The sequence below is a fragment of the Quercus lobata genome, chromosome 8 (genome assembly GCF_001633185.2).
Source record: "Quercus lobata isolate SW786 chromosome 8, ValleyOak3.0 Primary Assembly, whole genome shotgun sequence".
Taxonomy (NCBI): domain Eukaryota; kingdom Viridiplantae; phylum Streptophyta; class Magnoliopsida; order Fagales; family Fagaceae; genus Quercus; species Quercus lobata.
The window spans coordinates 52,978,701-53,267,036 of record NC_044911.1 but is presented as its reverse complement, the minus strand read 5'-3'; the positions used below and the strand labels follow the sequence as shown (position 1 = coordinate 53,267,036).

Below are 288,336 nucleotides of genomic sequence, written 5' to 3'. Positions count from 1 at the left end.
TAGATTTAGAACAACAAATGTAAGAGTGATGCAGCAAATGACTACATATATAGACATATTAAAATTTAAATGAAATCAAGAAAATAAAAAATCAATCTTGGGTTAGAGTAGGCATAAGGTCGTTATCCATTGAAAGCAAGAATTTTGATTCCAGTTCCACAACATGGAATAAAAATAATCAAAAGAAATTCTTAGAAACATATACATACCTATAGCCACTACTATGAAGACCACTGGCCACTGACATCAAAACCACGCCCAGCGAACCAAACACACCACAACCTTGACAGAAAGAGCTAGAAAATGTTATTAAAACATTTCATATTCACCACTAATTTCAGATTGAAATTGAAATACACTACTCATTTAGGAACATGACTGCTGTCAATACTGAAGATGTTGGTGTTTTCTCACTTTTCGCACACTAAATTCATTTTAAACATTAATTTCATATTGAAGCACTCAATTTCAGAAAATGATCCTTAATGGTGTCGGTATAGAATATGTTAATTGAGAGGAAAACGTTTTCTAAGAAAATAGAAAAATTACAACAAAAAAAGAGAGAGGCCATTTTGCAAATTGCAACTATGAATTGTTTGTCCAATTGAATTTCAAGTGAAGATCCACCTTGCTGGTAATCTAACTTTTGTGTAATTTTCTCACACTTAATATTATCAAGTTTATTATTATTATTATTAATTAATAATTATTTTTGTTAACTTATATATATAGTTACAAACTTACAATATAATGCTAACATTGTAACTCGAACATTTCAAATGCATCCCACACTAGGTTATCAAAATCAAGATTCAACATGGGGTTGATGATAGAATTCAGCGATCGGATTGTAGAATTGGAACTAGTATCGTAAGATTCTACTTTCCTATTAAAAAAATATACTAAAAAAATACATATAATTATAATTCATAATATATGTAAGGGCGGATTTTGGGGCCCAGGCCCAGTGAGCAGGCGATTCTGGCCCAAAAGACCCTCAACAATGAATTTGTAGAGAGTGGGTCGAAGAACTAGGTCAAGACAGAGTGCCCGTAATTGTTAGCAAGCCATGCAACCATTTAAACGCGGGAACGTTTTATTAAGCCTCCTGGGATAACAGTTCATGGAACAACAACTTAGGCTTTTCTTACAGAACTTCTCTCCTTTTCTCTCTCTTTTCCTTACTTTTTGCTTTTCCAGCTTCCGATCCCCTGATCATGGGGGTTTTCTTCTCTTATATAGCATCCTTCGAATGATAATGGCCCTACACTTGTTGATCATCTAGGCCTCTACTTGAGTGCCTGTCCCATAGGATATCATCCTCATTTTCTGTGAGTTGCACTGGCCAAGATAATACTGTTCTCCTGTCCTCTCCACATTAATACGGCTGGAAAAGTAGCTTCCTTGCATTTAATGCGGCAGTTGTGGTTGCCCCCCTGTGCGTCCAGCATTTTCCTTCGATTTGGGACGATTTCCCAATATGTGAAGGGTGTGCGTTGGATTCCCATTTGATGCGTCTGAGGAGACATTCCTCCTCGGACGCCTCTTAGACAGGCCCGGCCCGGCCCAACAGGGTTAGGCTGGAAGTCCTCTGACCATGTCCTCACCTCTTGTCATGATTGGGCCCCGCATGGGTGCCAAGGCCCACTGTTGACTGATGAACTTTTACCCCCACAATAGCCCCTCAAAATTCTGACTCTTTCTTCTTGATCCGAAGAGGAAATGTGGGATTTTGATACCCACAGGATAGTTCGCTGGGGATCCCTGCCTCGCACGTGTGGAGGCGTGCCCTTACGTGCCTCATTAATGCTGTAGGCATTTATTGACCCTGAGGGAAGTAACTGCAGCTTTTGGAGTTTTACGCTCTCTCAATCTAACGGTTGGAGACCGGATCAACGGTGGACAACATTTCATTTGCTCTAGGCGGGAGTGTGTCTGTCCAACTCCCTCTGAGTATATGAGGTTTTGGAAGGCGTTCCTTCCTCGCTTTTGACGAACACTCCAGTATTCAGAACACCTTAGAGCCTTCTCCTTCAGCGCGTTCTTACCTTCGCCGCCGTTCTCTTGAAGATTCCGTCGAGCGTCTTACCCGTAAGTGCACGCTTCTCCTTCGTTACTCTTCATTAGACAGATTGCCTTCACGTTGTCTAGGATTAGAGGGGATGGGTAGGCTTGAAAAAATGGTAAACACTCCGGCCGGTATGACGGGCTTCAGGGCGAAGTATCGTATTCCACCGGAGGTAGGTTTAGAGTATTGCCACCAGGAGGAAATTTTTTCAAGAGGAGAACGGGGGAAGTCGCAATTCCAATGATAGCCTTCGTGGAAGGAGGAATGACGATTTCAATGGGGAGAATAACTAGGGACTACCTACGTTGTCATAGGTTGGCCCTACACCAGTGCACCGCGAACCTGTTCCGGATCCTGGGGTGCGTCGACGCCTTAAACGATCAGATGAACCTCGGCCTTTCATGGCACGACGTGGTTCATCTCTATGAATGTCATAAGCTCGACGACTCATATTACCTAAAGTCCAGGACTGACGAAGTGAGGTTGATATCCTGTCTTCCCAAGTCCAGCAAAGGCTTGAAGGAAGACCATCTGATCGTCTCCGGACCATGGCATGACGGCCTTTACTGTTCGACTAGGGCAGGAGAGCCAGGTGGGGTGTCATAGAATTAGATTCCGTGGGGAGGACCTTAGTTTCGAGCTCTCCCCCCTTTTCGTTTTTCCTTCTTTCCTTTCCTTTTTAAACTTGTTGGTTTGATTACATGCCTCCTCGGACTAACACAAACTTTAACGGCCTTTGCAGACAAGGAGCGAACATCCCCTCGGCTGAGCATGGTCAACGTCCCGGCTCTAAACTTCCTCCTGCGATCTGAGATTTTCGTGAGTGAGGATGGACAATTACGGTCGGCTCCTCTGATTTTGGACTACGTTCCGCTCACTCGATCTTTGGTGGACCCCGGCCAAGCTATAAGGGCTGGCAGTCCCTTATTGACACGTATTGACGTATCCATACCGGGGTTCCTTGCTTCAACAGACTTACCTCCTGTTCAGCTCCCCCCCCAACGTGCCTTTCCCCCAGTGGTTATCCCGGAAGAGGAGGCTAGTTCTTCGCATTCATCCTTGGAAGAACAAATAGACCAGTTCCATTTTCCCGAGGAAGGAGAGGTGTCGGCCAGGGTAGTAGAGCTCTCAGACTTCGACTCTGACCTAGACTGTGCTTTAGCGGCTCCTGATACTGGTCTAGTCATCGCACAAGTTGACACCAGCAAAGAAGTTGAAGAAGAAGGAATGAACTTGAAGTCGAGGACAGGCCTCAGGGGCCTTCTATCAAACAGGAGCAAAGGGCAGTCTTCTAAGGCTGCCTCGAAGGAACAAGCTGTCACTAAGGCTCCCGCTCCTCCTCTCCCTCCCACCTCGTCGGACGCGCCGCTGCAGCCAATGCCTAACTTAAGGCGAAAAAGGCAGGTAGAAGAAACGGAGGAGGGAGAGATTGGCCGTGAGAAGGCTAGGCCTCAGAAGAAGGGCAAGGAAACGAAAGAGCCTAGGGATAAGAGGACTAGGTCCACTGATACCCGAGACGAGGCAGCCACTCGTAGGGAGCAACGAATATGGTCGTCGCGAATCGAATTGGACGATGCCCCGATCCCCTGGGATGCTACCCTATGGGAGTCCCAACGAGAGCAGGCATCATACCTGGCCGATGCCCTGCAGCAACCTCTTCTCTTGCCTCGTGATATGGAGGGGCTCAGAAAGACTCGTCAGCCAGAACTCTTCATGTCATTAAAGAGGGACATGGCCATGGTAAGCAGAATCTTCTATCTCGTCCCATATTGTGCACCCTATTATTATCATGTTCTAATAGGGTTTTATTTACTTCTGGGCGCAGGTCACTCAACAAATTTTTGTTGCGGAGGAATGGGCCAAGAAGGCTTGCGAGGACTTGCATAAGGAGGCTCAGTCCCGCTATGCCGCCGAGAAGGCTGCTGCCGATCTTAAACTGGATTTTGAGCGTCAGGATAAAAAAATAAAGGAGGTGAAGAAGGCTCATGCGAGCGCGGAGGCCGGCGTTAAGACTGCCGAAAAGCAAGCTGAGGACCTGCGCGTAAAGCTCCGCCAATCTGAGGAGAAACTTACGGCGGAGCAGCAGGCGGTGTCCACGCTTAAAGCCGAACTTGCGAGGACCAAGGAGGAGGCCCGCTTGGCCAGGGAAGCTGCTGAGAAGGCTGTGGCGGCCTCATATGAGCGTGGAGCTCGTGATACTGAGACTAGGCTCGCCGAGGAGGTAGCCATTGTCTGCAGGGAATACATCACCATGTCCTAGGTAATAGCCCTGGATCGGGCAGATGTCCCAGCGGATTCTGACCTCCGGAAGGCTGAGAACATCTTCTTCCCAGAGGAGGTATGCGAAACTCCTGATGAGGATGCCTCCAAAGAGCCTCTCCCAACTGACTCCTCTATTCCCGAGGCTGGGGGTAATGAGCAGGTCGTGCAGGACAAGCCACCTGAGGACAGCCTTTCCATCAACGAGATCGTCGCCCAGGCCAAAGAGGTTGCCCCGGGGACCCAAGCAACTGATGGTCAGCCCACTCCTGCTCAGGGCTCTTAAGAGACTAGCTTAGGATTTTTGTCTCATTTTTGTATTTTGTTTTCTTTTGCCTGGCCAGTGTTTGTAAACAGAACTGCTTTTAGATTTTAATGACAAAGGTTATTTTCTTTCATATATTATTGTTTTACCTCTCTTTTTTTGTTTTCATTATGAATGAATGTCTATTCTATCGCTAACTGTTGACAACCGAGCGTGAGTGAATGAATACGTGAATGGAACGATAGTTAATAATTAGGTGTATTGGCTGCGAACCTTGTTTTCTCCAAGCCTCTGGTCCGAAGAGCCAGTCAGGATTTGGGCCCTATTTAACACTTAGGGAGAACAATGTCGCGGTTATTTCCCTCAACTCTGCAGCCGAGAAGCCGTGCAAGACCGGGGTTCTATCTAACACTGGGCAAAGAATAGCTTAGTTGTTAATTTCCCCCAAGTCTTTGGTCCAAGGATCCATGCAGGACTTGGGTTCTGTTTAGCTTTTGGTGAGAACCATTTTGCAGTTAATTTCCCCCAAGCCTGTGGTCCGAGGAGCCAGGCAGGACTTGGGTTCTGTTTAACTCTTGGTGAGAACCATTTTGCGGTTAATTTCCCCCAAGTCTGTGGTCCGAGAAGCCATGCAGGACTTGAGTTCTGTTTAACTCTTGGTGAGAATTACATCGCGGTTAATTTCCCCCAAGCCTGTGGTCCGAGGAGTCAGGCAGGACTTGGGTTCTGTTTAACTCTTGGTGAGAATTACATCGCGGTTAATTTCCCCCAAGCCTGTGGTCCGAGGAGCCATGCAGGACTTGGGTTCTGTTTAACTCTTGGTGAGAACCATTTTGCAGTTAATTTCCCCCAAGTCTGTGGCCGAGAAGTCATGCAGGACTTGGGTTCTGTTTAACTCTTGGTGAGAACCATTTTGCAGTTAATTTCCCCCAAGTCTGTAGCCGAGAAGCCATGCAGGACTTGGGTTCTGTTTAACTCTTGGTGAGAATTACATCGCGGTTAATTTCCCCCAAGCCTGTGGTCCGAGGAGCCATGCAGGACTTGGGTTCTGTTTAACTCTTGGTGAGAATTACATCGCGGTTAATTTCCCTCAAGCCTGTGGTCCGAGGAGCCATGCAGGACTTGGGTTCTGTTTAACTCTTGGTGAGAACCATTTTGCAGTTAATTTCCCCCAAGTCTGTGGCCGAGAAGCCATGCAGGACTTGGGTTCTGTTTAACTCTTGATGAGAACCATTTTGCAGTTAATTTCCCCCAAGTCTGTGGCCGAGAAGCCATGCAGGACTTGGGTTCTGTTTAACTCTTGGTGAGTACCATTTTGCAGTTAATTTCCCCCAAGCCTGTGGTCCGAGGAGCCATGCAGGACTTGGGTTCTGTTTAACTCTTGGTGAGAATTACATCGCTGTTAATTTCCCCCAAGCATGTGGTCCGAGGAGCCAGGCAGGACTTGGATTCTGTTTAACTCTTGGTGAGAACCATTTTGCAGTTAATTTCCCCCAAGTCTGTGGCCGAGAAGCCATGCAGGACTTGGGTTCTGTTTAACTCTTGGTGAGAACCATTTTGCAGTTAATTTCCCCTAAGTCTGTGGCCGAGAAGCCATGCAGGACTTGGGTTCTGTTTAACTCTTGGATCAAGTAACTGCACAGCAATACGGCATCAAATATTACATCTTTCATTAATAACAGTACCTTTTCAGGTTGTTTACATTCCAAGGGCGTGGGACTACACGTTCATCTAAGTCTTCTAAATAGTAGGCTCCTACGCCAGCTACGGAAGTGATGCGGTACGGTCCCTCCCAGTTTGGTCCGAGCTTCCCCCATGCGGGGTTCCTCGCATTGCCCAAGACTTTCCTCAGTACTAGATCTCCAGGCACCAATGGCCTGGGCTTCACCTTGGCGTCGTAGCCTTGCTTGAGCTTTTGCTGTTAGTTAGCTAGGTGGACCATCGCGCCTTCCCTTCTTTCGTCGATGAGGTCCAAGCTCTTTTCTAGAAGTTTGTCATTGGTAGCGGGACAAAAGGTGGTGGTCCTCTGGGTTGGGAAGTTCACCTCTAGTGGAATGACAGTCTCGGCTCCATAGGTCATTGAAAAAGGGGTTTCCCCAGTGGACCTACGAGGCGTGGTGCGGTATGTCCATAAGACATGGGCTAACTCTTCTACCCATCTTCCTTTTGAGTCATCTAGTCTCTTTTTCAGTTCGTTCAATATGGTCTTGTTGACAGCTTCTGCTTGGTCATTACTCTGGGGGTAAGCTGGCGTGGAATACCGGTTAACAATTCCCAGCTCGCTGCAGTACCTTCTGAAGGCTTTGCTATCAAACTGGAGCCCGTTGTCCGACACCAGGGTGTGCGGGGTGCCAAACCTGGTGACTATATTCTTCCAGAGAAACTTCTTGACATCGACGTCCCTAATGTTTGCCAGCGCCTCGGCCTCTACCCATTTGGTGAAGTAGTCTGTGCCGACGAGAAGAAATCTTCTATTCCCTGTTGCCTTGGGGAATGGACCGAGTATATCTAGGCCCCATTGTGCAAACGGCCAGGGACTGGACATCGGGTTTAGCTCTCCACCAGGCTGGTGTATGCTCGGAGCGAATCTCTGGCATTGGTCACACTTCTTCACGTAATCCATGGCTTCCTTTTTCATGCTCGACCACCAATAACCCTAGTTAAGGCTCTGTGAGACAAAGACCTACCCCCCGTGTGACTTCCGCAAATTCCTTCATGTAACTCCTCCAGGATGAGTTCTGCAGCCTCTGGGTGCACGCATAGCAAGTACGGCCCTGAAAACGAGCGACTGTAAAGCTTGGAGTCCTCCGATAACCAGAATCGGGTAGCCTTTCTCCTGATTTTGCCAGCCTCAACCTTATCGTCCGGCAAGGTGTCATGCTTTAAGTATAGAACGATAGGGTCCATCCAGCTCGGTCCTGCCCTGATGTTATGTATTCCACTCCCATTGGCCTTTTCTACTGATGGACGGAGGACCTCTTCTACCAAAATGACTCGAGGTAGGGGTTGAGCCGAGGAGGTAGCCAACGTCGCAAGAGAATCAGCATGAGTGTTCCCACTTCTAGGTACGTGCGTCAAGCGGAAGTGACGAAATTGGGTCTACAGGTGCTTGACCCGAACTAGATACTCTTGCATTCTTTCGTCCTTTGCCTCCATGTCTCCATTTACCTGCCCCACAATAAGTCTTGAGTCCGAGAACATGCCTACGGATTCCCCCCCATTTTCCGGACCATTCTCATCCCTTCCAATAGCGCCTCATATTTGGCTTCGTTATTTGTGGCTGAAAAACCGAGTCTCAATGACTTCTCTATGGTTATCCCTTCAGGTGAGAGCAGGACAAGCCCTAACCCTGAGCCCCTTTGGTTTGATGCGCCATCAATGTATGCTTTCCACCAAGCGAGCCCATGCGGGGAAACTGTGTTGCTCACCCGCTCACCAGCCCCCAGTAAGACCGACACTTCCTTTCCCCCTGATGCAGGCTCCGCAAACTCTGCCACCAGGTCGGCGAGGACCTGGCCCTTTATAGCGGTGCGAGGCATGTATCTAATGTCAAAGGCGCCCAAAATAGTTCCCCATTTTGCAATTCTACTTGTGTAATCTGCGCTGCGTAGGATGGATTTTAAGGGGAGTTGAGTTAACACCACAATCGTGTGTGCTTGAAAGTAGTGGGGCAGCTTTCTCGTGGCCTGTACGATGGCCAGGATAGCCTTTTCGAGGGGAAGGTAACGGGTTTCTGCCTCCTGCAACGATTTGCTAACGTAATAGACGGGGCGCTGCGTGCCGTTGTCTTCTCGGATCAGCACCAGGCTTACTGCATGTGGAGCCACTGCTATGTAGGCAAACAAAACCTCGTCGGCCTCGGGACTGGACATAATCGGTGGCTGGGCGAGGTATTCCTTTAGCTGTTGGAAAGCCGTAGTGCATTCCTCATTCCACTCAAATCCTTTCCACTTGTGCAGTAGGAGAAAAAATGGCCTGCATCTATCTGCTGAGCGCGAGATGAAACGGTTTAGCGCTGCTATCATACCAGTAAGCTTTTGTACTTCCTTAGGGTTCCGAGGAGGCTGCAAGTTATGGATGGCTCTTATTTGGTCAGGGTTGGCCTCAGTGCCTCTGTGAGTCACCATATAGCCCAAGAACTTTCCAGATCCCACTCCAAAAGAACATTTGGTCGCGTTTAGCCGTAGTTTATACTTTCTTAGTACTTGAAAAACGTCTCCGAGATCATCAATATGGTTGGGGGCCAGCTTACTTTTAACCACCATGTCGGCTATGTACACTTCAATGTTTTTACCCATATGATGTTCAAACATCTTGGTCATCATCCTCTGATAGGTTGACCCGGCATTTTTTAGGCCGAAGGACATCACTTTATAATGATAATTCCCAACGGGGGTGACAAAAGCAGTCTTCTCCTAGTCTTCGGCGGCCAAGAGTATCTGGTGGTAGCCCTAAAAAGCGTCTAGAAAACTCATTCTAGGATGTCTGACAGTCGAATCTACCAATCGGTCTATCCGGGGCATAGGGAAGGGATCCTTTGGGCATGCCTTGTTTAGGTCGGTGAAGTCTACGCAGACCCGTCATTTCCCGCTCTTCTTCCTTACCACCACCGTGTTGGCTAACCACTCGGGATAGAAGACCTCTTTGATAGCCCCTGCTTTCTTCAATCTCGTAACCTCTTCTATCACGGCGTCAGTATGTTCTTTCGATGGTCGTCGAGGAGCTTGCCTCTTAGTTGTTATGGCCGGGTTCACATTAAGGCGGTGGCAGATGAAATCTGGGTTGACCCCGGGGGCTTCATAGGAGTCCCAAGCAAACACGTCTAAATTCTGTCGGAGGAAGGCAGTCAGTGCTAACTTCTCTTGGGGCGGCAACTCCGAGCCAATTTGAAAAAATCTCTCCGGGTCAGATCCGACAAGTACTTTCTCCAACTCCTCACAGTTCGCATCCATGGTTGGTCCTCCACTGCCCACAATTGGGACCGTAGTCATTAATTGCTATAAGCCGCTCTCGGCCGACGTGGAAGTTACGTGATCCTGCCGCCGCAAGATTGCCGACACCATGCATTGCCTAGCAACTCCCTGGTTCCCTATTATCTCTTTGATTCGACCTCCCGATGGATACTTCACCTTTTGGTGCAAGGTTGATGACACAGCCCCTAGGGTATGAAGCCACGGCCGGGCCACGATGGCTTTGTAAGGGGAATATGCATCTACGACAATGAAGTTTACTTCTACCACCTCCGAGTCTGTTTGCACAGGCAACCTAATCATGCCTTTCGGGATGACTACCTTTCCTTCAAAGCTAAGCAGGGGGGAATCGTATGGTAACAGGTCTTCCTGCTTCAAGTTCATTCCCTTATACAAATTAGGGTACATTATCTCCACCGCGCTGCCCTGATCAACTAACACCCTTTTGACGTCGTAACCTCCTATCCTGAGCGTCACGACCAAGGCATCATCATGGGGTTGGATAGTCCCTTGTTTGTCTTCCTTCGTGAACCCAATCAATGGCGTGGCGCTCACTCTAATCCTCTTGGGTTCCCTGTCATCTGGCTTAGTCGGGAGGTTGCTCACTGACATTACCCTGAAGGGGACAGGGCCTGTCCTTCCAGGTGCGGCAAGAATGACATTAATTGTGCCAATGGGTGGCCTTAACGCACTTTGTCTGGTTTCATTGTTTGATGGCTCCTGCCATCCTTCCGAGCGATGCAACAGATGTCTCAGCTTCCCTTCTCGGACGAGCCTGTCTAAATAGTTCTTCAGGTTCCTGCAATCATCAGTAGTGTGACCGGGTTCCTGATGGTATGTGCAATATAGGTTCTGATTACGCTTCAAAGGATCGCCAGCCATCTTGTTCGGCCACTGAAAGAAAGGCTCATACTTCACCTTCTCTAGGATTTTGTGGAGAGGTTCTCGGAACACAGCATGGACTGTCTGAGCCCCAGTAGATCCAGATTACTCTATATAGTCCCTTCTCGGCCTGTTACTGTTGTTAAACCGTTCCGACCTGAAGTCCCTCATCTCCTGAGGGACGACCTTCGCTTTACCCTTCCCCATCTGCTGATCCTCCTCGACCCTTTTGTACTTGTCAATTCGGTCCATGAGCTAGCGCACGCTGGTGACTGGCTTTCCAGTGAGGGACTTTCTTAAGCCATGCTCTGTCGGCAAGCCCTTTTTGAACGCGCTGATGGCGACATCCTCATTTTTCCCTTCGATCTCGTTGTATATTTCCCAGTATCTATCCGAGTAGGCCTTCAGCGTCTCTCCTTCCCGCATGGACAGGGATAGGAGGGAATTGAGGGGCCGAGGGACTCTAGTGCTGGTGATAAAATGGGAACCAAAAGCCTGCGTCAGCTGCTTAAAGGAATCTATGGAATTCGGCTGGAGGGAATCGAACCATCTCATCGCCATGGGTCCCAAACTAGAGGGGAATATCCTACACATTAACGCCTCATCCCTGGTGTGGACGGCCATCCTTTGATTGAATTGGCTCATATGCTCCACTGGGTCGGACCGACCATTGTATATGGCAAATGTCGGTTGATGGAACCACCGAGGAAGCACTGCCCTCTCTATTCTACGTGTAAACGGCGACTGGGAGATGCGATCCAGGGCCTTACTCATGGCATCGTTGGCCAGGCCTTGGTAAGATGGGCTCTTGTGGCTGCGTTTACGAGGTCTCTCTTCCTCGTAGGAAAAGGTCTCGCTCGGAGGGGTTCTTGATCTTCGCCGGTATTCATTATCCTCGCCACTGCTAGAGCCCGAGGAGGGTAAAGGATGTTTCTGCTGTGCTCGGTGCAGCTTTTTCTTCAAGTCGTCAATCTCTTTTCGTAAAGCCCTTTGATCGTCTTTCTCACGGGATGCATGATCCTTCCCCTTTGAACGACCTTTACTCGTATGAGAGGTGTTCACGCTTCCCTCTCGTTGGTTATCTTGGTCGTTCCCTCGTTCGACATTTAAAAAATTGTCCTGCCATTGAGAATCTGCATGTCCGGTTTGGCGCGGGCCTGATCTTTCCATTTCTTACTGTTCACTTGTCGAGACGCAAATTCTTCCCACAGACGGCGCCAATTGTAAGGGCGGATTTTGGGGCCCAGGCCCAGTGAGTAGGCGATTCTGGCCCAAAAGACCCTCAACAATGAATTTGTAGAGAGTGGGTCGAAGAACTAGGTCAAGACAAAGTGCACGTAATTGTTAGCAAGCCATGCAACCATTTAAACGCGGGAACGTTTTATTAAGCCTCCTAGGATAACAGTTCATGGAACAACAACTTAGGCTTTTCTTACAGAACTTCTCTCCTTTTCTCTCTCTTTTCCTTACTTTTTGCTTTTCCAGCTTCCGATCCCCTGATCATGAGGGTTTTCTTCTCTTATATAGCATCCTTCGAATGATAATGGCCCTACACTTGTTGATCATCTAGGCCTCTACTTGAGTGTCTGTCCCATAGGACATCATCCTCCTTTTCTGTGAGTTGCACTGGCCAAGATAATACTATTCTCCTGTCCTCTCCACATTAATGCGGCTGGAAATATAGCTTCCTTGCATTTAATGCGGCAGTTGTGGTTGCCCCCCTGTGCGTCCAGCATTTTCCTTCGATTTGGGACGATTTCCCAATATGTGAAGGGTGTGCGTTGGATTCCCATTTGATGCGCCCGAGGAGACATTCCTCCTCGGACGCCTCTTAGACAGGCCCGGCCCGACCCAACAGGGTTGGGCTGGAAGTCCTCTGACCATGTCCTCACCTCTTGTCATGGTTGGGCCACGCATGGGTGCCAAGGCCCACTGTTGACTGATGAACTTTTACCCCCACAATATATATTAAATATACTCAGAAACATTGAGGAAAAGTAATTTTTAACACAGATTACTAATAAATGGGAAAGTATAAAATTACAAATACATAAATAAGTTTTCTCAAAAAAAAAAAAAAACATAAATAAGTTTGTAACCATCTCAAAAAAAAAAAAAAAAAAAAAAAAAAAAAAAAAAAAAAAAAAACCTCGCAAGTCAGCTCATTTTAAGTCGTTTTTAGCTGCCGATCGACTGTTATAGATTAGTTTTATTATTATTATTATTATTTTTTCTTCCTCCCCCGAGCTATTAAATTGATTGATTTTCAAATAATTATAATTCTTATTACTAAACGTGCATTCTTTATTGATTTCACTAGCAAGTCAGCTTACGTAAGATGTGACTCGACTGCACAATTATTTCAACGAAAATTTGCAAGCATTTATTCAATTGTTCAATCTTTTATACAATTGATAGTAGACAAATTGCTTAAAAAGGAAGACTTTTAGAGTATAGAGAGTATAGAGTATAGACTCCCATCTCCACTCCACTCCATTAGTGTGTCATCAAAGCCTGTGAGTCTTGACTCTTGGACAAAACATTTGTTTGTTCTATAACTAATTTGGCCTTAGATTTATATGGTTCAATTAATGCATGGAAAATGGTGCTCATATCTAAAAAAATAAAACATAGCCATTCGATCCCACTTTATATGAGACTGTCTTTTATTATTTATTTTTTTATTTCCTCAGAAGTAAAAAGAAATGAGTAAAGATCAAAGTAAAAGAACCAAGCAAAAAGATAAACCTCCCCCAAATTGGTAATCCTCCAAATCTTTAATTTTTTTTTCTTCTTTGGGTTTGGATGAATGACCCATTAAAGATTTACATTCACCTCATTCTGATTTGCCATTTTTTTTTTATTATTTCAATTTCCAAATACACAATCACCTTAAATTAAAAACCTTTGTAGTGAATGTTATAAAACGTTGACTACAAGAATGGAGCATATATAATTTGATTGATTCGTTTACTCACATTCTATTTTAAGGTTAATTAATTAATTTTTGGTTTTTGGGTTTGCTTAGTTGCAACAAACATGTCATTTGAGTGGCTCAGAAGCTACTAAATCTCTCTCTCTCTCTCTCTCTCTATCACTCATAGATGTCGTGTTAAGTAAAAATAGTATAATACTAGTATAAACTATAAAATAATTGAAAAGTCGGTTATATCCACTGGCATAGTTGCTACTAGAAATTTCTTTGAAGCTTGCTATATACACTTTTATATAAAAGCAAAATATATTTATATTTTAAGATATGCTTGTCTTGTGCTTAGGAGAGAGAGATATCCTAGACTAGAAGGTTAGATTAGAAAGAAATAGGGGAGAGGAACCCTATAACAAAGAGGATCCTTTGCTTCCTCTAATTCCTACTTTCCAATTTTTATGGGTTGGTTTTGCCTCTAACGTGCAGCACACAACCAAGCCGCCAATAATTATAGTAATTCTTCACGCCAAGAACTTGCTCTCCTCAACCCACTCATTATCGTTTGACTCATCACCATCAAATATATATTATATACAAGTAACTACCAATAATGCATGTATAATGCCATTGATTTTGTTATAGGGAGAGTCAATATTTGCATATTATGGTAATTATTATAATTAAGTAGGTGGAAATTAATTTCTACAAGAATTATTGTGGGAAGAATTAACACATGAGATGAACTATAATAGGAGGAAAACATTAGCTAGTTTAAGTAACGTAGTTTGAACTATTATTGGTAAAAATAAGTTTTGACAACCCAAATAAAAAGAAAAAATAGAAAGAGAAAGGAATCGTTAGATTTATACTCGGATTAGCTTTCTGAGTCAGAATTTCCTCCCCTAACTTAAAAAGAGGAAATTTCTACATGAATTAGTATGGAAAGAACACACGAGAGGAAAACATTAGCTTGTTTAAGTAACATAGTTTGAACTATTATTGGTAAATTTTTTTAGTGAAGTTTTGACAACCGAAAATAATGTTGGATTTATATTTGGATTAGCTTTCTGAGTCAAAATCCCCTTTCCTAACCTAAAAAGAGGAAATGTGATCAACTTGAGTAATCTAATCCTTGGGAAAGAAAAGAGATTGAGATTTTTTTTGAAGTTGGATTAAATCGATGACATACATATAATATATGTTAGTGGCAAAAAAAAGATTGTACGGATTAGTTGGTTAAGCATAATAATATGTTATTATCAACTTGTTGGTAAAGTAAAGTATAGTTGATAATGTGTAATAGTGCTTAAGCTAAGTTGACCGAATTAAGGATTCCTAAATTCAGCAAAATTAAGTTTGCTAACTCTTTTAGTCAAATAAGCTCCGCCACATCAAGCCCTATTAATAGAGGCGCCCAAGCTGGAACATAGAGCACAAATTTGACTCACACCCAGTCATAGCTAAGTTTGCTATGCCTACAAAACTGTGTTTGACGAGATGATCACTATATTAAAGACTTTACTATCAAGTTGCTGTTTGCATGATTAATTGATTATACAGTGTTGATGTGCAGTAGGATGAACATTGGTACACTCAAATCATTTACTCTAGACCTTCTCAAAAAAAATAAAATAAAATAAAATCATTTACTCTAGAAGTTTTATCACTTAAATCATTTATTCTATAAGTTTTATCCTAGAAAGTGTAGTTATGCCAAGTAAATATCCTACTCAATTGCCACATTTACTGTTTTTAATAATAATTTTACTATTAATGCCTCGGGATCATGTTTTGTGTTCATTACTTCATCATCTATGTCTTCTGTCTATATTATCTATATATATATATATATATATAAAGCTATAAAAAATGTTAATATAATGGATTTTTTTTTTCAATTCATGACTCTTAAAATATAAAATTATCAAGGGAAAATTTAACGAATGCTCTAAGGGTATTGATATTGTCTTGTGATATTATCATTTTTTTAGTGATGAAAATTGGGTCATAGAAATTGTGGTTGCACTAAGTGATGATATCTTATTCAACATTGTCACATGATATTATCATTGTTATTATTTTTCAATAAAATTAATATATTATATATTTCTATGACCAAAACTGTGCAAGTCACGGCCATTAACTAGCATGTACATCAACAATTTGTCATCTCCTTGGAAAGGAAGTGTAGGGGTAAAGTCTCCAGATCAAACAAAGGGCCTTGGGCCCCATATGGAATTCGACCACACCCGAGGAGAAGGTGTAGGCGGCAAAAAGGCTCCCGACCCAATTCTTATGAGCCCAAACTTGTTTAAAAGGCTGTCCGAGGAGAAATGTCTCCTCGGACGTACCAAGTATGGCTCAAACATGCACCCTACCAATAATAAAGAATCACTCCAACGAGTATTAGTGGCAGGGATGAGTCTCACAAGCCTGTGAGAGGGAAGAGAGTATAAGACGTCAAGGGAAAGACTACAGCTGCCACATTAAATGCATGACAGCTACCTTTCTGGCCGCATTAATGTGGAGAGGACTGGCGAACAGTGTTACTTTGGCCACTACAACTCACAGAAAGATGGGGGAGATGTCTGATGGGACGGGCACTTAAGTGAAGGTCCAGATAATCAACAAGTGTAAGGTTCTGATGACTTCAAGGGGGCTATATAAGAGAGTGGACTCCCTATGAAGAAGGGGACTCGAAAAAAGGAAGGACTTAGAACAGAAGAAGGAAAGAAAGACCATAGCCTTTGATCAGGAACAGAGGTGCACCCCATACGTCTCCTCGGACCGAATATCCAATGGACATGAAGGAGATTTTCTTATGTTCAATTGTTGCATGGCCCAAAGTTAACTAACACTCACTTTGTTTGGGCCTAGTTCTGCAACCCGCTCTCTACAAATTCATTGTCCAGGGCTCCTTGGGCCAGAACCCCATACCTATTGGGCTTGGGCCCCGAAACGTGACCCTACAGGAAGAAAAAAATATTTTCCTTAAAAGATAAATATCATAAATTATCTCGAACAAAAAGTAATTAAAGATAATCATAAATTCTCTCAAACAAAAACAAATTAATTTACAAGTGTGTTATATCCAAAATTATAACTTATTATGGCTTTTTACACATATCATCCTTAAACTTTAATGTGACTATCATTTTATTTTTACACTCTATTTATTTCAATGATAATGTTTTCTAAAAAATAAGTCATTAATATAATAAAGTTTTTTTTTCTTTTTTATTATTGACACTCAAAATAGAAAATTAATTCTTAACATTATCTTATGATATTATCATTTTTTTAATGATGAAAATTAGGTTATAAAAATCATGATTGCACTAAGTGATGATATCTTACTCAACATTGTCACATGATATTATCATTTTTAGTATTTCTCAATAAAAATAATATATTATATATCTTTATGACCAAAATTGTGCAAGGCACAGGCTATTAACTAGCATGTACATCAACAATTTGTCATCTCCTTGGAAAGGAAGAAAAAGAAATTTTCCTTGGAAGATAAATATCCTAAATTATCTCAAACAAAAATTAATTAATTTACAAGTGTGTTGTATCCAAAATTATAACTTATTATGGCTTTTTACACATATCACCCTTAAACTTTAATGTGACTATCATTTGATTTTTACACTATTTATTTTGGTGATAATATTTTCTAGAAAATGAGTCATTGTTCAAAAAAATATTTTCTATAAAACTATCTCATCTTCCTATGTTTAGTAATAATCTTAAATGAGTTGAAATTTTTTTTCCTAACTTTCATTAATTAGCTTGCTATGAGATAGGAGAAAGTATTTGATATCTAATGATACCATGTCAGCGGTATCAAAATCCAATAAGTATAAAACATGTCTGTAAAAAATAACTACCTCACTAACAAATGAAAGACATGTGTTAGTGGATAATTATTTTTGCACATATGTCTATTGTTTATTGAATTTTGATACGGATGACGTGGTATCATTTGATATAAAATATTTTTTTGTGAGATAGAGTTGTTTTCCAAAGATAAAAGCCATACTTAATCTCTAAATATAAACCATATTTAATTTGTTGACCAAAGATAATTTTCATTTTTACTCATTTTTTCTGATACTACAAAACACTTGAAAATACAGAAAATTATATTTATACAAAGGTTTTCATCGAAACAAACGGAGTGTTATTCCCTTGATTTGAACAATTTATTCTCTAAATTTTTCCCAAAAAAAAAAACCCTACACTCTAGTTTTGTAATTAACAAATTATACTTTTATTAGTATTTTTCTTTAAGAGCATGATGTATATATAGTTTTTCCATATCATCTATAATGTATCATTTTTATTATGAACATGTGATTAAATCTGTTAATGATCGGGTAACTCTACTGCTCATCACATTGTTAGACATGTCAGTAGTTTTTCGATGTGGATGGATGATAGTCATCTACATCTTAACGCTGTAATATTAGTTGATTTGGTTATTCCTTAGTAACAATATTATAGCTTTCTTCTTCCAAAAAAAATCTGTTAATTTTTAAGATAAATACTAACAGAGTGCGTAATTTGTTACAAACTTAATTTGCAATGGGTTAATTGTTCAAATCGAAAGTTTATTGACCAAATTGTCAATTATATCAAATTTTAAGGACAATTTTGGCATTTCCCTTTTTCAAATATTATTACTTGCTTAATGCTTATTATGGCTCAACTTTTAGGTATGCATTTTTTATCCCCGAATAGCTTTTAACTTTCGGTATGCTTTGCTTATTATAGTAAGATTTCAGAAGTCTTACGCTATGATGTTGATTTATAGCATGCTTTTAACCTTTCTTAAAATATCCCTCAGTTTTATTATATATATGTATCAAAATCGGACTTTTGTACGTGCCAACCATGGACTTTGTTATGGCTTCTAGCCAACTCTATATAATAAATATTGGTTTTATTATAGCACAAAGTGTTTATTTCAAATAAATGTGGAGAATAATAAACTTTGGTTACCATCTTTAAGCCTCAGTACTTGAAAGAGCCTAGACTTTTCGTGGCTTTTGCTTTTAATTTCTTTGAACTCACATTAAATATGTTATAGTTTTTTACTTTGCTAAGGAATTGTAGTATGGGCTAGTTATTTTCAAGTTTCAACATTGTGTTCATTTCACTAAAGCCAGATTCTCACAAATGTGGAATTTCAATCAATACACTTGGTGTCTATCCATATCATCCGATCCAATCAAATTAATGAACCTCTATGATTGGCTTTGAGCATAAACTATGCCCCAGATTATTTTATAAATCAAGTAGTCATTTGGTTATTCAAGAGGTGACACAATAATTAATGAAAACTAGATGGATGGGTGGGTCACTAACACATGAACTGATTGATTAGAAAGGAGTATGCATGACATAATAATGCATTATGTAACAATCACAAAGATACAATTTTTTTTTAAAGAAATTCTGTGTTCATATATTTTGTGAAGCTTATTGTTTACAGAAGAAGTAAAAGAAAGCTAGAGTACACACTTCGATATGAATATTACATGCAACAGAGTTTAGTTTGCACAGACTCAACAAGAAACCCTTCAAGCAACAAAAAAGTGAAAAAAAGCCACAATACTCCTCCTCACTTTTTACTTGTAAAGGACCCCTCCTCTTTTCGATCTTAAATTTTCTTGCAGTCACTTGGATTGTGATGAAACTAGCTAGAAAGACCCTTATCAAAAAGCAAGATTAATGAATATCCGAAAAGTAGAAAAAGTTTCAACTCTGAAGATTACATATCAATAATAAGGAAATGTAATTTGAGTCTAATAACCATTTCCAAATAAGTAAAATAAGAAATACAAATTTTTTTCACAACATGATATAATTTGTTGTAATTTAAATATCAATTTCACTTAGATCTATCACTAACACCATTTTTATCATGCACCAGTTACATATAAACAATTACGAGAAATGTTGTATTCTTAGACTTTTTTTTTTCTCACTATTGGATACAAATAGAAGTGTAAAACATCATTGGATGGTGGATTTGAGAGTGTTTTTCTTGTTATTATTAACTTGGCTTTTAGCTTATTTTGGGTGAGTGTTAACTTTTGACACAATAGAAGTGTAAAACAATAGTGGATTTGAGAGTGTTTCTCTTGTTATTATTAACTTGGCATAGCTTATTATGGGTGAGTGTTAGCTAGAAAAATAGAAAGAGGGCACACAAGAATTTGATGCAATGGTTGGTAATGCAAGCATGAGGGCAAACATAACATATTAAGAGAAGTGAGAAATTAAAAAGAAAGGGAAAGAAAGTGGAGGGAGCACCGCAGATTCCGTGGGTTCCAGGCTTGCACTCCAATCATCTCATGCACAATCGTTGAGGCAAAGTAATGGGTTTTGCTTTGCTTGTTACCCTACACACACACACCCACCCTTATCCCAAATCTCTCTCTCTTTATTTCCAAAATAGTACGTACACATCTAAATTTAGAAGCGGTATTCAATGCATCTGGTGCAAATATCTCTTCTCTCTCGCATAGAGGTGGATCGCACACGTAATTTGCTCCTAAATCTGCCTGTAATTTGCTTTCTAGTTTCTACTAGTATTTTTTTTCTTCTTCAACAAAACGTGTGTGAAGTAACTAAATTGAAAGTCTACATAGCACTGTTACTGATCCATAGGCGCCTTCAAAACCATCACTATAATGTAACATGCTTTCCCCTTTTTTCTCTCAGGTCCCAACCCAAATATAGAGATCTCTCATGTACTGTGTGTTTGTGTGGGCTTCAAGTCCCAAGCTCTGTGAAACATTAATTAAAGAATAAATATATTATATTTCATGAATTGGAAAATAGCTTTAATATAACCAGGAAAAAAAAGAAAAAAAAGAAAAAGGAGTATTCCTTCTTGTTACTAGGCTGGCACTAAAAAATTAGACCCTTTTACGCTTGAATTCAATCAACTTCAAAAGATATGGCCAAATCCTTGAATCTCAACTATAAATCATATTACAATTTGGAAATAAACTTGAGTCTTATGAGAAGTACTATTTTCACAATATTTTCATAACAAATCTTAAGTAGTAAATTATTACAGGTTTTTAATATAATTTTACTACTGAAATTACGTTTTTGCCTACCAATAACAACAAATAACAACTTACCACGTAAAATTTGTTATAAGAGTGTTATAAAAATACGATGAACTTAACATTTTCCGAGTCTCATATTAAAATCTAGATGGTGAAAAACAGTGAGTAATATACTGCCAGCCTCTGGAATGTGCTTGTGCTAAGACGTGGGACGGTATTTGCGCGTGAGGTTTGGATAAATATATATTTAAAATAGGCAAAAATTAGGGGGGGTAGCACGCTTATTTCGTGCAACTAAGCCTTGGTGGTGGGATTAGTTTTCAATTGGAGAAGAGTGCGTTGGCAAAGTGTGAGAAAGAGAGTGTGAAACGGACTTCAATACGCTTAACAACCTTTACCATTCTTTTCCATCCCTCTAATTTTGCCTATTTTCGGTTACAAATTTTGTTTTTTTTTAGTTTCCACCCTTTGTTTAATTTTGCCTAAATACAATCTCTTATTTTGCCAATTAACTCTCTCTCTCTCTCTCTCTCTCTCTCTCTGTGCTTCACTAAAAATCCCATAACTTCCCAATTCCATCCAAACTAGGCTAATATGTGTAACTTCGGGGGTTAAAAAAACCCAACCAAAGAATCATTGGCAGACTAATTCACACTCACTGTTCTATTGGGTATCCATAATATTTATATATCCCTTTCTCTCTATATATAAATTCACTACCCCACTCTCCTTCCCTTGCTTTTTTCATACCCTCCAACCTTTTCTCACAAAAGCTCTCTTTTTTTGTTTGGGGTATTGGAGGAGGAACAGATGGAAGCTCAAGAAGAAGTCATGATGGGGTCTAGAGATCAAACCCACATCGTCAAAGGCAAGCGCACCAAACGCCAAAGGCCTCAATCCCCCATCCCTTTTGCCATGATCACTACTACAAGTGGAGATGATATTACTGGTGGTGGTAGCGGTGGTGGCGGCAGCGGCGGCACTACTACTGGCGGCGATTGTTACAATGTTGATATCCTCAATACCAACAATATTATCAATTGGTCACCTCCTGCCACTACTTCAACTGAATTACAAGATAGCACTGAGGAAGAAGAGGACATGGCCAATTGCCTAATCCTTCTAGCTAAAGGACAATCCGTTCGCGGCCGCGGTGAGTCCCTCAAACAAGTTGAAGAAGATGTTGCTGCTGCTGCTGCTTCTGCTTCTGCTTATAAGCTTAATAGTCGAAGAGAGGCGGCAGGCACGGGAATAGGTCCAGGCACCGGCACAGGCATAGGCACGAGTACGGGTACGGGTACGGGTACGGGTACAGACACGAGTAATAAGGCTGGATGTTATATTTACGAGTGCAAGACATGTAACCGGACATTCCAATCATTCCAAGCGCTCGGTGGGCATAGGGCAAGTCACAAGAAGACTAAGGCCTTGGCAGCAGCAGCAGAAGAAAAGAAGCAATTTTTATTGTCTTCGGAGGATGATAGTATTGAGGAAGCACAACAACAACAACAAGTGATCATCAAGAAGAATAATAATGATCATTTCTCTTCATCTCTTTCTCTACAATTGAGTAATAGTTCTAGAGGTTTGTATAGCAATAATAACAATATTAACAGGTCAAATAATAATAATAAGGTTCATGAGTGTTCGGTTTGTGGTGCGGAATTCACGTCCGGACAGGCCTTAGGTGGTCACATGAGACGGCACCGTTCACCTATGGGGACAAGTAGTAGTACTAGTTTGTCTTTGACAGCTCCAATAGCTTTGGAATCTGATCAATATCATCAGGAACAACCACCAAACAAGAAGCCAACACACATGCTTTCATTGGATTTGGATCTCAACCTTCCTGCCCCAGAAGATGATCATGATCATGTTCATGGAGTTGAACAGAAATTCCCATTTGCACCGAAGCAACAACAGCAACAGCAACAACAGAAACAACAGCAACAACAATCAACTAGTCTTGTTTTCTCCGCCCCAACTTTGGTGGACTGTCATTACTAAACAAAAGGGTCAGAAATTTTTTTATTTGTTTATTTTCAATTTGTTTATCTTGCACGATTTCTCAAGCTCATTTGAGGAGAATTATATACGGTAATTTGTTTTTTTGTTTATATATATTTTACCATTCAAAAACTATAAGATTCTTTCAATTATTTTTATTTTTATTTCCTTCATATATATGGACTTAAAATTCTTTGTTAAAGCAAGTTGTGTTGTGTTCTTAAAGGCATGTTGTAATTCATGAAAAGTGCATGATATAGAGTCCTTTTCATCTTCTTTTTGATTGGTTTTTGTTCTTTTCAGTGGGAGGGAATGTGATAAACACTTTGAGAGAGAGAGAGAGAGAGAGAAAGAGAGAGAGAGAACTATGGGTGTTTGGCTTTGGTTGTCACCACTCACCACCACAACCAAAAGCGTGGTTTAGGTTTCATTATTTTGTTTACAAAGAAAGCCTCTCTCTCTCTCTCTCTCACACACACATATATTATAGCCAGTGACAAGAATAGAATAAAAGTATAGAAAGCCAGTAAGTAACTGCAATTCCCACATGAATCCACCTCTTGTCCTTTTTCTCCTTTTTCAATAACAAAGTGGCATTAAAATAATGTTCTTAATTAGCCATTTTTGTTCTTTTCTTTGCTTGGTCCACCTCTCTGTTAGTTAACAGCCTACACATTACACCTAAGCAACATTAGCTTTCGTCCAGTACTCCATGACCCACAAGCCTTTACAATGCTCCAATAGGTTCTGAATCTTCTGATACACTACTTTAATTCAACTTCTCAACTTGGGGCATGTGAAGTTTGGTCTCATCAAATCTTAATTTAGTAAATCCGATCACAAGTTTCTTCTTTAATTGATTAAATATGATTTGCGCCAATGCTACCTTTTTTTTTCTTTTTTTCTTAAGAAGGGAAAAAAAAAAATAATTTACTAGTTAAACAAATTAAACCCATGATTAGAAATTTTTTTTGGAATTTAGTTACTAGATCTCAATTAGTGAATTTATTATTATTGCTTAATTGTGGTTGACCACTAGATATATATGTATAACTAAAGTAGGATAATTAGTTTAAAAAAGACAGCCAACGGTTCACATGTAATAAGTTACAGATTTACTTAATTTGTACTAATAAAATTAGTTTGAGTGAGTACATGTTAGCACAAAATAAGGGATAATACCATTCAAGGTAGGATATTAAGTAGAGAGAGATAACCTTGTACCAAAACCTCGTCCTACTTTTGTGGCATTGTTAAACATCAATTAGCTGTTTTTAAACTAAGAGTAGGTGTATTTCTACCTCACAAAGAGAGAGAGAGAGAGAGAGAGAGAGAGAGAGAGAGAGAGAGAGAGAGAGAAGCAACTTGTGACTGAGATTGCTATTAACGGTGCCAAGTTGAGCAGTGTGCTAAATTGGGAGTTTGGTCAATTCTTTGAGCCAAATAAAAGATAAGCAACTTGTGAAGTTACAGATGAAAGTGCCAAATTAGGTAGTTATATTTTGGTGATTTTCTTGGGCTACATATGCTTTTTTTTTTTTTTTTTAATAATTCTTCTTCTTTTCGTTTAATATTTAATATATGTGGTAATCTGTGAGGGATTCACCAATTCAGATAGTTTCATTTCAATAAGCCTGATTGAGTTCAACAGTCAACAACTATGTGTGGCTTGAATTTATGAAGCTAAAAGATTATGAATAAATATTCAATTTGGTAAATTACGAAAGTATTAGATTTTTTTTAGATTTGGCTTGCCTCCAATACTTTTTTAAGTGGAATCTACTTTTGTATAAATGAGAAATTGCCACATCACCTACTAACTAAATAAAATGTGGAGATTAAAACTCATTACGTACCACTTGCCATTGTTATTTAAAACAAAATGAGAAGTCTAGTTAAAAAAAGTATTGAATGTAAGTCAAATCTTTTTTTTTTTAAAGATAGTTTCAACTTATAGGCTTCTGCTCCTAATAATTGCTCTTTATGATCATCAGACTAAGATACCAATTAGTTTTTGGTGTAGGCAGTGATTGTACCTCAGATCTCTTATTTAACTACAATAATTACGTAAGGCCTTCACATCCACTATGGAGCAAGAGCCTACTAATTTATGCCCTTGTTATAAAAGTTCTTCAAAAAAAAAAAAAATGATGGGGATATCAGTCATAAACCAACACACCTTTCATGTGTTCCTTTGAATTAAATTTTTCATGAGTCTATTAACTTAATTGTTTATGTACAATTAAAAAAAAATTACCAATTTTAACAAATAATTTGATCTAGCAAAATTGGACCCAAATTTATCAAAGGGAAAAAGATTAGTGGTAGACACAGACAAAAATAAAAATTAATTAATTAATTAATTAAATACGGAACATTATAGATTTATGGTGTGGCTTGAATTTCTAAAGCTAAAAGATTATGAACAAATATTCAATTTGGTAAATTACGAAAGTATTAGATTTTTTTTGGGTTTGGCTTACCTCCAATACTTTTTTAAGTGGAATCTACTTTTGTATAAATGAGAAATTATCACATCACCCACTAACTAAATAAAATGTGGAGATTAAGACTCACTACGTACCATTTGCCATTGTTATTTAAAACAAAATAATAAGTCTAGTTAAAAAAAGTATTGAATGTAAGCCAAACTCTTTTTTTTTTTTTTTTAAAGATAGTTTCAACCTATAGGCTTCTGCTCTTAATAATTGCTCTTTATGATCATTAGATTAAGATACCAATTAGTTTTTGATGCAGGCAGTGATTGTACCTCAGATCTCTTATTTAACAACAATAATTATATAAAGCCTTCGCATCCACCGTGGAGCAAGAGTCTACCAATTTATGCCCTCGTTATAAAAGCTCTTCCAAAAAAAAATAAATAAATGATGGGGATATTAGTCATAAACCAACACACCTTTCATGTGTTCCTTTGAATTAAATTTTTCATGAGTCTATTAACTTAATTGTTTATGTACAATTTATAATAAAAAAAATACCAATTTTAACAAATAATTTGATCTGGTAAACTTGGACCCAATCTGTTAACTTATTTGTTTATGTACATTTTTTTAAAATCCTTTATTTTTACCGACTTCTAACAAATATCTAGCAAAATTGGACCCAAATTTATCAAAGGGAAAAAGACTAGTGGTAGACACACTGTCACACACACACAAATAAAAATAAATAAAATACGGAACATTATAGATTTATGGTGTGGCTTATTGAGTTTCCAAAAAAATTTCTTAATGAATAAATTCAAAGAAACTATTTCCATAGTGTTCACTGTATAGTGATACTCAGGAAATTGGGCGTACAAAAATTGTCTTTGAGGCTTTCCGAGTTTGTAATGTGCACGTCTGAGGTTGTAATTGGTTGCGTAAGAAATTCAGGCACCGTGGAGTATCAAGTAACTCAGTTTTCGTGTAAATAAATTTTTTTTTTTCTTTGGAAACTAGCTTTAGAGGAATTGAGTGGAAAATGGATTCCGTAAACATCATGAACATTGAGCAAATCAAAGTGGAAATGACAAAGGGACAAAACGAAATTTTAGGAATTGTGAAAAGTTGAATGAAAAATAACAATTAAGATTTTTTTTTTTTTAATTTTAAGACACGCGTGCATGTTAATGTTGACGTCCAGAACATGTTTTCCTTTTGGAAGTTCCATCAATTTTAGTATTTCTGTCCTGTTTGGACAAAGAATAATACTATAAGTTCAAACTTTTGATTCTCTAAACCCCATATGGATCATAACACCACAATATTATCAATTTTTAAAAAAAAATTAAATACACCACAATATTGTGAAATTAAGGGTAATTCTATTACGTATTCAATCATAATAAGTTTAAAAGGTGAGACTCAAAAAATAGAATTGATTAATTTCTAGTCAAAAAGGTCGAGAAACTTGATCAAAGATTATTCTGTTATTATTCTCTAACAACCTGGAGTTAAGCTTTCTTTCTTTTCCTTTCATTTTCACCATACCAAAATTATTGGGAAGAATTGGAATAAATTCTTCGAACATTTATCTTTGCCATAGCCAAACGCCAATGGTCGATACCAAAATATATTAATAAAAGATTATAATATATTAAACATCAAAATGGGTAATTAAAGAAAGCCATTAAAAGGTTTCCAAAATTTTTTTTTAAAAAAAGCCATTAATTAAAAAGAAAAGAAAAGAAAAAACCCACCCTCCCGTAATTTTAGATTACTTTAGCCCCTGTTTAGTAACACCACAAAAAATCCACACCCATTTGTCAACCCTCACTAGTCACTTCTCTCCCACACAAAAGAGTCAAAACTCAAAACCCAAGTGAGAGTGAAACAATAACAAGAAATTGACTAGCTCACCCCCAAATTAATCTTTTCAAGGCATGCACTGCTAATAGACTAATCGTCTGCTTGGGAAAAAAAAAATTTGCTTTTTCTCTCAAACTTTATGTATAAAATTTGAGAGAAAAAGCAAAAAAAAAAAAAATTTCTGGTCATACAGTTAGCATAAAAACTATAAAGATTATATCTTTTTCCTCATATGTAGCAAATAAAGGTCGTGACTTACCTCTAGTATTTTTTTAATTAGATTTGTCATTTTGTTTTAAATATACAATGACAAATGGTAGTGAATTTTAATCTCCACATTTTATTTAGTTAGTGAGTAATATGACAGTCTCTCATTAAAACAAAATGAGATTTCTTTAAAATAAAATACTGAAGGTAAGCTAAACCCGCAAATAAACTACTAGAAACTATAAATGGAATACCAAACAAAACAAGTGGTCACCTCGTTCCATGATTCCGTGTATCTCATTCTTTTCTCCCATTTTCTTTAGAACAAACAAAATCCAGAATACCAACTCCCTGGCCAATAGGTCATTAAATTTCTAATACTTATCCAATAAATCTCGAGGATGACTCTCCTTTACTGCTACTAGTTTGTTTTTTTTTGGTTATTTTATACCATTCGGTCCATTCCTATCATTGGTGCCTAATGTTGAATATGGCTTCTCCCGTGGAGCATAAATCCAAGTCCATATGATCACGGCAACAAATTATTAATAATTGGTATTAAAATTTACAATTTAAAAAAAAAAAAACTAGCCAACCTAATAAATTGTACTTAATGTGCTGCAAACACAATAATGGTCACAACTTTTAGTGACATTTACATAATTATGATCATAATATAAATCTTGATGGCAACTAAATGGTACATCAGTACTCCTATTTTCATAAGAATGAAGTAGTGAGTAAAACTTGAAGGTTTATATTTGGTTAAGTGGGTGAGCTTTTAGTTTTTTTCTGCTTCTTTTGTGCCCCTTACACTATGTAAGAGAATTCAAATCTAAGTTTTATCTGGAGAGAACTTAAGATAATATCATTAAGTTACAAAACTCTCGTCATATATGGTATATAAGTTATTCAACAATTTAAAAAATGATAATTTACACATTGTTAATAATATATATAGATCACATATCTCGAAAGTTGAACTCCATGTTTAGCCATGCATATTAATGTAACTAGTCGCAGACCCATACAATGCGGTGGAATATATAATTATTTTGTAATATGCTATAATGTATAATTTATTCTCTAAAAATTATTGAAAATAATTTGTTCTCCTTAAAAATTGAATTATTTTTAAAAGTATTATTATTTACGTTTTATTATTTTGGGTTTTTTTTTTTTAATAACTAAATCACGAAATCAATGAAGAAACAAAAACAAAAAACAATGTCTATACATATCTGTAAGCAATTTGAGTCCTCAGCCTAAAAGATAAATGAACTAAGGCCCGAAAAGCCCAATACAATGAATTTGTAGAGAGTGGGTTGGAAAACTAGACTTTAATGAATCATACAACAAGTAGAGTAGATTCAGATGACAAGAAAATGAAGATAGACTGATTTATTCTAAATAAAATTGTCCTCGGCACAGTCCGAGAAGACCAGTTCCTATATATATTTCTCTCAAGTTAGATTACAAGTTCAATTCTTGATTACTACAGTGTTTTTTCCCTTAATTTCTCAATCCCTTTCTCTCATTGCCTCCTTCCTATTTTATATTATGCCTTCACCTTCATCTTTGCCTTACACGTGTAGGTTAGATTGCTAGTGTTGATCCGAGTCACATCAGCACCTTCTTGAAATCTCTAGAGAGTAGCTGTAAGGCTGAAAACTATTGTTCAAGTATCACTTCCTTATTAATGTGGCCAGAGAGTTAGCTACAGAGCATTCAATGCAGTGGTAGTAGTTTTCCCTTAGATATTTCTCACCTCCTAGTTGTCCTGTACCTTCATGACGTATAACGTTATCACCAGAATTTCCTAGATGGTCACCCTAGATGACGAGACACTCTTTCTAACCCATGTTTCGCTTAGCCGAGGAGATCCTCCTCCTCGGCTTACCTTCCTCAACTTTCTCACCCGTAGTTCGCTCATGGGATCCTAAGTCTTACATACTCATTACTATTTATCTATATTCAGACCACAAAGCGTCCTCAAACAAGGCCCAAGGCCCAACATATGTTCTTGGGCCCCTTATCCCTACAATATCTATACTATATATAATAATGGAAGTTTTGAAGAAAAAAAAACTGCCTTTCTTCTCTTAAAGTTCCTTAGAAATGTCTTTGGCCACTTAAAAAACCTTCATTGTCAAACTCTCATGTATCTAAGTCAATGATCCTAAACCCTGCAAGAACCAAACTCCACATTTAGCATTATCAAAATTAGATAAAAATTAAACCCCCAATCATGTTTTGAGATTTTCTATTTCCTCGTGACCAAACTTTTGAGATAAATTTTTTATTATCTATTGGATTGCAAGATCAAATTATTATGTGCTGCACATAATAAGAAAAAGTGTGTTAAACATAATATTTGTCAAAGTCAAACAAAAATTGAGGAAGGTTCCACAACAAAAAAGAACCATTGAGTCAAAAATATGAAAGCAGTAATTGGAGTATAATTACAGCGTATACTCTATTATTGTTTCAAAACAATTAGGGGTGTCCACAAGTCGGGCCGGGTCGGGTTTGTGCCTAACTCGGACTCGACCCGAAACTTTCGGGTGGGTGAAAACGGAAACCGAAAACGACCTGGAATCCTAGTCGGATCTGGCAGTTTGGGTCTCATAGCGTTTTGGGTTGAATGATCGGGTTTCGGGTTGTATCGCCGGTGATGTTATTTTGGCCAGATCCGTCAAGATCTGGCTAGATCACAACGAGATCGCATCAAATCTCGTCGGATTTGGACTAGATCTCACCGGATCTCGTCGGATCTGATGGGATTTCAAGTAACCTTTGCTGGAGAACTCCAATACCGCCGGTCTTTGTAAGTTTTTGTTAAAAATCCTTCGAATATCGCCGGAGGTTTCTAGGTTTATGATTGGGTCGGGTTGCTCAGGTTTTGGGAGAGGAAACCCGCCAACCGACCCGAAGGCGTCGGGTTTTGAGGGCGGCCACCCGCCACCGACTGTCGAAGTGTCGGTTCAGGCTATTTCCGATTCAGGCTCAGGCGAGTTTCTCGGGTTGGTCGGGAATACGGGTTGGGGGACAATCCTAAAAACAATCATAGGTAAATATATTAAACTTTGGTTTTCTTTTCTTCTTTTTTTTACATAGAGTTAAACAAATGTCAAATGTAAGAAAACTAAAATGTTAAAGATAAACAAACTGAACGGGTAAAACACAAATATAAAATAAAAATTGTACAACATGAACATGAAATAAGAAGTTGTTGTAGAGATTTCTAATTCTTAAAAACCCTTCTCATAACCTACAAATCAATCCTAGCCACCCATTGCCCCAAAGTGATCATATTATTGACAACCTACAAAAAAGCATATCATCCACAAACTTTAGAAATCCAATGGAAAAACCGAAATTGGAGGAAAAGAAAAAATAAGAAGGGAAAGAACAAATCTCAAAAAGACTTTCCAAATCTGATGCCACTTTGGCAACTTCTTTGAAAGTAGAGAGAGCAACAGTAGAGAGAAACTGGAAATTTATAGTGTTAAAAATAACATAGTTAATCACAGGAGTGGTGATTGAAGGGTTTGAACTTCAAAAGAGCGAAACAGTTTTGAAGGGGAAAATGAAGAGTTGAGAATTGGAAGAAGGCTAAATTAATAGTGAGTTGGTTTTAATGAGTTAAAGAATGTGTAAGGTTGTTCATAGTGAGTTGGATTTAATGAGTTAGAGAATGTGTAAAGTTGTATTATTTATTTATATATTAATATTGTTTAAAAAATGAAGGAAAAAAAAATCATATAGTTGATGATGTGGCTCAACTAAAGCGTGGCATTTACTTTTAGATATATATAAATATAGATTTATTTCATATTATACTGCCTTTGACATGTGGTTCACTATAAATACATCTAAATAATTAAGACAGTTTACTTCTATATGTAAAACTTTATTACCAAAGTCCCAAATTCTGGTACTCCTATTAAAATTCTATTACTAAATGTTTCAACTGTCAAGAAAATTAAAATAATTTTTTCATAATTTATTTTAATTATATTAATCACTTAGCTTCTTTTTTTCTTTTTCTTTTTTCTTTGTTTTTTTTTACAATCTATTAACCGATTAAAATTTTTTGTTTCCTTGTGAGTTTAACTTATACCCTTCGATCTAGAGGTGGGTGTTGGTAGTATGGTTGTCAAACTAGCTATTTGTATTAGCTTAACTTGATACATTACAATTTCTATTGCTTTTTCAAGAATACAATTTGAAAATTGGTTTATCATTCTGGATGAGATTATACATTCTTTACATTGACTAGTGTTGGGACCGGTATTTCTCTTTTTGGCTTTCATCCATAAACTGCCCATAAAATGAGAAATTCCTTTGTAACTATAGGACAGTTCCAAGAGAATTCTCACAAAAGGCAACTTCCAAAAATTATAGAGCTCCAAAGTTCATGAACGATTTCACTTTATAAACAAGTTCAGTGAACATTCCTGCATAAGGAAAACACCACCTCTTACTGTTGATGAATGTAGAGAACTGTCACAATGATAATCATGGCATTGTGAAACCTACCAAAAAGAGCAACAAGAGACGAAAAGATATATTAGTGAAATGATCAAAAGGGAAATTATTTAGAATCACAAGAAATTGCATATTCTTGCAGTGCTAAGACCACATAATAAACACATTGAAATTATTTCATAACAGATTCAAAATCTTGATTACCATGATATTTGTGAAGACAATCCACTAGCCGACGATGGAGGTGGAGGTGGAGGTTAGGGTTGGGGTGGGGGAGCTAAAGGTTGGCACTTTCCTGTAAACAGCATTAAGAAACAAAATAAGCTACCGAAACATAACTTCAACAAAAAGAAGATAAAAATAAGGTTAACTTATTATAAAGAGATTTTAAGATTTTTTACATTTCATAATAACTTTTTAACAAATGTACAATTTGTTACATCTGTTAATTTTGTTAAATTTAAATGAGAACAAATTCGATGAAGAAATTGATTTGAAAGTTGGATGATTTAACTTAACATGATTAATAGTTGAGAGGTCAAATATATTAGAGGGAGAATAAGGACAAAGTTTTTCTCATAATAAGTTTGAATGAATCTTCTCTAATCCACTATGTAGTGATTTATAAAATTATTCACCTATATAAATCACATGATTTATTGAAATATTTAAACAAGTCATATAACTTATTAAATAGGGCATGCACTAACCACATAGAAGGAGATTTCGTGGAGTGGACGCTCCTTGGCAGGGTTGGGATCAACATCATAAACTCTTAGATAGAGTTCTTGGCCCAAGTACCAATTTTTCAAGAGTTGTGATCTCAAGTTCCACATTCCAGGGTTGTCAAGATATGCATAAACTGCACTCCATCTTCCAGGGTATACCTAAACATGCATGTACACTACATTTATTACCTTGTGTTGTAAGGCCCCTAAGCCTTATGTCTTGTGGGGAAAAATGATTCTAGTTAAAATTACAACTATTATTTTGTAGAGAGAGAGAGAGAGAGAGAGAGAGAGAGAGACCTGAACGCTTGAACGAACAACAAGGTCGGAAAGGTTGTAAGTAGAGCGTGATTTAGGTGACCATTTTCCTTTACCAAAGCTAAAGATAGATTAACAAAACACATTAAGTAATGTTAGAATAATAATGGTTAAATAATTAATTCATCATATTTCCTAATAATTTAAAATCTTTAAACAAACCGTCATTTATCACGTAATTTAGCAATATTATTTTAGATTTGGCTTTTGTCCAATGCAATAAACCACCATACGTGATACGGACACAACACATATCTAAAATTGATCTCATATTAATTCTCGTAACCTGTTCAATACTCTAGTGCATTGGAATGAAGCCTTAACCTATTGTTTTAAGGTCCTAACTCCTACGAGATAAGAGCATGGCCTTGTGTTTTGACAAACCGTGTGGCCTTTAGCCTTTGCTAACTGATGGTAGGGAAAATCCAATTAAGCTTCATGAATCATGATGGAATTAGTAATGAAGAGGCTTACCTCACAACATAAAATCCGAAACCATCAAGATGCCAAGTATCCATAACGTCTAGATCATTTTTAAACACCAGTTCTATCCAGCCTCTGTGCTTTCCAGTTGCAACAAAAACTCCCATAGACTCAGGATTCGTAAAATTAGTTGAAAACTCATCGAGTACGTAAACACCAGACCCATTGGCAAATTGATCAGCCAGTTTTAGCGGGGTATCTGGGGTCAGATAGGACACATTGTTAACTGTGTAGCGAGGTGCACCATTGATCTCTGCTGTTGATGCACTGAGAATGAAGGTCTGAGATAGTGTCACATTTGTTACATTGAAAGTTCCTTGTGGGTTAGGCCTTGCAGCACCTGCTGTCATGTTCCATCTTCACAACAACAACAACAAAAATACAAGAAATTGTTAGAGATTTATGGAAAAAATATAATGTTACAAAAATAGCCAAGTAGAAAGCATTCTATGTCCGTTCATGTGTGTTTTAACCAGGCTATAAGAGCAAACTCTAATAGGTACACTAAATATATGGAAATGTCATCAGAAGAGAGCCTAAATCATATCTTGTAACCTATAATAACTCCTCAATTATACAGGCCTTAGTTATGCCAAAAAAGCAATCTTAAGAACACAATTTTTTTATAACAATTTTCACAACTTGTTAAGATGGCATGTTACAATTGTAATAATATGACTTTCACATAGACTTACAACTAATATCATTTTTTTTATATGCTAATCCTAGCTGATCATGCCAACCATTGTAAAAGAAGCTTATCCCTAGACTTGTTGTATGCAATATAAGAATGCATATATATTGTAAAAGAAAACCTCGAACTTTCATTAAAAATAAACTTAGCCATAATCGGGAAGAAGAAGATGTAGAGAAACATTCTTTGATCGCTACCTAATGGATTTAGCTTGATTGATGGAGAATTCGAGATCAAATGGGTGAGGCCCACTTGGAAGAGGCCCAGTAGAAGGGGTAGTAGAGTTATCATAGTGTAGCAGACCAATGCCCACAAGCCCACTTATTTCAGTGACATTAGACATTTTAGGACTTGCCACAATGAAATAATCTGCAGTGACCTGATCGGCTGTGACAAGAACAGAGTAGGACTGGCCAACATGCACATCAAGAGAGTCCAAAGTTATCTGATTTGCGTAAGATCCTTCTGTTTCAACCACCACCATTCGATGATTCTGAATTCTGAAATTGAAACTCCACGCAATACCCACATTTGATATCCTAAATCTGTATGTCTTCCCTATATAAAACCATAATATTGTCAAAAAAAAATTAGAACTATGTTGAATAGCCCAATGGGCCCAAAATGTTAGGCTCAATGACCCATTGGATAGTCAGAAATTTTGTCTCTGTACCTTGTGTGACAGTAAAGGACTCATAGGATTTTGATAAAGGGTTCAAAAATGGGCCATTCATAAGCATCATATTTGGGAGGCTCCTATTGGCTATCACCGTGGTGTTCATCGAGGACCTGACATCCTGTCACATTTTTTTACCGCTTTTATTTAACATTAGTAGTATGAGCTTGCAATGCACGTATTAATTAAAAATTATATATAAAAGAAATTTATCAAATATTTAGTGAGTCATTTGAAATTTTAACAGAGTTTCATCTAATTAACTTATCGAAATGCAAACATACATTGGGCTACTTGGCCTAAGGATCGTATGTAACGTGTAAATTCTATTATATTAAAATAAAAAATTATGATAGACAATCAAAAATAATTTAATTAAAATTTTGAAATTCTTTTTTTCTCAAAAAAAAAAAATTTTTGAAATTCTTTAAATTTGTTTTAATATAATTTTGCTTGGAAAATTTTATATTTCTTAAAATTTAGCTAATAGAGTTTTGCCTAAACTGAACTGTGGTTAGAGTAGAATTTTAAATTTCTCAAAACTTTGTTTTTTACCATTTGTTGTAAAGAGAAAATAATCATTTGACACAACCATGGCTTTTAGATCCAACTTTTATTAAATAGCATATAATATGAGATTAAAATTATTATCAATTTTACTATAAAAAAATTAAAAAAAAAACTTATAAAATAATGTGTCAATAAATATGATTAGGCCCAAAAGATGGTGAAGTGGAAGTATACCTTGTAACTTTTTTGATACCAATCACCAATAAGAAGATGAAATTCAGCTTCTGGTTTGGGAAATGGTACTTTTATGACTTCCCTTTTGTTAACTCGAATTGGCCCAAACCCACCACTAGCTTTATGGAAGTTGATTGAGGGAAAATAAAAGAAGCTCCCAATCTGGTCCTTGGTCTGGAACACATAAGTCCAGTTCTTACAGGGCTGGATTGGGCAATTTGTGCCAGACACTCCATCGTTCCATGAGTTCAATCTTTGTTGTATGCCATTCCACCACCACTATAGTATTTATCTATATCTAAATTTTCTCTGCTCATCTCGTATTTTTATATGTTCTGAATTAACATTATCTAGTTGTGGTAGATAAGAATGTGTTTCATTTTGAAGATGAATGTTATGTTTATCTTATAAACACTTTTATGAAAAATTCTAGAACCATAAAATATTTCATAACTTCTTGTCATAATTGTGATGTGATAAAGTGTGATTGATGAAGAAAAAATGGTGAATCCATATATAAATGATCTTAGTGACCGTTAACTACTCACAGTTTGCCATGTTAGAATTGTGGCAAAAAAGTTATTATGCAATAATTTGTAATCCTAAAACTACTCCAATTTCTATTTATATGGTTTTATGTTGAATAAAAAATAGCTGAAAAATATTATTATTCTTTTGAAATTTCATTTTCAAGGTTTGTTTCATAAAAGAGAAATATTTTTTTTGGCTGAATTCAAAGAAAACCAATTATGTAAGAGTCCAGAGAAAGAGAGAGTGAGAGAGCTATACCATGTTATCAGTAGGGACTCATCCATATCATTGAACACGTTTACATGAATGTTATCATTGGTCGTTGCATTGATAAGGGGTCCAGGAAACATTCCATTGATGGTAATGATCTGCATGAAAAAAAAAAAAAAAAAAAAAAAAAAAAAAAAAAAAAAAAAAAAAAAAAAAAAAAAAACAAACAAACAAACAAAGATTCAAAGAAGCAAAACAAAGCCACCAATTCCAGCTATCCCTTTTCATGGGGTTTTGGAAAAGATGTTACTGTATCATTTATTACCGGTTGGTCCATGGACACTGGCTTTATTGTTGTGTCAAATTAGTAAATGTCAAAGATTTGAAATAAGATTCAAATGGCTTTTGCTTTGACTGCAGGCCTAGTTTATTCGGCACAATGTTTTAGCTGGCATCAATGAAGAAATCAAAGGTGCTTTTTTGTTTTGTTTTTTTTTTTTTTTTTTTTTTTTTTTTTTTTTGTTACCCATGAAAATTTTTTTAGAAGAAGTTTACCGAACCATGATGTGATTTAATAATATTCTATATAAGAGTAACGTTTATTCCACGAATTTTTTGATAACAGGTTTTGTTGATCAGAATTTTAGAAAAGTATCTTTGATGTGTCGGTTTTCCTCGGTATTGAGCTCCAATTGCCAACACCAAGTCTCATCGGTAATTCAATTCTAGGCCGCTCCAATGATTCCCAAGTTTCAATCAACACTCACAACTTAGAGGTAGTGATGTGTATAATGACCTTAATCTCCTCTTATGTTATATGGCTATTTTGAGAGGGATAAGGTAGATAAAATTGAAAGTGTTTGGCTTTTAAATTTGCTGGATTTTCTCTCACATTTCAAGTGGGAATTAAGGTTTAATTTCGTGGAAAAATGAGGTATATATATGATGGGCAAATGTTGGAACAAAAGGATATTTCATAACTGAATTCTCTCCAGTTTCGTCAATTTTACTTGACCAAACCTCCCACAAGTGTCCCGTAAACTTGTTGCCTTAACCACTTTTCAAAATCCAATCACATGCTATTTCGCTAGACAACAACCAATTTCACTCGACCGAAAATGATGACTTATACAACTTCAATTTCTAAAACCTCAACTGAATTACAATTAGACCCACAAATTACAAATTACAAAGTAATTGAATGTTTAATTATATAAAATAAAATAAAATAAACTTTGGCACAGAATATGCCAACATTCTAAGATCCTAACATAGGGAATCAAACATCATAGTTCAAGTATAAAATTTAACAAAAAGAAATGAGAATTTTAAAAAAAAAAAAAAAAAAAAAAGATTTACTCTAGTTTGGATATAAGGCAATGTATGATTGAATAAAGTTGTAATCTAATTTTCAATTTTGATTTTGGTGTTTAGAGAGAGATAAAGATTGTTTGGTATGTGATCACATGGGAGATCAAGTGGTTAATGTTCACAATCTACCATGTAGGATATTGGTTTACAAAAATTAAAGTCTCAAAATATTAAAGAAAATTAATAATCATTGATGATTTTTTTTTTTTTTTTTTGAGAAAGTTTCAACCTATGGTGTCTTCTCCTGATGATAACTCTTTATCATCAGGCCAAGACACCAATCGGTTTTTGGTATAAGCGGAAATTGAACCCCAGATCTCTTATTCAACCATCAGAAACTTTACCAGTTGAGCTAACTGGAATCCACTGATCATTAATGATTTGACACATTTACAAAAAGAAACTTCAAAAATTAGTGTATAGTTTACATATGAGAAAATTAGTGTATGAACATTTAAAAAAAAAATCAATTACTATCAGGAAATTTGAGGTTTTTTTTTTCTTTTTTAAATTAGGGTGTGAGAGTTTTTGTAACGAAGGCCTAAGGCCGGCCCTGAAATAAATAGGTGAATAAATTCTTTATTTATTTTTTATTTTTTGAGAAAGGTATCAATCCACTTTATTGAAATATTAAGAAAATTAAGTTATTACATCGACATACACTAAATAGGAAATGTCTGGTGGAACAGATTCTATCCAAACGGACAAAAGGGAAGACTTTCTTGCTCCCCTGGCTAAAGCATGAGCTACTCCGTTGCTCTGCCGCCTCACATGAGAAAAAGAACAGGTTTGAAAACAACCCATTAGAGACTTACAGTCTTTTACAATGTTCCTAATACTAGACCGGTCTGGGCAATCCCCTGATAAAGCCTTTACAACAGTTTCCGAATCTCCTTCAAAAATGGCCCTACGCAATCCCAATTCCTCCATGAAGATCATAGCCCTCCTTGCTGCCATCGCCTCAAGAATTTCCACAATTTGAGGCATGACAAACTTCTCTGCTAAGGACGCCATCACCTGTCCCAGTTCATTCCTCACTACGACATCGATTCCTGCTGCTTCTTCCTCCGCAAAGTATGCCCCGTCGTAATTTGCTTTGTATATACCAGGTTCAGTTGGTGACCAGCGTTATGGCTGTGGCTGTAGTCTCACTATCCTGGTCTCGGGTCTGTCTTAAAATTCTTTTAAAACTGATTCTGTTGCATCCAATATCTTCTTAGGTGGCAAGCATTGCTCCTTGAAGTGACATTTATTTCGTCTACACCAAACGAACCATGCAATCACCGTGAACAGTTCCAGGTCTTGCTCATATTGTCTTACGGCGAACACCAGATCATTGAAGGAGCCTAATTGCATCTGAGCTTGTCTTACTTTATTAAAAGCACAACCCCAGCAAACCTGAACTTGGTCACATTCCCATAGTGCATGCAATATGGTTTCTCCGCTCATACCACAACTGTTGCACAAAGGAGAGGTGACAACATTGCGCCGATGTAAGTTCGCCAAAGTTGGGAGGGACTCGGTACAAGCTCACCAACAGAAGTTTTTTATTTTATTTGGAATCCGCATCTTCCAAATTCCCTTCCAAAAACTTCTCTAGTTGTTGCTGTTTGACCTCGAAGCCTCCTCTCTGTTTTCTAACTCTCCCAACAACTGATAACCTGTCTTTACTGAGTAGTTACCGTCCCTAGTTTGCGGCCACACTATGCAGTCCCTCATCACTGATCTACATAGAGGAATGGCTTTTATTTTTTGAGCCATAAATGGTGCAATTTTGAGATCAATCAACTCTCCTTCCCATTCCATTGTGGTTTGTTCAATAAGTGAGGAAACGGTGGAATCATCCTCAAAGCCTAGTGTGCATGATATAGCTCCAGTTGGGAAACATCCAAGAATCTATTTATCATGGAACACCCGAATCTGTGTGCCATCCCCAACTCTCCACAACATTCCTTTTTCAATGACATGCCTAGCTTTAAGCAAGCTTTGCCAAGCAAACGAACCTGCGGAGCTTCTTGCTTCAAAAACCGAGCCTAAAGAGAAATACTTGGTGCTAAAAACCTTGTACAATAGGGACTCCTTCTCAGTTTGTAATCTCCAAATTTGTTTTGCCAACATAGCTTCATTAAACCTAACCAAATCCTTGAATCCCATTCCTCCCTCGGATTTCGATTTACACAGAATTTCCCAACTGTTCCAATGGATTTTCCTTTGGCCACCACGCTCACCCCACCAAAATTTTCTTATTTGCATTTCAATCTCTTTGCACAAACCTACCGGCAATTTAAAGCAACTCATTGCGAAAGTAGGGATCGCTTGAACCACTGCCTTTAGTAAGACTTCTCTTCCTGCTTAGTTTCTCCTTCCAACCTTGAAGTTTTGCCCACACCCTTTCCTTGAAGTAATTTAAGCTTGCCTTTTTATTTTTCCCCACAATAGCAAGCAGCCCAAGGTACTTCTCATACTCCTTTATTTCTGCAACCCCTAGAAAATCAATAATTTCTCTCTTCATATCATCGGACACAGCTTTACTAAAGAAAAGTGTTGTCTTCTCACGGTTTACTTTCTGGCCGGATGCATGCTCAAAGCTAGTTAGGATGTTTTGGATGGCTTGTAAATCTTCCCTCCTTGCACGGCAAAATAATAAGCTGTCATTTGCAAAAAATAAGTGAGTAATCTTTGGACCATTTTTGCATAATGAAAAGCCTCTAATAATGTCTTCCCTTGCAGCCTTCTGAATCATTCTATTCAACCCTTCCGAACATAATAAGAACAAATATGGTGACAATGGGTCCCCTTGGCGAATTCCCCTAGAAGGGAAAATTTCACCCTTAAGTTCCCCATTTACCAAGATTGAGTAGGACACTGTGCTAATACACTCATGGATGAGATTCAGCCAACTATCACAAAACCCCATCTTCCTCATAATTTCCACCAGAAAACGCCACTCCACCCTGTCATACGCCTTGCTCAAAAGCCACCAAAATATTATCTGAAATAGATTTATTAGATTGGAAAGCACTTTGTGAGTCAAAAATAATAAGGGGAAAGACTCTTTTGAGCCTATTTGAAGCAACCTTAGATACAATTTTATAAATGACATTACAAAGAGAAATGAGGCGGAATTCTGAAACTACAGATGGGCTTTTGACTTTAGCGATTAAAGTTATAAAAGTACAGTTTATTGAAGAAGGGATTGAATAACTAAATTGAATTAACACATACCAAATAAAATGTGGGGTACATGAGTGATTTACAAAAGGTTAAAACTAGGTAAACTCCTCTTATTTAATTCTATATATATATATATATATATATAAAATTATCCTCTTATGTTTTAAAATACATAATCTGATAATCCTAGTTGAAAAAGAGATTAAAAAAGTTCTGCTCTTAACAAAAAGTTTTTTTTTTTTTTGGGGGGGGGGGGGGGGTTAAAAACAAAAAGTTAATATGCTATGTAAACTCCTGGTATTTAATTCTCAAAAAAAAAAAAAATTCCCTTATGTTTTTTAATACATAATCCTAGATGAAAATGATGTTAAAAAAGTTTTAATATATATAGAACAAAGTTTAGCTACAAAATTGGTTATAGTCTTAGGCTATAACCTTACTCAATATATTTTTATTGAAAGTGAATTTTGACAAATTCACTATTGGATTACATTTTCTTCTTAAATCCTTCATGCTTGCAAAATTTCTAGAAAATTAAAGATCAAAAGCTATGTCATCAATAAATTGTTCAAATTACAAGTTTTTGTAGTTTAAAATTATGCATAAAATATAATTTTATAGATCATATAGTAAATAATATCCGATTGGTATAAAATTTGATATGTGTATTAAGAGCGTAAAGAACATGCAATCCAGCGGTTAAATTTTTGAAATATATAGTAATGTTAATAATATTGAGTAAGGTTGTAACCTTAGGTTATAACCAATTTTGTAGCTAAACTTTGTCCATATATATATAGAGCTGGGTTCAAGCTACACTTGGTATAACTTTAAGTAATGTTACATCATTCAATATTTTTTAATTGGATGCGACGAACATGCAATCCAACGGTTAAATTTTTGAAATATATAATAATGTTAATAATATTGAGTAAAATTGTAACCTTAGGCTACAACCAATTTTGTAGCTAAATTTTGTCCATGTATATAGGGCTGGGTTCAAACTATACCTAGTATAATTTTAAGTAATATTACATCATTCAATATTTTTTAATTGGATGCAAAATTTGACAAATTCACCGTTAAATTATATTATCTTCGTATATTCTCCATGTTTGTAAAATTTCAAGGTGATCAAAAATTAATAGTTATATCATCAATCAATTGTTTAAATTCAAATTTTTGTAATTTAAAATAATGTATAAAAGATGAGTTTATGGATCGAGTGGTAAATAACATCCAATTAACATGAATGTTAAGAACATATAAAATATATAATTTAACAATGAGATTTTTAAAATATGAATTCTATAACAAGTTATTGGGTGGATAACCTCCCCCCTTCACCTTTCACTTATGCACGTATTTAGCTTAATATCTAAATCAATACAAATTAACCCATTAATCACCACATTTAAAAAGAATAAAAGAGTTTCTTTCTTTTTCAATGTGGGATTAAATATTCCACTAACCCCTTATCTTCTATATTAACTCCAACATTTTTACATTTATGTTGTAATATAAATCCATTTTAATTAATTAATATTAAAATGCTCCAACAATATATATATATATATATTTATATATGAAAAACGTAACTTAATAAAAATATTTAAATTACACAATTATAATATTTTTATATATGAATGGAGAATATGTTATTAAAATGATTTTTTTTTAATATACCATAATCAGTTGACTAATTTTAAAATATCTATTTTTAAAAAAAAATATACACTCTATTTCCATGGAACAAATGTAACATGTTATATTAAGTCTAAATTATTATATGAGTTTAGAATTATAGTTTTTTTTTCTTTCCAAATATACGTATAACACATATACTATTGAAACTTGAATTTTTTGAATATTTATCATTTTATTACTTTTTAGGACTTATATGTCTAATTTCTAATGCCTATTTTGTTTGTATTTTTTAGCCCAAAACTAAAGAAATGGGCCCAAATAGAATAAAATTTCATACTTTTCAACTCAAAAATTAAAGGAAAATAAATAAATTTTTTATCCAAAAACTGAAAGGGAAACCTACAAAAAAGAATTAAATTAAAGCCCAATTACTCCAAAATGGACCGAACTTGATCAAAATAGACTGAATGGGACTAAAGTGGACCAAATCCAACAGAATTGACCGAAGTGGGCCTAAATGGACTGAATGGGACCGAATTGAAACGAATGGACCTAAATTTACCTAAATGGACTGAATTGGACCTAATTAGTTTCTTCCGAAACAAAAATAAAAATAATCTCTTAAAAAGACAAGTTCCATGTTTTCAAAGTAAATCCTAGCATTCGTTTCCTTTCTAAATAGAGCATGATATAAGATGATCACATTAGCTTAATTCAATGGCCTAAGAACTCTTGCCCTGCAGTAGTTCACTGCTCAGTAAAATCTTTCAATTAGACATAATTAAGGAACTTCAACTTGTACCTATTCTTCTTGAAAATCCACATGAATAAATGATAAGTAGTTTCTCGGGCACGGTCTAAATTGAAGTAAAATTGAAGTAAAGAAAATATAGCATTCTCATAGTTGTCATGATCGAGAAACCGAATAGTATTTTGTTAAAATTAAAAATTATTATCAAACTTCGCAGAATATCGGTACCAGACAAAATGATGGATTCAATTACAAGGTTACAATGATTATACATAGGCATTATTGCATCAAGACTGAATAGGAATGGGTCTAATCACTATATATCGTCTACCCTGCAACCTGAGATGGTGGACTTGCTGGAGGAAGAGAATGAGGATCATCATAAATACCTGTAAATAGGTAACCACAAAAGAGATCATTGTCGAAACAATAATGATGAGTGTGACTAAGCTAGAGTACTATTAGAACTATGCAGTTAAATGATTAAATTTACTATATCTCAATAGTTTAAACTTTTGACACAACCGGTAATTTAACAAGTACCATAAGGAATAATGTTTATATTAAAAACCAAAGGATGAGCTTATTAAAATGCACTAATTACCTCATTGAAGGAGATTTTGAGGTGGTGGGCGCTCTTTGGCAGGATTAGGCTCATCATCATGAACTCTGAGGTAGAGTTCTTGACCCAAGTACCAATTTTTCAAGTTTTGTGACCTTAAGTTCCACATTCCTGGGTTATCTAGGAATGCATAAACTGCACTCCATCCTCCCGGGTACACTTGTACAGAGGATCAAACAACAGGATCTAAAAGGTTGTAAGTCTTGCGAGACTCTTCTGTCCATTCTCCATTGCCAAACCTAAACATGCAAACAAACAATTAAGGTAATGAAATACCGTTTGTACGATTGTTAACGACATATATAAACGAGTTCTTCTAAAACCACAACTTTTTTGTCACAATTCTAATGTAGTTGTTTATCACTCGGACGTGTAATTTTTTCTCCACAATGCATAGTCAACCATATTAGGATTATGACACGAGTTGTTTCCAACGTATTTTCTATATATAAAACTATAATTTTCCAACACATGAATCATGATATATATATATATATATATGTAATATTTAATTTAAACCATAAAATAGATCAATTTCACCAATGATACGTATCACATTTACCCAACAACATAGAACCCAAAACCATCGAAATGCCAAGAATCCATGACATCCAAATGATTCTTAAAAACAAGCTCTATCCACCCCTTGTGATTCCCAGTAACGACAGAAATTCCATATGAGGCATTATCATTGACAGACTTGACCGGAAATTGATCAAGGTTGTACACGCGAGACCCATTCTTTAAGTAATCAGCAAGTTTCAGCGGGGTATTAGGAGTCAAATAAGACACATTGTTGACAACATAACGAGGACGGCCTTGAATCTCGGCCACATAATTTTGGAGAATGAAGGTTTTTGATAGGGTCACATTTGTTACTTTGAAGGTTCCTTGTGGGTTAGGCCTTGATGCTCCTGCGGTCATGTTCCACCTACTTGTGAATAAAATGAGGGATATGAGATTGTGAGTGCCGAAATCCAAATGTTAAGCTACATGGAAAACTGTACTAGTTTAAGTATTTTAACAGTCAAAATAAAGCAATTATGAAAGTTTTTTTTTTTTTTTTTTTCATGGACATAGATAAACTATATGTTAAGAAAGTTATAATTGAAAAATAAAATTTAGAATACTAATCAGATCTAGACACCTTTTTCCTCTTTTGCTAGATAAATAAGGGAGAGTAGCTGGGTTCGACTAAATATGTTGATACTATTGGATTATCACTCAAACCCCAAACTCGCATATTATTAACTAAGAAAAGTAAAGAAGAAAATAACTCCGAAAATTGGGTTCCATTCTCTTGACCTCTACAAAACCAACATGACGTATTTGAAAGATAGCAGCGTGGTGATGCTAAAAAAAAAAAAAAAAAAAAAAACCTCTTTAATTAGACACACACATGTTTGTTTAGCTTTTTGATCCAAAATTGACTAGAGCAAAACTTAGGTTCAGTATTTAAATGTCGTTCCTTAGGTTCCTCTCTTAAAATTCAACAATGTGGTTTTTTTCTCATGATATAGAAGTATATTTTTAGTTAAGTATAATCACATGGCTGAATTTTAAAATAAGAACCTAAGGAACAATATCTAAGATATTGTCCCTAAGTTCTATCCAATTGGCTATTTACTGACATTTTTTTTTGTTTGAGCCTTTTGGGTCAAGATAGATGAAAAGTACATTACCTAATGGATTTAGCTTGATTCACTGAAAACTCCAAATCGAATGGATTAGGCCCAGCTGGCAAAGGCCCACTAACATTTGTAATGGAATTGGAAATCGTAGTACCCCCACATCATCAAGGTTTCTAGAACCAGTATTGTTGAGCTTAGGAGTTGCCACAATGTAATAATCAACCTCGTTTTGATATGTTGTGACAAGAACAAAGTAGGAATGGCCAACATGAACGTCGAGTGAGTCCAATGTGATCTGATTGGTGTACGATCCTTCTGTTTCAACTATCACCATCTGATGGTTTTGAATCCTAAAATTGAAGCTCAAAGCAGTCCCCACATTCAATATCCTGAACCTATAGGTCTTCCCTGCCATGACATACAAATGAAACTCAATACATGGTTTTATTGTGCCACCGACCTAACCAGCCCAATTCTATGTCACAACTTTTGTGTTACAACTTTTACTATAATCATGACATGTGTGATTATAAGCAATGAGTCTATATGAAAGTGATGGTTTACTAATCACAGTCACACATATCATCAAATTGTAACAAATTCAATGATTCAAAAAGACCCATATCCAAAAAAGTGGAAACCAAAAATACCCATATCTTTTCTCTTTTCTATTTTCATGCACCTTTTGTGACACTGAAAGATTCATAGGATTTTGAGAGTGGATGCCCATAAGGGCCTTTTCCATTCATCAAAATGATATTAGGAATAGCCTGAAACGCCATTTGCTTGTCCTCCATTATACCTAGTCAACTATATCACAATTTCATGTTCCAAAAAAAAAAAAAAAGAGTTAGCATTAAAGAAACCGGAGAAAGAAAAAAATTTATAACCATGAATAAAATTTTCAAGGCAGAGACATTATAGCTATCAAATATCCAATCACCAATAAGAAGATCAAACTCAGCTTCTAGCTTGGGGAAGGGCACAGCAATGACAATACGATTGTAGACACGTATGGGTCCAAACCCTCCAACAGCCTTGTGGAAGTTGATGGAGGGGAAATAGAAGAAGTTGCCAATCTGGTCCTTGGTTTGGAACACATAAGTCCAGTTTTTGCCGGGTAGAATTAGGCAGTTTGTGCCATGAGTTCAACCGTTGTTGTATGCCATTCCTACACCAATAACATCACCGTTAGAATAATGGTTAAATTATTAAATTCATTATTTCTTAACATGAGTTTATATATACCATGTAAAGAGTAGCGGCTCTTCCATGTTGTTGAAGACGTTTACATGGATGAAATCGTTGGTTGTAGTATTGATTAGGGGTCCTAGGAACTTCCCATTGATGGTGATTACCTATTCACACAACCATTATATCTCATTGTCGTAGTAAAAAGGGCACATAACACTTGCATATTTTTTTCACATGCAAAGAAAGCATTAGTAAAAATATTATACAGGTTGCTTTAGGGACACAGATTGGATGGTATTGTCAAGGGTAACATTCCATTCTAGCAACATATCAATAGCATTGGCTCCTGCAACAAAGATTGCAATCAACGTTGCAAATGCAACTCTGCCCATGTGGTAAGTACTGGTGAGAGCCATTAGAATGGTGAAAGGTTTTCCTTTTGACCTCACTAGGAGATGGGAGACACACACACACACACATATATATATGGACTTTGAGCTTAAATGTATATAGCAAGAGGTGGTCTAGAGGGGTGGATCTTACTAAGAAAGTGAGTAAATAAAATAACCAAAAAAAAAAGAAGGAAAGAACTTTACATTTGTACCAAGGTGGACTCCTTCTTACAATGTGGTTATTCAATGCAATTTTGAACCAAGCAAGCTGGCAGATTCTATAGTATAGTGAGATTGTGACAATAACGAAATGTTTCTTTTCTATCATAGTTTTGTTCAACTATTCTTGTCGCTTGTGCCTAGGCCAAAAAAGAGAGATCAAAGCTGGCCTTGTTGAGACTAGATACAGTCATGCAATATTAATTTTCTTTCTTTTTCACACATTTGATGGTCAGATTGTCCTATTGGAGTATAATTGTCAATTGTTCTTTGTCTATCATTGACCAAAGGTTAGTAATTGTTTACATAATAACAAGACAAATCACAATTTTTCATGTGGGTTATGAAGCATTCAAGGACCACTCATTGCTTTAAAAATGGTTGTAAGTTCTAGTAAATCCGGCAATTCCTAAGTTGTTCACTAGGAAGTTTCAATCAATTCAAACTGGTAAACCAGTGGATTATTACTGATCAGATGTTATATTAGACCCAAGAACAACTACACCAAATACCAAAGACTTGTCCGAATTACGGCAAGGGGATTTTCCAATGCTTAAGTCAGTAACCAATTAGAAAGTTAAGAGTTAAGAAGTTGTGTAAGTGCATATCTTGTAACTCAAGTTGATGATGGGTGTTATTTATATTGCTATTGAAGATTGAATTATTCTGAAATCTTGAGGATTTTTTCTCACTCGGTCTCTTTCCTTTAATTTAGGAATCTCAATTTATCCACTAAGGTTTGTGGGAAAATTATTGAATATTCCAGGAGTACCATAAATGTATACTCTCCCCTCTCATATAAATTGTGTGGTCCCACCATAAGTTTAATTAGTGGGACCCACAATTATGTGAAATGAGAGAATACGCATTTATGGTACTCTGAGAGTACTCAATAATTACCCGGATTTGTGGCATGAGATTTGGAGATGACACGAGGATATGTAGGACTTCCCATAAATGTGGAATCTGACCTTGGTGAACTTGGCTGGCTTTTGGATGCTTTGGCCAAGCTAACACCTCATTGGTCTGAGCTGCCACATCAATCGCTTCATTAATTGCCAAGCTGGACCGAGTTGCCACATCAATCACTTCATCAATTGCCGAGCTGATTTGATACATCATAATTATTCTCCATCAAGTACTAAAATGTATGACAATATAACTATGATACATCATAGTTATTTTCCACGTTTTGAGGTTGCTCTTTATGCTGTGTGTGTGAATCTTTTGTGAAATCTAGAGGTGTTTGCCTTTACATACACTTAGGGTTTCCAATTTTAAGATTGATGTTGAGAGCTTGGTGATCAATTTAGTTGCAGAATCAAGAGCTTAAAGATAACAAGCGGGAGTGCTTGTACTTGTTGGGAAATCTAAGAAAGAAGTAGTCTGTGGACTTGGAGCTATCACGTGGTCGTGGTAGTTAGTTTCCTACTCGAGGTAGTAATAAGATGTTAGTGGTCTAAGTTGCTATTGTGTAAACTTCAATTCTTTCATAGTGGATTCATTTTACCTTGAGGATATCTAAGTTAAATCCTCTCCAGGTTTTTTTGTCGGTTTGGTTTTCCTGGGTTATCATATCGTTGTATTCTTTATTTTCCGCACTTTACAATGATATGATATATTTGTGTTAACCTAGATCTGATTAATTTGACTAAGTAATCACTTGGCTAATTAACTAGGTTAATTTGTTTGTGTATTAAGGGGTCTAAAAATGTACAAATATAATATATATTTTGTTCTAAATAATATATATTTTGTTTTGTAACTAGCATTGTTTAATTGGTTTTGGGGTTATGTTGCATGCAGAATGGATGAGCTATTTAGTATATCTGTGCATCATGGTAACCATTTTGCTGAGAATGGCCAAAAATATGTGGGAGGTGCAGTAGATGTAGTTGATAATTATGACTCTGAAAGGTGGTCCAAGATTGAGATAAAAACTATATGTAGGGACTTTGGGTACATATCTGTTAACAGGCTGTGGTATAAAATGCCTGGAGTGGACCAAAAACTGGCAGACTTCCATTTGATTTGTTGATGATAGTGATGCCATGTACCTGACAGAATTAGTGAGGAGTCATGAAGATATTCATGTGTATATAGAACACCCAATACATGACCCTATATTAGTTGATGAAGGACAGGATGCTAGTGAGGGTGTGCAGCCATTGGCATTGGAGCAAGACTTTACAGGTTATTATGACAATGATGATGGCAGTGAACATGATGACCATGATGGGGATGATTTTTATAATTTTTATAATAGTGATGGCATGTATGCTAATGATCAAACTTTTAACAATGAGGATGAGTTTGAGGTTAATGCTAATGTTCCTACTAAGCTGGTTGCTTCTCAAGTGGGTTCGAGGAGAGTAGGTAAATAACCTATGATTGAGCACCCACCTGAGGTCTTTCATATAAGTGATAGCAGTGATAGTGTGGAAAGTGATTGGTGGGGGAAGTGGCCTAGAAGATGATGTAGAGTTGAACCATGGTGTTAGGGACTTTGTTGAAAATAGTAGTGACAGTTGGGATGGTAAGGATGATGCTGATGTTAATGAACCAGGCCAAATGGGTGCTGGTGTAATGAACTCTAATTACGAGAGTGAGAAATTGCATAGTCTTATGGAATCATCATTTGATGATGAGCTTGGGTATGATAATGATGATAAGTCTGAGGATAATAACAGGACACATGTGGGAGATGAAAGGGAACAAAAAAAAGAGCAAGTGGGGAAGTTCCCTGTGTTTAAGCTAGTGGCTAAGGCTGTGCATATTTATTTTGAGAAAGATATATTGTTTACTACACCTAAGCAATTCAAAGAAACTATAACAGATTATGCAATTCATGGTGGATGGGGGATTAAATTTGTTAAAAATGATCTGCAAATGATAAGAGCTATCTTCCAAGAATAGTGCAAGTTTGTTGCCTATCTAATAAATGTGTCAAGGGAGAGGAGCTACCAACTAAGAACATTGACATTGGAACACACCTGCTCTAGAAGTTATAAGAATCCTAGGTGTACTTCGTCATACATTGGGAAGAAGTTAATGAAGAAGGTGAAAAGACAGCCTAATATCAAGTTAAGAGACATCCAAGAGGTTGTCCATGACAAGTATACCCTAAACATAAGTGCAGGAAAAGCAAGTAGGGTTAGGGATAAGGCTCGAGAATATGTTGATGGGGCTTATACACAACAGTACAACCAGCTGTGGGAGTACTGTGAGGAATTAAGGAGGGCTAGTCCTGGTAGTACCATACTTATGAAGGTACATACCTTCCATAATGGTGATTTAGTAGCTGAGATGGATTTGATGTGTGGGCTGCCTTATTTTAAGAGGCTATACATATGTTTGGAGGGCTATAAGAAAGGGTTTTTGGCTGGATGCAGGCCATTCATTGGTTTAGATGCCTACCATTTGAAGAACAAGTCAGGGGGGCAATTGATTACTGCAGTATGCAGAGATCCTAATGAGAAGTATTTCCCACTTGCATATGCAATTGTAAAGATTGAAACTAAGAACTCTTGGACTTGGTTCATCAATCTGTTACTTGCAGACATAGGTCAAAATAGGAGATGGGTGTTTATGTCAAACCAGCAGAAGTTTTGTAGTTTATTCTTTATTTGGTTGTTTTTTTCTTCATTTACTTATTGCATCTATTTTTAAGACATATTTTCCTTTGATACTATTTGTGACAGGGGTTGGTGCAAACTTTCATTGATAACTGACCATAGTATGAACATAAGATTTGCTGCAGGCACCTCTACAACAACTTCGGGAAGAACCATCCTGGTGTTCTGATCAGAGAACTATTTTGGAGGGCAGCCAAGGTAACTTATAAAGAAGAGTTTGATAAGGTGATGGATGAGCTGAAGGGTATTAATTCTGATGCACACAGTTGGTTGGATGCTCATTCAACAACAAAATAGGCCAAACACATGTTTAGTAAGGATGCCTTGACTGACACTATAGTAAACAATATGTGTGAGAGTTTCAACAGTAAGATTCTTAAATTCAAGTCTAAGCCTATAATTAGCATGGTATAAGTCTTTGTGATCACCTACAGTTAATTAGGTTCATTGTTTGGTATTGTTTTTAGCAAGTGTTGCAATTAATATCTAATGTTTCATTGTACTTGTATGTGCTTGCAACTTGAGTGTATCAGGCTATATCTCATGACTAGGTTTCAAGAGAACAGAGATAAGATTCTGAGAGTAGAGTCAGATATTTGTGCCAAGGTTTTGAAGAGGTTGCACAAGGAAAAACTGGAAGCCAGTAGGTGGTTAGCTTATTGGGCAGGGCAGACCTAGTTTGAAGTAAAAAATGGTCTGCAAAGTTTTACTGTTGACTTGGCCACAGCACACTGCAGTTGTAGGAAGTTGGATATAAGTGGCATACCCTATGCTCATTCAATCACCTGCATATTTTTCAATAGACAAGATATTGAGCAGTATGTTCACCCATGTTACCATGTCTCCACATACAAGGCCTACTATGAACCAATCATATCACCAATCAATGGACAGAATATGTGGAGACCTAGTGGTGTGACCCCAATTCAGCCTCCCATCAAAAGAAGACCATCTGGCAAACCTAAGAAGAAGAGAGCAACGAAACTTAATGAGCCAACAAGTAGGAGAGCTGGCATCTTAAAGTAATGCAAGGCCTGTGGTAAGTTAGAGCATAATAGAAGAAGTTGCAAAGATGAGATTGGAGGAAACTCCTCGCTGCCAGGCACCACAAACAGAACTAATACATCTAATAAGGTAATATATGGACATGTGTGTGAAATGGTTGCTTTTCAATATTCAATATTAATGTGTGTGAATTTCTTGTTTGTAGGCCAGGTGCACCACCTCAGTCCAACATGCATAGCCTAGCCATTCCAAGTGCACCAATAAGAAGATCAAACTCAGCCTCTAGCTTGGGGAAAGGCACAGCAATGACAATACGATTGTAGACACATATGGGTCCAAACCCTCTAGCAGCCTTATGAAAGTTGATGGAGGAGAAATAAAAGAAGCTGACAATCTGGTCCTTGGTTTGGAACACGTAAGTCCAATTTTTGCCGGATAGGATTAGGCAGTTTGTGCCGGACACTCCATCCTGCCACGAGTTCAACCATTGTTGTATGCCATTCCTACACCAATAACATCACATTTAGAATAATAGTTAAATGATTAAATTCATTATTTCTTAACACGAGTTTATATATACCATGTAAAGAGTAGCGGCTCTTCCATGTTGTTGAAGACGTTTACGTGGACAAAATCATTAGTTGTGGTATTGATAAGGGGTCCTAGGAACTTTCCATTGATGGTGATTACCTATTCAAACAACCATTATATCTCATTGTCATGGTAAAAGAAGCACATAACACTTGCATATTTTTTCACATGCAAAGAAATTTAAAGCATTAGTAAATATGTTATACAGGTTGCTTTAGGGACACAGGTTGGATGGGATTGTCAAGGGCAAAATTCCATTCCAGAAAGACATCAATAGCATTGGCTCTTGCAACAAAGATTGCAACCAACATTGCAAATGCAACTTTGTCCATGTGGTAACCAGTGAAAGCCATTAGAATGGTGAAAGGTTTTCCTTTTGACCTCACTAGGAGATGGGAGACATATATATGTGTGTGTGTGTGTGTGGACTTTGAGCTTAAATGTATGTTGCAAGAGGTGGTCTAAAGGGGTGGATCTTACTAAGAAAGTGAGTAAATAAAATAACTAGAAAAAAAAAAAAAAAAAAAAAAAAAAAAAAAAAAGGGAAAGAACCAAGCATTTGTACCAAGGTGGACTCCTCCATACAATGTGGTTATTCAATACAGTTTTGAACCAAGCAAGCCGGCAGATTATATATATAGTGAGATTGTGACAATAACAAAATGTTTCTTTTATATCATAGTTTTGTTCAACTATTCTTGTCACTTGTGCCTCGGCCAAAAAAGAGAGATCAAAGCTGGCCTTGTTGAGACTGGATACGGTCATGCAATATTAATTTTCTTTCTTTTTCACACATTTAATGGTCGGATTGTCTTATTGGAGTATAATTATCAATTGTTCTTTACCTATCATTGACCAAAGGTTAGTAATTGTTTACATAATAACAAGACAAATCACAATTTTGCATGTGGGTTATGGAGCATTCAAGGACCACCCATTGCTTTAAATATGGTTGTAAGTTCTAGTAAATCCGGCAATTCCTAAGTTGTTCAATTTTCCTAGGAAGTTCCAATCAATTAAAACTGGTAAACCAGTGGATTATTACTGATCAGAGGTTATATTAGATCCAAGAACAACTACACCAAATACCAAAGACTTATCGAAATTACGGCAAGGGGATTTTCCAATGCTTAAGTCAGTAACCAATTAGAGAGTTAAGAGTTAAGAAGTTGTGTAAGTGCGTATCTTGTAACTCAAGTTGATGATGGGTGTTATTTATATTGCTATTGAAGATTGAATTATTCCGAAATTTTGGGGATTTTTTCTCACTCAGTCTCTTTCCTTTAATTTAGGAATCTCAATTTATCCACTAAGGGTTTGTGGAAAAATTATTGAATACTCTAGGAGTACCATAAATGCATACTCTCTCCTCTTATATGAATTGTGTGGTCCCATCATAAATTTAATTAGTGGGACCTATAGTTATGTGAAATGGGAGAGTACATATTTATGGTACTCTAGGAGTGCTCAATAATTACCCGAGTTTGTGGCATGAGATTTAGAGATGACAGGAGGATACGTAGGACTTCCCATAAATGTGGAATTTAACCTTGGTGAACTTGGCTGGCTTTTAGATGCTTTGCCCATGTTGGGCTTTGTGGAGTCTAGTTGTATTTGATTTGGACGATAACCCAACCTGAAATAATGTTGTGTGGTTTTTTAATGGGAGATTTTCTGAGACTTAGTCCATGGAGCGAAGGCTTAAACCGATAGGCCTAAGTCGCAGCACTCATGGACAAGCCTCCTGGGGGTCTGGGGGCAATGCCCCCGGGAAAAACTTTTGGCTCATTTTGTAGCCCATTGTGAATCCTGTGCGCAGGATATAGAAACCATTATTTTTGGTGATTAGGGTTTTCTTGATGTAGTTTTTGAGAGAGAAAAAAACTGTACTACCGTACTTTGTATTTTTCTCTGATAATAGTGAAATCCCTGCAGCTTTGTGGATGTGGACAAATCCCTATCTTGTGCATGTGATTATTTTTCTTTGACGTGTGTTTTCTCTATTTTTGTTTCTCACAGGTTTGGGAATTTCATGTTAATTCCCTACAGGCTGAGCTAACTCCTCATCGGTCCAAGCTGCCACATCAATTGCTGAGCTGGACCGAGCTGCCACATCAGTCACTTCATCAATTGTCGAGCTAATTTGATATGTAATTGTTATTCTCCATCAATTACTAAAATGTATGACAATATAATTTTAACTTTTAAGGACACATTTAGTAGATTGAATGGAGCTATGTTAAAAATAATAATCTTATTATTGGTTATAAAAAATATTATTATAGAATAATTATTTCTATTCATAAATTTGGTTGATAACTATGGGAAATTCATACAAAATGATGCATCTGAAAAGTTTTTATATTTTGGAAATATAGTAAATTTAAATGGTGTTATGTGTATTAAGGAATCATTATTATAACCATTTTAGATAGGAATAACTATTCCACAATATATTTCTATATCTATAAATATCTAAAAGTTGTAGCGTAGCTTTTATTGTTGCTACGCTCTTATTAAGAGACATCAACCTAACATTTAGGTCCATTCGTTCCATTTCAATCCATTCAGTCCACTTCAGTCCATTCGATCCATTTAACCCCACTTTGGTCTCATTCGGCCCAATTCGGTTCATTTTAGTCCACTCCGGTGATGCTTTGGAAGGAGAGCTTTGTGTAGAAAGATGAGCTATTTCATTGACAATTATGTATCACCTTCTCAACAGAATGTTGATAGGTTCTTGAAAAAATTACATTTTTCGTATGTTATTAAAGTCTATCACCTTGAAAATGATATAATTGTCAATGAAATAAAGTCTACCATCTTGTTAGGTTCTTGAAAATGATATTTCCTAGATTTTTCCGTATGTTATTAAATGTCAGATATTTGTGTCCGGTGGCCAGTTTCACTAGACACATTGAGATGCGGACACGTGTCCAATTTTAAACACGTGTTCGTATCCTAGCGTGTCCAGTGGAACTGGCCACTGGACACAAGCTCAACCCATATTTCCATACTATCATTTTCAAGTTTATCTTTTCAATTACATAAATATCAGAGTTCTGACTAGTTATGCTCTAGTTTCACAAGAAAGCAAGCACAATTTCTGCATTCAGCCTGTACATCAGCTCTTACATGAACATATTATATACTAGAAACCGTTTTGAATACAGAACCATTATTCACTTCACGATCCATATATTCTTTTTACATGTTTCTGATTCACTCAATGTCAAGCTAAACCTAACAGGCTAACAACATCAAGTAAATTCAACAACGATACATATTTACATGAACCACAAGATGTTACAAGACCCCAGAAATTCCCATGACTAAAGAAGTGAGAAAATGGCTTGCAAAGTTTGCTGACGAGTGTTTAATCGTACGTTCCAACCGATTGTGAAATTGTCTTAAGATGATGTGGTTCAACTGCATGCCAATTCTACCACTTCTTGAGGTCTTCTGTTTTGTTGCAGCAAGTTGTAGTTTTTGGTGTTGAACCTTGGCATGCAACATTTAGATCAAGAGCAGCAACCACCACTATGAGTTTTTGAGTACACCTGCTTCTGTATTTGTTTCTTCACAACTGAGGATCCATTTTCTAATAAACTTGGAACCTCAAGTATCTGTAACTAATTAAACTCAGTTAAAATATGTGTAAAGCATCAAATTAAATATAAGCCATGAATATGAAGAAAAGATTCTCTTAATGCCATTCTAGATGTGGTACTGTAAAACAATTCAGGAAGTGGCATTAATTTAGGAATATAATGCTAGACATTGGCTACTATTACTAGCATTCATCTTATAACAGCATTCGCCTAGTGTTTATAAGTTGTATTTTGCGTGTTAATTTAACAGTATAGAAAAAATTGTGTCAGGACTAACACTAGAAGTACTATTATTACCACCAATACCTTACAAGTGAAATGAAGTCGGTATATATGACCATACATCCCAGCAATGACCACTAGCCAACATTGTAAAATTGAATAATGTCACAACTTGCATCATCAGTGGGCTTATTTCTAACTAGGTTAGAGAACATGACAATAGGCACTGCCAGCCTCAGCAGAAACCAAGCTGACTTATTTGGTTCAAAGTGTCATTTCTGTTAAGAGCTTAATGGTTTTCATAGTATCATAGGCCACATCAGACCTGAAATTTGCTTTTCCCAACTTCATTTTAGCAATGTCTGATGTTGAGTGGATTCAAGGCTGGCTCAGGAGGTTACTAAGATGCAGCAGAGAATAGTCATACTTTTGGTGCCAACTTACTAACAAAAGTAACTTAAGGTGCATTTGTCACCAAAGAAGGATTTTTAATGACCACAGGAAGCAGTGTTCTTGATGATAGGACACTATTTAACATTCGTAATATATTTCAGCAACACAGTTAGAAGGCCCTTTCAGGTTGCAAAAATCATGTTGTAGGACATAAATTCTTGCAACTCTTGCAATTATGAAACAGAAGTATACAATGGACATAATTAGTCCTTTCATTCACTGGACAGTTCCATTCAAGAAGTACTACATGGGCTGGTAGTTTCCAAATGAAGTAATGAATACTCACCAATCAAAGCAATTCAACTCCGCTCAACTAAGCATTAATCCCAATTAAATTAGGGCCAGCTATCATCAATCAAACCAGCGAGGGATTCTTTCACCCTCCAATAGATAACAACAGGAACATTACCAAGTGAGGCAGAGTCTAACAAGCTATTGAAACATTGCTGATACAAGATGACAGTTAAATAAAATGTAAGACTTTCTGAAATAGAATACCTTTAGTGTGAGATCTTCAAAGCATTGCCGAACATTCTCTCTATTTTTCGCACTACATTCAAGGAAGAAACATTTATGTTCCTGTGCAAGAGCCAACCCCTCTTCCCTCGTTACAGCCCTCTCATTCTCCTAGAATATATTTCACACCATAAGAATGAGAAATATCAGCTGCATGAAATGTGTATAATTTCACATGGTATGACTAAGGGAAAGATGAAGCTTGTATCTGTTATAAGATATATAGATTATCAATTAATACAAAATAAATTGGACATTATTTAGACCTTACGGGCACTAAAATTTTATCACATGAATTTAATTGTGTCTATCCACAGTAGGAAAAGACAGTTTGACCTTAGAACTTACCCTATCAACTTTATTCCCCAGTATAATCTTGATACACTCCTGATTAGTGGAATAGAGCTGTACTTCTTTTGCCCATACATCTGACAAGTTTGTAAAGGTTTCACGCCGTGTCACATCATACACTAAAATTGCAAGTAATCACAAGACAGTTAGACCTACATTCCTTATTGAAAGAGAGTAATACCAGAGTCATGGAATTTAAGAAGTTTAGAAGTTGATAAAAAGGCAACATGTAAAAACGTTGAGTGAATTTGTGCCTTATTTTTATTTAGCTTCTGTTGGAGCATTTTAATATTAAATAATTAAAATGAATAAATGTTACAACAAATATAAAGATGTGGAAGTGAATATGGAAGATGAGGAGTTAGTAAAAATGTTTAGTCCCACATTGAAAAAAAGAGAGACTATTTTATTCTTTTTAATTGTGGTGATTAATGGGCTAACGTAAATTGTCTCAGATATTGGACTAGATATATGCGCAAAGGGGAGGTGAAGGGCTAGATATTGAACACCCACTACATCAGAATAATGGACCTAATTAATTTGGGTGCAATATACATTATTCAGACAGGAAAAGGGGAGAAAACCCGAGAAACGATTCTTATATAAAGTGAATAAGACTAGACATAGTGATCTATCTCAAGAAAAGGGGGCTAACTATGTTATGCAACTGGACATGCTGCTATATCTTATAACAAGAACCAAATGTCATGAAGTACTATACAATGCTTGACAAGCAAAAGAAAGAAAGCAGCATATATGCATGCAAAATCAAACGAAAGTTGTTGGAGCTCATAAACCTGTCCAACAAATTTCAATATTTTACTCTACAAACCTACTTAACTCACAATATAGGATAAGGCTTCAGTGCCAAAATAGAAATTCCTTAATAAATAGATTTTGTAATATGCTCATTTGTTTAACTATTTTATAATGCAGTTAATTTTCATGGTAGCATCAAGCACTTAAAAAGTTAAAATAATTTGAAAAATATTTTGAACCAAAAAAACTTGAAGAAATAAAAGTACTAATTAATTTTAAAAATATATATAATCACTCTTTTTGCAAAGTAGTAAAAAATCTTCAAATTCACAATTGCAGTGGCATACCAAGAATAATTCCATGAGCACCTCTATAGTAGGAGCTTGTTAATGTCCCAAACCTTTCCTGTCCAGCTGCAAATACAATAGAAATTGATAACCATAGAAAATTCAAAATCAAAGTTGAAATTGCCCAAACTTATCAAAGGTATGACTTACAGCTGCCAGAGCTGATTGTTTTTACAGTATTCAACCATATAAAAAAAGACATGTAATCAGTCTTAACATGAAAACTTGCCTTATCTATAGGTCTATGACATATGCAAGTTTACTTGTACTTAAAGCTTCATTCATGTGTGGACTCTCTAGTGCACTGCAATCCAAAATCTGTGTTATGGAACTCTGTGTTATGCAAATACAATGTCAAACATTTGTTTTAATACTTGAATAGCATCTTGGAATCAGAAGTGTGTTGCACTTCACAGTTTTGAGTGGAGATGTCATTAGCATACATTTTTCCCCAATATACATGTCTAATACCTTGTCCTTGAGTTTCTTTTGAGTACTTTTCAAGCCAAAGTCTACACTGTTGTCTCTTTAACACTTCAAAGTTCCATTGATCATTTTCTCAAAATTTGAATTTCCAGAACATTTTTACCTTCTTGTTTATATTTCGACATCCAAAGGTTAAATGTTTCTATTAAACCCAAAAGTTCACCTAACCAACCTAACCAAACATCATACATATTCTCATATCTCTTTCATCAATTGTCAATAGCTCTACTTCTTCTGGTAACCAACCAATGAGTGAAACACACTCTCTAAAAAAGTGGAGGTTCTTATGCAGAGATTGGCTAATGTACAAGCAATCTATTTATGCATCAAAAGCAGTGACGAACTTGAAAGAAGAGAAGGATAACTTGTTCCCAATAACTATCACTTCCAAAAAGCATCTTTAATAAAAAAATTTGAATGAAATTATAATTCAAAATAATTCCAGCAATTACCAGTGTCCCAAATTGTAAGCTTCAATCTTTTCCCACCAATTGTAAGCAGCTTGATCTTAAAATCCACACCTGGAAATGGTTAAAACAATAATGAAGGCTCATAATAAAATCTAAGGATTGAAAATGGTGAATCACTAGAAAAAGAGAGAAAATGGACATGAAAGCTCTTGGTGCACCTAATAGTACTGAGACTAAGGAAGCTAGTGGCATCCCTTGATAAGGTTCTCAGACCAAGCTAATATTGACTATTTAGCTCAAACGTTGGGATAGTGTACAATACAGAATTAAGAGTAATGAAGTCAAATACAATGAGAAATTTAAATAGAAACTGCTTAACCATGGCTCTAACTTTTACACCCAAATCTTAGTCCTTGAGCTTCCTCTAGTGCAAATGTGCAATCTCCTATTTCATCTCCACTGTTCCCGTTTCTATGTGGGTTTTAAGTTATATAGCCTCGTATTTTCCGCTCAACTTAGCCATCTTAAGAATCAAATATAAGATTAGTCACAATTCAATACCCCTATGAAATTAAATATGCATTCCCAAGAACTACTATGTATACATGAGAGCTACCAAAAACTCTCTTTTTTCACCCCTGATTTAAGAAATCATCTTTTCTAAACCTTCATTATTCAAGCCACATGTAACACCAAATAGGCCTTTCAATCATAGTCTTTTTCATAAAATTTACACACTTCCATAGAGATTGCTTTAAAAGAATAAGTATAATCTTATTACATGCTCAATTTCTTCAACAACAAAGAAACAAATTGCAAAAAGACAAAAGCTTAATATTCTACAAGAGTTTGGAACAAAGGTTTTGGAATATATGGTGGAGAGAGTCAGAGAGACAGAGAAGGTACCAATGGTAGGAGAGAGGTCATGAACAAAGTTGGAAATGAAACTGAGAAGAAGGCTGCTTTTGCCAACACCAGAATCACCAATCAACAGTACCTTGAAAGAGTAATCATAATTGTTATTCCCTACTTTTGAACCCATAATTCTTTTATATACTACTCAACTCAAAAGCTTTTCTCTTTTTTTTTTTCTTTCCCTTTTCAGTTCTCTGCAAGTGTTCCTCTTCTCTATCTTTATCAGCTACAAAACACTGTGAAAGAAAGAACTTTGAGAGACACACACGCACAAAAATGCGAAATTTCGTGTGGGGATGAGAATTGAGACAGCGGTGGTGGGGTTTGCGGGTAGTACCAGTATAAGTACATGCATGTTTAAGGCGTGGAGTTAAACAATGTGGCAATTCAGAATGGTTTTTTCAGGACAAACGTCTTTCAATCCTTTGAACTGGTTTTCGGATCTTTCTATAAGCTCCACGCGCTTCTGCAAGCGCCTGCATTTGCCTGTTTTTTGGCATTTAATGTTTTGTCACATTGTGAGTAAGTGTCACAGTGGAATTTTTAGTACAGTGACTAGCTTCCAACATTTACAGATTTTGTTGGCCTAGATCAGAGCAATACCATTTTCTAAAAAATAATAAAAAGATCTTACCAATGCCAGGGCCATAATTTTTTTTTTCCTTTTTACCATTTGTTAAAATGGTAAATTAGAATTGTTAAATACTTTGGATGAGATACAAGTTAAATGTGGAAGCAATAGCACCAAAAATAATAATTATGTGAGTGAAATACAAATCTAAAGTTACAATTGCCTTGGCTTGGATCCAATGCACTAGACTTATTGAAATGATGATATGTAGTCAAAAATAAACACGTGTCACTATCAAGATAGGTCCAGTGCAATTGGATACTATACTCAAGCTTTACTCATGTTACAATAAACTCAATATAAATATTTATAATAGGCTAAACCTTAGACTAACCATACATTAAATATGATTAATAGACTTGCGGTACAAATATCAGACTTGACTTGCATACTAAATAGAACTAAGTTTAGGCGTAGTATATTGGGCTTGATATATCTTTAATATCTCTAAAAAGGATTAATATAGCATCATTTTTACATGCAATTTTTATTATGACCAACAATAAGATAAAAAATAAAAAATAAAAAAATCATTTCAACAATTATGAATAATTTATAATGTCAGTAACCTTATTGTTTGGGCTAAGTTATACAATAACTAGTTTACCTATGTTTTGGTGCAATTTGAGAGAGATGAGAGGAGAATGAAAGATTATAAGGATGTACTAAATTTTAGTACTCCTTCCTTCTTCCTAGGGGCAGAACCAAAATTTTAGTTTAGGGGCTAAGTTGTAATACTAATATATTAGTTAAAACAAGCCTCCACACAAACACACACATATATATAAATTAATTTATTAAGAGAATTTATCATCTTCTAAATTTTAATGAGTATATAAAAGTCGTGTATTTCTTATATTAGACATATACAAAAATTTATCATTTTCTACAGAGTTTAATTTGTTAAACCTCTTTATTTATATGATTTTAAATATAATTTCCCTTTCTTTTAAGAGCACCATTGAAATAACTCAAAATTTGAGAGGGGCAACTTCAATTTTTTCAAGCTATATTCTTTAAAATGTAAATAATATACCTACTATAAAATGATTTTTTTTTAATTTTGGGGGGCCTTGGCCCCCACCCTTGTGTGTGTGGCTCCACCACTGGTTCTTCCCCTTTAGTTTCTCTCTCCAAATTCCCTTCCTTGGAAACAAACCAATACCTTTAGAGTTTGGTAGGTGGTGATCAAAATCATAACCTATGATGTGGAATAGCTTTGTACATGCACTAAATTTAGATGATGGCATAGCAAAGGTAATCGCTGTGTGTTTGAATAAACATAAAAACTCAATTTATTTTTAGTGTTTTGCGAGCAGTTTTTTAAAAATTTAACTTTTTATCTTTCTTTTTTTGTTAACAGAATAATTTAATAGAAATTAGCTATCCCACATGGATCCTAAAAATAAGATTTTAAATTGTCCCTCGTCATTGTTCATCTCTTTATTTTCAATTTAAGAATACCAATTTTTGGGGGGCTAGTGTAATAAATAGGATTCAAATGAATATATTGGTATGATAAAAATAGTTAAATACATTTTAATCACTCCAAAATAGTTATTAAATCCAGATTGTCCACTAATCATTTGACTCAATACCTAAGTAAGTACGGTTCTTTAATTGGACCGCTTATGCAATTAAATCGGTAAAACTCAATGAGTTTCTTGCAACCTGAACGGGTCATTTTTGCTCAGCATGTTTTGTAATTTTAATTAAAATTACCTTTAAGGTTCCATTCCAATATTGTTTTCTAAATGATAATGGTAATAAACACATAAGATTTGATAATGAGGTTGATGTTGGACTTTTCCATAAAAATAAAAATTCAAGTTTTAGCTCAAATCATAATTTTATATTTTCTAGAGTTCTTACTTTTGAAACATGTCTAGTTTTTTTCAACTAATTTTAATTATAAATTTAAGCATGTCTATTTTTCAATTTACATATTTATTTTAATATTTTTCAAACTTATTTTTCTATTTTTTATTTTTTATTTGACCTCACAGTTCAATTGATAACCCATTGATTGAAACAGTGACCCAATAACCCAACTCCTAGACCTGGCTAACGTTCAGTATGAGTTTAATAACTATTCTCTAAAGTTGGTGTTGCTATAAATTGGTACCTCAAGTTTTAAAACTTGAAAGCTTACCGACACCTTAAGCCAAGGGGTGCAAATAGCAAGGCTTAGTTGATAAATCTCATGCCAAAGGTTACGCCCATCCATGGCCAGACCTCTCTTCTCGGCCAGCTTTCGTTCCTTCTCTCTCTCTTCAGCGAGGTTTGAACTTCACGTGGCGGGAAATGAATTGAAAACCGGCCTCAAATCCCTTCGAACTAGGCTTTTTTCTTCATTTTAAATGTTTCACTCACCTTATTCAACCATCTTCCCTTAAATTTTCAAACTGCTATCATTTTAGTCCTTCAAAATTCAAATTTTGAAATTAATCTTCATAAGTTTCAAGTAATTATCATTTTTTTCCTCAAGTTTAATGTTTTATCAAGTTTTAATACTTTAATTTTTTTTTCTATTTGTCCATCTCCACATGCTATCAAATTATAGCAACGCCAACTTTATTATTATTGTGGGCACCCAAGATTGGGCCAATGGGCTAGTCTGATTCTTGGGCTCACAATCTATTTGTATCGTGGGCTTTGAGTTTCCTACTATGGGTAGTCCTTTACTCGGAGACCCAGTCACTCACTATTGTTTTTGCAAGCCTCTCCCCTCCTTTCTCACCAAGTCACTTCCTTTTTTCTGAAGTAGTCACTCTTCTCTCTCCGTCCTCTTCTTAGAGTTTCTTCCCCCCAAACTTCTCATCCTAGTCTCTTATTTATAGCGTGAGGTTAGTGGGAGTGTCATGATTATTTATGATTATAAGTGGAAATGGGGGTCCAATTCCATCGTTCCTAAATGGATGTTTCGTTGGGAGTGGTAGAAGTGGCATTGGAACTGGTTCCCACCTCCTAAAGGTTGTTCGACAGAGATACTCCCCAAGGCTATACTGGGCAAACGAGACATGATACCCCGAGCAACCACGTTCATGTCCGAGACGCAGTCGACCAGGCAAGGCCCAGATTGCGCCCTGAGGTGTGTTTGGGCCAAGTTTACAGGCCCAATGTGCCTTAGGTCAAGTATTGCGGCACGAGGCCTAGGCCCATGGCTTAGCGGGCCTAGGGCCCTACCCTATACAAGGGGTCGGGGCCAAGGACTGTACCATAGGGCCGGGGTCAAAGGCCCAAAGGGCACAAGGATCCCGTACCGTACAATTATTATTAATGGAATAATGAATGTAATGGGAGATTTTAATAACATAATAAATGCTCCCATAAAAAAAAAAATTGCATAATAAATGCATTTTAAATTATGTTTTTTTTGGTAATTTATGACACATTTATATTTTATAATGAAGTTTATAATATCCTTACAATTTTTCTAGAAAGTATTCGTAGCTGGATGTGGCCTAAATTTGGTTAGAATGTGACATCAATAAACAAGAACCAATTTTTTTATTTGAGAGGTATAGTTTTAATCTATGAAATCCGTTTTTGGTGATTGTCTTTTATCATTAGATCAAGATACTCAATTGATTTTTGATTTTTCAAACGACAAAAAACTTTATCAGTTAAGTTAACTAGAACCCACAACAATGACCAACCAAGTGTTTAAATAGGCGTAATTAACCCCCCAAACAAAAAATATAGTGATAAATTTGGTTAGAAATTAACACCAATAAAAGCTATGACTAAGGAGTTAGGAGTGGATAAATAGTCTAACTGTACGAGCCTTCAAGGGGTATAGAGCTAAGCTAAGCAATTTTGGCAAGAAACAAGTAGCATTGCCACAGCTAAACAAGTGTGCACCATGCAAATTGCAACCAACACGAAACTACCCCTAGCTACCTACTCACATCATCACGCATGCACGCAATACAATTTTATCTTATATTCCTTTTCTTGTTTTCTTGTATGATCACCTTTTCTTGAATACTGGAGTTTTAATATTTTTTGTGTTAACTTTTAAGCATAAAAAAATCATCTGAAAACTACAATACTATAGTTGCAAGTTGAGCCCAATTATCAGATGAAATGTCTATTTCTATAGTTTAGTTTAGAATGCAATCACTACCAAAAAAAAAAAAAAAAAATGCTGCCTATAGTGGCTATGATGTTGGTGGCTTGAACTTATCCTAATCCATGCTTGTTTTGGACTGGCGAATAAGACTTGATGTCCTATTTCAAGTGCAACTATATTTCCAAATTGTTTTAGGACTCTTAAACTAATACCTAACCGGCTTAGATATCCAGGTTCAACTTGGAATTGATATTGGACCTCACGTGCTCAATAGATAAGAATTAGAGTTCTACTTTAAGTTGCTTGGATTAGTATTTGCACGGAATACAATTCTATTGATTGGAGGACTTGTATCTTCACATCCTATATAAGCAGTGTGTTGCTGCAATTGAAGAGCGTGAAAAATAGAGTGTGTGGGTGTGAGAAAAAGAGGCTCTCCTTTGTTTGGTTCTTCGATATTTGTGGGTTGCAATTTGAAATAATGAGAGAGATTTGTTGTTGCTTGGTTCTGCAGTTTGGTGATTTGCTCTCTCTTGGTACGTTGTAACTTTTGGATTTGCTTTGTGACTCTCTCTTTGGTTTGTGCGCAATTTGGATTTGGTATTTAGTATTCGTGTTTGGTAGTTGTGAATCTTTGGTTCTTTGGTTTTGTTTTTGTGAGAGAGAGTTATTTGGTTGTATTTGGGATTTGGGTTTGTGAAAGTGCCTCTACACCAATTTCTATTATCCCAAATTGGATATGATGAAATTTGTTCGTCGTCTCCCGTGAATATAAGCTATTGCCGAACCACGTAAATCTTGATGTTTTGTGTCTATTTTCTTTTGGATTAATTTTCTTCGTTCCTATTGTTAGTTTGGAGATCTTCACAAGCCTAAAATATTTTTACAATCAATCTTGGTAATTTGAGCTTCCGCTATTTTACAACAGTGGCGTTTTTTTTAGTGGCAGAAAAGAAATTATTTGCAAATATGGCCGAAAAGAAATTATCAACCATAAAAAAATAAATTTTTATTATCAATCTTGGTGGATCCAAATTTTATTGAATTTTAATTTAAAAAATAAAAGTTGCACCCAATACTTTATAAGAGAAGACACTTATAGATATATTGGAAAAGGTTATATTATACTCGTGATCTTATTTTATAAAGCAAAAAAGAGATTCACGAAAAGAAGCTAATAAGAATACATGCATAGGTGTCATACTATAGTGTATGATAGAATTGGAAGAAAATATTTTTTATAAAGAAATTTTTTTATAGTATGAGTTGTTCCTTTACTTTTTACAAAGGTCTAAAACACTAATTGTATAATAATGTGCTTATCCTTATCCCTCAATTTGGTTGATTAATCTGTAAAATTCTTCATTATTTAGTGATGGGTGCATTCATGGTATTTGTCACTCATAAGAAAATTTCTTAACTAGAAAAGTGAAATTGATGAGATTTAGTAAGCATATATTTCAAGGCCAGTTCATGCCAAGAAATATCATGTACCACCAATTTTTTTTTTTTTGGGAAGAATTCTCCTTAATTAAGTTTGACCCTTTTTTTTTTTTGGTACAAAAGGGGAAGTTTTATCTATTCAAACAAACAATTTAAGAGGGTACATAATTTGTTACATAGTACTTTCTAAGAGTGCCAATTTGATAAATACTACTGAGATACTTTTCATACACAAAATTCAGGCAAGACTCATATATAAAAATTCTATTCAATTGCAAATTTTCCAGTTAGTCCATCAGTTACTTTATTAGCCTTCTAGTATATGTGAGCAAGACCACCAATCCATTTACAAGTGATAAAGAATCTACAATTATTAATTAATATTAAAATATAAAGTTGTGGTGCATAAGTTTGACCCTTTGATTCAGCAAGAAAAAGAGGCTTACTTTTGGGTGGGTAGGTATGTATCAATGTTTGAAAGTTCCATCAATTCTCTTTATTTTATTTTTTTTCTTTTTCTTTTATTAATTTCTTTTAATGTGTGAGTTTCAGCCTAATAAAAAACAGAAACTTCGAACTTTCTCTTCCTTTAAAGTGTAAACTCACACAAAGTGCCCCTGCTGAATGAATCTATGGCCAAAACGCTATTTATTCATGACTGCTTTATGAAGGCGGGCCACGCAGGCTCCATGCAGTGGCAAAGGCCCAGGCCCTTGACACGTGCAATCAGCGACACCGAAAAGGCTAAATTTGTGGGAACAAAACTTATAGTACCTTACGTCCTTGCTTGGCCAGCTCTCTATCTAGCTGGTTTGTTCTACTTTTTGCAATGCAAGTATACAGAGTCACGGACTTGGTGCACCAACCAACCAATCACTGTGCACTAGAAGGATCTGTGCACGATTTGAATTTTGTACACAGCCTCTTTCCCCTTTTTCCTTTTTTCTCTTTCAATTTAATGGGGATTGCCTTAAAAAAAATTAATGGAAATTGAATTTGTACCTCTTCTCCTTTATATTTATTTATTGGAGGGAAAAAGTTACTCGGGTGCGAGTGATTCGAGTGAAATGTGAGTAGATGAAAATGAAAAAAAATTGCTACAAATATTTGGAGTTATTTTTTTTAGCCCATTATATAACAAATTATAAAATTATCTATGTGTATTATTTTAAAAAATCATATGATTCATTTAAAATTTTTTAATTTTTATTTGAAAGAGTTTCAACTAATGGCGTCCACTCTTAATGATAGTTTTTTATCATTAAACCAAGACACCAATCAGTTTTTACTATAGGCGAAGATTGAACCCTTTATTCAATCATAAGAGACTTTACCAGTTTTTTTTTTTTTTTTTTAGAGAGTTTCAACTTATAGCGTCCGCTCCTTATCATCAAACCAAGACACCAAAAAGATTTTGGTGTAGGCGAGGATTGAACTCCAAATCTCTTATACAATCATCAAAAACTTTACCAATTGAGCCAATTGGAACCCACATATAGTTTGTTCTTAATAAGTTGAAAAAGATAGCTCAAAATATATTTAAAACTTGTTAGAGCATTTTAATATTATTTAATTAAAATGAATAAATACGATAATATAAATATGGAAAATTATTAAGTACTTTTGGAGTATCATAAATGCGAACTCCCCCCTCTCACATGAATAGTGGGTCTTACCATGAATTTAATTAGTGATACTCATCATTTATGTGAGAGGATGAAATACGCATTTATGATACCCCGAGAGTACACAATAATTTCCATATAAATATAATGTTATAGGAGTTAATATGGAATATAAGAAGTTGGTGAAATGTTAAATCTCACATTGAAAATGAGAGAGACTACTTTATTTTTTTTAATTGTGGTGATTAATAGGTTGATATGTATTAATTCAGATATTGAGCTAGATACGTGCGCAAGGAGAGGTGAAGGGAGGAAGTGTTTTTTCCATTATTATCGTGTTTGTACCAACAAAACCAAATGGAAGGAAAAGTAGAGGGAAATTTTGGGTCTAACAATATTACAATATAAGGATTATTATCAAGGTAATGAGCAGTGATTTTAGAGAAATTGAAACCGAGTGGTTTTGATGGAGCATTATGGGACATATTTTTATGTTCATGTAGATACAAAATGGATGAGTAAACAAAAATAAAACAATATGGTAAGTGTGTCATATTAAGTTTAATAAGATGTCATAATTACTAATTTAATTGATAATAGGTAATATTTTTCTTATATGTGATTAAAAAAATTATTTTTTATATACTACTGTGGGGGGTAAAAGACCGGAAAGCCCATGTCAATATCTACATTGGGCCAAGGGCCCAATCCTAGGAAGAACCCCTCCTCAGTCATAGGAAGAACCCTCCTCAGCCATGGATGTATTGTGGGGGGTAAAAGACCGGGAAGCCCATGTTAATATCTCCATTGGGCTAAGGGCCCAGTCCAAGGAAGAACTCCTTCTCGACCATGGGAAGAACCCTCATCGGCCATGGATGTAGCCGAGGACAAAGGGAGTAGCCTACTACTGGGAGTAACACTCCGGGTCATTTCATGGAATAGGGTAAGTACTAAGACAGAAAAGGACAACGGGAAGAATGAAAATATCTAAGGGAAAACTGTTATTATTGCATTCAGTGCTCTATACCTGACATAGTCATGCCTCTCTACCTTCACAACCACTCCCAACAACTTTGGAGATGGGCGGATGGGACAAGTAGCAGCGCTATGAATCTAAAGATATACGGGAGGGAAAGGAGATATAAATAGGATGGAATGGGAGGCAACGAGGGGGACTCTAGAACCCCTATCACTCAACGCATACTAGAAAAAACTCCTTGGATTGTGCCGAGGACCAACCTTCCTTGATAAACTCAGTTCATCTTTGCTTGACTGTCATGAACACCATATTAACTGTTATCCATGCACTGAGGCCTAACTCTTCGACTCACTCTCTACAAATTTATTGTACTGGGTTCACTGGTCCAAGATCTCATACATATTCGGCTTGGGCTGAAAAACGTGACCCTACAACTACTATGTAAAAGGATATTATGTTTTGAGTGTATACCCTTAGCTCTCTCACAACACGTGGGACTCACACACTAGTGGTTCCACGTGTTGTAAGAGAACTGAGTGTATACACCCGAAACATGACATACCCTCTCATGTAATAGGGTCATAAAAAAAATATTATGGTTGAGAACTTCAAATTTCCAACTATTCTTATATACTATGTCATGTTTTGGTTCTCAAAGCTTTATATATATATATATATATATATATTGCCTTTTAGGTTTGAAATTAAGTGGAAAATATCATATAAAAATGTATTTATATAAGTGACTATAGGGTAGCCTCTAACTTCAACGTATACAATAAATTTTACAAAATTTAGTACTTGATAGAAGATTATTTGAAATGTAGTAAAAACTAGAAATTACTATCATTATGTCTTTCTTTTATTCATATTATGCTAACATTGAATAGACATAAGTTTTATCTTTATGTATTATTATTATTATTATTATTATTATTATTATTATTTGGATCTTTGTATCATTCTCACTACTAAATAATGAAAAAATTCTAGTTCCGTCCAAGCATTATATGGAAAAAAAATAAACAAAACATTTTAACTAATTTAAAAAAATATATAACAATAATATTCCCAAACCAAGATAAGATATTGATCACTCACACACAAGAACAATCTTCTAAAAACACACACACAGAAGAACACACAAAAAATTATGTAGAAAATCATTTATCAAAAAAACCACCGGACCAATTCCTAACAAACTCACCTTAATAAAATTTGTTACAATCTGTGTCCAAATTTATACCTAACTTGAGATTCACATTAAATGCATGGATAATAATTCTTTTATAATTAGTATAATTTATCTAAAATATTCAATCACTACGAATTTTGCATGGTTACAACACCAAATATCTTCTTCCAAAGAAAACTCATATGTTTCTACATTAGTGTGTGTCTCACAACTAAAACAATTTTCTTTTTATTTATTTATGCAAAGATAGTAAATTTTATTCAACCGAAAGAGAAACTACATTCTAAAAAAGAGCATGTTCTATAAAATAAGAGCATTCCTCAACCAAAATTATATAATCATCTATGCCCAGAATGTATTTGGCCAACAAATGTGTCAATCTATTGTCTTGTTAGCCAGCGTAAGAAATTCAACCCATTTGAATTCATGTGAAGTAGCAAAAATTCTCCTTGTTTTCTTTGTTCTCGCACAAAAGCAAGACAAAAGCAAGTTCTCTTTGATTTGTGCACTTTACATAAATTTTAGAAAAAGCCTAAATTTTTTCCCTCTCTCCCTCTCTTGCGCTCACACTATCGTCAAGTGAGAATCTCTTATTCTTCTTCTTTTTCTCTATTGGTTTCACTTTCATGCTTAATTTTAAGATTTTTCTCTTATGTCCATAGGGAAGGATCCTAGTCCAAAACCATCAAATTCTTTGCAACACTATCAATATATATAATTTCATATTCATATTCTTTGGTGGATGATAAATATATTACTTTTTTGAAAATTTTAAAAATACAATTATACTTTTTTAACAAAAGAAAAAATGTTTTGCTTCAATGTTAAGAAATAAACTTTTCTTCCACATAAAAGAAATTCAACAATAACCAATTTAATTTTCCTTCTTCACCAAGAAAACCCAAGTAACTAACCTAGTCATAATAGAAAATTGAGGCAATTTCCCAACATCAATTGCTACATGGCATGCATAAATATGAATCTAATACAATGATTGGATGTCATGAACATGAATCTAATTCATTAACTTGGTATCCCTAATTGATAGTGATAGCTTCTAAGTGCTTATAGCAGTGGTCAGATTCAACATCATCATTCAGCCAAAAAAAAAAAAAAGATTCAACATCGTCATCACTCATTAGTAGAAGAAGTGAAGCACTCAAGGATGACGATTTCGTACCGTACCGGCCGGTACCGCCGGAATATTTCCTTCCGGCGCCTGAACCGGTACAGAAACAAGGCTGAATCGTACCGCCCAAAATACCGGGGTGTACCGGCTTGTTTCGGCTATTCCGGCGAATTTCGGAGCTTTTCGGGCGGTATTTTTGTTTCGGACCGATACAAATATAACTGGGTTTTTTAAAAAAAACTTGAAACTTACAGCAACTTACAGCAACCAGTGACCATCATTGAAGCATCAACTTGCTAGATCATCAAAAACATCATCATCTTCTTCTTCGTTTTAGCCACTTAGATCTTCTTTTTAGCCATTGTAATAGCTCCCTGCTTCGTTTGCTCTGCTTGTTGAAATTCTTTCTCTACGTTTGTGAGAAGCTTTCTCTGCTTGGGGGAGAGCAGATGTAAAATTTAAAAGCAAATAAAATAAGAGGCTGCTGTACCTATTTCTCTTGGTTTCTCCGCCAAAAGCATAAAAACCACTTATTTTATTTGCTTTTCCCAAAGCCACGTGACTCTCCCATGGTTCTTATCTCTTGCTTATTTTGCTCTTTCAAATTTTAATTACTTTTTATTTTTTATTTAGTCAATTGCTTAGATGAGCAAGTGTCAACTTCTCGACTACTAGTGGCATGGAGTTTGGTTTAACTGATTATATGGGTCATAAATAAAAATTTAACTATTCTTTAAATGTATTAACAAATTCTTTTTAAGTCCTAAAGAACATAGAAGAGATAGACTCTAAGAGAATTATTATTATTATTATTATTATTATATAAAATAGCGATAAATCCGAAACGGTACATCGGTATTGACCGGTATCCGAAATATATCGTATCGGTGGTCAAACCGGTACAGCCTTCGGTACGGTATTGACATCCTTGGAAGCACTACTCTAGTTCGAATATTCTAATTTAGAATATGCCATTTATGATAAGGGTCACTGTTGCATACCCTACATAATAACATCTTTAGTCTTTGTGTTAGACTTTTCTTGAGCATAATTTACTTTTATCTGTTCTCACCCAAAAAAAAAAAATTTATCAAAGAGGGGGAAAAAAATACTTACCTGCGAACAAATAACATTTTTTTTAAAAGGCTAGTGTTCATTTGTTTATTTAGTCACACGTTAAGGCTACTTTAGTTAATTAACCGTGATGGCAATTAAGACCTCAAGTACATGGAAAACCAGCTCAAAAAAAAAAAGTACATGGAAAACCATGCTCGTGATCAAACATGAAAGGGCTTGGTACTCAAAAGGCATAATTATTAAACATTTAAACCTACCAGCCAGTTGGACCGGCAATCCGGTGAATTAATACCTAAGTCGATCCGATTGTTTAATTGGACTATTTATGCAATTGGGCCGATAAAATTCAGTGAGTTTTTTGTAATCCAGATAGGTGATCTTCACCCAACCAGAACCGGCTTTGTAATTCCAAAAAAATATATATATATATACTAATTTAAAAATAAATAAAAATAAGATATCCATTTGCTCACTTGTCAATCTAGAAATTAAATAGGTATTTTTTTTAGACATTAATAGGATTAAATTTAGCAAAGACTTTGTTGCAATTTTATGTTATTCTTTTATTTTTTGCTTTTTATTGTTGTTAACTTGTGAAATATTGATTTTGATTTATTCTAGGCAACTAGTTTTTTAGACTGAATTTTAGTTAGTAATTTAGTCATACATTTTTTTTTTTTTTTACGATTTCTCAAACTTATATTTATATTCATGTGGTTCAACCGGTGACCTACTAATTAAACCAGTGACCCAATAATTCCTAAACCGGATTAAACTTCCAATTCGGATCTGATATCTACACTAAGATTTATTTATTTATTTAGAATAAGCTGATTCATAATTTTAGAGGTCCCACGAGCAATTACTTGCCTTAGGGGTAAAGTCTTCAAGTCTTTGATGGAAACGTATTGTTTATTCCTTTGATTTATGGTATCCACATATAAATTCTAGCAAATCCAAGAAAAACAGTAAGTGCTTTTCTAAGTGCGCGAACCAAAGTGATCGAACTTATGGCAAACCTCACTCTCACACCAAAGCTTTTCCTGTGTTTGCTTTTCTGGAATGTGCAGTGTCCACAGACGAACATAGATTCGGATCTCAGACACTCCAGACCCCCACGGACACATGTGGTGCCTTTCATTGTCTTGAAAGTATTGTGAGTTGTGACAGCTTATGTTACACTTTCTTTCCCAATTTGCTGAAGCCAGTTGTGACTTAAATAAAAAGTGTCATTAATTTTAACTATATTTATAAAAAAAAAGGTCCCTAATAATAACAAAGTTGTTAATTTTGCTTTTTGAGAAAATGACCCTGGCACTGAGTTGGCTACTTTATTTTTTATTTTTTAGAAAGATTTGGGTACTTGACTGGAAGAGATGCATTTTCCACCTAGGGTATCCCAGTCATTTACTATCCTAAGCTACTTTCCTAATAAGAATTTATAGGTAGGTTTGTCTCATAATTGCTGTTTTTTCAATAAAGGTTTTTTTTTTTTTTTTTTTTGGGGGTAGAAATAAAGGAAATGTCATTGTCACACAAAAATTGAGTATAAGATATATGGATACTAACTAATTTTAGTTTTCCTCAACCAAAAAAAAAAAAAAAGAAAGTTGATAAAGTCATAAAATAGAAATGTATATTTAAACTTGTAACAATTAGTTGATATTTGCCAAACCCTACTCACGTAACAAATAGAGAATTTATGAGAGAGAAACTATCATTTTATTTCATTAATACTTTAATGAAATAAAGTATAAAATAAATAATCAAATATAGGTATTTTGAAACGACCAGCTAAAATAGAAAAAAATAGTAGTTTTTTATTCTAAAATAGACATTAATTTTTCCATAAACGGATGTAAATGCTTTAAAAGTTCTATACATTTTATCTAGTAGAATGAGTGTGCATTTGAGGGCACTTATTTCTATCCATTTATTTATTATGTAAAAATAGTTATCATAAAAATTTACGTATGTGGTTTTTTATATAAATTTATTTTGAACAATGTATTGAAAACCTTGGGTAAGGATTGATTCCTATATTGACCAGTTGAACCAACTCAATTTGACATGACTTTAATGAGAAAGAGAATTTGGTGATGTACCCAAAATATGGTCAAATAATCATTTGTAGGTCTTGGAATCTCGGTTTTATAGAATTAGAGCAACCTTAAAGACTTTCACACTAATATATCATCCTAACATTTTGATCCTTTAATCCAATTGTAAGTCTAGGAGACTATTGAAGGCAATAGTACATAAATAGATGCATAGGCAGTTGTACGAGAGGCACATAATTACCCAACAACACCTACATCAAAGATGAACTGGTTGCCTTTGGGGGGTCAGTCTTAGGTCCATTGTCCAATAGTATTAGACTCATTGAGATGATGACATATATCCACTTTTAGACATGTGTCATCATCTAACCGGGTCCAATGTACTAAATACACTGGACCTAAACCAAGTCCGCCTTTGGGTACCTCTCAATTAAATGTTGGTCCAGCCTACTATAAAGATCCTGTATCGAGCAACCTAACTTTCTTAAAAATGAAATATTTTGGATTAAAACATACCTAGCTCTAACTCAACCTCATTGGGTTTTCCAACCCATGTAACTTTAATAACCAATCTAACCCACCCTATAGAATTAGGTTGGTTTATTTGGTTTTGGCCATTTTGTCAACCCTAATGAGAAAAAAAAAAAGGGATTCCAATTAGCTACTTAAACCCATTATTCAATAAATGAAACAATTAACGCACTATGTTTAGTATTCAATTTTCATCAATGCTAAGTCCTGAATTATAAATCAAACAAACAATTTTACATTAATTCTAAAAATCCAAAATAAATCAAAATGTTAAAATTTTTAAAATGCATATATGTTTTCATAATATCAATATCGTGGGTTGCTTTACTCAAGTTTGTAGAAAATAGTTATATCATAAGTAGATAAAGGTTAAATAAACTAGGGTTATTATTGTCACATCAAAAGTATACCTTTCATAAGTTAAGTGAATGTTAATACCTGTCTTTTTAAAAAGTAATCAATATACATATTAAATGGAACCTTCATAAAACTAAACTAAGCTTAACACGGGTGAATCTTCGTTTGGAAATCTAGGCAGTGTAAAGGGAGGAAGACTCCTCAAAAAATTGGAAGGAATTGGCTAAAAGGACTCGCTAGATCAATTGGCTAGAAAGTGTGATGATCAAACTTTAGGCACTCAATGATGGATTTATATTGGCATTAAAGCTCAGTGTCACTAATATTCATATTGAACTCGATGCAAACGCTTTTTAAGGAATTTTCCTAACACGATTGTTGATCATGTTTATCATGAAGCCAATCATTGTTTTGTATAAACCTCTATTTTTGTTGTTTTTGATGACCGACTGAATGTGATGGAAAGAGCCTAATAGCTCTTGGTAAGGCCGAGTTATTATGTTTGCATTTAATATATTGCCTTATGTTTAATCACTTTTTAAAACGTAATCCACATTTCTATATAAGTGAATTTTAACGGTATCTAGATCCTTTAAAATACATTTTGACAAAAGTGAACTTTATTGCTATCCAGATCCTTTAAACCACATTTTGACATAAGTAAATTTTAATGGTATCTAAATTCTTTAAACTATTTATGACCAAAATATGAGAATTAGATGAAATATTTAAAAATCCTTAAAATTCCTAAATAATAATCCCACCGAGAGGTCTCAATCCATAACTCTTAAATAATTTTACAATAGTATTAAAACTTTTATTAGTAATATTTTAAAACTCATTTATCATCAATATTTTTCACAAACAATTAATACAATACAAAATAATGAAATTCAAAAACCCACACTCACATTTCAAGTTTTATTTTTATTTTTTTAAAGCACCACATAACTCTCATACCATATATCTCAAACCAATTTTTTTTTTTTTTTTTTAGGAAAAATCTCAAACCAAATTTAATGCGTTTTCTTCCAATTTAAGCAGTATTTACAATTACAAATTAAGTTCCCAATTTAACCACCTCAAATATATCCACAAAATTAATAAAAACACAACAGACAAAACTAAAAAAAAGGTTTTTAAAAAGGCAAATTATACACAGGAAAATTCAAAATACCATTGCCTTGCAATCGAAGGTACCCACCGTTCGTTCCTTAAGCGTCACTCAAAGCCAACCCTCATCTTCTCTACCTATATCCCTCCTTCCTTCCAAACGAACCCTAGCAACCCCCAAAAAAAAAAAAAAAAAATCTCAAAACACTATGCGCCGTGAAACGCCGTCGCTGCCAGCACCGCCACCCACCGCGTTGGCACCTGGGTTCAGGTTCCACCCCACGGACGAAGAGCTTGTCATATACTACCTTAAACGCAAGGTTTGCGGCAAACCCTTTCGAATCAATGCTATTTCCGAGGTCGACATCTACAAAAGCGAGCCTTGGGACCTCGCAGGTTATATCCTGTACCTGTGTCTCTGTTGGGTCTTTGTTTTTCTTTCGTTTAAGGTTATATCTTTATGTTTTTATAAAACTTCCTGTTCATGTGTTTTATTAGTGTTGTTGTATTGATCACGTGTTTTTCTTATGTGGGTATTGATCACTTTGTGGTGGGTATTTTTTTTTTATTTTTTTAAATTTGTTTTTTGATTTATTGTAGTATAATTGTTGTTTTATGTATTTTTTGATGGGGGGGCTATAAGTGTATAATTTGTTTGTTCTTATTTAGTGGGTTCTGATTTGCCTGTTTGTTTGTTTAATTATTATTTTATTTAAAAAAAAAAAATGAATTGGGTGTTTAGATAAGTCGGGATTGAAGACGAGGGACCAAGAGTGGTATTTTTTTAGTGCATTGGATAAGAAGTATGGCAATGGGGCGAGAATGAACAGGGCTACAAACAAAGGGTACTGGAAAGCCACCGGGAATGACAGGCCAGTTCTTCACGATTCTAGGACGGCTGGGCTCAAGAAAACCTTGGTTTTTCATAGTGGCCGAGCCCCGGATGGATTGAGGACCAATTGGGTGATGCATGAGTACAGGCTTGTAGATGAAGAATTGGAGAAAGCTCGGGCTGGGGCTACTATGCAGGTGAGGGCTGTGGCAAGTTAATGGTTTTATGCAGTTTTGCATTTAGTTGCTGAGAATGTTTATCAAATGAGTTGAAATGTGAACTTTGGAACTTATGGATTGTGCACTTCTGGTTTGACTGAATGAAAGACTCACCACATTTGGGATTTTTAGTTGATGTTAGTGAGCTGGAGGAGTTAGTCAATTTGGGTCCCCCCAAGTGTGAATCTCAATTTAGAAGTTCAAGGTTGTTCATTTCCTACATTTTTCTCAGCAACTAAAAAGCATTTTTATTATGTTTTGCCAAATTGGAATTGTATGGTTACTATTATTTTGTTAACCTTTATGTTTTGGGTTTTTGTTTGTGTGGAGAAGGATTCATATGTGCTGTGTAGGGTATTTCATAAGAATAATATTGGACCACCGAATAGCCACCGATATGCTCCTTTTATTGAGGAGGAATGGGATGATAGTGCACCGGTTTTGTTTCTGGGGGAACAGGCTGGGAAGGAAGTGGTAGCCGTCCACAATCCATGTGATGTACAGGCTGGCTATGATGCATATGCTGAAGAGGCTGGTCAGGATGAATGTGATGAAGACGCTGGCAATGTTGTATGTGCTGAAGAGAATGGCCGTTACGAATATGTTGAGAATGGTTATGTTGAATGCGTTGAAAATCGTCAGGATTCGTTTATTGAAGGGAATAATTTTGAGCAGGTTGGTTATTTTTCTAACTTTGATTCTTTTATTTTATTTTATTTTATTGATAAGTAAAATTTTATTGGATTAAACAACCCATGTACATCGGCGGTGTACTCAACTTAGGGAGCAGTGCAATCAACCTCTGAAATTACAATGCTCAGGCATATCTAAAAAAGGAAAACAAGGCACATATTGAAAAGTAACACTCCAATCTAGCAAAGTATGAAAGAAAAAAGATTTAATCTCAAAAATAGACCATTCACATCCCTCAAAGCTTCTAGCATTCTATTCCTACCAAAGACTCACATAATGCAATGCAACACAACCCTCCAAAAAGCTATATTTTGATGTCTACCAAAAGAACCTTGCCATGTTGCTAACAAATCGAGAACCCTTTGTGGTATAACCCATTGACGACCAAACAAACACACCAATCTACAACCATAATACCTCTCTTCCATACATAGTCTGTAGACAAAATCTTCCCTAAGGCACTAGTACATGCAAAGATTGCTATCCTAGGAGGAACCTTCAAGTGCCACACCAACTTCCAAGGAAATGACATGCCATTAGATGAATTTAAGGAATGGTAATGCCCACGCACCTCAAAACCCGGACTCTTGGCTGGCCTCCAACTAAGTTTATCAAGCCCCTCACCCCTCAGCCCTCACTGGCCTAGAATAGATTAAGTCCATAAAAGCAGCTAGAGACTCCAACTCCCAATACTGGAATGATCTAGTGAATTGAACATCCCAGTGAGTCATCTCATTAGAGACTTGCATAACCTTCCTTATAGAAGACTCCTTATCACGACTAATTTTATATAATTCGGGGAAGGCCTCTTTAAGTGGACTAGCACCACACCATAAATCATGCCAAAACTTCACCCTAGCATCATCACTCACATCAAACCGGGAAAAGGTCAACCACTCCCGTCTTATGGATTTCCAAAGACCAACACCGTAAGGACCTGACACACCTTTAGGACACTAGCACCCCTAAAAAAATCACTCCCGTACTTCACTTCTATGATACTCCTCCAAAGTAGTTCTCTCTCGGTCTCATATCTCCACAACTAGTTCCTGACAATACTTGATTAAATCTTCTCAAATTCTTGACACCCAACCCCCCATTTTGCAGCGGTTCACAAATTTGAGCCCAATTAACCAGATGGAATTTAGGTTCCTCAACAATCCCTCTCTATAAAAAGTTTCTTTGTAATTCTCAATTCGATTGGCCATCTCCACTAGAATAGGAAAGAGAGAAAAGAAATAAGTAGGAAAACTTACTTATCAAAAAAAAATAAGTAGGAAAACTTGAAAGAGTAATACTTATTAGCGGTCCTTCATTGAAGTGTTGAATTATAGATACTGAATTACGCCATGTTATTGTTGCAAAAACATTGAGGGATAAATCTAGAGTATAAATAAAAATAAGTTTTTTGTGCTTTGGCCACCTAAACCTTATGAGCACTCTGTCCGTGAAAAACAAAAGAAGAGAAATCTTATAAAAAAAGAAAAGAAAAGAAAAATGGAAACAAAAAGAAGAGAAAATTTAGGTATCTTAAATTCATATATTCACAAGATTGGAATTTCAAGAAAACAAAATTATCTTGTAAAACGAGAATAAAGAGATAAGTACATTATAGAGACACCATAGATGTCCAATTCTCATTTATTTTTTTGTCATAAAAGTTGAGTCTTAAAGTATTCAATATTATATAGCAATTTTTAGTAAAGCCTTTTACAATCTTATGTGAAAGGAAGATATCACGCAAAGCAGTAGCATAATCAGCTAGGATCACGCCTCTTGAAGTGGTCTCTTGTTCAAATCTCCCCTTCCCCTCCCCTTGGGCCAAAACTTATTGATTAAAAAAAAAAGATGAGAGGAAGTATCCAATTAAAAGCTATAATGTTATCAAGTGCAAATGATAATTGAATTAAGAATCTTTCCTCATACTTCACACATGCACATATATGTGTATGTGTACATGTATATAAGTATGTGTAATTCAATTATGTTTTCATACTCCAGTCTGACCCCCAACACACACGCCACCCCCCCCCCCCCCCGATAGCACATAGGTCTATATAGTGTGATATGTATATATTAAGAGGATTCAGAAAGTTAGTTATTACTTTTTTTTCCTGTCAAAAATACCCCTAAATTAATTAACCAACAACTTAAAAATAGGGATAAAATAGTAAATGGACAAAAAGAAATTAGTTATTGCTTTTTTTATTGTCAAAAATACCCCTACCTAAAACTTAAAAATGGGGTTAAAATAGTAAATTAACAAAAATAATAAATTCTTACTTCTACGTTAAAATGCCTTTCTACTTCTAATAAGCTCCTACTGTTACGTTAATTTAAATTTCTACGTCTACTCTCTAACTCCCTTCAAAATAGCATCACTCTTTTGTTAGTTTTAAAACTCCTCCAATCTACAAAACTCACCCCACGTATTTTATTATTATTTTTTTGTAATTGAAAAAAGTAGAAATCTTAAATTATAATAAATGCAAATTATTAATTTTTACCTAAAAAATAGAAGAGTCTCTGCGTGTGCTCAGAGGCTAGTAGTTTATTAAATAGATTTAACCTCTATACTCCAATACCTATCTATGATCTTACTTCCCTATTGCTAGGTTCATGGGTATAAAAGGAATTGGACAAAAAATTGTCTTGAGAATATGTGGGCTGGGGTTGATGTTTTCATGGATTTGGTTGAAAGGTGGTAGAGTCTCTTCCAATTTAAGGAAGGTGTATTGAGATTTATATATGAAAAGTAGTTAAAAGCTCCAAGTGAAAATTAGAATGTGAATAAGGAAATATCCAGAGGCTAGTAGATTTGTTGGGGAGGAAAGGAAGGGATTTTTTTTTTTTTTTTTTCCTGAGAAGCAGGAAAGGAAGGGATTTTGGTTGTTTGGTTTGAGTTGGAAATCAATTGGAAGCAAAGTAGAGAAGTTTTTCTTGTTAAACAGTGACAGAGCCTAAAACTTCTAATTGGATGGCAAGTTTGCATAGAATGGCTAGTTGTGAAATTCTTAAGGAAGGTGTTGAGAGAAGTTGGAAGTATAGCTGAGTTTTTCAAGAGGTTTTTTGAGAAGCGAGTGTGGTCTCTCGAGTTGGATCTCTTTGAGTTTGATGATATAGAGCATTATATTTTGGGTAGTTTGAAAGACCTATTGAAGAGGAAGAATCGGTGGGAGTTGGAAAGAAGTTGAATCTTTTGAACAAGTTGGGTTCTGATAGGTTGAACATGGCTTTATCTAACAAATTTTTAATAGGTGCCTTCACATAGGTGATGGGGGAATTGTGAGAGCTCTGAGATGCATGAGGAGCTTGGTCAAAGCCCAGCTCGGCTTGTTCATTGTGGTGAATGAGCTAAACTTGAACACATTCTAAGGCTCATTCGTAAATGAAGCAAGCCCTTGGCAGTAAGATGCTTGGCTTGTTGGCTCGCTAGCCCAGCTCTTATAGGAGATGTTACAAAGTTTTTGGCCAACTTATAAAGGCTTCCTTGTCCATTATTTGAGACATTTAGACTTCATGGATGAAAGACAGAGTGGGCATGTGATACATTTATTAGCAAAAAAATGTAATTGGCATCACTTCTTATGTGGGATTGTTGATATGGGAGAAGGCTGGCTGGGAATTCCACATCGCAAAGTTGGGTAAATGAGGCTTTTCCTTTATGAACACCTATGCCCCCAAGCGTTTTATGTATCAATGCTTGTCTTTCTGTGGGCTCAAACTTTCTTTAATAACAAAAAGATGGGCTTGCAGTTTGAGGTTCCTCATGTTCCTCTTAGATAATATAACTTGTCAAGTGACGGGCTTGCAATGTGAAGTGGCCTTTGTTCTCCTCAAATAACAAATTTTGGCCCAAGTTTCTAAAGCTTGCAAGCCATTTGTGAGCTCATTTTGCTAAACTGGAGTTAAGAGTTTGAATAGAGGTTTGGAAACTTGTTCTAGCATGAGCTGATTTTTGAGCCTGCGATTTTTCTCCGAGGTTTCTTGGCATTGTGCATGTACTTGGATTGAATGTCAACCAGTTTGGAGGCTGCCAGGCTGGTAAATGGTTAAACCATTTGGAAAAATTGTTGAAGCACAAGGTGAACTTTTTATTATTGTAGTAATGGTAGCATAATATATAAGAAGTATGGTTCAAAGAAAAAAAGGTCATCTTTGAATATTTAACAAGGTAAAACTATAAATGAAGAAGCATTGTCCTCAGTTAAATTTGATTTTATTACTCGTATCATGTGCTTTCTGGTCTGTGAAATCCTCAGTTTTTTTACCCCCTTAAAGCATGGAAGTGAAAGCAAGCCAACTCACACTAGCTAGGTGTTCGAGTGAGACTTGTGTAGTCAGTTATAAAATCAACCTTTTAAATGGTGCACGTAATGATATGAACCAGCTGAGTGGTTGGGCCTTTTGCTTACTTGTTGGGCAAATGGTCTATATTCAGATGTGATAACTTTGGCATGCATAAATTTTGCTTAGATGATGTCTCGAAACTAGATAAATGGAGAGCTGACTTTATTAATATAATTTTTTTTGTTGGAGGTGTGCACCTTCAGTGAAGCATGTTTACATCTAATACGTGAATTGGTTCAATTTTGGATTCTTTGTATTAGATTGATGCTAGTCCCTAAGGTTATGCATTTTATATATATATAAAGGATAATCCCAAAGATGCTTTTTCGTTAGTTTATTGTAAGTAGTAATAAGGTGTAATTGGCGTTAGTTGCCTACTTGGAACATAAGTTATCACTTGTAGATGTGTTGCACACATCTGATAATTTTGGGAGAGGATTGCGTTTCCTTCTTATCTCCAGAAGATTTTGTTTAGTTGAAGTGATATGTGAGGTTGAAGGATGGGAGAGGACCCTTTTTGCAATGACGTGGTGTTCTGATTTTCACATGTTTATGTGCATGACGGGAGCAGGACCCTTTTTTTGGCAGGATTTGTGGGTTCTGATTTACAAATGGAAGATCTATTTTCAGATATATTTTCTATAACAAGAACAAAGAGGTTAAAGTAGCTGATTGCAAGGGTTGGATGGATGGGGTTTTGCATAAGGATTTGAGTTTTTTCAGGCAGTTAAAGATTGGGAGGATGAATCTGTTGATGCTATTCTTGAAATGCTTTATGCTGCCATGGTATGTGAAGTGGGGGAAGACACTAAACTGAAAATTGAACAAGAGTGGTAGATAAGATGGTAGGAGTTTCTATTTTCAACCACATGGTTTGTTGAAGAATCAGTTCCCATGTAAGAATATTTGGCATTTAGAATTCCCTCCATATTCTTACTTTGTGTGGACTGCAGATAATTTACATAAATGTCATCTAAGAATTATATTCTTAGTTGGTGTTATATGTGCAAGAAGGATGGTGAAACTGTGCATCACTTCATTTTTCATTTGCCTGTGAGTTATGGTCTCTGCCTTTTTCACTCTTTGGAGTGCATCAGATTATGCTTAGATCAGTTCTTGACTTCTTGAGGGTGTAGCATGAAGAACTACTCCATCATGCCTTATTTAGTATATTTGGCTGGAAAGAAATAAGAGGGCTTGAAGAGAGAATTCCTTGGAGGTAATAAAGTATAACTTTCTTAAAAGTGTTGTTCAGCTGGGTGTTGGTCCATTCTTTGACCTCTTTCTTAGGTTTTCTGTTGACCTTAACTTTAGGCATTGAGATTTTTTTTCCCTCTCAATATATTTTTTGAATGATCTCATTTGCATACTACCCGAATCCTTGTTTATCCTCCCACCCTCCTGGGGGCAAAATACCTTGTATTGTATGGAAGAATTGCAGAATAGTGAGAAATTGGACAGGCTAGGTCTATACCACTAGGTTTTTATATTTGATAGTCAGTTTTGACTCTTCCATTTGTGGTTATAGAGAGTTGGATTGTATATTCTCCATATTAAATCATGGTTATGTGTATTGTTGTCAAAAAATGAATCTTATCTTGAATCGATATATAAGTTTTTGTGTCATGTATTGTAAAATACATGAACAATAATATTATTAGAGGTGGCAAAGTAAGTCCAAACCCATTTGCCCGCCCAAACCCATTTGCCCACCCAAACTCACCCACTCTAATTGATCTTAAACCCACCCAATTATTAGTTGGGTTAAATGGGCATCAACCCAATTACACCCAATGATTATCGGGTTTTAACTAAAAACCCATTGAGCCCCATTTAACCCAAAAACAATATACCCAAATTCAACCTTCAGGCGTTTCAGTGTTTGGGTTTTCATTTTCCTTCATTTTCTCAGCCTCCAAACACTTCTCTCTCTCTCGCTTGCTCCCTCTCTTTCTCTAGCTCTCATCTAGAACTCATGGAATTCATTGGAGTACTCATGCTCAAGTTTTCTATTGAGTTTAAGGAGTTGATGATGGCGGATCCTCCTAATGGCAATGACACTTACCCATAGATTCGGCTCTTGAAAAAACTTGACAAAACCGCAACGCAGTGCACATTTGCTCTTCGCAAATTGCAAAACCCATTCAAACCAAAACCCTCTCTTTCTCTCTTTGTTCCTACATCCATGTCATCCTTCAAACCCCAGCTACCAAAACCACAACCAGAACAAGAAGAAGAAGAAGAAGATGAATCCTCCAAACCTTAGAGCAAGAAAGAAGCCGCGAAGCTTGAGAAGCTAAAGTGCCGCTAGGAAGTCGCCGTGGCCTCCAACATTCAGTTACTTTCAATAGAGGATCCGCTCGCCGACAATTATGGCAACGTTCCAATTTTGGACCTCCAATCGAAGGTCGCTCTTGGTATTAGGGTTTGGACCGAGATCAACAAGTTGGCTGAACCGTTGAAGGACCAGAACGTGCTGGTGCGGGGTCGCGCGCAGAGGATCCGCGCCAAAGGGAAGACCACGTTCGTGGTTTTGAGGGAGTGAGTATTCACCATGCAATGCTTGAAATTACATTTCTTTGTATTTGTTGCACTGTTTGGTTGCCAAAAAAGTGAGAGAAAATAGAAAAGAAAAGAAAATATTTTTTAATTTGGATTTTTAATATAATTGCTGATGTGGATGTGCTTGTGTGGAATTTTTCAATCCCAAGAATGTAGACTAGAGAGAGTGGAAAAGGAAATCCAAGAAAGTGTTGGGGTTTTAACTTTAATTGCATTTTAGTAATTTTGATAATTGGGTAATCGGGTGAGTTGGGGTTTACCCATAATAATTGGGTTGGGTTGAATTTGGGTTAGAAACAATTAGTTAAATGAGTTTTAATGGGTAAATGGGTTTTATATACCCAACCCAATTATGCCCATCCCAAACCCACCCATTGGACACCCCTAAATATTATAGATATAAAATATACATCTATAAAAAGATACGAATTACAAGCTTTAGACATAATCAATATATGACCAATTTTATCATCATTTATACAATAATATTTTAGAAATTCAACCAAAAAATTTAATTAAGATATATTTACAAAATCTTCAAAATGATCATATTTTCAAGTTACAATGCATCAAGTAGATAATTCACACCATATTAAAATACATCACACCAAACGTGACAACACATGGTATGTAATGCAATTGTTGTCTTTCTCATAATCTTGCCAAAATAGAATTAGAGTTATAAATTGCCTTCAAACTAGTATATATAAGGGGGAAAGTCATCCAATTAAATTCTAACAATCATAAACTAAAAACAATTGGTCTAATCTAAAGTCTCCATCAAACCCCAAATATGAAGAAGAAAAAATAAATCATAATGAAAAACGAAAGAGAAATTATTGTTCAATACAATACACACCTTACTTGAATAGATTTGGAAAATAAACGAACTAATCATACAATTTATGAACATTTTTATACCCCCAAACAATTTGAAATTCTTTACAAGTGATTTGATCCATTTCTTTGATATGATACACACCACCCCCATTTCTAACAATTACGGTCACACAGTGTTAGAGATCCAAGAGTAATGATTATAAAGTCAATACTTGATATGATCTATGGTTAAATGAGTGTGGTTTGAGCCCCTCTTGTGGTGCCAGGGCACTTGCGGTTTGAACCCCACCAGCCCCCCTCCCCCTATACCTAATAAATAAAAAACATGTGAAGGCTTAATTTGTTTATTCCGCGATAGATATTGGTTGTGCTCTTCCGATTTGTGGGTATGTTTATATCTATTATGCCGTTAGTTGTGTATGATGTAGCTCCTATACTTAGTATTTCAAGCCTCATTATATCCAAAAAGTCTTTTTTACTTTCCAATGTTGGTTGTTTCAGGATACTCAGTCCATTAATGAGGCTCCTCTTAGTGAAGTACCAAGAGAGAATCAAAATGCTCTGGTTGTCTGCAAGAGTGAGAGAATGGATGATTATCCTTCACCGTGCTTGGCTAATCCAAGACCCAGCCCACTATTAAGGTATAAAAGAAGGCGTCATAATGAATCGAACTCTAATCATTCAAATGGTTTAGAGACTTCAACTAGGACAAGTCAGGATCATTGCTCATCTACAACAACCACCGCAGCAACACCATTGACAACCACCACCACCGCCCCAGCAACAACAAGGAATTTCCTTTCCGCACTCGTGGAATATTCTCTATTAGAATCTATTGAACCCAAAGATAGTCTTTCAGTTTCTCCTCCGTTTGATATTGCTAATCTTGATTCGTCCGTGCCTCCTAGCTGCTTGAAATTCATACAAGATCTGCAAAATGAGATACATAAAATTTCAGTAGAGAGGGAGACATTGAAGTTTGAACTGATGAGTGCCCAAACCATGTTAAACATTCTTCAATCTCGAATTGATCTTCTGAACAAGGAAAATGAGGACTTGAAGAGGAGTGTCCGAGATGTCAAGTGAATGGTAGGCGTATGTTATGTAAGTTTTGCAGCCCTTTGTGGGCTTTTCCCTCTCACATCAGTTGATCTGAGATCATGTATTCTTTTCTAGGGTCAGGAACTTTTTTTACTGTTGTTGAACATTTGTTTGTAAGAATGTCAAAATGTAATGTTGTATCGGCTATCGAAGCCTTTGTTCTGAAAAAAAGGTAATGTAGACTTCTTGGTTCAAAATTTAAGACTTATACAGTCTTAGTAAAACAATTAAAAATTTTCTTATTTATTAAGAACCCAAGCCTGAAACCAAGGCTCACAGAAAAAAATTGGGTCAATGGCATTGCCCCCATGACACCATGACGAGTTTGATGGTGATGCACTGCCCTTTTTTATTTTAAGGATTTTTATGAATGGTGGATTAGCTGAAACTTAAAGAGATGATACAACTGGACTCGAAGACATCATAACTTCTGAATCTTTGTTGATGGTGATTGGTTCATCTCCTACAAACTACATGTACTGTGAAGATCATGTGATAAACAAGTCTCAATCAAGTCAATTTAGTTGTGTACGTGTATGTATGCAACTCACACAAGTCTTGGCAATGACAACTGCTGCGTGTTCTGAAATTTCGAGGTCCTTATCTTGCTTGCGTGCCTTCTTCATGTTACTCACTGTCATCAGCTGCAACAACATAGGCTAACACAAATTGTTTATGACACTGCAAACTTAGGAAAACAATAATTTACATGCACCAATGACACTCTACTTTGGTTTAAAAGATATGTAGGGTAGTAAGGGCGTTGGCTGGTGGCTATTAATAGATGACTCCTCGAGTAAGAGATTTGTGGTCTATACTCTAAAGTAAAAGTCCAAAGCCACCTAGAGAGAAAGTTGTCTGTTCTGTTCCAGCAAAAATGTGCATCAAGTCGCCTTAAAAAAAAAAAAAAAAAAAAAAGAAGAAGAAGAAGAAGGAAAGATCCTAGTGAGTTCCATAACTGTAGATCCAGACGATCAATCCAGTGGTACATTTCTAGCTTTGACTGCGCCAAAAACAATGCATCTCAATGATCCATTTGAACCAAAAATAGTTTTTAGGATCCTAGATTTTATAGCTTAATTTTTCATATATTTGATTCTAAAAAAAAGTAAAATTATTGCTCATATTTATATGCCTCACACACGGTTTTAACATTTAAAAAAAAGTCAATTGAAGTTAAATAACAGAGTCAATGTATATATATGGGAGGATATTATATTCCTATATGTTTTAGGAAATATCTTTATGACATAAATTTAAACTATTTACTCATTTGAGAAATATAACTTTTAATTAACATTACAATATTAATAACCATCAATTCATTTGTAATAGCATCTCTTGATAATATAATCTAACAATAGTCCATAGATATATCATATTACTCATTCAATAATTCCTAGAGGGAGAAAAGAAACTTATTCAATATAAAAAGTAATTCAGTCCTATAATATCGTATAATTTGAATTTGATTAAATTACAAATCAACGAGATTGTTTATATATAAAAAGTATTTAAAATTAAACAACTTTATATTCTATTTCCAATAAACAAAATTATTGATAATCACATGAAAATTGATATGAAATCATCATCATTATATTATCATAATTTACACGCAAGGGAAAGTGATCTAGTTCCCTAGATTTGTGTGTGTGTGTGTTTTTTTTTGTGTGGATGAAACAATTCCCAGATTTCGGAAAGCTCCAAGAAATTTAATATAACCCAAAAATAAAAATCACTTATTAAAATCCAATAGTAACCTTATTACTTGACGGATATGATATGATTTTCAACCAAAGGTTGTCATTTTCCCTTACAAATTAAGCCTACTTCGTATTGGATATTTAATACTATCAATCTAACTTTGACGGATGTGATTACGTCACCCTCCCCCCCTCAATGGCACATTCTAGAATAACAAACAGTACACCAACACCCAACAGTTCCGCATCGCAAGTGCTACCTACTCACAAAGACACTGCCACGTGGACAAAATGGGTACTGAATTGAAATCCAATTTCATCACCGACGCTGTGACTCTAACCAAACCAAACCCAAATTCCTTCCTGAAGAAGTATCCACTATTTATCAATTTGTTGTGTCGACTCTTCTCTTTTCCATTTTCTCTCTCTAGCTCAATGGCATCGCTCTCCTCGTCTTCTTCTTCTCTCTCTAGCTTTCAACCTTTAGACTCTGACTGAAAACTCTGAAAATCCAAAACCCTAACCCTAATTATTCTCTCTCTCTCTTTCTCTTTCAAATCCACAATTGTGAAATCCTAATTAGCTCGAATTGATTTGAATTAATGGGCCGTGACGAATCAGCAACCTCACTCGCTCCCGGATTCAGATTCCACCCAACCGACGAAGAACTCGTTCGGTACTACCTGAAGCGCAAGGTGTTAAACAAGCCTTTCAAATTCGACCCAATCTCCGTCGTCGATATCTACAAGTCCGAACCATGGGACCTCCCTAGTAAACCCTTCTCTCTCTCTCTCTCTCTCTCTCTCTTTTTGATGTGTAGATTAAAGATTGAATCTTTGTTGTTGATTTTTTGGGTAAATTTTTTATAGGCAAGTCGAAGCTGAAGAGCAGGGATTTGGAGTGGTATTTCTTCAGTGCGTTGGACAAGAAGTATGGGAATAGTTCGAGGACGAATCGAGCTACTGAAAAGGGGTATTGGAAAACCACTGGGAAGGACCGTCCTGTTCGTCAGAATTCTCGCACTGTTGGGATGAAGAAGACCCTTGTTTACCACAATGGTCGCGCTCCTCGTGGAGCTAGGTCCAATTGGGTTATGCACGAGTACCGCCTCATCGACGAGGATTTGGAAAAATCTGGACTTGTTCTTGTAAGATTCTTGCTTTGATTATCATTTCTGTTTTTAATTTGTGTGTTTTTTTGTTGGAAATGTTTTGTTATGGTGGTATTGGAATTGATTTTGGCTTTTCTTTTACGTGGGTTCCAGTTGGCTCAACTGGTAAAGTCTCTTGTTGGCAAATAAGAGATCTGGGGTTTAAAACCCCGCCCACAATGAAAACTATATGGTGTCTTGGCATGATGATAAAGAGCAATCATCATGGAGCGGATGCCTAGGATGAAATTCTCTATCGAATCTATCAAGAAAATTTGATGTCGTTTTGTGGGTGGGTTTGGGTGAAGGATGCGTTTGTGCTGTGTAGGATTTTCCAGAAGAGTGGGACGGGGCCGAAGAATGGGGAGCAGTATGGCGCTCCGTTTGTTGAGGAGGAATGGGAAGATGATGACGTGGAGGTTTTCATGCCCGGTGAAGCTGCTGCGGCTGAAGTAGCGATGGTTGGTGATGATGCTTTTGTTGAAACGAATGACCTTGACCAGGTTTGTGAAATTTTTACAATTGAATAACTTAATTGTAATGTAGTGTTATGTGATTGATGGAACTGTTTATTTGTTGCTGTTTTTGAATATGCTGGATGATAACAATTGACGCTATTTGTTAGGCATGTGAAATGAGATTCTTTGGGGGATCAAAATAAGAAAGCTGAAATTTTGATGGTAATCCCTTAATGTGTTTAGGCCCTTTAGGGAAAGCTGTAAGGACAAATTTGGATGGTGCCCATTATTTGAAAAGGAGATTTTAATATGATGAGTTCTGTATTAGTAGCAAAAACTAGTGAAATTAGATTAGTTATGGTTTAGATGTATACATAAGCTTTCCATTATATTTAAGTTCAAAATATTGGGAAAGTTTTCAGAAACTCCTACAGTTACTGTAATTTTTGCTTTATTGAACCCCAAACCCTGCAGAAGCAGGAGCCTGGGTATGTTGTTTTTTCCTTTTTGGGTGTTGATTTCAGTCCAGAATCTATGACTTCTCGGGCAAAAATGCTGATGCATTTACTGTAAAGCCAAAGACAAATTTATAGATGGTTCAAAAATCATGATCTATCTACACTTGGGAAACTGATTGGAATCAAGGTAGAGCAGTTGGATTCATTATTTTGGCCTTATATGTGAATTTTTTGATTATATTAATGTCCCCCTCCCTCCATAAGCTGCAACCTTGGATTCAAGTTTATGCTTAGTATGAAAAAAACACCCACACAGAGTCATTTCTGAATTCTCAAATTTTGTAAACATGTTTTGCTTTTCCAGAATCTTGAGATAAATATTCCATCCGAAAATCCTCCCCCGTTGAACTTTTATTATGGGGAAACGAGCAACCATGCTGAGCATTCTGGGGAGTTCATTGAAGATGATCAAAAGCCTATCATAGGCACTGGTGAAACCTCTGAGCCACAGTATGACCAATTTTTAAACATACCAGAACAATATGGGATGGGTACAAATCCAGTCAAAGATGAATATTATGTTGAATCAAGCAATAATGTGAATCCTGCTGAAGTCAATTACTCACTTGGAGGATTTGTTGAATCAAGCAATAATGTGAATCCAGCTGAAGTCAATTACTCGCTCGATGAATTCTACATGGATGCTGCTGATAATGCTCCAATGGGTGATGGATTATATCTTGAAGCTAATGATCTTTCAAATCCTGTGGAGGCAGATCCTGAAGGTTTTGACATGCTTGATGAGTACCTAACATTCTTTGATGCAGATGATGACAACGCACAACATTTAACATTTGATCCGTCTGAAATCATGGGAACTGATAACTCTGTTTTTGACCAAGCACTCCAGAAGGTAAAGGATTAATTCTTTAAATACACTAGCTCATACCTGTATGTTGGGATTTTGTCATTGCAGCGATTACTTAATTTAATTACTCTGTAACAGCATGAGAATGGAGGAACTGACCAAGTCTTCAACGAGACTCTGCATCTGCCAGAGGCACAACGCAACAATGATGCATCATCTTCAAAGCATAAGCCAGAGGCCACAATATATGAATCAGGTAAGATTTATCTTAATTTGACAAAATCTCTCAGCTCTTCCAGTCACGTACTTTTTGGTGTTTCTATGTCCATAAATATGTGAAGAGTGGTAAAAGTTTGAAGCAGCCATATAATCCCTTGAGACTTGTATGTAGGTCTGGTCTTGTTTTCCCTTTTCCCTTCTTTTGATTTTGCTTAATCTTGTGTGCCTGATCTATGGTGCAGATGATAAGCATCCATTTGTCAAACGGGCCAGTCATATGTTGGGAAGCATCCCTGCTCCTCCCGCGTTTGCTGCAGAGTTCCCTGCAAAAGATCATGCAGCTCTTAGGTTACACTCTGCTGCACAATCCTCCAGCTCAGTTCGTGTCACTGCTGGTATGATCAGAATAAGAAACACAACTTTAACTGGCAATGGGATGGACTGGTCACTTGGCAAGAATAATGATGTCAGCCTCCTCTTGTCATATGTGCTGCCACAAGCTGACATGAATTCTGCCAATTCTGTGCCGTTGGCTGGCTCACTCACTGGCAAGGGATCGTCTGTAGTTTCACGGTGCTGGTGCTTCTTTTTGTTCTTTTGGGTCCTACTACTCTCTGTGAGCTTCAAGATTGGAAGCTACATCTGCATCAAGTAATGCTGAATTAGTGAGAAAGTTGCCTATGTGAAACCATACAGATTATCCCATCTTGAATATTCTTGGGTTGGTTCATGGTTAAAATTTATATACTCTATAGACTGACTAGGACGTCACGAAGATGCAGCTCTGTTTTTTAGTTCATACTGACTGCCAAACTGATACTTTGTGCTTTATACCCCTTGTGATTTCATTGTAATTCTTACACTGTCTACATTCTATAGTTGCATATTGTGTTATTTTACTGACTACTAAACTGATAATGGGTTATTTCGTGCCTTCAATAATTTTATTGATAGTTGTAGCCACCCTATCTTTGATGTTGCAATGGTTCTAAAAAGCGAGGCTTAAAAGTATATGTTAGCAAGAAAGGTTTTAGGATTCTCTCTTATAGTGCGAGCAATTAATTAGTGTTGATGCATATTCAAGGGTTAAAAAAGATGTTTAATTTTAAAATTTGCCTGAAACATACACTTTCATTGATAGGGTTTGTACTGTAAACATTAATTGCAACATTATACCGCATATCCATTGTAATCCAGACTTTAATTTTCCCTACATCTTGGGCCATTACGTGCATTTGCTTGTTATGTCCCTAGTCAATACTTTCTTAATGCAATGTAAAATTTGAGCTTGATTGTTATCACGTTGAGCAGGTGTTTTAGTTGGGTTTTGACTTTTGAGCTTTGGCTGTTAAGTTTGACTGCTGAGGGAGCCGATCTCGGTGAAAATAACATTTCAAAGGGATGACTTGTATGTTGTAGTCATTAGTCAAGTGTGCAGGCTATGACCATATTTGTTTACTTTTATGAACTGTAATATTGAGGATGTCTTGTGAATGATGGAATAGCCAGAGGGTTTTAGTGTAATAGTTTTCCGGTATACACACGGCCGTGAGAAACTGGCCTAGAAGAAAAAGGTCTCAAGAGACGCCCCTGCCATACCATTGACTCATTGAACCACATATTTTATGCATTGGGGTGAACCGTATCCATATTGTGACTTGAACTGAACTATGCTTTTAATTTGATATGGTATTGAACAGTTTTTCTATCGGGAATGTCATGTTTTAATCAGATTATAGTAGTTATTAACCTTGAGAAACTCTCTTTCTGCTTATCATAAAGGACCATCATGTTACAGTATCGGCAACGGAGCTTGAAGAAGAATGATATACAGCACCCAAACAATACAAGATTAGCTTATTAAAACACTTAACAAAATTACATCACAAGTACATATAGATGGTTTAGCTGAGAACCGCTCACCTGAGCAAAGCAAGGAATATGCATTTAACGTGAAAGCCCCATGCTTACCACAAAAGACATGATTTCAAAATTCAACAAATGGCTCAACAGTGACTTAATATATTTTCTTTTTTTATTTTGGGTAAGTAACATCGACTCTTTGCTACTAAAGGAGAAATTGTTTTTGAAAACATTCTACATTAAATAACAGTATAATTTTAATTTTCCATATATCTGTTAACCCTCCTCACAGCTCATTGTGGTAGCTAGCTGTCGCATGATTTCTTCAGATAAAAGAGCAGTCTGATGATGAGCGTTACATCTCTCCAGGAAGCATTGTATCCTCAGGTAGATCACAGAAAGCGATGCCCTGAAAAAATAAATTAAAAAACAAAACATTTGAAGATGACTCATATACTGATGCATCAATCAATAGTTAGAAAATATTACAATATCAGAATATCTACCTCCCCTATAAGGTGTGCCACACATCTCTTCTCAGCTAGCAGTTCAGCTTCAGTCTGCATAATAATGGTGTTAGAAAAAAAGAAAAAAAGGTAGACTTGGAACACGCCTACATAACACACACTTCTTCAATCCAATTCACATTATCAAAGGTATCACAATTATGATATCATTAAAGTTTCCATCAACTTCCTTTTAAAAGAATGGGGATTTTCTTCTTTTCATGATAAATTCTGACATTCCCTTAGTAGATGAGAAGATAGCTCACCCTGGTGATTCGCTCAAGAAGGTAGTCATCAAATATTACATCCTTGACAAGCTCATAATCACCATCTCCCTGGAGAATGAATGGGATTACGTTTTTACGGAAAAGTCAATTAAATATTATCATTAGAAAACTCTGAGCTAAACTTACTTTTGATCTGCATGGCATACTGAAAACAATATCCTCTGCAATTCCATAAGGATTTCCAGTGGTGTAAACCTACAATGGCATTGCAATAATGAGACTGGAGAATTAAAGCCAGTATTTTAACTTGTTTGCAACTCAAGTGACTCAAATAATATCAAAAAACCATGTTTATAATCCTTTTTACTAGGTTGTACCATGTTCATAATTGTATGGTTGTACAGACAAGTTATGCTACCTGATAGGAATCTTCTGGCAAGTGGCATTCGATTAGCTGATTTGCTTCAAAAACCAGTGTGTCTTTGATAGTAAAGATATTATTGTTTTGGACAAATAGTAAAGGATAGGAAGAAAATTTAGAACATAGAGAACTCCTGAGACTAACTGAATGATTTCCGGTAGTCACTTCTGTTATTTTCATCATACGGGTTGTGCCAAATTATTTACTCCCACCATTAGTTTGGATGAAGTTAGTGGATCTCTGACATTATGGTTACTTGGGATTTCTAATTTGTTCTCAAGAAACTGACAGCATATATCTGTATGCATGCATTTTAAACAAACAAAGACTTACTCCTGATGAAAACCAATCACCCTCAGGGGTTGGAGTAATTAAGGACCGTATTGCATCAACAATTGACACAGAAGTTGATGCAGCTGAAGATCTTCCCCATTTTTTAATCAACACACCACCTCTCTGCAAATCAAAACTTGCCTTTAGCATCTGAACGTGAAACCCACACATTTGATTTTACCGGACTATATATATATATTAGCACTCTGAAAATCTTACCTTCTGGACCTTTTCCGTGAACTCCTCCTCTAACCACTTTTGATCCCTTATAACCTCTTTCACAGGAAATCCATTGATTCTAGCATTTAAAAAGTCTGGAACCTGGTAAAGTTACATATAAAGTTTCTTTAGAAGAGGAGTGGAGAAATTTTTCATGCATGATCTTATAACAGAACCTCTTAATAACCTGAGTGGTAGAGTGGTTTCCCCAGATGGTCATATTTGACACTTTATCATAGAAGACACCTGCTTTGAGGGCCAACTGCATAAATCATAGCCATTATTTAGAATAATAATTCCTTTAGGTCATGACAACTGCTAATCAACACCGGTAATGGTCATTAGCTGACTTTACCTGACATTTTGCCCTATTCTCATCTAACCGAGTCAAAGCATGAAAATTTTTTGCAGGTATATTTGGAGCATTTTTCATACAAATTAATGCACTGCATAAAAAAGAAACACAAGGCAGTTACAGGCACAGTATGGAACACTTCAATTGTTCATCAACCACTAAAATAGAACCCCTCTTACTTGGTATTGCAGGGGTTGCCCACAACTATCACTTTGACATTACGGGATGCAACAGCATTGAGAGCCTTTCCCTATAATAATAAAATAATAAAGGAAATATAAGAATCAATTCAGTATAGCCAATTGTTGCTAAAAAAAATCATAAATCACACCAAATAGTGGTACCTGCTCAGCAAAAATCTGCCCATTTATGTCCAGTAAACCAGCTCGTTCCATTCCAGGCCCTCGAGGCTTTGCTCCTATTAGTAGGGCCCACTCTACATCTTGAAACACTTCATATGGATCAATACTTATACTTACTTCCCTCAACAAAGGAAACAAGGAATCCTCCAATTCCATAGCGACACCTGCATGAATTTATTCATCATTATGGAGATACATCAATCATCATTTTAAAGAACTTATTCTTAGATGATAGTAAATTTGAAGACATATGGTCATACAAATAAACATAAAACAACTAGAAAGGTTAAAAGTTTATTTTTTATTTTTTACTTTGATATTCTTAACATTGGAGAATTTATGGTAAATGAATTGTATTTGGACAAGATAATAAAGCTTGAATTTTTGGAAGTCAAAATCCTCAACAGGGAAAAGCGAACTTTTTTTTTTTTTTGAAAACTAATTTGCAAATGACTTCCATGATAGGTTCTTCTTCTTCTTTCTGCTTGATTTTCTAGCTGTAATACTAGCCAAATTGGAAGGACAAACATTCATTGCTGCAGATGTATCACAAACTTCCTTTCTGCAAACTGGATGGAGTACCCCTGCTAAGGCAGCTAACAGCCTTCAATGCCGACTAGGTACAACTCAGCTGCAATGTTCTTTTTTTTTTTCTTTTTTTTTTTTTAGAGTCTTATGGGCCTTAAATTCAGAACATCATTGATTTGCAATATTGATTGTCCTTCATTTTGTTTCAAGAATGAACTAGATATTTCGTTTTTCCCTTATGAAAGCATACGTTATTAGAATTCACTTGAAACAGATAATTTCAATGTTAATAAAAGGCAGAGCAGTCAGCAGTCATAGTGCTGCAATCTAAATGGAAGGAATTTTCTTGTCTGGTACCTCAATCAATCATCATTGGTTTCACAACAAACCATGCTCTAAGAATAAAGGTAATTGTCTGAAATATGTGTAAAGTTTTTTTCCCCTCAGTTATAACTTCTTTGTTTGCTTAGGTGGAACAAAACACTGCTTATTGAGTGGTGCAACTAATAGTCTTTTCAGAGTACGTTGACTTGAGAAACAAACCTTCAAGAGCTTGGAACGACCTTTCAGATCCCAAAAGTTTCAATGCAACAGGTTGATCTGGACCGAAAACCTCACCAGATGCAAGCTGGCAGAACAAACAAAATCAGATTACACGTCTGAAACAAACAACCTTTGTTATGACTAGCTCATAATGTTATTCCTTTCTGTTATGACTCTTCTTCCCCCCCACCCTGAGCTAAGTATTCTTTCTTGTGACTCAATGCAATGGAAAATGGAGTGATTTGATTTATATGATTTTTTCCAAGGGCACCAATAATCTGAAGATGGTTCAATAATATTAATATATTGGACAGTCAGTCAAAAGCAACTGAACTCAATTCACTGCCTACTAATGAGTGAGGCAATACCTTGATGTAATACATATGCATATAATAACCTTTTTTTTTCCTTCTTCAATTTTATGCTCCATGCCTGCAACACTGGATTGCTAAAATTTTACAGCTAAATAAGTCAACAGGCTGGGGCAAATTTTACCATAGACTGGTATCTGTCAGTTTCAAAAGACAATAGGGTTCCTACTTTAATGGGAACATGCTAATGTCGATATGATTATTGGGTCAAACTGTAAGCTAGACTTCTATGTATCCTGTGAACAATAAGGGTGACATACAGGTCAATATCAACTCAAATGCAATAGATAGTCCAGGAAAATTTAAATTTAAAAAAAAAAAAAAAAAAAATCACCCAAAAACAGCATACTCCGACCTTTGGATCTAAGAAATCCTTACTTTGAAGAGTAGATGATTTGAAATCATCCCAGCAGCACCTGAGACAGCAATATTAATTAATTTCTTCCAGGATTTTGTCTCTTCTTCCTGGGGCCACATATTAAAAAGATTTGTTAGCTGTGGTCAATGTGGATTAAACAACGGAAGAAAAGATCTCCTGATAAGCTATTACTGCACCAAAACAGCTAAAAAGATGTCAAGGATATGAATTTGCATCTTCTAACACCCCCATCCACCCACACAAACAAACAAGACATTACTAGATGCGAAAATGGTGTACCCCATGTCCATACTTAATCTGTATCTCATTATTTCTCATTGTCAGAGCAAGTGCAACCATCAGAGGGATTCAGTACTCAATATAAAATTTAATAATTTGTATATATAAAATCAAGATAATGCTCTCTGCACTCGCCTTGAGTAACAATTCATATGCATTGTGTTAAAAAATCCAAGCCAGTAACATTCGTTTCTTCTTTCACCATTCCACAGTAATTATATTAGCATTATTGATTACCAAGATTTAAATGTTACATAAATAACAATATCAACTTGATTTATTTTTTATGAGTTAAATAGTAAACTTGATCTTGCAAGCATGTTTCACACCTCTCACTTAAAATAAAAAGATATTTATAGTTCTGGAATAAAAATCAATTACTGCATGTGCACTAATAGTTATAGACCATGGAGAATTGGGCGTATTGAGTTGCTAAAATGTAAATAACCATAAAACATCGATAAAACCCAACTAATTTCAGCAACCACCAAAGTAGGAAACAATCTAGTCATGAGGAATGCATTTGCAGAATAAAAATTGCCCCATTGGACTCTTTTTATGTTTCTTGTTAGTTATTACTATGAGCAAAAGGCAAGTGCTTGTGTACCATTTACTACAAATGAGGTGGAAAATAATGACAAGGCGAAATTGAAAAATAAAAAAGAGAATCAAACGAATCTTTCTCAACCATTCAGCCCTCATATAAAAACTAATGACTACACATATTGACAAACAATCAATGCACTTATATTAGACACTGGAGCTCAACATGGGAAAAAAAAAATAATAAAAAAAATAAATAAATAAACACAAATAACTACAAAATTTAGATAGAATTTCACCATGACTCATTGAATGAACATAAAGAGACACAAAATTTGCAAGAACTTACAGCCTTGAGATCATAAGTGAGACAGAACACACCATAGCACTCGGTCTTGTTCTTGGGTTCCTCATTTTTCACTGCTACTGGAGCTTCAACTTGACTGAGAATTACAAAAAGAACAAACAATTTTTTTATTTTTTATTTTTAAGACCCATAAGACTATAAAGAAACTACAATATCAGAGAAAGAACAGATAGGGTTGAAAAGAAGCTTACTTTGGTGCAACAGAGCAAGAGATAGTGAGGGAGTTTCGAGCTCGAGGGAGTGGTCTAAAAGCACAGTGACGAAAATTGGCGAGACGGGTGGATAAGAAAGAGAGCTGGGATGAGTGAAAATGGGTTTTTGTGTAAGAAGGTGATAGCTCTGCGACTGCCATGGCAGCAGAGTCAGAGTTTTCAAAGAAAGTGAGAGAATGAAAGTTTCAGAGAGGAAACTAAACAAAAAAGAAAGAAAGAGAGAGACTCAAAGGGTCAGATAAACAAGCTCTGTTTAAGAAAAGAAAGGGTTTTAGTTATAGTGATAGACTCTCTGGTTGAAAGTATTGAATGGAATGGAGGGAGAGAAGAAGAGAAAAAGAGAGGTAGAGAAATAAGAAGAGATTACTCACCTTTAGAAATATTAGTATAAGGCCCTGCAATTGACACTTGTCAACAAAATGTGAGTCAGGAAATCTCTTTGCACTCGGCTACTTACAGTGGGCTTGAATTGCAGTTAGAGACTTAACAGTACAAGGCACTTAGTTTAGGTGGCTTCTGAATTTTGGCATGTGTGATAGAGGAAATATGTGTCCTCTTTTAGTTGATCAAAATGTCATTTACAAATTTAAAAAAAAAAAAAAAAATCATTTTTCCATTTTTATTTTGGTCAAATTTTCATTATACTTTTTTTTTAATCTCTATTTTATTTAAATATTTGTTTTTATTCTTTATTCTTTATTCCTTTACTCATATTCTTCTTATAACTCTTATCTCTTTAAGGAAAAAAAAAATGATAAAATAAATATTTGGAAAACTACAATTACTTTTCAAATGTGTTGAGCTTTGAGAGTTAAAGTAGCAATTTATCCAAAATGACTAACCTCATTGGTTGGAGATGCCACAGTAAAGAAAATGCTAGTCAAAATGGTTAGAAAAGGAAAAGGATTCAGCTAAAAGAAAAAAGAAAAAGAAAAAAAAAAGAGGTTTGAAAAGGAGACGCCTAATCTATTAGAGATGCTTTGAAGATCAATTTTGCAATATGGAGCTGATGATCTTATGTGTGTTTTATTTTGGTCAACTATTCAAAGGTTGGAAAAAATTACCAATAGGGTTCACATAATCTTATTAAAATCAAATTACAATTTATTAGTTTGTAAGATTTATATATGGTGAATCGTTAAATTAATTGTAAATTTTGGACACTTCTCTTCATCTACCAAATCAAGTTTTATTTATTTATTTTAAGCATGCATTATTTTAAATGGTTGGAAGAATTCATTAATTTGTGGGCTTTAATCATTTCTAACCTTCTTAAGATGGGAGTCAGTAATAGGACAATATACATGACACGTTAACAATATGGGAGACCAAGATTGTTCATAAGTAAATAAAAATTCTTAAGTACTCCGAAAACATAATAGAATGTATTCTATTTACTCATATTCATAATAGACCTCACAATAAATTTAATAAATAGACTCTACTATAAATATGAGAGAAATAAAAATTACTCACATGGTATAAAATACCTAAAAAGAAATACTCAAACTTCTTGTCTCTCTACCCCACAATGTCCTTGACTTTCTCCAATAATTGGTCGCTGCAATCCCTATGCGCTGTAGTCTGCCATATAAATACTTAACAACCAAAGGTTCAAGAAACACACTGATAGTCTCCTTTGCTTTCTTCAACTCAGTAAGAAGTTTTGGTACTCAGCTGTACTTCAAGTTGCCTATCAGTGGCTGTTGAGAATTTCCATTGGGGTTCAATCCTCCAAGTATAATACTACATTGGACCCTCATGTGTCATGTGCGTTGTTTTATTTATTTCATATTCCATTGTATTATTATCAATTGGTTGAAGCAACTGACAATATCAATCATTTTCTTGAGCTCTATCAAAAAAAAAAAAAAAAAAAAAAATCATTTTCTTGAGTTTGCTACCAAACTTTTTAGTATAGTGCTACTGTTCTATTCTCTAAGGTAAAGATCTTGAATTTGAGTCACGGGGTTGATATTGGGTAGTCAGGACTCAAGATTATACAATAATTTTCCCATTATATGTGTATGAATGATTTATGAAAATATGAAAGTTCTTCAAGTATGTTCTCGATCTTGAAATACTAATGACCATTGAAAACTATAAAGTCGGTTGTAAATTTTTTAGGCTTCCTCCATTTAGGCTCCAAATAGATAGTAGTGCTCGAGAGATATTTGTCCATATACTAATAAGAGATGTATGGATTCTTGAAAAGAGAGGAGTGGAGAGCCATTGTGGTCACTTTGGATTGCTTGAATCCACTTTTGAGTAAAAAGTTAGATTTAGAAAAAAGGATTAGAAATAAAGGGGGAGAAAAAGAAAGGAAAACAAAGAGGGGAAAGAGGAGAAAAAAAAATTGCAAGAAATATGAAGAAGATGAAAAAATATGTATATATTATTTTAAAACTCTCCATTAATTAATTTATTCAAATTCAATTATGAAATTAAGTTACTTTTTTTTCCCAGAAACTCTACAATTAAAAATCTATAATTTAAAGTTCTTTATTTATTTATTTATTTTTTTTTTATTTTTTTATCAATAATGCTAAACGGCAGGTTACAAACAATATAATATATAGGGACTCAAAAGTATGGATCAAAAATTATTGGAATTGTTTTGTTCAACTAGCTGATTAATATAATTTGTCCAAGAGTGTGTAATATAGCTATCCTACTTTCAGCTTAAATTATTGATTTGCAGGCAGGCAGAAGCAAACACAAATCATGGTTCTGATCATTTAACCTTCCATTCATCAAATAAAATTTTGCCCCTTTGATTTATTGGTTGTAATAGCATTCCAATTTCTTGTTCAAGACTTAAATAAATAAATAAAAACCCTACAGTTATAGATATGATTCATTTCATATGAACCTTCCATTCAAATCCAATAAAAAAAGCACAACATTTTGCAAAGGTGTTCCCAATAGCCAAAATCCAAAACTTAGACATCCTGTTGATGCGATGGTGTTGAAACTTGGAAGATTTAGCGTACAATATCGACAATTGAGTGGTCAAGAATGTTTGGTTGTGCCGTTGTGGTGGTGATTGATTCTGCTCTCTTGATATAAAATACAAGTACGTAGCTTTAAAGCTAACCATGCATAATAAATTGCCTTGGCATTTTATATTTATGGGGTCCAGAATCTCTTGATTTCTGAAATTTTTGTATTTAAATAAATTGATCTATTTATGAACATTTCAAGTTTATATTGTTTATTTAACAAATAGCTAAATTTAAGTCTAAGTTTAGAGACAATTATTAAACAAGTTAAGTTCAAACATAATAATTTGTTCATAAACAAGCTTTTAAACATGAGACTCGATTTAAATATATAAAAAAATTTATATTTTATATGTATATATTTATTGTGGGGCCCAAATGATTTATGGGCCAGGCCCATCTACCCGGGGAGAATCCAGAGGCCCAAGCCGAGGAGGGTTACGGCCCAAGCTCGACAAGATAGCCTTTGGATACCACCGAGGGCAGTTCAGTCCTCGGCAGACCCAAAGTTCCCCCAAAAAGAAATAAGGGTAAAGACGGTATAGGACTGAAACTTGGAAGAAAGATCTAAAATATCCAGGGAAAGCTGCTGTTACTGCCATTTAATGCTCTGAACCTGACAGAGCCGCATTCTTTGGCTTTTACAACCATCCCTAACGACTTTAAGTATGGACTGATGGGACAAGTATCAATCTTGGAAAGTTTAACCCTACGCGTGGACGAAGGACAGTGGACGCGAGCTAGTATAAAAGGAAAAGTAAGTAATCTATAGAGGGGGTTGGGAAGAATGGCCAAAAACCAGAGCCTCCCAGCCCACCTCCAGGAGAAAGACTCCAGGGGTGATGGAAAACTTAAACTTGTACGAACACCATGAAAAACCCATCGCCTGTCGATCAAGGCCTAGCCTTCTAAACCCACGCTCTACAAATGATATTGTTAGGACCTTTTCACGTGCGAACCCGACACTGTTACGGTCCGCCACGAATCGTGTCCTTACATTTATAATAATTTTTTTTTTATAAATTTGAAATTTGATTGTGAAAGATTGTAATTAATTCAATAAGATATCAAATTATTATTTATAAGTCATTGATAATATAAATAGTCTATTTTGTAATGAAAATTATACATAATTTTAATAATATAAGATCTGTGAAGCTAATTTTTATGGTTCAGAAAAGAAATCATTCTATCTCATTAATTCAAACAATATTATAATTTAAGATATGTGAAGGATTTAAAAAAAAAAAAAAATTGTTGTGATATATATGGGAAAAGAACATTAGTAAACTTGTCTCGGCTAAGAGATAGGTTGGGTTAAAGTTGAACTGTTGAATGTGAAGGGCTAGAAGCTGCAATTATGTGGAAAGTAAAAGAGCATGAATGCAAGCTTGGGTAATCGAGGAGAGAGTGGTAGCCCGTTGTGGAAAGAAAGCCCAAGGCAGCCCAATTTGCAATCTAATGGGCCCATCATACTGGGTTCTGAAGTATAATTCTAGAAGGTGATGGGTCAAATGTTTTAAGTCCATTATTGAAGAACCTCATTGATATTTGATACTCCTCTATGGACCATTAACCTGGTCACTGAAGAGTGAAGACATTAGGGTGGCTGTTAAAACAGTTTCTGAAAATTGGTGTTGTAATAAATGATTCAAAGAAATTACTGTAGCAGCCCATAACTTGATCCAATGGGCTTTCTCTTGTAACAGGATAGACTCATACCCATCTTGAGATTCCTGGACAATTTGGAAGTGCCATGCGTAAGTTTCATGGAGTGGGCACATAATTATTTTTGTATTTTTTTTAAGTCGAGAGATTTCTTCTCCTAAAACCTTATGACCAAATAATTATATGTTTTCACATTTCTTTTTCATTTTTTAGAAGAACTTTCACATTTCAGTTGGTATTGTGTTTTTATTCAATAATAACTATGAAATCGTGTTTCATCATTTCACAATTATAACTGAAATTATGTTTTCAAAATACAATTTTAGTTGTATCTTATTCAGACAATATATAAACTATTGCCATATTAATTATAATAACATCAATGTTGTGGCCTGGAGATCGAAGGAAACAAACAAATTTCTATGGGCTTCAGCTCATCTAATCTCCAAAACTGATACAAGGAAATTAGGATTTCTAGAGTCCAAACTTAAGAGTCGTTGTGACTTGTGAGAGAGGGGGAGAGAAAGAGGAGTGTAATTGAAAAGAGTCTAAAGGAACTTTGTTTGCATGAAATTACACAGAAAAGGGTGAGATAGGGGAACAATTGTTTCAGTTATGTTTGATCAAATCATGTGGGTCCCATAATTTTCATCATATTTAAAAAATGTCATTACTTCCGAATTCTCAAAATACAGTGCTTAAATACCCTAATTAAATTAAAAACAATACCCTAATTAAATTAAAAACTATGACTCATTCGCTGTTACCAAACATTGAAAACAGTTGTTTCCCATTTGCTACCAATCTAAACCACTCACTTGTAAATGGATTGATACAATTCGAACCCCGGAAAAGGACGACAAGTGCCATAATTCAATGACTAGTAATAAGGGAAAGATTCCCTGCAAATGCCATGTGAAGAAGGATTCATCATGACGAATCCTTCACATGGCATTTGGATTATACAGCAGTACTGTCGGGAAATTGGTCACGACTATAAGGCTTTTAGCTATGTATAGAAAGGCGTGGGCAGAATTCAAATCTTCTGAAGACTCCTCTCTCTTGCTAACTCTTACATTTTCACTTGTAAACCTTTTCAAATTCTAAACTGTAATCTTTTCTCATCTCTATTGTAATCCGTTGGCTTCTTCAAACAAGTGCAATTCTCTTGTACCTCACCATTTCTCAAGTTTTATATTCAAGTGTTTGCCTTCAAGTAAGTTGATTATCCATCATTCCGTAATTTTATTATCTCTTTTCTTTATTTTCTTCGATCAATATTATATTATTAGATTTTGCTAAAGTATGATTTAGTTCCATGCATTTTTTTTTTTTTTTGGTTGGCTAAATATAATTTTGTTTCATACTGTGAATTGAAACTACAATGCCAAGGTACGCTTTATCCTTACTCCTCGAGTAGCTTTTAGTCAAGTAATTATATAACATTAATTAGGGTTGGAACCAAAATTTCAGCTTTGGAAAGGACAATGTATGGATAAAAAATTTCTTGGAATTTAAGAATAAAAAAAGTATATCAGGATTTAAAACTAGATTAATACATAAAAATAAAAAATAAAAACTAACATCCATTCAATGTTAACAAAATATAAATAAAACAAAAGGCTCAAGTTTATTGCTACTCAATACATTTCTAATTAATCAAAATAGAAGTCAACATATTTTTAAATCTTGGAAATCATATATAATTGATTTTGTACTAAAATTTCAAAGTTATGTTATCTTTAGAAAGTTATATTATCTTTTGTTGTGAAGCTTAGTTTTGTCAATATTATCTTTAGAAAGTTATATTATCTTTTGTTGGTCCAAGACCGCTTTAGAAAGTTATATCATCTTTCGTTGTGAAGCTTAGTTTTATCAATATTTATATATGGCTAAAAATACTTGTTTTATAGTTACGGTTAAAACAACAAAAAGGGTAAATACAAGTACAAGTATTTTATAAAAAAAGAAGTTGGTAGTGCATTGATCTTCTCCTCGATTCTTACAATTCAAAAATAATAATTGAACAAAACATATATTTGCTTTGGATCTACTGCCAATCCATCAATATTAATTTTGAGGGGAAAAAATAATATTAAGTATATATATATTGATTTTTTTTTAAAGCACACATATGCATATTAAAGGAAAGAAGCTACTTTAATATAGATACAATCTTTGAAGGTCCTTATCCTTTTATTTCTTGGTTTGTCCTTAATTTATCATAATTAGGAAAAGATGCATAAAACACCAAAAAACAAAGAATATAATTTTTTTTTTTTAAATATTTATGTTGAAACTTGTAACCATTTTTTTTTATCCGGGAAAGGGAGGACGGCCACACTTTAGAGCATTCAGATTCAAAAATTGCATCCTATCATATTTTACCATCTCAAAAAGCTACTTTATTAATTATATCATACCATTTTTCAATACACCCAACTTTCAAAACTTTATTTTTTTTCTCATTTTATTTAAATATTCTTTTTTATTCCTTTTTTTACTATTTCTCTTTTTCTCTTCCTTTTCCTCTCTTTCTCCCTCAACCTCTAGCGCTAGCCACAACAAATAAAACCAAAACAGTTCAACACACAGTCGCCCCCACATATCCTAGCACCACCCACCAGACCATCAAACCAAAACCAAAACCACATTTAAAAAAAAAAAAAAAAACCATGAAAGCATTAGTTCAAACCAAGCCAAACCCACCATCGGAGCCACCATCAAACCAAGCAAAAAAAAAAAAAAAAAAAATCACCACGATCTCCTATCTCCGCCGATCCAAAATCCAAAACCCAGCTTCGATCCAAACCCATCGGCCATAACCGATCCAAACCCATGCCACCACCTTACCCGTGGTACACCGATCCACCTATCCAAACCCATCACTGACGGAACTTCATTTTGAGATTTTGCAAACAAAATCTTAACCCAAACCTAAAACCCCTTAAGAATCTCGGTTTGAAGAGAGAGTGATAGAGTGAAGAGTTAAATGGGTAGAGCTATCTAGAGTGTTGGATTTATGAGATGAGTAAATCAGCTTGGTGAAGCTTAGCGATGGCGAGAGAGAGAGAGATGAGAAACTGTGTGAATTTTAGAGAGAAGAGAGAGGCTTGGTGAAGCTCAGCGATGGAGAGAGAGAGATGAGAGACCGTGTTGTGTGAATAAGAGAGAAAGCTCATATTTAGAATAAAATATTATATTTTGTTTTACAATTGAGCTACAGTGCAATTTTATATTTAGAATCGCACTATAGCAGAATTGCAATTTTTTTTTTTTGTAATAGTAGCTTTTTACAAGTCCGAATGCAAAGGTTGTTTTGGGCTTTTATGCTAAATTGAACCAATATATGGCATATACTATTCCCAATGTGAATGCTCTCATCATGGACCAACCGACCAACCCCATTTTGGTTTATTTTTATTTTTTGTAACATCTTTATGCCAATTGAATTCTTAGGGCTAGCTAGATATATCTTTGAGACTAATTATAAATATTTTATTATAAAAGATCAAAGACAAAGCCTCTTGTCCTTACATTGTCTGACTCTGATAGTAATATTGTGAGTTGTGAGATGCACATGGACATGTCACATGTCAGAGCATCCATATTGGTAGTGCTAAATAACTATATTACTATTTTTAGCATCACCAAATAGTCAAATACCAAAATGTGCCCTACAATGGTAGAGCCAAACTATTTTTTTTTAGCTCCACAGCTATAGTGCACAGCTACTTTTAACAGTGCATTGTAGCGGAGAGGTAAAAAGAAACTTTTTTTTTTAATTATTTGTGCATTCACACTATTTTTTTTATTATTTTACTCATTTTTATTCTCATTTCTCTTCGTTTACACTGTTATTGTTTGTGCGTTCACACTTCTTTTACTCTTTTTATTTATTTTTTATTTTTTTATATAGCGTTTACACTGCAATATATAGTTTGTGTGTTCACACTGCTATGATTTTTTTATTCTTATATTCTTTTCTTTTCTTATATATATATATATATTTTTTTTTTTTTATTTGTGTGTTCACACTGCTATGGTAGTAAATATATAATTTTATTGTGATGTTTATATTATTTTATTGTGTTGAAAGCTAAAATAGATTCACTTATGCTGGATGTTTTGTAAAGTAAATAGGTAAAATAGATAAATTAACTTTTTGTAGTACCAAATAGCTAAAAAAATATCTCCACCAACGTGAATGCTCCCAATACGTTATTTCCAATCATTTTCAGCTCATCTAATCACCACTTTATTTGTTCTCCTTTTTAGCTCATCTAATCACCACTTTATTTGTTCTTGCTTTCAATTTAGCTGCAGCATTACAAAACTGACAAGACATGTGATTGTCATTTTGAACCATTAAACACAACATAAAAGACGGATCCCTACGATTAACTAAGGTATCAAATTCGAATTATCTACTTACAAGACACCATGACTTGGTCCAAATCGTCCTATTCTTGTTCTAATCAATGCCAATGTTGGAGCTTGGCTAACACAAAAGCCAATAGCAAACCATATTTAACCCACATCAATAACATTCATACTCACAAACCCAAGGTTTTATCTAAAGCACATTTCCTACATCTTATTAGCAAATTCATCAGGAAATGTCAGCAGCAGAAGCAGGGAACACCACCACCAAAGATGACTCCGGCAACCATGGACTGCCACACTATCCGAAAAGTGGATTTGACCCACAAACCGGAATCTATTATTCGATTAATAAACTTGGTGACCAACATAAAATCCCCACTAGGCCAGACTTTGACATTGCTACATATGTGCTATCTCATTTCCCACATCCCCACCAAGCAGAGTCAAAAATTGCACTCATAGACTCAGCCACAAATCAGCAGTTCACCTATGCATGGCTCCAAAGATCAATTCGTTCACTTGCTAAAGGCTTGTACCATACTCTTGGGGTCAGTAAAGGTGATGTGGTATTTGTATTGTCACCAAACTCGCTCTTGTACCCAACCATATGCCTTGCAGTGTTCTCAATTGGTGCAATATTAACCACAGCCAACCCACTTAACACCAAGTCAGAAATAGCCAAGCAAGTAAGTGACTCAGGCGCCAAGCTAGCAATTTCAGCACCTGAAGAGCTTCACAAATTGGTCCCAACTGGGGTGCCTACAATTTTAACATCAAGAAAACCAAACAAAGATTCGTCGTCCTTGTCCATTGAAGAATTAATTGAAAGCTCTGATCATTTATATCAGTTGCCACAAGTCAAGCTAGTTCAGTCAGACACAGCAGCTATACTATACTCTTCTGGGACTACCGGGACAAGCAAAGGTGCGTCTTGTTAGTACAATCGCATGTTTTATTATGACTTATTATTTGTTTCTAGCATAAATATTAAAACAAAGACTTGATATATATGTCATTTTTTTTAATAATTCATTAGTTACAATGAGAGAGTTAAAAGTTTTTGTAGAAAATAGCAAACAATTTCAATTAAGTTCAAAACTTTTGATTATTATGCCTTGAATCAAGACATATCAACTATCCGTAATTCAAGCATAATAATAACCCATTGCATTAATTATTGAATATATATATACCCTCTATTGGATTTTGACAGTTCACAATTCAAATACTAAAAATATAGTCGCTAAGCATATTTTAGTGTAGGCTCAAGCTTTTGGACCAGGGCCATCTTTATTGCACAAATATGCACTACCCAAATACAAACGATTTTATGTTTTCAGTGTATTTTGTGTAAAACATACTGTGTGCACTAGTTTTTGTGTGTAGTTCTAGTTTTTTCCCTGTGGACCAAACCACGTGATAATCATTTATTCTCTCTTATTTAATCAGGTGTAGTTCTAACACATGCAAATTTCATCGCCAATGTGGCATTTCTGAGATGGACTGTGGACGTAAGCTCAGCTCAAAACGATGTGTTTTTGTGTTTCCTTCCTATATTTCATATCTACGGCCTTTCTTTTTTCGCGCTAGGATTGTTTTGTGCGGGAACTACTACGGTGGTGATGAAAAAGTATGAGTTCCATGCTATGCTTCAAGCAATTAAAACACACAAAGTTAATAACATACCAGCTGTGCCACCAGTGATACTTGGGCTAGTAAAGTACACGAGCAAAGCAGGGTTTGATTCTGAGTTATCGTCGTTGAGAAGGGTGACCACTGGGGCTGCACCATTGAGCAAAGAAGTAGGTGATGGGTTCAGAAAAAGAATTCCATGGGTAGAGCTAAGGCAAGGATATGGACTAACAGAAATCTGTGGAGCAGCAACGTTTTCGCCGACTCACAAAGAGGCTAAAGCTCGTTCGGGGTCATCAGGAATGTTGATTCCAAGCTTTTGTGCTAAGGTGGTTGATACTGAAACAGGAAGGCCCTTGCCACCTTATAGGGAAGGAGAGCTGTGGCTGAAGAGCCCTTCTATTATGAAAGGTTATTTGGGAAATGTGGAAGCTACTGCAGCAACAATTGATTCAGATGGGTGGTTGAAAACCGGTGATATTTGTTATTTTGATGAGGATGGGTTTCTTTTCATTGTGGATAGGGTTAAGGAGCTCATCAAACATAATGGGTATCAGGTACCTTAAAATTTTAGCACTAATTCAGTTTTTAACTTTTGTGATACTAGGGATATAATAAATTTTGCTCTATAAGTCTCACAAATTGACATGTTATCAATTATAAAAAAAGAAATTTAGACATTCATTTATTCAATAACACATGTTATCAATTATAAAAAAAGAAATTTAGGCATTCATTTATTATGTTATTGAAGTGGTAACATTCTATTCACGGTCATGTAAGTTTGTAAATTTTTTAGAAAAGATTTACTAGTAGCTTTAGCATTTTTTTTTTTTTTAACTTAATGGTCCAAACTAAGGGATTAATGGCTTAATTACTCCTACTTTGGAAAGCAAAATTTGACTTGGTTGGTGCTAAATGAAACAACTATAAAGGATACCAAATGGTATTCTGATTACTCGACTGGTGCTCAATATGTATGCATGCAGGTGGCTCCAGCAGAACTGGAAGCAATACTTTTGAGTCATCCTTCAATTCTCGATGCAGCCGTTATACCGTATGTTATTTTAACACTTCTCTTTCACTCTAACTCTCTCTATGTTTCTCTAACAAATATATTAAATTTTGCAGGGTGGAAAATGACGAAGCAGGTCAGATACCTATGGCATACGTGGTAAAAGCAGTTGGTTCTGAGCTCAGTGAAGACCAAGTGATTAAATTTGTGGCTGACCAGGTTTGTCATGGCTCTTCTGTCTTCTTTCTTTAGTAACCATCACTAAACTCTTTTGTAATTTATGTGTATGTGGAACTTTCAGGTGGCCCCATACAAGAAAGTTAGAAGAGTCAGTTTCACTAGTGCAATTCCAAGGTCAACTTCAGGCAAGATATTGAGAAAGAACCTGGTTTCACAAAGCAAACAGCAATTTATCTCCAAATTGTAACAGTTTTCTCTCTTCTTTTTTACTTTCTTTGCTGCTCAAACCTAAATAAGATTTTCAAGAAATGAATTGATCAGCCATGATATTTTCAGCAGTCTAGAAGATGGGCCTTTAGAGGTCAAACTGTATAATGGTTTGTATTAATAAAGTTCAAACAACTTTCGTTTGCCTGCCTAATTTGCGGTTCCAGAATGTGACAAATAATTCTAATGTATAACAGTTCAGGATAAACTGCGATTATTAAGAGATTACATTGGTTAATTGATGGATTGAGAGTATTATAACTCGGTTGTTTAAAAAATATGTGATACATCATTATAAGCATGTTGAAAAAGTATGTGACCGCAACTTTTGCCACAATTATGGCGTGGTCAATTATAAATAATAGAGAAAAAGTAATTGATTCATGGGAAAGTAGTAGACAGTTATTCATAAGTCATAATATATGAACTGGCAATTAGAATGTGGATAACCATTTTCTTCCATTTGGCATAGAATTTACATCATGTCTCATTTTATATTAACCATTATTGTAAGGAAGTAAATACATGCATTTTATATTAAAATGCAATTAATAACTAGTGCTTGACCTATAGAATTTTTTTTTTTTAATGAAAAATAAAGCACAACATGCAAAGGACCATGATGTATCAAAGATCTCTCAAATTATATACGTGGATACCATCCGAGTTATTAATACGATGTTATACCTTTAGGAGCCCATATTAGGTCAATGAACAGAGATTCTACTAATATGAGTAATGAAATTTTGAAATATGTAAGAACTAATCAGTAATGCACATGATTGTTTAACATAGTGTCTGTTTGGCCCATGATTTGGGAACCAAATGCGTGATTCTAGCCAAAATGTAATATTTTAAAATGTTGGTCCATGCGATATCAGTGAGATTGTGATTTTTAAAACTGCAGATTTTCACATTTTAGAATAAGCAACTTCTAGTCTTCTAGGTACTTTTTCAAAATCACACGATTTGCAATCTTTAGTTACTGAAAATTTCTTATTTGAGAAAATCTCAAAAAGCCCCAACTTTATACTTAAGGACCAAAATACTAGCCTATTCTTCCCAATAGATATATATCTCCTTTGTTTTCTTAGCTCATTCGTTCTGTACTCCTTCACAACATTGCCATCTCTCTGCTCTTGTTCTGTTTATCCTCACCATTCTTTGTTGAATTTGCATCCAAGTCTCGGGTAACCATTCTTTATTACCCTTCCCCTGAATTTATTTGATAGATTTGGGCTTTTTGCATGGTGATTGACTATTTGTTGTTTTTGCAGCAACCATTATAGCAGGGAAGAAAAGACATGCACTTTATATGAAAATACAAATTAAGAACCAGTGCCTAACCTATAAAAGTTTTAATAATAAAAAAAATGAAAATCAAAGCATAACATGCAGAGGACCATGATGTATCAGAGATCTTCCAAATTAAATACGTAGACACCACAACTTATTAATATGAATTGTTATACCTTCAAGTGAAACTTATTCGGCCTATATTAGGTCAATGAACGAAATTCTACCAAGATATTAGTAATGAAATCCTAGAATATGTATGAATTAGTTTTTTTTTAGAAGATGTAAGAATTAGTTGGTAGTGTTACGTACACAAGGAACAAATATGGGGAAAAAAAAAACAAAAAACAACGAACAGGTTGTGGATTCCAAGGATTTGTTAATAGACTATGTTCTTGTATCATGATTGTGTCATCTCCATTAGAAGATCTTAACAGTGGTCAAACGTTGGTAAGCAATTCCAAGATTATGCTTGTTGACCATGACCGAATATCACCATAGGTTCTTCACATAGCAATTGTTGTAATCTGCCTAGCTTAAGTTTCTAGGCACCAAGCTTCAACCTTTATGCGTTGCCATTTCTCTCAGCTAAAAGTTTTAACTTTATTCAATAATGCCAAATGGGTTCATAAATAAGGACTCAAAAAAATGCGGATGGGTTCATAAATAAGGACTCAAAAAAATGCGGATCAAAGTTGTTAAAAGCTTTATAGCTCAACGGCATGACTTGCACCCCTTTATTAGGAGAATTAAGGTTTAAATTCATCCTCCTCCATTATTATAAAATAGCTTATATCTTTTAGCACTTTTCTTATTATAATTTATAACTACCAAATTATATAAAATAATAGTAATAAAAAGGTTTAGCAAAATAATAAATATAATAATAATAGTAATAAAAAGTGTACGAGTGGAATATAGCTATCCTGCTTTCAGCTAAGGTAGTATTATTTTGCAGCCAGGCAGAAGGAAACATAAATCATGGTTCTGATCATTTGACCTTCCATTCATCAAATAATTTTTTGCCCGTTTTGATTTTTGGTTATAATCCAGCTTTCCAAATTCAATTAAATATAATATGGTATTTTGCAAATTCAGTCTATAATTTACTTTCATCTTTTTATATACCCACGGATGCTTTTCCAAATAGTTAAATCCTTTTTCAGCTAGCATATCGAAAAAACAACAATGATAGTAACCTCATTTGGCTCAACATCACTCAATAACATCGGATTAAACAATTCCAAAGCCTTCTCTGCAGAACTATGCACCATATCTCCATCCATCATCGAGGTCCAAGTAACATCTCTCACAAAACTTCATTTTTTTGGTGAAATAGAAGCATAACATTAATTAAGAGACACAAGTCTATTACAAGCTACTCCCTTCTTATCAAGGGTTACTAGTTGCTCCACCACAGATGGTGGAGATTGGAATAAACCATAAACAACATCACTACTGTTCCCAAGCTTAGACAATGCATCAGCACAACGGTTGGCTTCCCGAAAAGTATGCTCAATTTGCATATTGGAAAAAGTCTTCAAAAGGTTCCTGCATTCAGTGAGCAAAGGCTCAAGTGAATGATTAACAGTGGAGTTGTGCATAAGATGAACAACAGCTAAAGCATCAATTTCCACTATCAAGTTTTCAATTTCCTGGTCTTTAGCTAGAAGTAAACCATCTCTAAGGGCCCATAGCTCAGCCATTATACTGTTTAGATTCCCATAATTTCCAGCAAAGCCTATGATCCATCTTCCCTCAGCATCTCTCAGAAGACCCCCTCCACCAGACTGACCTGGATTCCCAAAAGAAGATCCGTCCGTATTAAGTTTTACCCAACCAGGAGGTGGTTTTTGCCAAGCAACCGCTACCCATTCTTTTGTAGAAGCTTCAACACCCTCAGATGAGGTTGTTACCTGAACATCAGTAACTCGAATTTTCCCGCCTAGTTGAACCTTTGGACTAAGCTTTCGGGGTTTCTTACACTGCGTGGCAACCATCCACTGCCCGTAAGGTTCATACTCCTTTTGATCACCCTGTTGATCCACTGATGGCACTGAGTCAACCTGAGAGGGTGTATTTTTCTGGGTACGAGGTGAAGGAGGTGCCCTGATTAGATAGGGACACACGTCCTTTTTATGCCCGACTCTGCCACAGGAGAAGCATAGAGCATTAAGCCCTTCATACATAACTGATTGAGCAAACTTTCCTATCATAATCGTTTTGATCAACGGTTGCTCCAAATTCACTTGGACACATAACCTGGCAAATCTCCTCCTAGGTCCATTAACAGTATGAGCGTCAATACGTAAAACATGACCTATGGCCGCTCCAATCTCTTTCAAAGCCTCAGGCTCGTAATACTCAATTGGCAATTCAGGGAGACGAATCCAAACCGCAACACTTGAGAAAGCGGCAGCTGAAGCCTTAAAATAAGGCTCCCATTGACGAATAGCTAGGAAGTGCTGACTCACAAACCATGGAACCCCTTTTAGCACCTTATCAACATCTTCTTGAAGCTCCAATTTAATGAGAAAAAAATCATGACCCAAATCTATGCAGTCTAGCCTACCTGAAGGATTCCACATAACTCTAATCTTTGAAGACAGGAACATGAACCCCACACTTCTGCCCAAGGTTTTGATTATCAAAGATGAGGCCCAAGGGGCTCTAATCCTTGCTAAATCTTCTCTGGATAGAGTTATAGAAGCAAACCCATTAACAATGGAATCCTCTTCAATATCAGACTCAGCTTCGTCAAGGGTGGCTTGTCCAAGACCAAAATGACGCTCTCTGTCTCTCTCAAAAGGGACGTTCATTGTTTTTTGAGTTTCTTACTGTTATTACACCACCGAAACTTTCCCCAGAAAATGATGGCCTACCTAACCTGGAACTACCCTCTCACAAAACTTTGATCAAACACTTCACGTGCAAAATTCAACCCAATTCGTCCTAACAAATCCTTATTAAAAAACCCATCCTCAAAGGTCCGAACCCAACAATGAACTGATTCCCCCTCTAAAAACTACACAAAAAAGGTTCGCACGCCTAGGGCGCAAAAACGAAGCTCCATTTCGATGCGTTTTCTCGAATCATTTGACGAAAATAGGAAAACCCCACGATGAGAATATTTGGCTTTACAGTAGCCTATGATCATAGTTTTCCACATATAAGTAATGGGTTTTTTTTTTTCAATCTGAGAAAAAAGCACATGGGCGTGTTGAATATCATTGGCGTAAGCTCAGCTAGAGCACAAAATGCTAAGACCGGACTCACGGGTAATGTGTGAGTGATGAAGCCAGTGTGGGAGCCTCAGGCGCGTGCATGATGACTCCATGATTTGCAGAGTTGGGTTGGTGATGATTACGGCAATGGTGGTGGTTGAGTTCCATTTTTGGTTTATTGGGTCTAAGTTGAATTTTGACGTTGCAACTGTACATGGAGAAACGAAAGCAACATGCAAGCTTTGGGTAGTTGAGGAGCGAGAGCAGTCCTGTTTGCAATCTCAAGGGATCATCGGACTATAAAATGGGTTAGACGTTTTAAGTCCATTGGAGAATCCCATTGATAGCGTTTTTAAACAATTTTGAGAAATTGGTGCTTTGTTATGATTCATAGAGAATCTACTGTAGTAGCCCATAACCTGATGCATTGGGCTTTTCTCTTGTAACAGGTCAGACTCACACCCATCTTGAGCTTCCCCCTAGGTTTGTCAAGTGAAAAAGTATATAACTGTTTAGGGCCCTCTTCTGGTCTGGCCTTCACTAATTTTCTTATAAATATTTATCATCAAAAAAGCCAAAATAGACTACTTTTTTTTTTTTTTTTTTTGAGAATGAAAATGAGCCAGAATATACTACTTGTTCCTAAATTTTACATGTCAAACATTTTAAACCTAAATTTTAATGTGAATAAAAGATCAATAAGGTGACATTTTAAAAAAAAAAAAAAAATTTAAGATACTTACTCTTTTCTTTCTAAACCCCCAAACTCTTTGTGTTTGGGGAGGTAACAATTAAACTACAAGTGTGCATGGAGACTGAAGAAGTATCAATTAAACTACAAGGCTTTTATTAATAACGTAACAACTAATAATTTATTAAAAAATTACACATTTACAAACACAAAAGAGGCATAAAAAGATCAAAGTAATAACTCATAGGTAATTAGCATACTATTAAAAGAATATATATATATATATATATAGAGAGAGAGAGAGAGAGAGAGGTTAGGTTCAAGTTACGCCTAATATAATTCTAAGCAATATTACACCATCCAATAACTTGTTATAAAATTCATATTTTGAAAATCCCACCGTTGAATTCCATGATCTATATGTTTTTAACATTCATACCAATTTTCATGTCAAGTGGATGTTGTTTACAGTTCTATCTATAAACTCATCTTTTATACATTATTTTAAACTATAGAAACTTGAATTTAAACAATTGATTGATGACATGATTATTAATCTTTGATCACTTCAAAAGTTTGCAAGTATAGAGAATATATAAAGATAATGTAATCAAACGATGGATTTGTCAAAATTCGCATCCAATTAAAAAAAATTGGGTGGTGTAACATTGCTTAAAGTTACATCATGTGTAACTTGAACCCAACTCTATAGAGGTGTGCAAAAATCCGAGGAATCGAAAAAACCGCTTCAAACCAACCGAACTGTTGCAAAAATTTTGGTTCGGTTTTAGTTTCGGTTTTATTATACAAAAAACCAAAAATTTTGGTTTAGTATTCAGTGGTAGATTGGAATGCACCGAATCGAACCGAAATATATTATTATATATTATTATTTTATATTTTATATTAAATATATAATATAAAGTATCTTAAAAATTTGAGCTTTAGGCCTCTGACTTATTAGATATACTTTGTGTTGGGCCTCCCTTGATCCCATCTTATTTTAAACAATTGGGCCTTTTTTGTTTATATGAGCAAACATCACTCCACACTCCCTTTCACGCCAAATCCTCTGCCGCCGCCTCCACACGCCACCCTCCCCACGTCGGTTTCATCATCGACTTCTCATCTCTAATCTCACGGTGAGTCTTTTTTGAAAATCTCGATACCCTCTCTTTGTATTGTGTTTTGGGTTTTGTTTAATACTGAATCAATAAAGTTAGGGCTTTGAAAATAGTGAATCTCTGTTTTGTAGTAACAACATAAGATCAAGATGTTTATTTTTCCAAGTTTTTATGCAAATAAAGTTAGGGTTTTGAAAAAATCAATAACCCATGTGCTTGGCTGTTTGTGCTAGTTGGTTTCTTTATTAAAGTTAATTGATTGTCTTTGTCTCATGTGCTCTTTGAAAATCTCGATAACCTCTCCCTGTTTTGTATTTTGGGTTTTGTTTAATACTGAATTAATAAAGTTAGGGTTTTTAAAATACTGAATTTCTGTTTTGTAGTAACAACATAAGATCAATTTTTTTTTTCAATTTTTATATGCAAATAAAGTTAGGGTTTTGAAAAAATTGATAACCCATGTACTTGGCTGCTTGTGCTGGTTTGTTTCTTAATTAAAGTTAGCTGATTGCCTTTAAGCTCTGATATATAAAGTTAGCTGCTTTTTTATTTATTTATTGTTGATATATCTTTGTTTATTGTTGTTGACATGCTATGAATCTGTGACTGTGATGTTGAGTTGTTATTTTCTTATTAGTGTATTTGTTAATAGTTGACTGTGATATTGGGGTATTTGTTTAGTATTGCCTTGATGTTGATGTGTTTATTATTATCTTATTGACATGTTTATTGTCGGCTTGTTGCTGTATACTAGAGTTCTTCTCATTCTTTTTTTTTTTTTTCTTTCTTATTGACTTGTTGTGTTATTGTATACTAGAGTAGAGTGAAGAGTCATTTTCATTCTTTTTTTTCTTTTTTTTTTTTTGGTTGCTGACTTATTGTGTTATTGTTACCATATTTATTATAGACTAGACTCATTTTGGCGTTAAATTTTTATTCTTTATTTTTACTTTTTATAGTTGCTGACTTATTGTGTTTATTGTTGTTTTATTTTATATTGTAGATGAATGAGACAAGATAAATCCCAAAGGGTCAAGACAATGAAGTGGGTCAAGGGGCAACCAATGTGCATGAAGACAAAGACAAACCCCCACTCCCACCAAATGCAGGTAAAACTGGTAAAAAAAGATCTATTGTTTGAGGTCATTTCACTATTATTAAAGGGGGGGGGGGACCTAGGGCAACTTGTAACTACTGTGGCACAACCTATGCTTGTGACACTAAGTTGAATGACACTACAACCATGAGAACTCACATACAATCACAATGTTTGAAATATCCTTATAGGGAAGACAAAAAAAACCAATCAACCATAGCATTCAAACCTAAAGAAGAAGGAGAAAGTAGTGGTAAACTTGTGCCTTGGGTGTTTAATTTTGAGAAATGTAAGAAAGCATTGGCAGAGATGATTATTCTAGATGAGTTGTCTTTTAGGTTTGTGGAGGGTTTTGGTTTTAGGAAGTTTATGTCTGTTACCCAACCTAGGTTCAATTTAATCCCTTGTCGCACAACAATTGCCAAAACTTGCTTTAGGGTGTTTTTAGATGAGAAACAAAAGTTGAAAGAAGCCCTAAGAAAGCAGCGGGTCTACCTTACCACAGTTACATGGACATCCGTTCAAAATTTGAACTACATGTGTCTCACTGTCCATTTTATAGATATTGATTGGAAAATACACAAGAGGATTCTTAGTTTTCATTTAGTGGAAAATCACAAGGATGAAACACTTGGGAAGGTAGTTAAGATGTGTTTACTTGATTGGGGGATAGACAAGATTCTAACTATTACAGTTGATAATGCTACCTCTAATAGTGGGCTGATTTCTTTTATTCAAAAAAAAAAAAAAAAATTAAGCATAGGAAGGCAACAATTTTAGGGTATAAATACTTGCATGTGAGGTGTAGTGCTCATATCTTGAACTTAATTGTTCGTGAAGGGTTAGTTGAAATGGATGAGACAATAGTGAAGGTGAGGAAATTTGTGCGATATGTGAGATCATCTCCACAAAGACAAAGCACATTTAAGATATGTGTGGAGAAGGAGAAAGTTGACTTTAAAAGTCAGTTATGCTTAGATGTGCCCATTAGGTGGAACTACACCTATATTATGTTGGAGAAGGCTGAAAAGTATCAAAAGGCTTTTGAGAAATTGGAGGAAGAAGATCCAAATTATCTTAGGACAATTAGAGAGGAGGCAAAGGAAGAAGGAAACGATAGACATGAGGTTGCTTGGGGAATGGATGATGTGGATTGGGAAAAGATTAGGATCTTTTCAAAATTTCTTAAAATTTTCTATGATGCAACCTTGCGATTTTCGGGTGCTAATTATGTCAATAGCAATTCTTTCTTTTTGGAGCTCATGTCAATTCATGACACAATTGACTTGGAGTATGAAAAATATAGTTATTTGTTGAATAAAATGGCTGATTACGTGAAGAACAAATTTGAAAAGTATTGGGGGAACTTTGATAATATGAATCACTTGTTGTATGTAGGGTTAGTTCTTGATCCTCGATACAAGTTGAGGTATCTGGAGTACTGTTTTGGTACTTTGTATGAGAACCAAAAGGTTGTTGATATGACAAAAAGAGTAAAAGCTGTTTTGGTGGATATGTATAATGCTTGTGCTCAAAATCAAGTGGGGAGTAGTAGTGCTAGTGCTGCTGCACAAGCCCAAGGCCAAAAAACAAGTGGACCAATGGAGGGAGATGATTCTAGTGTGGTTGATGTGAAGGCAATGAAGATGATGGGATTTAAGAAGCACTTGAAGGGTATTGATTCTTCAAATACCAAATCAGAGGTTAATAAATACTTGTTAGAGTTGTGAAGATGTCTTGGATGAGAATTTTGATATTTTGGCTAGGTGGAAGGTTAATTCTCCACGATACCGTGTGCTTTCAAGAGTTGCACAACATGTTCTTGCAATTTCGGTATCCACTGTGACCTCAGAATCTACCTTTAGTACGGCTGGTCGTGGGCTTGATCCCTTCCAGAGTTCATTGTCTCTACTTATGGTGGAAGCCCTCATTGTGGTCAAAACTGGCTCCGTCCTTCAGTAGCTCCAATCAGACTTCATGTTGCCATGGATGATGTTGAGGAGTTTGAAAAGCTTGATGGAGGTATGAATTTCTATTTCTTTATTTATTATAAAAAAAAAATTGCATGTCTATTATTTATAAAAAAATAAAAAATAAAAAAATAAACTGAATATTTTGGATTCTTAGCATGTTTATTGTTTTATTGTACATTCTGCATATCTATTTCTTTCTTTATTAAAAAAAAAAAAAAAAAAAAAAAAAAAAAGCAACCTGAATGTCTTGGATTCTTGGCATATTTATTGTTTTATTGTACATTCTGCATGTCAATTTCTTTCTTTATTAAAAAAAACTGAATGCCTTGGATTCTTGGTATATTTATTGTTTTTTGTTTGTAGAACTTGTAAGTGATGCTGCATTAACATCAGAATTAGACATGTCCACACCAACACCTATTGAAGTTGATGGTTGAAGATTGCTCTTTGCTCTTTGGACGGGTGGCATTGATGATGACATAGGGTTTTGTTAGTTTCTATTTTGACAACAACTTGACATATTGATATGTACACTTTTTGCTATTAGACACTAGTTGACAATGGCCTACATATAGATATGGGCTTTTATTTTGAGCTTTGACAATAGCCTATACATAGACAATATATGATATTAGGCAATAGGTAGTGACATATGGCCAATTTATTTTGAGTCTTTGGCCAAATATTAAATATGGATAGTATATGTTGACATTGAATTTGACATATGGCCAATTTATTTTGAGTCTTTGGCTATAATGATATTATGTAGATATTGACATATGGACAATATGTGGACATTGACATATTACTAATGAAGTAATGAAATCTACACTAGTTATTTTATTTTGACTTGTACAAGTTATTTTTTAATCTTGTTTGTATTTGATGGGTGCCTGTAACAAGTTACAGATTAGTTTGAGGTTTTGAGCACTAAAGCAATTTTTTGCTTTAGATTATTTTTGGATTTATAAACCTGTGTTGATAGGTTGTGCTTGTGCAATGTATTGTTGACAGGTTATTTTTGAATTTATGAATATGTGATATGTGTATTTTAATGAGTATAATAGAAGCTCTAAGGCAAGTTATGAATCTATGACAGGTTGTGATTTATGAATCTACTATATGTGTTGTATTTTTGGATTTATGAATTTGTAACAAGTTGTGATTTTTTTTTTGATGATTTTGCTATAATATGTATTTCTGGATTTATGTTGAGCAAAAGCAAGTTATGAAAAATGTAAAATGCAAAGCAAGTAATGATTTTTTTTTGTAAAATGCTTTATGGATGTGTAAAAAGGCCCAAAAATGGCCAAAATAAGAAAGGCCAGAATCTGGGCCAAAGGGGCCAAAACAGAGAGTTAAAAAAGGCCTAAAGATGGCCATTGGCCAAAATAGAGAAGGCCCGTATCTGGGCCACAACTGGTTCCTAAAAAAGGCCTAAAACAGGTTTCTAAAAAAGACTTAATTACAAAGAGTATAAAAGGGTCATAGAACAACTGGCTTGAATACTGCATTAAAAAAAAAAAAAAAAAAAAAAAAAAAAAAAAAAAATAGAAAAATTTTGGAAAAAAAAACCGAAAGGCCCAACTGGCCCAAACTCAAGGCACAAAAACCGAACACCGACCGAAAAACAGACTGAAACCGAAACTGATTGAGTTTCAACTATTTCGGTCGGTTTCAGTTGAGAACTTTGCAAACCGAAAATTTCGGTTTCGGTTGGCCAGATAAAAAAAACCGACCAAACTGAACCGGTTACAACCCTATATGAGTTAGGTTCAAGTTACACCTAGTGTAATTCTAAGCAATGTTACACCACCCAATAACTTATTATAGAATTCATATTTTGAAAATCCTACCGTTGAATTTCATGATCTATATGTTTTTAACATTCATGTCAATTGGATGTTATTTACCATTCTATCTATAAACTCATCTTTTATACAACTACAAAAACTTGAATTTAAAAAATTAATTGATGACATGGCTATTAATCTTTGATTACCTCAAAATTTTGTAAGTGTGTAAAATATATGAAGATAATGTAATCTAACGGTGGATTTGTCAAAATTTGCATCTAATTAAAAAATATTGAGTGGATTGCTTAAAGTTATACCTGATGTAATTCTAAATAATGTTACTCCACCCAATTACTTGTTATAGAATTCAAATTTTGAAAACCTCACCGTTGAATTCCATAATCTATATGTTTTTAACATTTATGCGAATTTTCATATCAATTGGATGTTATTTACCATTCCATCTATAAACTCATCTTTTATACATTATTTTAAACTACAAAAACTTAAATTTAAACAATTGATTGATGACATGACTATTAATCCTTGACCATCTCAAAATTTTGCAAGTATGGAGAATATATGAAGATAATGTAATCTAACGGTAGATTTGTCAAAATTCGCATCCAATTAAAAAATATTGAGTAGTGTAACATTGCTTAAAATTACAGCTTAAAATTACAACTAAAATTACACCTAGTGTAACTCTAAGTAATGTTACACCACTCAATAACTTGTTATAGAATTCATATTTTGAAAATCTCATCGTTGAATTCCATGATCTATATGTTTTTAACCTTCATGTTTCATATCAATTGGATGTTATTTACCATTCGATTTATAAACTCATCTTTTATACATTATTTTAAACTACAAAAACCTGAATTTAAACAATTAATTAATGACATGGTTATTAATCTTTGATCACCTCAAAAATTTTCAAGTATGGAGAATATATGAAGATAATGTAATCTAACGGTGATTTTGTCAAAATTCAAATTTCTAGATACGTGAAAGAGGTGTGTTAATATACTATTAGTTGGAGTAAAATTCAAATTTCTAAAACTTAGATGAAAAAGTTTTATCTAAATTAAATTATTGTCAAATCTTATCCTTACTTAGTCAAGAGTCGTGTAGCTTAATATCCTAATAAAATATTAATATAATAAGATGCAACTTGAGGATAAAAACAAAAACATGATTTGTGTGAGATTTAAATTTAGAAAATTTTGATGATCGACTTTTAATTTTATTTAAATTAAATAGTTGTTAAATGTTATCCCTTAATATGGGGAAATATATTACAAAAATAATATAAAATTAATTTATTAATTAGTTGTTCTTAAAATGTTGATAACAAACTTTTAGTTGGAGTATAAGTCAAAATATATATATATATATATATATATATATTTTTTTTTTAGAAAGAAAACGTTAATTTTGTGCTTCACTTAATGTTCCACCACCACAACCTTTTTTTTTTTTTTTTTTTTGAACTTTGGTTGTTTTATAAAGAAAGTTAAACAAATACATGGTAAATTGTAATTGGTGGAATATAAAGTAGAACACAAAAAATGGTATAGAAGATTTGTATTTAACCCACATCAATATACATTATTATGTCACACTCACACAAACCCAAAGTATTTTCTAAAGCACATTTCCTATATCTTAGCAAATTCATCAGGAAATGTCAGCAGCAAAAGCAGGGAACACCACCACCAAAGAAGACTCCAGCAACCCTGGACCGCCACACTATCCGAAAAGTGGGTTTGAACCACAAACCCAAATCTATTATTTGATTAATAAACTTGGTGACCAACATAAAATCCCCACTAGGCCAAACCTTGACATTGCTACATATGTGCTAGCTCATTTCCCGCATCCCCACCAAGCAGTCAAAAATTGCACTCATAGACTCAGCCACAAATTAGCAGTTCACCTATGCATCGCTCCAAAGATCAATTCATTCACTTGCTAAGGGCTTGTACCATACTCTTGGGGTCAGTAAAGGTGATGTGGTATTTGTATTGTCACCAAACTCGCTCTTGTACCCAACCATATGCCTTGCAGTGTTCTCAATTGGTGCAATATTAACCACAGCCAACCCACTTAACACCAAGTCAGAAATAGCCAAGCAAGTAAGTGAATCAAGCGCCAAGCTAGCAATTTCAGCACCTGAAGAGCTTCACAAATTGGTCCCAATTGAGGTGCCTACAATTCTAACATCAAGAAAACCAAACAAAGATTCGTCGTCCTTGTCCATTGAAGAATTAATTGAAAGCTCTGATCATTTATATCAGTTGCCACAAGTCAAGATAGTTCAGTCAGACACATCAGTTATACTATACTCTTCTGGGACTACTAGTTCAAGCAAAGGTGCGTCTTGTTAGTACAATCACATGTTTTATTATGACTTACTATTTGTCTCTACTTTCTAGCATAAATATTAAAACAAAGACTTAATATATATGTCATTTTTTTTAATAATTCATTAGTTACAACGAGAAAGTTAAAAGTTTTTGTCGGAAATATCAAACAATTTCAATTGAGTTATAAGACTTTTGACTTAGCTTTGAATCAAGACATATCAATTATCCTTAATTCAAGCATAATAATAACCCATTGGCCATTGCGTTAATTATTGTGCATGTATACCCTCTATTGGATTTTGACAATACACAATTCAAATGCTAAAAATATAGTCGCTAAGCATATTTTAGTGTAGGCTCAAGCTTTTGAACCAAGGCCATCTTTATTGCACACAATGTGTGCAAATATGCACTACCCAATTACGAACCCTTTTATGTTTTCAGTGTATTTTGTGTAAATCACACTGTGTGCACTAGTTTTTGTGTGTAGTTCTAGTTTTTTCCCTATGGACCAAACCACATGATAATCATTTATTCTCTTTTATTTAATCAGGTGTAGTTCTAACACATGCACATTTCATCGCCGATGTGGCATTTCTGAGATGGACTGTGGACGTAAGCTCAGCTCAAAATGATGTATTTTTGTGTTTCCTTCCTATATTTCACATTTACGGCCTTTCTTTTTTCGCGCTAGGATTGTTTTGTGTGGGAACTACTACGGTGGTGATGAAAAAGTATGAGTTCCATGCTATGCTTCAAGCAATTAAAACACACAAAGTTAATCACATACCAGTTGTGCCACCAGTGATACTTGGGCTAGTAAAGTACAGAGCAAAGCAGGGTTTGAGTCTGAGTAATCGTCGTTGAGAAGGGTGACCACTGGGGCTGCACCATTGAGCAAAGAAGTAGGTGATGGGTTTAGAAAAAGGTTTCCAGGGGTAGAGCTAAGGCAAGGATATGGACTAACAGAAATCTGTGGAGCAGCAACGTTTTCGCCAACTCACAAAGAGGCTAAAGCTCGTTCGGGGTCATCAGGAATGTTGATTCCAAGCTTTTGTGCTAAGGTGGTTGATATTGAAACAGGAAAGTCCTTGCCACCTTATAGGGAAGGAGAACTGTGGCTGAAGAGCCCTTCTATTATGAAAGGTTATTTGGGAAATGTGGAAGCTACTGAAGCAACAATTGATTCAGATGGGTGGTTGAAAACCGGTGATATTTGTTATTTTGATGAGGATGGGTTTCTTTTCATTGTGGATAGGGTTAAGGAGCTCATCAAACATGCATAATGGGTATCAGGTACCTTAAAATTTTAGCACTAATTCAGTTTCTAACTTTTGTGATACTAGGGTTACAATAAATTTTGCTACATAAATCTCACAATTTGATGTGTTATCAATTATAAAAAAGGAAATTTAGACATTCATTTATTATGTGATTGAAGTGGCAACGTTAAACTAAGGGATTGATGGCTTAATTACTCCTACTTTGGAAAGCAAAATTTGACTTGGTTGGTGCTAAATGAAACAACTAATTAAAAGGGATACCAAATAGTATTTTGATTACTCGACTGGTGTTCAATGTGTAAGCAGGTGGCTCCAGCAGAACTGGAGTAATACTTCTGAGTCATCCTTCAATTCTCGATGCAGCAGTTATACCGTGTGTTACTTTCACATCTCTTTCACTCTAGCTCTATCTGTTACTCTATGTTTCTCTAACAAGAAAATTTTCTGGGTGGAAGATGACGAAGCAGGACAGATACCAATGGCATACTTGGTAAGAGTAGTTGGTTCTACGCTCAGTGAAGGCCAAGTGATTAAATTTGTGACTGACCAGGTTTGTCATCTTTTGTCTTCTTTCCTCAATAACCATCACTCTATGAAGCATAGGTGCGTTTCGGGACTCGGGTACGGGTGCGGTGTGGGACTTGAAAATTTTTGAAAAAGGTAAGTGCGGGTGCGGCGAGACTCGGCGATTAAAAAATTATTAAAAATATTTTTATTTATATTTTTAATATATTACTAAGCATACTTTTTCACATTATACAAACATATACCAAATTTAAGAGCAATAGTAGATAATAACTAAAACATGATGTTCATAAATTAAATACAACCCACAAGATTGAAACTAAAACATTCCATGATGTTCGGAAATTAGAATACGACTCACAAGTTGGAAACTAAAACAAAATACCAACATCATCATCATCAAGATCAATAGCTTCACTTCGAACTTCACTTTCACTAGTAGTAACACTAGTGCTAGCATTCCCAATAACCATGGCCTCCAACTCTGGCTTATCAAGTGTAAGGGCTGCATTCTCAAGAATTCCAACTCCTCCATGTATGTCGCTCTCATTCCAAGAGTCTCCTGCAATATCCCACATCTTTGTTGCTGTATATACGTACTTCTCATTGCGCCTTGAGAAGAGTCAAATATTAGAATGCACATATACCAAATCTTCAGCGCGTGCAGGAGCCATTTTGTTTCTTTTTAAGGAATGAATGAATTTGTATGTGCTCCAATTTCTCTCAGCACATGAGGATGAACAAGGTTGTCCAAGAAGTTTAAAGGCAAGGGATTGAAGAGTTGGAAATGCGAAGCCATGGTATTGCCACCAAACCAAAGAGAGTAAAGCCCACCTATCTGTCAAGGCATCTGGTGAAGGAAACCTCCCTACTAAAAATGCAACAAACTCAAACTTCACCACCTTTAATTCATTCTCATCTTCAAAGTATCAATCCAAACACTTGCTCCTTTCCATAGAAATTTCATGATCCCGATGTGGAGAGATGCGTTTTGAATTCTCCGAAAGCCATTCAATGGAGTAATACCTAGTTAAAGATTAAAAAACAAATATAGATGAAACGTGTGTTTTACTAAAAGGGGGAACTAAGGAAAATAGAAAATAAATGTACTTACTTAGGATTTAAGGAATGAGCCAAGCAATGTAGTGGTGTACAATTTTTAGTCCATCGATCAATGAGTATATCATACACCACACTCCAAAATGAGCTATACCCATCATCTTCCAAGCCTTCGTGCCGATATATTGCTGCCTTAACCTTCTCTATCATTGAATCCCACATCTCATACACAAGATGAAGACAAGGCTTATCTGTGTCGGCTACTCGCAGCATATCATAAATAGGTGTTGTGAATTCATGGATATAATCAACTTTATCCCACCAAAGATCACTTAGAATCATATCTTTCACGTTTTAAGCTTTTTCAACATTATTCTCCCTATAAGAAGCCCATTGCTCACTAATAGCCATGGCTTGAAGGCATCTTTTATCAACTTCAACCTTTTCAACATTACAGAAATCGAAGCAAATCTAGTATCAGCAACTTGGAGCAGTTTTAATGGACAAAATTCATTAAACATTGTCAACCTCATTGAATGGTTCATAATAAAAACACGTATGAAGGATGCATCATTAGCAATACGTGTAATCCAACTACATTCATCATATGTAACTTCATTCTTTTCAGTGTTTTTTGCTACACAAATATTTTTCAAAACTAGATTGAGAGTGTGGACAACATAGGGTGTCCAAAATATTTTAAGATACTCACTTTCAATAAGAGCTCCAGCAGACTTCATCACATTAGCATTATCAGTGATGACTTGGACAACTTTTTTATGTCCAATCTCTTTTGTAGCATCCTTCAACACCCCAGCAATATAATATTTGTCTTTGAACTCTCCTGACCCATCAATTGCCTTTATAAACACTAGACCCCCATCTGATACAGTTATAATATTAATAAGAGACCTCCTTTGTGGATCTGACCATCCATCAGAAACTATGCTTACACCATTTTCAAGCTAAAAGTCCTTAATTGGTTTCAAAAGTCTTTCAACATGAGCTCTTTCTTTTTGCAAAAGTGTTGTTCTCAAGGCATTGTATCCATGAGGAACATAACCTGGGATGCTATGGGTAGCAGCATATGCATATGAATTACGATAATATGGGTTCCTTGCAAAGTTAAATGGAAGCCCACTAGTGTAAAACATCCTAGCAATTCTACTATCCAATTCATGTCTAGCATTATTCTGGAATGCTTTCTCAATAGGAGAAATCCTAGTCACCTTCCTCCTCTTACCATCAACCGAATTTGTACTATCACTCCCTTCCTATCTCTGAAATGGGGAAATAGGTATAGGCCCACGACCTGGGAGAGGTGGGGGTAAGGGAATTCGACTTCTCTGTTCTCTCTCTAACTTATCATTCTCAACTTGATCATGCATTCGCTGCATTTCCAGCCTATGGCTCGGTGTCACATTAGGGCATGCTTTAATACCTTTATTAAGAATTTTTAATAAATGGGCCTTAACCCTAGAATAAGATCCCAAATAAACTACACCACAATAGTTGCACTTAAAGTATGTGTTTCCACCTTTTTTAACTGTAGCACTGGGTGGTTTTTCTACTTTAATCACATACTGCCAAAGAGGACATTCAGCATTTGGCACTTTTTGAGATGAAGTTTCTGTGCTAGTAACTTCATCCATTGCAAATTCAATAGATTCAATTTAACCTACAAATAATAACTATTAAGTATTAACTAAATAAATTTATAATAAATCAAACCCAAGTTCACAGATTCACAAATCACAATGAGTAATAAGTAATAACTATTAACTAAATAAAACTAAGACTGAAAACTAAGATTCACAAATCACAAATTCACAAATCACAAATCACAAATCACAAATCAAAGATCAAACTAAGATTGAAAGCTTTATATCAATACCTGAGTTAAGAATGCGTGAGAGAGAGCTGAAGAAAGAATGAACTGAAGTGAGTCAAGTGACTGAGTGCCGAGTGGCTGAGTGTCTCACAGCGAGCAGAGACAAAGGCAGAGAGCACAGAGAGAGTGAGAGACGAGTGACGGAGTGACGGAGTGAGAGAGAGGCAGAGAGCTGAAGTTTGGTGTTTGTGTGAAGTGAGTTGAAGTAGGGTTTAATATTAAGTTCAAACAGTGTGTTTCGCACCTTTTTTTTTTTTTTTTTGAATTTCGGCCTGAATAGGCTGTTTCGGCCGATACGGCCCGAGTCGGCCCAATTCAGCATGAATCGGCCCGAGTTGGAGCCGCGTCGGCACGAGTTGGCTAAAAAAAAAAAAAAAAAAAACCACGTGGCATGACGCGCGGGCAGCGACGTCCCTTGCGCATCGCCGCATCACGCCATGTCGGACGCGGGTGCAGCTCCTCTGGTGCCGCATCCGTGCTTCACAACCATCACTAAACTCTTTTGTAATTTATGTGTATATGGAACTTTCAGGTGGCCCCATACAAGAAACTAAGAAGAGTCAGCTTCACTAGTGCAATTCCAAGGTCAACTTCAGGCAAGATGTTGAGAAAGTACCTGGTTTCACAAAGCGAACAGCAATTTATCTCCAAATTGTAACGGTTTTCTCTTCTTTTTTATTTTCTTTGCCGCTCGAACCTAAATAAGAGCTTCAAGAAATGAATTGATCAGGCATGATATTTGCAGCCGTCTAGAAGATAGGCCTTTAGAGGTCAAACTGTATAATGGTTTGTAACTTTGTACGAATAAAGTTCAAAGAACTTTCGTTTGCCTGCCTGATTTGCGGTTCCCACATGTGACAAATGATTCTTAATTTATAACAGTTTAGGATAAACTGTGATTATTAAGAGATTACATTAGTTAATTGATGGGTTGAGAGTATTAACTCGGTTGTTTAAAGAATATGTGATACATCATTATAATAAGCATGTTGGTCAAACTTAATATTCGGCATTGACGAAGTATGTACCCCAACGGCCAACTTATACCACAATTATGACATGATTAGCTATAAATAATAGATAAAAAGTTATGAATTCATATAAAAGTAGTAGACAATTACTCAAAATTCATAATATGAAATAGCCATTAGAACGAGGATAACCATTTTCTTCCATTTGGCATATATAGAATTGTCATTTACATCATGTCTCATTTTACAGTAACCATTATTTAAAAAAAAAAAAAAAAAAAGAAGAAGAAGAAGGACATGCATTTTATATTAAAATGCACTTAAGAACTAGTGCTTGACCTATTGAATTTTTTTTTTTTAATGAAAAAAAAAAAAAAAAAAAAAAAAAAAAAAAAAAAAGGGCACAACGTGTAGAGGACCATGATGTATCAGAGATCTTTCAAATTATATGTAAGAACTAGTCGGTAATGCACACGAAAGTTTAACATAGTGTCCGTTTTGCCCATGATTTGAAAACCCAAATGCGTGATTCTAGCCAAAACGTAATATTTTAAAACATTTGACCCTGCAATATTAGTGAGAGTGTGTTTTTTAAAACTGCAGATTTTCACGTTTTAGAATAAGCAACTTCTAGGAGCTTTTCAAAATTGCGCGATTTGCAATCTTAAGTTATTACAAATTTTTTTCTTAAGAAAATTTCAAATAGCCCCACACAATGCCATCTCTCTGCTCCTATTCTGTTTATCCTCGCCAATCTTTGTTGAATTTGCCTCCAAATATCAGGTAACCATTCTTTATTACCCATCCCCTGAATTTATTTGATAGATTTGGACTTTTTGCATGGCGATTAACTGTTTGTTATTTTTGCGGCAACCATTATAGTAGGGAAGAAAAGACATGCATTTTATATGAAAATTCAAATTAAGAAACAGTGCCTAACCTATAGAATTGTTTCTAATGAAAATCAAAGCACAACATGCAGAAGACCATGATGTATTGGGAGATCTTCCTCATTAAATACGTAGAAACCAAAACTTATTAATATGAATTGTTATACCTTCAAGTGAAACTTATTAATGTTAAAAGAATATATATATATATATATATAAAATAGTATGCTATTAAAATAATAAGCATGCTTAGGTAATAAGCATCCCTAAGACTTATTAATATTCTTTTAATAACATTATTACTTAAGACTTAGGTAATAAGCATACTATTAAAAGAATATATATATGAGAGTTAGGTTCAGGTTACACTTAATGTAACTCTAAGTAATGTTACACCATCCAATAAATTGTAATAAAATTCATATTTTGAAAATTCTACCATTGAATTCCATAATCTATATGTTTTTAACATTCATGTCAATCTAACGGTGAATTTGTAAAAATTCACATCCACTTAAAAAAATATTGAATGGTGTATCATTACTTAAAGTTACATTTGGTGTAACCCTAAGTAATGTTACAACTCCACTTAAAAAAATATTAAATGGTGTATCATTACTTAAAGTTACATTTGGTGTAACCCTAAGTAATGTTACACCACCCAATAACTTATTATAGAATTCATATTTTGAAAATTCCACCATTGAATTCCATGATCTATATGTTTTTAATATTCATGCTAATTTTCATATCAATTGGATGTTATTTACCATTCGATCTATAAACTCATTTTTTATATATTATTTTAAACTACAAAAACTTGAATTTAAACAATTGATTGATGACATGGATATTATTCTTTGATCACCTCAAAATTTTGCAAGTATAGAGAATATATGAAAATAATGTAATCTAACAGTGGATTGGTCAAAATTCGCATTCAATTAAAAAATATTGAGTAGTGTAACATTACTTAAAGTTATACCATGTGTAACTTGAATCAAACCCTATATGAGTTTGGTATATAGGGTTGGGTTCAAGTTACACCAGGTGTAATTCTAAGTAATGTTACACCACCCAATAACTTGTTATAAAATTCATATTTTGAAAATCCCACCATTGAATTCCATGATCTATATGTTTTTAACATTCATGTCAATTTTCATGTCAATTGGATGTTATTTACCATTCAATCTATAAATTCATCTTTTATACATTATTTTAAACTACAAAAACTTGAATTTAAACAATTGATCGATGACATGGCTATTAATTTTTTATCACCTCAAACTTTTGCAAGTATAGAGAATATATGAAGATAATATAATCTACTAGTGAATTTGTCAAAATTCGTGTCCAATTAAAAAATATTGAGTGATATAACATTGCTTAAAGTTACACCTGATGTAACTCTAAACAATATTACACTACCCAATAACTTTTTATAGAATTTAAATTTTGAAAATCCCACTGTTGAATTCCGTGATTTATATGTTTTTAACATTCATGTCAATTTTCTTGTCAATTGGATGTTATTTACCATTCAATCTATAAACTCATATTTTATACATTATTTTAAACCACAAAAACTTGAATAAAATTAATTGATTGATAACATGGCTATTAATCTTTGATCACCTCAAAATTTTTCAAGTATAGAGAATATATGAAAATAATGTAATTTAACGGTGGATTTGTCAAAATTCGCATCCATTAAAAAATAATTAGTGATGTAACATTGCTTAATGTTTTACTAAGTGTAACTTGAACCCAACCCTATATGGGTTAGGTTCAAGTTACGCCTGTGTAACTTTAGTTAATATTACACCATCCAATAACTTGTTATAGAATTCATATTTTGAAAATTCCACTGTTGAATTCCATGATCTATATATATTTAACATTCATGTCAATTTTCATGTCAATTGGATTTTTTTACCATTCGATCTATAAACTTATCTTTTATACATTATTTTAAACTACAAAAACTTGAATTTAAATAATTGATTTATGACATGGCTATTAATCTTTGATCACCTCAAAATTTTGCAAGTATGGAGAATATATGAAGATAATGTAATCTAACTATGGATTTGTCAAAATTCGCATCCAATTAAAAAATATAGTGTAACATTGCTAAAAGTTACACTTTGTGTAACTCTAAGTAATATTACACCACCCAATAACTTATTATATAATTCATATTTTGAAAATCCCACCATTAAATTCCATGATCTATATGTTTTTAACATTCATGCCAATTTTCATGTTAATTGGATGCTATTTACCATTCGATTTTTAAACTCATCTTTTATACATTATTTTAAACTACAAAAATTTGAATTTAAACAATTGATTGATGACATAGTTATTAATCTTTGATCACCTCAAAATTTTTCAAGTATGGAGAATATATGAAGATAATGTAATCTAATGGTGGATTTGTCAAAATTCGTATCCAATTAAAAAATATTAAGTGGTGTAACATTACTTAAAATTACATCATATATAACTTGAATCAAACCTTTTATATATATATATATATATATAACTACAGTCGTTGTTAACCCAGAAAATGTAGAAGAATATATAATTCTAAGATTTTTAATAATAAAAAACGGGTAAGAGGGATCATAGCTAGTAATATTTTACCGGCCAGATTTAGTGAAGTATAGCTAATATATAAGAGTAATTATGTGAGCTATACGAAGACATATAATTATATAACAATAATGATATGACATGTACAGGGACAAGTCAATTAATACGTTATTTACGATGGGTTTCAATTCATGGGGTCATCGAATCATCTGTTTATTTACCCTTTCTTACAATTTAGCGGCCGAATTACAATATTATAATGTGTTTCAACTTCAACAAAAGCTGTATAAGATTGTCTTTTTATCTCTTATTTGCACCTGATATGTTTTTTTTTTTATATGTTGTTTTGTGATTTGTTTGTTCGGTTGCTTATTGGATAAAAAAGATAATTAATCAAGTACGAATCATCTAATTACAAGACACCATGCCCTGATCGCCTAGTTATCACATACACTAATTGATGTACTAATCAATGTCAATGCTAGATCTTGTCTAACATAAAAGACAGTAGCAAAGCAAAAGACAATAGCAAAGCATATACAAGAATAGTTACAGGACTACAAATTATTTCTCAATTTTTTATCATAATTCTGATGTGACAGATTGTAAGTGGTTACTTATCACTTATATATGAAATTACTATTTTAATTTTAAATTTTTTTTCCTCCAGTCACACACTCTTCCACATTATAGTTTTGGTGAAGTGTAATTTTTTTTAGTACTATATTTTTTCCATTTATAACCCACAACAATTAACATTAGTTTGTCCCCAAGGTTTTGTCTGAGCACATTTCCTACAGCTTAGCAAATTCATCAAGAAATGTCAGCAGAAGAGGCATGGAACACCACCACCAAAGTAGTCTCCGGCAACCCTCAACCGCCACATGTTCCGAAAAGTGGGTTCGACCCACAATCCGGAATCTACCATTCCCTTGATAAACTTGATGAACACCAACAAATCCCCACTATGCCAGACCTTGACACTGCCACATATGTGTTATCACAATTCCCACATCCCCACCAAGCAGAGTCACAAATTGCACTCATTGACTCTTCCACTAATCAACAAGTCACCTATACACAACTCCAAAGATCAATTCGTTCACTTGCTTCAGGTTTGTACCATGCTCTTGGGGTCCGAAAGGTGACGTGGTGTTTGTCTTGTCACCAAACTCGCTCTTGTATCCAACCATATGTCTTGCTGTGTTCTCAATTGGTGCAATACTAACCACAGCCAATCCACTTAACACCAAGTCAGAAATAGTCAAGCAAGTACGTGACTCGAGAGTCAAGCTAGCTATTTCAGCACCTGAAGAGCTTCACAAATTAGTCCCAACTGGGGTGCCTATTATTTTAACTTCAAGAAATCCCAACAACGATTCTTTGTCCATTGAAGAGTTGATTGAATGCTGTGATCAGTCAGAGTTTCCACAACCCAAGTTGGCTCAGTGAGACACAGCAGCTATACTATACTCTTCTGGGACTACTGGGACAAGCAAAGGTATCGTTTGTATTACTGTATATGCACTATGACTTAGTATTATATTTGTCCTTTATATGTTACTGTATATGTATCTTAGTCATGTATCTTTATTATGTCCAGAATCAAGGAATCAACGCATATCAATTTCCTTGCTTAATCAATGGCTAATATGCCTTATTAATTATGTATATAATTATATGTGTTATATTGGGTTTTGGTAATACACAATTTAGAACAGTAAAAATGTAATCACAAAAAGTTTTTGGTTATGTACGTGCAAATCATGTAAATCCTTTTTTTTCCTCTAAATCTTTTATCTTCTTTTATTTTAACTGGTGTAATTCTAACTCATGCAAATTTCTTTCTGCTCTCTAAATTTTTTTTTCTTTTATTTTAACAGGTGTAATTCTAACGCATGCAAATTTCATTGCCGTTATGACATTACTGAGATGGTCTGTGGACGTAACCTCAGCTCAAAACGACGTGTTTTTGTGTTTCATTCCTACGTTTCCCATCTACGGGCTTGCGTTTTTTGCACTAGGATTGTTTTGTTCGGGAACCACTACGGTTTTGATGCAAAAGTTTGAGTTCCAAGCTATGCTTCACGCAATTAAAGCACACAAAGTTAGTAACATACCTGCTGTGCCACCAGTGATACTTGGGCTAGTAAAGTACACAAGCAAAGCAGGGTTTAAGTCTGAGTTATCTTCGTTGAGAAGGGTGGGCTCAGGGGCAGCACCTTTGAGCAAAGAACTGGGTGATGGGTTCAGAGAGAGGTTTCCATGGGTGGAGATAAGGCAAGGATATGGACTAACAGAAAGCTGTGTAGCAGCGACATTTTTTGTGTCAGACAATGATGCTAAAGCTCGTTCGGGGTCAGCAGGAAGGTTGGTTCCAAGCTTCTGTGCTAAGGTGGTGGATATTGAAACTGGAAAGGCTTTGCCACCATATAGGGAAGGAGAGCTGTGGCTAAAGAGCCTTACTATTATGAAAGGTTATTTGGGAAATGTGGAAGCTACTTCAGCAACAATTGACTCTAATGGGTGGTTGAAAACAGGAGATCTTTGTTATATTGATGGGGATGGATTTATTTTGTGGATAGGATTAAGGAGCTCATCAAACATAATGGGTATCAGGTAACTTGAAATTTTAGCACAAATTTAGTGTTTTTAAATTTTAACTAATCCAAACTTTGAAAAGGTATTTCATACATCTGATATATGGATCCTCCTTCTTACAATGTGTATCATGTGGGATTCACATGCTGTGAGAAGAATGATGCATTTATTATCAGATCAATTAATAATAATTCTTTATCTCATTGTTAGTGTCCAACCTTTTGATTTTTTTTCAAATTTCAATTATTTTATAACAATAATAATAACATAGCCTTACCTCAAAATATGGAGTCAATTATGTATCCTCAATAGATTAAAATGGGCCAGTCATATTAATTCTAGAAAGAGCCCCAATGTTTATCCATATTGGATCCATATAATAAGAGAATGACTAAATTTTAGTTTGAATTGTCAACCTATCACAACCCTCCTCCTTTATCCAGGTTTGAGACTGGCTATGAACTAAATATATGGTACTAAGCACAAATACAAACAGGGTTAATTTCAATTATTTTATAATAAAAAATAATATAAAAAAAAGTGCGACACGCTCTAAATGATTGAACATAAAGTGGAATACTCAGAGTGAGACAGAGGATTTTTATTCTCAAAAGCATAAAATAATTATTGCACAACACGAGATAGTAAACTAATTACTTGATCGGTGCTCAATGTGTATGCAGGTGGCTCCAGCAGAATTGGAAGCAATACTTTTGAGTCATCCCACTATTATGGATGCAGCAGTAATACCGTGTGTTACCTTTAACACTTCTCTCTCACTCTAGCTCTCTCTCTCTCTCTCTCTCTAACCAAAAAAAAATGCAGTGTTGAAGATGATGAAGCAGGGCAGATACCAATGGCATACGTGGTGATGTGCATGAAATATATACAATAAAGTACTCACATATCTACATATTTAGCCTTACTTTTATGTTATTTTGTGACTGATTATATGACTGATTATATAATATCTTTGTGTTGTAGGTAACAAGGGCTTTACATGCAAAGTGGGGCTAGGCCAATTGAATCAGGCCAACTTACATCCAGCCAGGCATTAATTCAAGAAAAGACCAACCCAATTAAATTTAAGTCCAATTGGAGTAAGGAATCAAAGGAAATTTGCGCCAAATCCAAGTCCAATTCGGATTAGGATTCCAGACTGCACATCAGTTAGTATTTTTGGTATAACTTTCGGCTCAGATGTCCAATCGAGATGATTCAAGTTGGGCTGGAACGTTAACTTAAAGGGCTACAACTTTTTAGTTTACCAAAAGTCCAAATTCTGAAGTTAAATGGGCCAAAACTGTCGGTTAAATGAAGCCTAAAAATCTGGGATTTTCTCTAAACGGAAATTCAACTTGTAATAGGATTCCTTGACCTATTTAAGGACTCTTTAGGGCAAAATTCAGGGAGGCTGAGGCAGAGGCAGAGGCTAGTGCTAAGGCTGAGGGCTGAATGTATAGAGAGTGCGGCTACTTCTTTGGTTTTCTTCTATGACAGTTAGTTTTATTTTATTTTTCTAGTTTAATGTTTAGTGTTTTATTTTTGTGTTTTCTTTCAATTACTATGAGTAGCTAAATTTATAATTAGGGTTGAGGATGAAACCTTGTTAAGGATTATCAGTTATATTTATGTGATTTGATTTTTCCCACAATAGTTGTTCTTTAATGATTTAAATTGTTCTTGCTTCATATCAATTGACTAAGATGGAAATCTAGATATGAGTTCAATCATGTTTTTCTCATGATTTAGGATTTGTCTTAATTAATTGAATGCTTGGTTTATTAATTCTTGATTATAAAATTAGATATCTCTTGTGATTTGTCTGTCAATGGATACAATTTATGATTTGATTTTTAGAATTGGATATATCTTGTGATTTGTTTGGCTACGGATACAATTGATGATTTGGTTTTATACTTAAGAAGCAAAGAAGAACATGCTTTTGATTTTTAAAATAAGGGTTTAAATGATGATATTTTCCATGATAACAAGATTGATTTCTAGATTATCATGTAGTGAGTTGGGAAAAATTAATGATCATAAATATATGCTGATATGACTTACAAGGCGGATTCCAAAACCTTAATTCATTTCTCTTAATTGTTTACATCTTTTTATTGCTTTATATCTTTGCTTAGTTTAATTATTTGCTTAGTTTATTTTATTGCAACCAACCAATTTTTATTTAACCTAGATTAGGATTAATTTGGTTAAGGTTTAATTAATTTTCCTACATTCATACAAGTCCCTGTGGGTTCGACCTCGTTCTTGTCCAACTATACTTCGGTACGGTTCGTACACTTGCGAGTATTTTAAAATTTCAACAACACGTGGTAAAAGCAGTTGGTTCTGAACTCACAGAAGACCAAGTAATTCATTTCGTAGCCAGCCAGGTTTGTCATGGCTCTAACTCTGTCCTCTTTACTCAGTAGCCATTGCTGAACTCTCTTTTTTCCCCCCTAATTTGTGTATATGGAAATTTCAGGTGGCTCCATACAAGAAAGTAAGAAGAGTTAGTTTCACTAGTGCTATTCCAAGATCAGCTGCAGGCAACATCTTAAGAAAGGATCTGGTTTCACAAAGCAAACAACAACTTATCTCCAAGTTGTAAAAAAATTCTCCACTTTTTGATTTCCTTTGCTGTTGGAACCTAAATAAGAGAGCTTCAAGAAATGAAGTGCTCAATCACTACATCTTCAGCAGTCTAGAAGATATATAGGCCTTTCAAAGGTCATTTTGTGTAATGGACTGTTATAAAGTTAAAACAACTTCATTTGCCCCTAATGTTCCCAAATGTGAGATGGTTCGAATTTAGAACAGCATAGGACCAGTTATTAGTAACAGATTATTATAGTTTTTGATGGTTGAGAATATTAACTCTGTTGTTTGAATAATATGTCATTGCCAGCATGATGTTCAGTCTTTAATATTCTGTATTATATGAGGCATACCATTATAATGAGAGGTAATATTTTCTTCCATTTGGCATAGAATTGTCATAACTCATAGACACATATCTCATTTTGCAGAAACCATTATGGCGAGGCTATTGCTTAATTGGGAAGACATGACTCTTATAACAAAACTAGTTGTAAGCTAGAAAATGTAGTATATAATTATTTTACTAGAATAAAATCTAAAATTTGTAGGTTAAATAGTGCATGTATTATTTAGAGTCTATTTGAATAACGTTTATTGTTGAAAACTGAAAACATTATAGCAAAATCATTTTTAAATATGTAAATAGTGCCGTAGGACCCAGTTTTAATGAAAATTTTGTTGAATTAGACAACTTGTGGATCCCATGAACAGTGAACGGGACCCATTGACAAAGACACAAACGCGCTGAAATTTCATTTCAGTGCAATCCAAACTCTCTCTTAAATGTATTTTCTATTTTTATAAGTTATATGTAATGAAACATATAATATATTTTACATTTGACAACAATACCTAGTGATATATATAAAAAACGTAATTTAATAAATAAAAATTTAAATTACATAATTATAATATTATTTTATATAAATGATCAAGCTGTTATTAAAGGGATTTTAAAAAAATATATATATACCATAATTGGTTGGTTAATTTGAACTATTTGAAATTTAAATAAAAACATTCATAAGCTACATTATTTAAAAGATCTTATTGTTTGATTAATATTAGTTCAAAAAACGTTTAAATAACTTCATGTACTAATAGATTTGAACAAAATAATTAAATTAACTCATTTAATTATTTACAAGTAGATTTTAAAGTTGAAATGGACCAAAATGAACCGAATTAACACAAATCGACCAAAGTTGACCAAATACTACGATGATGTGTCTCAACAGACACTAAAAAATAATTATGAATTTGTTAGATATGTTGTTGATGTGAAACAAACCAATAATGATATCATTTAAATGTTTTTTTTTACTATTAATAATTTGAATAAGAACACTCACAAGATGCATTATTTAAAAGACCTTATTATTTGATTAATATATTTTTAAAAAATAAAGTTTAAATGACTTCATGTGTAATAGATTTAGACAAAATAATTAAATTAAATCATTTAATTATTTAATTATTTATTAATTGATGAGACTTATTGGGAGTGTAGAAACAATAAATACTACACTTCAGTTTTTAAATATTATATATATGCAATTAAAAGAACTAGTGCCTCCTATCAAAAAAAGAAGAAGAAGAAGAAGAAGAAGAAGAAGAAGAAGTAGTAGTGCCTAGCCTATTAGAAGATTTTTTTTTTTTTTTTTTAAGAGGAAAAAATAAAGGATAGCATGCAAAAGGACCATGATGTAGGAGATCTTCTTCCAAATTACATACATAGATACCACAACTAATTAATATGAATTGTTATACCTTCAGGTGAAACTTATTCAGCATATATTAGATCAATGAACAAATTCTACCAAGATGAGTAATGAAATTCCAGAATATGTAAGAATTCATTGCCAAGCCAGAAGAATCTTGTAACTGATACAAATCAATTGAACTAAGTACAAAAACTAATGAAAGGGTAAAATGAGTGACTGTCACCATCACATACACAAGGAACACATATGAATAAAAATTAGAAAGTGAGAGAAAAAAAAATGAACAGATTGTGGATTCCAAGAATTTTAAAAGAAAAAAGAACATAGAACATAGACTATATTTCTTGTATCAAGTTTAGTTTCGTCTCCATTAGAAGATCTTAACAATGGTCAAACGTTGCAAGCATTTCCAAGATTATGCTTGTTGACCATGATTGAATTTCACCATTAGTTCTCAAAATTGCAACTGCTATAATCTGCCTAAGCTTAAGATCATATATTTGCTTGAAAAAAGCTATGGCTAATGATAAATCGAATTGCTCCCAGATTTAATTTCTAGGCACCAACCTTCAACCTTTATGCACTGCCATTTCCCCCAGCTATCCATCGCCAAACACCACCTGAACCTTGCTTCTGGACTGCTGAAGCTAGCTCTATATTCCGTTCAAATGCAGACTTTTGCGTCCGAAGCTCTTGTACCTCATTCTCTATGGACTGCATTGATTCCAGCATCTTATGCAGTTCTGAGATTTGTGCCTGGACATCACCAATACCAAATAAATTTAGTCAGTGACCCAGTTAGTCAACAAAGGAACAACAGATTAAAAAATGACAAAAGGAATGAGAGAAAGGGAGACCTCCAGCTTAAAGCATCTTGATCTCTCAGCTCCAAGTTGACCTTGGACAGAAAGGAGTTCCTGAATGAATATGGTTGAAACCATGAGTTTTAAACAGCTGACCAATGGAAAATCACCTTAAGTGGCACTAAATCATAAAAAGCATACCTTGGACAACTCAGAAAGAGTACCATTTTTCTCATCAATCTGTCCCTTGATCCTAGTATTTTCTGCTCTGACTTCTGCAAGTGACAGTTCCAACACATTTTTCTCTTCTCTAATGGCCTTAACACCATTTGTGACATCCTTTTCAGAAATACTGTTTTCAGCTCCCTTGGAGCTTGGATCTTCTGCTTTGGTGAAATCTAACTTTTCTGCTTTGGATAAAGCATATGCAGCAGTAACAGAAGCTGCAGCTGCAGCCGCTGCTGGTGACTGGAAAATCTTGGGACGTGATGAGTCCCTAGGTTTGGGTTTCATAATAAAAACCTAGGAATAAAAGGGGCAGGCACAGAAAGCATAGGACAGACTTAGATTGCAACAACTGAAATAAATCCAGAACTTTTGACAAGAATTCACACTGAAAACTTTGTAATAAATATTAGCAGACACATAGGCTTTAGGATTTAGTGCCTACAGCTAGACTAATCTAGAGGAAAATAACTGAAACCCAGGTAGAAATAAAAATCAGCAGAATTTGCAGTTTAAGAGTCGGTACCTAAAAATCAAAGCATCTGCAGTAAATCGGACTTACAAGCAACAAAAATGCATCTTAAAAAAATAAAAATAAAAAAAAAAAAAAAAAAAAAAAAAAAAAAAGAAGAAGAAGCAATTAGGTTGAGCCATTGAGGTGCCACATCCCAAAGCAGAGTGATATGACTTTTCCCACCCTTTCTAGATTGAGGTGAAACAGAAACATTGTGTAGCATCTATCGTCATCTCACTAGTCATGATAGTCTAGAACACTACATATTGCTAAAATAGTATTAAATGAAAATCAACAATTTTACAATGACGCTTCATGAGGTGCACACACCACTAACCCTTAAGAGGACAAATTTGATGAGTTATGTACTGTACTCAAGTTTTAGTAAGAACAGAGGTAGAGATCTCTCAAACAGCCTTGAGGACATGAGTTAAGGGAAGTGTGTGTATACATATAGGGTTGGGTTGAAATTGCACAATGTAACTTTTGGCTTGTTACACCACATAATAATTTTTTATTGAATGTGAGAATTTTGAAAAAATCCACCATTATATTACATTTACCCTTCATGATTGCAAAATTTCAAGATGATCAAAGATCAATAGATATCTCATCTATAAAATGTTTAAATTTCAAGTTTTTATATTTTAAAATCATACAAAGAACATGAGCTAATGTATCAAATAGTAAATACCATTCTTATTAGCATGAAATTTGGCAAACTTGTTAAGAATGAGAAAAAATAATCCAATGGTAAATTTTAAAATATAACAAAGAGCTACACCAAATATAACTTCATCTTACTTATCCAAAAATATAGAATTTGATCTTGACCCATATGTGTGTGTGCGTGTGTGTGTGTGTGTTAAAACTTAAGTTACACCTAGTGCATCTTTTGTTAGGGTACGTTTAGTAAACTGTAATAGACACTGTAATGTAATAGATATTCTTATGACATAACTATTCGGTTGTTTGGTTATGTTTTTATTACAATGAATAGTTATTCCTTATGAATAGCTATTCTTCAAAATGAGGAATAAGTTATTCCTCATCAAAAGTACTAAATATCTATTCCTTCACCTTATGTAATAACTTTTTAATAAAATTTCCTAAAAAACCATTAGTTGCCACATCTTTAAAAGGAAAGAAAATAAAATTTCCTTCTTGTTAATTATTAGCTCTATTTTGAACACCCTAAAATAAGTGTATTTTAGGAAATTTGACTTAAAAATGATTTAATTACGTCTTCTTTTTATACTCTACTTAATTGTGGATGCATATTCAGAATTCTATTTCAAAATGGTCACCAAATTAATGAATAGTAATACTTATTACATTCCAACTTAATATATTCCCTATAATACTTATTCCTATTCCCATGTAATAATCATTACAGTGTACCAAACGTGCCCTTAAAGTTAAACAACTTAATAACTTTAAATTCAATTAATGTGGATCCCGCCATTAGATCACACATTCTCTCCTTGCTAAACATGCACACCAGATTTAATACTGGATGTCATTCCTTATGCGATCCATAAATCTTTGCACTTAGTATATTTTAAAAACATAAGCATCTAAATTTTTGAACAATTTATAGATGAGAGGATTCTTAATCTCTTATTTGACGAGTCTGCCAGGAATGAGGAAATCTTATAATCCAATGATAGGTTTGACAATATACTTAGCCAATAAAAGATATTGGGTAATGCAACATTAGCCAATAGTTATACTAGGTGCGATGTGAATTTTTGTTTCTAAGTGTTAATGAGGGGATTTGAACCTTGGAACAAAACCCCACAGAAGGGGGTGGGATGCCATAGGCACAAATAATATTCAAAATTGACATTACCAACACTACGTTTCAATACATGCTGATACGCTCAAAACAAATTTAATCTTCAGAGAGAACTTGCATTCATTCAAACTAAACTTTCAATACATACCTCATTGCTGTATTTCCCATTGTAGCCACCAAAGGCAACCAAATACATCTCTCCATCAATAATAGCCGAGCACACACTGAGCCCCTGTTTTCACATTTATGATCACTGATCAAGTAAAAAATCAACATATTCATGTGCTCTAAGGTGAAACCCTTAATGAAATAAAATGAAGCACAAGGGGCATGACATTACCGACTCTCCACCCTAACATAGATATAAGTTTTTTAAACAATTCATCATCACACTTCAAGCAGAACCATAGATTCCTTAACGAAACCCGAGTAGTGTTGTGCATAATAAATAAATAAAATTTAGGTTCACGCCAGGAAACAATGGTAAACGCCAAAACTAATGTCAGAAACTTTTTATTATTATTATTAAAGGTAAGAATAATTTTATTAAAATGAGACTAGTTCATGCATAATTGACACAAATTAGCCTAAAGAATTACAAAAATTACAAAAAGAACAAAGACTCTTAAGAAAAAAGAAAAGTAATATTTATCCATAAAACCCCATGCACAAGACCAATCAAATAGATAGAATGCAAAGGTGGCTATTAGCTGATTCCCGTACCCTCTAGTCTCCACATCCACAACCGTACGTCTATTTCATTCCTGCCATATGGTCCACATCAAACATAGCGGAGCCAAAATTCCAAATATCCGAAGAATGTTTGCCCATCCAATTCCTCCAGCCAAACATAAGATCAATCACTCTCTCCCATAAAACCCTCTACTTTGCCACATGAGCACCAGTCTACTATAATCATATACCAATTTTGCTCATTAGGTGTTTTTATCAAACAAACAATCTCAATCTGCTAGAGAAAATGCAATTTTACATCAGAAGACATTACAATGGGAGAGAAAAGTTAGAAAAGGAATAAAGTGGTGACCTCACTAGCAAGCGGATCCCTTTGCTTCACACTTGTTAATTCTGACCAAACTAGCTTAGACATATTTAACACTAGAGTCTCAGGGCAACCTGCAAACATAAATAGCCATACATCCATGAATGCACAAAAGGGTTCAAATGCATGCAGAATAATATTTGATAAGCACATAATTCTACATACCACTTTTGTTATCTCCACCACCAACTATGTACCAGTTTTCATCAATGGTTATACCAGCATGACCTGCCCTGGCAGTCACTAAATCACCCTGAACAAGCGGTTGAGACCATTCCATCTGCAAATACATGACAGCTTATCACACTAACATAGTGGGAATAAAAAATAAGAGAAGGGACAGAAAAAAGACTAAAAGATCTAGCAACACTGTAGGTAAGCACAAATAATAGTATGATTTCAGTAAATGATTCAACTATACTTGAAAAAAGTTTTTTCCCTTCTTTTTCTTTCGTTTTTTTTTATAAGTAATGAATGTTTATTGAGAACCAAGTAAAACCTTATGTTCACAATAATGAACACAGAGGGAATAGAAGTACAAAAGACTCAAAAGGAAAATCTAAGGTAAACTTAAAATTCTAAAACAGAAGAACATTGTGTAAAACCCCAAACCCAGGACCAATCAAAGAGAGTACGAACAAACAGAGCTTTCAATTGATCCAATGAGCTTTCCATGTCTTCAAAAGTATGACTATCCTTCCAAACAAGCCACATCAAACAAGCCAGCACCATTTTCCAAATATCAAATGCAGATCGAATACTCCACCAAAAACTGCACCCACGAGTACCCCTACCTATCTTTGTACACCAACCTCCCTTATCCTCCCCATACCACCATAGCCGCTTACCATGCAATGCTTGATTGAAATGCACCAACCTCCTAATCCCAACCCCCAGTATCAACTGGTGAACAAACCGTGTCCCAAGCAACCAAAGAATATTTAAACTCCTCCTCCAAAGCTCCACATAAGAACTTCCTCTAAATCTTCTCCACTCTATCAGCCACAACCTTCAGAATGGTGAATAAAGACAAGAATTAAGTGGGAAGACTAGAAAGAGTGGACTTTGACAGAGTAAGGCTACCTCCCTTAGATAGATATGGTCTCTTCCAGCCCGACAATGTCCTTTCCACCTTCTCCAAAATGGGATTCTAAACCAAGGCTGTCTTATAGGATGCCCCTAAAGGCATACCCAAATAGGTTATTGGTAGACTTCCAATTTTACAGCAAAGATATTAGCTAGAGCAGCCAAATTACCCACTTCCCCAACAGCCACTATCCCACTTTTACCCACGTTAACTTTCAACCCATTAAGAGCTTCAAAGCAAATTAAAACCAACCTACTATATAACAAATGTAGGTGAATGAAATTTTATCCTTGTCTCTTTGTATTAACAGAAAATATGAAATTTTAATCTTCCTCAGAAGAATAAGTAACTAAATTGCTAAGCACTAATTTCAAGGAACAGAAATGAGCACGGCCCCCTTGATTATGTTGATGACTAAATCTCATGGTGATTGATAATTCTTTCTACAGGTCTGACATACATCATCGACATCAACTGCTTGACATAGAAATACCACATGATGATATCAACAATAATTCTAGAATCCCACAGAAAGCCAAGCAAAAGATAGAAGGCAGGCATACAGTGACCAAAGCAATCACAAGCACAAATTGATGGAATATTTTAATCTTCTTCAAAGTGTCTCAGTGTTGAAAGTCCATCAAATGAAGTTATCTTTAAATGGATGGAGGTCTCTATTTGATGGCAAAGTTAGGAAAGTTTTATAAATGTGAAACCATTACTGGCAATTTAATAATTAGATCCTTTATAAGCATAAATCTTTGACATTGACATAGAATTCATGAAATTGAATACATGTGCTAATAGACATCATTGCTACACTTCCTAAGTGTCAAATAGGACAACTTTCCAAAATCTGGGCACATCTGCATGTTTGTTGTGTGATAGTGTGTGATAGTGTTTGTCCAATCCAACGGCCATGGAAAATCCAGAAAGGGAGGTTTCCTTCAATAGTCTAGTTCAAAAGATCGGTCATGATTCAAAAAATATAGGACATGCCCCTCTATATCAAAATAAAAAATCTGTGGATTGAGAGACTCGATGAATTCCTAGCATAACCTCACGACAAGCCATAATTTTATGATACATAGGATAATTCAGGAAAACAGATATATTAAGGACAAAAGGCATACAAGTAATATGTTTTTGCAACTCGACACTTTCTAGCACACTTGTATTCATAGGTGTTGCAAATATTAACCATCAAGGAACCACATTTTTATTCCAAAAATGAACTGCAGTATACGTTATACCCTAGTGAGACACTTCTTAATATAGAATGGAAGCAAAGTAGCATTTCTTTTATCCAAAAAGTAAAATAAAAAGATACTCAGTTTACTGCCTATATATCAAAGCGGCCAATGAGCTCTAACTCCAATGGCACCTCCTTCTCTTGTAAGAGCAAGGTGGTGGGAAGGTCAGGAGTTCAAGGTGGAAGAGTCTATATATCAATTTGGACCCAAAAAATAAGTGTAAAAAATCCTGCCAAAAAAAAAAAAAAACTTACAGTCTGCAAGTCCAGTACATGCAGATTGTTGAAGAAAATAGAATGAGAACAACCACCAAAAATTAGAAGGTAGCGTTCTGCATGCACTGCTGATGTGTGATCGAATCGGGGAGCTGGAGGTGTCTGCCTATCAAAACACAAGAAAGTGATGAAGAATCTTCTGAAAGCACACAAGTAGCCGTCCAAAAATGAGGAGTAGACACTTACGTTCCCTCCACCATGTCCCAAGTCATTGTCTCCAGATCAAGAACGAAGACATCATTCAACAATCTCCTGCTCTTGTCTTCTCCACCAAAAACTATCACTCTAGAACCAACAAGTGTAGCAGAATGTCCCCCACGAGCTACCTGGAACATTCTCCATCAGCATGCCAATCAAATTCACAGAACATCAAATCAACTCCAGCAGAAACAAAAGACTCAATTATTTTCCTTGCTAAATAAATAGATAACAAAAGAAAGTTTAGATGGCAAATTGAGAAAGCATAAGCACAAGAGAAGAAGTAAACTTAGCAGCCAATAGAATCAGTTAATTACCGGAACTTTTCCTGAGGTCTCCACAACACCACAGAGATGTGTTTCAAGATCGATGAATAACACTAAAACAAGTAAATTTACACAAATAAGGGGCTAAACAATACACAATATTGCACAGCAGCATCAAAAGATTCAAAATCAGATAACCCTTACCAATGCCAATATGGCTCTTAAATATACAAACCTGTTATTTTGTCAGCTACTTTCTTTGAATGCCCACCAATAAGAAATAGTTTATTTCCCCAGTTAACCTATCAAAACAATGAATACTTAAAATAAGTAATTACTTAAAAATAAGTTGAATCGCTAGACTAAAAGATGGAAGTCAGACAAAAGGGAAATACACACATGCATGTGGACGATGTGCATCTAATTTCTTACCACATTGTGACCCGAAATGGCTGGAAGAATATCCAGTGAGCCTGTCTCTTCAAATTTATCAGCATTTGGTTTCAGTTTTAGATTAGACCATGCCAAACTTTTAAGGTCAAATACCTGCAGAATTATCCCTTTACCAAATGACCCGCAAGAAGGGACTTGAAGTTTAATATGAAAAACTGGATGGGCAATTGGGCAAATTTAATACCTGAACATCAGATAGGTACCGGCCATTACGACTCCCACCAACAACGTACAGTTTCTCATCAACTGCCACTGCAGCATGCTAAAGTTAAAAGATAAGATAGTATGATAAGTATATGGTCCATAATGAAGAGTAAAACGCTTCATAAAAATATGCCACTGATCATGGACTTATAATAGTCAAATGAAAATAGGCTTAACCTTAGTGGTTCAAAAAGTACTAAAACCAACATATTTTTTTTATTGGTAGGTTACAAATGAACAAAATAGGTTTAAACCCACAACCTCACCATCTCTTCTTAAGCTAGAACCAACAATATAATTCAGTTCATTCACCTTGTAGCGAGCCGGTGGCCTTGAACCAGATACAGGGACTGCTGTCCACTGGTCATGGGCCAACCTTGATTGCCACTCTGTTTCCATAAAAGCTGGCTGCATGTCACTCAAGTCCATCAATTTAAATTGTTTTAACAATAATCTCAATGAAGAAATTGCGATAATTTGGAGAAAACTTATTACAAAATATGGGGAAAATCACAAGGAATATAAAATTTCCAATGGGAAAGGCTAGCATATAACTATAAACAGCAAAAAAATACTTAAATCGAAGAAAAAAGATACAACCACTACTAGGATAAGAAGCCAATGATCTTGTGATTGTGAAGGATTAGGGATAACACTAATGGAGAACAAGATGATAGAAGGTATTTAGACTGACTTGATCATCAAATGCAATAGTCAATAACAGTCTTTTGTAAGAAGGGGTGATGCAAAACAAGTCAAAAGACATTACAAATACAAAAAGAAGGCCCAAAAGAATTGGTCAAGCCATTGATAAAAGAAATTATGGCCTACGCCTGAGCTGATTGGTCTTAAAGAACTTCTGTCAAGCCAACCTTAAGTCTTTATTAAGCTTAGTTTTCTTTTGCCAGGAGCTTTATAGCTTAACTAGCACCTCTTGTTGTTTCCAACGAAAACATCCAAACTTCAAACTCCCCCACACCCATTATAACTATTGAATTATATATATATATGTATAAATATATTTTTTAAAGCTAAGTTTTCTTTCAGTTTTTTCTCTTTTGAGGGAAATTTCAAACTAGTGACCTCCACTTCAATAATTGTGGCCCATTAAGATGATCAGTTAATTTTGATCATCAATGTCGTAAAAATAAAAAAAATAAAAGAAGCAAAATTAACAAACTAAAATATAACCAAAAGTCTGACCAAATATATATATATATATATATATATAACCAAAAGAAAATCAAAAGGGAAAGCCACATATCATAACATAAACATACTATGAAATGGTTCCAAAACTTAATCTAATTCAGCAACGCTGCTACTATTATATAAATGAGCAAACTCAAGTACTTCTCCAAAAAAAAAGTTCAATAATTTTTTTTTTTTTCTTTGGGTAAGTAAAGGAAATTTTATTCAAGAACTTAATAATGAGTCACCCGAGTATACAGGAAGTATACAACCAGGGACCAACATAATCAAATACATAAATTACAAGCATCCATCAAATCATAGACCGAAGAAATAGAATGACTTCCTATGATAGACATCCAATCCGATAGAGTTTTAAAGAAGAAAAGTTTTAAATCAGCTATAGTCCTTTCAAAATCTTCAAAACACCGGTTGTTTTTCTCCCGCCAAATGCACCACATCAAACAATGAGGGACAGCCATCCAAATATTTTTTAATCTGTTCTCAAAAAAAAAAAAAATTTAATCACAAACAAATTGGCGTAACTCAAACCATTCAATTTTAACTATGTAAAATTCTCTGTGTATTTACATTAAAAAGTGTCTTCTTCAGCACTTGTAAAGTAGCATCACCTGTTAAGATTCAGTGATCTTAACAACTCAATCACTCAGTTGGTAGTTCTTTGAGGGAACTAGGCATCCAATGATCCTTTCAAGGGAATCAACCTCCAAAACAATTACATGCTTATTCCTTGAATCAATTTTACAGTCTCAGCAGAGTCTTATACTTTATTACATGACCCAACTAACTAACTGATCCACAAGAGTACAACTCATTACAGCCCAACAGACTAACTAACAAAGTACAATACTCTAATGCTTATCCTAACTAACTAACAACTAACACTTATCAAAAAAATTTATAAAAACTTATCAAAAAAACAAACAAACAAACAACTAACTGAGTATGAGTGCTTATTACACAAATTCAATACAGCAGTGTTGTGTTGTACTAAGGACCTAACACATCAACACGTTAGTTACTCATCACAGAACACATTCACTCAGAGGAGATATCATCATCATATCAGAGAGAGGCAGGTACAGGCTTTCATAAAAACTATAAAAGCGCAGAGACAACATGCACACACAAAGGATAGATATTAGAGAAGAGAGATCAGAAATTCATGAGAATCATGAGTGATGAGTCCATACAGGAGAAATGGAGACACGTACACAATTATTCCAACCCATGCCTATGGGACTTGTTGGCGTGCGGCGGTGAGGATCGATTAACGGAGGTGACTGGTGGAGTGGAGGAAGAATGAGAGGTGAGAGGGGCATACTGAGCTAGAAAAAACCAAATGGGTAAAAATTGAGGATTTTTTATTGTATTGTGGTTGTTCTTGGTAGAGCTGGAGAAAAGGTATGGAGCCATGAAGGATTTTTTTTTTTTTGGTGGGATTTCATGGGTTAATTTGTAAATTTTTTGGGAGGAGGGGGGGCAATAATATATATTTTGGGAAAATTTCAAACTTTCTTTGTATATATATATATATACTACGCTTCTATTATAAATAAAAAAAATGGGGGGATGGAGGGGCCCCCTTACCTAGGTACATCCCTGGTCATACTTGACCAGTATTGGTGCTTGCCAATTACTTCTTGCAAAGGTTTACAGGCTTTCCTACAGGTGGAAAAATATTCCTCTTAAAATTTTAGCTCCAAAGGTAGCACTCAAGGTTCTTGGATTTTGCATCCTTGCTGCCAATCAAACCTCATCCTTTAGCCCACTCATGAAGCAGCTAAGCTTATGAGATTCAGTTAAATTCCTAATTCTATTACTCAATATTTCAATTGGCTTTTGTAGGCTGCCACAGTTGTGGTAAGCCTCAATTTGGTCAACGCTTCCATAGGATTATCATATGAAGAAGGGTCAAAATCTAACTTGATTAGCCTAAAAAAAAGTCTCCCAAGAATCCAAAGATCTCTCACAATCGTCAAACCAAATAAGTGCTTCATCATCTAAATGATAAGAAGCATTCAAGAGTCAAGACTTGTTCTTCTTCAAGTACGTTATAATAACTAAACAATTACACGGCCCTAAAAATCCAATCTTGGCAATTCCAGCTTAATGGGTTTGGGTATCAATACACCTACCTCATGCTGTTCTGGTTGCTCCACAATTTCTGCCCCAAGAAGGGGCACTTCTTGCTGTGGTCCCGATCCTTGTATTGCTGGTAGTGGTAGCCTTTCCTCGATTGCAGTCTGCATAACCTTGACACTAGTACCCAGTTCCTCTATCCTTCGGGTATTCGTTTCCATTGCTGTATCTTGATCGTCCAAACTTTGTTTAACACTTCACTCACTCACTCAGTTGGTAGTTCTTTGAGGGAACAAGGCCTCCAAAACAAATTGGAATTCTAATTCCTTGAATCAGTTTTACAATCTCAGCACAGTCTTTTATACTTGACTACATGACCCAGCTAAACTAACTGAACCAGAAGAGTACAACTCCTCACAGCCCAACAGACTTAACCAACAATGTACAATACTCTAATGCTTATCCTAACTAACTATCAATTAACTGAGTACAAGTGCTAATTTCACAAAATTCAATACAGCAGTTTTGTGTTGTATTATTTTGGTTCAATTATACAAATCACCAATTCAAATTTTCAATTTCATTTTTTCGTTTTCTTTCGTTTTTTTTTTTTTTTTTTTTCTCAGGAACCAAACAGACCACAGATTTCGAGCTGAAAAACATTAACTGTAATTCAAAATTGAAGCACAATATTATAGAATACGAGAAGAAAAAAAAAAAAAAAAAAAAGGCGTACCTTAGATCGGACCGAGAATGGAGATAGAGGTTGAAATGGATGAGGAGAGATCGGTCGGTGCAGAATGCAAATTCTCCGAATTGATGCGAAGAACCGAACGGCACCGTAGAGATCTAGCTCTCTCTCTCTGTCTCCTACAATCTCTGTGTGTGCGTGTGTGTTTCTGTACGGAGGAAAAGCACGGAGTCGCCGTTTTAGTTGAAATAGATCTCTCTCTCTCTCTCTCTCTCTCCCCGTCGATGTGATAGATCAGCTGCATGTCGCTTACATTTATACGACATGTCGCTTCTGTTTATAGGGTGACGTGATTTAATGAATTTCTTGGGCCTTCTTTTCCGGGTTTTTTTTTTTTTGTCCGAATGTGGGCTACTATAGGTGCACAGATGGGCCAATCCAGAATAGGCCCAACACTTATTCTCACCCAAAAATTAATAATAAAAGGCCCAATAGTGGCAAAAATACTGGTGTTGGGAATGGGCTTTACTTGGTAACGAAGCCTTATATAGGTCGCATAATGGTATTTTAGGGTGTGTTTGGTTGGAAGGATGGAAAAGTAGGAGGATAGAAAATAGTGGAAAGATAGAAAAGTTTTCAATTTCCCTCATTTTTGTTTGGTTGGGAGTGAAAAAGTGGAAGATGGAAAAAATGAGTTTGTATAAATTTACTCATATACTCTTGTTAAAAAATGATGCACAATTAAAACAAAAAAGTGATAAGCAACAAAAAAAAAAAAAAAAAAAAAAAAAAAAAAAAAAAATCACCCAACTTTATTATTAAAAAAAAAAAAAACACAAAGCACCATGCCCAGGAAATCAAAAGAAAAAAATATAAATAATAATAAAGGAAGCAACGTTGCCCGGAAACCATAAGAAGAAGAAAAAAACACAAAACACCATGCCCTGGAAATCAAAAGAAAAAAAAATAGTTTAAAAAAATAAATAAATAAATAAAAATTAAATAAAAAAATAAAAATAAAAAAAAAAAGGCAACTGGACTTTGCCCATGTGCACTGCACAGGGCAATTTTGTCATTTCACCATCAAACTCCCCCCACCCAATTTTCTCTCCATTTTGGAGAGACAAATTTTGTGTGAGCCCGGGTGGAAAATGCCTAGGCCCCTCATAAAAATTTTCTTTCCCCTCTCCCAACCAAACAACACAAACTCATTTTCTCTCTTATTTTCTCTCCAAAGTTTTCCATCCACCTTATTTCAACTCTAAACAAACCCATTTTTAGAGCCTGATTGGTAAGAGAATTTTTGTTTTTGTTTTCAAAGCAGTATAAAAACAATTGTCAAAAAATTGAACTTGAAACTAGTTTTCAAATAATAATTTTTATATTAAACGTGTTTGGCTCTCACTTTTATGAACAATTTTCAATTTACTAAAAATAAAAAGTAAATGCTTGGTAGACCATTTTTATTTTTGATATTTAAAAAATATATATTTACAAAAAATAATGTAAAGGCACGTTTTGCTTCACAGCCCAAAACATGGATGGACAATGGCCCAAAACAATGAATTTGTTAGAGAGTGGGCTTGAGACTAAACGTTCAATGAGCTATGAAGATATTGTCACAATAGAGTAGTTATTAGTGGAATGAACAAACAGTTTGAACAAAAAAATGCTCTCCTCAGGCAAGTCTGAGGAAGATATGTTCTTATATATTTCTCTTAGACTCATACAAAATTACAGTTTTTGGTTACACAGTGATATTTTCTCTGGTTTTTCACTCTCTCCCCTTTGTAAAAGGGTTCATCCCTTTTATACTTCCTTTCTTGCTTTCATTTTAGCCCTCCACGTGTAGATCAGACTAGTAGTCTTCTTGATACTTGTCACATCAACACTTTCCTAAGTCTTCAAGGATAGCTGTAAGGTTGAAAATTACTGTTCAGGCTGAAAATTACTGTTCAGACATCACTTCCATATTAATGCAGTGGTAACAGCTTTCTTCTCAGATATTTTTCACTTCTCTTTTGTCTTATATCTTTCTGACGCTTATCCATCCAAACACGATTGCCTGTTGCCCAGTACTTGATGGGTAGTTGGACTTTAGGCCTCCATACTGTTGGCCAAGGTGACATTGCTCCTCAGATAACATCACCAACTCATCATGTCCTGACCTCTTCCTCGGCCCAATATCTATCTATCTCCATTTGCACTGGTCTGTCCTCGAGCTATTTGATGTCCTTGGGCATGGCCCACGACCCAATATTCTCATTTGGACCCTTCATCCCTACAAATAACATGTAGAATCTATAGATTACTTTCTTTCTTTTTTTTTTTTCTTTTTTTTGTAGATAATGATAAGTGAATATAGTTCATTTTTTTTTTTTTAATGATAATTTTCAAATTTGAAATATGGGGATTCTTTTTGTGATAAAGATAAGTTCTTTAATTTGAGAGATAATAGAGTTTAGACAAATATGTGAGGTCCACTGTCATCAATTTATTTACAACTATGTTATTAAAAACATTTTTGGTATCCTGAAAACACCCTTTAGCTGTTTTCAAAATCCTATTCTAAATTAGGAAAATAGGATACAGTTTTTTAAAAACTGTATTTAAAAAATATTAGCCAAACAATAAATTCAAGTGTGAGACCCACCATTTTATGGGTTGAAAAAAAAAACAAAAACAAAAAAAAAAAAAACTATATTTAAATACTCTTACCAAAAAGGCCTTTAGATTCGGTGCAATTTTCTCTTTCTTTTTATATTTTGGGTTTCAGTAAGTGAAGGCGAACTAAACCCTTGGAGATCAAACTCATCTGCTCTACCTCAAATGGGAAAGCAATGAGGTACCACTTGAGCCAAAGGGCCAATGGTGATTTGGTGTAGTTGAAACTAATGACTTTTTTTTAGTAATTATTAGTAAAAGAATAATATGTTATAATTAAAATATATCAAATTGTAAAAAAGATCTTTTTTACCATTCAATTCAGTAAAAGTTCACACCAGGAATAAAATGGGGAGAGAGGGAACTACGATGAAGATTTATGATACATTATATCCTAAGTAGCAAAGTAGGTAAAAAAAGAGTTGAGGTTGAGGTGATAGCAAAAGTAAGCAGGGAAGCAGACGTAAGAGGTCTTTAAAGAAAATTGCGTAAATCTTAGGCCAAAATGGGCTTTTACCCCTTTCTCACAAACTTTCCAGCAAAATGTCTCATGTCTAAAATTAATTAGGGAAATACCCCTGTTTTAAAACTCAATTTTCTAAAAATTGAGTTTCAAGTGTAAAACTCAATTTTTGGAACATCGAGTTATGGCGAATGTGGACTTAAAAAGGAAAAAAAAAATTTCTGGAACTCGAGTACTTCACATGGAACTCGAGTTCTAGATTTTTTTTTTTTTTTTTTTAATTTTCAGTTCCCTATAACTCGATTGTCTAAAAATCAAGTTTTAAAACAGGAGCATTTCCCTAAATAGTTTTAGATATGGGGCATTTTGTTGAAAAGTTTTGGCGAAATAGACAAATGCCTATTTTCTCCGTAAATCTTATTTCAATCATTTAATTTGTTTATTCCATATATCACAAAGATTTTGATAAAGATTCAAATTTCCTTCTCTCTCTCTCTTTTTTCTTTTTCTTTTTTGGTTGAATGGGAATTATCAAATCATGTTGTTTAGGGGTGTCCAGACCCGACCCACACCCACCGGACTGACCAAACCGCTCGATCTCCACCCGATTTCAGCCCGAACCGACGCTCCTGTCAGTCGGTTACGGGTTTCCACGCCCAAGACCCGACGCCGGCAGGTCGAGTGGCGGTTTTCTTCTCCAAAACCCGAGCCACCCAACCCAACCGATGTTATATACAAATCCGACCAACTTCGACAAGATCAAGCTTAGATTCGAGGAGATCTGGCGAGATCTCAACCGTATTTGGTAAGATCAAGCTTAGATTCGTGGAGATCCGGCAATATCGAGCTTAGATTCAAGGAGATCCTGCGATATCAAGCTTAGATTCGAGTAGATCCGGCAAGGTCAAGGTTAGATTCGAGGAGATCCGGCCAAATCCCAGCAATTTTTACCCAAAAAATGCAGAATCCGACGAGAAAATGCATAATCCAACGAATATTTCCAGAATCCGGCGAGTTTTTCCAGAATCTGGCGAGTTTTTTTTTTTTCAGATTTTGATGCTTTCTTTATTCCAGCGACCCGACCGATGTTCATCCTCACCCGAAACCGACTCGACCAATTTTTCCGACGGGTCGAGTCCGGGTCCCTCCACCCGACGCCGGCGGGTCAAGTCCGGGTTAGGTTCAAAACCGACCCGGCCCGACCCGTGGACAGCCCTAATGTTGTTTATAAAATACTGTTGACATACATTCCATCGGCTTCTTTTTTATTTTTTATTTTTGTTGCTCAATGTGGGTTACTTCTTCAATCTGATCATTCATTCCATCATATGTTTGATGTGAGTTTGAATATTCCCACAAATACTTCCCTGTTTCATAAATTTGACTATTTTTAGTCTTAACTGAGTTGACCCTTGAATGATGGTTCTCCAAGCCTACTTAGTGCTTACTCTCCAAATGGCCAGAGCCTAGAGGAGTTTCTGAATTCTGATCCACGTTAATTTGTTCAAATTTGAAAGGGCTTTGGTAAGGCATTAAATTAATTAGCTATAAGTAATTGTTTCATAGTCCTAAGAGCAAATTCTGCCATCATCAGAACTAATTTTGTTAGAAACTTATGTGCAATTTACAGAGTGAAATGCTACGGAGAAATTAATAAGTTGATTTTCTAACTCATAACTCATAACAATTTTTGAGAAAAACTCATAACAACTCACCGACATTTATTGCATGATCATCATTATACGTACCACCATCCATCAAGTCATAGTACTTTTTTTTCTTTTTCTTTTTTTGCATTCTTTCTTTTTTTTTTCTTTTTTTCTTTTTTTTGATGAACCTTTTTGCATTCTTTCTAAATAATTTACTAGTTAAGGAACTCTATCTTATCTTATCTTTAATCATTACTTTTAATTCGTGTCCCCCAACCCAATTCTCGATTGGATATGGATCATGTAACCTATGAAATCACTTTGAAAACTTTGTTAACAAATTCTATTAAGCACCATAACAATCAGCTAATCAGATCATCCCACTTAGCTAAAAGAAGAAAATATCACGCATTATAAATTTTGCTAACGAAATTCGGTTCATATATACGTTCATAGCAAAGTCAAAATTGTCGATAGCTAGCCCATGTTCTTTGGCTAAGATCGTATATAATGGCTATATTGCTATGATTGCAGGCAAAGTGCAATCAAGCTAGCTTTGCATATATATATATATATATATATATATGACCACACAAGAAAAAGAATATAGTAAAGTATGAATGCCATTGCCAAATGTCATTCAAGCTTAAATTTGAAGAAAAGAAAAAGGATAGCACACAGCCCACTAAGGTATAGGAGATTTGGACAGCAAGACTTCGAAGTAGGTGAGTTTTAGTGGGAATTTTTTTGTGGCCTGAGATTTTTGCGGTTTCGTAGGAGTACGTATAATGTCATAATGGGAAGCACTATTGGACTGGACACGCGTAGGACTACAAGGTACAACACTCTTCTTGTTTTATATACTTTATATTATAAATGGGTGTTTGTATTTTTATGATTAATAATTTTTTTTTGGAACAATGCTGAGGAATGTATAGTGTGAAATGTAATATACACTCATCAAATTCAGATAACGTGGAAGTGGTTCAAATGGTCAATCGAAAAGGAAGAAAATGTTGGTTCGACATCATGACGCGCATGGCTGCATATTCACCCGTCAAATACCAAGTCAGGATTGTGATAAAGTCACTTCTACTCTCTTTTTTAGTTCGTTAATTAGTACGTAGTAGTCCTTTAGAGTTTGCCTTAGTGCACTGCTAATAGATGTTTTCACGAATACAAGGAATTGCCATGGCTGTAACTCCACAAGGCATCTATGATCTGATCTCAGTCTCATTCCGTTGCCATTTTTATAAGGACATGATATTAGTGCAAAACAAAAAAAACACCCTAAAACAGCATTTGTAGTTTGATCAGCATTTGTAGTTTGATATTGAGTATATCATATTCAGTGGGCGGTTCCAGGAATTTTTTTGAAGGTAGTCCTTAAGAAACTTAAATTATATAAAATCTAATAAAAAGATAATTTCATACATTGACCAAAAAAAAAAAAAACACGCGCGCAAATACATAAAATCTTACAATTTCCTTTTACAAATATTTTAATTTTGAAATCGTTACATGATAATCTCATTATCAATGTTGCAAGTTACATCTCTTCAAAAGTTTAGTTAAATAAAATTTTTCTTGGACTTTCATTTTTATTTGTTAGGACCTAATATATTGTTAAAGGGACCAAAATTTAAGAACAAACTTTGGGTACAAACTTTGTTGTAGTCACTCTCACTAAATGAATTAACATTGTTACATATTTTGAAAATCTAATCGATGAATTGCATGTTCTCTATATTTTTAAAACACGTTAAAATTTCATGCTAATCGGATGTTATTTGCCATTCGATCCATAAAATTATTTTTTATGTATAATTTTAAACTACAAAAACTTCAAATTTAAATATTTGATTGATGACATAGTTAGTAATATTTTATCTTCTTGAAATGTTGCAAGTATGAAGAATTTAAGAAGAAAATGTAATTAAATTGTGGATTTGTTAAAATTCACGTCAATAAAAAAATATTGAATAGAGTTGTAGCCTTAATCTACAACCATGCTTGTTGCCAAATTTTGTCCAGAATTTAATTACATTGGGCCTAAAAAAAAGTTAGGGTAGTCACAAAGTTTTTTTAAAGATAAAAAAAATCATAAATTTTTTTTTTAATTTATAAATAATAATTGTATTTTTTTTTTCCAAGTCAGGGTGGTCTTGTGACCACCTTGAACTCTATGTAAAGCCGCCCCTGATCCTATTAGCTTGTGCCATTGCTCTGGAAGATGACATGCATGGCTGAATTCACTTGTTAAGTACCAAGTTAGAATTGTGATTAGCCACTTCTACTCTTGTTTAGTCATTAATTAGTTAGTAGTACTCCTTAGAATTTGTTTTAGTGGGGTGTGGGGAGTAAGGGTCGGGATTCAAGTCTCCAGAAGGGAGATTCACACATATATATATTTAGATTAAATTAGAGTAAAATTTCTATCTTATATAAAAAAAAATAAAAATAAAAATAAAAAATGTTTTAGTGCACTACTTGTTAATGCAAGCAAGAACGATACGAAAATTAATTCTTTATTCCTAGAAAATACAAGGAATTTCCCTATCCATAGGCATTTATGATATGATCTCATACAATCTTGTTGTCATATAATTTAGAAGGAGATGGTAATAGTGTAATACAAAAACATCGTAAAATAGCATTTGTAGTTTGATTCAGCCTATATTGTAACTCGGTAATAGAATAAATGAGTATATCCTACTAGCTTGTACATTTCCTCTAGAAGATAACTAATGACCTTTAGGTCAATAAGCACTTTATGATGTATCAAAAAATTCCTCTTGCATGTGATTTGTATTTACGGCTCAATCACTCTATGTTAGACTTTTATATATACATACATACATACATATATATATATATATATGCTCAAGAAGATAATTGTTTATATATTATTACTTAATTTGTCACCCTAACATTCCAAGTGGATGAAAAAAATAAGTAACCACTTCCCTCTTTCCTTTTTTTTTTTTAACAAAGAAAAATCTTAAATCTATTATTAATTTTACTACAAAAAAAAAAAATTTATAAATTACATGATAATTTATGTGATTGTTATCACATCAACAAAATAATAGGTAAATTTTTATATTACTCAAGTGGTTTGTAAGATGCTAAAGGTAGCATAATTTCCACTCCAAGTACTTATAAACTAACATGACAAGGACAAGTAATAATGTGACTATTAACAATTTAGCTACGTAAATTTTATTAATTAATATATTAACTACTAAAAACAGAAAAAAAAAATAAATAAGAAGAATGCTTATTATATTATTAATGTGGTATTAATCACATTCATTATCACATTAGTTTATAAATAATTCGTAATAAAATTTGTAATAATTTTAATATTTTTTAAAATTGACACATTAATTTATAAAATTAATATAGTAAAATTTATAGTAGCCAATAAATCCTAACATCACTTTTGTGGTTTTGTATTTAAAATGTTGCTGGTCAATTTTAATAAAATATTAGCACCCAAATTCCCTAATTGTCCACAATTTACTCATTAAAAAATTGTAGCCCTCATCAGTCATTGATGAAATATGCACTCACTTCCAAGTTTGAACAGATCAACAAAGTGCTATTACATCACATTGGTCCCAACAACAAATCATACTTCTAGGTAGGATGCATCCAAATCCAATTCAAAAGTGGGAGAAGACTTTATTCTTGAGGCAGAATTGCATGAAGACAGACAAGAAGAAGAGAGTCCACCACGTTATCATGCACAATGTATAGCCCCACCGCCACCATCACCACCAACACCACTAATCAAATCCCACAGACACCTTCCTAATTATCATGATCTAATGTACCAAGTGAAAAAGAAGATACTAGAATGTCAAACAAGCATGGAATACGTGACCCTTTAGGATGACTATATATAGGACCCCTACCTTAGCCTTTTTCACCCACAAAGTATTGCTTTCTCATTTCTCATATAGTAAGTGAGTGCTTATACACGCAGAGTTCTCTATCTCAATCACCCTTTTCGAAAGAAAAAAAAAAATTTATATAACTGAGTCTCAATCAACCCACGTTGAGTACTGGAAGATAAGAAATGGCCAGCTCTAGGCTGCTGATTGGTGCTGCATTCTTGGTTTTACTCTTTGTGGACCTTGCCTTTGCTGCTAGATCATTAGGTGGTGGAGGAGGAGGAGGTGGTGGCAGTGGTGGTGGTGGAGGTGGTGGTTCAGGCCTTGGGTATGGTTCCGGGTATGGCTCGGGGTTCGGGTCTGGTGGTGGTTCTGGATATGGTGCAACAGGAGGAGGAGGAGGTGGTGGTAAGGGAGGAGGAGGGGGAGGTGGTGGAGGTGCTTCTGGGTCTGGATATGGGTCTGGAGGTGGCTCTGGTTATGGGTCCGGATATGGGTCTGGTGGAGGGAACGGAGGTGGAGGAGGTGGTGGTAGTGGTGGTGGTGGAGGTGGAGGTGGAGGGAAAGGAGGTGGAAGTGGCTCTGGTTATGGCTCGGGATATGGAAGTGGTGGGGGATATGGAAGTGGAGGTGGTAAGGGTGGAGGTGGTGGAGGAGGTATGGGTGGAGGTGGAGGTGGCGGCGGTGGTTCCGGCGCTGGCTCTGGCTCTGGCTACGGCTCAGGCTATGGAGAAGGATATGGAGAGGGGGGTGGCCATGGTTATGATTTCCCATGAACATAAAAGGCTTATTTGTTTTAGTAGCATTTGATGGTTTGGCTTTTGGCATTTGTAATTCTAAAAATAAAATTTGCAGCAGCCTCATCAGTCATCACCATATTACCTTATGCATGAATATGTGTTGGTGGAAGTTGCATACGTACGTGCATGTCTGCGAACTCGCACTGTATTTTTAAGCATTGTTACTACTAGCTAGCCTTACTACATTTGTATTACTCATATATATAAAATAAAAGTTACTTTGTTGTGTTATTACTCATATTAATATATATATATATATATATATATATAAAATAAAAGTTACTTTGTTGTTGTTGTTAACTTGAGTATGATGATTTAATTTCAGATTTTTTTTTTTTTTTTTTTAAGCAATTGATGAATTGTAGTGATATCATGCATGCACAACAGCAGGCCGGCCTACAAATATTAAAGTTAAATAACTCACTTGACATGCTACGCTCTGTTTGTTTCGGCGTTTTCTGAAAAATGATTAATTTATTAAAGTGCATTTTCTGAAAAACTATCTCATTTTCTAATGTTTGGTAACAACCTTGAAAATGGGCTTGAAAATGTTTTCTGGTGTTTAGTATCCACATTTTTTATAACATTTCTTATATAATTTAAAACATGTATAATATGTGTATTATGTAAACCTATCTAATGTAATCAATATAAATAAATAATTAAAAAAAAAAACCAAGAATGAATTTGGTTTTCAAACTAAAATTTGACAACGGATACAATCAAAATTACCTATCCAATTTTCATGATCTCAAATACTAATCTTGTTCATGTATATGAACAGTAACATACATCATATATATATATATATATATGTATGTATGTATAAACCATACTTCTCATAATTCAAAATAATCATTATAACCTTAAGTTCCATTTTAAATAGTTCAAAATGCCATATAGGCCAAATAATTTTACTGACAAACTAATCCAGTACAAATAATATGATAAATATACCAAAAATTGTTATAGAACTGTTGACCGATCTGTGAGGAGAAAAAAAAAATAAAAACCTTATTAAAGAATGGTGTTATAGAGGGGAGAAAAAAGAGAAGAGGGGCAGATAGAGAGAATTTGTGAGAAGAAAAGAGGCCAGAAGGGATGATAGTGAGAGTGTGAGAAAAGAGAAGAAACAAAAGGAGGAGAAGAAGTGAGAGAGTTTATTGTGAGAAAGGCTGAATGAGCGAAAGAAAATATTTTTTCCTAGGCCAAAAGAAGATAATATTTATAAGAGTTATGCACAATGTGAGAGAGAGATTGTTTTCCAAAAAAAAATTTTGGAAAACAACTTATAGAAAATAAGACTCATTTTTATAAGAGTTTTATGTTGACTAAAAGTAGTTTTCCGTTAACCAATCTTTTTTAATGCTACCAAATACTGAAAAATGTGAAAAACAATCCTTAAGCAAAACAAACAAAGCGCTAGAGGTATGAGAGACAGAGAGAGAGAGAGAGAGATAAGCTTAGGAATTAGCACCACAAAGCTAAATAGCTATTTTTAACACCACAAACTCCAATTAGTGCTCAACATTGGTGGTGCCAAAGGTAAATTTTTTTGCCTTCTTGATACTGTAAACAGCCTAGGGTAGCTGTTTTACTGTAGCAAGAAGGTACAAAAAAATTCATTCTTTATTCTTCTCTCTCTTCTCTCATTAAAAAAATGTACTCTTCTCTCTCTCTCTCCTTTTTTTTTCTCTCTCTCTCTCTCTCTACAGCACCTCCCTCATTTTCCTCTCATGGGTGGGATCGTGGTGGTGGGTCAGTGTGGGTTCGTGGGTGGATCACTAGGTTTGGTGTCTGTGTGGGTGGGTTTGTGGGTAGATCGGTGTGGGTGGGTGGCTTCGTTGGCGTTTGGTTCGTGGGGGTGGTTGTGGGTGTGTTCGTGGTGGTGGCTAGGATCGGGTGGGTGTGGGTGTTTCGTCGTGGTGGGTCAGGTGGGTTTCGTGGTGGTGGCTAGGATCAAGTGGGTGTGGGTAGACAGAGCTTTTTTGCTATTTTTTTTTTTCCCTTGCTGTGGGCTATGGTTGCCACAGTGGTGGTGGTTGTGGTTGTGGTTGTGTGGGTAAAACGGGCTGCTTGGTTGATTTTTTTTTCTTATTCTTTTTTCCCTTTTTCTATTGTGGGCTATGCCACAGTAGTGGTGGTGGTTGTGTGAATAGATCGAGCTGGTTGGTTGATTTCTTTTTTCTTTTCTTTTTTCCTGTCGTGAGCTGCGGTTGCCATAATGGTAGTGGTGGTGGTTGTGGTTGGTTCCTGAAGTTTGTGGTGGATGTTTTTATTATTATTCTAATAAGTTCTTTGTATTATTTTAATCAAATAACTAAAAATATGGATCTATTGATGTTTGGTGTATTATAAAATGAAAAGATAAAATAGATAAAGTGAATTTTATAGTTGCTAAATAGCCAAATTTTTACCTCCACCAACATAAATGCTCTAAAACACTTACAATACATAAGTTGTATGGTTCATGCAGTGCTTTCACACTCTCGGACTCGAGACTCCTGTCTCGGCCCTCGTCCGTGCAAGAAAACACCAATCTACAAGTCTATAAGACTATAACCAATGATGATAGGTTCATTAAAATGTTGCCTGCGCATGGGAACCAGAGAGTTTGGCTCCCCAAACAGTGCATGCCATAATTGTGGGCTTGTGGCTAGCCACTTCTTCCAGTTCACAACTTTGCATTGGGACAAAATTAAACTCTAGAGTCTAAAGTACTCCTTTGGGTCTCAAATTTTGGGGTCTTTTCATTTTGACCATTTTATATTTCAAAATTTTCGTTTTACTCTTTTATGTTTCATTCCATTTTTATATTGGGTTAGCTATTTATTTCAGTTAATAATTTGACCACAATAATATGTTTTTCTATTTACAACGATAAAATTCCAATATTCTACAATATTTTAGAACTAGTATTTTATGAAATAGTCAAACATAGTTTGAATCTTATTTTATCCATTATTATCTTATCCGTTTTTTTTTTCAATAAAATAAATAAATAGTAAATAAATAAAAGCTACTCATATCCCAACCAATCCAACAAATCCATTGTTTAAATAAAGTAAAATAGAAAAACCAAGTCCATATATGGACAGAGGAAAAGAGATGCATTTATTCATGATCGGATTATATTTGTTTAAATGACAATTAATAGTCTAATTACTAATAGAAATGTACAACAAGCCTAATATGAAAACAAAATCAAACCTAAATAGTCAAAATGAAAATTTTCTAACTTTTTTTTTTTTTGGGTTGGAGAATGAAAAATTTTGAGACTCAAAATGGCCCAAAAAAATCATAACAAAACAAACAAACAAACCAACCCAAACTTGGCTACCCAAGGCGTGCTTGAATCTAAAAATAAGGTGAACCATGTGAGTACAAACTTACAAACAGGTGTCTCACATATCCAGCTTCCTTAGATTGTCCATATCAAATCTATGGCTGAGAAGAAACCCGCAAAATTATGACTCAGAATTTGAATTTATTCAAAGAGTACATAACTATCCTGAGTTGCAGCAGAAATGCTCCATTAGAAAAATCTTCAAATGTTAAAACTCAATATCCAATGAAGATATAGGTCAGACATAATACCTAATAATTTAGATATTACAACTGTGAACAGAGTAATAAATAAAGCTAATAATTCTATATGGTCAATCAACAATGGCTTTTTCCAACATTTTCTTTGGGAAAAATAATCTATAATCTCATACAAATCCCTATTACAATAATCTCTCTCAACAAAAAGGAAATTTCCGCTCTTGCCCCTACCAAAGTATGCAGATCTCTCCCAACTTATATCATCATGTGAGAACGAATGTGGATGCATTTAAAAAAAATGACCATATCTATAAGGAAATTGCAGGTAGCTCCACCAAAATATTCTTAACGTGAAATTTGAATGGAAACATTTGACAACTAATCCATCACCCTCTCAGAAGCATAAGCCACTTTCTGCATTATCATGGACTCAGCTGCACGGATTGCTCTTTGTGACCCCGTGATTGTAACTTTCCTGCAGAACAAGGTACAAAACAACAAGATGTTAAAATATTTATTGCCAAAGAACGCATCCTGTAGGCAAGCAAATTGATGAATGATGACGTTAGCAATTCCTTTTTTACCTATCAGATGTTCCAGACATAAAATCACCTCTATCCGATATCTTTATTCTGGCCCCACTAACCTGCAAAATGAAAGTGGTCAAATTAGTGCATATGCAATATTATGGGTGAAATGACACTGTTTGCTAGTTATATACCTGACTGATTTCCATTATAGTTCTTCCACCACGGCCAACAACCAACCCGATATGACCATCTGCAACGCCAATGGTCACTGAGTTACTTCGATCCTCCTGGAAAACATCAGAAGCCTTTCTGTAAATAACGACGCAAATGCATCCCGACTTGAAAAATCTCAAAACAATACCAAAATATTATTGAATGAAATGAAATAAAAAGGACAGACACGAATGCACTCACTAAGGTAATTCTTGTACAGTGACAGACCAGATTGATCGGAAACACATTCAATTTGATATGGATCTTTTTGTTATCAACACTAGGGTTCACCAGAAATGATGATAGATTTGTTTTACATAGGGTTTATTTTTTTGATAAGTGATAGGTTTGTTCTAAATAGTCCCATCAAAGAACATGCATCCCACCCTGCTGGTTCTCAATTGAGTAGAAAAGCATACTTTCTTTTGATCGCAAAGCATAGTTTCTATCAATGAAAAGCAGAGATAGAAAGAGAAAACAATCTGTCATCTTAAACTTGCAAAGCATAGTTTCTTTTTTTCGCATATTATAATGTGGTAGAAAGTGGAGATAGAAAGAAACATTAAAAGATCAAGCCCATGAGTTGCTCTAGTGTGCATCAAGCTATTAAAGTCTATGAATCAGGTACACAGTAACAATTATGTAATTATATAGTTATTCAATTATATTCTTAAAACCACATAAGATTCTAATTTAATATATTTGCTTTGTCTACGAACAAAGCAGTGGAAAATATCTAGAACAAACCACTTCAAATTTCAGTTCCAGTAAGCATGGTCTAGGAGGACATGAAATACAGGTGAAGTTTTCTAAATTCGTTCTTTTTTCTGGGAGACATAATAATATCCAAATCAATTTATTAAAAACTAAGTATAAAAAACTTTCAAATCATTCAAGCTAAATGTTTAGCAACAGGAACTTTATTTTTATTTTTATAAATGTTTAGCAACAGAAAGATGTCCATAGTGATATACGACTTCTTGAAATGCAGATTGAAAGCAATTGCCCTCTGCTTTACGTAGATTAATTCATAGGGAGAGGAACTATTGAACATTTAACCATGTTGAGGATTCCACTCTTGAGCTTAAATCAATATTTTTGAAATCTTAGTTGACTGAATTTTGGTTTGTGATGTTGTCCATGTCCCTTCTTTTCCAAGAGTTTTTGGATCTGAATTTTCGTTTGTAATATTTATTTGCCCCTTTTGTGCTCTTCCAGAATTTATAATTCTTTAATAAAATCACTTATTAATTTTTAATATATATATATATATATATTCAAGGTTATAATTTAAATATATAAAAAGGTCAAATAATCTGGAAAACATGATACATAAAACAGTCTTTTATTGAGGTCACTGAAGATTGGAACATCAGTGCCCATGCATTCAAAATTGGAGTATACTAATGAGAGTTGATAAAGCCTCCCTAGGTAAATGATATATATGTAATAAGTGTAATTAACATCAATGAAACTAAAGTATTATTGAATATAACAAACCTTGTTGTTCTGAAACTTCCCTCCAGCTCCATTTGGTCCATAGTTCATTGAGTTATGGGCTACTGTTGCAACAGAAGGAAGCACATGTGTATATGGCATACCATGAAAACCGGAGAAGTAAACACCTAAAATTCAAGTTCAAGAGAACTTACTAGATATCAAACTTTACTAGAATAACTCCATGCGTACATTATAAGCAACCATAAAACCATGCTATAAACCCTTTTTTTAAGGATATGTTGAACCTTTGTTACAAACTAGAATGGTCTACCCATCTTTTATATTTTTGAAGGCCATCTAGAATCAGTTTTAAAACATAGAACATTAGAATGTCTAGTACAAGACTTTTCATGAGCCTTGTCGATTGACTCAACTCAATATTATCTGTGCTTAAATGCTAATGAACTACTAAGTTCATATCACCTAGTTCTATGAAGATTTTTTCCCTCAAGAGGAGTCCACGATACTTGAGCAATTATTTAAACAATAATACCTACAGGAAATTTAAGCTTCAGATTCACTCAACAGACTATTTAAAATCAGTTAGTCGGTGGACAGGAAGTTAAACAGCAACAACCGCTGCCAAGCTTTAGCCCCAAAACTTTGGGGTCGGTTATGGAATCTCAACATATTAATCAAGGTTGACCACATTTATTTTTTAAAGTCATTCTATCCTATCTAAAACCATACTTTCTGTCACCTCCTTAATTGACATGTCTTTTTTTACTACTTCTATTAATGTTATTTTAAGTCATCCTTTACAATTTTTTATTCCCTTGAATTAAATTAATTCACTCTTCCCAACCGGTGCATTAATTGCTCTCCTCCACACATTGGCCAAATCATCTAAAGCTGCTCTCTCCCTAGCCTTTTCATCAATAGAGTTACCCTCCCATGATATTTTGAAGAGCATACTAGACTCAAGGGCATTCTAGACCAAACCAACCTTGCCAGCAAGCTAGTAACTCAATAAAATGTTCACTTATTTGGAGAACTAAAGTACTAAACCATTCATGAGATCCTCTTCATTAATTACAATTTACACATCAACTTTCATCATCTTGTAACATTGGTATAGTAGTCAACTACTTTGTTGAAGATTTCAGATCTGAACAATGTTAGTGAAAATTCGAGAGAGGAGGGGGGGAGATCAACACAAGGATCTATGTGGTTTGGCAGTGTGCCTACATCCATAGGAGCAAGCGACTGAGATTCCTTCATATAAAAAATAACAGTCTACAGAGAATTTATATTACCCCAAGAAACCCTAACCTTGTACGTTGAGTTTCCCAATATATCCATACCACACCCCTGCATCCCCTAAACCATTATTCAGCCCAGGCATAACAAACTTAAATAAATCCGCATTGGCCTAATTGGCTCTGCTCCACAGCTATGCTCATGAGACCTGTATTCTAAACTAGAAACCATTTTATTTTCTCATTTAGAATATGAGCCATTATCTCTAACATACTTGAAATTCATTTCCCATAAAAATGGTTAACATTACCTATCATGATGATTGTGGCTTTTGCTCTTGCCATTGGATAACTCGTATTTTTTGTGATTTCTTCCTATAAACAGCTAAGAGATTTTTCAGTTCTTATTTTTCCAAATCCATGTTCTTAGGGAACATACTAATTTCTTAACATCAAATAGGTCACTAAGCTCCTCAGCCCAATTAATAGGAGTAGTGATAATGGTACTGGAGATGATGTATATCAAGAAATAGTGAGGGTGATTACTCTGCTTGTCAACCTCATCAGATGCAATATTCTATTGCCTTCCGATATTATATCCATTTTTTCTCTCTAAAGGCTCAGTGGGAGGTATGGTTAATTTCCAATATTCTAATAATTCCAACTTTAATATGTTCTATTAGTAGTTAAACACATCATTCCTAATAGTCGCCTGATGTTTATAAACAAAAAAAAAATGTTGTCGTCACTCAGCTGGATGTTGCTTCCCACTGAATTGTGATGCTGTGACTGAAATTGCATTTCCCCCCTCCTCACCACCACCACTAATCATGATTATTTCCTCTCCAGCGAAATTTGTGTCATTTTCAAAGGCTGCACACAGAGGCTATTTCCCAAAAGTCGTCAAAGGAGAAGAGACAAGAGAATGGGGGTGGACTAGAGAGAGAAGACTAAAGACAAAGAGCATTGACAATTGGGTTGGCTTGAACTGTTTAAAACCAGTCTGCTTCCCAATTCTACCAGTCAAACCGCCAGTTTCCAGTTTTAAATGATAAATCTCCAGTTTTTTATTTTAACCAGAGCAGAAAATTGATCGATTCACAGTCAAACCGGCCAGTCCAGTCCGGTCCATTTTTTAAACCTTGCACATATCTATAGCATGCTACATATCTATTAGATTTTCACTGCAAAACTCTAAACAAGAGCCAAATATGCATTAACCAAACTGTAAACTCACACTTCACAGGAGCTAATTTAGCTAAAACGCATACAAAAATACAGAATAGGGCAGCATTTAGAACTCAAGAGCATTACTCAATCCATAAGACCCAAGAAGATTAAAAAACAAAAACAAAAACATGAAAAGCACTAGTAGTATATGAAAACTATGAGCTGCTGAGTGAAAATACAGAATCATTAATTGATAAGCTCATAAAAGAAGGCACACCTGGATATGAAAATGGAGCATTCATAGACTGGGAGTAATGAGGGTCTTCAGCTAGCTTAGAAAGAATTAAATCAATAGCCCGCATCTGTTCATCTAGAGTTCCTGTAACCGTCACCAGCCTATCATTCAACCCATAATAATTATTATCCTGAGGAGATATCTTAATGCCAGCTTGTGATTCTTCAATAAAGGACCTGCTCAATTGAAAAACTAGATATCAGCAATAGCCACTTTTTTAGGCAAATATGTAAACAGAAACCTGCAATACAAAATCAAGAAGTACTTGACCTTGCAAGTAACAAAGTTGAGAAATGGTGGTTACAAGGTTTAAATTATAACAAAGATGGTGGTCTAGATTGTTGCACATTCTCAATAAATAGCACCATAATGAAATTGGAAATTGCCTGCCTCCCTGCCGTCTAAGCACAAATCTCCTTGTCTTTGTACCACATTAATCATTTATTAAGTCAGTTTACAAAGACAGTCCATCAGTCTGAATCATAAAGACCTAGAAACATTCAAAAAAATCTCCCTGCACAAATACACCAAAAATTTGGAAAGAAAAGTTCCCAAACATCCTCAAGATTTCTGCCAGCAATAATGAAATATTTTGCATCTATCCAGTCAATATATGTCAATGCTTTTCTGGGGTTCAGCAACTACTGAAAAGTAAAGATTACCAGAGCAATAATAAAATATACATTTAGTAAATACAAATGTGGTAGATTAACACTCGAAGATTGAGGACCTTAAAAATACTCCCTCTCTACAATTAATCTTCTAGGTGACTCAAGATCCACCTTATAAAGGGTGGGATTTACCTCTATCTTGCAATTTTGAGCACCTATTCTTTACCTAAGGTATTCCAAGTCCAACTTGAGTGTTGACTTACAGGAATCATCAATTATGTAATTCAAGACTTCCCAACCCCAACCTCTCTTCACCCTACCAGGGAGAAAAAAGGTAATTAGAGACAAAGTCTAAATGTCAATTAGCATTGTGCGCTTCTTAATTCTTATCACTTTTTTGGAGAATCTAATGACTATATACCACAGAACGTAACAATAGCTATTCAAGATCCTTAGCATAGTAATTTTAATGAAGCCCATCAACACCATGTTTAGGAGGTTAAAAAGGAATTTAATGGAATGGATAGAATAGAAAGGAATAAACTTTAATCTCTCTCTTGTATGGATGTTTGAAAGGAAATGAATTATAGAATTTTATTTTTTTATCAGAAAAAGAAAGAAAGAAAGTATCCAAATTTTGGAATGATTAAAAAATAGGCTTAAGAGGGAAAGGATTGGAGCAGGGGTTCCATTTCATTCCCTCCTATTAAACTCCCCAACGAGAGAATGAAAAGAATATTCTTTTAAAAAAAAATTCCTTTTCATTCCATTTCCCATGCTCTAGTCTCCTAAACACAAGTCCAATTTCAAGTAAGACCTAATCACTATAAAACATTTAAAATGACATATTTTGTTAGCTGCATGAGAAGTAGATTGGAAAGGATGGATTTCCTTATTCTTCCCCTTACCTGTTAAACACTATGTAAATACCACTAATACCACCACAACCTTACCCACCCCCCCCCCCCCCCCCCCCCCCCAAAAAAAAAAATTCCAATTCTTGTAAGATTTATTCACTATGAAACACTTAACCTTGGACAAATTTTCTTTGGTGGCATAAGAAGTGGACTTGAAATAATTTGTTTCCTGAGCAAAACACAGGCTGTACCTCACCACAAGCTTCAACATTGTCATTTGGCAAATACATATAGCATCTCCTTGCCAATGAGCTCCAACTTAACTGGCATCTGAGGCCTTCTAAACGCTAGATGGAGGGTGAGGTCATGGGTTTAAGACACACTAGGTGCATAACTTACCTATCAAAAAAATTATCTCCTCTAGCCTATATAACCCTCAAAGTTTGCTCTCAATTCTAAAACCCAACTATATGTGTGCAGGATTGCCTCATCACAAGCAAGTTCATTATCAGCCTTAATTGCACTTCACAGATTTGTAAGTGGCATAATCAATTTTTTTGAACATGTTGTACATGACAGCCATTTTCATTAAGAAAAATTTTATATCTTCACAATGAAAAGGAAATGATACAACTGCAGTGAACAAATTTAGAGATCTACTATCTCTGGGTAAACTAGAATTGTGTGAAACACATTTCAATATCATCCAAATTAAATTGTTAGTCAAAACTAATGCTATTAATCCTCAAAAACAGAGAACATGCAGATGAGTATTATGAAGAAACTCTACAACCATTCTGACAAGGAAAAAAGATAGAAGAAACATTTCAATCACAACAGAGTTTTGATGTCATGGTCAAGAAGAACTGCTCATCTATCAGTAAGTATTAAGAGCACAGATCTAATCATGTTTATGATTGAAAAATTAAAAGGTACGGTTTTCTTACTTGATGGTGGAACCCGCCTTCCCAATTATGCCACCACATGAGCTATTTGGAACAATAAGTCTCACTTTTGTTCTTGGCTCAACATCATCGCCTTCTTCAGCATGAATCTACCCAACCAAAAAAAAAATGTAATTAGTATCAGATTTTTTTTTTTTTTTTTGATCGGTAATTAGTATCAGATATATGTAGAACAATTTTTAAGAAATGTGACTGAAACAAACATCAAGATTACCTCACTCAGCAATTTGGCAAGAACCAGTTCAACAGCCTTGAGCGTTTCATTAATTGCTCCAGATATCATAATAATCCTATCAGTTGTCCCTGGAAAAAATTCTTGATTGCGTGACAACTGAATTCGTGCTCCAGATTGTGACTGAAAATCAGTGATTGTAGAGCCGCCCTTTCCAATAACAGATCCAGCTGCAGCATTTGATACAAGAAACCTGATATATGTGGGCTTTTCCATTGAATCTAGTAGAAAAAAGCATGAGAGAATAGAATCAATAAGCTGAAATAACAAAGTTGGTACAAATTTATAACTATTAGCAATTTAATATATATCATTAAGAGTTAATGTGTGTATGTGTGTATGTGTTAGATCTTGTTTACATACAAGCAGAAATAACAAAGCTGGGACAAATTTAAATAGCCAGAGTGCATAATTGGCAAAAACAACCAAAAGATCACAAGCATATAGCAAATACTTATCTGTAAAATTATGCAAATCATTGAATAGAAAACTCAGCATAGAACCAATCATCTTATTCAAGCAGGGGTTGAGAATAGCGGCAGATCAGAACAAAGTTATAATTTAAAGCTACTACAACTGAGGACTATTGCTAGGCATCTAATGAGATTTAGAGTGGGAAACAAAGGACCCATATTCCTTTGGCATGATAATTGGCATCCAGAGGACCCATTGTACATGAAGATTGGTCAACTATCAAGTGTTATTCACAATGGAAACTGTTTATGGTCTCCTGCTAGATCAGATGAGATGGAGCTGATTCAAAGAAAGGTAGCTCAAGGGCCATTTTATGCGTTGCTACTACAAATGAGAAATTTAGCAATACTTCTTCTTTTTTTCTTTTCTTTTTTTCATAATTTTTTAGCTGTACTTCTTCTTGGGAGGAGATTAGAGAAAAGCAGCAAAATGTTACCCAGTGGAAGTTAATTTGGTTTGCAGGCCACATAAACAAGCTTGCTTTATAAGTTGGTTAACAAATAAAGACATAATCGCTACAAAAGAAAAGTTGTCAAAAAATGAGGATACAATGGAGACTTATTATATCAATTCTGTAAAAGTAAACGGGGTCTCGCAATTACTTCTTTTTCGCATGTTCCTATACAAGAAGAATACGAAAATAAGTGTTAAGGACGTGCCTTTGTGTCATAACTTTTGGAAGCTGGGATTCTGAATCGCAGTGAGCTATAAGCCAAGAGTTTGTAGCTCAACTAGCACCTACGGAGATGTCCAGGGTTCAAATCCCCCCAACTCAACTATCAGATTAACGAGAGAAAAAAGTGGGCCATAAGCAAGATCTAAAAGCATTATTTGCAAGCTAGATTGGGCTACAATTCTCTACCATATTTGAAGAGAAAAGGAATGAATAGAATGGTCAAAAGTGAAAAGTGATATTCCAAAAGCTATTGTAAATGATGTAAAGGTGTAACTCAAAATAGAGTTTCAAACCACACTTTCTCATCAACCAAACAAGGCCTAACACACGGGATCTCACGTTTCCATCTCTCTTCCTTCGTTTCCTCAGTAGCCTAGGGCTTAGGGTTAGGGTTTCAAATTTCAACGTAAAAAAAGGTAAACACATGTTCCAAACCTAATATTATTCTTCAACATACTACCACACAAACACGAATATATGAACAAAAACAATGGCACTGAATCTAAGTAACCAAAACGAATCTCAGTACCGAAAAAATATATAAAATAATAATAAAATTTTATAGAGAGAGAGAAAGCAGATCGGATCAGGAGAGACCTGATGTCGGTGACTTAGGCGGCGGAGGAGATCTCTTCCGCGGTGCCTCCGGCGACGAAACGTAAGAAGACTCCGTCGACTCCATTGCTCTTTCTCCTCCTCCTCCTTCAGCTAAAGCAGCAAAATTCACACACACACACACAGAGCAATACGCTGTAGCGTAAAAATTGGAATGAGGTTAGAGAGAGAAGAAGAAGAAGAAGATTTGAGGTTTAAGAAGAAAGATGTGTGAGGAGAGAGAAAGAGAGAGAGAGAAGTATAGCGTGTGTTCTCGACGAAATGTGGAGATTGGGTTCAAGGAGTTGTGAGAGGCTGAGCTGTGAGTTAGAGCCTCTGACTCTGCTACCTATATCTATTAGACTATTAGGCTCTCTCTCTCTCTCTCTCTCTCTCTCTCTATGTATTGTGTGTAACAGCTTCTCGTACTTGTGTGGTGTTTTGTTTTTCAATTTTTTAAATGAGAATGAAAGCGTAAAAAAACAAAATTTGAACTTTTTCTTATCACGTTAATTGAAAGCGAAAAAGGACAAATTTTAAATAAAATAAAGAATGTAATGGTTAAAAGTTATTTATTTTTTAACCAACAAAAAAAATTATTTATTTTATAGTTTGCAATTGCTGTCAAATAAAAGTAAATGATTATAAAAAATAAAAAACAAATTGGAATTTTCAATAACTCAAAGTTGAACAAGGATGAGGAAAAGTATAATAGAAGGTGATGATTCAAAAGCTCGTAAGCCACGTCATCATAAAACACCAAACATCCTTCGATGGTTAAGTTAGAAATAAGATTATGATATTTTGGTATTTACATAGCAGTCTCAAGTGACCACGTTTGCTATAATGGATATACTAATGTATTGGAGATAGTGAGTTAATGGCATTGAAATCACTAGGTTCAACGTCTCGTACTTGGGGGGTACGAAATTGTGGGGGACCTCTTATGGTATGGTGCATAACTATGTCCATGTGTGCATAAATGTAGAGTAGAATATTTATATCACTTTGAGGAGTTAAGTGTTCTCACTTGCCCAACCATGTTGGTGATGGATGATCATGTAATTGGCGAATGATCCTCGTCAATCACTAACCCTTACAACGACTAACTACTCAACACATATAGGTCGGATGTGTGGAGTACGTTGAATGAGTAGGAGTTTTCGGACAAACCTAACTTGCCTCAACAAGCATTGTCAAAATGTTTCCTATAAGAAGGTTTTTTTTTTTTTTAATAAAATAATTTACTTTGTTAAATTTAAAGCCAATGTGAATAGAGAAGGGGGGAAAAGTAATTTGATTAACTAAAAAAAAGATTTCCTTATTCTAAGCAATAATTTATCTTTTTTTTTTGTTGAGATATTTAATGTTTCATATTAGATTGTTTGAACTTTAAATATTTCAGTTTGAAACATCATAAAGTGTCACTTGAGTTATGAGAACCTTAGCATCAAGTTTTCTTATTTAATGAGAACCAAAAAAAAAATGAAGAAATTATAATGAGATTGCACTCCTAGTATTGGACCATTTTTAAAATTTATCTAATAATTTTCATTATGAGTGAGATTAGAATAATTTTTTTGGAGTCCACTTTTCATTATTTTCAAAAATACCCCTAATAATTTACTTTCAAAAACACATCCCTAATATCTAGTTCAAATTGATTTTTTAAAAAACATAAATTAATAATACATACATGTATATATACACGCGCGCAAATGTTTTATAACACAAACAAACAAAATTTGGTAAACAAAGAGGAAAATAAACATAAAAAATTACAACCCAAGTGCATTCACATTACTTCACCACTTTCACTTCCGTTAATTTTCCTCATTTTAATTTTAAATGTAATATTTAATCTCATGAGGTATTGTTTTAGGTAAAAATCATTAAATATTCCTTAAATTATATGGTGAAATGCCAACGACCATTTAAAAAAAAAAATCTCAAATAACAAATCAATTGCCAAAATTAACCCATAAAATAATCTGAAATGACCCAATTCTTAAGGAACCACAAAAACAAAAACAAAAATAAAAACTCTTTTTAAAGGCCTCTGAGCACATGTATAGCCTATGAGAACTGAGAAGGCTTTTATTTTTATTTTTTTATATATAAAAAAATCTTTAGATAAAACAATGGCTATTTTATTCATGAAATATCCTCGTGTACAAGTAGAAAAAGAAACTAACGGCACTCTTTTAGCCAAAAATATACTTCCTTGTTCTTTTTGCCAGTTTCTTCTTTTTTTTCTTTTTTTTTTCTTTTTTTTTTTTTGAGAAAGAGCCAGTTCTAAGTTGAGATTGGGCAATACAACTATATCGTAAATAAACACTATAAAAAGAGAATTTCCTGAAATAGACAATTAAAGTTCTTGAAAATTTCTAAGACCATAATCAATTTCACGTCAATTTTCACAATTATCTGATACGGATGATGGAAAAAAAAGTAGCAGATCAACTTGAAAGTGACAAACATTCCCATTTGGTACATGTGTTTAAACACATGTTTTCAGTTTTTAAACAATATTACACGTATTTCTACACACTTTTTCACCCACACATATTTCCAAAAATTGAAAACTGTTGTTTAAACACATATACTAAACGGGCAGTCACAATTTGCCACCTAAGATAGCTATGAAAATATTTGTAAAATTGACTATGGTCCCAGAATAACTCAAAGATCTTTGATATTCTTGATAATCTATCAAACTTCAAAGGCCACACATCATATGAATTCACCAATACAATCAAACCCTTATGGGCCAGTTTTTTTAATTTCTAACAAACTCTACTCTACTAAGCCAACATTTTTACTGAAGATCAAGACTCTATTTTGTTTCAATGTTGCCATCCATATCAAGTCCCTATGTTTTGACAATCAATCGCATAGGGTTGCCAATACGCTATCATGCCCATCCATTATTCATTGCAAAGTATGCCAATATAATTCTTAGACTAAAATACAAAACTCACTCTCAGTTTTTTTAGAATTAATTTCAGTCCTCTAACTTTGTTTTCGTTCATTTCAGTTTTCTAATTTTTAGATTTATTCAATTAAGATATTTCCATCAACTTTTGTTAAAATTTTTTGAAAACAAAAATCTAAAAATTATTTTTCAATCATTAATTTAATTTTGTTTATTTAAAAATTTTGAAGAAATATTTAAAACATTGGAAAATTAATTACAACGGTAAGGACTCAATTTGTAACGATCACAAAACGATATTGGGTTCGCACGTAAAAATGCCCAAACAATATAATTTGTAGAGCGTGGGTTTGAAAGGCTAGACCTTGGTCACCGAACGGTGGTTAGTCATAGTGTTCATACAAAAGTAAGTCGTGTTCGCTTGAGGAATCATTCTCCTCGATGCGATCTGGAAGGCTCTGGTTTTTGGCTTTTTTTCCCAGCCTCCTTTCCGGATTCCTTACTTCTCCTTTTATATTAACTTGTATCCCTTATCCAACGTCCACGTGTAGGTTCGACTTTCCAGGACTGATACTTGTCCCATCAGCCCATACCCAAAGTGGTTGGGGGTGGTTGTAAAAGCTGAAGAGCATGGTTCTGTCAGGTGCAAAGTATTCAATGGCAGTAATGACAGCTTTCCCTTTATCCTTGATCGTCATACTGTCCAGCGATCCTTTCTCTATCAACATAGATATTTTGGGTTTTTTTTCCAAAATTATGCCTATACTGTCCTTGCCCTTTCTTTTAGGAGGACCTTGGGAATGCCAATGATAGAATCATCATCGGCTACGTCTCAATATTACTTGGACTTTCATTATACATCATCGGCTATATCTCTCCTTGGCTCGGGCCTTGGGCCCCAATGTAAAAATGGGTCAGGGCCACAAATCATTGGGCCCCGCAACAACATATAACAAAAGTTGATGAAACAGCCTTAATGGACAAAATAGGCTTCTGCCCTTTTCAGGAAAATTAATTAGCCTTTTACCCTTCTTCCCAAACTAAATAGGGAAATACACCTCTTTTGAAACTCGACTTTCTCAAAATCGAGTTAAAAAAAATAAAATTATGGAACCCTATAGTGACGTTTTTAAGAACTTATATTGACGTTTTAAAAACCTATAGTGACGTTTTATAACTTGATATCCATGAAATCAAGTTATAGGCCTATAACTCGATTTCATGGATATCAAGTTATAAAACGCCACTATAGATCTTTAAAAACGTTACTATAGGTCCTTGAAAACGTCACTATAGAGCTTAACTCGATTTTGAAAAAGTCGAGTTTCAAAAGAGGGACATTTCCCTATTTAGTTTAGGAATAAGGACAAAAGGCTAATTAATTTGTCTGAAAATGGTAGAAGCCCATTTTGTCCGATGAAACATAGAATATGTGTTTTGCAGTTTAGCCTAAAGCCTAACTCTTATAGTGGAAAAACAATTTTAGCCATATTTAGGGTGACAGCTCCGTGCTTCATGGTGATGTGAGACATTGTGATGTTGGCTTCTAATTTGGTCCACTATGGAAGGTTTTAATTATTTAATATCTCTTTCATTCTTTCTCAAAATATATATATATATATATATATATCTATCATTAATTGGGAGATTTCTTTGACTTCATGACATTATAGAACTTCTTAATTATGTGGTGTGTAAGAATTTCCAATACGAATGTCTACTAATTAATATTCTATTGTAGTTTCTAGTTTGTAGATGCAGTGTGTTGGGGCATAAATGATTATGAGTGCCCTAAACAAAGACCAAGACATTCAAATTTTAAAGAATGATCTATACTTTGGGCCATGGCTTTGATTTGTCTCGCCAACACAGTAGCAATCCCTTTATGAATGGTCAACTTTGGAGGAAGAATAGCTGTTTTATTGTAGTCATGATCAAGTGGGTGATGGGAGATGGCGACCTCTATGGCATAGTATACGGGAATCTTGTCGAGTAATTTGCGAAATGAGTCTTAGGGGCTGGATGAAGATATGAACGTGTATGGTTTTGAATCTATATTTTTTTTAAATGAAATTAAAACATATCATATGGTACATGAACACAAATTGTGTTTTAACCTTTATTTATTGTATTTGATTGTTTGTGGGTTGAACAAAATTGAAGAGTTTGTCGTTAGGAATTGAGACAAACACCTACAGTTTCATCGTGCGTGATTGAGATTAGAAAAAAAATTCAAAATAGTCAACATATTAGAGCATCTCCAGGTTTTTCAAAATTTTATACTATTTGAAAAATGATCAATTACTTTTGCATTATATTTACCTATTTTTTCAAATACAATTTCTAATAGGTTCTCTATCATTTTTCAATCACCATTTACATATTATTTATTCATTTATTATTATTTTCCAAGATTTGATAGATTTTATCAACTAACAAACACCCAAAACTCTTCTCCATTTTCAACAATCTATGACAGACAAATCTCTTTTTTGCCCATATTTTTACCAACCAATAGGATCCAAATTTCTTTTGCTCAAATTTTATCATCCAACATTTTTTATTTGTTTTAACCCAAATCTTAAGTTAGAGAGAGACTGTGTTAAGTGGGTTTTATTGTGGCTGTAAGATCAATAGAGAGGATAGAGATTGGTGTTGGCTTCGATCCTAACAATTTTATTAAGTTAGTGTGCGTCTTAGAGTCAAAGGACGAGATTAGAGAGTCATAAGAGATCGAGCTGCCTCTAGCTGTCATGCCTTTCTCTTGGCTCTTCGCTTGCATCAATATGCTCGACTAGGTGCTCATGTTCATCAGTTCGCTTGCCTTTGTGGCTCACGACACCACTCTTGTTGTCTACATCCAATGCTTCGCCAAGATCGTCCACGTTCTCAGCCTATAGCCTTGACATATAGTGACGAGGAGAGAGAGACAGAGAGAGAGAGAACTGTATAAAAAAAAAATTGGGTGGTCCAATATTTTATTCCATTAAATTAGTTTAGCAAAGCTATAGTACTCTCCACACCAAAAGAGTAATAGTAGCTACTCCAATTTTTGTTTGCAATTTGGAGAGACTGTTGGAGTTGATTTTTGTGGGTTTGCTCTCCAAAACGGAGAGAAAAATAGCTTTAATGCTCTTAGAGATACATCTTAGATTTCATTAGACCAAGGCATAGGTTAAAAAAAAAAAAAAGTTAAATCCCTGCAAAAATACCCTAAGTAATACTTTTGTAATTGTATGGTCTGAGAATAGCAGGTTAGTCTTGAAATGCAGGCCGACTCATTGAATTTTCTTAGCTCATTTCAGCCTACTTAGCCGAGTTGAGATGGGTCTTACCGAACATTATAACTAAATATCCAATGATGTGTCGTGAACAATAAATAATGCCTTGTGAGATCCTGCCCGCTTAGTAATAATTGGAGTCATGCACAAGTTACTAGGAAGTCATATCATTAGAAGGAGGTGGGTCCCCTCTGTTCAGCGATGTGATACGGTGGGGGCCTACTGACGTGGGGAATATGCCCTCATCATGATAATCCCACTAAAAGGAGGACATAAAATAGGGGAGAAGATGAAGGAATAGGGGGTTGGAAAATTATAGGAAGCAAGACACGAGAGTAGTGAGGAACGACACATCTCAAGAACTAAGAATTCCTATTCGGATTTTAGGGAAAAGACTTTACTGTATAGTCATCATCTCGGTTGAGCTAAGATCAAGAGAGTTTAGGGCCAAAACAACACTCTAACTCCATCAGTAACTTTTAGAACCATTTCTTGAACCTCCCATTGTGAGATAAGCCCAACCCAAAATACAAGTAAATTGGGACTCTAGGCCCAAAAGCCTAAATTTTTTAGGAATGAATCACCACGGTAACAATAAGTGATCTAAACTTTAAAGTTGGAGTAAATTTGTTATTTTTTATTTTATAAAAATAGGGTACTAGGGATCAAAGTTGGATTGGCTAATTTGAAAAGATATTCATTTTTATTGGAAAAAATAGGTAATAATTTGGAAATTTGTAAAGTAAAGAAAACATTAAAAAAAAAAAAAAAAAGGGTCAAACTCAAATCAAAGGCGTAACCTTACCTAACAATCCCATTTGCCACCTGTGAGCCCAGAGCCCACCGAACAGCTAAAACAAAGTCTTCTTGATCCAGCTAACCATTCACCCACCTAACCTTAGTTGGACCGCCGAAATTAGCCTCTGCCGCCCAAACTCCAAAATCCCCCCACCTCCCCACCCCCCCCAAAAAAAAAAAAAAAAAGTCAAAAAGCAAAATTCAAAAATTTCCCAAATCCCTCCTTTTCTTTTCCCACCAAAACCAATCTCCACCGTCAATTCACATCCCTAAAAAGATCCAACCATCCACGTCATCGATCCGCGTCCCCTAGCCCTCCACCAATCAGCTCTCACCGTTCGCCTCTATATAAACAAAACTCCCAAACCCCACAGAGCACAACGCAACAAACAAACACACATTTGAGTATTTGAAATTCCCTCTCTTTTTTCTCTCTCTCTAGAATTTGAAAAATGGCACCAAAGGCAGCGGAGAAGAAGCCGGCGGAGAAAGCACCGGCGGAGAAGAAGCCGAAGGCGGAGAAGAAGCTCCCCAAGGAAGGCGGCGGCGCCTCCTCGGTCGACAAGAAGAAGAAGAGGACGAAGCGCAACGTCGAGACCTACAAGATATACATCTTCAAGGTGTTGAAGCAGGTCCACCCCGACATTGGGATTTCCAGCAAGGCCATGGGAATCATGAACAGCTTCATCAACGACATCTTCGAGAAGCTCGCGAGCGAGTCCTCGAGGCTCGCTCGTTACAACAAGAAGCCGACGATCACCTCGCGCGAAATCCAGACGGCGGTGCGGCTGGTTCTTCCCGGCGAGCTCGCCAAGCACGCGGTCTCCGAAGGAACCAAGGCGGTTACCAAGTTTACCGGCTCTTGAAAATTTGCGGTTTTTTTTTCTATGTAGGGGCATTTTGGGAAATTCGATTGTTCAGTAGGGTTGTTTTGGGGATTTTTGGGTTTCTGGTTGTTGTAAAGGGGTTAGATTCATTGAAATGTAGTTTTTTTTTTTCACTGATGAATGAAAAAAATTTTCATTTCAAATTTTAGGTAATTATATTTTTTTTGTCGCTAAGTCACGTGACTCTCACGTGCGCGCAGACAGCGTAGTTCGTGGTCTTTATCTGAGTTTACAGTAACACACAAAGCTCATCCATTCACAAATACTAGTATAATTCAAAATCTCAGGCTCAAATCTAAGCAATTTACTTCAGGGATTCTCTGCTTTCGACTGGGTTTTGATGGCATTAAGCTCATCTAGTATTGGATTTGGTGGCATTTCATGTCCTAGAGCAAGCCCTAGAAAAGCTCGTCACTGTCTAAGACATGGTCAGTTGGGTTTAGCTTTCTCTGCTGAGCGTGAGGAATCTCGGAGACCCTCCTCGATTCGCATTTCGGCGGATTCAACGCAGAAAGCCCGGTTCGTGGCTCGGCGAAAAGAGTCCGTTACAGTTCGGCAGCTCGAACGGCCTCTAAGTAATGTTAGGATGGGCTTTTTGGTTTTGATTTTGATAACTGTGAATTGGGTTCTTGGAAAATTTTGATGGGTGTTTCTTTTGTTATTTGTTGTTACAGTTGAGTATATGAGGTTGCCGGCGAGTCAGTACTCGGTGTTGGATGCGGAGCGAATTGAGAGGGTGGATGAGAACACGTTTAGGTGTTACATTTATAGGATTAAGTTCTTTGCTTTTGAGGTTTGCCCTGTTTTGCTTGTTAGAGTGGAAGAGCAGCCTAATGGGTGTTGCATTAGGCTCTTGTCTTGCAAGGTTTCTGCTTTTGCTCTCTACTTTGTGTATGTGTGTGTGTGTTTTTCTTTTGGTTTGAATCTGGTGGTGTCATTTTGGCCTTTGTTCTGATAATTGTATGTTGGTACAGCTCGAGGGGTCTCCAATGGTTGCGGCGCAGAATGACAAATTTGAGGGTGAGTGATTTTGTAATTGGTTTTTGACTTAGCGTTATCACCAGACAAATTGGAATGATATATGGTTGCTATAGCATTTGAATTACAAACTACTTATTAATCAGCGTGGAGTTCATGATAGAGTTCTGTTGATAATGACTATATATGTGCAGAGTGGCAATATAAAAACTTGGCTGTGTTTTGTAGATACAACTAATTGCTGGCAAATTCAGTTAGTTTCACTCTGTACGGGACATCTTTGATCACTATACTCTCTGCAACATACTTAATACTTATCAAAGCCGGTTATTACTGCATAGGCAAACCATTTGTTTGAAATGAATTTTGAATTTCAACTTATCTAAACAGATCTTGGTCATTGAGGTTAGTTATACTATTGTCGTTAGAAACACCTGGATTTGGGTATTACCACATACATGGGTTTTCGATTGGGAGAAATAATTTTGAGGGTAACTTATGGCTGGACTTGAAAATTTTAGCTTACAAGCAAAACGGTTACTTTATACATTTTTAATGGCATGGAAATTAATACAGATTTGATGGCATTATAGAAAAATAGAGGGTGGGTGGGATATTTAATTGAAGTAAGAAATCAATTAGCGGATATGGTGTAACTGATAATAAGGACTATCATGACTAATCTAGCCATCCCAAAGAGAAGATGCTAACCCAAGCAATGAAACTTTGATGTCATGCTAATACAGTTTGTTGTGGATTAATTTAATAAAAGGTCCATGTTTTCCATCAATAGCGTACCTTGTGTGTTCTTAAGACAAATTCGCAAACAATAAGTGTGGGTGAAAAAGTGTTGTGAAAATAGGTATTGTGTTGTTTAAATAATGAAAACTGTTGTTCAAACAACACAACCAAACAGGCCATAGGCCTCTAGCAAATATTTTTATTCTTTATTGCTTTACTTCCAAAATGTAGTAAATATCAATAAGCAGACAAGTATACTGCTATTGACATTAGTGAAAGAGAGCTGTCACTAAATAACTTTGATGCTAAGCAATCAATAACAGGAGAGAGAAGCACAGATGTTGATGGATATTTAGATAAACTGCTGTCTCTTTATTGAATAAGTCTGATGCTATGCAATAACAGAAGTACAGAAGTGGTATGGTTATGGAGTGTAATGACTCTCCTTTATTGAATAACTTTGATGGCACTTCATTATTGATTAATTAAAATTTTAGGTCGAAAGAGACATTCTTCACAAAGTGGTCTATGTAGATAATGGTTGCAAAGATTTGAAGTTGGGGAGGTTAACGAGGAAAGCTTACACGCAAGTAAATATATTTGATTTATTTTTGTATAACATGGAAGTGGACATAAAAAGCTTCGTTGAAAAAAAACCTTAATCATGTTGAGTCATTTGGTATATGCTTTTTTCAGGAATGCTTTGACATTGATTTGGTATGGGAATGCAGCTTCTATGGTGAACCAAGTTTCATGTGGGAGCAACCAAAGCAACTCATTAGTGCAACAACTGACCTCAGATACTGTCATCGAGGTAATGATTTTGAAGTGATTGTTTCTAGTCATTGCATAATAATTTAAAGTGTTTATAAGTATCTAAAAATTTTATTTGGGATTATTATGTCGCATCCAGGTTGGCATTGAGATTCCTTCTGCATTTAGTCTAATTCCAGTGCAAGCAATTGAATCAACTGGTACCCAAGTCCTTGAACAAGTACTGAGGATTATGCTTCCCCGATTTACAGCACAGGTTTGTTGAAACTTTTATTAGCTTTTCTTACCAATTAAACAGGAAAGTGGCAATTGCAAATCTTAAGCCTCCACATAATTCATTCTGATTAGATTTAGTCATATGTCCTTACCTGGGTGCATATTGGAATCTGGAATATGATAATTAGATAGCATTTTGGTATGCAACATTTTCAATCACAACTTCTTGCCTGTGTTGTGGCAGAGAAGGTTCCATATGGAAACTTCTTATTGGTTGTGCCTACTTATTTTAATGGACCCAGGCCTATCTCAACCTTTCCTTAGGAAAAACCAATCAAATGATACTCCACAAAAAAATTTAGGGGAAAAAAAAACCCTAATTTTATACCTATGATTAATTAAACTCTATGCTTTTAATTGTGTCAATTTAAACCCTACACTCTTATTATTGTGACAATCAAAATCCCTATCCTAGTTAAATTCTGCACAAGAAATTTTACACCAATACACACAGTAAAAGGCACTGTTTTATTTAACCTGTATAACTCATCATTTAACATTAGAGAGAGATAATGAAAAACTTTATCCAAAATGCAAAAACTGATATAGAAACCGTTATTGTTCTCTCTCTCACTCAACAAAAACATCATTATTGTCTTTAGGAAAAAATGGTGTCATTTTTGTGCGTATATTGGTGCAACTTTTTCTCTGTTGAGGTTGAGTTTAACGAAGTGGGATTGGGAGTTTGATTGTCTTAGTAATAAAAGTGCAGAGGAGGTATCTCATGCAATGGATGTATATATATCCTCTCTCACACATAAAGTGTGGGTCCCATATTAATGTGGGATCCTCACACTGTGAGAGAGAGGATGCTTATATCCGATACATGTGATATTTATTGGAACGTGTGGCATTTAAATTGGCACAATTTAAAGTGTAGAGTTTAATTTTTCTTAAGTATAAATCTATATGGGTGTTTTTGGAATTTTCCCAAAATTTTAAATAGCATTGTGAGAACTTAGGCATGTTTGTTTGGCATGCCTTTTTTGAAAGTATAGATAGGCAGAATGGTGCTAAAGTACTTATATCATTCCTGCTTATCTCTCACTCTCCTTTTAATGCTTGAGGTCTATTTACTGCTTCCCAAATTTTTCTTTATTACAATGTCTGCAATGACACTTCTCCCCAAATTATTTCCAATAGTTGGTTGACCTTCCATTTTGATTCTTTTTGATCATCTAAAGAGTAAAATCTTCACATAAGAATATGCTTCGGCTAAAGAGTTTATTCTATAGAGCCATTTATGTTAATCTTAATCGATGCTTTGTTTTTGATCTTGGTTGTGCAGCTTGTGAAGGACTATCAAGCATGGGCTTCTGGTGATACTTCAAGGCAGCCTCTTGGGACAGGTGAAATATGAGATTGTGGATAACAGCACTTGCCACTGTACTGGCTTTTTCTTGACGTATTTATTATATATTTTTACTGTATACCGTTTCACTGTTTCATAGATTGTAGTATTGTTAAAATTTATTTAGGAAATGATTTATTTAACTTGTTGCTATTGATTGTTACAATTTCATCTTGTGAATAACTTTTCCTTGGACTTAGTTCTCCTACAATCAATTCTTTACCTTGCTCTCTAAGGATTTAGTGGGGCTGCTGAGATTATTGTTTAAATCTTCAGCTCTATATATTTTCATAGAACTCGTCAGGGTGCAACCTATTGGTTGGAGGCTTGGGATGAGATGATTTGTAGATCCAGACATCTTGGGTTCCATCCCCACTAAGAGTTTCCCTGGATTACCTAATACACAGTTTTGGCAGGTAGGATTGTGTATTCGTGGTTTACTTCTTAGGGGTGGGTCAAAAGAGCCCTACCTTGGTGAGGTTCCACTTCATTTAAAAAAAAAAATCATAGACCTCAAAACAGGAGATATTGAAACTCAGATTGAAAAGGAAATAAATATAATGTGTGCTCAACAAGTTATTCTAGTGGGCTTTGAAAATACTAGTAAATCTCAAATTTTGATTCAGCATTCATTAACTTCAGGAAAGGGTTTTCAGAAAATTTGTTCTCTCTATCTGATAAAATTTGAGGTGAAACTTCCCCCCCCCCCCCCCCTTTCACCATTTTCCTTACATTAGTGGGAGTGAGTGGGATAATTTGAACTCAGATTTTTCCTATAGAGAGAATTGGGTAGTGTTATTGAGTTATAAGGCTCTTAGCACCAAACTAATTAGAATTCCAATAATTAAGAAGATAAATTAATTGGCAAGGTTAGATATGGATTTATGCCTTCAAGAGAGTATGAACTTGATGGCTTTGGCAACCATGCTTGGTCAGTTGCTATGTAGGTGGAAATTTGCGAGTGGCCAGAGTGGTATGAGGATTGCATATGGTACAAACTCAATACTTTTTTTTTTCTCTAATGCTACCTTGGGGAATCCTTTTTCAAGCTTTTTAAGAGAAGGATTCATGGGGGTTTATGAATTAAGAAGGTTTGATTGATCTAGGACCTCTGGGGAAAACCCTTACATTTCATCGAACAAAAGACCAACTCATGCAAATGTCAAAGATTGGATGGAGAGTTGTTTTTGTTATGCTTTGGTTAGAGATCTACTAGTTACATCCCTGGATCATGCTCCAATGGTTTTGTTCACTTACAGGGAGAAGAAAAGCTACCCTAAACTCTTCAAAATTGAAGAAATATGGACAACGGATAAGAATAGCTCAGTAGTGGTGACAGATGCTTTGGATAGAAGCAGTTGGTTCTTCTTCCTACAGATTATCTTAGATCAATCTATGAACCAAACGTTGAAGTGGTGGAACAAAAACTCTTTTTGTTTGTTTAAAACAAAATATCCTATCTAAAACATGCGATTGACTCAATCCAACAAGAAGCTCAACCATAAAAATTTTTGAAAAAGAAAAATAAACTAAATCCAGGAATTTCAAGAAGCTCTGAATCTTGAAGAAATCCTAAGGAAACAAAAATTCTGACTCCAGTGGTCGGATGAAGTAGAAATGCCAAAAATTCTCTCTACATGAAATAGCCCTTTTTTCTTCTATAATTTTTTTTCTTACCTATCAAAGAAAAAAAAAAAACCAATGTAGGGGCATGGGTCTTGAACATAGGCTAAGTAGGAATTTGCTTTATTAACCGTATTACCAATGTAGCCACAATTTATTTTTTAATCGCTCATAAGAGAATTCATCCATACTTTCAGTGCATTTATCTTCAAATTTCCAGAGCCTCAAGTTCTCAACAGTAAACCAATTTAGGCTTATAAGGTTCTGCAACGTTGCTTACAAGATTACCTCCAATTTTTTTTTACCGAATAGGCTTTAAATACCATCTACCATTCCTAATCACGCAAGTGGCCTGTGTCCGGAAGAGTAATTCTATAAAATAAGATTATTGCGCATCAATGAATCATTTGCCTGTTTGGATTGAGGGGGAGGGAGGGAAAGCAAAAATGGAGTAGAATAAAGTAGAGTTGACTGGAAATTAGCTTACTCTACTCTTCCTCTCTCTCCTTCGATCCAAACGGACCATAAAAGGCAAGGAAGGTGAAGAGTGCTAAAAGTTGACACAAAAAAGGCATTCGACAAAATGTAATGGAGCTTCTTTTGGGAATCTTGAATAGGTATGGGTTTAATGAAGATTGTGTAAATTTGATAAATCTTTGCATCTCATCTCTTATGTTCTCTTTGCGAATTGATGGATGGGAATCAAAACTGCTTTCTCGAGCTGCCAGGTTAGTTCTTATTAATTCAATTTCCTCCTCCATTCCATTGTGTGCCATGTCTACCTACGGTAGTAGCCCAAACGCCACTTGTGCCAAGATCGACTCCATTCTTTGAAATTATGTCTAACTTTGAACAAACCTTATTTTAATTGTAAATAGAAAATTGGGCAGCCCATAATTTTAGCCCGTTGGGCCTTTAATTGTATCACTTGGGTCTCCACCCTAAGCGTTATCTGTTAACTAATATATATGCTTTTATTGCTTAGAGCATTTTCATGTGCAAATTTTTTTTTGTTCATTTTAGTGTAAGAATTTATTTTTTTTATTTTACATACTCATTTTTCGAAAAAATCCACATCAAATTATTTATTTTAAACTATATTTTATAAAAATATCAATTTTCTTGAATTTTTAAAGTTATTTCTCTTTCTTTGTACACAACAACTACTATCTATTCTCTTCCTTCATCCTTGAGATATGTAAAGAAATAATAAACAACTAAATCCAAAATGAAAAGTGTTAGTGTAAAAAATTTACACGATTATTATAGCAAACTTGTAAATTTCCACATTATACACGGACTGATGTGAGTTATTTTTAGGCAAAATTGTGTAAATTTTACACATTTAATTTTTTTTTTTTTTTTTTATATATTATAGATGGACTAATGTGAATTTTCTTATATTTTATTCTTGTTATTAATGATATTTGCTTGAAAAAGAAAAAGAAAAAAAAAAGATAAAAAGTTTTATTTATTTATTTATTTTTTTAGAGTTTCAATCTATGATGTTCGCTCTTGATGATAACTCTTTATTATTAGACTAAGACATTAATCGATTTTTGGTGTAGGAGGGGCACTGGCAGCGCCAAGTGTTAATCAGGGTGGTCTTGTCCACCTTGATTTTTTTATTTTTTAAATATAACTTCAAAAATTTTGAGTTTTAAATTAATATGAGTCTTTTGACCACTCTAGAAAAAAAAAAAAAAAAATTGACCACCCTAAAAAAAATGCTTGAACACCCTTAATAAACAATTGAATCCATTAAAAATAAAATTCAACCTCTCCAAAATTTTTGTCCGTTGAATGTTGAAAAAAAAAATTGCAAGAAATGTTATTTTCACAATATTTTCGTATAAAATCCTAAATAACAAGTTGTTACTAATGAATAGAAAATAATTTCAGTAGTAAGTTCAAATTAGAACCAGTAAAAACTTAATGTTTTGTTGTGAAAGTGTTGCAAAAATGTTGTGAACATAACACTTCTCAAAAATTGCTCAAACAAACATATTAGCTTAAAATCTCAAATCAAATGTTTAATTGTGATTTTTTAAATTGTGTTTCAACTGGCATATTTTAAAATTGCTATTTTTTTTATATAAAAAAATGCACACTTTTCAAATAGCTAGTCTGTTAGTATTTGCTTTAGTCTTTAGGCAAATTTGTTAGATTTATGTGATATATTTTTGCAAAAAGATAATGTATTTTGTTTATATTAGTACTTATTTAGGCAATATGTTAGTAATTGAATAGGAGATCGGTAACTTAATAATTGCTTAGTTGTGTATATTGAAAAAGATGTAGCTGATAATATTAATAGTGAAACTAACATATCATACAACAATTTTAAAATATGAAAACTTGCGAAAGAAAATTTTAAAACTTTATGTATTTTTTTTTTTAGAATACTAAATATTTTTAACACTAACACACGGGGAGAGGGGAGAAGGTTTTTAAAGAAACTTTATGTATTTGAATATGTTTTTATTTTGTGATGTTAATATATTCAAGTTTTATTATTAATAAATTTTTTAAAATTAAGTGTTTTTAATGACCACCCTCAAATTTTTTTTTTGGAGCTGCTACTGAGGAAGGGATTGAACCGCAAACTTCTTATTGAATTATTAGAGACTTTATCAGTTGAGTTAACTAAAATCCACAAAATAGAAAGTCTTGATGTTCCGTGTTCAGATTAGAAGTAAACTCCCTCAAGCTTTGGCCTCGTATTCCCTTGGATGGAGACTGAGATTCACTTTTATCATTAAAGTCAAGATCCACTTAATCACATGTTGAAAATATACCACGGCATATGATATGAGAATCTTTTAATTTAATCTTATGACAGTATTTGTGTTACAAATTAAATCAATATTCCCTATTCCCTTTTCCCTCTTCCTTATGTGTGTGTGTTACAAATTGTCTCCACATTACTTAAGAGAGTGTGTGTTGTATGTAGTATAACTTGCCCCATCCTCCCTTTATATTAGTACTTATTTAGGCAATATGTTAGTAATTGAATAGGAGATCGGTAAGTTAATAATTGCTTGGTTGTGTATATTGAAAAAGATGTAGCTGATAATATTAATAGTGAAACTATCATATCATACAACAATTTTAAAATATGAAAACTTGTGAAAGAAAATTTTAAAACTTTATGTATTTTTTTTTTTAGAATACTAAATATTTTTAACACTAATACACAGGGAGAGGGGAGAAGGTTTTTAAAGAAACTTTATGTATTTGAATATGTTTTTATTTTGTGATGTTAATATATTCAAGTTTTATTATTAATAATTTTTTTTAAAATTAAGTGTTTTTAATGACCACCCTAAAAAAAAACTTTTTGGAGCTGCTACTGAGGAGGGGATTGAACCCCAAACTTTTTATTGAATTATTAGAGGCTTCATCAGTTGAGTTAACTGAAATTCACAAAATAGAAAGTCTTGATGTTCCGTGTTCAGATTAGAAATAAACTCCCTCAAGCTTTGGCCTCGTATTCCCTTGGATGGAGACTGAGATTCACTTTTATCATTAAAGTCAAGATCCACTTAATCATATGTTGAAAATATACCACGACATATGATATGAGAATCTTTTAATTTAATCTTATGACAATATTTGTGTTACAAATTAAATCAATATTCCCTTTTCCCTCTTCCTTGTGTGTGTGTGTTATAAATTGTCCCCACATTACTTAAGAGAGTGTGTTGTGTGTAGTATAACTTGCCCCCACTCTCCCTTTAAAAGTTATCATGACTCTTGAGTGGAGTTGTAATGTGCCTTTGTGTTAGAACCCTTTTCCCTCTTCCTTTTGTGTGTGTGTTTGTTTCTAAAAAAAAAAAAAAATCAATATTAAAATGAAATACCACTTTCCTATTTTTGTTATATTTTCAAACATACTCTATGTCTCACCTTTCATTTTCTTATATACCTAACTAAGATTTATCATAAGTTATTCTTTAGAGAAGCGAGGGAGAGAGAAAGTCTGAATAAAAAAAAAAAAAAAGGAAAAAAAAGAAGAGTAGGAACGATTTTACAAAATGCTATAATGCTCTTCAAACTAGTTGAGAACCGTACCATTTTGCAAAATTTTAATGCTATAATAATGCTCTTTGATTTGGCTAAAAAAAAAAATTCTGAAGAGCCACATGCTAAATGTGAGAGACCGGTAATATGAGTGCATAATAGAGTGTCTACACTAATATTTCTTAGCAATTTATTTGAGGACCCAATTGAGTGCCTATTATTCAAGAACAAAATTCCAATTCAACAATTTAAACCACAAATATATCTTACCATTAAGTTTAGTGACACAAATTTTTATAACTTTTTTATATGAAGTGGTTTGTGTGTACACGAAGTGTTAGGTTGAACTATATTAAAACAATGTTACTCCAATAACAATTTATTAGCTTAACAAGTTATGAAAAAGTTGTTAAAATTTTATTTCTCTAATATTGCTTGTATCCTAGAGAGGAAAGTAATTTTTAATATAACAATATAAAATAAGGATGTAGAATGTATGAGACCCTCTTTTTTATTATTATTATTTTTCGAGGCTAAGTACGGGATGGTTGAGTCACTCTAATTAGGACTGTAAATGAATTGAGTTTTGTCTAGTAAGTAAAATATTCAGGTTTGGCTCAAGCTCTAACTAAGCCTACAAATAATGTTTGAACTTGAACTTATCAAAAGTCTAAAAACTTGGGCTCAACTTCACTAAACTTGATTTATTAGTCAAGCTGAGCTTGAGATTCAACACAAGTTATTATCAAATCCATATTATTAAATCCATTTAGTTTGGATGGGTGGTCCAAGCTCTCAATTAATTAAATGTTTAGTAAGATATAAATTTATTTTTCAAGTTCATAAATGAGCCTATGCTCGACTTGTTTTTTATTATATTTTTATCGAGCTTATTGTTGACTAGTTTGTTCATAAACAAAATATTTATTTATTTATTCTGCTTGAGCTTGGCTCGTTTACCAAACAAATATAAAATTAAGGCTTAAACTTAGTTTATTTATAAGTAAACAAACATTAATGTTCTTTTTATCGAATCATCAAGGTGTTTTTGAACCACTTTGTTCATTTAAAGCCCTAATTAGAAAGTTGACATATATGGGGTCACGGGCAAAAGACAAAAACGGAGAGGATTTTACCATAACTCAGAAAAAAGGAAAAGAAAGTGACGCGAAGTAGTGAAGAGTTCAATTAGAATGATGGTTAAAACTTAAAAGTGATAATGTTCCATTATGTAGGCCATGGCTATCTGGGAAAATCCATGGATGTTTCCCCTTATAATCACTAAATTCCAAAACAATATAGAGCAAAGACAACCAGAGGCCTCCAAATGGCTAAAAAGAATACACGTTGAAATGAATTTTTCATTTTTTTATTTAAGTCTGAGGGCTAGTTTGGTTGGTGGTGCATTGCACTTGTTTTGGGGTACTATGCGTCCACAAGACTCTGCCGCCAATATTCTAATAAGCTAAAAATCTGGTGGAAAATCATTTGCAACAAACCAAATGGACGAAGAAACTAAAAAGAAAATGAGATGTTCACATGTGAGCCACTTAATAATTCGCATGTTGACCCATCAGAACCATGAAATTATGCAGAAGACATGACTATGGTTTTTCCCTTTTCGCTGGATAAAAAGTATAAAACTGTAATCTGTAAACCAGGGGCTGGGGGTAAATCTCTTTAGTTTGTGCTTGTGCTGTCCAATTAAAGGTAAGACTGTAAGAGGATATTATGCTTCGGATATATACACAGGGTCTTTCACAACACGTAAGATCCACACAACACGTACGACTCTAGTGGCCGGATCCTATGTGTTGTGCGTGACAGGCTGGGTGAATACATGAATACACTTGAAACATGATATTCCCTCTCTCAATTAAGTCACTGTTCCTTGAGAGAGTTTATTTTAATGGTTTATTAGACTTAACAAACAAGGTTAAAAAAATTTATAGTTGTATCTTCTTTTTTTAAAGTAAAGTTTTAAAAGAGTTATACATAAGCTAATTAATTAAACAACTTAATTTAATTATACACCAAGATATACCTGTTGAACCATAAGGCTATAGGAGATTAATTAGGAAATAAGAGCTTAAGTTAATCTATTAAAGCTCAATAATATTGGACATGTCCACTTCCACAAGGGCTTTTTGGCTGTATTAAAATAGAAAGGAGAAGTTAACGTATTAATCCTCATCACCACATAAAGAAAATGATCAAAACAAATCCTCAAAGCAAAGTGCACAGTGCATCTTATATCAATTCATCACTTGTTAAACTATCTTACCCAAATAAAAAATAAAATTCAAATGCAATTTTGTTAACTTTAACAAGGAATTGATATCTTCTTATTTTAATTATTTTTTATATAAAGTTATACCATTCTCTTTAACGTGATATAGTCTATTAACATGACTTACTGTATTAAAAAAATAGTGGTGAAGAAACCATTTATAATCTCTTTAAGTCCTAAACACACAATGATAGAGTATACAGATTTTACTCAAAAAAATATACAGATTGAATGGGAGATACCCCATTGATAAAGTAAGATGTAGATTAAAATAAAGATTGGATAAAATAGTGAGATATAAAATATAAAAGAGAAAAGGGAAGAAATGTATCAAGAGAAGAGTTTGAAGAAGAAACTGACACTCGTTTATAAATGTTAAAAGGAATTGTGCATATAGTTTTTTTTTTTCCTCATAAATCTTGTCCTCCTTCCTCAGTCTTTATTCCCATCACATCAATTTCTTTTTTTATTTTTATTTTGGGAGAGGTTCAGACAGAGTGGTATTCTAGAATTTAGAGTTAGTCGTGACTTCCCGTTTTGAAATCGTATTTTCTTATAGTACAGTTTTATTTATTTATTTATTAATTTTTATTTTTTTATTTTAAGGCACAGTTGTTTCAAACAGTCAATTCACAAAAAATTGAAAAAAAAAAAATAGTAATTAACAAACAGATTCTAAACTTGAGTAATAATATATCAAATACATGAGTGACGTTCACTTGTGTATTGCACAACTAAACTTGGCAATTGGCGAGGTTTTTAGTTGAGCAATGATTATTATACATATACACATTTTTTTAACTAGAACGGTGACTTTAGAGTATGTATAAGAGTTATTTCCCTCTTAATTTTTGTCAATTTTATTCGTAACGAACAAAAATCTTTTATCTTACTTTTCACGTTTTACCATATGATTCTATTAGCATAATAGTTACAGGCACGTTGATTGAGGAAAAAAAAGGTAGGATTATGCACAGAAAGTTATGGGGCTTTTCATGGAGTGAAATGGCATATTCCCTACACTGGAACTAGACAGCAGCAAAGTCCAACCCATGTATGGGTTACAATTACATGCATGGACCCAAAAATATTATTATTCTTTCATTTTTCTCAAATTCCATCAATAACTTAGGATTCTATATATACTCTTATTCATCACCACCTTCAAAACCCCAAATCCAGGAAAGACACTTCCAACTGCAATGTGATTTTGTTTTCCAAAGAGGCTACCAATTCTGACCAAGTTATATATTATCTCTATAGTAGATCAAACACCATGAAACTCCAAAGGTGCAGAGTAATGGAGGAAATTATTTTCTGGCTAAATGGAGATGGATTTTTGCTAAAACATTATAGAATGATTTGGTTGATGGAAAGGAGACAAATTGCATAGAGACGGAGGATAATGATAGATTACCTAACACAACTTAACACTGTTTTTTATATACCAAAGTCTTTGTCTCAATGCTAATGGACACATATAAATTATTGTCCTAGAATTACGTTTCATGCACACAATATTGTACATTACCGCATATGGTTTGTTCCTTAGAGCGAGGGCAACTTTTGTGGTCTCATATATTCATTCACATTATTGTGTAAGAATAATGTCAATAATGTGGTCAAAAACATTTCAATAAGATACAATCAAGAGTTCTATAATTTATAGTATAGCTTTCAAAGCAATTATTCCTTATTATATATCTTATTGGCATATCTTGGATTGTCATGAAAAGGCAGAATGTTTTTTTATTTTTATTTTTAAATCTTGGATGTCTATTTAATGGTTTATATTTTTTTTAAAGATATGACCTCCATATTTAGCTTTACATGCTTAATTAGAACTTTTGGAAGATATAGAAATTGTGGAACAACAGAGTAAATGACTAATGGTCATTTTCAATGATTCAGAAAACTATAATTGGGTTTTGTGGCTCAAATTAATTCCAAGTTGTCCACAAAGAAGTCATGCTGAAAAGTCTCCTGATTACAACATCAGGGTACTGGTTATCAATTTGCTAGTTTTATTTTTTTTGTAAAACCTTGTTTTATTCAAGAATTTCTAGTTGCTAGTCTAATCAACTAGCCCTTAAACCTCAGTTACAATCTTGTGTTTAATGAAATGAGCTGAAAATGAAGGAAGCCATGTTCCCTTGAATTTATAAATAAGATAACTAAAAATATGAGAGTGTACAAACTACTAATAACAGTTAGGTCAAGCTAATGATATCTTGGGCTTTTTTAGTTTTTTGATACAAGATAGAATTCTACTTTAACCTAATTTAAGTATATATGTGTATGAAACTTCCTCCTGGAAACTTAAACTCTGACCCTTTCTTCCCATACCTCACAAGTATTTATTTTTGTAGAGTGACCATCGCACCAATAGTGTGCGGTGATTGGATGTTACTTATCTAATATAATAAATTATCTGTAATTTGATTTAAAAATTAATAATTAATAACCAAATAAGAAGATGCAAATGTAAATTAACATTTTGTTCAGGCAAGTCATTGTTATATTATTTTCAGGCACTCTCATTCACCTTTTCTTTTGTTCAAGCAAGTCATTGTTCTATTTCCCTACAACATTATCCTTAAAACAGATCCAAGTTAAGCATGGTTAATCCAAAAAAGTTTTATATAAAAAGACACGTACCCTTTTTTCCGATTTGATATGTCAGAATTATATAAAAAACAAAATGGCGACAAAACTTCCTTGACCTATCCTTATCATTATAATTATTAGATGGGTTGCATCATGCGCGCATATATATATCTATAATATATTCAGGTGAGCTTTCACCTTATCCATTTCTTTATTTTATTTTACCAATACATGCCAAGAGTTCGAATAGGTTTTACCGTTTTTCATTATCAAAAAAAAAAAAAAAAACCTTGAAAATCAAGGCAAGAGGAAGGAACGTAGTTATGTTGCCAAGCAAATGCATAAAGGCAAGTGGGCTCCATGAGGGAACATTCCTCCTTTCACAACATGATATATAGACCCCAATGCATGACACCTGGAATTAAAAATATGTTCCCAAATTTTAGTATTATTACTAATAAAGTAATAATTTTGAGACGTTTATATCACAATAACAATTGTTATTTGTTGGTGTGACACTATTTATCAAAAAAAAAGAAAGTATTTGATAGGCTGAAGTTACACTTTATATATATATATATATATAAATATAAAATAAAAAAAATTCACAGTACATATTATATTTTGTATGGTATAATATAGAACACAAAAAATAAGAAAAAAAAAGAGTTTTTTATTTGTCATTTTTATGGAACCATCCTTTTAAGTTATCGTAATTTTTATGATTCTTGTTTTTAGAAATTGTCTTTTTTATTTGTTTTTATATACCTATTATTTGCGAAATATAAGAGACACCCCCCTTCTGTTATCATGCTTATATTTAAATAAAAAAATAAAAAAACTTTAAGGATTTTTTTTTTCTTTTCTCTCTTTCAAAAAAGAGTTTTAATGATATCGAATGGAAGTCTACGTACGCATGTAGTCGTGTACTTATTACGACATTTAGATATTTCGGACACTATATGGGAAGTAATTCATGGCTATTAATTAATTGGCCAACCAAAAAAAAAAAAAAAGGCTAATACTAATAGTAAAGGAACTACTCATATTATACCAAGTGATGCTACGTTGAATTTGAAAATTGGATACTATAAAACCAAATTTTAAAATTGGAGAAGTGATTTTTTTTTACCATGCAATAACATCAACTTTAGAAGTAAGTGGTGACATATGCTCTCTCTCTCTCTCTCTCCAAATTTTTAATAGGTAAAAGTTACCATCCATTATATAGCTTAATTACTATAATCACCGTGATACACAGATAATGCAACTACAATAAAGAATTTTATAACTCAACCAGTTTACCTTTTTTGATGTTTCCAACGAAAACATTCAGAGTTTAAATTTTATTATCTTCTAATTATCGAATTATTAAATTAGAAAAAAAATCTCGTAACCACTTAATGAAAAAAAAAATACATCACACAATTTCTAGATTTTTATATTATTATTTTTTTAGATAGAAAACAATCTCCTAGTTTTTGGCCAAGAGTAGATTATTATGTTCAACAGACCCATAGATAGGATGTGCTTTTCAAAGAATATAAAATGAGAACTTTATTATATTTGAAACTCCTTTCCAATGTTGGAACCAAGAAAAAATTCTACATAAAACAAAGGCTACCATATTTCATCTTCCCCCTTAAGTAGTAATGATTAAGTAAAAATAGGTTGGCTAGGGTAGCCTTTAATTCTAAAACCTTAGTCATCGGGCAATTCAAACCCTTCAATCAATGGCCCCGCTAACAAAATAATTTTGTTTGGCTTCAATCTTATGTAAGCATGCTAATCAAAGAACTTAATTAATTCTCTTCAAAAAAAAAAAAAAAAGAACTTAATTAATTACCCCTTTAATATTATCTTGCTACTTTATAGAAAAGATGGCCAATGAGTAGTAGCTTAATTACTTGAGCTTTAGATTGCAATCAAGTATACATTTTCTTTATTAAAAAACTTTCTTGACTTTGAGAGAAAGCAACTTTAAAGAATCTTGTTCTCCAATCACTATAGAGCTTTCAATTGTGGCCTATTAATTAACTCGTTTTATTGTCCCCTTTGCATCCCATGTAAGAGATACAATTAAAAGAAAAGGAAGATTTATTATATATTTATATACACACACAGATGGACCTCATAAATAAGGACCTAGATTTGTTTCATACAAAAATATAGAAATAAATAAATAAACAACCTAAAATTTGTAACTATTTTACAAAAGGCCATTTTGATTTAATTTGGATAAAGAAATATTTCGATACTAATAAATATTGGTGTAATATTTATTTATTTATTTATAAACATATAAGTTATAATTAATATATTTTATAAGTTCAACAGATTAGCTAGTTACATTAGTCCTAATAGCATGTTTTAAAACCGTTTTTATTTCTTATATCGATGAAAACACTTGAATTTTTTTTTCTTTTCAAGCTAATATTTTAATTGGTACATTTCAGGGGTATTTATACCTATTTAATGACCGATTCAGAAAATATCAGTCAACACTACCAGTACAATACAATATTGACAAATTTGCTAATACCCCTTTCTTCTCCCTAGCTTAAATTTTTTTTTTTTTCATAATAAATATATTTATATAGTTATTTAAAGTTTGGCCCCCCAAGAAAATTAATTGGTTCAAAGAGGCTCTAGAAAAATGAAATGAATAGTTAGGTTGTGACGTATGGCCCTCCTGAAAAAATATATAATATAAAAGAATTTTTGAAAATGATTTTCTACAATTTTGGTGTTTTAAGTTGTTAGGGTTATATTTTTTATGTAATAGGCTAATCCTTTGATAAAATGCACTTTACTTGTAATTGGGTAGATTTAAGTTGAGTTTAATACATCAAGAAATATGTTGTTCAAACATATCAAGTGTTAGTATTAAATACATGAAAATTGATCCAAGAAACAAGTGAAAAAAAACTGTTTTATTAAAGATCGACAGATAGCTGCTATCGTGACTAAATGGGAAGCTTGACACAAGCTCAATCTATCAAGAATTAAGATTTCAGGATTTCTAGGTCTAAAATTTGGCTCATGTTGATGTATTTGTTTAGGGTGTTTTTTCTTACAACCCTAGACATATATAAGGCTTATTTTAAGAGCCGTCACATACGCACACAGAGACCAAGAGTTTAATTTTTTCTGTAAGAAGCTACTGCATTTGTATGCTATAGGGTTTTGTAAACAAGTGTTTCCTGATCCTCATTGTTGATGAAGTGAAGAACTTCGTAGCTAACAACAATCATTCAAGTTGCTGGAGTTAGTTACGTACTGAGATCCGTGCAAAGGAAGTAGTCATAGATTGGAGATTTGTGCATCAAAACAAAGAAGGCTACTACAAGATAAAGTCCAATGAGGTATTGGAGCGAAGATTCAACTGTAGGTTGGTATTTTGAGATAGGCTAGGGTAATAGTAAGATTTCTCATACTTGTAGTTGCTTGATTATTGATTAGTGTATTCTTAGGAGCAGTGATGTTAAATTCACCCAGTGAGAGTTTTTTTTTTCTTACGAAAGGTTTTCCCCATTTGTCAATAAATCACCGTGTCAATTTAATTTCCACTGCATTTAGTTTATTTGGTGATTTGTTGGTGCCTCCACGATTTGCATGTAATTTGATCTAATTAATCAACTTGGGTAATTAAATTAATTAACCGGGGTTAAGCTATCTTAACACAACATAAATGACTAAAGTAATTTAGTATTTAAGCAAAAATATTTTCTTAATTATCCTTTTATTTTCATTCAAGCTAAAATAGTTTATTGCACTTCAATTAATATATATGTGTTCCTATTTATTTTATTAACCATTATATTTCATACTAGTTTTTTCCTCCTCAAAATTTTAATGGGGTGGTAGCAGATATGAAGCCCACCTCTATATATTTTTTCTTGAATAGTGTTAAATAGTCGATAAGTTTTAAAAAAATCAATAATCTACCACCTTGTTTATAGAGTAGTTATGCTTGTGTTTATTCTTCCTTTTTCCCTAGAACTATAAAATGAGTATTTTTAGTATTGTCAAAATAATTTTCAAAATAAAAAGGAAGATGATTTTCTAAAGATTTTTTTTTTTTGGATTTTTTATATTTTTTATTATTTTTTACAGTGAAAAGGAAATTATTGTGAGGGCAAAGATGTTGTACTTGCCATGCACAACAAAATATGAACACTTTTCGGCCTTAGCTGTCCATGGACCATCACCTCTACGACTATAGTTACTTTAATCTTTCAAAGATTAAAACGAAAAAAGATAGGCAGCTGGTTTTCTGGCAAAATTGTTCAACCCCACCAGCTCATACATGAATCATGATATCATTGAAGATGGTAGATCGAATTGCAAATTAGAGAGGAGATAAAATGCTCGAGCATACTTGAAATAACCCTTCAAAAAAGTAAAAATAAAAGTAGCTAGCCTCAAAGTAAAAATAAAAGTAGCTAGCCTTATCATATACAGTTTGTGCGTGTGATGTGACTTTTTACACCGTTTGTGCTTGCGATATGACTTTTTTTTGGGGGGGGGTTTGTTTCATATGACTTTTTACACAGTTTGTGCTTGCGATATGACTTTTTTTTTGGGGGGTGGGGGGTTTGTTTCATAGTTTAGCAAGAAAAAAAAAGTAGTGAATCAGTTTAAATTTTTTTAAAAAATATAAGAGATTAGAATAGAGTTTGTCTGTTTAAATTTCAAAAAAGGAGAAGAGATAAAGAGATTGTAAACTGCTGAAAACGTGAGTTTAGTGAGAGGTTTCAAATAGTGAGTTTTTATTTTACAAATTTGTCTCCTTTAAATGAAAAATATACATAGAGATGAAGCTAGCTTTCGACATAAAATGACTTAATATAATAGATAATAGATGTACCACACAAACCAGGAATTAAGCTTGTCCCAAGGATAGATTTGTGAACAATTGTGGAGCACAAATGCCTTTTAAACGTGTGATTAGAGATTTTTAATATCATTATTTAAGTGTTGTGGAAATACGTATGAGTTAAAAAATATTGTGGAAATACATATTGTAGTGTTTAAACATTGAAAACTATTATTTAAACAACTGTACCAAACACCCCTATAAGATTTGAACTTACAGTATGCTGTATATGTTTTATAGTAATTGTTCTTTATCATCAAACAAAAGTATCAATTGAATTTTGATATAGACATCATTCAAATTTAAATCTCTTATTCGGTTATTCCCTGCTAGCTAGACTCTACTTGAAACCTATAACCTATAGTATATTTTCATTAATTCCAAAGAAAATGATAAAAAAAAAAAAACAAAATTAGTGTTTTGGATGAGGTGATCAAATGTGAGACATTTTGGAAACAAACCCAACAAAGACTTTTGACTTGCTACAAGTCTAAAAAAACCAGTACTTGTAGAGCAATCAGTGACGTTTGTTTTTGAGGTTCCTAATCAGTCATCAATCTGGGGGGGAAAAAAAAAGAAGTATATTCTCATTCTCAAAGACACTTGTGCCTCGAACATGACCTTTTTTTTTTTTTTTTTTTTTTCGAGTTCAATTTTCAACATCAGCAGCATTGAAAAAGGAAGCCCAACATACATGAATGATACATATGCTCAACCTCCAATAAGCGTTAAGAGTAAGACAAGGCCCTGATTTCCCTCGTGGCAATTCCTAGATATCAAACTGGTCCCTCTTGTTGAAAAAAGAAATTTAAAAAAAGGACCTCTTACTTTCTACTTTCTTGCTTTGGTACACCCTGAAGTTATTCTCCCTCTAGGTGTTACTGTACTTGTCACCCTATCTTTTTTACTTCAATAGACATAACTTTTTCTGTGATTAAGCTCCACTTGTCCCTCTACTTTTTCTCCCTTTGTGTGCCAGCAGGAGATTAGTATCACCTTTTTCTTTTGATTAATTTAATTAAAAATCCCTAAAATAATATGTTTTTAGCCTTTTAGGTAATTTCACAAAAATATTATTATGACATCAAAATAAGGTGCATGCAGCTCGATTAATTGACACATTCTAATATTTCTAACAAAGATATTTTGGTTTTAAATATTTCATTCCTCATTGTAACAGTCAAATTTATCTCCCCAAAAACATCAAAATTTGGTGAGATACTTTGAAAATTTTGTTTACAATACTAATCTTTAATTTTTGAAATCGGGAATATATATATATATATATATATATATGTAAAGACACAATTTGTAATGACCCTAAAATGATATTGGGTTCGTACGTTTAAGAGCCCAAACAATATAATTTGTAGAGCGTAAGCTTGAAAGGTTAGGCCTGAGTCACCGAACAGCGGTTGGTTGTGGTTTTTATGAAAATTTACATGAGGGTGAACCTGACGTGTCTAACAAGACCTTCTTCTGGTGCAACATGAGTGGTTCCGGTCTTTAGACCTCGTCCGAGGAGCTTAGTATTCTTATTATTCTCATTTTTTAAGACTCCATGGTCTGGGGGACGACCCCCCCTTCAATTGGTTTTTTTTCCCTTTTATACTAACATTTACCCTCCTTCCAGTGTCCACGTGTAAGCTCCACTTTCTGGATTGAGACTTGTCCTATCAGCCCATACTTAGAGTGGTTGGGGGTTGTTGTAAAAGCTGAATAGCATGGTGAAGAGTATGGACCTGTCAGACGCAGAGTTCTTTATTACAGTATTGACAGCTTTTTCACTTGGCCTGCTCTTGCGCTGAGCTCGTCCTTTCCTTTAGGGGCTCTATGGGGTGCCGAGCATAAGATCGTTCTCGGCCATATCCTTAGGCCTTTTTTAGACTTTCACTATGCGTCTTCGACAATAGTTCTCCTTGGCTCAGGCCTTGAGCCCTAATGTAAAGTGGGCTAGGGTCACAAATTCTCTAGCCCCACAATATATATTAGAGTTCTTAGGATAACTTCATTGTCATTGGTAGAGCATCGTTAGGCTAGGGTCCATGGTCCCCTAAATTTGTTTAATTTTAATCTTAATCTTATGTAAAAAAATCTTATTAATATGAAATGGCAAAGTAACTAGGCTTATAACTCCCAATATATATATATATATATGTGTGTGTGTGTGTGTGTGTATAATTTTTCAAAGCATATAATTTCTTAAAAAATTTCAAGTTATGTTTATTTAAATAGAATTACAATCTTGTTTCAAAAAAAAAAAAAAAAAGAATTACAATCTCATTATTTGATAAGTTGTATATATCTATTATTAATGACATAATAAAATCCAATTCACTTATTTTAAAACAAATAAATAGAATTTTATAAACTCAGTGATAGAATTCTCCTAAGAACTTTAAGGTATTTTAATTCATTAGTAATATAAATATTCATTTGTTAAATTTAAACCTAGTTTCCAACATTCAAGCGGACAAATTGTAGTGTCCGTTTTGCTGCCCCTACGTACCTTGTTAGCTCTAGAGTCTAGACCAGATCTATATTGAAATGAACCAAAATGGTTACCTAGTTGGCATCAATCTAATATGAACAGTCAAAACTAATTAAGCTTTACACCCTCATTTGCCGACACTGACCAAGTCAGATTTCCTCTTTGAGGTTTCTATTTGAAGAATATCATAACTTTGGAGGCCTTAGTGACAAATAGGAAGGAATCATTTAAAAAAACAATCTTAGGAAAATTCAAATTATACACATATTTATTTTATAGGAAATTATCTTCAACTGCCATAAAAATTAATTGTCTTAACTCAGAATTTTATATCAGTATATTGTCAATAGACATGTCTATGCATGTGACGAAAATATTTCATGTATTCGTTGTATGTAACAGATCAACATGTCATAATTAGTAGGATTTAGACACTTGTATAGCCTACATGCTACATGTTATAAGACCTCAAATACGTGCATCAAATGCAAAAGATAATTCTTTGTGTGTTTAACAGCCTATTGATGTTTCGGTCCTTATTAGATATAACAACATGGCCTTCCTAATGTTGGTGAGACCAATATATTTATATACATAAACTCTAGTGACACATCCAAACTCACACCTAAATTCACATTAAGTTTATATGTCAATTTGTAATTAGTGTTATAAATCCACTTTTTCACTAAGTATCACCCGTGGCCTTATGGGTAAGTATTGTAATCCAATTTCTCTCTCTCACACACATAAAAGTAAGCTTGTTTCACCTACAATTTTTTTATTTTATTTTATTTTATTTTTATTTATTTATTTATTTATTTTTGCGGTAGAGAGAGCTGAACTGTAGCGTTTCAACACGTTTGTGTGTATATATATCATTCTCATCATTATCACTTAAGCATCTTATTAATCTAATGTGGTTTTCGGTTTTCCCATAATTGTGTATCTTTCTCAATTTTTAAGTGAAACTTTAGAAGCTGTTTGGATGGTTTGTTTCCATAACTCAATTCTTTATTTCCATAACTCATAACTCAAAAATGGTGGGACTCATAGCTAGAAATCCATTTGGCTGCACGATAATTCTGTTTCCATAACTCTGTTTCTATCATTCAATTTTCTGATTTTTGAGTTATGAGTTATGGAAACTGAAAACACATTTTGGCTATTTTCAGTTTCCATAACTCATAACTCAATAGTATTTTTGTAATTAAACACACATGGGACCCACTAGTCATAACTCATCCGCAACTTTTGACCAATCTACCTTTTTTTTTTTTTTTTACTGGGTTTGGTCTTCAGTTTTTTTTTTTTTTTTTTTTTTTTTTTTCACTGGGTTTGGTGAGTTTGGGTACTTGAATGAAAAAAAAAAGTTATACCGAGTGATAGGTATGGGGCCCACAAACAATGTGAAAAATATTAAGTGATGAGTAATGAGTGATGGTGCCAAACGGGTAGGGTATTTTAAGTGATGACTGATGAGTGACGGAAATTGAGTGATGAAAAAAAAGTGATCCAAACAGCCCCTTAATTTGTCATAATTTGATCCTAAAACTGTACATTTTCCTAGTCATGATGTCTGGCTCACACATTTCTTTATCCAAATTCCATATATAGTACATATTTTTTCTTTTATTTTTGATAAACATATTTAGTACATATTGATTGCACAAATTCTGAAATATTTTTGATTTTATGGAGGTATTTTAATTTTTAAATGACAAAGAATAGATAATGCAATTGAAAAAGAGAAATTATGTAGTTCTCATGGTTGAATACGTCAGTTGTTCACTATTCCACTAAAAGACTCCTATTTGTTTAAAATGTTGAATTAGTAATCAGTTTCTATTTAATTTTTTTTTTTGACTCAGCAATTTTAAATAAGTAGGAGTCTTTTAGTGGAATGGTGAACCACATTATTTATCCACCATGAGAATTTTATAATTTTTCGTTAAGGAGGCAAGTTATTATTTCCTTATTACAAGTTACAACAAAAATATGATAAAGCACTATTGATTTTGCTAAGTTGTACATAGTTGAAAATTCGAAATCAATATATTTTGTTTTGTTAAGTTTTTTTTTTTTTTTTTTTTTTTTTTTTTTTGGGGTTTAGTATTATAATTTTCCATTCATTCATCTCTTTTTGTATATTAAAAATCTGTGGCAAATTTGAGTTTACTGAATGCCTAGAGATTTTTTTGTTCAAAAAAAAAAAAAAAGGTTTTTTGGTTTTTAGTGTAGACGGAGATTGAAATCCAGATTTCTTATTTAACTATTAGAGACTTTGTCAGTTGAGTTAATTGGAACCCATATCTGAATACCTTTTTGGTTCCATAAAAAAGGAAAAAGAAAAAGAAAAGAAGCCTCTTTGGCTAAGTGGTGTTATTTTCGAGTTCAAATCCATCTTCCTTATTTGTTGTTCAGAGTTATATAATAATTAAATAAAGAAATAAACCAAAATGTAGTCAAACTTTTAAAAAAGTTTTTTTTATTGGTTGTATTTTTCTTCGTTTTCTATCGAACTTATCTTATTAATATTAATCATTCCTCTGAGAACTTTCCTAAAATTTCGCTTAAATTTCTCTACCTTATTTTTTTGGATAGGTAAATTTCTACCTTTATGCTCGCACAAAGGCACAAGTCAACGTTCGGACTTAAGAAGGACTTTGACATCTTAACGTACATAAGACCTACAATGTGGAAATATTCAAGAATATGTTTTATTTTATTTTTTTTAAAAAATAGTTGTTACTATTGAGAATTAGGTAAGAGAAACCACAATGGAAATTCCGCAAGAAATTGACAAAGTCTAAGAGAAATCTTTTATAATCAATACCGTAAAACATCTAAAAATAGTAAGTTCCTAAAGATAATATTTCCCATGAGTCAGAAATTAATTAGTTGATCTCAATTATATTCTCAAACAAAAAATAATTGATCTTAATTATAAATGAAGGGTCATGTTAATGGGTGCTTTTAAGATAATTATTAATAAACTATTTTAAGAAATTTTTTTATTATACATTTTTATGAGAAATTGAAAAAGTTATCAAAATATTAATTGTTTTTCTTTTTCTAATAAAAACATTTTAAAAATAATTTACTAATAAATGCTTTTAGAATATTCGTTAAAATTTTTCATAAACATTATTGATTAAATTGATCTTAAGAATTCCCGAAAATCTGCCAAAGGCCTTGTAGCTGAATTTGTATCTCTCTATGTATAAAGTACTTGGGGGTCTAGGGAGAAAGGATTTGAACTGCGAGGTTAGTAGCATGTTATAATTATTTCTTAAAAATAAAAAAAAGAATTCCCGAAAATCTGAGACCACTAATGAGAAAGACATGTTTACTTGCAAGTGTGAAAATCTAAAAACACATGTTTTACTAATGACTCCCATACGAATTTCCCGAAAATTGAAGTTTGGACATGTGTTTCTCATTAGGAATAATTTTGTCTATGGTAGCTATGACAATGACAATTTCCCAAGACAAGTTTGCAATTTATATGCACCGACACCAAATTGTTTGTGAAAGATCACAACTAACGTCTTTTTCTTTTGGTACTTCTTAAAATTTAAAGTTTTTTTCCCCTTGACATTTTAATGAATAAACTTTTTTTTTTGAGAGAGTTTCAACCTATGGCGTCTGCTCTCGATGATAGCTCTAATGAATAAACTTATTGTTTCTTTTTATATGGTGAAAAATGCTTTAAATTTATTTCTTGAAAAAGAACAAAAAGGGTCTTTAGCCACTCTTTTTGGAAAATAAATCTATTCTTCGTTTACTATTGCCTCTGTGCAAGTAAAATTTCCATTCAATAATTTGTATTGAACAAAAGGGCCAATTATTGCCATCAAAATGGAATTAAATTATGCCCCTATATGCTAATCTTATAAGTTATTTTCCTTTTCATTATCATTTAATGACCTGTTTGGTGTACTAAATGAAAATTGTGATAGGAATGGTAATTTTTTTTCCTAATAATAAAAGATGTTGTAATATTAATAACTATTACCATTCATACATTTTGTTGTAAAATTAGAATAAAATTAATTGTTAATTATAAAAAATAGAATAAAATAATTGTTATGTGCATATAGAAAGTTTCTATTTGGGTAGATAGAAAGAGAGATTATCTTTTTATAATTGTTATGTGAATGTGGATAGTTTGTATTTTTTTTTTTAAGAAATATATTAATTTTAAAATTTATTACACCTACTATAGAGTAGTTATTACAAACCGTTTAGAGATGAATATCTACTCCTCAATTTAAGGAATAGTCATTACTAAGGAATAACTATTCTTCGTAATGAAGATGTAATCAAATAACCGAATTGTTATTCTTCATGAATAATCATTGCATTATATGATCTATTATAGCATACTAAACATGGCCTATGTTAGTTAAGATGACTTCAACAAGTTTTATAAGCTTCATTGAGGCTTGATTATTTATTTCAACCTCTTTTAATGTCTAGAGTTCAAATTTTATGAAGTAACAAAGTGCTACATACCTCATTATCCTAGCAAGTTGTGTCAACTTGGTTATGCCCTGAACTTATAAAAGCAACTCAAACTTAGCTTGCAAAATTCAACTTTAAAAAAGAAAAAAGAAAAAAAAAATGAAGAATTAATGTCTAGAGTTCAAATTTTATGAAGTAACAAAGTGCTACATACCTCATTATCCTAGCAAGTTGTGTCAACTTGGTTATGCCCTGAACTTATAAAAGCAACTCAAACTTAGCTTGCAAAATTCAACTTTAAAAAAGAAAAAAGAAAAAAAAATGAAGAAAACCATTCTAAAGAAGAGCTATTTGGACTTGCCTCTAACAAATAAAACTCATGAGTAATTGTCTTCACCAACCAAAGCTAATTTTTAGGTAATTTAGAGGCATTTACCTTTGTCAGGCTAAGCGGTTTATACTAATGCTTAAAAGCGACTAATTCAACACTAGTATAGGTCATCTTAATTATTTTGCTTGTTTGTATGACTTAAGTGTTATTTATCAAATGCATTTACTAAATATGGAAAGAAAATCTTGGACAACTTACTACTTGTCTTGAGGTAATAAGTAACATCGTTTTTATACTACTACTATTTCACTCAAGCCAAGTGCATTTATGATCTAATTTCCATTGCCAAAATTGATGATAGTAAGATTATTGATACACCTTATAATAAAAAAAAAAAGATTATTGATACACAACTCGAGCTTAACACACGATTTAACTCATGTGGTGGCTAAACTCTTCATGTTATAGTGTTATACCACTTTCTAATAAAAGGCAACACCTAGTTGGCAACCTAGAATACCTTACATTGACTCATCTAAACATTTGTAATGTAGTTCATATAGTCAGTCAGTACATTTTCGTATACCACAATTCACAAACCACTCACTTTACAACTATTCTTTATATTCATTAAAGGGTACGCTGTTTCTTAGACTCAATTTCTCCTCAAAATCACCCCCTACATTATGTGCCTACATTGATGCGAATTAGGCATGAAATCCAATTGAACATTTATCTACTATTGGCTTATGTTTTATACTTGGCAACTCACTTGTCTTAGTGACAGTGTAGCAAGAAGATATATATTGTTGCATTTCTAGCACAATAGCAAAATATAGGGCAATTATTGATATTACATTTGAGTTTTTTTTAGTTGCATTGATTTCTTCAGAATGTGGGTGTTTTTTTTTTTGCTGAATAAATACTTTATTGATCACTCCAACAAAGGGAAAGACACAGAGGAGAGGGCTTGCGTCCAACATAGATTGTACACAATAATGTCTTTTACGAGAGGACCAAAAACATTGACATCGTTTGCCACTTTGTTCATCACTATCTTCTTCAGGGTACTTTACATCTACGATCCATTCCTTTTGATGATCAAGTAGTTGACATCTTTACTAAATCTCATTTGCCAAACTGATTCCATGATCTTGTATCACTCAACTTGGCTTTCTACAAATCCATATTGAGTTTGAGCAATGCTATTAAATCATTCATTAGTTGTAGGCTATACATAAGAGTCATAGCCCATTACCTGTATAATACTCATTTTACTTATACTTCACTCACAAAATATGATTAAAAATAGGGCAAATTACAACTTACCTATCTGTGATTTGACTAAAATTTAAGTTACCTATCTATGGTTTAAAATTTTACACTTTACTTACCTAAAGTTTGACTGAAATTTAAGTTGCTTACCTGTGATCTGAAATCCTATGATGCAAGTGTTCCGCTAGATTCTTTTTGATCTAGTTTTTTTGTTTTGTTTTTTTGTTTGGAGGAGAGAAATATAAAAGTGAAGCAAAATCACATATTTAGCCATTTTTAAAATAGAGGTGGGTTAAGGAAATCTAATTGAACTAACCTCAAGTGGGTAACGTATTATATTTCAAATCACAAGTAGACAACTTAAATTTTGCCCAAACCACATGTGAGTAAGTTGTAATTTGCTTTTATAAATAAGTTTTTTCTTTGTACAGTTTCTATATACAGCTGAATAATATACAATTATTCTAATATTTTCAAAACACTTACAACATAATTGGAAAAAATAACTCATTGATAAATCATTTGAAAAAAAAAAAAAAAACTAAAGCACTCTCTTAATAACAACACAATTTTAAGGAATGTCTTTGGTCCCTTTGTAAAGCTTAAAAAAAAAAAAAACCTTACAAACAATATTTTCCTCTAATTAGTAAAAGAAAACCCATAAAATATTTGTTACTAAAAATTGTGAATCTCTTACCCAAAAAAAGGCAATTTCTTTGTTTCTTAATTTCAGTTTGATAGAACTTCTTGGACATGATGGGCACGCGTTTAAACTTGTCTAATAAAGATTTCTTTGTGTAACGAATTTATCTACTTCTTCCAACTAATTTAAGGGCCTATTGTTACTCCCCCCAAAAAAAAAAAAAAAAAATTTAAGTTCTTATTTGTTTGAACTTAAAATGTCTCTTATTTTTAGGGTCAATTTATATACAATATATCATTTCTTCTAAATATAATCATAATTTTATTACTATTATACAACTTTTATATTTTTTTTATATTTTTATAATCCATACAATTCATATGAATGCAAAAATGTTTGGATGACAGGATATGGACACATAAATTTGGATTTGAGTAATTAAAATCCAAATACTTTGTTTGAATAATTTAAAAAGAATCAAAGATTTGGATTTGATAAATCCACTAAAGATTTTAAAATCTAAAATCATTGAATTTGAAATAAACTTTTAAACCCATAGAATCTTAGAAATCTATAAAACATACTTTAATATTTAGAGATTTAAAATTAAACCATTTTAAATCCATCACTTTAAAATTCAAATCCAAATTCAAGTATCTAAAACTCAACTTTATGGAAAATACAAAACACATTCTAATTTTCAATCCTAGCTCAATCACTTAATAAATACGCAAACCATATCCCAAGGGTTAATTATGTGGAGTTTAGTGGAGACTATGTGCTTTACTAAAAGTTAAAAAAAAAAAAAAAAACACTATGTCCTTCTTTATTATTGGCTTCCCTAATCACACATTATGACGTGTCAAAATCCAAATTATTAATATCAAAAAATCTACGTGTTCATCCACTATGGATCACCTCTCTCTCTCTGATCTTTAGATCCGCTGTCTCTCCTTTCAATTCACAAAGCAATAAAAATTTATAAAAATAAAAAATAAAAAATAAAAAAATCCATTTTCAATTATAAAAAATAAAAAAATCCATTTTCAATTATAAAAAATAAAAAAGCCATCTCTTTCTCTCTCTTTCTCTCTCTCATTTTGTAATTTATAAATTCTCATACCATCCTCTTCTTTGATCTCTCTTTTTCTGGGTCTTCAACAGAAATTTTCACCATTTTCACCCAAAAAAAAAAAAAAAAGTTTAGGGTTTTGCAAACATAACACACACATACAATACATATATATATATATACACACACATATAGGAGCTTCTTCAAAGGTACGTTTCCTTGTTCTGCCATTTTGCCCTAATTTCCACAATTCATTTCAAAGCTTCAATCTTTTTCTTCCATCTTCCAATTGATCCAGTCAAAAATTTTAAATTGTGGGTATATATATTTTTAGATAGGGTTTGGAAATTTATTTATTTATTTATTTTGACTTTGTTATTGTTTATCAGGTGGTGTGTGTTAATGACACTGTGAATTTTAATTCTGATTAGTGGGGTACTGTTTTTTTTTTTTTTTTGTATGAGTTTGAGAAAACCCAAATTGGGTTTTTCTTTTTTTGCTTTTTTTGGAGGTTTTGTATTATAGAGCAAAAGGTTTTTTTTTTTTTTTTTTTTGGTTGAGAAATGGAGGGTTAAGGGTTCAATTGTAATGGTGGGGTTGCATTGTTAGAGGGATTGAAGGTGGTGGTGGGTTCTGTTGGTGGGGGAATTGGGAATTGGGAATTGGGTGAGGATGACCGATTTTGAACCACTGCAACAGAAACCGGAATCCACTGATGCCTGCTCTGATTTTGAGCGTGGATTGGAGGAATTCATGCGTGGGCACTTGGATGAATGTATGTCATTCGCATCGTGTAGCTCTGCACGGACTCCAGATGATGAGGATGATGAGGGTGGTGATCAGCTCGTGAGGAGGAGGAGGAGGTCTGCTTTGGAGGGTGATGATTTGGCAGAGTCTTCGGCTGCAAGGCATCGCCACTCTCGTATTTTGAGTAGGTGGGCTGCCCGCCAGGCACAGGAGATGATAACCACCATTGAGAGGAGGAATCGGGAGTCAGAGTTGATGGCTCTCGCGGGTTTGCACACTGTTTCGATGCTGGACTCCTCCTTTTTGAGGGAGTCGCAGTCCCCGACCTCTAGGCGGCAGGGGGCTGTGGAGAGGCCGAGCACTCAGGCGTCTACGATTTTGCAAATGTGGCGCGAGTTGGAGGATGAGCATTTGTTGAGTCGGGCTCGTGACAGAGTGAGGGAGAGGTTGAGGCAACGGAGGAGTGTTGAGGACTCTAATACTAATATGTCCAGTACAAACATGTCAGATAGTCGGGAGAGTGAGATTCAGGGGAGTTTGGGAGACGTGAGTGAGAGTGAAAATGACTTTGGCAGTTGGGCCCATGATCAGATGGGGTTGCAGAATGAACGTGTGGATAATAACAGGTCTAGTAGGGAGCAATCTCCCGATCTTGGCGATGTTGAGAGGGAGAGAGTGAGGCAAATAGTTCGGGGCTGGATGGAGAGTGGCATTAGTGAGCCTTCTTCAAATGTTGCTCAGAGGAACAATAGTCCCAGATCAGAATGGCTTGGTGAAACAGAGCGTGAAAGGGTGAGAATTGTTCGGGAGTGGGTGCAAATGACAAGTCAGCAGAGAGGAGCTCGTGGGAGCCGGCGGGAAGATCAGCCCACTGGACCTGGTGATCAGGTGGATCAAGTTCGTGATGGGTTGGTTACTGACCATGATGAAGGCCAACCTGAGCATATCCGTAGGGATATGCTGAGGTTGCGTGGAAGACAGGCTCTACTTGATTTGCTTGTGAGGATTGAGAGAGAAAGGCAGAGGGAACTTCAGGGTTTGTTGGAGCATCGGGCTGTCTCAGATTTTGCTCATCGCAACCGCATTCAGGTCAGTTGCTTATCAAGAAGGTTGTTCAATTTTTCATACTTCTAAGCTACTAATTTAAGTCCCATGATATTGAATATGTTATATTTTCCCCCATCAACAGGAAATCGATAGTGTAATTGTGCGTTTAGCAAGCCTGTGTGTTTAGCAAGCCTAAAAATTAAAATAAGCTAGCCTTTAGCTTTTTGCCACAAATTTGTATAAAAGCTACCAAAAATTATATCTTTTGATAAACACTATGCAAATAAGCTACTGGAAAATGGATAAAAGTTGGCAAATAGTATTTGATTGTGGAATTGAGCTGCATAATGTTTATAGATTTTATTTGTAGAATAGAATTCCATGGTGTGTCATGTAGCTGTATACCATTGTAATTAAAATACTCTGCATTTGTTTTGGAATTGATAAATCAGTTTCTGAAGGATAGCTTTCCCCTGCCCCAAGAAATGTTTTAGTGTGTAACTCCCAAAGTTCTTCCTTGCAGAGTATAGGCTGAACCTGCAAGTTATGTAAATACTCTTTTTCGTTCTGCTTCTTTACAGTTTTTACTGGGATTTTCTCCCTATTTGCTTTTATCTCATTAGGATATAGTCTGGACTACTGGACTTTTCTTTCTAGTTTTCTTCATTAAGAAGCTTGAATTTGTTGAAATTTATCTAGATCTATATGATTATGTAAATATTAGTCTTTTTGAAAAAAAATTATATTAGATAGGTCTTGTCTAGCACATTGCACTTCCTTCTATTCTAGGTTGACATGAAGATATTTTCATGTATTTATATATTGCAAAACACTCCTTCACCATCTGTTTTTTTCCTCCTTTAGTTGTAGATATTAAAACACCAGAATAAAATCATGCTTGTATGGTTGGATGCTTATTAATTGTAATTATATTATAAAAGGTAATATTTATTGTTGAGAGAAGGCTAAACTTGCTATACTTGTATTAAGTCTTCGCTTAGGTGAGATTAGATTTGTTTTTTTCTGGAATTCTTTTGATATAAGGTAAATGATTGTAACATGTTATTATGGAATCAGTTCCTATCAATTGACTTTATGTCATTTGCTAGTTTAAGATTTTTATTTTTTACATGTATATATTTCAAGTTTCAATAGATTTTATTATACTAATGGTGTCCTAGCTTGTGATTGTGTGTTTTTTGTACTTGGTACTCAAAAACATTTTCAGTGAGGTCAGCTTTAGCACTTGTTAGCTGATGTGATGTTTTGTTATACAACATTAGGATGTTTTGCTTGCCAGTATAGCCATGGTTTGCTACTAATGCCAATACATTTTCCAGTCACTACTTAGAGGCAGATTCTTGCGAAATGAAAGACCTGTTGAAGAGGAGAGACCTCCTTCTATGGCAGCGAGTGAGTTAGTTCAGTTGAGACAACGACATACTGTTTCTGGTTTAAGGTACACAATCTTTTTATTTATTTTATAATCCTTCAGATTTTTTTTGTTGTTGGTTTTTTTTTTTTTTTTTTTTTTGGGGGGGGGGGGGGGAGATCTGATCATGTTATGTGTTTTGGGATAGCCCATAGTATATACTCTCTGGCTTTGTATTAGTAGCCTTGATCATTGGGAAAAAAGATGGTGGAGAATTTACATGGTTTTAAATGATTGGACAACATCCTGTCCAATCTTCATTGTTTTACCTAATCTGTTTGGTCATCTCTTGATTGTTCTCATGTCTGCTTGATCCTTTGTTGAATATGTATAAAATAAGATTTCTGAAAATATAATTTTTTTAGTATTTTGGGATAACTTTAAGTACCTTGATAAAAAATTTTCTGTGTCTTGCTTGCTCTGTAGCATGTGTGACACATGCCTGCACATTATCTTCTTATATGCAGTTATATTCAGTTTCTTTTCTATTTGTTTTCTAAATTCTCCCCTTTAGATGGTTGGAGCTTGGATGTATACTTTGCATTTATAGAAATACAAAGCTCATCTGCATGTGGTGTACATTGGGCATTTCTCTTCAATTTTTTTTTTCCCAATTTATTTTACAAATTTTTGTATTGATAGTCATTGTCTTTTATTTTAAGAAGCACAAGAATTATATTGATTGTTGCTGAAATATAAAAGGAACTGTAGTGATTGTTAGTTGATTGGTTCAATAACAGGTTCACTTTCTCTTTTAGGGATGGATTCCGCTCCAGATTAGAAACTATTGTTCGTGGTCAAGTAGGCAGCCATTCCGATACCACATCTAACAATAATGTCAATGATTCTAGAAATGATCGGACTCAAACAAACTCTTCACAGGACATCCAACATGAAAATCATGAACAATTACAGTCCAGGAGTCAGGAAAGTGACGTCAATCAGTTGCCTGATCAAACAGTGAACTTGGAAACCCACAGAGGTGTTGAGAATATAACTTGGCAAGAAACTGCTAATCAAGGAGGGGATTGGCAGGAACAAATTACTGAAGATGAGAGAGCAAACTGGCAACAGACAACCTATGGTCAGTTTAACGGGTGGAGAGATGACAATGTTGAAGATATGGATACAAATTGGCAAGAAAACTCAGTCAATGATTGGACTCAGGAACCTTTAAGGAATACAAGTGGGGAGGAGGGGCATCGACAAGAAGCTCAAGGGGTTTGGCGTGAGGATGGCTCTCGGGAAACTGTTGAAAATTGGTCAGAAGGGCCTTCTGCTCCTCCAAGAAATCGTCGTGCTGTTCCATTTAGAAGATTCAATAGATTTCATCCGCCAGATGATGATAATGTGTACAGTATGGAACTCCGGGAACTTTTGAGCAGGTATTTGATCATTTTCAGAATTTTCATAGGTGTTAAGACCCCCGTGGATGTTGAACCTTTGCTTTTGACATTCACATTGTTAGACTTATGGTTAAGTGATTAAATTCACAATTTCCTAAAAGCTTAAGTTTTTGGGACAATCGGTAATTTAACATGGTATCAAAGTAGGAGATCCTGAGTTCGATCCCTGGCTTTACTCTACCTCCCATTTTAAAAATGTTAAATTCCCACTTGCTGGGCTCCCACTTATTAAGGGAAAGTTTAGGCCCACAAGTGAGGGGGAGTGTTAGACTTATGGTTAAGTGATTAAATTCATCATTTCCTAAAAACTTAAGCTTTTGGGACAATCAGTAATTTAACACACATGATGGACTTTTTTTCCTTAATGTTGTAGGAGAAGTGTTTCTAATCTTCTTCGTAGTGGGTTCCGTGAAAGTCTGGACCAATTAATACAGTCATATGTGGAGAGGCAGGGTCGGGCTCCCATTGACTGGGATTTGCATAGAAACTTACCTACACCAACTCCTACTTCACCTGAGCGGGATCAGGAGCAGAGGGATGACCAGAATGAGGATCAACGTGATGCCATTAACAGACCTTCTCTTGTTCTACCATCTCCACCAGTGCCCCCTCCACAGCCGCTTTGGCACCAGGACTTGCATCACACTGGCTGGTCTCGTCATAGCATGCATCGCTCAGAAATGGTGAGCAATCTTTCTTCTACAAATTATGGAACCAAATATTGCTGTTGCTAATAAACTCAATTTTCCCCATTAAGTTTCATGTCATGCATTTTGTTTCTTTTTATCATAACGGTAGAACAAGTTGAAGCTAGCATTAGGACTTCCTGACTAAATGGCATGTTTTGCATAGCCTTTTAAGGTACGACCCTTAACCAGATATGGGGTCATTGAAGTATTGGAACTATAATCGAGGATATTAAGATTGAGGTCATTCCAATATTTTGTTACAATCGTGTGTTATGGTTGTGGCCATCTGAAATCATCTAATGTGTATTTATATGGAATATTATTGATGTAGCTTAATAATTCATGGGATGTCCAGGTTAGTAAGTCTTGTTTGCAGTGCCAATAAGACATGTTCTGCTGATGATTAACATAAATGGGAAGTGTGCTGTGATTTGGGACTAAGGCCTGGTTGTTGTTGTTGTGGGCTGTGGTTTTTTCTCTTATGTTCAAAACCTGTGAATTCCAGATCTATCTCCAGTTTACATATTATATCTGCCTTTTAAGTTGCCCCTAATGTGGATATTGATTTGGATCAGGAATGGGAGATGATTAATGATCTGAGGGCAGACATGGCAAGACTTCATCAAGGCATGAGCCACATGCAGAGGATGTTGGAGGCCTGCATGGATATGCAACTAGAGTTGCAGCGTTCTGTCAGACAGGAAGTCTCTGCGGCTCTGAATCGATCAGCTGGTGAAAAAGGTTTGTTTACATACTCAATACCGTTCATCATTATTCTACTTTTTAAAATTTTAAAAATATATATGTTTTTTTTTTGGGGGGTGGGAACAGAATGTAAGTGCTGCTCCTTCCATTCACATTTCCTTCATTGTTGATTTTCTTTTATCATAATCATGAAATACATTGATTGTTTATGCTTCTATCTTTGATCTTATATAATTGAGCTGAAAGAAGCAATTATGTTACAGGCTTGGGTGCTGAGACATCAGAAGATGGGTCTAAATGGGGTCATGTGAGGAAAGGAACTTGCTGTGTTTGTTGTGATACCCATATTGATTCACTCTTGTACAGGTATACTTGCACCAATATTTTGAACAACTTTTATTATTTTCTGTTCTGAGGGTGTGCTGATTTTTGTTGTTGGCCGTGTTCCTTCCCTTAAAAACTGTAACCTTTTGCAGATGCGGGCACATGTGCACTTGTTCAAAATGTGCAAATGAGTTGGTTCGTGGTGGAGGAAAATGCCCATTGTGCCGAGCGCCAATTGTTGAGGTGATCCGAGCATACTCCATACTGTAAAAAGAAAGGTTTACAAGAAAAAGAAAAAAAGAAGAATAAAAATTATTAGTAAAATGTGCGGTGAGATCTGAGGGAGTAAATGTCATTTCACTTGCATCAAATGGAAGCTCTTGAGGTTCTTGTCTTGTCTGTAGAGTAGTAGAGTGTTTTAGTAATTGCCAATGTTTTTCTGATTATATATGGAACATCATGCATTGTATAATTGGAATAACAAATGGCATTGTTGATTCATCATTCTTGCGTAAATAAAATGTCGATTCTTTTTATTTATTCCCCTTCTGTTACGTCTCTAGTATATGTTTGAGAAATCATCCAGTTCTTAAGACAATTGCTAGTTTCCATCTACAATAAAAATTCCCTAATAGACCGTTTTTAAAACGAACTCTTCAAGCAATCAAGATTACAACTTTTGATAGAATTTTCCTCTTACTAAAACCAACAACACTTATGAATCATCTGTTAAAACCATACCTCCCGAACTCCTGATGTCTCTCTTCATGGACTCTCTCACCTTGTCCATATAACAAAAACGGACTCCTCTCTCTCCCTCACCAAAATTCTATTTATATATATATATATATATATTTTTTTTTTGTTTTTTGTTTTTATCTTTGTTTAATTAACAGTGTTAGATTTCTCCATCCTAGGTCCTAACCTTAAGATGAGCAACGCTAAAGCGCAAAAAATGTAACTACCTTTTTCACAGCATATTGAGGTAACAAATTGCTATAGGTGCAACACGATTTTCATATGAACCAATCACGTCACAACAGTAATTAAGGGAAAAAAAAAAAGTCAGAACAAAGTTTTTTTTTTTTTCTTTTTCCTTGAATAAAGTAAAGATAGAAGTCTTTAAAGGCTGTTTGGATCACTTTTTTTAATCACTTAATTTCCGTCATTTATTACTCATCACTTATTACTCATCATTCATCACTTAAAATACCCTACCCGTTTGGCACTATCACTCATTACTCATCACTCGATATTTTTTACACTATTTGTAGGCCCCATACTTGTCACTCGGTGTAGCTTTTTTTTTTCCATGTACCCAAACTCACTGAACCCAGTGAAAAAAAAGAAAAAAAAAAAGAAAACCCAGAAACCCGAACCCAGTGAAAGAAGAAGAAAAAGAAAAAGAAAAAAGAAGAAACCCAGAACTGAAGACAGAACCCAATGAAAAAAAAGAAAGAAAAAAAAAGAAAGAAAGAAACCTAGAACTGAAGACCGAACCCAATAAAAGAAGAAGGAAAAAAAGAAGAAGAAGAAGAAAGAAAGAACTGAAGACCGAACCTAGTGAAAGAAGAAAGAAGAAAGAAAAAAAAAGGGAAGAGCTGAAGACCGAACCAGGAGAAGAAAGGAAAAAAAAAGTAGATTGGTCAAAAGTTGCAGCTGAATTATAACTAGTGGATCCCATGTGTGCTTAATTACAAAAATGCCATTGAGTTATGAGTTATGGAAACTGAAAACAGCCAAAATGTGTTTTCAGTTTCCATAACTCATAACTCATAACTCAAAAATTAGAGAATTGAGTGATGGAAACAGAGTTATGGAAACAAAGTTATGGCGCAGCCAAACGGACTTCTAGCTATGGGTCCCACCATTTTTGAGTTATGAGTTATGGAAATAGAGAATTGAGTTATGGAAACAAGCCATCCAAACAGCCTCTTATATTCCCTCTCTTTTGGTTTCTCAAAAAAAAAAAAAAAACCCTCTTTCCATTACAATAATACTCTTGTTGGGATTTGAACTCTAGCCACTTTTAAAAGAACACAAGAAATATAATGTTCCTACGCCATTGTCTTTAGAGGGCCATGTTACTCATGTCTTGTGGGAAAAGGAAAATTATGGGGGTTGAACTATAAAGCCAGTAATTTAGATGTGGATTTGCCTTGGTGAGAATAATAATCCTTAAAACAGACAAAATCATTGTATTATAAAAAGAAAAAAAGGAAGTCAAAGAAAAAGAGAGAAATGTCACAAATTAAATTAGGAACACTTTCATCAATCCTAATAGAAGTCTACATGAGGTGCAATTCCTTCATAATGTGTGACAATGAGGCTGTCCAAATTCGATCTGGTACCCGATAAACCAAGTGATTTGACTGGGATTGATTTGAGACTTGATCAAATCCATACAATGTGATGGTTGACGGCGGGACAAGTAGTGGGTCTTTGCAAGAAAATTTGATTCCAACCGATCCGAGCAATCTCCATCGTTAGACGTTGCCATTTTTTGCCGATATGATGGTTTCTTTACCATTCTCTGCAATATTTTGGTCAAATCTTGACTAGATTTGATGAGATCTAAACAGTGTCGAAGAGATCTCGAAGAGATTTGATGAGATCTCAATAAAGTTGACACCTAAGTTGTCTAAATCACTGTTCCTTCAGGATTGATGGTAGGATTGTGGGAAGTTTTGCTGAAATTAATTTAATTTTTTGATGATGTAAATAAGAACACAAAAAAATCCAATCATGAAGAACACAAACAGTTGCTATAAACAAAACAATTATAGAATTTGTACACAATACAACAAATAGAAATTTGTAAAATAAATGGAATTACTCACAAGTTGGATGTGTAAAGAATGAATGGTGCAAATCTGATCAAGATTACTATTTGACACTATCTCCTTGAGGCAGATTTTGTCCTCACAATCAGTGCTTTAAGTTTCTTGGACTTCTATCTCCCAGGATACATTGATCACGACAAACAAACGAAGCACAATAGTCGGGATGCTATAATGAACAAAATGGTCTCTCTCTCCCTCTGACTATGAACATGAAATGGAAAACTAAAATTTTTCTAGAATAAATAAGAGATTTACTATTTATGATGGTGCAACATGAATAGACATATTGTTCTATAATAAAAAAATACTGCACAATAAACAGACATAATCTCATAAATGTCCATCATCTTTCTTATGTGGGAAACACGGATTTTACCACTTACACCACGTATAAGTGGGCCCTCTAAGAGTCAATTTCTTATTCACTCCTTAAATAGTTTTAGGTAATGATAATGTCCTCATGGACGAGAATATGTTCCACTTTGGACCTATGCGTATGCGTCCCACTTTAAGTTTGGCTGAAAAATAGCCAACCAAACACTTGCTAAAACCCATATTTCCAATAGATATTGTGTGTTAATAAGATTATTATATATCATATATATTATATTAAAGGTGAAGCACAATCAAAATCTAAATTAGTTTTTAATTGTTGTATACTTTTGCACCATGTGTTCAATTTAATCTTTTTAATTTAGAATCCAAGTGGCTCTTCATAATATATAGCGCAAAAGACGAGATGACAACCTTACTCACCTAGGTAAGACCACCTCATCATCACTAGAGTTAAATGTTTCTATGTGTAAGCATAGGTTACAACATAATATTGTTAATAACAATACACATAAACATAAACATAAACATAAACTAAAAATAATAATGAACATCAACGTAATATTAAAACTAATAATGATAGAAAATCATGATGATGATACTTCTTGATTGTGATTTTGTTTTCCAAGCAATACCCTTAACCTTAAGCCTTCATTAGTAATTTTTTTTTTTTTTACCAATAATTATAAGTTGGCAAGGGTTCATCCAAATGTGGATACTTAAATTATTTTATTGTCATGCATTTTTGGCTTTAATAATTTGGACTTGAAATTGTAAACCCAACAAATGTGCTTGGCTGCTTGACAAATCCACTAAAATGTATCAAGACCAAAATTGGATAAAATAAAATATACACTATTGTAGTTATGTGATATTGTTTAGATTTTTTTTCCTAATACCATCAAAAACGAAAATGGATAACTAGATGAGATATAATATACGCTATTATAGTTATGTGATTTATATATATATATATATATTGTCAAATCCTTCAATTTGAATTAGCAAAAGTAATCTCTCTTGGCATAATATGGATTCCAAACATTCATGATCTAGTCAAAACCTATTTGACTAGGTTGTGGAAGCAATGAGATTTAAAATAAGTTGCTACCAGTAGTCATAAAGTTAGTAGCAAATCCATTATAATTCTAGTAGAAGCACCAAATTTACTCCAACTCTGTTTTAGCTGGACAATATTTTAATTTGTGCTTGGTTGAACCTAAGCTAACCATATATTGTATGAAGAAGCTAGGAACATATTGCTTGTGCCTACACCAACACGATTAAATTGGCTACATCGAAGCTAGTATAATATCCCATTATGATGGATTCATATGAAGGTGTGGTCAGGTCAAATAAATGGTAGGGTCATAGAGAAAGAGCAATGAGGAGGGAAAAGAAAAAAAAAAGTGAAATGAATATAATAACATTCAATTAGAAACTAATTTTTTTTACCCCAAATAATCATGAAATCAAGATCACAAGATTTGAACTTGTCAGATCTACAACTAGTAAGAGTATGGTAATAATGAGAAGAAATTAAAATCAACAACCAAAAACAAATTCCCTCCACACCATGCATCCAATTTCAACTTTTAAGTACTTGTAGTTTGATAACAATTCAACATTGAAATTTAAGAAAACTAAGAATTAAAAAAAAAAAAAAAAAAAAAAAAAAAAAAAAAAAAAAAAAAAAAAAAAAAGGACTTGGTTTGGATGTAAACACATAAAAAAAAAGGGACTTGGTTAGGTCTAGTGCACTGGACCTAGTCAGATGGTAACATGTGTCCAAAAGTGGACACGTGTCACCATCTTAACGGGTCCAGTGTCACTGGACACTGGACACTAGACCCAAGCCTGACCCAAAAGAAGAAGAAGAAGAGAATTAAATTGAACTATTTTCTTCTACTTACACTTGGATAGACTCTAGCAGACTATCACTAATGAATGCATTTTAAGGGCCATAATGCTATCAATAACAATACACATAAACATGAACAAAATAACTGTAAACATTAACATAAGATTAAAACTAATATTGATAATGATACTTCTTGAATGTGATTGTGTCTTTCAACCAATACCCATAAGCCGCAATCCAAGTGGTGTTTCCAATAAAAATGAAATATGAAAATTCGATATGACATAAATATATGTAGCAAAATGCATCAATAATGAAATTAGAATGATATAATATGCATGATTGTAGTAATGGGATATGTAAGGACGCGTTTTGATCCACAACCCAAGAGATTTGGACAGTGGCCCAATAAGCCCAAAACAATAAATTTGTTAGAGAGTGGGCTTGTTAATGAATGTTCAACGAGTTAAAGTATAGATCACAGTAGGCTAGTTGGTGTAAGAATGAATAAGACAAACAGTTTGAAAAGAAAATACTCCTTGATCAAGTCCGAGGATGGTATGTTCTTATATATTTCCCTTAAACTTATACAAATATTCAAGTTCTTGGTTACACAGTCATTTCTTTTCTGGTTTTCTGATGATCCCCCCTGTAATGGAATCCTCCTCCTTTTATATCCATTTTCTTCTTTCATTTTAGCCGTCCACGTGTAGATCAGATGGCTAATCTTCTTGACACTTGTCCCATCAGCACATTCCTGAAGTTTTTGTGGGTAGTTGTGAGGTTAGAAGTCACTGTTCAGGTATCACCTCCACATTAATGTGGCTAGTTGGTTAGGTGCAGAGCATTCAATGCGGTGGTAGCAGCTTTCTTCCCAGATATTTCTCAATTCTCTGACTTACTTCTCTCTGAAACTTATCCTCCCAAGCACGGTTGTCCATTGCCCAATACTTGATGGGTGGTCGGACTTCAGGCTTCCACTCTGTTGGCCGAGGAAGGGTGGCTCCTCGAACAACGTCACTTGTTTATTATGACCAGACCTTTTCCTCAGCCCAATAACTTACTTACCTTCACTAAAACTTGTCTGTCCTCAGGCTCTTTGACATCCTCGGGTGCCGCCCACAGTCCAATATCCTTATCTGGGCCTTTCATCCCTATAGGATATTTTAGAGATTTTTTTCCCAATTCCATTAAAAATGAAATTGGTGATTAATACTCATTTTCTCGTTTAAATGAATCAAACCTTCTGCTTAGGATGTAGAAGCAATGAGATTTGAAATAACACTTGAAAAAAAAATTACGAATTCATTATAAAATTTGTACAATGCCAATTTTATGAATGGCCTCCTAAAATTTTTCAAGTAAATGATAGTTGGAAGAATCCCCTCCAACTACATTGGTGTTGACAGGTCCGGATTGCCTGGGCGAGCCGACAATCTACCCTTTAGTTGGGGTTGATGCTTACTAGTATTTATATTTATATGTCTATTTGGCAACAATATTTTTCCTAAGATGACATTTTGACAAACTTTCAACAAAAAGTTACATCCAAATGCAATGGTGGTAGAATTTAGGCCATGAAGCATTACTTTCAAGCTTCTATTCCTTTATCTTTGAATAAATTTTATGAATATTTTGAAGCAATTTTCTTTCCCCAAATAATGAAAGTGTACTTAGCCAATATATGAATTTAGGATACAAAATCAATAAAAGAACAAAATGAAAAAGGGGATCATGGAAATCAAAGAACTGGGAATCCATGACAAATATGGAAACTAGTTTGTTCCATAGGTATTGGCCTTGAGATTCATCACCAGTTACTCACATTGGTCCTTAACCTTGGCATGTTTTAGACTCAAATGTAGGTAGCACTCACTTAAGTCTCTCAACTCAGCCTCTAGTAATGATATCCTTTGCTTACATTCCTGTTTATTTGCTACTGGATCTTGGCCTGTCAACTTCTCTGGAGTATCCAAATATCGATTTTGTCCCTCAGATGATAAATTGAACACAAAGAAGCAGTAACAGAAATGGTTAGCAACTTAGAATCACTACATAATATGGGAATAGTTTTAGTTTCTTTATTAACATCAGTTTTGTATTTGCCACCAAGTATGTGACTTTTGTGCCAAGGTATGTGTCTTATATCTTATAGAGATGTAGTATGTTCTTGGAGTTGCAAATGAGGCTAGCTATTTGAGAACAACATTTGGATGGTTTTTCTAGGTAGGACATTAATTAGAATGGTCTGGGAATTATGTACAACCATGTCTCAGTAAGATTTTTGATATTCTGGCTTGAAACAATTAAATAATACTAGCAGACATAGTGAAGTCATTTGATTCTGTAATTTCATTGGCTCTTTGCTTAAAAATATTTTGGTGGAAGCCTTAGAATGAGGAAGGAAGGTTCTTAGCTTTAAAGGTGTGGAGTGCTCTTTGCCAACCAAAAAAGAATGGAGGTCTTGACTTATGGAGGATTATTGTGAAAATTAAAGAGGACAATGAAAATTGTAGAAGATGAGGAAGCAAAAGCAATTAGATAAGAAAGAAAAGAACAAACGTGGTTCAGCCTAATGGCCTACTGTTAGGACATACGTGATTCCATTGTTAGGAACATATGTTACTATTTTATGTAATTGACTAATCCTTTGACAAAACGTACTTTACTTGTATTTGGGTAGATCTAGGATGTGTTTAATACTTCAAGAAATGAGGTTTCAAGTTCAAGTGTTAAAGCCATGCAAGTCTGTCTAAGATTCAAATGTGAAAAGTGCTATTCATTAAAGCTCGACAGCTAGCATCTATCGAGCCTTGAAGAGCTATTCCAGCCCGTAGCTTGGCAGTAGCTCGACAGTAGCTCGACAGATAGGGTATTTGTTGAAGTTTATGAAATTTAGATTTTCTGTTCTGTTTTTCATCCAGTCCGTGATTATATGTTTGAGTTTTCTTTTTTCACAACCCTAGACATATAAAATGACTATTTTAAGGGCCGTCAAAGGTGACACAAGTTGCACAAGTGTTGAGAAAAGTTTGTTTAAGTAAATTGTGACCGGAGATAGAATTTGCCCTAGTTTATCTTTCTTGTGAAGAAGCTGCTGTGTTTGGGCACCGTAGAGTTTTGTAATCAAGGAGTTTCTCGATATTCATTGTGTGATGAATTGAAGAACTTTGTAGCCAACAACCTTCTCTAGTTGGTTATTGAAGTCGCGTACTGTGATTCGTGTAATTGGTTAGTCATGTACTGAGAGTTGTGCATTAAAAGGAGAGATTGTTACTACAGAATAAGTCCAATTGGGTATTGGGGTAAGGGTTCAACTGTAGGTTGGTATAAGGTACTGAAATTCCTTTACTTGTAACCACTTGTTTTGATAATAGTAGATTCTCGGGAATGGTGACCTTAAAATCACCTGGTGGGGTTTTTTGCCGTGTAAGTTTTCCCCATTCATAAACAAATCACCATGTCAATTTAATTTCCGCTGCATACTTAGTTTAATTGGTGATTTGTTTGTGCTGCCACGTACATTGCATGTTAATTTGATTAATTAATAAACTTAGCTAATTAATTAATTAATTAATTCATCACAAGGGGTCAATACATTCTTGGCCTATCACCTACCACCACACCAACAAAGGCCAAAAGACTACATCTTAAATTACTTAATTTTATAACACAATGCAATAGAACCCATAGTTATAGTGGGAGTTACAAAATTTGAAAATAGGTCAATTATCAATTAATTAGATGGATATTTCGATTTTGAATTTCTATGAATCTATAAGAGTTGGTAGTTTTTGGGTATAAAAATGAGAATCAATTCATGAACTTGTAGAGCACATCAGATCAGAGTAGCCTAAAGATCAATTGTAACACAGTTGTGACATCGTCACACGCTGTCTTAGCTAGATTAATTAAAGATAGCATGGGAACCATGCTGTATGCTACATCTAAAAATTATCAAGCCACTAAGCTAGAGATAGTGGAAACAGAAGCAACTGGGCTATGATCACTAATGAGCAACAAGGAAGCCACAATGTTACCATAGGAGGAGACACTAAATTGTGTTTTGATTCTATTCAAGGAAAAGGATTGAAGTCAAGCTGGAAAGTGACTCAATTATCTCAAAATGTTATTAATTAGCTCAAGAGTGTCATAGGTTCAGTTTTGATTGGGTGCATAGGGAGGTCAATAAAGCGCCACACGTATTAGGCCAATGGGTTATGGGCACTTAGAAATTCTTTTGTGGGATGTAAAAATATTAATGCAGCTCTTCCAAGTCTCAGTAAAGTTATGCTGGAGGATGCTTGACCGATGTAAATAGTTGAAAACTCAAAACTTTGAAAGAACTACATCTATATGTGAGAAATGGAATCAGAGAACTCAAAACATTCAATTGCTACTTGTCTGTCTTACTTTGGAAACAATTGGTACATTTATAAACAGAAATATACTATTGTACCTACCTCTTAAGTTGAGTTTTATACATGTTACTTTCTCTCATAACCTCAGAGGGTTCACTTTCAAGAAACCAGATATTTGTTGCAAGATCAATTCCTTCGTAGTTTCAATGAAATATTCTTCATCACTGCCACAAATAGAAACACTTGTCATATATATGCTTATACCTCGTGCACACACAGAGAGAGAGAGAGAGAGAGAGAGAGAGAGAGAGTATGGCTGTTGGTGCTGGATAACTATTTAATCAATACAATAAAAGTTGACTTTGGTTCGTTTTCTTTTCATGAATAGTGAATACATACCTCTGCTATTTAGTATATACACTACAAAACACGCGGGTCTTAGGCCGCGTTTTCAAAAATGCGGCTACAAATGGGCTATAGTCTTGTTTTTAAAAAACGCGGCTTAAAGTATTGAAAACTAGCTGCGTTTTAAACATGTGGCTATAGAATATGTCTAGAACTGCATTTTTAGTGTTTATAGCCGCATTTTTGGGGGTGGAGCTATTGCCGCATTTTAAACACGTGGCTATAGGACCTTCCTATTTCAATTTTAGTCGCATTTAGGAAACGTGGCTCTAGCTTGCCTATAGCTGCGTTTTATGGATGTGGTTATAAATTTAGTCTATAGCCTTGTGTTTAAAACATGGCTTCAGATTTGCCTAGTTGTAGGTTAAAAACGTGGCTTTAGGCTTTGTATAAATAGTATAGTAAAAAATGTCCAACCATCTCCCATCACACATCATCAGCCTTCATCTCTCAAGCCCTCACCTTCCATCTGATCTCAACCTTCACCCTCCAAGCCTCCATCTCTCAAGCCCTCACCCTTCATCTCTCCGATCTCAACCTTCACCCTCCATCTCTCCGATCTCAAGTCCTCACCCTCCATCTCTCCGATCTCAAGCCCATACACCCCACATGTAAATTTTTAAACCCAGTTTTTTAGATCACTTCCTAACTTCCTCCATTTTTTCATTTCTCTTAGGCTTTCTCAAACATTTTGTTCGAGGACCTCGATCGGCGATTCAAGCTGCTCATCTTCTTCGATTGAAATCAGGTATGGAAGTGTGGGCATTGCTTCTGATTGTTGAACTTCACATCTTTTATTCTAAGGTTCTGATTGGTTTTGACGTTGGTACGACTTTGATTCTAGGGAATTGCTTTTGATTGTTGATAGTTTGTTGAAGTGGGGGACTTTTGGAGTTGAAGGTTGGTCAAATGTGCATGGCTATACGGGTCTCATTGATAGTTTCATTATTTTGGTGGTGGGGTTTTGTACCTATAAAAATTTTTTTGTTGTGTTTAGAGCCTTAATATTAAAGGGACTTAAGAGAAAAGAGAGAGTAGCTAGTAGCGTTGGATCAATAATGGGTTTTGGTTAAAAGGTTTGCTTCAAATTAGAGTGTGGATTTTCATCCATTGTTTGCTATGTTTGTGAAAGAGATGGTTGAGGAATACTTGCTGGAAGAGAACCCATCAGCAAAATCTTCTCTTTTAGTGTTATTTCCTGGGTTGAAGAGATTAATGGGCTTTACACAAAACAAGTAAAGAAGAAAAAAGTATTGAAGATTGTATGTATTTGTGGGTATGAAATGATTGTGGTTTTCATTGGGATTTTCCATTCATAAGTTGAACTTCTTTGATTTTTTTTGAACGCGGCTAAAATATGTCTTCCACACGGAAACAAGTGACCTATAGCCACATTAAAAAAACGCGGCTATAGTTGTCACCTATAGCTGCGTTTTTAAAACGCGGCTATAGCTTTCACCTATAGTCACGTTTTTAAAAATGCGATCATTGGTCCTGGCCTATAGTCACGGGTTTTAGGCCACGGTTGTAAACGCAGCTATAGGCCAAATCGTCCTATAGCCACGTTTTTATGAGCTATAGGCACGTTTTAAAAATGCGGCTATAGGACTTTTTTTTTTGGTAGTGGTATCTTCTTTCTACTCTATTGTTATATGAGAAAATACTATTACACGTTAGCACGTAGTACAGACACTCAAAAAAAAAAAAAAAACCCAAGAAAAAGCGTGACTTCTTTTGAAGAAATAAATAGTTCTCTTGTTATATATATTCTTATAATTTTTCCCCTTGTATTTTCTATTAAACTTGTTAGACTTTGACACACTTTAACTCATGCTCAATGTATAAGGTCAGGCTGACTCATAACAATCATAACTAAATTAATAAATTTGATCGCAGCATCTTCTTAGCAAATAAAAAGGAATGCCAATATTGTTCTCTCTCTCTCTCTTTCTTTTTAGTATGGACATAACACCTATAGTCTATATTACAACAGTCTCACAAGTTTACAAATGACTTAGATTAGTTGTAGAAAAGAGGGCCTTCAATTTTTTTTTTTTTTTTTTTTTTTTTGGGGGGAAAGTACTGTTTGGCTCACATGTGATGTGGAATGCGCTCATTTTATTCACCAATCCACAGTGTTGGACTGCTTTCTTACAAAACTTTTTTTCTAGTTTTAAAATTTTCAATCAAAAAACTTTTTTTACAAAACCCCAGGGGTTTCAAGCTTGTTAAAATATTGCTCATAGTTTGGAAAAGTAAAATCATCAGTCCAAAGCTAAGTTACAAATATGTACTGCAGATGAGCTAGTAGTCTAGTATCATTAAAGACAAGAAAATTTGGGAAAAAGAAGTACCGAAAGTAGCTTCATTTTAAAAAATCTATAAGCATTCTTCGCTAAACAACTAGAAAAAAAATAAGAAGAAAAAAAATAAGCATTGATAAGAAGAAAACAAACATGTCATTTCTTGCTTGCGTAAAGTAACTCGTACACCTAAAATCTCAGGCCCCATTTGTTACTGTTGTTTAAATAATAGTTTTTAGTGTTTAAATAACATTACACGTATTTTTACATACTTTTTTATTCATACATATTTTCAAAAAATACAAACAACGTTAATAAAACAAAATTACTAAACAAGCTATGTCTACAACGAAAAGGTACTCTATTCATAAAAAAAAGAAAAAGAAAAAAAAGAAAAAGAAATGGTGTTTATAATAGATTAACAATTAATTTTAAGGTCATATATACGACCTCTCAGCTTCATAGGTAAAGAATGGTTCATATAAATCCAATAAAATATACTACTAAAAATGTATGTGTGACCACCGCACACCCTTGGTGCGATGGTTATTCCATAAATATAAGTGCTTGTGGGGTGTGGGGGGCAAGGGCCGGGGTTCAAGTCTCCAGGAGGGAGCTTCACACACATATACACTTAGATTAGGCTAAAGTAGAATTCTATCTTGTATAAAAAAAAAAAAAAAAGTGTGTGTGAGAACATTAAAAAGGGAACATAATTGCAGGCGGAAAATGTATGTGAACAACAATTACACATTTGTTTACCAAAAAAAAAAAAAAAACAATTACACATTTTACAAGGAGAGGAATACCAAAGGCAGGGCTAGTGTCTGGAGTACAGTTGTAATTAGTCGTATTGATTAGATATATATGATATTATATATTTTTGTGTACATATATTTATATAAAGACATACTTATATAAACAGGATATTGAATTGTGTAAGTTTGTAAGTAAGTTTTTAAAATATCATATTAGTATTTGTAATTTATTTAATAATTTAAGTTTTTAAAATATCAAATTAGTATTTGTAATTTATTTAATAATTTAATTCCTCTATTTCATGGTTAAATAATATATAATTTTAAATAATATAAGTTTGATCTAATTTTTATTACTTTATAAATGAAAACAATTCTAAGTAAATCAAATAATATAATTATAGTTATAGTGAATTTACTAATTATTAGCTTAGATTTGTGAAGGGATACTAAATTTTAGTCATGCTATTTAGTAAGGGGGAAAAAAAGCTAATCAGTATAACTTGATTAGTTTAAGAGAGTATATTGTGTATAGTATAACTTGCCTCACCCTTTCTTAAAAGTTACTATTACTTTTGAGTAGAGTTGTGGCGTGCCTTTGTGTTAAAACCATTTTCCCTCTCTCTTGTGTGTGTGTGTGTTTGTTTGTTTGTTTGTTTTTTTAAAAGTAGCTCATGAACAAATTTGAGCTTATTTAACAATAAAATGAACCAAGCTTGAACATAATATAGTATGTTCATAAGCTTAGGCTCGGCTTGCATTTGAAATAAAATTAGATGAATGTACAATTCTGTATTTTTAATTCTCGACTCGATTCAACTCATTTATATCCTTAACTATTAATGCCTTGTCCATCACAACCATTACCATTGCCACTATACTACGTACTATCACTACCATCACTTATTGCCATTACCATCATCACTATTTTTGCCATCACCAAATGATAACACCAATGGGATATGGGATGGAATATGTTTAGGGAAAATGCAAAGGGAAATGATTTATTTGAGGTAGTTACTTTCCAAGAAGAAGAATGAGGATTCGGAAGAGAGCTTAGAAGAGAGTTTCAGAAAAATGAATAATTTTCAAAATGCCTAGATGCATGGATCCCTAATTTTATACTAAGAGATAGCTGGAATATTATTTCATTGCAACATTTTTTATTTCTAGTAATAAAAATTATTATTTATAACCTAATTTTCATTTAGTGTACCAAATGCGTCCTAAGTCCTATTATAATGTAGGGTGTGGATGAAGGGCAATCCACCCTCTCTAACTAGCCTTGATGTTAGAGATGTACATGCCTTACCCTAACAAAAGTTTTATTTATCTTTAAATTAAAAAAAAAAAAAAAAAAACAGCACTTGTATCCATTTCTTACTAAAAACCCGTTACTTTTATATTTCCCATAAATACATTATTTGATATTTTATATCCAAGTAAGTTGTAATACAATTTTGATCCTATTTTGGAAGTTGAAGAGTATCATTATCTCTTTTGAAGAGATAGAGACAGAGAAAAATAGTGATGCAAGTGAAAACATGCATTTGTTATGTTTATGTTTTCATTATATTTTTGTTAATAATTTGTTGACCAAGATTCTAACAAGACTTAATGAATTTTTCTATCTGAGAGTTTTTAAGTGTTCTTTTAAAAGACTTGATCAGTTGAATTTCAGGCGAGATTAAGCAGAATTGTGTTTCTTAAGAATTTATTGCCAAGAGTTGTATCACTTGATATTTAAAATGTTTGTGACCGTTAGGACAATATTTCTTATTCTTTTCTAACAATTAAAACACTTTATTTGTCTCTTTTTACACACAATATATATGTGTGTGTGTTTAAACTCTCATTATTAATATAATTTTTTATTTTCCTTAAACCCACAATAAATCTTGTGGGTCTCTCCAAAATTGTTACTTGTAATAGAACTTAACATGCTTAGTTGGTTATTGAGAACAAATTTGCAGTATCTTTTAGAAACTCTTGTGTTGTGTGGGAGCGCTCCCACACAACACAAGCATTTCTAAATGCATCAATAAATTTGTGAAACAACTGCCTTGATGAGTAAGATCCATTAAAGTTTCATCATCATTTGTCGTTTAAGCTTTCACTATGTCCTTCACACGTACATAGATATTTTGTTGGGCTGGGCTGCGACTTGGGTTCATTACAGTTATCTTCAGGGGAGGAAAAAAATTAGTCTGCAGTAGGTAGACCTTATAGCCAAATATGGTCCAAAACAGGGAAAGTCTAAGACCACAAATTTTTTTATAATTTTTTGTCACAATTATGACGTGGCAAAGTGTGAGTAGTGAAAAAAAATGGTGGGTTCATGTGAAAGTAACGAACAATGAATCACAATTTGTCACGTAAGATAATTGCGGTAAAAGTTGCAACTTTTTATATGATACTAGAATTACTTCCCAAAACACTTATATAGAGTATAGATTTTCAATTTTATTTTAATTTTTGGAGAAACAAGACAGTATAGAATACTTTGAATCAGAAATTTGTTGGAACAATTATTTAATACAAAATTTCTGCTTACTTGGCTACGTTCTTCGAGTTAGCAAGTAAACTTCAAAATTCAGGTGTAGTTAAAATCAAAGATAACATTATTAGGGGGAAAAAAAAAAAAAAAAAAATCAAAGATAACATTTATGAAAGAATATCTTATTTTTGGTTAACATCCAAGATAACAATAGCGAAAGGATTCTTATAATTGGTTACGACTTAGAAGCTCCCTTAGTCCAAAGAGCCAAATAGCTAAACAATTAATTTTGTAAAAATCTCTGAAAAAGAGTAATCAAAGAAATGCTAAATGGGTTGGATTTGATTGAAGGGGCTCAAATTTGAGTTTAACAGAAGTCATTGTAAAAGAGATCACAATCCAAATTTTATTCTAAAGACTAAAGTGGAATATTGAAGCTGTCAGCAACTGGATTTATGTCATGAACCAATAGAGCAAAAATAGAGAGATAGAAGGAATAGGGTCAAAGAGAGAACCACATGCTTTCTCCCAATAATGGCCATTACAATCTTCTTGGGGGCAATGGAAAAGAAAAAAAAAAATACATGAATATGAATGCGACCTGCTTGGCTGTCAAGATTTTAGGCCTTTCGAGTTTCGACCATGTCAAATTCGTCCAGGTCTCAAAACTAGGCTATTAGCTAGCCCTAATCCTAACTGAGCAATCATATGGTCCATATAGCATCTAATAATGTTAATTACCCTTTACAACAAGTCGTTTCTTGAGCCTAAATATTTTGTATGTAAATTTGGAAAAATTCCATGATTAATAGTCCACAATGGCTGGAAAACGATAGGAGAGTTTTGACATATGATATTGAATCAAATAAAATGGGAAACCAAAATATTCTGTTTGAATTGTTTTTTTGAAAGTTCTAGCTAGGTCTGCTTGATATGTTGAATGTCAAATGAAACCAGAAAATGAGCATGGAAGGTTCTTAAGAAGAAAACGAAATCAACTTTTCGAGATGTCAATAAATATCCGATCTTTAAAGTCTAATGCCCTTAAATGACTGCAACTCATCAAATAGGGATTGTAATTCCAGATAAAGACTGTGTAGTCGAGAGGTAGGTACTAACTAAATGACTAAACATCACACGCAAAAGATTAATCAGCCCACAGAGAAGAATTTAGGGACATGAGAATATGACCGCACTCGGTTTTCTTTGTATGGGAACCAATTCTTTTGAGTCCTATCACATGGCACTTTCATATTAATCAGTTTTCCAAATCTGACTTCTGAATGATATTAAGCTGGAATAGGAGTTGTTATCGGGAACAGTCAAGGTTTGGTAATTGCTTCCACTTCTCAAAAACTGTCACAATCTTTTTCGGCAGTGGATATTGAAGCTCTAACAGCCACCCGAGCTCTTGAGATTGCCAATATGTAATATACTGGTCCAGCCGGTTTTTTGGCAAGCAGTTCAATGGAGTTGTCTTTTTGGAAAATTTTTGGATAAAATGCATGTGCAAGGACTCGAACTTTTAGTCTCACACGCTAACCATTAAGACAAGTCAATTTCTTGAGTTTTTATATTACAAAATATTATATTTATTATATATATATATTTGAATTAATAATTTTTATATTGTCATGATTTAACTTCGGTTGAATCTTGATTTGATCTTAAAATTTTTGAATCTCTCATATTTTCAGTTTTTTATTTTGGATAGAATTTCTCTCTCATTTTTTCAGTTCTTTCTTTGAATAGTTTAGATTACAAAACAATGATAAACATATTTGGCTTGCATTATTTTTATTTACTTTTTTATATATAATTTTTCATAATTATTTCCTTCAAAAACTTTTCCTAATAAAATTGTTATAACTGGGGCTTTACCGTTTTAGAATTCTCATTGTTACTTGAATTTAAAATTTCTAAAATTATTATACCATTTAATTACACGATTAAAAAATGATAGAAATATACAAAGTAGGAGATTTCATTATGCAAGATCATGTCATACATGTTATCATAAGTAATAGAATATATAAATGGCAAAACATTACAGTTATGTGATGGTACTATTCCAACAGTATTATGATGTTATCAATGCTGAAATAAAACACCCGCTAAAGCTAGTTTCAAATGGTTTGTGTTTATGTTAATTTATAGAGCAATGTTACATATAAAATAAAATAAAATAAATTCTTAATTTTTTTTCAATAGTTGATTTGATAAGCTTTATTCGTTCTAGTTTAGATCCATCACTAAAATCATTTTTTACCTACCATTAACAAGATGCCACATTATTTGTTATGATTTTTTTTTTTTTTGTGTGTTTATAGACTTTTTTTTATTTTATTTTATAAGTTTATATATATATATATATATATAAATATTGTGAACCTTGGAAATATTATTGTAAATTGAAAAAAAAAAAATGAAGCTACATAAAAAATACCGTATAAGAGATTCTAAGAAAATGAATGAAAATTGAAAGCTGCATGAATGTTTTATTTTTATATGTATATATAGTTATTAGATGTTAATTACAACATTTTATTCATTTTTAAAGTGTTTTTATATTTTACAATATACAATATATAAACAATAAAAAGTGAATTTTGAAATACACGTTTTAACTGTTAGGGCTTTGATGACTTTGTGTTTTTGAAGCTTTGGCTTAGTAGTCTCTAAGGTTTTATAAGATTCATGAGGTCATGAGTTTTAAACTTCTAACCAACATTTTAAGATCACTTACAAGAGATTCATCCCTATAATTATTATCTGATATGTATGGAATGGAATGACTACACATATATGAAGGAATAATCATACTCTTGAAAAGCTCTAAAAAATCTTGAATCTTGATGGAGAAAAAAAACAAAAAAAAAAAACAAAAGAAGATTTAGCTAGCAATAAAGAACTTTGCAGTCTCTTTTTTAAATGGTGAACAGTTCAGCAACAGCCACAAAATCTAGAAAGATTTCTTTACAAGTTTTGACTTTAGGAATTAGCCAATTCGGCCTTTTTAATTAATTAATTAATTTTTAATTTTTAATTTTAGTAAATGGTTCACAAACACATTAATTTAAACAGCTCTCACAAACTGACACATGGACTTAGTAGTTAATTAACACCTGTGCTACGTAATATGAACCGTTAATTAGCACAAGTGTGACCTGAACTTTCAATTTTAATCTTTAATATGTTTATGAAGCCCAATTATAATTGTTCATTACAAATCAGCATATGCTAGTTAGAATCTTACCAATGGATGGATAAAACTATTTTTTCATATTTTCCCACTCTGAAAGCTACACCAAACTGTCTTTCTAATTGTAAAATATGGGGAAATAGTTATTCTACTTCTATTCCTTTCCGATTGAAAAGACTTTCGACATATTTATGAGTAATTTAATTTATATACACAAAAAAATTGACAATTATTTTTACATTTGTTAAGTTGATAAGCTTTCATTAGTTCTCATATGAATCCGTTATTAATATCATATTTTTACTTAATGCATATTATTTAATCTTCCTGATTGAATCTAGTCCTCTGACTTTTCCTCCTTTGTTGAGACAAATTTCATGTGTGTGCAGACCGATTGCTAATGTGGAGTCTACTCCCATATAAAAGGGTAAATACATGTATAGAATACATTTAATATCACCTTGTACTTGGGTGGTTACGTCTCTTTGATTTTTAGGTTAGCCTCAATCACAAACCCCAAGTACCTCAATTGTCAACTAGATTCCAATCACAAACCCAAGTACCTCAATTGTTGACTAGATTCCAAATACGGGGTGGAGAATGCAGTAAATGCAATTGCGACCAAGAAAGTGAGGCAATCAAGTCAAGTTTTAAGGTAGATAGGAACCATCGCACATCATTGGTATGATGGTTACTTCATAAGTATAAATGCTTATGGAGTGTGGGGGGCAAAGACTTGGGTTTAAGTTTTCAGGAGGGAGTTTCACACACATATACACTTAGATTAGGTTAGAGTAGAATTCTATCTTGTATAAAAAAAAAGGTAGATAGGAGCTATAAATGCAAAAAATGTCTAAAAGGGCAGATTAAGTATGTGTGTGGAGCTAATGAAGACTCTTGCACTATGCCATCTACTTTACTTGTTACCACAAGTTGATACATTGGCCGCAAATCGATCTCTTTGAGTACTCTAAGACTTCTTAAAGATTTCACGTCTCTTTTATGGTTTTGGAGGCATGTCCAATATTTTGAAGGTGATTTTTGTGGTTGGATCTCTCAACTTCTCAAGGAAAATTAATGGTAGAGGTTTGGAAGACTAAGAAAAGGCTATCTTTAAGTGTTTTTTATGTTTTTTCCTGGCCATCTTCCTTTTCGGGTTGCAAATAGGGTTTTATACAAGTTGGCTTTTGGATTGAGTTGGCTACGCAAATTGCTGTAGAAGCAAATCTTGGAATTTCCATAATAAGATCTCTATTGAACAAGTGTCTAACAAGACTCTAGTAAGAATTTCTATCTAATCTTGCAACCGAGCTTGATTCTCGCTCAACGAAGGTCTTCATTCTTGCACAGTAAACAATTGCTTAAACCTTCAACTTTCATGACAACTATTTTCATTAAAAGTTCAAAGCCAATAAATACAATAAAAATTGTTAGAAATAGCCAATACTCATAAATCCTAACAACACATCAAAAATAGTGTCGAGGCAAGAATGACATGTGATTTATAATGACTATTAATAACTATCAAGGTTGACATTTCGATAGAAAAAGTCCATATTTTAATGAACTTTTACACTTGTTTTTTTGTTACTTTTCAATATAGACAGTATCCAGTACTTCTTTAATGAACATCTAAGGACACTTATTAACAAAAGCCTTTATTATTATAACATAATTTTCAAAAGTCAATTATTTAGAAATTCCTCACATCCCAATAATCCTTGCTACACCAGTGCTGGAAAAATCAAACTGCTCAGACTTCATGACCCCTTAAGTCAATTTCCTGGACTCCAGGAAGCTCTTTCTCTTGGATTCACTGGAAGAACTATAGTCAAGAAAACTGGCAAAGTCTGTATCCATGTAACGCCTTGGATTGTCTTCGTTGATGAGTTTTGGCGACGGCTGAACCACGCTGTTGAAGGGCAGGCTATGTAATGAAGCAATGGAAATTCGAGACTTTGAAGGATTGACAAGAACCCTGTGAATTAAACTCCTGTATTTACCATTGCTAAATATCTGTTAATCATTGTAAAAGAAAGATGAAAAAAAAAATTAGATTATTCCTTGAAGTTCTTGCAAAAGAGATATATATCTCTCATGAAATTCAACAAACTTTTGGCAAACCTCAAGATGGTCACCAATGTTGACAACCAAAGAATCAGGAAGTGGTTCGACTGTGACCCATCTTCCTTCATACTGAATCTGAAGACCCTGAACTTCATCTTGGAGAAGAACTGTGAGTAAGCCATAGTCCGAATGGGGTGGCAATCCTAGTGTCAAATCAGGTTCAGGGCATGCTGGATAGCAATTCACCACAATGAGTTGGCTCCCATCTTTGAATTCTCGAAATTCATCATTTTCGTTCTCTTTTTTAGTAATATCCTTCAATCCTAGGCTCTCTAGGATGGCCTCCGTTAGCATTAGATACAAGAATTTAGTATTCTTCGAGTAGTCAAGAACCGCTTGCCTATTCAAATATTTAAAAGGTATATATATTAATAATAAACATAATTGACTCTTGCAAGCAAGTAAAATAACGAATGATTTTATAGTAGGTAAGCTAAAAACGAGTAACCATTTTTAATCTTTGGTTTGGGCGGGTTAATGAATTCTATCTAGCTAGCTTTGCCACATCTATACACCATTAATAAAATGTCTAATACTACAACCAAAAACTATTTTCTAATATTTTTATAAAATGTTGATGTGGTCAATCTTTTATTAGTAATTATTTAGACCTACTATTAATATTATTTTTTCATTTACCAATAATCACTTATCACATTAGCAGTTTGTAAATTTTTTTATAAAATAGTTTGTATTTTTAGTATTATTCTAATAAAATTAAGTCAGACAAAATTTGGATACAAACTTGGTTGTAGTCAATGACTACAACTTCCACTAAAAAATTTAACATAAATACATATTTTGAAAATTTCATTGTTAGATTACATGTTTTTTATATTCTTAACACACATGTCAAGATTTCTATCAATTAAATGTTATTTACTATTCGATCTATAAACTTATTCTTTTTGCATAATTATAGACTATAAAAGTTTGAATTTTAAATATTTAATTAATGACATAACTATTAATTTTTGATCTTATGAAAATTTTATATTTGTGAAAAAAATAAGAAGAAAATGTAATCTAATTGTGAATTTGTCAAAATTCACATTTAATAAGTATATATTGAATAAAGTTGTAACTATTGACTATAACTAAGTTTGTGACCAAACAACTTATAAAATTATAAAAAAATACTATAAAGTAATAATGTAATATGAAAATTTATTATTGTTGCTATTATTATTTTGTTGGTAAAATTTGTTACACACGTCCTATACAGGTGGAAAGACAACTGATCTGTGTGCAAGTTAGTGTTTTTCCACTTGTGTACACTTATTTATTTATTTATAAATTCAGAAAAATAAAGTACCACAATAATGGTAGTATGGGAGAATCTAATAATTGTTACCTAGTATTAAACTATTAATGGTAGGTTCTAGCTCAACTGATCAGCTAAAAGTTTAGGGGAAGAAGAAGAATTACTGGTGTTTGAGTTTGTGGGATGAGAGAAAGTGAACTGTCATCACCTTAGGTCCACAGGAGAAGAAGGCCACAGAGGAAGAACATCGGACAAGGGCTGGCAGCTTAGCTTTAAGAAGTCTCTCCAACAAAACACATCATCTTTATTCTGGTTGGAGCTTGTCCCATACCTCACCGGTGAACGCATATCTGTGGACATGTACTTTGATCTCTCCTCAAATGGAAGCTCAAAAAACCCTTTGCTTACATCAATTATGCTTTCAATTACATCCTTTGGAATGTCATGGTTAACCAACTGCATCAAATCCAAGAGAAAAAAAAATTAACAAAAAAGAAACTTAAGGGTTGAGAAAGTTTCAATGGCATATGATCTCAGGGCCTTGAAGATGAAGAAAACTTGAGGCTATATATATACGTACCTGGAAGAAACCAAATTTTTCGCAGGCATTTTTGAGGGAGTTGATAGCTTGTGATCTATTGGAGCCTTGCAACTTTGCAAAATCAATAATGGGTAGCTTTAGATTGGGGTTGCTAGCACTAGAATTTCCGTTCCCTGAATTGGGTCGGTCAGGGATCGGCCATATGTATTTGGTTGGAACTTTTGTTATCCCTCTCTCACATAAATGTTTCACTCCTTTTTGTAATTCGCTTTCCATTGACTCATTTTCCCCGTTGGTTTCAACTGCCAAACTCGTTCCAGCTGACATGGCCGATAGAAGGTACTGTCTTTAGAGAGACAATCTGTAATGATCAAAATTTATAGTAAACTGTGTGTTTGAGAGAGAGAGAGAGAGAGGAATGGAGTAAAGATCCAGGGAGTAACAGCAACAAAGATGTGAGTCAATTGCTCCTGTTCCATTTTAAGCAATAAATAATGCAACAAAAATAAGGTCTTGTTCTCTGGCATGCAATAAATAATGCAACAAAATAATTAATATAAAATATAGTGATACACTTTTTTTTTTTTTGAGAATAAATATAGTGATACACTTAATTCATAAGAACTCAATAAGAATGAGTTCAACTATATTATATTAACTACTTATTCTACTTATCATTAGTTAATATGAGATTGTACTCTCAAGTGTATACCTAACACAAATTTAGTCAAATTAATCACAAGCCATGATAAAATTTTTATATATAACATCTCTTTCATATAGAGTGGAATTAAAGTGAGTGTGCGAGTTACCTTAGAAAGATAAATGTTATATATTTACTTTATGTCAAATACCACTTCCCGATGAGGTCAAAATATTTGCATTTTGTATATTTAATATACAAACTAGCTATTATTATGGTGGCAGGTTGTAATTAATATACAATAACACTAGCTATATTAATCACTACCTACTACCTCAAATTGTAATTTACTAGAAATAATACGGAACACCCTCATAAAAAGAAGGCTAAAAGCCACTTTTAGTCCCTACATTTTCAGGCGATTCTCATTTTAGTCCTTACATTTTATTTTTACCGCTTTTAGTCCCTATCTTGAAAAACGCTTCTCATTTTGGTCCCTGCCGTTACATCAGAAACGGAGAAAGCTGATGTGGTAAACGGCAGGAATAAATAATAGTAAATTAATGTCTACGTGGCCTAAATTAATAATAAAAAATATTTTTTGGCATTAAAAAATGCCACGTCAACATCTAAATTAAAAAAAATTAATTTATTAATTTTAACTAAATTAAAAACTAAAATTTACATGAATTGAGATCTAAGTGTATCTTGAACAAGAACACAAACCCAGATCTAAGAACACAAACCCAAAAATTAAAATCCAAAAATTAAAAATCTCAAAATCACCATTTTCTCAAACCCAGTAATATCATCAAATCCTAAAGCCTCATAGTATCAAATCAATCCAGAAATACAACACAACCAATCCAAACAAAAAAATCTCAAACTCAGAACAACCCATCAACCACCACGTCTGAAGCAAGCCACGAACCCAGGGACAATCACAATGACCAAACCCACCAATAAATCACAAACCAAACCACAAATGAAGAACCAAACCACGAAGCAAGCCACGCACCAAACCCAGATCGGAACCACCAACCACCGCCACCCTGACCCGAATTGGAACCACAACCAAACAAAAATTTACCCATGAAACCCACGAATTTAGAACAAACACCGTGGCCCACTCCCAACAAACACAATCAACAAATCCCCCCCCCCCACCCCCCAAAAAAATCCAAGACTAGCGACAAAAGCCAAATGCGAAAGAGGGAGAGAAAGAGAACTCAACGCCACCGTGCCGCCGCCTTGGACCTGATCTGGTCGGGTTGATGGGTTCACGATGGGCTAATGGGTTTTTAGGTGGATGGGCTATACGATTTTTAGGTGGATGGGCTATGCGATTTTCAGGTGGATGTGCTCTCTCACGTTTGACCGACAAGAGTTGTAATGGAACGAGCTTTTCGTCGGAGAAGAGCTCGTCGGCGGGGAGCATGGCCACCGGATCTGGGTTTGCTTGAGGTGGGTTTCTTTTTAAATGAGATGGGTTGTTCTGAGTTTGAGATTTTTTTGTTTGAATTAGTTGTGTTGTATTTTTGGATTGATTTGATACTATGAGACTTTAGGGTTTGATGATATTGCTGGGTTTGAGAAAATGGTGATTTTGAGATTTTTAATTTTTGGGTTTGTGTTCTTAGATCTGGGTTTGTGTTCTTGTTCAAGACACACTTAGATCTCAATTCATGTAATTTTTAGTTTTTAATTTAGATGCTGATGTGGCATTTTTTAATGCCAAAAAACATTTTTTATTATTAATTTAGACCACGTGGACATTAATTTACTATTATTTATTCTTGCCGTTTGTCACGTCAGTTTTTTCTGTTTCTGATGTAACGGTAGAGACCAAAACGAGAAGTGTTTTTAAGGATAGGAACTAAAAAAAATTAAAAATAAAATATAAAAAATAAAAAAAGAATCGCCTGAAAATATAGAGACTAAAAGTGACTTTTTAATACGGAACTCTCTTTGCATTTTTTTTTTTTTTTTTTTTTTTTGAGAATAATTCCCTTTGCATCTAAATAGGACAAATTTTGCGTGGGTTGGGCAGCTTGTGGGCCATCTTAATTGGCTGTCATTCCCACCGACAATGCTATTTAAAACAGTAAACAGTAAAAAGTAGCCAACTAGTGCGATTGCAAGGGGGAGACGATTGGCTTAGGATTAGGTGTAGTGTCCAGTTACATTGGACAGACTTATTTGAATGATGCCACATGTAATAGAACGGTACTGTAGCATGTTAGAAATTTTTTTTTTTGAGATTTGGAAAACCTCGTAATGTAGCAAAGATTTTGATATTTTTTTTGTTCCAAATGCAAAAAATTTGGCATTTGACACACCCGATGCCAATGATCTTATGTACATATTGGACATTAAAGACTTAGCTTCCCTACTTCCAGTTTTTTGTTTTTTTATTACTTTTTATCTCACGTTTTACTAAATTAAAAATAAAATTATATTTTTCAAAATAAATTAATTTTTTTATATTTTTGTCTCACATTTAATAATAAGTTACCAAAAATTACAATATGCCAAACTCAATAAGACGTTATGATTGTGCTTAATTGAATTATAAAAAATAAAAATAAAAAACACTAGAGTAATAAAAGAAGACCTTTTTGTTGTTGATAGGAGTAAAAAGAAGACTAAAGTGTTCATTTGCCAACTGATTAAAATATAGCATTTTGCTTAACTTATTCACTGTTTGCGGGCCTCACACTTTTTTTTTTTTTTTTTTAATTTTATTTCAAATAATCTAACTTTTACATTTTTAAAAATAAACTAACTTTTTTATTTTTATCCCACATTATGCAAATAAACTATAGAAAATAAGCAATTCTCAAATAGATAAATCTTCGCATGGAAGCAGGGAAGGGGGTAGTTGGGAAATAAACCCAAAAAGGAAGAAGAAAAAAATAGTTGAATTTTTTCTTCCTTGCTAAAAAGAGTTGTTAATTCGTCTTTTGATTTTTTGTTCTTTGGTGAGTTTTGAATTTAGAATCTTCAGATCATGGGAAGAAGATGCCTTCTCCGTATTTCCCCCACCCTCCCCACCTTTTTCGGATTTAGTGTTTTCATATGAATTTGAATCCAATTATTTGGGTTTATGTTGATTCATTATTGAGCTTTAATATGAAAAAAGTGTTGGCAGTTTGATAAGTAGAAGAACAATACTGGCTGGAATATTATTATTGGCCAAAATAACTGAAAAATCCCAATATAATTGATACAAGTTGTATAGAATATATTATAGATTGGTGTATTTGTACCAGCTCAGTGAGCGATATGAAAAATACCAATATATCATTATAGTACATAATACATATTGACAACTTTAGAGCGAACATAAAATCTAGGCTAAAATGTTGTTTTCATTTGTCATCTTTATTAAAAATTTCATTTTTATCCTCAAACTTTAAAAGTTTTGTTTTTCATTCTTAAACTTTTGCAAACGTTTTACTTTATGTCCTCTCCTTAGTCATGGCCCCCTTCACATAAATTTGAGATTTGCTCATTGAGGGTGAAAGGGTTTGGATAAAGGCAATCCTAGCTTTAACGCTTTAAAAAGACTTTGCATGCCATCTCTGGTCAGGTTTCTAATAAGGTCTTGATCAATTCTGGTGATATTCAGCAAGTCTCCGTTAGACATAGTAATTATGCTATGATTAATCCAATCTCAACTAAATCTAGTTGCTTCGACTGATCTAACCAGTAGAATTACTAAGTCATAACAATCAAAGACCCGTGTACCCATGATTGGCAGTGGGTGCTTAATTCAACACCCAAAGTTGTCAAGTCAACGAGTGCCAAATGCACTCCAAACTCAATCTGACTCAACTTGTGGACACCCCTAGATAGCATGATAAATTGTAACATGCATGCAAATGAATCATATGACCTATAATTTGCTGAAAAATGAATGTTGATTATCCATCAATTTAGATTTCATCACCTCACATGGACTAGCCTATTGTTCTTTGATTCTAGATTTTTTCATGAATGATTTCTTTCTTTTCATTTTATTTTATGCTTTAAATGAGATTTTCGGATAAATTGCATGGTTCCTGACATGAAAGGCTGTTAATTCCTATATATAAGACCAACTTAGGCTGGGGATAGGTGCCCAACATATTTTCATCTTGTAACATAACTTTTTATCAAGGGTTCATAACATGAAAGGCCTTTGATTCCTATATATCAAGGGTTTAATGTCAAGTTAGGAACACAACTTTGGGAGCCTTCTCCTTCACATAATCACGTAGGACCTAAATTACCTGAAGGTTCTTAAGCCGTTGGCTGCTCCAACATAACAGATTCATGGTTACCGATCGAAGATGTTGGAAAAAGGTTGGTCTTCTATTTCATTGGCCGAGAAGGAGAGGTACCACTCGAGATCACGCCCTCACAAGTTTTGGCACTGATGAGGATCAGCTTCAAAGCTAAGCTACTGATCACCTTCGCTCAAACCACCCTCAAAAAAGACGAGATTTTAACTATATATGAATGGAGATATATAAGGGGATGTGATGACTACCCTAATATATATGTGAGGCCAAAGAATTGGTGGTGAGGAAGGTTTATTGTACTTTCATTATTTCTATTTTTTTCATTTGGATGACTTGATTAAGATTGTGACTAGTAGTTTCTCAAAAAAAAAAAAAGATTGTGAATAGTATCAGTAGACTAGATTCTCAATCATGAACATAAAAGTATATGCTTTTATTATACCGTAATATTCAAAAGTCAGTTATCTAGAAATTTCTCGCATCCTGATAATCTTTGCTACACACCGGTCGATGCTGGAAAAATCAAACTGCGTAGACACGTCCCCCCTCAAGTCAGTTTCCTGGACTCCAGGAAACTCTTTTTCTTGGGTTCACAGGAAGAATTATAGTCAAGAAAAGTGGCAAAGTCTGTATCCTTGTAATGCCTTGGATTGTCTTCATCGATGAGTTTCGGTGACGGCTGAACTACGTTGTTGAATGGCAGGCTATGCAATGAAGCAATGGAAATTCGTGACTTTGAAGGATTGACAAGAACCCTATGAAGTACACTCTTGTATATTCCATTGCTAAATATCTGTCAAACAATGTAAAAAAAAAAGAAAAAAGATGAAGATTGATTAGCTATTATCATTATCTAAAGAAAAATACTAGAGTTGAAAATTATTTTATAAATTTTTTTACAAACTACTTATATGGTGAATGATTATTAGTAAATAAAGGAGTTATTATTAATTTTTAAAGTTCCTGCAAAAGATATATAGAGCATGAAATTCCTTACTTACTGAATTTCATAATTTTTTTTAAAAAAAATTCCTACACGGATTTGAATAATTTGATTAATATTTACCAACCTCAAGATGGTCACCGATGTTGACAACCAATGAATCAGGAAGTGGTTCGACTGTCGCCCATCTTCCTTCATGTTGTATTTGAAGACCCTCAACTTCATCTTGGAGAAGAAGTGTGAGTAGGCCATAGTCCGAATGGGGTGGCATACCTAGTGTCAAATCAGGTTCAGGGCACGCTGGATAGCAATTTATCACAATGAGATGGCTTCCATCTTTGAATTCTTCTAATTCATCATTTTCTTTCTCATTGTTATTAGTATCCACCAATCCTAGGCTCTCTAGGATGGCCTCCGTTAGCATTTGATACAAGAATTTAGTATTGTTCGAATAGTTAATCACAGCTTGCCTATTCAAATATTGAAAAGGTATATATGTTAATAATAATAAACACAATTGACTTTTGCAATTAGCAAATAAAATAAGTACCTAAGCTAGTAACCAACTGGTGCATGTGTTTGTGGATGAGGAAAGCAAATAAGAGTACAATTATGATGATCACCTTAGGTCCATAGGAGAAGAGGGCCAAAGAGGAAGAACATCGGACAAGTGATGGCAGCTTAGCTTTAAGAAGTCTCTCCAACAAAAGACAGCATCTTTATTCTGGTTGAAGCTTGTCCCATACCTGACTGCTGAATTCATATCAGTTAACATGTACTTTGATCTCTCCTCAAATGGGAGCTCAAAGAACCTTTTACTTACATCAACCATGTTTTCAATCACATCCCTTGGAATGTCATGGTTTACCAACTGCATCAAATCGAATAAGAAGTTAAAGAAAAGCATATTTCATTGTGGCATGCATGCATGTCTTTAAGGCCTTGAAGATATATTTGAGGAAAACTTAAAGACTATACCTGGAAGAAACCAAATTCTTCGCAAGCTTTTCTGAGGGAGTTGACAGTATGGGATCTATTTGAGCCTTGCAACTTTGCAAAATCAATAACGGGTAACTTTAGATTGGAGTTACTAGCACTAGAAATTCCTTTCCCTGAATTGGGTTGGTCAAGGACTGGCAATATGTACTTGCTTGGAACACTTTTTATTCCTCTCTCACATAAATGTTTCACTCCTTTTTGGAATTCTCTTTCTAATGACTCATTTTCACCTGCCAAACTCATTCCTGGTGATATTAAAGCTACTATATATCTTTAAAGAGAAAATTTGTAATGATCAAAATTTTAAGAATATCTAGGTGCTTGTAGAGTTTAAATAATTTCAAGAAATAAATGACTTACTAGAATGTACTAATTTGGAAACCACAAAATATAAAGCTTGGGATCACAAAGTAACTACTATGAGAGAGAGAGAGAGAGAGAGAGAGAGAGAGGAATGGAGCAAGAAGAAATTGAGAGGTGATGCACTTATATAGGAGAGAAAACAAAGGAGTAGCCGTGGAAAAGATTTGGTGAACTGGTTTTGGGATTGAGATGAAGTCAACGGACTTGTTACGTTGCATTAAAGAATACAGTTTGACCAAGTTTAGTCAAATCACGAGGCTGCGATGAGGACGAAGTATTTCCATGGGCCACCGTACCTCCAGAACGTTTTAACTTTCAACCATTTGCAGCTCTCTTTGGAAGAGAAAATCAAAGACTATAACTTTGTCAATATTTTGATATGGTAGAGTGTAAATAGTGGAAAAACAATAATGGGTCTAATAATGCACAAAAATCGTCAGTGAGTTAATTGTTCACATATGTGCCAACAAGTGTACTTGAAGAACAAAAGAGAAGAACCAACAAAGGGCACCGCTGGGGTACTGACCAAAGACTCTCCGAAGGTTAAGTTAGTGAAAGAAGAATTTCCAAGAACTCAAGAGTACAAGAGTTAGGGAGAATTGACGTATCTCAAGAAATGTTAGGCTAGAGGTTCATATAGTGGTAGAGAGCCGACTTGAATTCCTTGATACAGAGGATTTTCCTTGTAGAGAGAAGGGTTCCTAGATATTCGGGATTACCTTTCCATATATAAAAGATTTGATTGCGTAGTAATGCCTTTGGTCGTGATGTGCAAGTAATTTCCATGTAAAGTTGAGTGGATGAGCCCCATATAGCTATGGGAAAACCCTAGGGGATGGGTCGTCCAATCTAGGGATCATTTGGCCCGACGACCCTTTGGAGGGCCATCCCTCATTGGGGCTTGATCGTCCCTCTAGGATTGGTTGTCCCTTTGGGATTGATCATCCCTTAGGGGTTTGATCGTCCCTCTTGAAGGACAATCCTCCCTTTTGACCCTTAGTTGTCCCTTTCGAGGGTAGGTCTGAAATTTTCCTCATTTGCTTCCCCCCAATCTGTGAGTCGTCGGGATGGTTGACAGGTCGCAAAGCTGTCATAAATGCGTGTCATGAATAGGGGAAATTATGTCTTTTTGACGGGGCTAATGACACGTCACCTTATGACTCGTGGAATCAAGCGTTGCGACGCTTCATTTTCTGTGCCATGTCGTCCTATAAATAGCCCAATGTCGTTATTGTCCTCATTATCCAAAAGTTCTTCCATTTCAATCCTAGAGCTCAATCGTCAGTCTTGCTTGATTCGTCGGTATCACTTGTTTGTTGGTATCCCTTGTTCGTCGATTTTTGTCGGTCTATTTTTTCTTTCCACTTTCCTTTTTTTTTTTTTGGGTCGGTTTGTAGACATAGGAAGCAGAGTAGAATCTTAGTTTTCATTCGTCGCTTGTAGGTGAGGGATGTCTGGAGATAGTGAAGTGACGAGTAAGCATACTCCGTCGACTTGTCTAGTCCTAAGCTCGAGTATTATTCCGACTTGTCGGTATTCGATAGGAGTTCGTCCTCAGAATCCTCTTCGGGGGAGGCCAGCCCATCGGGGCGACAACCACGGGAGGTCATTCTGCCTGAAAATTGGTCCATCCATGACTTTCTTGTAGATATGAGTGATGAGGTCTTTGGCAAGCTAAGACCCCGTTTTTAGATACCTGACAATGTGCCTATTAGGAAGGGTGATTTAGGAGAGAAATGTTACGACGGGAAGTCATCTAACATAGGCTTTCACAAGGTTGCTTTCATAGTAGGGCTTTGTCTGCCTCTCTCCACCCTGTATCGTCAATTAGCCTCCTACCTGGGTGTGTCTGTTAGTCAGATAGCCTCGAATGCTTGGAGGATCTTCATCGAGGCTAAGGTGCTATGGGGACAACTTAGTGGGGGCAACCGTTCCCTCACTTTGGAGGACTTTTTCCATTGCTACAAACCCCAGGAAATTCCCCGATCCAAAGGTTTTTACAACTTTGTGTGTTGTCGGGCTGCCCTAAGGCTGATATCTGACATGCTCGATTCTAATCGTCAGTGGAAGGCCAGGTTTTTCTTTGTGCAGGGGGTTAATTGGGTTTGTTGTCCCGACGAGTGGAATAGTGTAGGGTCTTTTTACGACCATTCTTGGGGGCAATTACTTAAGTCTGGTGAGTTGTTGATCTCTTCTTGGGTTGTTGGTCTATGTAGATCGTCGGTAGACATTTATTGTTGAACTGACTAACTTTTTGTTTTGTTTCAGCCAAAGCTTGCCCGACGATCCTCCCTGAGCAAGAGGCCTTTTTGGATAGGGTTTTGAGATTCTCTTTGAGGGGAGGTCTTGGAAGAAGCTTGTTAATTTGGACAGGCTTCAAGCCTATTGTGGTGGACCTGTCCCTACTAAGAAAGCTGATAACGCTTTAAAATGTATACTTGTTATATATTTATATGGGCGTTATCTCCTTATTATTATGCTTAATTTGTATAATTAAGTCATGATTTGCATTAGTCTCTATTATTTATCTTTACATAATTTCTTGAATAAAATGCTATTCATTGTGTATAATTTTCTACTTTCAGGAAATTATGTGAGAAAAATGAGTTTACAGGAATTTGTGAGAGAATGGAGGCCAAACTAGAATTAAAGTGGAGCTGAAGGACCATTCTTAAATGTCTACGGAGGTGCAGCTGGAGTGCTTGGATCGTCTACCATGATTGGACGCTTCAAATAAGGAAAGAAATCAAAGAAGCAGAATCTGAAAAGGAAAAATCTGATTTGAGCACTGATCAGTATTTTGGGCGTATCTCTCTCCTCAAAAATCCAATTGACACAAAGTCAGATGGGTTGGAACCGTGACTTAAATATCTACAACTTTATAGTTTTGAGTTTTTCTAAATTCTCAATTTTTGAAGGCCGAAATTAACTCACAAGTTACCGCTGTAAACCTGGACGGAAATTAAAATAGTAAATGTTTTATTTTCTTTGGACACTTACACATTAGGGTTTTAAAGGGAGGCTATGTAGAATGAATTTTGGAGAGAAAACCTTGTATTTTTCCTTTCTCTAATGGCAGCCTAAACTCTTTGCTAGGGCTAGGGGTTATGTTTCTTCTATACGGTATGAATATTCAATGTGATTCTTTCTAGGATTTTATCAACAACATATTTGATTGTTCAATTAGATTTCTTTTGTTGTATTAGTTCTTCCATGCTTTCAATAAGTTCAATCATGTTTTTCTTATTGTTTAGAGGAATTTCTAATAGTTTCAAATAGAAATCAGGTTTTAAAGTGAATGAGTTTTTCTGAAAACTTTTCTAACCGCATTATTAATTGAGGTTATTATGCGTTCTTGAATTGTCTCAATTCAACCGAATCATAAGTTTTTAATTGTATAAGAACAATCAATTATGAAATAGATATTTTCTTAGATCACAAAGAATTTCATATTGATATAGGGAAATACCCTGATGCCCTAGTATTTACATTATTGATTTAAATAAGTTTTTATTCTTATTCTTGTTAACAATCACCAAGAAAAATTATTTTTCTTCTTCATCCAAATTGTTATTTAATTATATTGTCTTTGAATTTACCCTGCTCCTTGTGGTTCGACCTCGGTACTCCGAGAATTATATTGCTACGATCTCCTGCACTTGGGAGTGAGCAAGCAGAAGCCCGACAACTAGATCGCTTTTTGAGAATTCGTAAGTGCTTTTCTTTCATTCGTCATGCTTATTTTGTTTTAGCTTGGATCCGTGCACTTTCTAACTTACCCGTCAGTTTCAGAGATGGAGTCATCAAAGAATAAGTAAGCAGCAAAAAACAGACAGGAGGAGATTAAGAAGCTCATTGCCTTGAGAACCCAAGGTGGGGGGTCGTCGGCTTAAACCCCTCATGCCTCCTAGAAGAGGAAGCACACCCCTGACGTTCAGTTGTTGAGCAAGGGCACCGGCGTTCCATCCATTCATCCAGAGGTGTGCGAGGTGGCTGCTGATGCTCCTTGTCATGGAGTTGGGAAGGGTCTCATGACCTCCTAGGGCCATGTCATTCCTCCTCCCCTTCCCTTGCTGGTGAAGGATAAGGAGTATGTCGTGGACATTGCCTGCTCCATCGTCCGAGACGCAGATCTGGACGAGTGCTCGGAGCATGAGACCGACCCTTTGGGCGACTCTAGTCTCCATGACATGATAATGGTAAGTTTATTCATTCGTCCCTCAGCTGTTGGGTCGTCCTTTTACTTTGATCGTCTCTTCTTGCTTAGGGCTTGGTGAGGATGCGGGCTTTACAGGTCTGTTGTGTATCTAGGGAGGCGTCGATCAAATGCTTGAAGGAGCGCATAGGGTCCGAAGCAGATGCCTTGAAGAAATTCAAGGAATCTTCTCGGACCCTTGGCTAAAAGGTGGTTGATCTAAAGGCCAAGCTGAGCGGGATGACCCATCAAGTCGACAATCTGGCAAAGGAGAATGCTCTTCTAAAGTCCGAAGTGGCTACACTCTATGAGCATATGGGAAAGGTGAAAGAGGAGGCCATTGATGAGTATCAGGGATCTCAACCATACTTCAATGAAATGGAGGGTTACTATGGGATGGTTTCGAGGACTTTCAAAACCAGGCTGTCCTTATGTTCCCAGACCTGGACTTCTCCCAAATCTAGATCAGGCTTACTGCCTCGACGACTCCTACTGCCAAGCCAATTCCTGAGGATGTGGAGACTGACAAAGAGGTGGAAGTGATTGACGGGCCAGGTGGGGTGGTTGACGATCCTATGAACCCTCTAGTGTAAAGTGACGATCCTCCTATTGGTCCTTAAAAGAAATTTTTACTTGTATTCCTTTTTTTATCAGCTTTTTGTTTGTTAGTTAAGAACAATGATGTCCCTTTGTTTTGGGCATTAACTTTATCTTTGCCCCTTGTTTTGGGCTGACGTCTCATACTTTAACCCTTTATAACATATTTTGTGCAAGTGTTGATGTTCATCGGTTTACTTTGACTTTTGAATCGTTAGTTTATTACATTTTTTGTTGAATCGTCGGTTCACCATAGTCCATTATTGAGTCGTCGGTTTACCATAATTTATTGTGGAACTGTTGGTTTAGTTGTTTTTATTTCTTTGTTGGCTACTTAAGTCTGATGATTCATGGGTCATCTCATCTAATACCTTCTGCCCCCCCAGCTGTCAGGTTACCCCCTTTTGGATTTTGGCAAAAATTAAGTATGCTAACGTCCAATCCCTGGGTAGGATTTAGGACTTAGGACTTGGTCAGGTGTATGAGGGCATCCTTGATCATCTGTTTATCCCTCATGTAGGACTTAGGATTTGATCAGATGTGCAAGGGCATCCTTGATCGTCTGTCCAACCTTTGGGTAGGACTCAGGATTTGATCAGGTGCGTGAGGGCATCCTTGGTCGTTGGTCTAACCCTTAGGTAGGACTTAGGATTTGATCAGGTGTGCGAGGAAATCCTTGATCGTTGGTCCAACCCTTAGGTAGGACTTAAGATTGGATCAGGTGCACGAGGGCATTCTTGATCATCTATCCATCCCTTAGGTAGGACTTAGGATTTGCCTAAGGACTTAGGATTTGATTAGGTGCACGAGGGCATCCTTGATCGTCTATCCAACCCTTAGGTAGGACTTAGGATTGGATCAGGTACATAAAGGCATCCTTGATCTTCTGTCTACCCCTGAAATACGGCTACGATTTTTATAAGTCTTTCCTCATTTGTAGAAAATAATAATTCCCTTTAAAAATAACTGAATAAAAATGTTGATAACTTGTTGTTTGATCAGCCAAAAAGTTGGTGTGTCAACTACTTAGACAAAAAGAAAAGCGATAACATAAGTTGCTGCTAGTGTACTACTGATAGTATCTCCTGAGGTGGTCAATATTCCAAGGATGGCGTAGCCTTTGTTCATCGAGTGTCTCCAAGTAGTAGGTACCATTCTTGTTGTAATCAATGATTCTGTATGGGCCTTCCCAGTTGGGTCCTAACTTCCCTTGCGTGGGATCTTTGGTGGCCGTGGTCACTTTCCTTAAGACAAGGTCCCCGATGCTGAAGTGTCGAGGCTTTACCTTAGTATTATAGTGTTTGGCCATGAGGTCTTGGTATCAGGTCATTCGTTGTTCAGCAGCCACCCTTACCTCATCTAGTAGATCTAAGTGCAGATGGAACCCTTCTTCATTTTTCCCTTCGTTATGGTGGGCTATCCTAGAGCTTGCTATTCCCACTTCTGCGGGGATGACAACCTCACCCCCGAATACTAGACAGAACAATGTTTCTCCTGTGGGTGTCCGAGTGGTTGTTCTATATGCCTATAAGAAGATTGGTAGCTCGTCTAGCCATATCCCCTTTGCCCCCTCTAGTTGAGTTTTGATCAGTTTGAGCAAGGATCGGTTTGTAACCTCAACTTGCCTATTGGCTTATGGGTGGGCAAGTGAAGAGTAGTGGTTTTTGATCCCTAATTGTTGCAAAAGTTTCTAAACGCGTCGTTGTCGAACTTTGCCATTGTCAGAGACAATGACCCTAGGAATCCCAAATTGGCAAATGATACTCTTCTAGACGAAGCTATGGACATTCTTCTTCGTGATGGTGTCTAGTGGTTTTGCCTCTACCCATTTGGTGAAGTAGACGATCCCTACAACTAGGAACTTGAGTTGTCGCATCACCATCGAAAAGGGTCCTATGATGTCCAATCCCCATTGAGTAAAAGGCCATAGGCATTCATCGGGGTGAGTGGTTTGGACGGTTGCCTTATGACATTGCTGAAGCGTTGGCACTTGTCACATGCTTTTACATAGGATTGGGCATCCTTCTGTATTGTAGGCCAATAGTACTCTGCTTGTATGAGCTTATGGACTAATGATCGTGCTCCTAAGTGGTTTCCGCACACCCCTTCATTGACTTCCCTCATGACGTAGTTTGCTTTGTTGGGGATTAAACACCTTAGGTATGGTAGGGAGAAACCTCTCTTGTATGGTACATTCGCTATCAGCACGAAGCGTGCTACCTAAACTTTCAATCGTCGGGATTCATCTCGATCTTCAAGAAGTGTCCCGTTCTTAAGGTAAGTGACAATCAGAGTAGTCCAGTCAGCGCCCCATGGAATCATCGGTATCTCCAACTCCTCAATGGCAGGGGATTGCTAAATGAAGGATAGGATCCATCGATCAATCTAATGTGTTTCGCGGATGCAGCTTTGGCCAATTGGTCAGCGTGTTCTTTTTCTCCTCTCGGGACTTGTAAGCATTTTACCTAGGTTTGAATCATCTACCTCCTAATAAGGTGGAGATATTTTTTCATTCGTACGCCCTTAGCTTCGTAATCCCCATTGATATGCCCAATGACAACCTGGGAGTCACTATAAAGGATAACTGATAAGGCCCCAGCTACTTTGGCCAAATCAAGGCCCGTGAGAATGGCTTCATATTCGTCCTCATTATTAGTTGTTGGGAATTGGAGTAGGACAACGCATTCGATGATATCCCCTTTGGGGGATTGAAGGACCACCTCGATCCCTCCAACTCGTTTGTTGGACGATCCATTCGTTTGAACCTTCCAAGGGGTTGCCCCTCAGTTCCCAGTCTTGCCTGTCGTGAATTTTGCGATGAAGTCAGCTAAGGCCTAGGCCTTGATTGCGGTCCTCGGGCGGTACTGTATGTCAAATTTGCTTAGCTCTATTGCCCATAGTACCAATCATCCGGCGGCCTCTGGATTATCTATTGTCTTCTGAAGAGGCTTGTCCGGTTTGAACTATTATGGTATGGGCTTGGAAGTATGGCTTGAGCTTGCGGGCTACTGTGATCAAAGCGAAGGATAACTTTTCCATGGGGGGATATCTTTCTTCCGCTCCCCTTAATGCTCGGCTGGTATAGTACACGGGCAATTGTACGCGATCTTCTCCTCGGATCAAGGCTGAACTGCCGACCGTAGAGGATACGGCCAAGTACAGGAAGAGTTCTTCGTTGGGTTTGGATGGACTTAGGAGTGGTGGGGATGCTAGGTATGCTTTCAACTCTTCAAATGCATTCTGACATTCATCAGTCTATTCAAATGCTTTCTTTAGAATTTTGAAGAATGGCAAGCATTTGTCCATTGCCCGCAAGACGAATTTGTTGAGTGCCGTGACTCTTCCATTCAAGCTTTGTACCTCCTTAATGTTCTTCGGGGGGCTCATCTCAAGGATTGCTTGGATCTTATCAAGGTTAGCTTTGACGCCACGTTGGGACACCATGAAGCCAAGAAACTTTCCTGACGATACCCCGAAGACACATTTGCTGCAATTGAGCTTCATTCCGTAAAGGAAAAGAGTTTCAAATGTCTCTCTAAGATTATACAAGTGATCCTCTTTTTTCCTTTTCACCAACATGTCGTCTACGTATACCTCAACTTTCCATTCGATCTGTTGTATGAACATTTTGTTCACAATCCTTTGGTATGTTGCCCCTGCATTCTTTAATCCAAAAAGCATGACCTTATAGCAAAAAAGGCCTTGGCTAGTGACGAATGATGTCTTCTCTTGGTCCGACTCCTCAAACTTGATCTAGTTGTAACTGGAGAAAGCATCCATGAAGCTTAACAATTGGTGTCCGGCTGTTGAATCCACAAAGAGGTCGATCCGTGGGAGGGGGTAGCTTCCTTTAGACAAGCTTTATTTATGTCAGTGAAATCCACGCACATTCTCCACTTCCCATTTGCTTTCTTGACCATGACCACATTGGCCAACCATTCGGGGTAGTAAACCTCTCTAATGAAGCCTGTGTCCAACAACTTACGAAACTCTTCAGCTATGGCATTGTCCCTTTCTTGAGTGAAGACCCGTTTCCTTTAGCGAACGGGCGGAAAGGATGGGGAAACATTGAGCTGGTGGACCATGATGCTCGGGTTGATCCCAGGCATATCTTCATGGCTCCAAGCAAAAATGTCCAGGTTGTTCCTTAGGAAAAGGATTAGCCCATCCCGAATCAAAGGGCTGGCCTGCGTGCTGATGCGAGTTACCCAATTCGGGTGTCCTTCTTCTAAGGAAATGGTCTCCAATCCCTCTGTTGGTTCTACATTTACCCATCGCTCTTCAATGTTCATGGTGTTCACTTGTTCGTCCATCTCCAACATGGCTACATAGCATTCTCAGGTTGCCACCTGATCCCCTCGGGTCTCTCCTATCCCATACTCCGTTGGGAATTTTAGTAGTAGATGATATGTGGATGTAGCTGCCCTCCATGTATTGAGCGTTGGTCACCTTATGATGGCATTGTAAGCTGACGAACAATCCACTACCAAGAAAGTGACATCCCTTGTGATTTGCTGAGGATAGGTGCCAATGATGACTAGCAACATAACGGATTTGACGGACATGACCTTCATTCCACCGAAGCCCACCAGAGGGGCGTCTGATGGTGTGAGTCGTTCCCTACCGATCCTCATTTGTTGGAAGGCTAGGTAGTAGAGGATGTCGGCTGAGCTTCCATTGTCCACTAGAACTCATCAGGTATTGAAGTCCGCAATGGTCAGATTGATTACCAAGGCATTGTTATGTGGGTGATGGACCCGTCGGGCATCCTCCTTAATGAAGTTGATCATTGGATCATCCATTCGGGAAAGCTTGGGCGGACGATCGATGAGTTGGACATTTTGCACCATCCATAGGTATGTCTTCCTTGCTTTCCTTGAGGATCCGATCATTGTGCCTCCCCCGATGATCACTCTTATTTCTCCAAATGGTGCCTTAGGTCGCACCTTAACTTGTCGGTTTGGCTCTTAGTCCCTTAGTGGGTATTCTCCTGCCCTTTCTTGCCCTACGAATTGTTGCAATTTTCCTTGTCTAATGAAGGCTTCTATCTATTGCTTTAGGTCATAGCAATCGGAGGTGTCGTGCCCATGGTTGTAGCAGTACTTATTCCTTGGTCTTTTGTTTAGGTTGCCCTTTAGCTTATCAGGCCATGCCAAAGTGGAGTCGTCCCTGATCTACATCAGGACCTGATCGAGTGGGACGTTGAGTAGAGTAAAGTTGGCCATTCGTCCTGGTGGGGGCCTTGACCTTCGTTCGTCCCTTCTATCGCCTATTCTGGCTACCTTCCTTCCCCACTCCGGACGGGGATTGTTATGCGTCTCTCGCTTCTTCGGTCTGCCCCCTTTAGCAATCACAGCATCCTCAGCATTCATATACTTCGTGGCTTGGTACAACATGTTAGCCATGGTCTTCAGGTTGTTCTTGTAAACTGAGAATAGGAACTTCTCGGATTGCAGTCCATTGGTGAAGGCAATGAGCAAGACCTTATCATTGGCTTTGTCGATTAGTAGTACCTCCTTGTTGAATCGAGTGACATAGGACCTCAAGCTCTTGTCGTCCCACTACTTGATGTTTAGGAGGCTTACCAAGGACCTCTTGTATCGCTGACCTCCAATGAAATGTGTGACATAAATCCCACTCAATTGTTGAAGGTTGAGACGGTATTGGGAGTTATCTTGCTGAACCATACTCGAGCTGGTCCTTTGAGAGTGATGAGAAAGGCTCTGCACATGATCTCGATCGGAACCCTTTGCAGATGCATGAGGGTTTTGAATGATTCTAGGTGGTCAAAGGGGGTCCCTCAATCCATCGTAGGCATCCATTTGAGGCATTTTGAACTTGGTTGGAAAGGGGAAAGATGTGACCGATGCAGTGAAAGGAGAGTCGGTACGATGGACTAATTCATCCAAGCTAGTGGACACCCGACCCTTCATGGCATTCATCATCATATTCATCTTTTCTTTCATCATCTGCATCTTTTATGCCATGTGCAATGCGTCGACCTCCAACTCGGAGGGACGATTGGTATCTTGTTGGTCGCTCCTACTGATGGCATTGCTTTCCTTTTGGTCGTCCCTCTCTTGATGGTCATTCGTTGGGGGACGATTATTGTTGTGTTCGTCCCTATTCTGCTCATCGTTTTGATCATTCGACTCTCGATCATTCTACTGCTCTAACTTGTGGTTTCGTTGAGTGAGCCATTCAACTGTTGTGGCCAGGGTTTGTATCTGCCTCTCTAACTCATTGGATGGGTTCTTGGTCTCTTGGTTGGTGGTGGCCATTAATCGCGTTTGGACCATAAAACACTTTGTCTTTGAAATGGCAATATGGCTTATCACACGTTCCCACAGACGGTGCCAACTGATGATGCACAAAAATCGTCAGTGAGTTGATCGTCCACACACGTGCCAATGGGTGTACCTAAAGAACAAAAGAGAAGAACCAATCAAGGGGCACCGATAGGGTACTGACCAAAGACCCTTCGAAGGTTAAGTTAGTGAAAGAAAAATCTCCAAGAATTCAAGAGTGCAAGAGCTAAGGAGAATTCACGTACCTCAAGAAAGGTTAGATTGGAGGTTTATATAGTGGTAGAGAGCTGACTCGAATTCCTTGTTACAGGGGATTTTTCTAGTAAAGTGAAGGGTTCTAGATATTCAAGATTGCCTTTCCATATATAAGAGATCTGATTGCGCGGCAATGCCTTTGGTCATGATATGCAAGTAATTTCTATGTAAGGTTGCGTGGATGGGCCCCACATAGTTGTGGGAAAACCCTAGGGGATGGGTTGTCTTGTCCAGGGATCGTCTGGCCCAACGACCCTCTAAGGGGCCGTCCCTCATTGGGGCTTGATCGTCCTTCTGGGACTGGTCGTCCTTTCGGGATTGATCATCCCTCAGGGGTTTGATCATCCCTCTTGAGGGGCGATCCTCCCTTCTGAGCCTCAGTCGTCACTTTCTAAGATTGGCCCAAAATTTTCCTCTTCAGGGTCTATGTGAAAGTGACAAACAACAGGATGATAAAAGCCTTGGCTCTATCCGTGACCAAGGTAGAGTCACTCACACCCATGCATAATGAGATGAAAATAAATTGAAAGAAAATTTAATTTTACCCTATTATAATTTACCTGAAAAGCACCAAAGTTCCTATCAATAAAATTTGATGAAGTGCAAATTCGTCAGTGGTTGTAAGTGCGTCCAAATGGAGCTGAGTCTTTGTCTATGTCACCCTGAAAATGGTAATATAGCTCCCTTAAGGTGGTCACCGGTGTGGTGCCTGCCACAACGTCTTCGATGCCAAAGTCAGTATAAGAAAGCTTTTAGGAAATAACAGAGTATCAGAATAACTAGTAGTGTTTTTAGGTGTGTCTCTGTACCTTGTATTGGTGATGTGAGGGCTTTATATATGTTTCCATAGCCCTTAGCCATTGTAGTTGTTAATGTGGCTTTAATGTCTCTCTTGGCAACGCTTCATGCTCAGTAATGTAGGCCTTAATGAGGCTTCCAACGGTCTGTACAACTGGTCTTGTAACCGCTCGGGACATTATTGGTTGCATTGAATGGCTTCGTTACTTTCGTCAGTGATATGGACATGTGATTAGCTCATCTCAGAGGACGGACTTGTTAGTCTTGATGAGATCATTCAGGGAGGTTGAATTCGTCAGTCCCATCAAAATTTTCACTAAACAAAGGCTAATTCATGATGATGTCATAAATATTTAAAATAGTAATGATATATAATATTTATAAAAATAATAAAATGTTTTAAAAAATCTAAAAAAATTAAATAACTTTTAGATATACACTCACAATTTCTATAAAACACTAGTCGCAGACCCCGTGCGTTGCGCGTGATAATTTTTTTAGGGTGATCTCATTAAATTTATTTATAATTTCATTTTGAACTAATTTAATAAATAGTAATGTAATTTATAATCATATTTTAATTTATTATAAGGACAATCACAAATGTAATATATATATATATATATATATATAAAATTTTTGTCGTACCAAATCAAAACAATACAATTTTTCGCAAGAATTCCAAAGCTAAGTTAGTGAAAATATTAACTATTTAATCAAATTTATTTATAATATTTTGCATATCATTTAAAATTATATAAAATCTGAAAATCTTTCTTTTAGTTTTAAACAAACTTTCTCAAACAAAAAAATTTCTACCTTACAATCAAAAACACCGAGAAACTTATCTTAAAATTAATAAAACTCAACAAAACTACAATTCAATAAATAAATAAAAGATTGCAATTCTTTTTCCTTTAAAAAAAAAAAAAACCAAGAGTTCAATTCCAAAGGGGAAAAAGTAGAGAATTTTTTTTAAAAAAAAAAAAAAAAAAAGAAGTACTGTGTTAATGTTGTCATAATCTAAACTAACATCTAATCCAACATATGAAAAATGAATAGATAAATAAATAATTTTAAACACAAAATAGAATTTTTTTTCTTAAAAATCTCAAAGAACACACTAATGAAATAAAGAAGATGAAAAACAATATAAAATATTCGTAAATGTTTAAAATAATTACTTAAGCATCTAAGAACATCATATAATAAAGACATAACAATTTGCCGCTAATATATTAAACATAATATTTACAATCAGTGAAAAGAAATTGCTCAAAGACCATAGTCCTCAATTACACTTATTGTTCTTCATTAACTTGTCTAGATTATCTTGTATTTTTCCAAATAAACTAAAAATCTGACAACAACACAAAATATGACATATTATAAAATGATTTTTTCCCAATTCATATCAACATCAAACATCATTCATTAAAAGTATTTAGTTTGTAAATAAATAATAATAAAAATACTTGCATCAAGGAACACGTATGAGTTAGTTAATAATAGGACAATAAGGGAACGAACCTCTAGTAGGAGATTCTCCTATGGGTAGTGAATATTTTTTTATAGAAATTTTTTAAAAAGTAGAATTCTAAAAACAAATATTCATCAATCTAAGGTAGAGATACAGGGAAAATTAAAAAAAAAATCAACAAAAAATGAAAAAAATTGAGAGAGAGAGAGAGAGATAACCTTTTTGTATGGGAAAAAAATGCATAAAATGGGAGAGTCTGGTAAATTTTTGGTAAGATGATGGGAATAAGAAGAACCAAAATAAAGGAAGATGAAGGAGAAAAATAATATGTAAAGTTAAATCTGCCAAAGATGAATATATATAAATAATACTTTTGTTTGATTTTCTATTGATTTATTATATAGATTATAATATCAAAATTAAAGTAGATGAATATGTAAAGTTAAAACCGTCTAAGATGAATTTGTAAAGCCAAAATATATATATATATTTAATATTGTAAAAAAATTAAAGGTAAAAATTAAAAAATATGAAAAAGATTAATTATGTAACCAATGGCGTGGTGATGAGTTGGCTCAACAGGAGTATAGCAACAATAAATCTACGTTTAAGCTTTTAGATATATATATATATATATATAGATTGAGAAATAATAATAAATCATAAATAATAGTATGACAACTAATTTAAGAAACATAAACAAGTATAAGGGCAAATTATATTTTATCACTCTAAACTATACCTCATATTACACTTTGTACCAAAAAATTTTCGAATACACGTTTTGAATCCTAAACTATGATCCTTGTTACACTTTGCACCCAAATTATAAGTTTAGGGTGCAAAATGTAATTAGAGATATAGTTTTGAGTGGTAAAGTATAATTTATCATTTGTTTTTAAAGAATTGAGAAGAATGATAATTAAATCTGATAGGCCACAAACTGAATGACCCCTTGTGATAGAAATTAATTAATTAATTAGCCAAGTATTAATTAATCAATTTATCATGCAAACGCGTGGTAGCACAAACAAATCACCAATAAACGAAATATGCAGCGGAAAATAAATAATACGGTGATTTGTTTACAAATGGGGAAAACCTAACGGCAAAAATCCCCACCGGGTGATTTTCAGGTCACCACTCCCGAAACCCCACTATTATCACAACAAGCGGTTATAAGTAAAGGAATCCAAGTACCTTACCAACCTACAGTTGAACCCTTACCCCAATATCTAATTGGACTTGTTCTGTAGTGACAATTCTCCTTTCTGATGCACGGCTCCTAAGTACGTGACTAACCAATTTGAAGCGCGGATCCTAGTACGCGGCTTACTCCTTTGCACGAATCCAAGTACGTGACTAACTCCACAGCAACCCTTTGATTGTTGTAGTTGATTTGCAGCAGCTTCACATAGAAACACCAATAAGATCTTCAATGTTGGTGCAAGAGACTTTACTTAATTACAGAACCCAAAGGCATACAAAAAACGCAGCAAGAACTTTTTCTTCTGTAAGAGGGGGTTAGGGTTTCAAAAAGAAAACCTTATGAAACTCTCTAGAGTTAGGTTTTTCTTTTTCCACCTCCTTTAAATAGGAGTTTAATGGGCTCTCCTATTCCAAATAGGTTTATACAAACCTTGAGCTTTCCTAGTCCAATAAGAATTATGCAAACCCACAAACCTTGGGTTTTCCTAGTCCTATAAGGATTATACAAACCCATAAACAAATAGCATTTTAGAATAAAACGTTTCTGGCTATAATCTGAAAACCCGTAAGCTCGATTGATTGAGGCATCTGTTGAGCTTTAATGAATGTCGATAGATCGAGCTTTTATCGAGCAGGTATCGAGACCTGCAGATTGCACTTTTCTTGAACAATTCTTGAGTAGTCTTTATGTCTTCAATTTAACCACTTGTAATGATCATCTTGAACCTACTTAGATTTACCCAAATACAAGTAAAGTGCGTTTTGTCAAAAGATATGCCAATTACATAAATATATGTCCCTAACAATCTCCCCCTTTGGCAATCCGTGACAAAACCATAAGAGTACATTGAATGTTCTAGAATACATTCTACTTAAGATTATAGAATAAATACGCCCAGTCTAAAAGATCTGAACCTTGGGAGTTGCTGCAAAAAGAAGGTTCGAAATCTTGACTTGGCTTTAACTTGTCTTTCTTGAAAGGCACTAAACAAAACACATGAAGGTACTATATGGAAAATAATGACAAGTTAAATAAACAAGAAACATGTGTATAACTAGAGAAAAGAAACAACACATGTGAGATAAAGAGTGAAACACATACATCATCATCAAATATAGAATCAACACATGATGTATGTAAATGGTTACAAAACCAAAAGATGCACAACACAAAGAAGAATATCAATATCAATGTGTATCAAACTAACTTTCCTCCTAAGTTAGTTACAACAAAAACATTATTCCCTTTAACATGAAGTTCTCCCCCTAAATCTATTACTCCCACTGAGGAATGACATTCAATTCTCAAATTTCTCCCCATTTTTGACACAATTGTCAAAGGGCATAAGAAGCCAAAAAACATGACAGGAGATAGATAGAAAAATGACAAAAAGGGAATGAGGAGAACAAGGAACCATAGACCTACAAGGAAAAAAAAAAAAACAAGATGCTATGGACACAAAGATAATAAAAAATATGCAAAACATGTGAAAAAAAATGCATGCAAGAGGATCTCGATCAATCGAGAGGTGGCGAGACAGGTGTCGAGCATAATAGACGTCGACAGATACAGCTGTCGAGGATCTGTCAAGGGATAAATCAACAAAAAGCTAAAAAGATCTCGATCGATCCACCAGGTGTTGAGAAGCAATCGAGGAGACAGGAGCTTTCTCGATCAATCCACCAGGTATCGAGGTGCAAGTGAGATTGCGATAATAAAAAGCTTTAAGAAGCTCGACAGATAGCTAGCTATTGAGGAGGTATCGAGGAGGTGTTGAGCCAGCTTTTAAAAGCAGTTTTTCGAGATGTGAAAAAACACAGACATGAATGCAATCCAACATGCAACTCAACCAACGATCCAATCAACATATTAAGCTCTCAAAATCATCTCTCAAATAAAATTTAAGTACATGGATCTCCAAAAAACACACACACATACTAAACAAGTCTAACCAATTTTATATTTCAAAAATAAGTTTAGACAATTTAGTGAGCATACATTAATACATGTAAAATCTCGTGATGGCCAAATCACATTGTACCTGCACATATATCAAGAATAGCAAAGAATATTGCGTGTTGTGTGTGAAAAACATCGCAAGCTTGCATAAGTGTATGCATGTTATGACGATTTGAGATATGAGAAAATCACTTTAACTCACACACAATCATAACTGCTTGATGGGGACTATCACCTTTGAGGTACATCCTATAACTCCCACATCTTCTAGAATACACGCTTGCAATTATTTTTAAAGCATTTTTGATCTTTTTGATTTTGATTTTTCTTTGCATATTTTGCTTTTAAGCATATCATGCATGGGCTTATAAAAGAGAGAAAAGAAATACCCAAATGATATTTGACATTCCAATTTTGCTATGCCTAAGTACACAAATGTCATTGACACTGCACTTTTGCTATGCCGAAGCATACAGGTGTCTTATTATGATTGGCGGATAACAGTGGTGAGATGGTTATTTATGCCTTTCTCTCAGGATTTTTTAGTCTTTCCTGTCAAAAAGAGTGATATACAGGTGTCTTATTATGATTGGCGGATAACAGTGGTGAGATGGTTATTTATGCCTTTCTCTCAGGATTTTTTAGTCTTTCCTGTCAAAAAGAGTGATATGTATGTTAAGTTTAAGAGACAACTTAATTGTACTCATCACAAACACAAGCCACAAAGCTCACTTGCTTAGTTGTGCATAGAGATGTTCATCTAAGTTACAAATGATACAAAATTTAGAAGACTTTGTTTTAATAGCCATCCAAGGTACACAAGTACCAAAGTACACAAAACACACACTGTTTTTGTATTTTTTTTTTTTTCAAATTTTTTTATATGAAAAACAAAACAAAGTAAAACTAAAAAATAACCAAACAAAAACATGTAAACAACATGAAAGTATGAAAGAAATATGCATATGCATGAAGGCATGATAGAAGGGTGCAGATGCATGAAAGCATGATAAGAAATCAAGCAAAGAGAGTCCTACTTTAGATAGAAAGAATTAAAGTAGAGGACAAACAGAAAAGATAATTAAGTCTTAGGATCCTTTATCACCCACATAGCACCAGTCTTTGGCCGTGAATATGAAAATGCACGTGTCCTAGTATGACTACTATAGGACATAGAGGAATTAGAATTCCCCTGAAATTGAGTTAAAAAGCTCAAAGCTTTTAATGACTCACCAAAAATAGGTACAGAGCCTTTAGACAAAGGATGAGACCTATTTGACACTCGCTTATGAGGAAACAACTTGAAACAATTAGGACGAGTGTGACCGGAAGCACCATAATGGTGACAAACATGAGTAGTTTTCAAACTACTATACTTCCTAGAAGAATGTCTAACCTTAGAGGTTGACAAAGGCCTTAATTTAGGACAATTTGGCTTAATATGACCAACAATATGACAATGATGACAATTGGGGACAAATTCAGAATTTTTATTCAACCTAGGAGGAGTTTTAGAAATAGGTTTAGAAATTTCAGCGTTAACATCAGATTGTTTACCTTTGTCCATCCTAACAATATTAGCCTTCAACTATTCATTATTCCTTTTAAATGGAGGAATATAAAAATCTTTTTCTTTTGAGTTAGGATCAACAACAAGTTTGGCACTAGTTAATTTTTCAACTTCAATTTTAGATTCAACTAGTTGTTCTTCCAAACTTTTAATTTTGTCCACCTGAGATGAAATTTGATTTTTAAAATTCTCATTCAAATTATTGGCTTCATTCAATTTTGCAATCAAATCATCTTTTTCAAGCTTGGCCTTTTTAAATTTAGCTTTTAATTTTGTAGAACATTCAAGAGATTTCATACAAAAATTATAAAGCTTGCAATAGACATCTTGAATATCATCATCATCATTCAACATAAGATCATGCAAATCAAAATAATCAAGAGTTTCCATGACAACAAGGGTCAATGGATCACACAACAAAAATTAAAACCTAATCAGAGTGTGCCTGCTCTGATACCACTTGATAGGCCACAAACTGAATGACCCCTTATGATAGAAATTAATTAATTAATTAGTCAAGTTATTAATTAATCAATTTATCATACAAACGCGTGGTAGCACAAACAAATCACCAATAAACTAAATATGCAACGGAAAATAAATAACACAGTGATTTGTTTACGAATGGGAAAAACCTAATGACAAAAACCCCACCGGGTGATTTTCAGGTCACCACTCCCGGAACTCCATTATTATCACAACAAGCGGTTACAAGTAAAGGAATCCAAGTACCTTACCGACCTACAGTTGAACCCTTACCCCAATACTCAATTGGACTTGTTCTGTAGTGACAGTTCCCCTTTTTGATGCACAGCTTCCAAGTACGTGACTAACCAATTTGATGCGCGGATCCCAGTATGCGGCTTACTCCTTTGCACGAATCCAAGTACGTGACTAACTCTATAGCAACCCTTTGATTGTTGTAGTTGATTTGTAACAGCTTCACATAGAAACACCAATAAGATCTTCAATGTTGGTGCAAGAGACTTTGCTTGGTTACAGAACCCAAAGACGTACAAAAAATGCAGCAAGAACTCTTTCTTCTGTAAGAGGAGGCTAGGGTTTCAAAAAGAAAACCTTATGAAGCTCTCTAGGGTTAGGTTTTTCTTTTTTCACCTCCTTTAAATAGGAGTTTAATGGGCTCTCCTATTCCAAATAGGTTTACACAAACCTTGGGCTTTCCTAGTCTAATAAGAATTATGCAAACCCACAAACCTTGGGTTTTCCTAGTCCTATAAGGATTATACAAACCCATAAACAAATAGCCTTTTAGAATAAAACGTTTCTGGCTATAATCTGAAAACCCGTAAGCTCGATCGATCGAGGCATCTGTCGAGCTTTAATGAATCTCGACAGATCGAGCTTCTATCGAGCAGGTATCGAGACCTGCAGATTGCACTTTTCTTGAACAGTTCTTGAGTAGTCTTCATGTCTTCAATTTAACCACTTGTAATGATCATCTTGAACCTACTTAGATTTACCTAAATACAAGTAAAGTACGTTTTGTCAAAGGATATGCCAATTACATAACTATATGTCCCTAACAAGGTCTTTTCAAGTAGTGCCATATTTTCCATCCAAGTTAACCATAAATTTAACATCTAGGTGCAAAGTGTAGTAAATGTCATAGTTTAGGATGCAAAAGGGCATTTGAAAATTTTATTTTATCCTATTGTAATTTACCTAAAAAGCATCGAACTTCCTATCAATAAATTTTTCATTAAACAAAGGCTAATTTATGATGATGTCATAACTATCTAAAATACTAATGATATATAATATTTTATAAAAATAACAAAATTGTTTTAAAAAAATTAAATAACTTTTAGATATACTTTCACAATTTTTTTATAAAACAAATGCAACATAATAATAAGCCATAAATAATAGTCATTAAGAGCATCCACAGCCGAAAATCCCATCCTATCCTATTTTACCATTTCAAAAAGCAACTTTATCAATTATACCATATAATTTTACAACATACCCAACATCCCAACTTCTATTTTCCTATTCTACACTTTAAAATAATATATCTACCCAATAAAATAATATATCCTAAATCCATATCTATTCTCTCCCTTCTCTCTCCTCTCTTTGATTTTTAATTCTCTTCCTCCGTCTCTCTTCCACTGAAACCACCACTAGCTCCACCGTCCAAAAAGGCCTCTGTCTCTCTTCCACTGAAAGCGCCACCACCTCCGCCGTCCAAAAAGGCTACAAAACTCAAACAAACTGCCCCTGCTTCACTGCCCATCACCCCACCACCGCCAAAACAAAACCCACAAATGACCAACAAAAACCCAGCAAAATCAGACCCATAAATGAACAACTCGCACCATAAATGAACAAACCCATAAACCGATCTCTGCGCCGATCTCCACACCCAACGCCCAACGCCAATCTCCACATCCCACGACCTCTATGCCCAACGGCGATGTCCACTCCCACGCCCAACGGCGATCTCCATGCCCAATGGCGATGTCCACATCCCACGCCCAACGCCTATCTCTACGCCCAACGCCGATCTCCACACCACACCCAAACACCGATCACTGCGCCAAACCCCAAACGCCGATCTCCACGCCACCACACTGATCTGCAATGACAGGGAGAAGAGAAATAATGACTAGGTGGTGGCTTGCCATGGCCGGTGACAGTGGGTCAGGCCATGGTGTGGTGGCTTGTCATGGCCGGTGACAGTGGGTCAGGCCATGGTGTGGTTGAGTCTGAAGAGAGGAAAGCTGAATGAGAGAAAAGGAAGATAGAGAAAAGAAAAGGAAATAATGAGAGAGAGAGAGAGGAGAGAGACAATTAAAAAATAATTTTTAGAAATAAGATTGTGCTACAGTAGCATCTTACTAATAAGATTCTACTGTAGCACAATTGTAAAAATTTTTACAATTCTGAATGTTTACCAGTCCAAATGCTGGGTGTTTTTGGGGTTTTTATGCTAAACCCATCTTACATTTGGCATATCCATGCCCAGCTGCGGATGCTCTAACAAGTATAAAAGTAAATAAAATCATAAAATCAATGATAGAGATAGATATCCTTAAACTAGGCATATTACTTTGTAACCAAGCAACACTTTACCCATCACAATCCAAAAGGTGCCTATTGAAAAGTCATAACCCTTTAAATTGGATATACCAAAAGGTATCTATTGAAGAGTCATAACCCTTCAGATTGGATATATCTAAAGGTACCTATTGTAACGTCATAACCCTTCATATTGGATATATCAAACGTACCTATTGAAATATCATGACCCTTATTGGATATATATTAGTGGTGCATATTGAATGAAGATGTGCCTATTGAAGGAAAATGTGTCTATTGAGTGAAAATGTGCATATCGAATAGTCATAATCCTTTGGGTATAAATAGTTGTTCATATTCATTTTGGGAACTATTTTTCTCTCTTTTGACTTTCTTAGAAATACAATAAATCCTATGAGTCTTCTCCAATATTATTAATTGTAAAACCCAATAAACTTGGATGTATCATGGGGACAAATTTGTAGTAACCCTTTAGCAACTCTTGTGTGGGGGCAAATATTGTCTAAGAATAGTATTCAATTGTGCCTCTAAGTCAATCAAATTTTCTGTTTTCTCTATTGGATCATTTTGTTCTTTCATTTTTACTCCCAAGATTCCCAACACTACCCAACAACACTTGGCATGTGAGTCAGGACATCCAACTAGTCATATTCGTTGAGAGTTGATTAAAAATAAGTTGTTGGAATTGTTTGAACTTGCAAGAAATTTTCCTAACTGGTAGGTCCAATAGTAGTTCAAATTAATGATTCATGCCATTGTTTCGATTTATTCAATGGCAAAAGACTTTACTAGTTGAGCTTAGAATATATATTTATTTTCTTTTCTAGTTTATCTCTATTTTTATTATGTTTCATTAGAAGTCTTAGTTGTATGGTAGGTGATCTTTTATTATTTTTAAAAAAAGAAGTGTAAGGAGATTATGGCAGATGTCTACCATTCATTTGATCTATTTGAAATTTGAATATCATAATAAAATATTTGGGTTTTTAATTAATGGCCCGTTTGGATAGAGGGGGGGAAGGAAGGGGAGCGGAGGGGAGTAGAGTAGAGTAGAGTTGGCTAAAAATAAGCTAATTTTAGGCTAAGTCTACTCTACTCCCCCTTCCTCCCCCTTGATCCAAACGGATCATAATAGATGCTTTAGTACTTTTTTTTTTTTTTTTAATCTTTCTCTTTATCTTGATCGACTTGACAAACCCTAGTTTGGAATAAAGCTGTATTGTTGACTCCAGTTTTATAGGGTTCTCCTATGTATCATTCTGCAATAGTAACGGACCTTGCCATTATTGCATCAAATTGTCTCAAGGTCAAATGTTTGAAATTTGAATATCATAATAAAATATTTGGGTTTTTATTAAGAGATGCTTTAGCACTTTTTTTTTATTATTTTTCTTCTTATCTTGATCATGGCTTGACAAACTGTAGTTTGGAATAGAGCTGTATTGTTGACTCTAGTTTCACAAGTCTCTCCAATGTATCATTTTGCAATAGTTATGGCTATGCCATTATCGCATCAATTTGTTTCAAGGTCAAATGTCGTGAGCTCTCATTTTGACCTTGATCAAATACTGACTCTAATACCGCAATAAAGTTTGAATGACTTATTATATTGAACTGTTTTTTACATAAAGTATAAGGAACTGCTTTCTACATAAGTAGACAATATATACTATACAAATGGTATATGTGTATACATTTGAGTTGACAAACATTTCCATAAATTAAATATCAATTAATAATCTTCAAAATATCCATTAAATAATCACATATCACATAAATTAGATTACCATAAAATTAGAGAATAGTACTGGAGAGATGTTACCTTGATGATACTTTAAATTAATCTCATGTCAAGAAGCATATACCATCAATTCATATATGTTTTTAGATGGCAGGGTTGAGGCATGGACCAAGTCACTATCTTGAGAGTAAACGTTTTATTATGAAATGTATTTGGTAAGGAAATATTACTATATACATTTAGCCATTAAATGTTTATATATTCAAATCAAATAATTATGATGCATTACAAGAAAAATGGACTATTGCGGCAGGCCAAAAATGCCGCTGAAGCCCAAAAAAGCGCCGCTAAAGGTACATTTGACCTTTAGTGGTGGGTGCTATTGCAGTGGTTCTTCCTTCCACTGTTGCGGTGCCGCTATAGATCTGTTGCGGCGGTAACAAAAAGTGCCTCAATAAATCTACCATTTCGCAGGGGTTTTGGTTTATTGTGGCAAGCAGATAACGACCGCCATATAAGGTTAGAATTCGAGTCAATTGACCTTTAGCGGCGATATATGTGCATTGCTATAGGTGACAACCTTTAGCGGCGAGTGATAAGCGCCGCTATAGGGCTTCATATAGAACATAACATATGCACCTTTTAGCAGTAGTTACGATTGCCACTATATGTGTGAAGCTTTAGCGGTGGGCTATAAACGCCGCTATAAGGCTTCAATTATAACATAATTTTATACATTTAGCGTGCTTTTTGCTCGCCGCTATAGGTCAACTTTTTTTTCCTCCTGGGTTTTAAAACCACAGTCCTATTACAAAGAACCTGTAATAATTTTAGTTCTAATGAGACAATAACCCAAATGTAACTAATTAACAACCCCACAAATGTCTAAAAACTAACATTATATTAACATAGAAATATATTATCAAATACATAACATTATCTATAACCATCATCATAAGATTAACAAAAAAAAAGATGTGGTCATTTGAATAAAACTACTGCTTAAATTAAACTAATACCATAATCAAAGTTCCAAAGTTTTTAAAAATATCCTTTAACACTTCCAAAAAATGCAGTTGTTCAAATGTAGTTCTTTGTACACAAAAACTTATCGAACACTAACATAAAACTTATAAGCATTGCTGTGAATTCCGTTTCGTTTCAGTCCGAACGGACGGAATATTCCATTCTAGTCATGAAACTGGCATACTAAACCCCCTTGTTCCACCTCGGCTTCAATTCCAGGGAATTTCGGTGCATTCCAGCCATTCCAGACTGTTTTGGTCAATTCTGGCTGAAACTTGAATTTCAGGTGGAACAATGTTATGTTGCATTTGCTTTTTTAACTTTTCTCTTTTACTTGTTTCTCCCATCCACGTCATATTGTCAAGTACTACTACTTTACTTTTTGCTCTTCTTCCTCACATTTATTGCCTTTTCTTTGCTTCTTTCTCATTTGTCTTTTCTTTACTCTCTATCTTACATAGCAATGTTCTATTTTTTATATTTGTTTTCTCTTTCTCTAAAAAATTAAAAACCTAAGAACTTATGAAGTTATCATTCATTTTCCTCTCCGAGCACTATAATTTATTATACCATTTTATCTTATTTTAAATATATTTTGACTGTAAAATATATAAGATATTCTATTAATTGATATTAAACTGATATATATATATATATGTGTGTGTGTGTGTGTGTGTAATAAATAATATGATATATATATATATATATATATATCTTTTTAAAAGAAATGGTATACATTTGATTTTGAATTTTGATTTGTAGTATCTGTGATTTGTGTAATGATTTTGATTTTGGGTAATTTTTTTTAAAATGTTGTTTGACACTGTGATTTGTAGATTTGTGTTTAATTTATAGTTTTATACAATTAAATGGTGCCTTTTCTTTGAATTGATCATTTTATGTTGTATAAGAATATATATATATATATATATATATATAATTTTAGGAACCTCGAAACACCTGAAACAGTACACCGAAATAAGCCGATACCGAAATATTCCATTTCATTGGACAAACCAAAACGGGGTTCGAAACGATATTCATAACATTGCTTATAAGTTACTTGGTTAAGGGGATGCAGCTGATGATTTTTGAAGAGCTGGGGATTGTTGGACCGAAGGAACGCCCTACATACAAACCAAGATTATTCAATAAGTGCATATAAATGGATCGAATAGAATGACAAGAAAAGCTTAGAGACTTAGAACTTTTTATCTTGCTCATTCAATAAGTGCATACAAACCAAGATTACTCAATAATGTGAGAATAGTTATTTATGAGAATCAAAGCAAATCTTCCATAGTAAAGTAATAACCTTAAAATGTAAAGGATACATTGAAGGGTGGAAGTCCCAATGGTCCTACCATCCATAGGTTATATGGTAGTCTTCCATCTTGCCATCCATGCAACAAATCAACCAGGCAATGGTCTTGCAATAAGAAAAAGAGAGCTTAAATATGCACAAAGTTAATTCAAGTTAAAATAACATCATACACCTGCTTTACTCAAAAAGTATTCCTTTCTTTCCCCTTCTAATAATACCATAATGAACTCCGATATGTTGTAGAAAGCCAATCAATTAATAGTTTACTTGCACCAACAATACAAACAATTAGTCCAATCTTAACATAGCCAAATCTCAAATAATTGTATTAGAATATAATGAATTCTTTAAGAAAAAACACACAAATATTGAGATATAATTTTAAGGAGAAGAAACTCACCAAAGAGAGGTACAAGAATAACTTAGCAAAAAAAAAAAAAAAAAAGGATTGTTAGTTGAGACATGGCAAGGAAGATCATGCAGGATGGGATATGGCAAGTTAGAGGAATTTTGTTATTTGAATACAAAAGGGGATTGTTAGTTGAGAGAATACTAAAAGAAAGGAAAAACTTGTGCTTAGAGGATGATAATAAAATACTTACAATAAATAAATTATATATTAGATCAATATATAAGTATGTATTAAATAAAAGTATGTGTAAATATATGCACACACACATCCGAGATAAGGTGGAATTAGCAAAACCTGTCTCCTAATTAAAGTAGGGAAAACTCACATGAGATAGAGTGGAGCAGAACAATTAAAGTAGGTAGGGAACTTTTCACCATCCCTAGCTACTTCTAAACCCGAGTTTGTCAAAGAGTTGTATGACACAATAAAATGGAAACTTTATAAATGGCGAGGATCTTTTTCCTATCCAAAGTGGGTTGTAATAATAGAAATGCATGACACTGTTGAATCAGAAATTAACATGAACTAATTTTCACTTCCAATTTAGCTTGATCCTAGCTAGTAAATCCATGCCAACCAACTCTCAAATTATATGCAGAATGTATAGTCAAGACTCAAGAGCCAAATTTTAATAACTCACGAAGTTATGATATCCAAGCATACCTAACAAGATTTTATTAAGAAACATGTACAAGTCAACAAAGTTTTCTTACCACAAAATGTGCATGGGAGTTTATCAATAAGTTGAGGTTTCCAGCCCTTTGAGATTCTTCTGGTAATCACCATTGGATCTTCAACCAACTCTTTAGTCAAACTCCTTTCCTCATGGTCCATTATTGTTACCATATTTTCTTTTGCAACAATTTCCATTGTTGGTTGAGCTCCAACTGCACTATACCGTCCCTAATACAATCAATGCAGTATTGCCTTTTAAAATATTATTATGGAGACTCATAAATTCTACTTTACTTTCAATAATACGTAGCCTTCAATCAAGTTATTTTGTATATGGACTTAGGCAACTTAAGACCAAATCATGTTAATTCAATGCAATCAATGCAGTATTGCCTTTTAAAATATTATTATGGAGACTCATAAATTCTACTTTACTTTCAATAATACGTAGCCTTCAATCAAGTTATTTTGTATATGGACTTAGGCAACTTAAGACCAAATCATGTTAATTCAATGCATTCTCTTTCTTTTTTTCCTCTCTTTACTTTTTTTTCCCTTCCTTTCTCTCTTTTTTTTTTTTTTTTTTTCCATACATTTTATCCTTGTATTAGAATTATTTTTCATCTTTTCAATAAATTCAATTTTATTAATAAAAAAGAAGTATATATCTTTAAGCACATTTACAATTCTAGAAACAATAGGATGTGGCTCCACTGACTCAAAAAGAAAACTTGGAGCCTCTCAATTGTCTTCTTCAACCAAGCACTGATATGCTAGAACCGAAGTAAGATGATTAGAGAATATGCATCGATAGAGTGGAACAACATTTGCATTTTTAGACACTTCCACAAACTTTGCCCTATCTTCATCTGAATCAACAAAATCCCTTAGAGATTAGAAAACAATAAACATTAAATTTGGTTGCTGAGAAAATTATGTAAATGAAAATCTACAAAGATTTTGACTTTCAACTTTAATTCCTCATTTAAATGGGTGCTTTAATTAACTATTTTATTGAACGTTGATCAAAGTATAATTATATTTTAAAAAGTATAACTTTAAAAAAGTTACATAAACAAATAAGCCATTGAAAATAATACATTTCAAATTCATAGAAACTCAATTTTTATACATTTTTATGGGAAATAATAAGAGGTTTCAATTAAGTTGTAAAACTCTTGACTCATACCTAACGACGAGCTATTGATAGCAGAGCATTTCACCATCCCTGCAAGTGAGTAGCAAATAATTAAGGGTCAACAAATTGAATTTATAAATGTTGGTCAACATAATGCAAATGAATCTATATGAAGAACACAAGTTAAAAACCTTTTGGTGTATTTCTCTTTCACAGATAATATGTTTGACAAGACGAGGAGAAATTGGCACTATAATCCATAATTAAGATAAAGAAGTGACAATTCATCAAAATTGAGGGATAATGAATCTTTTACACCAAGTATTTTAAACAATGGTGTGTTTGACAAGCCATGGAGAAATTGAATTAGTCCATAGTGATGTAAATAGAGTAGTGGCAATATGATTAGTATAAAATGGCCATATATCCAAAATTTGTCTTTCGTAAGAAGTATTCAAAAAATAATACTCAATTAGAGGCTTATAATCAAGGGGCACAAACTAGTTGCCATGTATATTGATTCATTCAATTTCTAGCAAGCAATTACAACCTAGGAAACAACTCTGATAACTCATCAGGTAATTGCACCAGCACACTAACTAGATGATCTTATTACAACCTAGCAGCAAGCAAACTAATGGCACCAATCCCAAATTCTAATCAAGCAAGACACATCCACACTTATTGGGTTGATTGTCATTGATTGAGCTTAGACAAAAGTGACTACTATAAAGCTAGCATTTGCTGTAAGAGGAAACAGAGAAAGGAGCCAAAGAAAAATCAAGCATGTGCAAATCACAATTAAATTTTTTGAAAAAAATATTACAAGTATGATCACTAAGTTTAATAAACCACAATATTCTCACTGACCAAATCATGTTATAAAAGTAACGTATAAGATTTTTTTCCCACCTTGGCAAGACTTGAAACTCTATCACTAAAGCAAATTCTTGTAAACAGTATCACCTAGTTTAAATTAACTTGGCTGCGTTAATCAACTAAATAAAATTTTCTACATATAACCCAGAAGCCTTAAAATTAACCACCTTTGGTGCATGTTTAACCATGTTCAGCCTCTTAACTAAACCTAGAATAAATTTTTCTTTGGAAGAATAAACCCAATATAAAATTAAGCACAACAAAGTAGAAACATTACAAATTACCCCCCAAAAAATTGAATATTTTACCCCTTCTACGTTATTGTAGTCAAATTCAAAATTAAAATTATAAATTAAGTTTTTTTTTTTTAAATCAAAATTCTTATTGGGTCAGTTGACAAACAAAAAATAATTTCCCACGAGTTTTCTCAATAATCGAAAACACAATTTCCCCTGATCAAAACAACATAGAAACCAATGTTGGCCATTTGGGTGAATGCAAGAAAAGTCATACATAGAAAAGGAAGAAACTTTATATACTAATTTAACCAAATCTTGGAGCACATTGTCTAAGCAACAAAACGTAGAGTAAAGAGAAAGGAAATAGAAAGCAGTAAAATGAACCCAAAAACATCCTGAAATTAAAAAAAAAAAAAAAATCAACTTTTTGTTTGGATTCAGAGAAAATGTATGAACATGTTCCCAAAAAAAAAAAAAAATACTCTTTTTGTGTGTGTGCATCGGTGTCCCTCTTAATCCTAGACAGAAAAACTTTACCGTTGTTGTACCATAGCAAGAGCCACAGTATGTCTCATAATGCTTGAGCTTGCCATCATGTCTCTGTAGTGATTTTTCAATTTGAATTGAAGAAAGAACAAAGATATGTGGACCTAGCCTCTAGTCAGAGAGAAGAAAGAGGTATGGCCATGGTCCATGGGACTCAAAGAAAGAAAAGAAAATAATGAGGCGGTTGAAGTGAGAGAGAGTAGAGACTTGGAGAGAAAAACGCCAAGGCTTGAACTTGGGATTAGTTAGCCAAAACACAAGGAGCATACCACTAAGCCGCTGATCAGTTATGTCTATATATATATATACTTTTGTGTGGGAAATGAAAGATGTAAGTGGGAAAAAAAATTTGGGGAAATTTTTTGCGGGAAGGGAAAAGACAATTGGGGGGAAAGAGTGAAAAAAATAGTTAGGCGTAGGAAATTTTGTGTGAAAAGGATAAAAAATTAATAAAAAAAAAAAGGCATAAATGCATTTTTTGTCCCTATATTTTGGGGTCATTTCTATTTTGGTCATTACTTTTCTATTTTACCGATTTTAGTCCCTAAATAGAAAAAATGCGTTCCAATTTGGTCCTTATCGTTATCTCACTAACGAAAATTGTTTACGTAGTAAACAGAGTACACTGTTTACACACTAAATGCTGACATGACTATTAAAAAAAAAATCGTATTTAGCTTATTAAAAATTCCAAGTCAGCATTTAATAAATAATAAATCACATAATTATTTTTTTTGAATTTCAAAATTTTTAAAAAATAAAATAAGATAATTAAATTAATTTTTTTATTCCTTTCATTATTATTAATTTTTTGGAAGAACATGTTTATGTTCTTTGTGTGCTTTCCAAAATATAACTCATATTCTTAGATCAATAACAATTAATCAAAATAACATTTTATCAAGCATTTTTTCACACAATCAACTTCAACCCCAAAACCTCCTTCTCAAACCGGTTCTCCAACTCTTCTAAGACATTCTTAATCCTTCCTCTCTCTCTCTCTCTCCATGATTGAGCATTGCCATCTTCGCTCATTACACTGCCACCACCAGATCTCTCTTTAACTCCATGACCAAGCACTGCCATCTTTGCTCATCGCTTATTGCCCATCGATCCGCTCTCTCTATCTGTCAATTTTGCTCAAAATCATACCCAAATGTCTCAAACTCCTCCTCTTTCAGGCTGATTTCTCTCTCTCAAATCGATGTCTCTCTCTCAAAGATCGGTGCTTCACTCTCTCTTTCGCTCAAATCAATGTCTCTCTTTTAGTGGGTCTCTCTCTTTCTACCTTGTCCCTCTATGGTGATGATGGTTAGTGGTTGTGGAAGGGGTGGTCAATTAGGTCCGATGGTGAGTCATGGTTGTGGAAGTGGTAGTCAGTTAGGTGGTGAGTTGTGGGGTGGGTTTGTTGATTGCTTGATTTTGGTTTCAATGGGTTTTGGTATTTTGGATTTGAGATGTTTTGGTGTTTTCTGAGTTTTGTTCTCAATGGGTTTTGGTGTTTGGTTGCTAAGAAAATGCAAGAAAAGAAACAAAAATTGATTAATCCAATTTTATATCCTAAAAGAAATTCTCATTTATATTTCTACTACCGCTAATTTTTATTTTTAGTTTTTAATCTTTTGAAAAATTAAAATAGAGAACAACCACATAGCTCTTTAAATTTAGCATAACACAAACAAATTTACAATTTATTAGCAAAATCCTTAAGACCCAGTTTGAGTATTAACAATACAATTAAAAAAAAAGGCTAATTACCCAAAAAAGAAAATCTTATATCATTGAGATTAAAAAAGAAAAAAAAAAAAAGAACTAATTTTTACATAGCTTCTTCGGCGTTGTCAATGGCAAAAGCCAAGCATTTGGCTTCGTCCAAGCCTCAACAGCTGTTTTTTGGGCCTTCAATTGGTAAGTGGCGGCGGAGAGTGCTAATAGAGAGAGACCCAAGCTGGATTTTGAGAGTGAGGATGTGTGGCAATGAGGGTTTTTTTTTTTTTAAACTAACAACAGAGAGAGAGAGAGAGAGAGAGAGAGAGAAAGTGTGTGTGTGGGTTTTTTCGTAGAGCTAACAACAGAGAGAGTGTATTGGAAAATGAAAAAGGAAGGAAATGAAAAGGCAAAATGGCACTTAGGCCAAAACAACAGAGGGATTCATTGGTCTAGGTACGGGCAATTAAAAGGTTTATTGCGGCGGTCCAAACCACCGTTATAACTACGAAATAGCACCTCAAAACAATATCTGTTGCGGCGGTCATCTAACCTGCCGCTATAAGTAACAGAAATGCCGCTAAAGCTTATATATTGCGTCGGTTTTATATACCACCACTGTAGTATGCAGCAAAAGGATATATTTATTGCGGCGGGTTTATGGAGAGCTGCTATAGCTAAGTCTAACGCCACTAAAACATGTATATTGCAACAGTTTTATATAGCGCTGCTGTAGTATGTTACAAAAGGCTACATCTGTTGCGGCGGTCCAATGAAACACCGCAATATATCTCATCTATAGCGGCGGGCCAAAAAAGTGCCACAATAAGTGATATATAGCGGCACTTTTCGCAACTGCTGCAAAAAACCCGCCGCAATAGCTCGATTTTCTTCTAGTGATGATATTATATATTAACAATTTGTAAAAATGTAGTAAAATAGTTTGTGTCTGTAGTATTACTCGTCATCTAATAAACTAATAACCATATAGGCTATAGCTGTATACAAAGTCAGTGTATTAAAATTATAACTATTAACACATGACATTATAACACATTAAAAGTCATTCTTATCGTATTTGGTAAGTTTCTGAAATATGTTAGTAAAATAAAACCAAAATATATATTTTATTTGAAATATATAATTTTTTATAAAAATATCCAACACGTACAAAGATTTTTATGTTATTTTTAAACCTCAAGCAGGTCAATTTAATTGTATAGCATTTAATTTTTCGAGCATTTATAATAAGCTATATTGTCAGTATTAATTTTACACGAAAAACTTGAACACTTGTTCTTTTGTTCTGTCATCCAACTCCCAAGACCAGTAGACTTTTGTGTCACTAATTGTCCTTAGTTAAAAGTCTTATATTTAATTTAGTAATTTAATAGTGATAGTTTTTGAAAATAAATGTTTAGGTTCACAGACCTATACGTCGCGTTTGTGTGATTATGATCTGCGTAAGTGCAAGCTGTATCCATGATGTAAAGAAAACTCAACTCAATCTCAAAACGAAAAGAAGAAAAAAAAAAGTGTTCAATCAATCTCATTCTGACCAGAATTAAGCAAAATATGTTAATACAAAGCCATCTTAATTCCACCGCCAGCCTTAGATTTGTAACAAATGGCAAAGTCTCTCCTTTTAGTTTATGGAGATTAATTAATGGAGTGAAAGCCAACTTGTGAGAGTAAATTAAAGAAATTGAAAGGTGTTGGAAATATTTTAGTGAATAAACAAGTTTTGATACAAAAATAATATCTCAAATAATTAGCAAGAACATAAAATAAAAAGGAGTTTAGAACAATCTCACAATGCTATAGAATCACGCTGCGAAAGCGTTGTCCTTAAAGGTTGATTCGTGCCACCCAAAGTAAAACTTGGTGCGATTGGTTCTCTTGGCCAAACAACCCCCTAGGATTAGACTATAGCATCGACCTTTGTGATGTATGCACTTCCACTCACAAAAGGTTTAAGAACAACCCTCTATTGCCTTTCCTTAGAACAAATATTCTTGTAGAAAAAATATGTGGGAGAGAAAGATAGTAGACTTGTGTATTTCTAAAATATAGAGTAGTAAAAAAGACCCCTTTAGAAAGTGTGTTATGATGAGTATCATATAGGCTACTTATGAAGATAATAGTCTATAGTTATTGGTTATTAATAACCCTTAAAAGCCCAACGGCTATTATCAATTATTGCCTAATGACTATTTTTCTCATAATTGCCCAACGGCTATTTTACTCATAAATTTCCAGCAGCTAGAAAATAAATAAGAATAAAAGTGTTTGGAACACACACCCACACCAACAATCCCCCACATGTTACAAACACAAAATAGGAAAAGCACGCAACTAAAGAAAGCATGCATTAATATGGTACCAGAAGGTTTTAACCATACATAGGATAAATAAGTAGGAACTAAAAGACAATGGTGGAGTTAAAACTCTTTTAACCAAGCTATTAGTAAACCAAACTTACCACCCACATAACTTTCTTTATCAAGGTTGTTCTTAAGCGGGTTGGCGCCTTATCCAGGCCATGTGCCATTGGGTTTCATGAGAGCCCTAGAGACCTACCCAAAAAGTCTCATAGGAAGCGGCACAATTTCCACTCACACATAGGTGGCATCCATTAGGAGTGCGTGCAGAACACCCATCCCAACAAGTAGGGAGTATGGATCCATTAAGAGCCTAAAGCTCAACCTCCAACAATCTATAACTTAATCGGTGGCATCCATCAGGAGTGCGTGCAAATACACCCCATCCCAATAGGTAGGGATATGGATCCATTAAGAGCCTAAAGCTCAACCTCACCAAATTTTGCAACTTAGCACTGTCTCACACCATAGGGATGGACTCATCACTAATCTCCTTACCGAGATAGCAGAAAACACGTAACAAATGGCAGTGCCCATGGACCACTAATGACCTCTACCCATTTAACCTCTTGCGTGGAATCACCCATCATAGAGGTTGGGCATTAGCCACAGTGTCGCAACTTAGGTATCAGTCCAATCTTCCTAGATGTCTCACTCACCAGCCTCATTACTGGTGGTTTGGTCAAAAGATCGACCAAGTTCTTTTCAGACCTCACAAAGTCCAATCACATAACATCATTATCAATAAGCTGCCTCAGCCTCAATTGGATATGTCGACTTTTCCTATTTCACAAAGTCCAATGACATAACATCATTATCAATAAGCTGCCTTAGCCTCAATGGGATATGTCGACTTTTCCCATTATAAACTTTGCTCTTAACACGTGTTATGGCAGCCTGGCAATCACAATGAAAGCAAATAGAGACAACAGAGTTAGTAAATTGAGGCATATCAATTAATAAACTCCCAAGCCATATAGCTTTGGACCCAGCCTTCTCTAAAGCCATTAACTCTGTTTCCATATTAGATCTCACTATGCAAGTCTTCTTGGATGACTTCCAAGAGACAGCCCTTCCAGCTAGTGTAAGCACATATCCATTAATGGGCTTTACATAATCTGTATCAGAGATCCAGTTAGCATCACAATATCCTTTTAAAACAACATAATAACCACAATATGACAAACAAAAATAAAAAGTCCCATTTGAATATATCAATAATATAGATATTGTATCCCAATGCTCAACACTAGTACTATGAGTGTATCTATTCAATCTACCAACATCATATGAAATATCAGGGCGACTACAGTTTGTCAAAAATATTAAACAACTAATAATTTGTGCTTACTTATCTTGTGAAACATTATCACCACATTTTTTACCAAGTACACCTTTAAATCATACATAATAGGCATAGGTCACATATCAAAGTGTTTAATTTTTTTTTTTCCCTCACATAATGAGATTGTGACAGTACATTGCAATCATTATCCTTAAGGATCTTGATGCCTAAAATAGCATTTGTCCCAACCAAAATTTTCATATCAAATTTAGAGGCAAGAAAACATTTAGTATCATGCATAACATTATGGCTAGTTCCAAATATAAGTAAGTCATCAACATATAAACAAATAATGACACATTCATTATTATTTAGCTTATTATATATGCATTTATCCTCATGATTATAAATCACAAATCCATATGTAAGCATCATATATCAAAATTTTCATGTCATTGTATAGGTGCTTGTTTTAATCCATGTAAGGATTTAACCAATTTACAAACTTTATGTTATTGTCCAAGGACAACACAACCCTTGGGTTGCTCTATATAATTTTTTTTCTCCTTTCTAATTCACCTATTAGAAAAACAGTTTTAACATCCATATGATATATAATAAGTTTGTAAATAGATACAATAACAAACAACATTCTTATAAATGCAATTCTAATAATCGAAGAATAAGTATAAAATAATCAACATGATATTTTTGCTTATAGCCTTTAGCTACCGAACATGCCTTATACTTATCTATGATCCCATTAAGTTATAAGTTTCTTTTAAAAACCCACTTGCAACCATACAAATTTTGTTTTAAACACCCACTTGCAACCAACAGGCTTAACCTTAGGTGGAAGCTCAACCCATTCCAAGTGTGATTAGACATAATCTAATAATTTGTTAAAAGCTTCCAACAATAATGGTACATCAACAAATTTAATTGCATCATAATAACTTATATGTTCATCTTCAACAATATAGATAAGAAAATTGTTATCGTAACTCTTTTTCTCCCTAGTTCGCTTACTTCTTCTCAATTCTTGCACATCACAACAAGATTATTAGAAGTATCAATAGGTTCATGAAACACATTTTCCTTATTTTTCAAAGGAAACTCATACTTAAAGAAAGTATTTTTTAAGATTTAACAAAAGTATTAAATTCTAAATACATCACTATTGATGAAAATAATTCTATATCATGAACTATAACAAACATAACCAATAAATACACAATCACATATTTAAGAATCAAGTTTCCTCCTTTTAGGTTCATGTAGCATGACCTTAGGCAAGTACCCACAAACTTTAAGGTATTCTCATTTTAGATTTGGGTAACATCTTAGCCAACTACCCCCACAATTCGAGGTATACCAAGTTAGGCTTATGTCATTCTCAACTTCATTTTTTATATTTTATAAAAATTTCCAATACCTCGTCTTTGGTTCCTAATACACAAAGTTAAATAAATATAGAATGGTCATCAACAAAGATTACATAAAATCTTTTACCACCTCTAATCATTGTGTGTTTTAAATCATCCAAAATGCTATGGACTAAACTAAGGAGTTTGGTTCCTCTTATTATAGATTTGCAAGGTTTTTTTTTTTTTTTTTTTTTTTTTTTTTTTTTCAAATTCACAAAAACCTATCCACCATCTCAAAACAACACATATAGCCAATAAAAATATGTATATATAATTTTTGAATATCACTCTTGTACTTGGGGGATAAAAGGAATATTTATTCCCACTAAATCTTATCCACTAGCCCAAAATACTAGTTGGATCATTTTATTATTTATATATAAAGAAATTTTTAATTATTTTCCATAATTTCTGATTTCATATATTTGTGTCAACAAATGTAAAAATAATAGCTTTTGTACACAGAGCCGATAGCCTCTAGCTACTAGAAACCACTCTTAGAAATGTCCAAAATTTTACAAGAATAAGATACTTAATATTTTTTGTAAAATTTGACATCATGATACCAAAATTGTATAATACAAATGTTTAATCATTCATAATTTCTTTTTCCCACAACCATAAATGATTATTTGAATACTTTGGCAAGGAAGATAATATTCAATTAAATTGTAGTATCTTTGTGTCTTCATCATACAAAAAGAGTATTCAAGATCATATGGCACCATTTTTCTCACTTAACAATAGGGATGCCTTCACCATAAGTCTACACCATTTATTTTTTTTTCTCTATCAGAATTTTTCCAAAAAATAAAATTTTATCTCATTTCTCATAAAAATTATTTCTAACATTTTTTTTTAATTCCAAAAAACATTTCTCAAAATACATACATTTTTCTTCAATCTCATGTTCATCAGATTTCAATAAACATAAAACAATTTCACAAAATATAATACACATATAATATCACATAATTGCAAATGCAATAAGTTGATATTCACATATCAATACAACGTTACATAATATTATTCACATATGATTTAGATTAGAGAATCAAAATCACATAATATCTCAAATAATTAGCAAGAACATAAAATAAAAAGGAGTTTAGAACAATCTCACAATACTATAGAATCATGCTGCGAAAGCGTTGTCCTTAAAAGTTGATTCGTGCCACCTAAAGTAAAACTTGGTGCGATTGGTTCTCTTGGCCAAACAACCCCCCAGGATTAGACTATAGCGTTGACCTTTGTGATGTACGCAGTTCCACTCACAAAAGGTTTAAGAACAACCCTCTATTGCCTTTCCTTAGAACAAATATTCTTGTAGAAAAAATATGTGGGAGAGAAAGATAGTAGACTTGTGTATTTCTAAAATATAGAGTAGTAAAAAAGACCCCTTTAGAAAGTGTGTTATGATGAGTATTATATAGGCTACTTATGAAGATAATAGTCTATAGTTATTGGTTACTAATAACCCTTAAAAGCCTAACGGCTATTTTTCTCATAATTGCCCAACGGCTATTTTACTCATAAATTTCCAACGGCTAGAAAATAAATAAGAATAAAAGTGTTTGAAACACACACCCACACCAACAAAAGGTAAGTGAAGGACTAGCTAGCTAGTTACCTTCTTTATGCAGCTTCCATGAAATTGCCAATTATTTAAGTGGGGAAAAAGGTAGATGAAAATTAAAAAAAAAAAAGAAGTTCTTCAACCTAATTCATGCATGATATCAAATACTAAAATGGTATACATACATTCGCTCGTTGACATTTGAAGAAAATTTAATCCTGATAAGATAACATATTCTTTGAAATTTGGATTCTTGCATATGTTTGTATCTTATTTTGGATCTTTACTTTGATTAGCCAAGAAAATAGACACAAGATTGACTTCGAAAGCAGCCTAAATTATTCCCGTTCCTATACAAATGATATATATTTGTGTGTGTATATGTATATTCTTGCATATGTTTTTTTTTTTTTTTTTTAATTGCAAAATTATGTATTCATTTATAAAGATAAAGTTAATGTTTATTAAGCTTTTCTTTTTCTTTTTACCTTTCATGCTTTCCCCCATTTTTCTTAAGGGTTGACAAATCATAAAACCATATCATAGCTTATTTTTAATACAAGTACAATCGAAAATAAAATTGGTACGGATAAGGTCGACAAGGTAGTTCTAGTCTCATGTTCAACTCGACCATTTCGAACAGAGGCTTGTCGGATCAAAGTCCAACACTTAAAGGAAATGTATTAATTGCCAGCTACAAAATTCTTGTATAATCAATAACTAATTAAAAAAATTTGAACTGGTTTTATTTTACATCTAGTTTGTCTACACTTAGGTTTGATTAATTAATTTTGTTAGGAATGTATATGTAAAAATGCCAAATTTAAAACTAATTTCTATTGTTTTGGATATTGTTAGACCAGAAAAAATCAGGAAAGTCTTCCATATTCAAGTACACAATCAAAAAGGTCTTCCATATAGATGAATGATCTTACCTAAAAGATCGTCCATATAAGAAGACCATCTTCCACCACTAGTTGTTCAGTAATAAATGAAAAACGTAACTGATAGAGACATTTAATAGTGTAATAAACAATCGTTACCCAATAGGTACATGCCCATTAAGTCAAAAGAC

The 288,336-nt window shown here is 34.6% G+C and overlaps 18 protein-coding genes and 4 pseudogenes across 30 annotated transcripts; 11 read left to right on the top strand and 11 right to left on the bottom strand.

Annotated features, from left to right (window-relative positions):
* Window positions 1–9,589: 9,589 nt before the first annotated feature.
* LOC115957057 lies at window positions 9,590–10,444 on the bottom strand. Its single transcript, XM_031075297.1, has one exon. It carries the CDS (start codon window positions 10,442–10,444, stop codon window positions 9,590–9,592), a length of 855 nt encoding a protein of 284 aa, XP_030931157.1.
* A 10,566-nt stretch (window positions 10,445–21,010) lies between these two features.
* Window positions 21,011–22,604, top strand: LOC115957597 (zinc finger protein ZAT5). Its single transcript, XM_031075887.1, has one exon. It carries the CDS (start codon window positions 21,275–21,277, stop codon window positions 22,469–22,471), a length of 1,197 nt encoding a protein of 398 aa, XP_030931747.1. The 5' UTR covers window positions 21,011–21,274; the 3' UTR covers window positions 22,472–22,604.
* A 9,580-nt stretch (window positions 22,605–32,184) lies between these two features.
* Window positions 32,185–38,248, bottom strand: LOC115957056 (annotated as a pseudogene).
* Window positions 38,249–43,050: 4,802 nt separating this feature from the next.
* LOC115954952 lies at window positions 43,051–52,448 on the bottom strand (annotated as a pseudogene).
* A 2,728-nt stretch (window positions 52,449–55,176) lies between these two features.
* On the bottom strand, window positions 55,177–60,530 carry LOC115958043 (ras-related protein RABC2a-like). 3 transcript variants are annotated; one of them, XM_031076406.1, is made up of 6 exons: window positions 60,157–60,530; window positions 59,293–59,361; window positions 58,355–58,420; window positions 57,246–57,325; window positions 56,880–57,008; window positions 55,177–55,727 (listed from the first exon to the last, which is right to left on the bottom strand). In XM_031076406.1, the coding sequence occupies exons 1-6, from the start codon at window positions 60,290–60,292 to the stop codon at window positions 55,617–55,619; spliced, it is 591 nt and encodes a 196-aa protein (XP_030932266.1). In that variant the 5' UTR covers window positions 60,293–60,530; the 3' UTR covers window positions 55,177–55,616. The 3 variants fall into 3 exon arrangements, with proteins under 3 accessions (XP_030932266.1, XP_030932264.1, XP_030932265.1); XM_031076404.1 differs by having other exon boundaries at window positions 57,246–57,367; window positions 60,157–60,521; XM_031076405.1 differs by having other exon boundaries at window positions 55,177–55,721; window positions 57,246–57,367; window positions 60,157–60,517.
* Window positions 60,531–76,382: 15,852 nt separating this feature from the next.
* LOC115954545 (NAC domain containing protein 50-like) lies at window positions 76,383–87,222 on the top strand. Its single transcript, XM_031072422.1, has 4 exons — window positions 76,383–76,776; window positions 77,123–77,409; window positions 77,764–78,105; window positions 86,377–87,222. Exons 1-4 carry the CDS (start codon window positions 76,590–76,592, stop codon window positions 86,959–86,961), a joined length of 1,401 nt encoding a protein of 466 aa, XP_030928282.1. The 5' UTR covers window positions 76,383–76,589; the 3' UTR covers window positions 86,962–87,222.
* Window positions 87,223–89,076: 1,854 nt separating this feature from the next.
* LOC115957570 (NAC domain-containing protein 53) lies at window positions 89,077–92,788 on the top strand. The gene is made up of 6 exons (XM_031075852.1): window positions 89,077–89,453; window positions 89,552–89,829; window positions 90,141–90,335; window positions 91,113–91,661; window positions 91,755–91,872; window positions 92,078–92,788. Exons 1-6 carry the CDS (start codon window positions 89,285–89,287, stop codon window positions 92,488–92,490), a joined length of 1,722 nt encoding a protein of 573 aa, XP_030931712.1. The 5' UTR covers window positions 89,077–89,284; the 3' UTR covers window positions 92,491–92,788.
* Window positions 92,789–93,664: 876 nt separating this feature from the next.
* Window positions 93,665–99,784, bottom strand: LOC115957569 (malate dehydrogenase [NADP], chloroplastic). Its single transcript, XM_031075851.1, has 14 exons — window positions 99,323–99,784; window positions 99,114–99,207; window positions 97,942–98,028; window positions 97,193–97,277; window positions 96,104–96,285; window positions 95,939–96,009; window positions 95,760–95,850; window positions 95,592–95,666; window positions 95,405–95,506; window positions 95,186–95,308; window positions 94,618–94,686; window positions 94,471–94,539; window positions 94,205–94,258; window positions 93,665–94,107 (listed from the first exon to the last, which is right to left on the bottom strand). The coding sequence occupies exons 1-14, from the start codon at window positions 99,481–99,483 to the stop codon at window positions 94,054–94,056; spliced, it is 1,317 nt and encodes a 438-aa protein (XP_030931711.1). The 5' UTR covers window positions 99,484–99,784; the 3' UTR covers window positions 93,665–94,053.
* A 5,162-nt stretch (window positions 99,785–104,946) lies between these two features.
* Window positions 104,947–111,744, top strand: LOC115954758 (4-coumarate--CoA ligase-like 5). The gene is made up of 7 exons (XM_031072688.1): window positions 104,947–105,229; window positions 108,334–108,422; window positions 108,618–109,323; window positions 109,849–110,588; window positions 111,021–111,088; window positions 111,163–111,265; window positions 111,348–111,744. Exons 3-7 carry the CDS (start codon window positions 108,633–108,635, stop codon window positions 111,471–111,473), a joined length of 1,728 nt encoding a protein of 575 aa, XP_030928548.1. The 5' UTR covers window positions 104,947–105,229; window positions 108,334–108,422; window positions 108,618–108,632; the 3' UTR covers window positions 111,474–111,744.
* Window positions 111,745–114,092: 2,348 nt separating this feature from the next.
* Window positions 114,093–116,429, bottom strand: LOC115954771. Its single transcript, XM_031072701.1, has one exon. It carries the CDS (start codon window positions 115,606–115,608, stop codon window positions 114,139–114,141), a length of 1,470 nt encoding a protein of 489 aa, XP_030928561.1. The 5' UTR covers window positions 115,609–116,429; the 3' UTR covers window positions 114,093–114,138.
* A 3,346-nt stretch (window positions 116,430–119,775) lies between these two features.
* Window positions 119,776–121,334, top strand: LOC115957055 (zinc finger BED domain-containing protein RICESLEEPER 2-like). The gene is made up of 3 exons (XM_031075296.1): window positions 119,776–120,598; window positions 120,821–120,946; window positions 121,261–121,334. The coding sequence occupies exons 1-3, from the start codon at window positions 119,776–119,778 to the stop codon at window positions 121,332–121,334; spliced, it is 1,023 nt and encodes a 340-aa protein (XP_030931156.1).
* A 3,049-nt stretch (window positions 121,335–124,383) lies between these two features.
* LOC115954610 lies at window positions 124,384–130,481 on the top strand (annotated as a pseudogene).
* Window positions 130,482–135,105: 4,624 nt separating this feature from the next.
* On the top strand, window positions 135,106–139,500 carry LOC115955206 (annotated as a pseudogene).
* Window positions 139,501–141,315: 1,815 nt separating this feature from the next.
* Window positions 141,316–153,636, bottom strand: LOC115955830 (acyl-CoA-binding domain-containing protein 6). Of its 2 annotated transcripts, none has more exons than XM_031074192.1 (14): window positions 153,381–153,636; window positions 149,663–149,758; window positions 149,331–149,408; window positions 149,126–149,239; window positions 148,929–148,995; window positions 148,745–148,806; window positions 148,416–148,555; window positions 148,209–148,335; window positions 145,780–145,894; window positions 145,600–145,688; window positions 144,703–144,786; window positions 142,219–142,539; window positions 142,072–142,131; window positions 141,316–141,970 (listed from the first exon to the last, which is right to left on the bottom strand). In XM_031074192.1, the coding sequence occupies exons 2-14, from the start codon at window positions 149,747–149,749 to the stop codon at window positions 141,791–141,793; spliced, it is 1,524 nt and encodes a 507-aa protein (XP_030930052.1). In that variant the 5' UTR covers window positions 149,750–149,758; window positions 153,381–153,636; the 3' UTR covers window positions 141,316–141,790. The 2 variants fall into 2 exon arrangements, with proteins under 2 accessions (XP_030930052.1, XP_030930051.1); XM_031074191.1 differs by lacking the exon at window positions 153,381–153,636 and adding an exon at window positions 152,701–153,120 and having other exon boundaries at window positions 141,328–141,970.
* Window positions 153,637–162,031: 8,395 nt separating this feature from the next.
* On the top strand, window positions 162,032–163,044 carry LOC115957707 (putative glycine-rich cell wall structural protein 1). The gene has a single exon (XM_031076020.1). It carries the CDS (start codon window positions 162,196–162,198, stop codon window positions 162,784–162,786), a length of 591 nt encoding a protein of 196 aa, XP_030931880.1. The 5' UTR covers window positions 162,032–162,195; the 3' UTR covers window positions 162,787–163,044.
* Window positions 163,045–166,317: 3,273 nt separating this feature from the next.
* LOC115955166 (protein BTR1) lies at window positions 166,318–176,073 on the bottom strand. Of its 2 annotated transcripts, none has more exons than XM_031073221.1 (8): window positions 175,676–176,073; window positions 173,911–174,149; window positions 173,679–173,785; window positions 171,246–171,439; window positions 168,600–168,724; window positions 167,078–167,173; window positions 166,941–167,002; window positions 166,318–166,831 (listed from the first exon to the last, which is right to left on the bottom strand). In XM_031073221.1, exons 1-8 carry the CDS (start codon window positions 175,758–175,760, stop codon window positions 166,735–166,737), a joined length of 1,005 nt encoding a protein of 334 aa, XP_030929081.1. In that variant the 5' UTR covers window positions 175,761–176,073; the 3' UTR covers window positions 166,318–166,734. The 2 variants fall into 2 exon arrangements, with proteins under 2 accessions (XP_030929081.1, XP_030929082.1); XM_031073222.1 differs by having other exon boundaries at window positions 168,600–168,661; window positions 175,676–176,072.
* Window positions 176,074–183,054: 6,981 nt separating this feature from the next.
* Window positions 183,055–183,687, top strand: LOC115957555 (probable histone H2B.3). The gene has a single exon (XM_031075827.1). The coding sequence runs from the start codon at window positions 183,139–183,141 to the stop codon at window positions 183,550–183,552; it is 414 nt and encodes a 137-aa protein (XP_030931687.1). The 5' UTR covers window positions 183,055–183,138; the 3' UTR covers window positions 183,553–183,687.
* Window positions 183,688–183,782: 95 nt separating this feature from the next.
* LOC115957554 (uncharacterized protein SYNPCC7002_A1590) lies at window positions 183,783–187,888 on the top strand. The gene is made up of 6 exons (XM_031075826.1): window positions 183,783–184,148; window positions 184,248–184,438; window positions 184,548–184,593; window positions 186,024–186,106; window positions 186,206–186,322; window positions 187,631–187,888. Exons 1-6 carry the CDS (start codon window positions 183,914–183,916, stop codon window positions 187,700–187,702), a joined length of 744 nt encoding a protein of 247 aa, XP_030931686.1. The 5' UTR covers window positions 183,783–183,913; the 3' UTR covers window positions 187,703–187,888.
* A 25,504-nt stretch (window positions 187,889–213,392) lies between these two features.
* Window positions 213,393–220,281, top strand: LOC115955587. 2 transcript variants are annotated; one of them, XM_031073767.1, is made up of 7 exons: window positions 213,393–215,227; window positions 216,526–216,644; window positions 217,376–218,002; window positions 218,397–218,706; window positions 219,288–219,453; window positions 219,681–219,783; window positions 219,894–220,281. In XM_031073767.1, exons 1-7 carry the CDS (start codon window positions 214,064–214,066, stop codon window positions 220,009–220,011), a joined length of 2,607 nt encoding a protein of 868 aa, XP_030929627.1. In that variant the 5' UTR covers window positions 213,393–214,063; the 3' UTR covers window positions 220,012–220,281. The 2 variants fall into 2 exon arrangements, with proteins under 2 accessions (XP_030929627.1, XP_030929626.1); XM_031073766.1 differs by having other exon boundaries at window positions 213,891–215,227; window positions 217,358–218,002.
* A 19,497-nt stretch (window positions 220,282–239,778) lies between these two features.
* LOC115957566 (protein DMR6-LIKE OXYGENASE 2-like) lies at window positions 239,779–242,719 on the bottom strand. Of its 2 annotated transcripts, none has more exons than XM_031075845.1 (4): window positions 242,276–242,719; window positions 241,904–242,151; window positions 240,429–240,771; window positions 239,779–240,320 (listed from the first exon to the last, which is right to left on the bottom strand). In XM_031075845.1, the coding sequence occupies exons 1-4, from the start codon at window positions 242,561–242,563 to the stop codon at window positions 240,075–240,077; spliced, it is 1,125 nt and encodes a 374-aa protein (XP_030931705.1). In that variant the 5' UTR covers window positions 242,564–242,719; the 3' UTR covers window positions 239,779–240,074. The 2 variants fall into 2 exon arrangements, with proteins under 2 accessions (XP_030931705.1, XP_030931706.1); XM_031075846.1 differs by having other exon boundaries at window positions 240,141–240,297.
* A 4,893-nt stretch (window positions 242,720–247,612) lies between these two features.
* On the bottom strand, window positions 247,613–249,545 carry LOC115958242 (protein DMR6-LIKE OXYGENASE 2-like). 2 transcript variants are annotated; one of them, XM_031076644.1, is made up of 5 exons: window positions 249,468–249,545; window positions 249,087–249,352; window positions 248,732–248,979; window positions 248,236–248,578; window positions 247,613–247,958 (listed from the first exon to the last, which is right to left on the bottom strand). In XM_031076644.1, exons 2-5 carry the CDS (start codon window positions 249,348–249,350, stop codon window positions 247,713–247,715), a joined length of 1,101 nt encoding a protein of 366 aa, XP_030932504.1. In that variant the 5' UTR covers window positions 249,351–249,352; window positions 249,468–249,545; the 3' UTR covers window positions 247,613–247,712. The 2 variants fall into 2 exon arrangements, with proteins under 2 accessions (XP_030932504.1, XP_030932503.1); XM_031076643.1 differs by having other exon boundaries at window positions 249,087–249,537.
* Window positions 249,546–274,468: 24,923 nt separating this feature from the next.
* LOC115955145 (anthranilate synthase alpha subunit 2, chloroplastic-like) lies at window positions 274,469–279,143 on the bottom strand. 6 transcript variants are annotated; one of them, XR_004084047.1, is made up of 6 exons: window positions 278,877–279,143; window positions 277,273–277,311; window positions 276,768–276,952; window positions 276,122–276,311; window positions 274,988–275,101; window positions 274,469–274,799 (listed from the first exon to the last, which is right to left on the bottom strand). XR_004084047.1 is itself a non-coding variant. In XM_031073201.1 (3 exons), the coding sequence occupies exons 1-3, from the start codon at window positions 276,276–276,278 to the stop codon at window positions 274,740–274,742; spliced, it is 282 nt and encodes a 93-aa protein (XP_030929061.1). In that variant the 5' UTR covers window positions 276,279–276,446; the 3' UTR covers window positions 274,469–274,739. The 6 variants fall into 6 exon arrangements, 1 of the variants encoding a protein (XP_030929061.1); XR_004084046.1 differs by having other exon boundaries at window positions 276,802–276,952; XR_004084050.1 differs by lacking the exon at window positions 274,988–275,101 and having other exon boundaries at window positions 276,802–276,952.
* Between the last annotated feature and the right edge of the window lie 9,193 nt (window positions 279,144–288,336).

What these genes read in the sequence shown, in the direction of transcription:
- LOC115957554 (XM_031075826.1), top strand. Translation starts at nt 183,914, where the DNA reads ATGGCATTAAGCTCATCTAGTATTGGATTTGGTGGCATTTCATGTCCT. An exon ending in TTAGGCTCTTGTCTTGCAAG is followed by an intron (nt 184,439 to 184,547) that starts GTTTCTGCTTTT and finishes ATGTTGGTACAG; the next exon opens with CTCGAGGGGTCTCCAATGGT. An exon ending in GCAGAATGACAAATTTGAGG is followed by an intron (nt 184,594 to 186,023) that starts GTGAGTGATTTT and finishes ATGGGAATGCAG; the next exon opens with CTTCTATGGTGAACCAAGTT.
- LOC115955830 (XM_031074191.1), bottom strand. Translation starts at nt 152,865, where the DNA reads ATGGAAACGAATACCCGAAGGATAGAGGAACTGGGTACTAGTGTCAAG. An exon ending in TGGGACATGGTGGAGGGAAC is followed by an intron (nt 148,336 to 148,415) that starts GTAAGTGTCTAC and finishes GTGTTTTGATAG; the next exon opens with GCAGACACCTCCAGCTCCCC. An exon ending in TGGTGGAGATAACAAAAGTG is followed by an intron (nt 145,689 to 145,779) that starts GTATGTAGAATT and finishes TTATGTTTGCAG; the next exon opens with GTTGCCCTGAGACTCTAGTG.
- LOC115957597 (XM_031075887.1), top strand. Translation starts at nt 21,275, where the DNA reads ATGGAAGCTCAAGAAGAAGTCATGATGGGGTCTAGAGATCAAACCCAC.
- LOC115957057 (XM_031075297.1), bottom strand. Translation starts at nt 10,444, where the DNA reads ATGGCTGGCGATCCTTTGAAGCGTAATCAGAACCTATATTGCACATAC.
- LOC115958043 (XM_031076404.1), bottom strand. Translation starts at nt 60,292, where the DNA reads ATGGGTTCAAAAGTAGGGAATAACAATTATGATTACTCTTTCAAGGTA. An exon ending in TGACCTCTCTCCTACCATTG is followed by an intron (nt 59,362 to 60,156) that starts GTACCTTCTCTG and finishes AACCATTTCCAG; the next exon opens with GTGTGGATTTTAAGATCAAG. An exon ending in TGGGGAATAAAGTTGATAGG is followed by an intron (nt 57,009 to 57,245) that starts GTAAGTTCTAAG and finishes AATATATTCTAG; the next exon opens with GAGAATGAGAGGGCTGTAAC.
- LOC115957555 (XM_031075827.1), top strand. Translation starts at nt 183,139, where the DNA reads ATGGCACCAAAGGCAGCGGAGAAGAAGCCGGCGGAGAAAGCACCGGCG.
- LOC115958242 (XM_031076644.1), bottom strand. Translation starts at nt 249,350, where the DNA reads ATGAGTTTGGCAGGTGAAAATGAGTCATTAGAAAGAGAATTCCAAAAA. An exon ending in AAGAATTTGGTTTCTTCCAG is followed by an intron (nt 248,980 to 249,086) that starts GTATAGTCTTTA and finishes GATTTGATGCAG; the next exon opens with TTGGTAAACCATGACATTCC. An exon ending in TCTTCTCCTATGGACCTAAG is followed by an intron (nt 248,579 to 248,731) that starts GTGATCATCATA and finishes ATATTTGAATAG; the next exon opens with GCAAGCTGTGATTAACTATT.
- LOC115954545 (XM_031072422.1), top strand. Translation starts at nt 76,590, where the DNA reads ATGCGCCGTGAAACGCCGTCGCTGCCAGCACCGCCACCCACCGCGTTG. An exon ending in GGGCTGGGGCTACTATGCAG is followed by an intron (nt 77,410 to 77,763) that starts GTGAGGGCTGTG and finishes TGTGTGGAGAAG; the next exon opens with GATTCATATGTGCTGTGTAG. An exon ending in AAGGGAATAATTTTGAGCAG is followed by an intron (nt 78,106 to 86,376) that starts GTTGGTTATTTT and finishes TGGTTGTTTCAG; the next exon opens with GATACTCAGTCCATTAATGA.
- LOC115954758 (XM_031072688.1), top strand. Translation starts at nt 108,633, where the DNA reads ATGTCAGCAGCAGAAGCAGGGAACACCACCACCAAAGATGACTCCGGC. An exon ending in CTCGATGCAGCCGTTATACC is followed by an intron (nt 111,089 to 111,162) that starts GTATGTTATTTT and finishes TAAATTTTGCAG; the next exon opens with GGTGGAAAATGACGAAGCAG. An exon ending in TTAAATTTGTGGCTGACCAG is followed by an intron (nt 111,266 to 111,347) that starts GTTTGTCATGGC and finishes TGGAACTTTCAG; the next exon opens with GTGGCCCCATACAAGAAAGT.
- LOC115955587 (XM_031073766.1), top strand. Translation starts at nt 214,064, where the DNA reads ATGACCGATTTTGAACCACTGCAACAGAAACCGGAATCCACTGATGCC. An exon ending in CTCCGGGAACTTTTGAGCAG is followed by an intron (nt 218,003 to 218,396) that starts GTATTTGATCAT and finishes TTAATGTTGTAG; the next exon opens with GAGAAGTGTTTCTAATCTTC. An exon ending in TCGATCAGCTGGTGAAAAAG is followed by an intron (nt 219,454 to 219,680) that starts GTTTGTTTACAT and finishes ATTATGTTACAG; the next exon opens with GCTTGGGTGCTGAGACATCA.
- LOC115957707 (XM_031076020.1), top strand. Translation starts at nt 162,196, where the DNA reads ATGGCCAGCTCTAGGCTGCTGATTGGTGCTGCATTCTTGGTTTTACTC.
- LOC115955145 (XM_031073201.1), bottom strand. Translation starts at nt 276,278, where the DNA reads ATGGAAATTGTTGCAAAAGAAAATATGGTAACAATAATGGACCATGAG. An exon ending in ACTCCCATGCACATTTTGTG is followed by an intron (nt 275,102 to 276,121) that starts GTAAGAAAACTT and finishes TCTTATTGCAAG; the next exon opens with ACCATTGCCTGGTTGATTTG. An exon ending in TACCATATAACCTATGGATG is followed by an intron (nt 274,800 to 275,036) that starts GTAGGACCATTG and finishes GTTTGTATGTAG; the next exon opens with GGCGTTCCTTCGGTCCAACA.
- LOC115957055 (XM_031075296.1), top strand. Translation starts at nt 119,776, where the DNA reads ATGGATGAGACAATAGTGAAGGTGAGGAAATTTGTGCGATATGTGAGA. An exon ending in ATTTAAGAAGCACTTGAAGG is followed by an intron (nt 120,599 to 120,820) that starts GTATTGATTCTT and finishes GATCCCTTCCAG; the next exon opens with AGTTCATTGTCTCTACTTAT. An exon ending in GTTTGAAAAGCTTGATGGAG is followed by an intron (nt 120,947 to 121,260) that starts GTATGAATTTCT and finishes TTTTGTTTGTAG; the next exon opens with AACTTGTAAGTGATGCTGCA.
- LOC115957569 (XM_031075851.1), bottom strand. Translation starts at nt 99,483, where the DNA reads ATGGCAGTCGCAGAGCTATCACCTTCTTACACAAAAACCCATTTTCAC. An exon ending in GGCAACCCCTGCAATACCAA is followed by an intron (nt 95,851 to 95,938) that starts GTAAGAGGGGTT and finishes TTTTTTATGCAG; the next exon opens with TGCATTAATTTGTATGAAAA. An exon ending in TGGCACACCTTATAGGGGAG is followed by an intron (nt 94,108 to 94,204) that starts GTAGATATTCTG and finishes TTATTTTTTCAG; the next exon opens with GGCATCGCTTTCTGTGATCT.
- LOC115955166 (XM_031073221.1), bottom strand. Translation starts at nt 175,760, where the DNA reads ATGGAGTCGACGGAGTCTTCTTACGTTTCGTCGCCGGAGGCACCGCGG. An exon ending in AAGGCGGGTTCCACCATCAA is followed by an intron (nt 171,440 to 173,678) that starts GTAAGAAAACCG and finishes TCAATTGAGCAG; the next exon opens with GTCCTTTATTGAAGAATCAC. An exon ending in ATGTCTGGAACATCTGATAG is followed by an intron (nt 166,832 to 166,940) that starts GTAAAAAAGGAA and finishes CTTGTTCTGCAG; the next exon opens with GAAAGTTACAATCACGGGGT.
- LOC115957570 (XM_031075852.1), top strand. Translation starts at nt 89,285, where the DNA reads ATGGGCCGTGACGAATCAGCAACCTCACTCGCTCCCGGATTCAGATTC. An exon ending in AAAAATCTGGACTTGTTCTT is followed by an intron (nt 89,830 to 90,140) that starts GTAAGATTCTTG and finishes GTTTGGGTGAAG; the next exon opens with GATGCGTTTGTGCTGTGTAG. An exon ending in AAACGAATGACCTTGACCAG is followed by an intron (nt 90,336 to 91,112) that starts GTTTGTGAAATT and finishes TTGCTTTTCCAG; the next exon opens with AATCTTGAGATAAATATTCC.
- LOC115954771 (XM_031072701.1), bottom strand. Translation starts at nt 115,608, where the DNA reads ATGAACGTCCCTTTTGAGAGAGACAGAGAGCGTCATTTTGGTCTTGGA.
- LOC115957566 (XM_031075845.1), bottom strand. Translation starts at nt 242,563, where the DNA reads ATGTCAGCTGGAACGAGTTTGGCAGTTGAAACCAACGGGGAAAATGAG. An exon ending in TCTTCTCCTGTGGACCTAAG is followed by an intron (nt 240,772 to 241,903) that starts GTGATGACAGTT and finishes ATATTTGAATAG; the next exon opens with GCAAGCGGTTCTTGACTACT. An exon ending in ACATTGGTGACCATCTTGAG is followed by an intron (nt 240,321 to 240,428) that starts GTTTGCCAAAAG and finishes AATGATTAACAG; the next exon opens with ATATTTAGCAATGGTAAATA.